This window comes from Pongo abelii, chromosome 14 (assembly GCF_028885655.2).
Source record: "Pongo abelii isolate AG06213 chromosome 14, NHGRI_mPonAbe1-v2.0_pri, whole genome shotgun sequence".
Classification (NCBI taxonomy): Eukaryota; Metazoa; Chordata; class Mammalia; order Primates; family Hominidae; genus Pongo; species Pongo abelii.
The window spans coordinates 27,876,640-28,109,875 of record NC_071999.2 but is presented as its reverse complement, the minus strand read 5'-3'; the positions used below and the strand labels follow the sequence as shown (position 1 = coordinate 28,109,875).

Sequence of the window (233,236 nt, the reverse complement as noted above, 5' to 3'; positions counted from 1 at the left end):
ACACCATGGAATACTATGCAGCCATAAAAAAATGATGAGTTCACGTCCTTTGTAGGGACATGGATGAAACTGGAAACCATCATTCTCAGCAAACTATCACAAGGTGAAAAAACCAAACACCGCATGTTCTCACTCATAGATGGGAATTGAACAATGAGAACACATGGACACAGGAAGGGGAACATCACACTCTGGGGACTGTTGTGGGGTGGGGGGAGGGGCGAGGGATAGCATTAGGAGATATACCTAATGCTAAATGACGAGTTAATGGGTGCAGCACACCAACATGGCTCATGTATACATATGTAACTAGCCTGTACATTGTGCACATGTACCCTAAAACTTAAAGTATAATAATAATAAAATTTAAAAAAAAATAGAGACACTTCTCTTTCTAATGAAATGAATGGCACTGTGTATATGCCTGGCAATTAATTCATGCCCTAATGATGCCAAACAACCATTAAAATGATGTTGCAGGATATTTGATTACCTGGAAAGATGATCAGAATATATTGTAAGATGGGAAAAAAAAATACTGGTCTGTAATTTTCTTTCTTTTTTTGTAGTACCCTTATCTAACTTAGGAATGAGATAATGCTTGTCTCATAAAATGAGTTTGGAAGTGCTCCTTCCTCTTTAAATGTTTGGGATAGTTCGCGAGGGGTTGTTGTTGATTCTTCCTTAAATTCTTGGTAGCCATGTTTCTGTTTTAAAGAGTATTGGCACTTAGGATTGGCTTTTTCGTGTGTTAAAGTCCTTGTAATCCTGATATGCTAAGCCACATTACTTAGAAGACTTATAATATATTCTCTATAAACTACCAAGGTTGAAGAATGGAATTGTCAAAATGTGTGGCTAATGGAAGCTATATGACTTAATAATATGAATCATCTCCTGATAAGACAACTAAATGCTTTTATTATTAAATCTGTATTAGTATTTAGTCAGCACATTAATATCTGGCAACACTTAAAGAAGTACTGTCACTTACTGGGTTGCTCTTTGACCTTTGTCAATTCATTTAACTTTTTTGGGCCTAATTTTCTTCATCTATAAAATGGAAACAAAATCATTTCTAGTTCATAAAGGTTATATTAAGGAATATGTAAAACAGTAAATGTCAAAATATCCTATACATATATGGGATTATTTTTTGTTATCTTGCTATGGTTAAAGTTTTAGAGTCACAGTTAATAGAATTTCAGATTAATAGAATCATAACAACAGGATTTATTTTAATTGAGATTTTAGGTTAGTGAGGAAAAGGTGGGATCATAAGCTAATAGTTTTCTATACTTGAAGTACCGTTTCCAAAAATATAAGGTTTGCAAATAATTGATTTGGCTTTGAAAATCCACATTGCTCAACCCATAATTACAAGTTTTCCCCAACTCTAAATGAGAGGGTTGGATGAGATGATACCTGGGGCATGTTCAGGCCTAAAAATTGATTATATCATCATATTAATTCAGCTTTGATCTTATGCCAAGTTCTAATCCGTAGTAAGAAGATATAGCTGAAGATCTAAAAAAACATACTTCAAGTAGGCTGGGCACGGTGGCTCATGCCTGTAATCCCAAAACTTTGGGAGGCCGAGGAGGATGGATCAGGAGTTCAAGACCAGCCTGGCTAACATGGTGAAACCCTGTCTCTACTAAAAATACAAAAAAATTAGCCGGGCATGGTGGCGCGCACCTCTAGTCCCAGCTACTCAGGAGACTGAGGCATGAGAATCACTTGAACCCGGGAGGCAGAGGTTGCAGTGAGTTGAGATCATTCCACTGTATTCCTGCCTGGGCTACAGAGTAAGACTCTGTCTCAAAAAATAAATAAAAATAAAAACATACATCTAATAACGCTTACAATAGCCTCTTTGCCACCAGAGCAGACCAAGTCAGCAGAACCTGGAGTTTTAATCAAGAGTTGGAACAGATCTTTGATTCTCTCTAGGAGTTAGCAGGGGTCAGAGAGAAGTTCAGATAAGGATGGGAGGAAGAGATAGAAGAAAAATTCCCATCTAATCTGTTTCTCAGCTGGACACGGTGGCTCATGCCTGTAATCCCAGCACTTTGGGAGGCCGAGGTGGGCAGATCACCTGAGGTTAAGAGTTTGAGACCAGCCAGGCTAACATGGTGAAACCCCATCTCTACTAAAAATACCAAAATCAACTGGGTGCGGTGGCAGGGGCCTGTAATCCCAGCTACTCGGGAGGCTGAGGCAAGATAATCACTTGAACCCAGGAGGCAGAGTTTGCAGTGGGCAGAGATCACGCCACTGCACTTCAGCCTGGGCAACAGAGCATGACTCCATCTGAAAACAAAAACAAAATCTGTTTCTCATCTTACAAACCTTTTCTCATCTTCACAACACCTATCTTACAGGTAAGGAAGCTGAGGTTAAGAGAAGTCAAGTTATTAGCTCAAAGTGATGAAACCCTCCTCCATCTAGAGCCAAGTGATTTTCTTTTTCTTTCTTTCTTTCTTTCTTTTTTTTTTTTTTTTTTTTGAGATGGAGTCTTGCTGTGTTGCCCAGGCTGGAGTGCAGTGGTGCAATCTCTGCCCACTGCAATCTCCACCTCCCAGGTTCAAGCAATTCTCCTGCCTCAGCCTCCCGAGTAGCTGGGACTACAGGTGCACGCTGCCACACCCGGCTAATTTTTTTTTTGTATTTTGTAGAGATGGGGTTTCACCATGCTGCCCTGGCTAGTCTTGAACTCCCGAGTTCAGGCAATCCCTCTGCCTCAGCCTCTCAAAATGCTAGGATTACAGGTGTGAGACACCACTCCTGGCTGTGATTTTCAGCAAAGGTAGCAGGATGATTCAATGGGGAAGAGTCTCTTCAACCAAGAGGGCTGAGATAACTGGATAACAACATGCAAAACAATAAAGTTCAACCCCCTACCTCACTCCGTAGACAAAAATTAACTCAAAACGGATCAATGACCTAAATATTAGAGTTAAATATGATAAACCTATTAGAAGAAAACTTAAGGGTAAATATTTATAACTTTGGATTTGGCAGCGGATTCTAAGGACACCAAAAACATGAGCAACAAAAGACAACAGATTAATTGAACTTCATCAAACTTAAACACTTTTGTGCAAAGACATTATCAAGGAAGAGAAAAGACAACTTACATAATGGGAGAAAGTATTTGCAAATCACATATCTGGTAAGAGTCAGTATCCACAATATATAAAGAACTCTTAACTGGGCATGGTGATTCATGCCTGTAATCCCAGCACTTTCAGAGGCAGAGAGGCAGAAGGATTGCTTGAAGCCAAGATTTTGAGACCAGCCTGGGCAACATAGGGAGACCTTATCTCTACAAAAAGTTTAGAAATGGCCAGGCATGGTGGCTCACACCTGTAATCCCAGCACTTTGGGAGGCCAAGGCAGATGGATCATGAGGTCAGCAGTTCGAGACCAGCCTGGCAAACATGGTGAAACCCCATCTCTACTAAAAAATATATAAAAATTAGCCGGGCGTGGTGGCACATGCCTGAGACAGGAGAATCGCTTGAATTCAGGAGGCGGAGGCTGAAGTGAGCTGAGATCACGCCATTGCACTCCAGACTGGACAAAAAGAGTGAGACTCCATCTCAAAAAAAAAAAAAAAAAAAAAAAAGGCTAAAAATTAGCTGGGCACTTGGCCAGGCACAGTGGCTCATGCCTGTAATGCCAGCACTTTGGGAGGCCATGGTGGGTGGATTGCTTGAGGTCAGGAATTTGAGACCAGCCTGACCAACCGGTTGAAACCCAGTCTCTACTAAAAATACAAAAATTAGCTGGGCGTGGTAGCGGGCACCTGTAATCCCAGCTACTCAGGAGGCTGAGGCAGGAGATTCGCTAAAACCTGGGAGGCAGAGGTTGTAGTGAGCCGTGATCGTGCCACTGCACTCCAGCCTGGGTGACAAAGTGAGACTTTGTCTCAAAAAAATTACCCCAGCATCGTGCCACACACCTATAGTCCCAGCTACTCAGGAGGGTGAGCCAAGAGGATAGTTTGAGCCCAGGAGTTTGAGGCTGCAGTGAGCCATGATCATGCCACTGTACTCCAGCCTGGGTGACAGAGCGAGACCCTGTCTCAACAAGAGAAGTAAATCAGGATTACCGTATGACCCAGCAATTCCACTCCTAGGTATATACTCCAAAATATTGAAACCAGGTACTCAAATAAGTATTTGTTCATGAATGTTCACAGCAGCACTATTCACATAAGCCAAAAGGTGGAAACAACCCAAATGCCCATCATTGAATGAATGGATAAACGAAATGTGATCTATCCATGCAGCAGATGTTATTCAGCCATAAAAGGAATGACGTACTGACACATGCTATTAATACAACATGAACAGGATGGGTGTGGTGGCTCACGCCTGTAATTGCAGCACTTTGGGAGGCTGAGGCAGGCAGATCACTTGAGGTCAGGAGTTCAAGACCAGCCTGGCCAACATGGTAAAACTCCATCTCTGCTAAAAATACCAAAATTACCCAGGCATGATGGTGCACATCTGTAATCCCAGCTACTCAGGAGGCTGAGGCAGGAGAATCGCTTGAACCCGGGAGGCGGAGGTTGCAGTAAGCCGAGATGGCACGACTGCACTCCAGCCTGGGTGACAGAGTGAGATTTCATGTCAAAAATAAAGAACGAAAGAAAATGAGCAAACCTCAAAAACATTATACTAAGTGAAGAAGCCAGAAGCACAGTGTATGATTCTATTTATATGAAATATCTAGACAGGGTAAATCCAGAGATAGAAAACTGGTAACCTGGTAAGTTTACCAGGTGTTGGTGGTAGGCAGGAATGGGAACAGATTGCTTAAGGGGAAAGGGATTTTTCGAGGCGGAGTGATGAAAATGTTTAGGTGGTGGTTGGATGACATTGTGAATATACTAAGTATCACTGAATTATACACTTTAACATAGTTAATTTTATGTTATGTCTATTTTCTTTTTTGTTGTTGTTGTTGTTTTTGAGACAGAGTCCCAATCTGTCGCCCAGGCTGGAGTGCATTGGTGCAGTCTCGGCTCACTGCAACCTCCACCTCCTGGATTCAAGCAATTCTCCTGCCTCAGCCTTCTGAGTAGCTGGGATTAAAAGCACCCACCTGTATTTTAGTAGAGACATGGTTTCACCATGTTGGCCAGGCTGGTCTGGAACTCCTGACCTCGTGATCCACCCACCTCAGCCTCCCAAAGTGTTGGATTACTGGTGTGAGCCACCACGCCCAGCCTCTTTTTTTCTTTACTCTTTTTTTTTTTTTTTTTTGAGACAGGATCTCACTCTGTTGCCCAGGCTGAAGTGCAGTGGTGCAATCTTGGCTCACTACAGCCTCAGCCTCCCTGGGCTCAGGTGATCCTCCTACCTCAGCCTTCCAAGTAGCTGAGACTGCAGGTGCAAACCACCACACCATACTAGTTTTCGTATTATTTGTAGAGATAGGGTTTCACCATGTTGCCCAGGCTGGTCTTGAATTCCTAGGCTCAAGCCATCTGTCCGTCTTGAGATTACAGGAGTGAGCCACAGCACCGAGCCTGTTATGTCTATTTTCAAGTAACAGAAAATAGAAAAAAAGGGATGGAACTAGTGGTCTGGATCACGACTAGCTCTTCAGATAACTTTTGAGTCTCGCTGCCGAAACTCAAGCCTTATCTACATTCTCCCTGTACCATTACTCGCTTCCTAGTTGTTTTCATTGTTTTAGCTTTCTTATTTATTTGAAGGGAAACTATAAATGGAAAATGCCATACATCAGAATGGAATCTATTTCTTTTTGTTATTGTTTGAGATAGAGTCTCACTCTGTTGCCCAGGCTGGAGTACAGTGGTGCGATCTCGGCTCACTGCAACCTGTGCCTCTTGGATTCAAGTGATTCTCCTGCATCAGACTCTCGAGTAGCTGGGATTACAAGCATGCACCAACATACCAGGGTAATTTTGTATTTTTAGTAGAGGTGGGGTTTCACCATTGAGGCTGCTCTCAAACTCCTGGCCTCAAGTGATCCATCTGCCTTGGCCTCCCAAAGTGCTGGAACTGTAGATGTGAGCCACAGCACCCGGCCCAAAATGGAATCTTAAAAATAAATACCACGGCCAGATGCAGTGGCTCACGCCTGTAATTCCAGCACTTTGAGAGGCTGAGGCAGGTGGATTGCTTGAGGTCAGGAGTACAAGACCAGCCTGGCCAACATGGCGAAACCTCATCTCTACTAAAAATACAAAAATATTAGCCAGGTGTAGTGGCGGGCACCTGTAATCTCAGCTACTCAGGAGGCTGAGACAGGAGAATCACTTGAACCCGAGGCGGAGGTTGCAGTAAGCCAAGAACACGCCATTGCACTCCAGCCTGGGCAATAGGAGTAAAACTCTGTCTCAAAAAAAAACAAACAAAAATATCAAAAAACAAACAAAAAAACCCACACTCCAAAAACAAACAAACAATAAATAAATAATATGAACATAAAACACTACAGTCCTTATGTTATTGCTTTGTTTCAAAATCTGGTAAGATTGCCCTGAGGGACCTGAGGTTTTTAATTGCAGGGTTTTTTTTTAATATCTTTAGAAGTGGTTGGTTAGGTAAAATTTTTTTTTTTTTTTTTTTTTTTGAGACTGGTTTTGCCCTGTTACACAGGCTGGAGTGCTGTGGCTCGATCACAGCTCACTGCAGCCTCAACCTCCTGGGCTTCAAGCGATCCTCCCATCTCAGCCTCCCAAGTAGCTGAGATCACAGATGTGTGCCACCACGCCTGGCCAAAGTTAAAAAATCCTTTAACTTCTTTGTAGAGATGCACTCCTGGCCTCAAGCGATCCTCCTTCTGGTCCCCACCCCCAGCCCCTTTCTGATAAACATTTACATTGTTTATTATCTGATGCCATTTCTGTCTTCTTCCTTGTCATCCAGACATCAAAGAATTAGGTTTCTTTAGGGTTTTCTTTTTCAGGTGCTCAGTGTTAAAGATCACTCACAATAGGGCCGGACACCATGCCTCATGCCTGTAATCCCAGCACTTTGGGAGGCCGAGGTGGGCAGAGCACTTGAGGTGGGGAGTTTGAGATCAGCCTGGCCAACTTGGTGAAACCCCACATCTACTGAAAAAAACACAAAAATTATCTGGGCGTGGTGGTGCATGCCTGTAGTCCCAGCCACTTGGGAGGCTGAGGCATGAGAATCGCTTGAACCCAGGAGGCAGAGGTTGTAGTGAGCCAAGATCACACCACCACACTCTAACCTGGGTGACAGAGCGAGACTCTGACTCAAAAAATAAATAAAATAAATGTCACTTACATTAGATATACCCAAGGGGTGGTCTATAGAGAGTTGGAAGCAGTGGTTATTGCAACGGGGGCACAGAAATCATCTGGCTATGCCAGGATGCCCAGGGGATACTCGGGGTGTGTGGCATGGTGGTGCTGGGGACTCACCACACAGGACGCTCTGATTGACGCACTGCCAGGAGTAGCTCTCTGTCTTGGGGCTGCAGCCGGCCTCCTCAGCTCGAGTGTAACAACAGTCGTGGCGATGGCAGCACCTGCGGATGTCACATGGGCAGGACAGCAGGTGGGTGAAGCTCTCTCCTGGCCCTCCTCTCTTGCCAGGACCATGGGTGACTGAAGACCCCCGGGGAGGCACAGCACCCTCTTATCTAAGCTTTTTTTCTTTTTTTTTTATTTAAGGGACAGGGTCTTTCTTTGCCACCCAGGTTGGAGTACAGTGGCACATTCATAGCTCACGGCAGCCTTGAAATCCTGGGCTCAAGCGATCCTCCCACCTCAGTGTCCCAAGTAGCTGAGACTACAGGCACACTCCAGCAAGCCCAGCTGGATTTTTAATTTATATTTCCTTTGAGACAGCATATCTCTCTGCCACTCAGGCTGGAGTGCAATGGCTCAATCATCTCACTTTAGCCTTGAACTCCCGGGCTCAAATGATACTGCCACCTCAACCTCCCAAGTATGCTACTACAGGAACACAAACTCCTTTTTTAAAGTTTTTGTAGATATGGGGTCTCACTATGTTGCCTAGGCTGGTCTTGAACTCCCAGGCTCAAGCAGTCCTCCTACCTCAGCCTCCCCAAATGCTGGGATTACAGGTGGGAGCTACTGTACGCCTGGCCTTATCTAAGCTGTTTCCCTGAAAATCCCCGTCTTGGGTAATGATTCCATTGGCCCCACCATGCCCTGTCCTGCCTCCCTGGCTGTGCCCAAACTTGGTCCCTGCCTGCCTGCCTCACTGTCTGGGTCTCGAGCTCCTATGACACGACTCCTCTCTCTTCCTGGAGTGATCCAAGCCCTGCCACTTCCTGACTTTGCCCACACTGTGCCCTCTGCCTGGGGCAACTTCATGTCTGCCCTTTGTCCCTTAGGTCTCAGCCCAGGCACAAGCCCCTACCTCCAGAGGTCATCCAGGCCTCACCAGGCTATACCCTCTCGTAAAATCAGATTCCCTCCCTTCAGGGTAGGTTTATAATGAAACCCTCCTTAAAGGCCAGGTGCGGTGACACCCATCTGTAATCCCAGCACTTTGGGAGGCTGAGGTGGATGATCACTTGAGGCCAGGGGGTCGAGACCAGCCTGGGCAACATAAGGAGACTCTTGTCTCTCTTGTCTCTATAACAAATTTAAAAATTAGCTCACCAGGCCAGGCTCAGTGGCTCATGCCTGTAATCCCAACACTTTGAGAGGCCGAGGCAGGTGGATCACAAGGTCAGGAGTTCGAGAACAGCCTGGCCAACACAGCAAAACCCTGTCTCTACTAAAAATACAAAATTAGCCAGGCATGGTGGTGCATGCCTGTAATCCCAGCTACTTGGGAGGCTGAGGCAGGAGAATCACTTGAACCCAGGAGATGGAGGTTGCAGTGAGCCAAGTTTGTGCCATTGCACTCCAGCCTGAGCAACAGAGCAAGACTCTGTCTCGAGAAAATAAAAACACACAAAAAATTAGCTCACCATGATGGCACATGCCTATAGTCCTAGCTACTTGGGAGGCTGAGGTGGGAGGATTCCCTTCAGCCCAAGAATTTGAGGCTGCAGTGAGCCACTATGATTATGCCACTGCACTCTAACCTGGGCAAAAGTGAGACCCCAGGCTAGAGTGCAGTGGCGTGATTTCAGGTTACTGCAACCTCCGCCTCCCAGGTTCAAGCGATTCTCCTGCCTCAGCTTCCTGAGTAGCTGGGACTACAGGTGCCTGCCACCACACCCAGCTAATTTTTGTATTTTTGGTAGAGACAGGGTTTCACCATGTTGGCCAGGATGGTCTCGAACTCCTGACCTCATGATCTGCCTGCCTCAGCCTCCCAAAGTACTGGGATTACAGGCGTGAGCCCCCACACCTGGACACATTACTTAATATTTCTGTGCCTTGGTTTCTTCATCTGCGAAATGGGATTCTTGTGAGAATGCAAAGGGATTCCCAGGGCAGTTCCTAGTGCATAGTTTGGCTGCCTTTGTGTGTGTGTTTGTGTGTGTGTTTAATATAGAGACAGGGTCTCACTATGTTGCCTAGGCTGGTTTCAAACTCCTGGTCTCCAGTGATCCTCCTGCTTCGGCCCAAAGTGGTGGCATTACAGGTGTGAGTCACCACACCTGGTCACTTTATATTATTATTATTTTTTTCTTTTGAGACAGGGTCTCGCACTGTCGCCCAGGTTGGAATGCAGTGGTGCAATCTCAACTCACTGCAAACTCCGCCTCCTGGGTTCAAGCAATTCTCCTGCCTCAGTCTCCCGAGTAGCTGGGATTACAGATGCCTGCCACCACACACAGCTAATTTTTGCATTTTTAGTAGAGATGGGGTTTCACCATATTGGCCAGGCTGGTCTTGAACTCCTGACCTCAAGTGATCTGCCCGCCTCGGCCTCCTGAAGTGCTGGGATTAGAGGAGTAAGCCACCGCTCCTGGCCAATTTTTTAAGGCAATGTAATCAGCCCAAGTCCAGGGCAAGGGGCAGCTGGTACCAAGATCTGGCCTCATTGGCCATGTTATCCAAGAGGCCTCTGCCTGCCTGCAAAGTAGTACTGCACACTGGGATCTCCCTGGACCAAATCCCAGCTTCAGTTTTGGGTACTTCCTCATAAGCGTTGACTACCCCAGAGTGTGAGGGATTTTGTGGCCTGGTCCCAGGCATGCACTCACCAGTCAATGGCATCACGGGGCTGGCCATGGCCTCCCAAGCCACAAAAGCAACCATATTTCATATAGGCGATGGGGGTTCGGGGACCAACACAACCCACAGTTCCTGCCAGTTCCAGGATCCCACGCCGGTACACATGTAATGTCCTGGAGGCTGGGGGGTAAACAAAGGTGACAGGCTGCAGGTCAGGGCTTCCCAGACCCCTGGGAAGGGCATTAGCCTGAGAAGAGCCTAGGTGTTACAGCCTGGCTGTCTGGGTTTGAATCCTACTTCCTAGCTGTGTGACCTTGGACAAATTCCTAACCTCTCTGGGCCTTGGTTTCCTCACCTGTGAAATGGCAGATAAGCTGACTTCAACTCTTATGAACGAAATGAGATAATGAGTATAAAGCCCCTGGTGCATGAAAAGGCTATTATAATCCAGCTGGGCTCAGTGGCTCACACCTGTAATCCCAACATTTTGGGAGGCCCAGGTGGGCAGATCACCTGAGGTCAGGAGTTCAAGATCAGCCTGGCCAACATGGTGAAACCCCACCTGTAGTAAAAATACAAAAATTAGCCGAGCATAGTGGTGCACTCCTGTAATCCCAGCTACTAGGGAGGCTGAGGAAGAAGAGTCACTTGAACCTGAGAGGGGAAGGTTGCAGTGAGCCAAGATTTTGCCACTGCATTCCAACCTGGGCGACAGAGCAAGACTTTCAAAAAAAGAAAAAAAAAAAAGGCTAACTATTATAATCAACGTCCTCAAGGTAGCCAAGAAGGGAAAAAAGAGTCATGCATGAAACGTTTGTCCAGTTCCCTGTGTTGGGCACTGGGCATCACGGATGACCCTACAGGTGTCTGTCACCAAGGTGGGCTCCTCTGTGGCAGCTCCCGGGCCCTGGCACTGCCCTGTGCTCATGACTTCCCCTCCAGACTCAGGCTCAGGGCCCTTGGTATCTCCTCTTATTTTCGCTGCCAGACAAGAAGGCCCCTTGGCCTGAGCCCAGCCATTTTTCTAGATCTTGGCACAGCTCGGACATGTAATGGTGCCTAATGCATGTGACTGGAACCCCTGCACTGGACATGTAGGAAAGGAGGCCAGCCGGGAAATGTAACCCCACATTCCCACAGCCAGCAGGATCTCAAGCAGAGGCTTCAACCCAGGCTTCTGACTTGCAAACCAGTGCTTCTTCCTCCTTACACAGTAACATTAGGGGAAGGTGGCCTTCGGGGTTGCCAGAGCCGAGTGGTACCAGCAACAGAGTGGAAACACTCACACACAGGCTTGCCTGCTTCCTGGGTTAGGGTTAGGGTTTATACGGCTCCGGGAAGTTGATGCATTGTGTTTGATCTTTTTTTTTTTTTTTTTTTTTTTTTAGGCAGAGTCTCATTCTTGTTGCCCAGGCTGGAGCATAGTGGTGTAATCTTGCTCGCAGCAACTTCTGCCTCCCAGGTTCAAGCAATTCTCCTGCCTTAGCCTCCCAAGTAGCTGGGATCACAGGCGTGCACTACCACGCCCAGCTAATTTTTGTATTTTTAGTAGAAACGGGGTTTCACCATCTTGACCAGGCTGGTCTCAAACTCCTGACCTCATATGATCCACCTGCTTTGGCCTCCCAAAGTGCTAGGATTATAGGCATGAGCCTCTACGCTCATCCTGATCATCTTGTCTCTCTTTTTTTTTAGAGACAGGGTCTTACTTTGTCACCAACACTGGAGGGCCGTGGCACAATCATAGTTCACTGCAGCCTCCAAATCCTGGGCTCAAGCGATCCTCCTGCCTCAGCCTCCAGACATACGGGCATGCACCACCATGCCCAGCTAATTTTTAAATTTTTAGTAGATACGGGGTCTCACTATGTTGCCCAGGCTGTTCACAAACTCCTGGCCTCAAGTGATTCTCCTGCCTTGGCCTCCCAAGGTGCTGGGATTCTAGGCATGAACCACCATGCCCAGTCTCATTTCTGTTTTATCTTGAACAGTTTTCATCACACTGACTTTTTTGAGAAGTCCAGGCCAGATTTAAATTCCATTTTGTTTTTTAATCAGTGGAAAAAGTGGCATATTTATGTTGGAGGACAAAGATGAATCAAAGAGGAAGAAAATGTAAAACACATTTGGGGCCAGGCGCGGTGGCTCATGCCTCTAATCCCAGCACTTTGGGAGGCCGAGGCAGGCAGATCACCTGAAGTGAGCAGTTCCAGACCAACCTGACCAACATGGAGAAACCTTTTTCTACTAAAAATACAAAATTAGCTGGGCACGGTGGTGCATGCCTGTAATCCCAGCTACTTGGGAGGCTGAGGCAGGAGACTCGCTTGAACCCGGGAGGCAGAGGTTGCAGTGAGCCGAGATCGTGCCGTTGCACTCCAGCCTGGGCAACAAGAGTGAAACTCCGTCTCAAAAAACAAAAACAAAAACAAAAAAAACACATGAAAATAAAATGGCATTTGCAGTTGAAAGCTTTGCCTTCCTCTCTGGATCGTCACTCTCCCAGCAGCCCACGCCTCTGCCTCAAACCTCCATGGCTCCCACGAGTCTGGATAAAGCTAAGGAGTCTCAATGCACCCCAAGTCCTGGGGGTAGTCAGCCCCTCTCACCCCTCCCTCATCCTCTCACACAAGAGTCATTTACTCTTCCTCCAGTTATGCCCCCTCACGCAGACACTCTGCTGCTCAAATGCCCTCACCCCATCCTCAGCCTGCTCCCAGGCCACCTCCCTTCAGAATCCACCTTGCCTGCCAGGTGGCCATAGGGACCCTCGCCATACTGTCTGCTTGTGGCAGTGCCCTCCGGCATGGGGTGTCTTCCAGAGCAGATCTCTGGCCAAGCGCAGTGGCTCATGCCTGTAATCTCAGCACAATCGGAGGCCAAGGCAGGTGGATCACCTGAGGTCAGGAGTTCGAGACCAGCCTTGCTAACATGGTGAAACCCTGTCTCTACTAAAAATACAAAAATTAGCCAGGTGTGGTGGCGCATGCCTGTAGTCCCAGCTACTCAGGAGGCTGAGGCAGGAGAATCTCTTGAACCTGGGAGGTGGAGGTTGCAGTGAGCCGAAATCGTGCCACTGCACTCCAGCCTGGGCAAGAGTGAGACTCTGTCTCAAAAAAAAAAAAAAAAAAAAAATGCTGAGCTCTGATATAAGCTGCCCTGGCACACAGTGAGCTTCCAGAAATGGTCCCTTGACCTCTAAATCCATCAAGACCCAGGGAACACACCCTCTCTGAGCACCCTGACAATGTCCCAGTCCCAACACCATACCCTGAAGCTGTCCCCAAAGGTTCCCCTGCCACCCTCCCTGACCACTCTCTGGTATCTCAGAGCCCTAGCAACAGCCCTATAGAGGGAGGGTTCTAGGCACGGGGCGGGCATCCAGCACTGTGCTTATAACCAAGCCAAACACTCCCTTTGTGCCAACATAGGTGGGGCAGGTCACGCTAGGGTCTGTTTGCCCTGTCTGCCCGCTGCAGCCTCCTCGGGGAGGGCCAGGGTTGTCTGTGCATCCTGTGAGCCCCTGGGTCTATGTGCACATATGTGTGTCTGTGCGGCTCTGTGTGTGTGTGTGTGTGTGTGTACACGGCTCATCTGAATTGTCCTGAGTGCGGTCCCGGGTATCCTTGAGCTGTGTGTGCTTGTGTCCCCCTAGCGGTATCTCAGTATTTTTGCCTGTGGGAGCCGCACACGGCGAGCTGCACACCTGAGGGCCAGGTGAGTCTGGGGCTGGTGCTGTGCCTCCGCATCTGTGTGCTGGCAGTGTCTGCATAGTACTCTGCAGGTACATGTATCTGTGCACCCCAGAAATAGGCAGTCACCCAGGGGACCTCTCTACAGTGACCCCAAAGGATGGATAGTGAGATAGGGGCAGTATGTTCTATTTTTTTTTTTTTTTTTTTTTGTCACAGGGGTTTCTTGTACAGGGGCACGATATATTCTTCTCCCACCACCAAGCCGGGCCTTTCTGCCCCTGCTCCTCCCACCCTCTGGTGTCTCACATCTCAGGGACAGGTGAAATGAAGGATAAGTTCGCGGACCCCAGATCAGGACAACCGGGAGGGTCCCGGGCTGCCGGAAAGGGTCACAGCCGGTTAGGGGAGGGAGCCAGGAGAGGACTCTGCACCCCTGGGGAAGGACTGGGCTAGTTCTGGGTCCCTGGGAGGAGTGAGTGGGGCGCCCTGCAGAAGGCTGGGGCGCACAGTGTGGGTGAGCATTAGAAGAGCGAGCTGGGGGCTCTAGGGCAACTAGGAACTTGGAGAGGGATGGGAGGCAGGGCTGCTGGGTCCCTAGGAAGGGCTGGAGGAATCCCGGAACGCCTGAGTTCCGGGAAAGCCCCTTCCTCACTCACCCTCGCCGGACCGGGGGCCAGGTCGAAGCAGCAGCAGCAGCAGCGACGGCAGCAGCAGGAGCAGCATGATTGGCAGGCACACAGGTAGTGGACCCATCGGAGCGTGGCAGAGGTGGGACGGTGCTGCCGGGCCACCGGAGGCACCAAGCCCAGGGTACACACACCCCGGCTGCCACGCCCCGGCCCGGCCCCCGACCTCACCTTCCGTCGGGGCCCAGGCGGAGGCAGCTAGGGGCGGGCACCTGGGGCGGCGCAAAGGCGTCCTGATCTCTGCATCTTGGCCACTGAAGGGGCTGGAGAGGCCGCGCGGCGCTGAGGACAGGACCGGGAGTCAGGCCCAGGGAAGTCTCCTCGGAATAAGGGAGGAAAAGGCGCTCTTTTGATGTTATTATTCCCCCAGCCCCTCCCCCGCTCACGTGGGCGCCCAAAGGGGACAGAAGACTTGGAGGAGGGGTAGTCCTGAATTTACTTTAACATTTTATTTTATTTGGCCGGGCGCGGTGACTCACGCCTGTAATCCCAGCACTTTGGAAGGCGCAGGCTGGCGGATCACCTGAGGTCAGGAGTTCAAAACCAGCCTGGCCAATATGGCAAAGCCCTCTCTACTAAAAATACAAAAATTAGCCGGGCATGGTGGTGCGGACCTACAATCCCAGCTACTTGGGAGGCTGAGACACAGGAATCGCTTGAACACGGAAGGCGGAGGTTGCAGTGAGCCAAGATCACACCACTGCATTCCAGCCTGGGTGAGAGCCAGACTCTGTCTCTTTCTCGCTCTCTCTCTCTCTCCCTCTCTCTCTCTGTCAGTCTGGAGAGGGTTGATTGTCCCCGGTCAGTCTCTCTAGTCGAGAGAGAGAGAGAGAGAGACAGAGGCTGGGCACAGGTCTCACGCCTGTAATCCCAGCACTTTGGGACACCGAGGCGGGTGGATCACCTGAGGTCAGGAGTTCGAGACCAGCCTGGCCAACATGATGAAACTCCGTCTCTACTAAAAATACAAAAAATTCCCCGGGTATGGTGTTGGGTGCCTATAATCCCAAGTACTCAGGAGCCCGAGGCAGGAGAATCGCTTGAACCCAGGAGGCAGATGTTGCAGTGAGCGAAGATTGCACCACTGCACTCCAGCCTGGGCAACAAGAGCGAAACTCCATCACACACAAACACATACACACACACACACACACACAAAATTAACCAGGCACGGTGGCACGTGCCTGTAGTCTCAGCGGCTCAGGAGGCTGAGGTACAAGAATCGCTTGAATCTGGGAGGCGAAGGTTGCAGTGAGCCAAGATTGCACCACTGCACTCCAGCCTGGGTGACAGAGTAAGACACTATCACAAGGCCGGGCACGGTGACGCATGCCTGTAATCCTAGCGATTTGGGAGGCCGAGGTAGGTGGATCACCTGAGGTCAGGAGTTCGAAACCAGCCTGGCCAACATGGTGAAACACTGTCTCCACTAAAAATACAAAAAAATTAGCCGGGCATGGTGGTGGGCACCTGTAATCCCAGCTACTCAGGAGGCTGAGTCAGCAGAATTATTTGAACCCAGGAGGTGGAGGTTGCATTGAGCCAAGATCGCGCTATTCCACTCCAACCTGAGCAACAAGACCGAGACTCTGTCTCAAAAAAAAAGACTCTGTCTCAAAAAAAAAAAAAAACGAGAAGTCTTGATCTGTGATCTTGGGAAAAGCTGCTCACATCAAGGATGCCATCTTCTTCCGGTGAAAAACTTCCCTTTTGTGAGATTATGAACCCAAAGTTCAAGGTCCTAAAGTTTTGCTGTAGTGTGGATGGCAAGGACATTCTTTCTCTGATGTTCTCAGAAGATCCAATCTTCAGGTTCTAGATTGTGAAGGAATTGATTGTCCCCAGTCAGTGAGCCATAAAAAGCTTTCAGTACCTGGTGAAAATACTCTGTACCATAATGATCTACTGTTGTAATATCAGCCCTCCTGCATGGGAAAGCAACCAGAAAACATGCATCGAAAATGACAATTGACAACTGAAATGTTCAAACGGCCCATGAGGTAGCCAAATGCACCTGAAGCTTTGATTGTCTTCCCAGGAACATGGATTTGACAAACGAAACATTGGTTGTGAACTATTTTAGCAATTTATAAGTCAGCACACCAATACATACTTAATTTAGATCATTTTATCTTTTCCATGATGAGTCATGGAAGGCAGAGCCCTTTGTTTTTTGTTTTTAGACAGAGTTTCATTCTTGTTGCCCAGGTTGGAGTGCAATGATGCTATCTCGGCTCACCACAACCTCCGCCTCCTGGGTTCAAGCGACTCTCCTGCTTCAGGCTCCCGAGTAGCTGGGATTACAGGCATGAGCCACCACACCCGGCTAATTTTTTGTATTTTTAGTAGAGATGGGGTTTCTCCATGTTGGTGAGGCTGATATCGAACTCCCGACCTCAGGTGATTCACCCGCCTCGGCTTCCCAAAGTGCTGGGATTACAGGTGTGAGCCATCACGCCCAACTGCAGAACCTTTAATAACAAACACTTTAAGGAGTCAGGAAGGACAAGGTGACCATCTTGATTCTCCATGAGTCCATGGTTAACATCGGACTTACGTGCTCTTGAATATCAGTTGTTTCTCCAGTTTATGTACATAGCACTGATACCTAATGGGTAATCATAGGTAATTTGACTTAGACCTTGGAGTTCATTCAAATTGTATATCTAGGCTGGGCGAGCCCACAAAAAATTAGCTGGGCATGGTGGCACAAGCCTGCGATCCCAGTTACTTGGGAGGAGATGGGAGAATCCCTTGAACCCAGGAGGAGGAGGTTGCAGTGAGGGGAGATTGCTCCACTGCACTCCAGCCTGGGCGACAGAGTGAGACCCTGTTTCAAAAACAACAAAAAAGGCGTGGTGGCTCATGCCTGTAATCCCAGCACTTTGGGAGGCCGAGGCTGGCAGATCAACTGAGGTGGGGATTTCCAGAGCAGCCTGACCAACATGGAGAAACCCTGTCTCTACTAAAAAATACAAAATTAGCAGGGAATGGTGGCTCATGCCTGTAATCCCAGCACTTTGGGAGGCTGAGGCAGGTGGATCACCTGAGGTTGGGAGTTCAAGAACAGCCTTACCAACATGGTGAAACCCCGTCTCTACTAAAAATTCAAAAAAATTAGCCAGGCATAGTGGTGGGTGCCTGTAATCCCAGCTACTTAGAAGGCTGAGGTACGAGAATCACTTGAACCCGGGAGGCAGAGGTTGCAGTGAGCCAAAATCACGCCATTGCACTCCAGCCTGGGTGACAGATTGAGACTCCGTCTCAAAAAAGCAATAAGCAAATAACAAAAACAAACAACAACAACAAAAACCAAACTGTTTATCTAAACAATTTCGGTATCAGCTGTTTTAACATAAAAATTTAGCAAAGTATTTTTTTGGTATTCAATTAATTTTTTGTCCCGCTTGGGTTAGCACTGATACTTTTCTTTCTTTCTCTCTTTCTCCCCTTCCTTCCTTCCTTTCTTCTTTCTTTCTTTCTTTATTTCTTTCTGTCACCCAGGCTGAAGTGCAATGGCACGATCCTGGCTCACTGCAATCTCCGCCTCCCAAATTCAACTGGTTCTCCTGCCTCAGGCTCCCAAGTAGCTGGGATTAGAGGTGCCCGCCACCATGCTCAGCTAATTTTGTATTTTTTTAGTAGAGACAGGATTTCACCATGTTGGTCAATTACAATTCACCTGTCTTCATGAATCGGCTCTGTCTAGGCAGTGGGCAATGTCAACCCCTTGAGCAGTTACAGTAGTGCTAACATGTCAAGTTTCTGGGCTTTCTCTCCCTGATCGGCCCTGGGGACCCTGTTCAACTGTATGCCAACAAACACATTGTCATGAATTAAGAATATTTACAAATAGTTTACAAATTTTGGAGAAATTAGGCAGAGACAGAAATATGACTCAAATTCTATTTATGAAAGTATACTTGCTGGATGGGGTGGCTCATGCCTGTACTCCCAGCACTTTGGGAGGCCAAGGCAGATGGATCACCTGAGGTCAGGAGTTTGAGACCAGCTTGGCCAACATGATGAAACCCCATCTCCACTAAAAATACAAAAAGTTAGCCAGGTGTGGTAGTGGGCACCTGTAGTCCCAGCTGTTCCAGAGGCTGAGGCAAGAGAATCACTTGAACCTCTGAGGCAGAGGCTGCAGTGAGCTGAGATCGCACCATTGCACTCCAGCCTGGGTGGCAGAGTGAGACTCTGTCTCAAAAAATAAATATAAAAAATAAAAAGCTGCTATGCTCCATTAATTCCTGCAGGCCCAACAAAGGCAGCCTAGGAATTCTAGATCAATGGAATGAATACAACTTGCTAGAAATACATAGGAAATAAAATGACTATTCACAGAACCAAATAAAAGCCTTCCACTAGAAACTAAAAATAATAATAATCATAATGATTTTATATATATGCATACACAAGCAAAGCCAGAAGAGAATAAATAGCAAACGAATGAAAATTAGAAGCAAAAACAAGTAACTAGGAAACCATCTCTACATTTTTTTTACTCAATCTACCCTGAATGCTACAGCATTATCCAGGACCCCAGAAAACACAATAATACTTTATTCCTGATAAACAATTCAATGTCCTTAAGTCCACCAATATCACCATACATTCTGTGCAATCAAGAAATTTACTCAGCTGGGTGCAGTGGCTCACACCTGTAATTGCAGCACTTTGGGAGGCCAAGGCGGGTGGATCACCTGAGGTCAGGAGTTCAAAAACAGCCTGGCCAACATGGCAAAACCCCATCTGTACTAAAAATACAAAAATTAGCCCAGTGTGGAGGCACACGCCCATAATCCCAGCTACTCGGGTGGCTGAGGCAAGAGAATTGCTTGAGCCTGAGAGGCAGAGTTTGCAGTGAGCCCAGATTGCGCAACTACACTCCAGCCTGGGTGACAGAGGGAGACTCCATCTGAAAGAAAAAAAAAGTTTGTAGACCTAACATTAACATTGTCATGTCCTTGATTATAGGAGGCCAGCACATAATTTACTTATGAATGATCTATGGGGTGCAGCCCTTCCCAGATGCCTGAGGCCTTTTCTTGCTGAGTAGACATCTATCTGGCTGTTACATGATCTTAGGAACAGCTATTCATTTGGAAAAGAGTGTTGCAATGACTTTCTCTTTTGCATAAGAAGATGGAGGGCTGGGATCCTGAGATTTTAAAATTTCCTTTACAGCATACCCATATGTGCTCAATATTGAAAAGAGATGACAATTGGCCAGGCATGATGGCTCACACCTGTAATCCCAGCACTTTGGGAGGATGAAGTGGGCAGATCAGAAGGTCAAGAGATCAAGACAATCCTAACTGAAATGGTGAAACCCTGTGTCTACTAAAAATAAAAAAATTAGCTGGACATGGTGGCATGTGCTTGTAGTGTCAGCTATTTGGGAGGCTAAGGCAGGAGAATCGCTTGAACCCGGGAGGCAGAGGTTGCAGTGAGCCGAGATCACACCACTGTATTCCAGCCTGGCAACAGAAGGAGACTCCATCTCAAAAAAAAAAAAAGAAAAGAAATGAGATGACAATTGCAGTGCAAAATATCTGTTCCCTTTTGTTCCCCAGTGCCACTGCTACCCCATTCATCACCAATTTTTGTTGATGTCTCTTCCTGACTACTTTTTTTTTTTTTTGGAGATAAGAGTCTCACTCTGATGCCCAGGCTGGAGTGCAGTGGTGTGATCTCAGCTCATTGCAACCTCTGCCTCCAGGTTCAAGCAATTCTCCTGCCTCAGCCTCCCAAGTAGCTGGGACTACAGGCATGTGCCACCACGTCCAGCCAGTTTTTGTATTTTTAGTAGAGATAGGATTTTACCATGTTGGCCAAGCTCGTCTTGAACTCCTGACCTCAGGTGATCCACCCGCCTTGGCTTCCCAAAGTGCTGGGATTACAGGTGTGAGCCACCGTGCCTGGCCTTTTTTTTTTTTTTGAGATGGGGTCTCCCTATGTTGCCCAGGCTAAGCTTGAATTTATTTTTATTTTTATTTTTATTTTATTTTTTCATTTATTTAATTTATTTTTTTTATTTTTTGAGATGGAGTTTTGCTCTTGTCGCCCAGGCTGCAGTGCAGTGGCATGATCTTGGCTCACTGCAACCTCTGCCTCCCAGGTTGGGAGTAGCTGGGACTACAGCTGCCCGCCACTATGCGCAGCTACTTTTAGTATGTTTAGTAGAGCCGGAATTTCACCACGTTGGCCAGGCTGGTCTCAAACTCCTGACCTTAGGTGATCTACCCACCTCGGCCTCCCAAAGTGCTAGGATTACAGTCGTGTGCCACTGCGCCCGGTCTGGGCTGGAATTTCTGACCTCAAGCAATCCTCCCTCCTCAGGCTCCTGAGTTGCTGATATTACAGGTGCATATCACCTTGCCCAGCACTAGAAACATGATTTTGTCACAACCCCAGACCCCTCTCATTCCCTTTCATAGGAAGACACTGGGCACCAAAGAAGCTTGAGCCAAGAACCAGGGGAACCAAGATTTAAACTCATTTCTGTTGGGTGCCAAACCTCTCTCTGCCTCCTTCTATTGGAGACGGCTAGGCACGGTGGCTCACACCTGTGATCCCAGCACTTTAGGAGGCCTAGGTGGGTGGATCACCTGAGGTCAGGAGTTTGAGACCAGCCTGGGCAATATGGTGAAACCCTGTCTCTACTCAAAATACAAAAAATTAGCTGAGTGTGGTGGCGGGTGCCTGTAATCCCAGCTACATGGGAGGCTGAGGCAGGAGAATCACTTGAATCCAGGAGGCAGAGGTTGCAGTGAGCTGAGATCATGCCATTGCACTCCAGCCTGGGAAACAAGAGTGAAACTCCACCTCAAAAAAATTAGAAAAACAAAAGAAAAGAAAATCAGAGGCTTTGGTCCCTTTGTCTGTGACACTCTGGAGTAATTCTGTCCCTGGCTGAATGTGATCTCCTCAAGGCAAAGTCTGGGTCTCCTTCCTCTTGCGTGCTCAGCCCTGGCCTATCTGTCCCACCCTAGGTGCTCAGTGAAGGCTTGCTCTTGTGGAGTATGGGTTTCAGGCATACCAAGACTTGGAGTTGCAGAGGCTGTGAGTGACAAGCCTTGGAGTGCTATGCCCACCAGGAAATGGGTCTATCTCTGAGTTGGGCCAATAAGCTGGGCTCCCTCCGACGCCAGTGCTCACATCTCCCCTACCCTGGGTGGACCCCTGCAGATAGTCAAGTATGTTGGCTCCATATTTGCCTTGAGTAGCTGGGTGCAGTAGCAGGGCATGGTGGCTCAGGCCTGTAATCTCAGCACTTTGGGAGGCTGAGGCAGGTGCATCCCTTGAGGTCAGGAGTTTGAGACCAGCCTGGCCAATATGGCAAAACCCCATCGCTACTAAAAATACAAAAATTAGCTGGGCGTGATGGTGCACGCCTGTAATCTCAGCTACTCTGGAACCTGAGGCAGGAGAATCACTTGAACCCAGGAGTCAAAGGTTGCGGTGAACCCAAGATTGCGCCACTGCACACCAGTGTGGGGCACAGAGGGAGACTGTGTCTCAGAAATAAATAAATAAATAAAATAGATGGAGAGGCTGGGTGTGTGTGGTGGCTCATACCTGTAATCTCTGCACTTTGGGAGGCTTAGGTGGGAGGATCAGTGGAGCCCAGGAGTTTGAGACCAGCCTGGGCAACATCTCTACCATCTCTACCAAACACACACACACAAATTAAAAAACTAGTTGGGTGTGGTGACGCATACCTACTTGGGAGGCTGAGACGGGAGGATTTCTTGAGCCCAGGAATTTGAGGCTGCACTCAACAGTGACCACGCCACTGCACTCCAGCCTGGGTGGCAAAGTCAGACACTTTCTCAAACAATAAAAATAAATAAGTAAATAAATAAATAAAGCGGGAGGATAACAGTGAGACATGGAGAGAAGGCGTGCTAGGCAGAGAGACCTCCGTAGGCAAAGTCCAAGAGACATGAAAGAGCCAGTGTGCAAGAGTAAATTCCTAGAACTCTGGGAGATGGGAGCAGAGGGAGCTGGTACAGGTCTCCACCTGGTGTAAAATCTTGGCATAAATCTCCTACCATGAAAATAAATGACATTTTCTTCTTCCGGCTTGTGTAAGTTGGAAGAAAGCATTTTTTCTGAGATGGAGTCTCATTCTGCCTCCCAGGCTGAAGTGCAGTAGCGCAGTCTCAGCTCACCGCAACCTCCGTCCCCCTGGTTCAAGCGATTCTCTTGCCTCAGCCTCTCGAGTAGCTGGGACTACAGGCACATGCCAACACGCCCGGCTAATTTTTGTTTTTGTTTTTTCGGAGACGGGAGTCTTGCTCTGTCACCTAGGCTGGAGTGCAGTGGCGCGATCTCAGCTCACTGCAAGCTCTACCTCCCAGGTTCATGCCATTCTCCTGCCTCAGCCTCCTGAGTAGCTGGGACTACAGGCATCTGCCACCGCGCCTGGCTAATTTTTTGTATTTTTCGTAGAGATGGGGTTTCACTGTGTTAGCCAGGATGATCTCGATCTCCTGACCTCGTGATCTCTCCACCTCGGCCTCCCAAAGTGCTGGGATTACAGGCGTGAGCCACCACGACCAGCCTGAACCCGTGTCATTATTTAGCAGAAACTTTCAGAGTCAGTAAGTGGCCGGGCATGTCTCTTTTCTTTGTGCCACAGGACTCTGGATGTTTCCAGTGCAGACTAATCCAAGGCTGTTGTGGATGCGTTGTGTTGATTTCTCTATGGAGAACGGGGGGTGCACCAGGCAGAATGACTCATGCCTGTAATTCCAGCACTTTGGGAGCCCAAGGCTGGTGGATCACTTCAGGCCAGGAGTTCAAGACCAGCCTGGCTAACATAGTGAAACCCCGTCTCTACTAAAAATACAAAAATTAGCCAGGTGTGGTGGGGCATGCCTGTAATCCCAGCTACTCAGGAGGCTGAGGCAGGAAAATTGCTTGAACCAAGAGGCAGAGGTTGTAGTGAGCCAAGGTCACACCACTGCCCTCCTGCCTGGGCAACAGAGCAAGATTCTTATCTCCAAAAAACAAAACAAAACAAAGAGAGGGAGAATGGAGGTTGCTTGTTATTGCATCATAATCTTGTTTATCCTGACTGATGCATTAGAGGTACTAATGGCATGAGAGGAACAATTTCCTGAGACACAGTTTACTGACCATGAATTTCCTCAAAACCCCTGAGAGCAGGCTTCTCAGGAGGAGACTCAGTGTGGAATCCCTTGCCAAGGTAGACCCTGGTTCTGTAGCAGGACGAGCCACAGACAAATCTCCTCAGACACCGGATTAAAGAAGCAAAAGGCTTATTTGTCCAGGAGCACTGGCAGATTTGTGTCTTAAGAGCCAAGCTCCCTGAAAAAGAAATTCTTGGCCTTTTTAAAGGCTGACAACTTTAAAGGATCCACGTGAAAGGGTCGTGATAAATTGAGCAAGCATGGGGAACATGACTGGGGGCTACATGCATCAGCTAACAGAACAGAAAGTTTTGCAATGCTTTTTCATACAATGTCTGGAATTTACAGATAACACAAGTAGTTTAGGTCAGGGGTTGATGTCATTATTATTATTTTTAACTCCTCTGGCAGGTGGTGTTGCCAAGGTTGTCTGGCTGTTTATCTCACTTTTGTTTCTAAATTTTTGCTTTCTCTCTTTCCTCCTGTCTTGTGAACTAGGCAAGATGGTGGAAGGAGGGCAGCAGTAGTAGTGGTCTCCTTCCTTAGTTCAGGTTCCAGCTACAAACATTCACCACCTGTGAGACCTTGGGCAGTTCACATCCCCTCTCTGTGGCTCAGTCTGCTCAACTGTAAAATAGGTTAAATCCTGAAAGATCAAAATCCCTCACATCTAAAATCTCAAAAATCACAATCCCAAAGTGATCGCTCTTGTTGCCCAGGCTGAAGTGCAATGGTGCGATCTCAGCTCACTGCAACCTCCGCCTCCCAGGTTCAAGCACTTCTCCTGCCTCAGCCTCACGAGTAGCTGGGATTACAGGTGTGCACCACCACGCCTGATTTATTTTTTGTCTTTTTAGTAGAGACGGGGTTTCACCCTGTTGCTCAGGCTGGTCTCCAACTCCTGACCTCAGATGATCCACCTACTACAGCTTCCCAAATTGCTGGGATTATAGGCATGAGTCATGGTGCCCGGCCCCTTATTTTATTTATTTATTTTTTTGAATTTTGCTCTGTCACCCAGACTGGATTGTAGTGGCACGATCTCAGCTCACTGAAACCTTTGCCTTCTGGGTTCAAGTAATTCTCTGTCTCAGCCTCCTGAGTAGCTGCAATTACAGGCGTCCGCCACTACGCTGGCTAATTTTGCATTTTTAGTAGAGATGGGGTTTCACCATCTTAGCCAGGCTGGTCTTGAACTCCTGACCTCATAATCCACCCGCCTAGGCCTCTCAAAGTGCTGTGATTACAGGCATGAGCCATTGTGTCCAACTGCCAGAGGCCTGAGTGAGTTTGGGCACACTCTGTGTGATTGGGCAGAAGAAGGCCTTTGGGAAGTTTAGCTGAGGACAGGGCCTGCAAAGGTGATGGATAGTGGGGGTCTGTCCTGGTCACCAGGCCCTGGGTCCTGCCCACCTGCTTGGTGCTACCCACCCATCACTCATGATGCTGCGAAGCCCTCTGGGTATTGTGGCCAAATACTCTAGGAGAGAAGCTGATGAACTTTGTTTCTTGAAATGCAGATTTCTTGGACATCCCTGAAAGGTCAATCATGAAAGTCAACTTGGTTTTCTCCCCCTCATTTGGGTTCAGAATTTAAAGTCCATGCACACAGGCAGTAAGATGATATAGATAAGTGACATCATCACTCTGTTTCAGATGTTAACATGTCTAGGTGGGTTAGGGGTGATGTGAGATCATACAACCTTGTGCCACAAAGTGGAATTCCCAGGCCAGAGGGAGACATTTTCTTGCCATGTTATGATCTTATCATTGAGTTTAAAGGCAATCTTGTTTCATTTTGGATTCTTTCTTATATTTATATCTTATAAGGGCACTTTGAATTTCCAAGCAAATAATAAATTTGAGTTAGCTTTTAATCATTGACTTCTAGCACAGTTATATGATCAGAAACATGCTGTGTGATTTAATCGCTCTAAAATATATTGAGATTTGCTGGAACAAAATAAGTCAGGTTAATTTTTGTAAATGTACCATGCATGCTTAAAATGAGTGTATCTACAACATTTGTCCCTGAGATACAGGTTGATGGCCTGATGGCTACATGGATGTGATGGAGATGGTTTACTATTGGGACCTTCCACATCCTGCTGATGTTTTGTTGCTTAGGATATGAATGGCTGAGTGGGGGCTGTAAAACCTAGCACTCTGCTTGGGTATGAGGTTCTTCCTGCCATCCTGCCATCATTTGTTTTTTATGTTTTGTCGCCAAGAGTGACCTTGAGGAATCCTGGGAGCTCAGGAAGGAAGGAGTGCCCAGAAGCAGGGACAGGGAGCTGGTTGGGGAGGACCAGAAATCAGGTTTGTGAAGGTTCCAGAGAGGACCTGTCCTTGGGAGGAGCGTGGGGGGCTGAGATGGGGGAGGGGGCATTGGCATGTTGGGGCACTCATGGGATGTCCATTGTGAGGCCGCACCACCGGCGTCAGGCATTGGTGGAGAGGGAGTACAAAATCCCGGGGTTGCTAAGAGAGGGCCCAGACCGAAGAAGGTTTGGTGGAAAGCAGAACCTTGGTCTCCATCTAACTGCTCCTAAGCCTCACACTCCTTTGCCCTGCGTGTCCTGTTGCTTCCCTGATTGACTTTCTCCGTGACCTGTAGCTAAACCTTCCACCAGCGCTTGAGAACTTAATTTGAACCGGATCCTTTCCCAGACCCCTTTCTCCTCCTCCTCCTCCTCCTCTTCCACCTCCAGGTGCCCAACAGCCCCCTTCTCCTCCTTTCCCTTCCCTTCCCTTCCCTTACCTCCCCTCCCGCTTCCCTCCACCTCCCCGTCCCCATCCACTTCCCTCCCCCCGCCCTAAGCCACCCCCGCCTCTGTCCTGGCCGCCTCAGGGCGCCCTGAGAGGACCAGGACATGCCGGTGTGGTGGCTGCTCTTTTGGCTCCTCCTGCTGGGATTTATCAGCCATCACCCCACCTATGTGAGTAGACGCTGGACCCGCGGGGTTTCTTCCTTGTTACCGGGCTGTGTCACGCGGCATGAAATTACACAGCTCAGGCCTGTAATCCCAGCACTTTAGGGGGCCGAGGTGGGCAGATCACTTGAGTCCAGGAGTTGAAGACTAGCCAGGGCATCATAGCGAAACCCCATCTCTACAAAAAATTCCAAAAAAGATTAGTCGGGCCTGGTGGTGCGTACCTGTTATCCCAGTTACTGGAGAGGCTGAGGTGGGAGGATCGCTTGGGCCTAAGAGCTGGCAGTTGCAGTTAGCTGAGATGGCCCCGCTGCACTCTTGTCTCAAAAAAACAAAATGGACCAAAACAAAGTGAAATATCATTTGATTTGTGTCATCTGGTTTGACGACTTTTTTTTTTTTTTTTTTTTAAGACAGTCTCACTCTGTCACCCAGGCTGGAGTGCAGTGGCAAGATCTCGGCTCACTGCAACCTCTGCTTCCGGGGTTCAAGCAATTGTCCTGCCTCAGCCTCCTGAGTAGCTGGGATTACAAGCGCAGACCACCACGCCTGGCTAATTTTTGTATTTTTAGTATAGACGGGGTTTCACCATGTTCGCCAGGATAGTCTCCATCTCTTGACCTCGTGATCCGCCTGCCTCAGTCTCCCAAAGTCCTGGGATTACAGGCATGAGCCACTGCTCCCGGCCAAAATATATAACCTTAAGTGTAAGTTTACTAACTTTGGAAAGTACATACCCCAGCATAACCCAACCCCCGTTCAAGATCTACATTATTTTATTTTTATTTTATTATTATTATTATTTTTGAGACAGAGTTTCTCCCTTGTTGCCCAGGCTGGAGTGCAATGGCAAAATATCCCTTGTTGCCCATTGGAGTGCAGTGGCACAATATCAGGTCACCGCAACCTCTGCTTCACAGGTTCAAGCAATTCTCCTGCCTCAGCCTCCTGAGTGGCTGGGATTACAGCCATGTGCCACCACGCCCAGTTAATTTTGTATTTTTAGTAGAGATAGGGTTTCTCCATGTTTGACCTTGAGGAACCCTGTGAGCTCAGGAAGGAAGCAGTGCCCAGAAGCAGGGACTGGGAGCTGGTTGGGGAGGACCAGAAATCAGGTTTGTGAAGGTTCCAGAGAGGACCTGTCCTTGGGAGGAGTGTTGGGGGCTGAGATGGGGGAGGGGGCATTGGCATGGTGGGGCACTCATGGAATGTCCATTGTGAGGCCGCACCACCGGCATCAGGGATTGGTGGAGAGGGAGTATAAAATCCCAGGGTTGCTAAGAGAGGGCCCAGACCAAAGAAGGTTTGGTGGAAAGCAGAACCTTGGTCTCCAACTAACTGCTCCTAAGCCTCACGCTCCCTTGCCCTGCGCGTTCTGTTGCTTCCCTGATTGACTTTCTCCGTGACCTGTAGCTAAACCTTCCACCAGCGCTTGAGAACTTAATTTGAACCGGATCCTTTCCCAGACCCCTTTCTCCTCCTCCTCCTCCTCCTCTTCCACCTCCAGGTGCCCAACAGCCCCCTTCTCCTCCTTTCCCTTCCCTTCCCTCCCCTCCCCCTTCCCTCCACCTCCCCGTCCCCATCCCCTTCCCTCCCCCCGCCCTAAGCCACCCCCGCCTCTGTCCTGGCCGCCTCAGGGCGCCCTGAGAGGACCAGGACATGCCGGTGTGGTGGCTGCTCTTTTGGCTCCTCCTGCTGGGATTTATCAGCCATCACCCCACCTACGAGAGTAGACGCTGGACCCGCGGGGTTTCTTCCTTGTTACCGGGCTGTGTCACGTGGCATGAAATTACACAGCTCAGGCCTGTAATCCCAGCACTTTAGGGGGCCGAGGTGGGCAGATCACTTGAGTCCAGGAGTTGAAGACTAGCCAGGGCATCATAGCGAAACCCCATCTCTACAAAAAATTCCAAAAAAGATTAGTCGGGCCTGGTGGTGCGTACCTGTTATCCCAGTTACCGGAGAGGCTGAGGTGGGAGGATCGCTTGGGCCTAAGAGCTGGCAGTTGCAGTTAGCTGAGATGGCCCCGCTGCACTCTTGTCTCAAAAAAACAAAATGGACCAAAACAAAGTGAAATATCATTTGATTTGTGTCATCTGGTTTGACTTTTTTTTTTTTTTTTTTTTTTTTTTTTAAGACAGAGTCTCACTCTGTCACCCAGGCTGGAGTGCAGTGGCAGGATCTCGGCTCACTGCAACCTCTGCTTCCGGGGTTCAAGCAATTGTCCTGCCTCAGCCTCCTGAGTAGCTGGGATTACAAGCGCAGACCACCACGCCTGGCTAATTTTTGTAGTTTTAGTATAGACGGGGTTTCACCATGTTCGCCAGGATAGTCTCCATCTCTCGACCTCGTGATCCGCCTGCCTCAGTCTCCCAAAGTGGTGGGATTACAGGCGTGAGCCACCATGCCCGGCCAAAATATATAACCTTAAGTGTAAGTTTACTAACTTTGGAAATACATACCCCAGCATAAACCAACCCCCATTCAAGATCTACATTATTTTACTTTTATTATTTTTATTTTTATTTTTATTTTATTATTATTTTTGAGACAGAGTTTCTCCCTTGTTGCCCAGGCTGGAGTGCAATGGCACAATATCCCTTGTTGCCCATTGGAGTGCAGTGGCACAATATCAGGTCACCGCAACCTCTGCTTCCCAGGTTCGAGTAATTCTCCTGCCTCAGCCTCCCGAGTGGCTGGGATTACAGCCATGTGCCACCACGCCCAGCTAATTTTGTATTTTTAGTAGAGATAGGGTTTCTCCATGTTGGTCAGGCTGGTTTTGAACTCCTGACCTCAGGTGATCTGCCCGCCTCCGCCTCCCAAAGCGTTGGGATTACAGGCGTAAACCACCGTGCCCAGCCAAGATCTAACTATTATGTCACCCCAGAAAGTGAACTCTCACTCTTCCCGGCCAGTCTCTTTCTTATCATGGGTTAGCTTGTTTATTCTGGAATTTCGCGTATACAGATGCATGCCATGCCATAGGTACTCTTTTGTGTCTGCCTTATTCTGCTCAACACCATGTTTCTGAATCATTACCATTGTTGTATGGTTCTCTAACTCCATCATTTGCATTTCACACTCAGCATATGCTGAGTTCAACCTGTTGAAGGGCTATCTCTGTTTAATTCACCATCTTGAAAGAAACATTTAAAATTGAGATGTTTTCAAAAATATATAGTTAAATCCTGAGGAATCGATGTAGAAACGCTATCACAAACTGTCTGAACTTATTCAGGGGAAGTCTTCGTCTTCACTCACATAAGAGTCTAATGGAATTAATATCAACAATCTTAGAGAAATCCCACACTATTCGTGCCATTTTCATGATCTCCATGGTAATTTTTTTTTTTTTTTTTTGAGATGGAGTCTCACTCTGTCACCCAGGCTGAAGTGCAGTGGTGTGATCTCGGCTCACTGCAACCTCTGCCTCCCTGGTTCAAGTGATTCTTCTGCCTCAGCCTCCTGAATAGCTAGAACTATAGGCACGTGCCACCAGGCCCTGCTAATTTTTTGTATTTTTAGTAGAGATGGGGTTTCACCGTGTTAGCCAGGATGGTCTCAATCTCCTGATCTCATGATCTACCCACCTCGGCTTCCCAAATTGCTGGGATTACAAGCATGAGCCACTGCGCCTGGCCCACCTTGTTAATTTTTAAGCACTAAAATTTGATACTTATTTGTGAATGAAGTAATCCCTTCATTTTTTTTTCTTTTTTTTTTTTTAGTTATGCTGAGCTTTAAATGACAAAGATTCACATAATCCAAGAGGGAAGTATTATTTAGAGGGATTCTTTTATCATGTGATATATAATAAATGCATCCAATGTTACACATCAATTTAAAAAACAAGTAAATAACTTTAAAGAAAAGATAACTACTGGCCAGGCCCAGTGGCTCACACCTGTATTCCCAGCACTTTGGGAGGCCCAGGCAGGTAGATCATGAGGTCAGGAGTTGGAGACCAGCCTGGCCAAGATGGTGAAACCCTGTCTCTACTAAAAATATAAAAATTAGCCAAGCACGGTGGCAGGAATCTGTAATCCCAGTTACTCAGTAGGCTGAGGCAGGAGAATCGCTTGAACCCGGGAGGCAGAGGTTGCAGTGACCTGAGATCATGCCACTGCAATCTAGCCTGGGTAACAGAGCAAGACTTTGTCTCAAAACAGAAAAGAAAAGATAAGATAATTACTTTATACTTAGCTTGTCTTACCCATGAGTGATGGGCTGCATGTGGCCCAGGACAGTTTTGAATGCAGTTCAACACAAATTTGTAAACTTTCTTAAAACATTATGAGATTTTGGCCAGGCGCAGTGGCTCTTGCCTGTAATCCCAGCACTTTGGGAGGCTGAGGCGGGCAGATTACCTGAGGTCAGGAGTTTGAGACCACCCTGGCCAACATGGCAAAACCCCATCTCCACAAAAAATACAAAAATTTGCTGAGTGCACTGTCAGACACCTGTACTCCCAGCTACTCAGGAGGCTGAGGCAGGAGAATCACTTGAACCTGAGAGGCAGAGGTTGCAATGAGCCGAGAGCACACCACTGCACTCCAGCCTGGGTGACAGAGTGAGACCCCATCTCAAAAACAAACAACAAACAAAAACAAAAGCAAAAAAATGGCTGGGCACGGTGGCTCACACCTGTATTCCCTCCAGCAGTTTGGGAGGCTGAGGCAGGCAGATCACCTGTCAGGAGTTTGAGACCAGCCTGGCCAACAGGGTGAAACCTCATCTCTTCTAAAAATACAAAAATTAGTCGGGCATGGTGGCAGAGACCTGTAATCTCAGCTACTCGGGAGGCTGAGGGAGGAGAATGGCTTGAGCCCAGGAGCTGGAGGTTGCAGTGAGCCGAGATTGCACCACTGCACTCCAGCCTGGACGACTGAGCGGAGCGGAACACTGTCTCCAAAAAAAAAAAAAAAAAAAAGGGAGATTTTTTTAGATCATCAGCTATTGTTAGTGTTAGTGTATGTTAGTATGTTATGTGTGGCTCAAGACAACTTTGCTTCTTTTAATATAGCCAGGGAAGCCAAAAGATTGGATATCCCTGCTTTATACCAAGAAAGATGACACCCCACATTTGCAATGCCTAAAAACACTACCAGCCATCTGAAAAACACGAGACTTCTAACTTCTGTTCTTTTTTGTAGCAATGGAATCCCACGGTGATATCTGAGGGATGTGGTTACCTTTTGGAGGAGGTTGACGGTTTCTAAGGATGATTCTTTCTGAGTGAAATATTGTCAGTGTCATTGACCTTTTCATTATTTCAACTATTATTATTCCAGGTTATCAATTCTCCACCTGATCATTTTCATCCTGGGACTGACTTTTGTGGAATTCCTTGGATAGTTATCATTATTGTGTTTCTGGGAATTTCTACACTTGCTATTTTCCTCTGGAAAACTAGCCTTTGTGTGAGTATACTAACTTTCTGTAGAGGTATACTTGTAATCACAAATAAGAAGAAATTATTTAAAACAATTCACGTTTCTGGACTTCATTATGAATATGTGGTTTTACCCAAAAAATCAGGGAAATGATTTATTAGCATAAGAATTATGAAAATATCTGCCATTTACATTATGAAAATTAAATAGGTTGGTGTTTGTTTAATAAAATGTCAACAGAGCTTTTGGTCAAAAATAACTTTTTTTAACCTTAGTGTTATTTATCAGAAATGGAGTATGAGGTTTCATCACTTAAATAGGAAATTCTTTCTAAACTCTTCCACTCTATAGTTCTACCATAAGGGTGGAAGGAAAGCTTCCAGTCTCCTCTCTGAAGATTCACTGCAGAAATGAGCTGACAACAGACAGCTTAACAGGAGAAGAAAAACATAGAACAGGCATAAACATGGGAACCAGCTGAAAAATGAGACTGCTAGAAGGGCTGGATGGTTGATGCTTAAAGAGCACCCTCTTCTGAGGGAAGAGGGAGATAGATGGAGATGTAGGCCATTTAGAGGGGCAGCAAATGATTTTTAGGGGAAATGGAAGAGCTCAAGGAACAAACAATTGGCCTGAGACAAGGTTCCTCTGAGGTCATAGGGATGAGGTGACAAACTGCCAGAAGGTGAAGGGCAGAACTGCACTGCATCTCATGATGCAGAGAAAGCCCCAGAGAATCTCTTAGAACTGCCCTCCAGAGAATCAATGAAAAGTGTGTCTGGGCAGGGTAACTTTGAATGACATCATTCAAGGTGCATGTTCCCAGTTGCAACTGGAGAGAGATCAGTATGTCAAAAGTCTGTACTTGGTAAGAATTTGGCTGCTAAGTTGTGCCATAATTTGTCTTTTGAGCCTTTTTTCCGTTGGGTAAGTTGAGCTCTACATTTTCTCTTGCCATTCATGGCAGTAAAAATGTGGTTGTCTGGGGGCTGAACCTCCTTCTGAACAATGATCCAAGATAAAAGTACTAATACCACAATGCTTTTTTATATTCAAGGGAAGAGGAAGTATGTTTCAGTTTTACCACCTAGATAATTACACGTCATTTGGCACTGCCTTTCAAGATATGTAGAAAACAGAAAATATATGAGTTATGAAGATATCGAGGAACGTTTAACATTCTCTATGCCACTTAGTCCTGAAGAGGGAATTTTTGGTATAAATTGGAGGAAGATTTTTTTTTTTTTCCCAGCCCCAAGACGAGTCTCCCTGTGTTGCCCAGGCTGGAGTATAATGGTGTGATCTTGGCTCACTGCAACCTCCACCTCCTGGCTTCAAGTGATTCCCCTGCCTCAGCCTCTCAAGTAGCTGGGATTACAGGTGCCCACCACCATGCCCAGCTAATTTTTGTATTTTTAGTAGAGTCGGGGTTTTACCATGTTGGCCAGGCTAGTCTCAAAACCCGACCTCAAATGATCCGCCCGCCTCAGCCTCCCAAAGTGCTGGGATTACAAGCGTGAGCCACCACGTGAGCCGGGGGAAGTTTTTAAATTTACCACTTTTAAAAAATTCCATTTAGGAAAGTTCAGTTGAGCTGTTGGACTTGGACAACTTCACACCTTCTCATCTTTGTCCTTATCATCTAGTCATCTATACCACTACCTCCTAAGCAGGGACATCATGGGTGCCATGAAGCATTCATGCATGATGGCATTTCCTTGCTTCTCATTTCTTCATGTGTTTGACATTCCTCCTAGCTCCAAACTGGGCCAGCTACCTTTCCTATGAAATCTAGCAGTAACTGTGGGATAGATGTGGTTGCTCTTTCATCTTTTTAGATTACCCATGCTTCTCTCGAAATCCTAGTACATGTTTTGTTTTTTATCCTATGTGCAGAAATCAGAAAAGAACAAATTCTGCAAAGAATTTGAAAGATATTATTTCAGGCCAGGTGTGGTGGCTCATGCCTGTAATCCCAGCACTTTGGGAGGCTGAGGCAGGTGGATCACTTGAGGTCAGGAGTTCAAGACCAGAGGGGCCAACATGGTGAAACCCCATCTCTACTAAAAAGACAAAAATTAGCCAGGCATGGTAGCGGGCACCCGTAATCCCAGCTACTTGGGAGGCTGAGGCACAAGAACCGCTTGAATCTGGGAGGTGGAGGTTGCCGTGAGCCAAGGTAGTGCCACTGCACTTCAGCATGGGTGAGAGTGACACTCCGTCTCAAAAAAAAAAAAAAAAAAGTTATTTCAACGACTACCTCAGGAGATTCATAGGTATCTGACCCACATCTGAGATGAGATTTTCATTGCATTTTAGCTATGATGAGAACAAATATTTAATATCTTAGAAGATTAAAAGCATACTGTGATAATATGGAAATCTTGGTGGGAATTCAGTCGTTATTGAGAATGTTTTGCGTTAGGTTCAAACCAGCCTCAATGAAGCTGATGTGAGGGAAGGGAAAGTGGACTCTGAGTAGAGCAGGGATAGAAGGAAGATGCTCCAGTGCAGATCAGGAAGGAGCAGGGGGTGAAATGTTACAAATTCTAGAACTCGGAGAGCTGAAGGTAATTACTTCCTTTTCAAGTTGTGAAACATGTTAACCTGTGGTAAAATACTTATAACATGATAATTACCATCTAACCGTGTTGAAGTGTACAGTTCAGTTGTGTGAAGTATATTCATGTCTTTTTTTTTTTTTTTTTTTTGAGACGGAGTCTCACTCTGTCACCAGGCTGGAGTGCAGTGGTGTGATCTTGGCTCACTGCAACCTCTGCTTCCCAGGTTCAAGCAGTTCTCCTGCCTCAGCCTCCCGAGTAGCTGGGACTACAGGCATGCACCACCATGCTCAGCTAATTTTTGCATTTTTAGTAGAGACGGAGTTTCACCATGTTGGCCAGGATGGTCACCATCTCTTGACCTTGTGATTCACCTGCCTCAGCCTCCCAAAGTGCTGGGATTACAGGCGTGAGCTACCGCACCTGGCTTTTTTTTTTTTTTTTTTTTTTGAGACAGAGTTTCAATCTTGTTGCCCAGTTTGGAGGGCAATGGCACAATCTCAGCTCACTACAACATTTTCCTCCTGGGTTCAAGTGATTCTCCTGCCTTAGCCTCCCGACTAGTTGGGATTACAGGCATGCACCACCTCTTGGTGATCTCGGCTCACTGCAACCTCCGCCTCCCAGCTTTAAATGGTTCTCTGTCTCAGCCTCCTGAGTAGCTCGGATTACAGGCGCCAGCTGCCATGCCCGGCTAATTTTGGTATTTTTAGTAGAGACGGGGTTTCACCATCTTGGCCAGGCTGGTCTTGAACTCCTGACCCCGTGGTCCACCCGCCTCGGCCTCCCAACGTGCTGGGATTATAGGCATGAGCCAGCGTGCCCAGCCATGATTCTTAAATTATTATTTCCTAGGTGTCTTTCCTCAAGACTGTCTTAAAGTCACAAAATGTACATGACGGATCCACGGATGTACAGCGGAAAGCCTGGAGGTCCAATAGCCATAGCCAGGAAGGTATGGCTCTGTTGGAATCCCCATAGTGTGGAAATGAGTTTGCCCTGGAAAGGGAAAGAACAGCTTCTTGCCCTCAGGTTTCTCACCTTCTCCTCTCCTCACTCTCACCAAGGGCCGAGGTCCATTTGTATGCACACAAAGAAAAGGGTTTCTTCCTTTCCAGGAATTAAAATTGGCCTGGAAGATCTCTTTACTTCACAGAGACATATGGAAGCCAAAGTTCGAGCTGAAGTCCATAAGGTGACAAGGAATGTCAACAGTCATTACAAAATCAATGGACATAGGAAGACTGCCAAAAAAAAGTAAGATGTGCATTGACACAAATACTGTTGTATGAACCATGTGCCAATCAAAGTAGACAACTGTAAAGTCCTTGAGAATATTTTCTACAATATTTGTGGCAAATTCAGTGGGTTCAAAATTGAGTTTGTCCTTTCTGCTTGATTAGTTTAATCTGTATAATTCCTTTCCCTTCCTACATTCTTGTTTGTAATTTTTTCGGGGGAAGAGGAGGTGCTAGTACTGGCATTGGTTTTCCTTTCTCTCTTTTTTTTTTTTTCCTGAGACGGAGCTTTGCTCTTGTTGCCCAGGCTGTAGTGCAATGGCACAATCTCAGCTCACTGCCTTTCGGGTTCAAGCAATTCTCCTGCCTCAGCCTCCCAAGTAGCTGGGATTACAGGAGCCCACCACCACATCCAGCTAATTTTTGTATTTTTACTAGAGATGGGGTTTTGCCATGTTGTTCAGGCTGGTCTCGAACTTCTGACCTCAGGTGATCCACTTGCCTCAGCCTCCCAAAGTGCTGGGATTAGAGGTGTGAGCCACCACACCCAGCCTTTTTTTTTTTTTTTTAATTTTGAGATAGAGTCCCGCTCTGTTGCCCAGGCTGGAGTGCTATGGTGCAATCTTGGCTCACTGCAACCTCTGCCTCTCAGGTTGAAGCAATTCTGCCTCAGCCTCCCAAGTAGCTTGGATTACAGGTGTGTGCCACCACACTCAGCCAATTTTTTTTTTTTTTTTGAGACAGAGTCTCACTCTGTCACCCAGGCTAGAGTGCAGTGGGGTGATCTTGGCTCACTGCAACCTCCGCCTCCCAGGTTCAAGCGATTCTTATCCCTTAGCCTCTTGAGTAGCTGGGACTACAGGCATATGCCACCATGCCTGGATAATTTTTGTATTTTTAGTAGAGGCGGGGTTTCACCATATTGGCCAGGCTGGTCTAGAACTCCTGACGTCATGATCCACACACCTTGGGCTCCCAATGTGCTGGGATTACAGGCGTGAGCCACTGTGCCCAGCCCAATTTTTGTATTTTTAGTAGAGACAGGGGTTCACCATGTTGGCCAGGCTAGTCTTGAACTCCTGACCTCAGGTGATCCGCCTGCCTCAGCCTCCCAGCGTGAGCCACCGCACCCAGCCTGGATTGTTGAATTCAATGCTTGGGTCACCTCCAGATTCATTTTCACAGTCTTTCACGTTTTGGTCATATTACATTGTATTTTGCTGCCATATGACTGATCTTTTTTTTGTTAAATGTGAGATACTTGTTAAAAAATATTTAGCAATGAATTGAGGCCTAGTAGCATGTTATCTTGCTGCAGAAGAGATGGGAGTCTACTTCTGGGGGATGGTCAGGGGTCCTCCATACAGGCTGCAATTGAGGTCGTCAGTGCAGGCTCAGTCCCTACAAAGGCCAGGTATTTCCTATCCACCTCTGTTCTGATGTGTGACTCTTCTGGGTCTCAACCAGAGCCAGTGGACTTCAGTACGGGTCGCTTTCATTGGCAGACCCTCAATCCACTTGGTTTTCATCTAATCGCATGCATGTGTGCAAAAGCTGCTCTGCTTCTTTGCATCTCAGTAGTCCCTTCTGGAATTCAGCAATGAAACTCAGGGAAATGGGTTCCAAATGTGAGGATGTCTTTCGTCCTGGGTTTCCTTCTCCATCTTGACCTCATGTCTGTTTACTGCCATGTTAGCAATTTCATGTATTTAATCATGGGTTTTATATTCTGTTTGGTGTTCCCCATTGTTCTCATTGGAGATCGGAAGCTTCAGATGCACTTATGCCAACTCAAGATTAGAATGCTTCCTTAGCTTCCCTCCAGAGTCAGGTTTTGTGTTTGTAGTTCCCAAGTGCACAGCAGGAGTAGTGAGGTCCTCACTGGCTTCTCATTTGCATTAATCTGTGAGCTCATTTAGCGTGGGGACAGGACCCTGCTCCCATTGCATTCTCAGCACCTCACCACACACTCCTTGTTTGAGGCCACTCCAGAGAGCATGTGCTGAAGGATGCCCTGTGGTCAGAAACAAGTTTATTAACTTTCTCTTTGAAGTGTTTTTGTCCCTGTCTCCTAGCGTTCTGGGAATTTTTCACATCCTTCCTATAAAACCAAGTATCAGGTGAGGTCCTTAGGATCAGGACCATGAATCAAGTGGTGTGAGGGCAACACAGCAAGCTTGCCTTTTTAGGTCATTTCCTTTTTCTGCCCTCACTCTCTGTGAACTGAACCTTGTTACAGTCAGTCAACACCAGGGTGGATGGTTTGCAGTTGTCATCTATTTTCAGGACATAACACCCTGACTTAGGAGCCATTCCGATCATTTCTAATTCAATAGATGTGCCCAGCATTCAGGTTGCCTTTTCTCTCAACCAGGATCTTTAAAGACGACGACAAGAGTTCCAGTCCTGAATCATGGCAAAGTGCAGTAGTGAACTGCAGGGTTAATGACACCATATTCTGGAAGGATCTCTCTATGGCTGATGGTCTCAGTTCTGGCATCAGCCTCTGACTGAGAATCAGGCCTCCCACAGGAGGAGTCAGATGAGGAGCAATCCTCTGCTTCCGATGGAGTTAGCTGTGATGAGTTGGTGAGGTCTGGTTTTTCACACTGAAGTAAAATGAGCTTTCGCTGTGTCAAGAACAAGACTGACCCCAGAGACACACATAGTGCACCTCATAGAAGCTTTTAATAGTCTTTATTTACTAAAGAATAGGACTAACTATAGAACTATGAAGATGAGCTGGAAATGACAGGTGACTTGCCAGCAGGCCAGAGTGTGATTTTTCTTTGTCCCTCAACGGGAGGTGTCAATTCTTCCTTTGGTTGTGAGAATCAGTTGGTTCATTTATGGGAAGGTTGCAGGGGGGATCTTTGAATCACAGCCTTCGGATGCCAGAAGGGCAGAGGGAATCCCACATGGGCTGGTGGATCTTGTGTGTGCATTTCCCTCCCTTCTAATCTCAGGAAACAAAACATGAAAGAATGTGAGCAAGCAGAAAATGAGAGGCAGCTATCAGAGGCAGAGGAGAATGGGAAATTGGAGATGAAAGAAATACATACCTACCTTGAGTTCAGAAACTGAACCCCACCCTCTTGGGAAACCCCCCCTCTTGGGAACCCCCCCCTTGGGAAACCCCCATTGGAATGTTGTTTTTAACCTTTGTACAATGTTTAGACCCAGTAAATGCAGAAATAGAAACAAATGGTCAGAAGACATATCCAGAGAGAGAGAGAGAGAGTTGACAAAACAGAAAACAAAGTACCTTAAGATTTACCAGTGACCAAAAGATGTGAAGTAGCAAAACGTCTCCTGACCCCATTGCCAGCTAGACTGTGTGGAAACTCGGTTACCAGCCATTCTAGGGGTGCAGTGAGTTGTTGTCATCCTTAGGAAAGTGTGTTGTTGTAGGATCAACCACATCCTTCAAAAGGACTATGCCTGTTTATAAGCCCAGCTGTTTCTTCCCTGTGAAACACGGCAAGGATATTAATACAAAGAGAATAGAGCTTTATGATAAAAGATGCTCAATGAAGGATGAATTAGGGATATACTGAGAATGGGGAAGGAAATTGTCAACTCAGAAGTCAGCAGGCAGTAAGCAAAAGAGGAGGAATCAATACAGCAACAGTTTGGATCAGACTGTACTGTTTTTCTTTTTGTTTTTGTTATTTTTTCTGAGGTGGAGTCTCGCTCTGTCACCCAGCCTGGAGTGCAATGATGTGATCTTGGCTCACTGTAACCTCCGCCTCCCAGGTTCAAGTGATTCCCCTGCCTCAGCCTCCCGAGTAGCTGGGATGACAGGTGCCTGCCACCATGCCCGGCTAATTTTTTTATTTTTAGTAGAGATGGGGTTTCACCGTATTAGCCACGATGTTCTCAATCTCCTGACCTCGTGATCCACCGGCCTCGGCCTCCCATAGTGCTGGGATTACAGGCGTCAGCCACCGCGACCGGCTCAGACTGTACTCTTATAGCCATCTGAAATACGTTTTCTAGGTATAGATAGATTGTGTAAGGGTACAGTTGTGAGGATAACAGAAACATGGCAGATTATTTAAAATCATCCTGAAAGTGGTGCTTTATCTGATGAAAGTGATTGTAATCCATAGGAAACTGTTTCAACGCATGCAAGAGTTGCGGCGGCGGGCACAGGACTACTACAGATGCAAAGTAAGGAGCTTCCTCCCCGCAGTTGCACGATAGTTCAGTGCTGATGCAGATGATGCCATGGCCCTTAGACTCTCTCAACATTCAATTTCTCATGTGTTGGCTTTTTCAGATCACCCCTTCTGCAAGAAAGCCTCTTGCCAACTCAGTAAGTTTGTTTGTTTTCCTTGCTTTTGGACATAGTCTGCCAGGTCAGGACATGGATGTATTTTTCTCCCCACAGCTCTGTGCTCAAGCCTTGCAAAGGGGGAAGGCAGAGAGGAAGGCTGCCTACAAGCAGCACAGGTAGGTCATTGTGATGGACATTTTAAAGGATGTTTTTGTTTTGAGATAAAGCTTTGAGCATCTAGTAAAGAACTTGGTGTTTTAATTCTTCAAGTCAATTCTTTCTCTGTCTTCTAGGTGTCAAATGAGGCAAAAGAAGAGAGTCCCAGAGAGACACATGAGTCAGGAGCCAGTCCAGGGACGACTGGGCCTAGAGAACCCTTTCTCGATGGGTAGGAGCTTGCTGTGAAGGCAGCTGCTTAATTTCTGCTGCACAATCCACACACCTTGCTTCTCCTTTTGGGGATGAGGGCTCGGGTGGAGTGATTGTTATGTTTCCTGGAAACAATTCCAAGCACTTATAAAGAGAACAGTTGTCTCGCTGGGTGGCAGGACCCTATTTTTCTCAGGTGCCCGAGCTGAATGGCTCTTGGCTAGTCCCCTGTGAATGGTGGAGCTCAGGCCGCTCCACTGACTGTGGACGTTGCCCCACCCTGATGTCTTGGTTACTTTTAACTGAGGAGATGAACCTAGAAGGCAGATGGGCCAGCTCCCGTTTCCACCTTGACTCAGTGTGAAGGATTTATTTTTCTTTCACTTGAGAAAACAACAATAGCACTTTAGAATGGGAGCCACATGTGCTGATGAGAGCAGAGATTTTCTGGCCGTGTCTTCACGGATCAATATTGTAGCTTGAGATCTGCTTTAAGAAAAGAAGCGTTTATTTACACTTTTTGGAACTTCCTTCATTCTTTTTGTTTAAGTTGTTTATTGCCAACTATATAACTCCATTAGTAAGTTAAATTTCTATGTAATCCTACTCCTCTAACATTTCAAGTGTAACCCTAAAACTTTCCAGTTAATTTCTGTAGCTCTTACCTTTTCTCATGACTGTTCATCTCTTTATGTCCATTTCTGTTCATAAGTATTGATAATACCTGGCCAGGTATGAAAGTTAGATTAACTATGAATCCACAGAATTTTAAATGTCCCTATGGCTTGAAGAAGAGGAGGAGTGCTGTTCCTGTCCAGGGTTTATTGATATTCTTCCAACCATGGCTGTTCCTATTTTAATTTTGAGTCTGTGCTCACATGATGAGTGATTTCCTCTGATATGTACTGATTTAGAGCTCATTTCCAGCTGGTTAGAGCCCGACCTGTTCACAGCCTGTTGAGAGTTAAGAATACCCCTGGACCAGGGCTCTGTGGTATCTTCCTCAAGGATGAGGCTCCAGAGGGCTCCAGAGTCCTCTGAGGCATGTGGTCAATAAACCCTGTGCCTCTGGTAAGGGACCTGTGTGGCAGAGAGTGAGATGGCAGCGGAGGGTGTGGAGGGTTTCTTATTCTGCACAGAACATGCAAGCCAGATTTAGCCCCATTCCCTTCTCTGGCCCTTAGCAGATTCAGGACCTCATTCGGTTCCCATGAGGAACAGCAACGGCGTCCCAGCTGAAAACACAGAGAAGACAAAGGTAAATGCTGGGGACGTTTTCACTCTTCTTATATCAGGACACTTTGGTCTTTTCCAACAACGCCCTCTCCTGGCCTGGCCTCTGCTCTATGGGTTCTGTGGTGTCTTTTCTGTCTCGACTTCTTGAGAAGCAAAATCTTCTCCATGAGCTTTCAGGCTTCTCCATTCCCAGCTGATCATCGTTGGTGGCACCTCCAGAATCCATAAAAGCTCAGGGACTGAGGGCTGAAGGGCTTTTACTCTTCTGTTTCCAGAAATAACACGAGGAGGCACCACTGACCTCCAGTACTCTAGGTCTTATGGCACGGTGAACTCTGACTGATCCACCTTACCCAAGATGTTGTGGGGTCTCATTTCTGAAATATGTGGGATTTTCTTTTGCTGTGATTTTGTTTGCATTCTGCTATAATGTAGGTGATTAACGTTTGAAATATCTGTTATATTCCCAGAAGTGAAAATAGTGAAAACGCATTAATCTAACATTAATTTGTGCTTTGTGCAATTTTGAATGCTCTTTGACAAGGCCAATTCCATAGTTCATCACAGTCCCATCCCTGTTGGTAACCGTGTTGTGCAAAAACACCTTCATACCCACCCAATGGGGCCCCTGATCTAATATTCTAAGTGTCAGAGGTTCCATATTTGTAATAGCAAATAGGCCCTGACTGTAAATTAGTGAAGAGCGAATGTAACTTATTACCTACAGGGACAATTCCAAATGAAGGCCTTAAATGATGCTCAGCTAAGCTGGTTCTTCTGTGGCCTCTGTACCTTGAAAAGCTGCCGAGTCCTATGATTACACATGATGGGACTTGTACACTTGAAGTGAAACACAGTTTTCAAACTTGCTTTGTTTAGAATTCTCACTCATTTTTCCACGGAAAAAAGTATTCTTTATGTCCTAGAGCACTCACAATTTGGTATTACCTGGGAGTGAAAAGAAATATTACAGCCATGTCTAACTGACTTCTTGAGGTAAGATTGTTCTGTCAGAAATCCCTCTCCCAGCTCCCCTGAAGCTCTTCAGGAATCCACATCTCTCCAGAGCTCTTTGTTCTCATGGGTGGCACCTCCAGAGTGAAGAAGATCCTTTGTCAAGAAGGGAAACAGAGGGGAAATGAGAGGGTCCCGCAGGCAGAGCTGGAATCTACTTCCACTGTGCCTCTTGCAAGCTGTGTGACCCTGGGCACAATTTCTCCTTCCTCTGGAAACCTCTGTTTTCTTAGATTTGGAGCAGGGTGGTCACACTGACCTTGCAGAGTTCTGAGAATCAGAGACAGAACATAAAAGGCCTGGAAAACATTCTCCAAAAAGAAGCTGCAACATGTGTGGACAATGGGCTTTTCATGCCTCTCTTACTCTCTGTTGACCTGGTGCAAGAAACATGCTCTGGTGCTGGCTGTGAGGGAGGAATGAGGATAGACATAGACACTCCTGTGTCTCAAACATGCTTCTTTGTTAATCTGTTATGAATCTGTCATGACTCTGTCTTCCCTGGGGCAGGTCCCCAGCCTGCCTACATTTGCAAACAGACACAGTGGCATGTGGAGACAACAGTGTGTCCCAATGACTTTTCTTTACTCCCCAGCTGTGGGCAGTACTCAGTGGAAGGGTGACATTATGACACTGATACTGCTATTTTGAAACCTGGAGGGTGGAAAGGTGCAAAAATCTATCACCAGCAACAGAAGATGCAGCCTGTGTTGGTGGCGGTAATTTTGTCCATCAAATGAATATGTGTGAATATTTCCTCCTTTGGCCCTACAGGTCAGGATGGTGGCAGTGGAGCACCATCATTCCTCAGGATTGCGCTACCGGCCCTACCTCCCGGCTGAAACTTTAAGAAAAAGGATAGGCTGCAAGCCACCTCCTCCTATTCAGTGTGATCTAAGAGGTCAACCACGTCCATCAGTTAAAGGATGTCTGAGACCGCTGACTCTTTCTCGACTACAGTGTCCACTAGGACCTCAACCACATTCTACAACTGATGATTTTCTGAGAAGAGAGACACCTCAAGACGAGTGTGCCCTGGGACCTGATCCACTTCCTCGAGCTGATGATTTTCCGAGACTCAAGACACCTCCCGAGGGTCTTTTCATACCAATTTCCCCTTCTCCAGTTGATGATTCTCTGAGCCTCAAGACACCTCCCGAGTGTCTTCTGGTACCCCTTCCACCTTCTCCAGTTGATGATTTTCTCACACCACAGGCACCTCCCATCAAGCGTCATCGCCTGGGACCTGTAGCATTTCCTCGAGCTGATGATTTTAGGAGACCCAAGGAACCTCCTGACTGTTTTTTTGCACGCCTTCCACCTTCTCCAGTTGATGATTCTCTGAGCCTCAAGACACCTCCCGAATGTCTTCTGGTACCCCTCCCACCTTCTCCAGTTGATGATTTTCTCACACCACAGGCACCTCCCATCAAGCGTCGTCGCCTGGGACCTGTAGCATTTCCTCGAGCTGATGATTTTAGGAGACCCAAGGAACCTCCTGACTGTTTTTTTGCACGCCTTCCACCTTCTCCAGTTGATGATTCTCTGAGCCTGAAGACACCTCCCGAGTGTCTTCTGGTACCCCTTCCACCTCCAGTTGATGATTTTCTCACACCACAGGCACCTCCCATCAAGCGTCGTCGCCTGGGACCTGTAGCATTTCCTCGAGCTGATGATCTTAGGAGACCCAAGGAACCTCCCGACTGTTTTTTCGTACCACTTCCACCTTCTCCAGTTGATGATTCTCTGAGCCCCAAGACACCTCCCGAGTGTCTTCTGGTACCCCTTCCACCTCCAGTTGATGATTTTCTCACACCACAGGCACCTCCCATCAAGCGTCGTCGCCTGGGACCTGTAGCATTTCTTCGAGCTGATGATTTTAGGAGACCCAAGGAACCTCCTGACTGTTTTTTTGCACGCCTTCCACCTTCTCCAGTTGATGATTCTCTGAGCCTGAAGACACCTCCCGAGTGTCTTCTGGTACCGCTTCCACCTCCAGTTGATGATTTTCTCACACCACAGGCACCTCCCATCAAGCGTCGTCGCCTGGGACCTGTAGCATTTCCTTGAGCTGATGATTTTAGGAGACCCAAGGAACCTCCCGAGTGTCTTTCCGCACCCCTTCCACCTTCTCCAGTTGATGATTCTCTGAGCCTGAAGACACCTCCCGAGTGTCTTCTGGTACCCCTTCCACCTTCTCCAGTTGATGATTTTCTCACACCACAGGCACCTCCCATTGAGCGTCGCCTGGGACCTGTAGCATTTCCTCAAGCTGATGATTTTAGGAGACCCAAGGAACCTCCTGAGTGTTTTTTCGCACCCCTTCCACCTTCTCCAGTTGATGATTCTCTGAGCCTCAAGACACCTCCCGAGTGTCTTCTGGTACCTGTTCCACCTTCTCCAGTTGATGATTTTCTGAGACGACAAACACCTCCCGTCCAGTGTCACCTGAGACCTGTACCATTTCATCGAGCTGATGATATCAGGAGACTCAAGAAACCTCCTGACTGTTTTGACTGTTTTTTGTTTTGTTTTGTTGTTGTTTTTTTTTTTTTTTTTTTATTCTGTGGCAGGAAGGGGCCTGGTGTGTTGTTGATTCAATTTATTGATCATTTTTACAACACATAAATTCATTTAAGTATTGATTGTGCACCTATCATATGATACGCATTTTTTCATCACTCCCCCACTCCCAGAACCCTAAGTTTTTCTCACTGTTAGAACTGCTAGTTTATTTGTATTTCAGTCACTTTGACTATAAACTCCTTTAGTGTAGGTGCTTAGATTTTTTTCACTGCTTAGCCCCCAATGCCTGTATAGAGTAAGCTTTTTTTTTTTTTTTTTTGTACCAAATGCCCAATGGCCAATTTATTCTGTTTCAATAACAACTAGGCATCATTTTCAAAGGGCCATATACTGACAACAGACTGCCCAGAAATTATCTCCCTATGTAGGAAAACTACAGAAGACAAGTTCTTAGACTTTTAATGCCCAATACAGTAGCCATTAATGACAGGTGACTACCGAGCCTTGAAATGCGATAGTCCAAATTGAGATGTGCTATAAGCTTAAATTACACACCACGTTTCAAAGCCATAAGGCCAAAAACTGTGAAATAGTCTAGTAATTTTATATTTATTATATATTGAAATGATATTTGGTATTTTGGATATATTGAGTTAAATAAAAGTTAAATTCACCTGTTTGGTTTTTTACTTTTAAAATGTGAATTCCAGAAAAATTTTTTTTTTATGAAGTATTTATTGATGATTCTTGGGTGTTTTTCGGAGAGGGGGATATGGGAGGGTCATAGGATGATAGTGGAGAGAAGGTCAGGAGATAAACACATGAACAAAGGTCTCTGGTTTTCCTAGGCAGAGGTCCCTGCGGCCTTCTGCAGTGTTTGTGTCCCTGGGTACTTGAGATTAGGGAGTGGTGATGACTCTTAAAGAGCATGCTGCCTTCAAGCATCTGTTTAACAAAGCACATCTTGCACCGCCCTTAATCCATTTAACCCTGAGTTGACACAGCTGTTTCAGAGAGCAGGGGGCTGGGGGAAAGGCCATAGATCATAGAGCAGGGGGCTGGGGGAAAGGCCATAGATCAACAGCATCCCAAGGCAGAAGAATTTCTCCTAGTCAGAACAAAATGGAGTCTCCTATGCCCACCTCTTTCTACACAGACACAGCAACAATCTGATCTCTCCTTCCTTTCCCCACACTTCCCTCCCTTCTCTTCAACAAAACCGCCATCGTCCTCATGGCCCGCTCCTGATGGTCGCTGTCTCTTCGGAGCTGTTGGGTACACCTCCCAGACAGGGTGGCTGGGCAGAGGCGCTCCTCACCTCCCAGACAGGGCGGCCGGGCAGAGGGGCTCCTCACTTCCCAGATGGGGAGGCTGGGCAGAGGCGCTCCTCACATCCCAGATGATGGGTGGCCGGGTAGAGGCACTCCTCACATCCCAGATGGGGCAGCCGGGCAGAGGCGCTCCTCACATCCCAGACGGGGCGGCCGGGCAGAGGCGCTCCTCACTTCCCAGATGGGGCGGCCGGGCAGAGGCGCTCCTCACTTCCCAGACAGGGCGGCCGGGCAGAGGCACTCCTCACTTCCTCCCAGACGGGGTGGCAGCCAGGCAGAGGCGCTCCTCACTTCCCAGACGGGGCTGCCGGGCAGAGGCGCTCCTCACTTCCTCCCAGATGGGGTGGCAGCCAGGCAGAGGCGCTCCTCACCTCCCAGATGGGGCTGCAGGGCAGAGGCAGTCCTCACTTCCCAGACGGGGTGGCTGGGCAGAGGCGCTCCTCACCTCCCAGACGATGGGCGGCCGGGCAGAGGCGCTCCTCACTTCCCAGATGGGGCAGCTGGGCAGAGGCTCTCCTCACTTCCTCCCATATGGGGTGGCAGCCAGGCGGAGGCGCTCCTCACCTCCCAGATGGGGCTGCCGGGCAGAGGCGCTCCTCACTTCCCAGACGGGGTGGCTGGGCAGAGGTGCTCCTCACCTCCCAGATGATAGGCGGCCGGGCAGAGGCGCTCCTCACTTCCCAGACGGGGCGGCCGGGCAGAGGCGCTCCTCACTTCCCAGAAGGGGCAGCCGGACAGAGGCGCTCCTCACTTCCTCCCAGACAGGGTGGCAGCCAGGCAGAGGCGCTCCTCACTTCCCAGATGGGGCTGCCGGGCAGAGGCGCTCCTCAATTCCCAAATGGGGTGGCCGGGCAGAGGTGCTCCTCACCTCCCAGACGATGGGCGGCCAGGCAGAGGCGCTCCTCACTTCCCAGACGGGACAGCCGGAGAGAGGCGCTCCTCACTTCCTCCCAGACGGGGTGGCAGCCAGGCAGAGGCGCTCCTCACTTCCCAGATGGGGTGGCCGGGCAGAGACGCCCCTCACCTCCCAGATGGGGTGGCCGGGCAGAGGCGCTCCTCACTTCCTCCCAGACGGGGTGGCAGCCAGGCAGAGGCGCTCCTCACCTCCCAGATGGGGCGGCCGGGCAGAGGTGCTCCTCACTTCCTCCCAGATGAGGTGGTGGCCAGGCAGAAGCGCTCCTCACCTCCCAGATGGGGCGGCCAGACAGAGGTGCTCCTCATCTCCCAGACAGGGCGGCCGGGCAGAGGCGCTCCTCACTTCCCAGACGTTGGGCGGCCAGGCAGAGGCGCTCCTTTTCTCCCCGACAGGGCGGCCAGGCAGAGGTGCTCCTCACTTCCCAGAGGAGGCAGCCGGGCAGAAGCGCTCCTCACTTTCCAAACGGGGCGGCCAGGTAGAGGTGCTCCTCACTTCCCCGACGGGGCGGCGGGGCAGAGGCGCTCCTCACATCCCAGACGATGGGCAGCCAGGCAGAGACCCTCCTCACTTCCTATACAGGATGGCGGCCGGGCAGAGGCGCTCCTCACTTCCCAGACGGGGCAGCCAGGCAGAGGGGCTCCTCACATCCCAGACGATGGGCGGCCAGGCAGAGACGCTCCTCACTTCCTAGACTCGGTGGCGGCAGGGCAGAGGCTGTAATCTTAGCACTTTAGGAGGCCAAGGCAGGCGGCTGGGAGGTGGAGGTTGTAGCGAGCTGAGATCATGCCACTGCACTCCAGCCTGAGCAACATTGAGCATTGAGTGAGCGAGACTCCGTCTGCAATCCCAGCACCTCGGGAGGCCGAGGTGGGCAGATCACTCCAGACCTGTTTCCATCACAGGACTCTTTCTCTAAGTGTTTCCTATCCAGTAATCACTGTTTATTTGATTGTCCACCAAGCTCCAGACTTGCTAGGTTCTTTCGCGTGCAATTCTTTGTGGGGATCCAGCTGCCTCATCTGTGATCCCCAGGCAACCTGACATTACAGCCTTCAGTTCTGTTTTCATCCTAAGGCCACACCTGCCTGTTTCTCTATGCCTTTCTCTATATTCACATCATTGCCATAGGCAATCAGCTCTTTCGGACCATTTTCCAGGAATTAATACCTATGAAAGGGAACTTTTCCTGATAGTCTTTCTTAACAGTTTTAGGTTAGTCTTCACAATGTCGCTCCTTTAGACTTAAACAGACAACTGGCCCTCCATGTTCCAGCTCCACGGTGATGGATGTGTTTCTCCGCTTCTCTAGGAACTGCATCTCTGATATCATTCTACTCCCAAGGCCTGTCACACAGCCTGGTCTGTAGGAAGGGGGTAGCTAGAGCCAGCTCCTCCCACCCAAGTCCCCCAGCCCCAGTCCGGCTACTTCCTAACTTAACCCTGGGCAAGTTTCTTAGCCTCGCTGTGCCTCAGTCTCCTCAGCTCTGATGAGGGGTTGGTGTGAGGATTAACAGAAAGCCTAAAGACAGCACTTGGCAGGTAGCTAGAGCTACCCTTAGTGGTTAGTATTCATGTGGCAGGACTGCAGTACATGCTTATCAGAGGATAGAGCTCAGAAAACTAGTTTGTCTTTGGCAGTAATCTTCTCTTGAACGACATAAGAATCATCTTTTATTTTGAAGACAGCAAGATCCCCGTAGCTTCACTTTGGCAGTGCCATGTTTTTCAGAGCCTGCTCGATTTGTACACTGAGTGTGGCTACTTCTGCAGATGTGCTGTAATGCAGCAGGTTCACTGCACTGATTCCTTAAGTGTTAGATGAAGCACATTGCAACCTGCCATATCTGGGAACGCCAATGGTATCCTGCTAAGAGTCTGGATGCTGAGATTGGACAGAGATAAGTGGCAAAATATTTTATGAAAATAAATGCTGAATATATAACCTTTTGGTAAATCATTTCCAAGTAGATGCTTTATTTTTCTCTATTTTATGGATAAATATGTGTCAACTAGCTTTTTGTTCATAGATGCAGAGCACATTAAAAACCTGAATATTCCATACATATAAATGAGCTGCTATATCCTAGTGATTAGAAGCATAAACTCGGATGCCGAGCAGAGAGAATTTCCATCCCCAGCTCCATTCTGCAGAGCTATGTGACTGCACAGTCACTTAACTTCAAGTTACAGTTTCTCCATCTATAAATTGGGAAACCAATATAGTACTTAACTCCTAAGGTGGTTTTTGAAGATTATATATGAAAATGTATGTAAGGCCCTCAGTTCAGTACCTGGCATACTCTAAGTGCTCAGTAATGTTAGACAATATATTTAAAGTTGATGGTGCTACTGGACTGGATCTCAGTGCAGGCAAATGTGAGAGTGAAGAATGATTCATAGATGACCAGTGGCATTTTATAGAGTGAGATAAACACATTGCATGAGGCTGGAGCAGGGCTTCCCCATGCTCCATATGTATCCAAGTTCTCTGTGGAGCTTTCAGAGGAGACTGATGCCCAGTACTATTCCTGGAGATGTAGATTCACTTGAAAAGAGTCTCAGGCACCCACCCAGCCCAGTTGAGAGCCCTCTGGCTCCAGCACAGTGCTCTGCAGTTACTGAGGTCGTAGCTACCAGCTGTTCCTTGGTGTCGTCTAGCACAGAGGTGTTCGTTGTTTGAGAAGAGACAGGCTGGGGATCTGAACATTCATTCAGATCCATCCCCATCTCTGAGAAAAAGATTCCCAACATAGCATCTGCTGATATGGATTTGAGTAGGAAATAAGCCTCACGCATTATTCACATTCATCTTTTACCCCTCAATCCCATATGTGCAGTCCTCATCCCAGTAGACTTTATATTAGTGAGTGGAAGTACAGCTTTGTACATTGTACTGAAGCTGGCCAGCACTTTAACTTTTTGAGGGAAGAGACATTTTGCTCCATTTTTGCATTTGGCCTATCATGTCTTATGTTATAAACATTTCTAGGCCTTTCTCTTTCTCTAAATTTCAAACTCCTCTTGAAGAATACCTACGTCTTACTTATTTTAAATTTCCTAACGGCTCATTGCTATGCACATTGCAAGCTTAGAGTGAAATTCCTGGGAAATGGATTAACCATGAGAAATTACTAAGCAGTCATGGAGATGAGCTGTGAAAATGTATTCTGGTGATATGGTGTAAATTATCCATAGCAATCACATATAAAAACATGTAGATTTAAGAAAATAAGGCCGGGCACGGTAGCTTATGCCTGTAATCCCAGCACTTTGGGAGGCCAAGGCAGGCTGATCATGAGATCAGGAGATCAAGACCATCCTGGCTAACACGGTGAAACCCAGTCTCTACTAAAAATACAAAAAAATTAGCCGGGTGTGGTAGCAGGCGCCTGTAGTCCCAGCTACCCAGGAGGCTGAGGCAGGAGAATGACATGAACCTGGGAGGCATAGCTTGGAGTGAGCCGAGATCGTGCCATTGCACTCCAGCCTGGGCGATAGAGTGAGACTTCATCTCAAAAAAAAAAAAAAAAAAAAGTACATTACACTTTCACAATAAACCCAGACTTCTGTTTATTGGACCTTTGGGAATGGATGAGGGAATCTTTTGGTGTTAATGCCATTGAGTCTTGGATAAGAAAACCCTACCTTTTCATCTTTTATGACAAAGTTATCAATTAATTTCCTGGAACTTAGAGAAAAGAATACCATACTTAAATGAAGTTTAGGTATCTGAAAGTCACACTAAGGCCAAGTAACAGCAGGAACAAGGGAAAACACTAGAACCAAGTGGTCCTAGATGAGGTGGTCAGTTTTCTGTATTTGAGAGTTGATTGAATATGAGAAGAAATGTTATGTCCCCTTCACAACTTACATCAGCCTCTCTGAGCACAATTGTGACACTCTGTTGGATTCTGTGGGGAAGATCACAGAAACACAAGACGTGACTTCTGCTCTCACGAGGTTTGCCTCTGGCCTGAACACCTCCTCGAGATATAGGCAATCCAGGTGCCTGCTGGCATGTCCACTTGGATGACCTGTTGGGTTTCACATTTGACATACTAAACCTCATTCATCTATACAATGGCATGTGGAGCTTGAAGGAAACTCAGCTTTACCTCCCAGGGTTTGCTGATGGAATATTGTTGCCAGACCCATTTCTTCTTGCCCTGAGGATCCTTTCCCTTTCCACTCCTGCCATTATACAATCATCAATTCGCATAGCCCCTCACTCTGTGATCCTCCCAACAGATCATGATTGCGCTTTGGATTCCTATAGTACTATGTTTGTACTTCATTTCTTAACTTAGTGTAACTGATGTTTAAATTAAATATTTAAATGTATTTAACCCATACTTACTTCCCCATCACTTTGTAAATGTCTTGTGGAAAAAGACTATCTTACTAATCTTGTGTGCCTTTCATGTTTCTTTGCACATAGCGTACTATAAATATTTGTTGAATGAATGAGTGAAGAGAAAAGGAAGACTGTCTAAGATGGGTCAATTGATGCCAAAGTGTTTGCAGACAATACATTTTGTAGATGCTCATATTTTTATATTGCTGCTCTAGCCTTTTAAAATATGCCATATTTGGCCAGGCATGGTGGCTCACACCTGTAATCCCAGCACTTTAGGAGGCCAAGGTGGGAAGACTGCTTGAACTCAGGAGTTTGAGACCAGCCTGGGCAACATGGAAAAACTCTAAAAAAAAATCTCTAAAAAAAAAGTACAAAAATTAGCCAGGCATAGTGGTGTATGCTTGTAGTCCCAGCTACCTGGGAGGCTGAGGTCAGGGAATCACTTGAGCCCAGGGGGTTGAGCCCAGGAGGTTGAGGCTGTAGTGAGCCGTGATCCACTACCACTGTACTCCAGCTTGTGTGACAGAGGGAGAGGTTGTCTCCAAAAAAATAGAAAAAACAAAAAACAAAAAAAACCCACCAAAACAACAACAAGAAAAACAACACTGCCATATTTACTTTGATTGGTTCAAATCTTTAGAGACACAGCCTCTATTATCACTTGTAATATTTTAAATCCCTTGAAAACAGTGGTGTGATCTTACAGTGGAAAATTCACCAACCTGCCAACCCTGAAATAGATTGAGCCTCTACCCCAGACTCTTTCTTTGTTTATTGGATTTATCTAGTGCCTTTGCTTTAGAGCTGAGAGGACATATGCTAGTCACCTGGAGAGATCCTGTATTTCAAAACAACCGATAGCCAATAAGAATGGGGAAGACGGCAGACACTGTCTCTGATGTTGACATATCCTGCTTTGTCTCCCCTCGCTTTCCCTTAGCAAGGAAATGTTTCATATTCACAGCACAGTCAGTACTCCTTGCCTGCCACCAGGCCCGGAGCGAGAAAAGCCCAGAAAGGAGGACCTAGCAGGTACCCAGGCCTCTCGAAGTCACAGCTGGTGGCGTGAGGGACCAACCATCCATTACACCAGACCACACAGCGCCTGGTTGCAGCCTGCTCCTGGCCCAGCCTCTTAAGGCGATCGGCTCTTCTCCTCTCTCTGCTTCATCCCACAAATCTTCCCTCTGGCCCTCACCCTCCTCCCATCTCTGCTTTCTGTCTTATCTCCTTGTCACAGTACTAGAAAGGGTGAGCCGACCAAAGCCGTCCTGAGCACTGCCATGGTTCTGTTTCATTAGCAGCACACAGAACAAGTGAGGAGGGGTGGACAGAACAGACAGGATCCTGCCAACAATGAGTGAGTAATAAGCATATCCATGCAAGGTTTTCCAGCTCACGCGAAGCCACGTCTCTTGGAAGGTTACCCCCATGGCTCCTCCAGAAAGGAACTGCACCTCCCGCCCCTCAGCCTCTGTTGCCACCTTTCCAAACACAGAGGCACTCCACCGTAGCCAGCAAACAGTTATCTTGACAGTGCAGGGAAAAAGTGATACCTCTAAGAGAAGGTGTAGCAGAGAAAGCTAGAGAAAATGTTGCAGAGAAACCCCTCCAACTGAAATGATGAGCCAGTAGTCATCTTTTGATGCCTATCCTCTTCCACCTCCCTCTCCACAAAAATAAATAAATTAAAGAAATTCAGCACCTGTGGAAAACTCTGCCAAGAGGAAGTTACCTCCTGTGTGGTTTGTCAGATTCAGGTTCTTCACACTTTCCATGGGAACAAATAATGTCTACATATTTCCTATCAAGTGAGGACAATGGTGAGGCTCTGCAAACCATTTTGAATCCTTGGGTTATTTGGGTAGGAAGTTATTAAAAAAAATAGTCTGTAGGAAAATGTTTGATTCCATTTTATTCAGTCTCAGGATGAATTTCTTATGGCATTTCAGGGCAATGGAGAAGCCGTGGGGACAAGAGAACAGCGGGAGAGTCCTGTGCCAATCAGAGTGCAGGGCTGTGTTATCTGGCTATTGCCAGGTAACAAACTGTCTCAAAACTTTGTGACATAAAGCACTGATTTTATTATGCTCATGTGTCCCTGTCTCCATTCTGTGATGCTGGGGCCTTGTCTGGGAAGACTCAAAGACTGGGAGTGACTGCTTGGCTGGGCTGGGATGAGGCGTCTTTACTTACACATCTGTCACTGGACACTGGCTGTCTGCTGGGACCTGCTGGGGTGATGGCTGGAGAACATTTGACCTCTCCAAGTGGCCTGGCCTTCCTCATTGCAGTGACCTCTGAATTGTTAGCTGCCTTATATTACAGCAAGTGTGCGAGTCGGCAGGTGGAAGCTCTGCTGTCTTTGTCACCTAGCCTCAGAAGTCACATAGCCTCACTTCCACTGCCCTCTACTGGTGGGAACAGTCATAAAAGCCCACCCATTTTCAAGGCAAGAGGACATAGCCTGCGCCTCTCAAAGGGAGGATTGTCAAAGCCGCACTGGAAGATCATGTAAGTTGGAAGACAGCATTGCTGCTATATTTGAGAGATTGTGCTGTGCTCTATGTAGTGCTTTCTGTAGGAAATAAACAAGCTAAGTTCTCTGGTGAAAACACATCTGAAAACGTGTTAACAGGAATATAGCTAATCCTTAGCATTTCTTGTAGTAGCTAAGGTCAGTGTACCTAAGCAGTAGTCTTGATGCTAAGTTAACAACAGGTAGCCAAAAGGAGTGTTTTCTAGCTATTTGGAAATTGAAATTCAACCAAAAAAGCTACTGTCGCTCTGCATCAGTTACATCATGATACCTTAGATCTAGGCTACCTTTTTTCCTGAATAATAGAAGGTTACATTGATTAGAAATTATGCGGAAAGTAGATTCCGTCATATAAAAATTGATTAAAGTTTGACTGTATTCTCTGTTAAAGTAAGAAGCTTTTTAAATAATTGGGTTCTTTGAAGGAATTTTTATATTTTTTACCTGTTTAGCCACGATAAATAGAATCAGATAAGAGAACAAGTGTGAATATTCAGCACAACCTTTAACCAGGTGTATGTATGTATTTCTCTCTATGTTCTAAAGGACTCAGCAATGTGTAGTGCTTATGAGTTCTCATTTGACAGAGGAGGACTCCTATGTGGAATGACACGTAATGGCCAGGCGCGGTGGCTCATGCCTATAATCCCAGCCCTTTGGTGGCCTAGGCAGGAGGATCGCTTCAGGCCAGGAGTTTGTGACCAGCCTGGTAACATAGTGAGACCCCTCCCCACACACACACACCTCTACAAAAAAAAAAATTAGCCAGACTTGGTGGCACATGTCTGTAGTCCTGGTCACTGGGGAGGTTGAGGTGTGAGGATTGTTTGAGCCCTGGAAGAGTTCGAGTCCGCAGTGAGCTATGATCACACCATTGCATTACAGCTTGGGTGATAGAGCAAGACCCCATCTCTAAAAGAAAAAAACAGATATATATATATAAGTGCCATGTAATATTTTACACTTTTATTTCTTGTCTCAATTCTGGTTTTTTTTCTTGAGCAATTTCTTTTTTTCATTCTCATGAAAGTTAAGGTGATGATATTTTATAGATATAGGAAATATCTATAAAGATACAAGGGAAATCATTAACAATTATTATCTACTGAGGACTGGAATTGGGGGTATTGTCTACTTTGCAGTTCATACACATACAATTACCCACAAACTGTGTATTCACATAGCCTTCACTGCCATTTGTCCTCAGCCTTTTCAAGAAGCTCAAATCCTAGAATGATTGAAACATCTCTTAGATCCCAAAGTGACTTAAGAACCATGTTAAGAATTAATCCTGCTTTGTAGGAAGTTACACAACAGCAGCATTTGTGGCAGTGCCACAGCAAGCCAGGGACTGGCCCATGGGCGGTACGCTCTCATTCCCAGTGCTCTCTCTGCCTTCCAGAGAAACAGGAATTTGCCACACGTCTGTGACTCATTTGCTGGAGCTGTTAAGTGATGATGGTTTAAAATCTCAGGGAAGTAAAGCCACCACTTACTGAACACTTCCTGTGTGCTGTGCACTCACTTGTACACTTGTAACCACATGATTTTATTTCATCTTGACGATAATCCTTTAAAGGAGCTTTTATTATCCCACTTTTACACATGAGGAAATGGAAGTTCTGGGAGGATGAGTAACTTGTAGAAGGTCACACCGTATGTGAGTAACGGACCCAGCCTCTCCAACTACTCTCAGCTGATTATAGAGATTAAATTAGAAGCAGTTCTTCCTTTCTTGGAAAAGTAAACCTAATGGGAAACTCAGAAGCCATAAAGGAAAAGAGGGATTAATTTAGCCACATAAAAATCGAAGGCTTCTGCTCAACAAACTGCACCAAAACTTGGATCAGGGATGTATAACAAACTAGTGGGGTGGGGAAGGAGACTGCCAAGCTGTGATAAAAGGCCAATTTTTAAAACATAACAAAGAACTTTTTAACAGTCAGTGAGCACGAGACATACAGACTGCTGTGAACATGGGACAGGAGGCTCAGCTTCGCTCGTGATTAGAGAAATACAAATTATTTGCTGCAAATTATATTTTCAGCTGTAGCTTTGACAAGGATTTTAGAAGTGGATAATGTTCAGTGCCGTCAAGTGTGCAGGACAACAGGTACCCTCCATCTCCATTATCTGTGGACATGCAAATCGGTACAACTCTATATTAAAACGGAAAATACACATACTCTTTGACTCAGCATTTATTTATTCCACAAATATTTTAATATAGGTATTCAAAGATAAGGGCACTGCTCTATTCATTGCCATGCCAGAAACTTCATCAATAGAAGACTGATTAAATAAATTGTAGAATGTTTATACTACCGAACACTAGTAGCCATTATTATTATTATTTTTTACTTGAATCTTGTTTTTCATTTTAGCACTTTATGCAGCTTGTCTCATTGAGTATCACCCAGCTAAGATGTTTTTTATAGGGCATGGCACATATATTTTGTTTTGTTTCATTTTATTTTTGCTCTGGATCTCATGTGTAGCAAGTAGAGATATGAAATTAAATATTCCACAGTAGGTATGCCCCCTAAGTAGCCATTATAAACTGTTCTATACACCTTTAAGTAAAGAAGACAAAGATATGTTGAAAGAACTAAGGTATACAATATTCTATAAATTATTCCATTTTTTGTTTGTATAAACATGTAGACTTTTGTGCATAGGAAATATCTATAAAGATACAAGGGAAATTGTTAACAATTATTATCTACTGAGGACTGGAATTGGGGGTATTGTCTACTTTGCAGTTCATATGCATACAATTTAAATTTTTTACCATGAGCATGTATCATCTTTTATAATAAAATGCTAATTTCTAAAAATACAGTGTAGAAGACATTCATTTATTAGGGCCCTATTTGCAGGAAGCAGCATAAGTAAATCATCCCATGTTGACATATAGAACTTATCCAACCATAGAGAACAGATATCAATGACTTAATAAGCAGTAAAGATAATAAAAATTTTAGCAAAACCAAATAGAACCTCTTGGGAGTGAGTTTCTCTAGCTAGATGAGTTCTTCAGCCTAGCAGAAATAGGAGAAAATAGTTTTTTTGGAAAGATAGTTTCTGAAATCTTATCCAATTCCCTGTATATGTTAATACCTTTTTTTTCTATTTACCAAAGTGACACATTCATTGTCAAAATTTGGAAAATACCAGTAAGCTCACATGGGCTTTATTTTTAACAGGCTACAAATTTAAATACAGATAGCAATTGCAAGATTATGTCTAAGCAAAGAGAGGAAATTGATGGCTGAACTGACGATTGATTAGAATGACTTTTGTCTTTTTAAAATTGAGTTATATAAGAGGTAAAGGAAACAGACTGATGGCTGGAGAATTTGACCATGTATAAGAGAATCTGAGAATTCTTTTGAAAAATATTCAAATTTCCAGCCAACATAGAGTCTCATCCACCATTGAAGGGAATCTTAAACCATCATTGCATAAAACTTTGGAGATGAAAGACTTCTTACTCCTTCATTTTACAAAGAAAAATTGGGGTCTAATTTTTTCATTAATTCAATTTTAAAATAACAAGTATCCAATGCAATACTCTTTCCACTTCCTGATCCTGTCTGATACAAGAAGAATATTTTTCTAGGACATTGCTCATTATTCACTTGAGGAATAAGTATGGCTTTCAACAAACAAAGGCAAAATCATGAGGTATAACTAAAATTGATGATTCACTTTGGAAGAAGTTTCAGGTCATTATTTTAATACCTTGTTCACACAGAACCTGTTTTACATTCATTTGCAGACTTCAAATAACTCATTTCAGGGTGAAGTTTAGCTGAGTGACAGTAGAGCCCTCTGAACTCTCTTTGGTTTGGCATGAAGTGAGAGGTCTAAAAAGAATATCAAGCTAAATGCTCAACTTAAAAGCAACACTTGTTTTTTTAATTTAAAAAATCCAATATTATTTCAATTTTCTTAATGACAGATTGTGTCATGCTCTTTAGTTAGAACTCAATATAGAAAATGGAGCATGGGTTGAAGTAGACAGCAGAAGTGAAAGCTAAATAAAGATATCCGATTCCAACTCGCTGTGATATGGGAGGACAAGGGAAGAAAAGGTAAAGCACCACAGCCAACAGCACTGATTGAGGAAATATCTTACTCACAAAGTTTATTAGGCTGTTCTTGCATTGCTATAAAGAAATACCTGAGACTAAATAATTTATAAAGAAAGAGGTTTAATTGGCTCTTAGTTCTGCAGGCTGTACAGGAAGCATGATGCTGGCATCTGCTCGGCTTCTAGGGAGGCCTCAGGAAGCTTACAATCGTGGTGGAAGGCAGAGGGGCTGCAGGCAAGTCACGTGGCGAAAGCAGGAGCAAGTGAGAGAGAGTAGGGGGAGGGAGGAGCCACACACACCAGAACTCATGAGAACTCACTGTCCCGAAAACAGCACCGCTCCATGACGGATCCACCCCCATGATCCAAACAGTTCCCACCAGGCCCCACCTCCAGCATTGGGGATTATAATTCAGCATGAGATTTGGGCAGGGACCAGTATCCAAACTGTATCACAAGGAAAGCTTCAGGAGCTGAGGCAACCCTTCTAACATGTGGGGTCTTGCCAAGTTTCGCCAGTGGTCCTGGAGATTAGGTTACTAGGATCAAGATCCTCAAGCAATATCCCCCATATAAATGGAATCTGGGCAGTTCTCCAGCAGGTTTGCCAGGCCTCAGATCACCTCTGCCAGGTTCCTGGAACAGGCCCACAGGGTGTGGGTCCAGCTGATTAGTGTATCAGTCAAGGTCAGCCAGGCTTGTGTTGCAGTAACAAATCACCTGAGAATCTCTGTGAATTCACCCAACTGAAGTGTGTTTCTCACTCTGGCCATGTGTGGGTGGGGTGCCCTCTGCATCATTCTCACACACAGAGCTGGTCTGTGGGGGATCTACTCTCTCAGTTGTTCCTGGGGCTGCTGGGCTGCAGGGAACGAAGCCACACCACCTGCGTGCCCTGCCAACTGCTAAGGGGCGGGCACAGGCAATTCCCCCATGTGCCTGGAAGCAGAGGGAAGGCACTGTGTTGTGCAGGTAACTCAGACTGCCGGGAAAGACTGTATATCAAAGTAGACTACAGTTCACAGGGTCTTTGGGATCCTGGTAGGGCTTTTTACAAGCCCACCCCATAGCAACAGCCCCCTGTAGAGTGGCGTTGAATGTGATAGGGTTACTTCTCCGCAGGGAGCCTGCTACCAGGAATCATTCAGACTTCTCCAAGCCCATTTCTTGTTCTCTCTCATTAACTTCTTTAATGGTCTCCTACCTCATTCCTTCCCCTTTAAGTCTACTTCTGCTAAGGGATGCTTGATTCTTTGCAGAGTTCAGCTTGGGTTACATCACTCCCTCACACAGAAATGTTTGGAGGTTTCCCATTCTCTACAGTTTTGCAACTCAAACTTGTCCGTAGACCAACAGTATCAACATCAGCTGGGGTCTTGCTAAAATGCAGCCTCTCGGGCCCCACCCGAGAACTGAAGAATCAGAGTCTGCATCTTAACAGGATCACAGGAGATTTCTTTTCTTCCCTTTTCTTTTCTTTTTTGTTGGAGTCTCACTCTGTCACCCAGGCTGGAGTGCAGTGGCACGATCTCAGCTCACTGTAACCCCTGCCTGCCAGGTTCAAGCAATTCTGCCTCAGCCTTCTGAGTAGCTGAGACTTCAGGTGCACGTTACCATACCAGGCTAATTTTTTGTATTTTTAGTCGAGACAAGGTTTCACATGCTGGCCAGGCTGGTCGAGATTTCAAATATTAAAGTTTGAAAAGCACTTATGCCTAGTATTGGGTCTCGAATTTGGCAGCAGAGTTGAATTATCTGGAAAGCTTTAAAAACTGCTAATTCCCACTTTCCAGGTCTGGAATGGCGCCTTGCACCGAGATCTTTTAAAGCTCTCAGGTGACTATTGTGGGTGAGAATTTGAGAACTCTGGAGTTTGGGAACTCAGGTGACACTCCCAACCACCCATAGTGTGGCTCCCAAACCTTCCCTGTGCCATCTTTCACTCTAACTATATCAGGCTGACCTCCAGTCCCCGAACACCCTATGCTTTTATATAATGTGTTTTAGCCTATTACCAGAAGTCACCAGACATTGTACACGCCTTCTTCTCATGACTGGAGAGGGTCTAGGGTGACTGCATCTAAATTTATCATTGAAAATGCCATGACTACAAGGCACGGAGACATAAATACACGCATTTACTCAATTGTACATTTAGTTTTCCTGATTAATAAAACGTAAGACCTGATTCCTCCAGATGACAGCTTACTATGGTACTAGGTATCTTAACTGTTTTAGTCTTATTGAACATCAATATTATGATGGGTAATTGGAAGAATATGCTTGTTTCATTGAGTTAACTTTGGGGGTTATAAACTGAGGAGCTTTTAAAGATATATATATTGCAGTAGCAGTGGCAACTGTTTTTCTTTTTTTCTTTTTTTTTTTTTTGAGAGAAGTCTTGCTCTGTTGCCCAGGCTGAAGTGCAATGGCACAATCTCAGCTCACTGCAACCTCCACCTCCCAGGTTCTCCTGCCTCAGCCTCTCGAGTAGCTGGGATTACAGGCACACGCCACCATGCCCAGGATAATTTTTGTGTTTTTAGTAGAGACGGCGTTTCACCAGTTGGCCAGGCTGATCTTGAACTCCTGACCTCGTGGTCTGCCCACCTCTGCCTCCCAAAGTGCTGGGATTATAGGCATGAGCCACTGTGCCTGTCTGCAACTGCTTTTCGTTACTCTCCCTGCTTCTCCTCCACTTGTGATCAGTGACATATGTTTGAGAGACACCTGGCTTTGGAGACAGAAGTCAGGATCCTTGACCTCTTTATTACCTTTCCTAATGGAATGAGGTTGCACCCATGGGCCACGCTGCGCTGCACATGTGGGCCGCGCTTTGCTGCTCACTGGCAGTTCACAGAGTCCCGTCATTTTGGGGAGCACTCCTCTGTCACTACAGTGCCTATGTTTGTAAAACCTTACCCATGGGAGTGTTTTTTCCAAACCACCTCAGATAAATACTTACTTGATGTTTTTATTCACGCAAGATGTTAATTTCTAACAAGACTTTTATGAGCACAGCAAACAGCAGTTGCTTTTTCATGCGAACATTAAATAAGACTCAAGGTATGAAAAGCCTGCTGCAAAGTATCCAGAAGGATCTGTGGGATTTGGTGGGCTGCAGCAGACAAATGGCCTGCCAGTCTGTGACAAGTGTGCAGTCACCGTGGGCACCATCCTTGGGAGGCACAGGATCCACTAAGTCGTCGGGATTACTGGGCTCTGCCCCTAGCAGCTCCCAGAGAGTTAGGGCCCTGTGTGCACATCTCTGCAAAGGCTGTTGTTCAAAGACATGAAAAGCCAGTATTAGTGGTGTCTGCCTGAGCCACCGTAAATCACCTCTCCCTCTGGGCTGCCACTGCATTGCCTATGCACAGCCTGGAGGCATGGGACGTGTGTCACTGGGGGAAACATGCAACTCAGGAGTCCTGTTATGTCCATATGAATGTGAATATGAAAGCATGCCCTGGCGCCTCTGTGCTGGGCTATTATTGGGACGGAGGACTCACACACAACAGTGATGTCATCGAGGTGCAGAATAGAAGATTGTGCTGAAACGTCAGATGCCAGATACCAGGTTTTCTCTCACAAACCGTTGTTTTAAGTGCCGATATCAAGGCTTGACAATGCTAGTGCTGGCAGGACTTTTGTTTAGAGATGCAGAGAAATAGTCATTAGAATGAACTAAATTAAAAGCAGAAAGCAGTTAACTTTATGTCGACTCTAAGATAATGTTAGTAAATAAAAAGGCTAATTGGAATTCTCTGTATTCTAATGAGAACTTTTTATTAGTAAGTTATTTGTGCTTTAATGGGCCGCTTGTGGCATGTGGCAGAGTCTTGATGCTTTCCATTACTCATTTTTATTAACACATACAGTAACTATTAAAATAGACCTTGGGAGCGATAACATAGGTAGAAAATGATGGGTGGCTTTTCAGATACAAAATACAGCAGCATACTTACAGATGTGTTCTCATGCCATTTTCAAATTTATATTGGCTATTTTTAAACTTTGTCAAGCCTTTCTCTGACTTCTGTTTTACTGTACTGCTGTTCTTGACATTCCCACCACCCCCGCCCCCGACACCAAATTGAAATTTTGGTGTGGCTTATAAAAGTGCAAAATCCCAAAAGCTAGGACTTTGACAGCCAATGATATGTATCTTTTTAAGATGTTTCATTCAGGGTAAGCAAATGAGCAACAGCAAGGGAAAAACACATTTTAGTATTTTTCTCCCTGTTAGAGATTGTTTTGTGCTTTTTAACTAGGATACCAGAAAGCAAAGTATTTCAAAGTGTTCCTTTAGCAAACTACATATACTCAACCAGATTTCTAGTAGCACTTTTCTTGAATGTTTAAAAAAGGCGACCTTTTTAAACTTTTACTTTCTATTCTTCTTATCCTTCCATAAGTGATTTATGTACTTTTTGCCCTGTTTAGAATAGATAAAATATAGCTTTAATTTTTCTTGGATAATTAAAATGTTTTTCTAATGGGCTGTAATCCATAATGTTTCTAGAATTTGGTGGAAAGTCAATTCACTAATTTAATGGATTAGTGTAGGTCAGTTCTAACTGTAAACTTGAAAAGGTATAAGAACTCCAGGCTAGATTGGAACTTGTCCGTAAGTCATATTTAGGGAGTTTTTGTTTTATTTTGTAAAAACATTCATCTCACATTTCCTAAAAATGAAATAAGGCAGCAAAATAAAACTCATCCAAGGATTCTGGTTACTTGGGTTTTATAGCTAACTAAGACTTTATTTTGGTTTTCCTTTCCCTTTCATGTGGGAAATGTTTAGGACTAAGAGATGTCCCCAAATGTTTAGGACTAAGAGAATGAGGTGGGAGGCCCAGGCTGGAGGGCTCCTGGACAGGGTCTTGAGGGGCACTTGTCTTTCCTGTACTACCTGGTGTGTCACTGTGTTCACCTTTGGGGATACCAGGAAATTTCATATGAAGGGAACTCCCACAGGCATTGCTTTGATTTTATGGATATCGGCTTTTCAGTGTTATGGGATCCTTCTGCTTCAAAGTGAAACTAGGTCTGAAATTTTCAAGCTCAAAAACTTCCATAGGCAAAACTTTTCATGGAAACAAAATATTTTTTTATCCTCATTAAGTAAAATTCAGACATTTGTCAAAAGCAAATATAGCTTCCAAGCCTTGTGGATTATATGTTTTGGTTCCAAAGAATGATGAACCTCTGGTAGCCCCAGGAATGGGAGATTTTCACACTGTTGTGATTCTGAAGACACCAACTTAACAACTAGAACCAAACAAAATCAGTGCTGTTCAGTGCCTTCTGACTGCTTACTATCCGCTGGGTGCTGAAAAGCCCTAGCCTGTGTGTTGCTTAAGATCCAGCATATTATTGTAGAAAATAAGGTTTGTGGGTCCCTAGTGGTCTCTGTGGGCTAACTAGTGGATCTGCTGGCAGCTTGGTAATTTTAGAGGAAATGTGAAGTATAAGATCAATTGTGATTTTTGTAGCTATCCCATTGTATTCTTAGCAACAGATTTATAGCAAGTATACATTTTATCCCATAACTCTGGGTGTGAGAAGTGTTGCCACCTTCTATTTGTCTAAATTTGATTTCATCTACTTCACACTACCTCTTCCTCCCTCCACCCACACACAGACCAGATTTGGGGAAGGCCTTGGGAACATTTGGGAAAATGCCCTCTCAACCTACCATCTTGGCCTGAGAGTCTCTTCAAGGCAGACAGCTCCTCTGCTTCTGTGAAAAGGTGGACACGGGGGCTTTTCACTAGGGCCCCAGAAGCTCCAGCTCTTGATGTTCAGTCAGCCCTGTATCCCAGAGCTCTCCCACAGAGGCCCTGCCACCCCTGGAAAATGCTGTACAGGCCTGGGTTCCTGGCTTCTCCTTCTCTTAGGATCCTCCAACCTCTGTTGCCTTCCCGGCTTGTGCCTCCTAAACTGCCCCTGATCCAGCTGTTTCTCCTCCCTCTCTGAGCTCCTTCCTCCCTCTTCCTGCTTCTTGTGTCACCTCCTCCCTTTAGTGAGCTTTAGAAACATAATGCTGGGTTCTCCTTCCTACGGTGGTGGAGATGGGGTGAGATACCAACGCTGGTCAGCTTAGTTTTCATGATGATCATCTTAGTCCATGCTGGCTGCTGTAACAAAGCACCATAGGCTGGAACAACAGAAACATATTCCTCACAGTTCTGGAGCCTGGGAAAGCCAAGGTCAAGGCACCAGCAGATTTGGTGTCTGTGAGGGCCCACCTCTTTGCTTGTAGATGGTTTTCTTCTTGCTGCATCTTCACATGTCACAGGGGCAACAGCTCTCTAGGGCCTGTTTATAAGGACACCAATCCCTTCATAAGGGCTCTGCCCTCCTGACCTAATCACCTCCCTAAGGACCCACCTCCTCAGACCATCACCTTGGGGGTTAGGTTTTTTTTGTGTGTGTGTGTGTGCTTTTGTTTTCAGATGGAGTCTTACTCTGGTTGCCCAGGTTGGAGTGCAGTGGCATGATCTCGGCTCACCACAACCTCCGCCTCCCGGGTTCCAGTGATTCTCCTGACTCAGCCTCCCGAGTAGCTGGGATTACAGGCATGCACCACCACACCCAGCTAATTTTGTATTTTTAGTAGAGACAGTATTTCTTCATGTTGGTCAGGCTGGTCTCAAACTCCCGACCTCAGGGGATCCACCCATCTAGGGCTCCCAAAGTGCTAGGATTGCAGACGTGAGCCACTGCGCCTAGCCAGGGGTTAGGATTTTAACATGAATTTGGAGATAACATAAACACTCACTTCAGAGTAATGATAAAGTATATTGCCCATATGCTACAAGGACTGTCTTGGTCACTTTTCAGCTAACATTTAATTAAAAGAGTGTAATTCTCTGCAACTGTGTTTTGTCTCATTCACGTGTTAATAAATACATGTGCTAGGTTTCCCTTTGCAACAATGATTGGATCAGTTCAAAGTGGTTCATTGATGTCCGAAAAAAAGTGAAAATAATGCATAAATCCTAGAACTCAAGATATACGCAAGTGGTAATAATTAAGCTTCTACTGTGCCTGTGGATTGTGAATCTACAAGTGTGATGATTTTATAAAAGCAGCCCAAAAAGGAAAATACAAATCGGAAGTATAACAAGGAACATCTGAAAATTTGAACTTATTTGCACTCGGAGGCACTGAACTCTGGCCTTTGGTAGTTGTCTGTTATGGAATTCCATTAAATAGTCTCCTCATCTGTAAATGGAGGTGATAATAGAACTTACTTCGGAGTGATTGTGAGGCATAAATGAGGTAACACATGTGGCATGCTTGTGTACATGTCTATGTGCTGTCTGAGCTGTCATTATTATAGTTATCGAAATTATTATTATTAACATAAAACACAGCCATCTCTCTAAACCTATTAGGTTTTTCCAGAGTGAATTACAATAACGGTGCTTTGTTACAGAAATGCTATGTTTTGTCATCAAAGGTGGAGAAATAACCAAAACTGTGGCAGTACCATGAATAGTTGTAAAAGTTGGTCCAAGTTACAATCTGACCAAATAAGCCGTAAAGTAAATGGAAAATACAGTTCAAACCATGAAATTGCCATCTTTTAATAGTCCCAGGTAGTGAAATACTAGAAAACCCCCATGTTTCTTCTTGACTCCATACTCAGAGGAAAATCAGAGTGAGCTGCTGGCAAAATTCCTCTGCTAAGCGACAGCGTGGAGGCTGTGCGACCTGAGTTGCATGCGCCGTGAAGAGCGGTTCCGGTGCGTGAGTTGGCAGATGGCCTGCTCTGCATTCTGCTGAAGCCACAGACCATGGTTCTTCACACAGGTGGGTTGAGGGCCTGAAGAGGCGCTCAGTAAGTGCCAGTAACTGGTTTCCTGTGCCTGCCTCCTTACCTAGATTCACCCTGAACTTGCTGTGCAGCCAGCCCCTTCAATGACAGCCTTGACACCTGGCCGCTAAAGAGGGCACAGTGCTTCCCCAGTCTCCCCACTGAAACCCAGGGGCCTCGCCTGTGGCTCACTGCCCTTTTAGTCCCATCTATTCCCAGTGTTATTTCCTCTTGTTTGCCTAGTTGCATAGTCTTTGCTCGAGCCATCTGGCATGTTCCCATTTCTTGAACACCTCCATGCACCCATCCCTCAGCTCACCCCCCCGTGTCTCCCCATCTCCACTTTTTGAGCTCATGCCCGTCTTTCCTTGCCCATCTCCAGTGCAACCGCACACACAAAGCCACCCCTTCTTTCCCAGTTGCCTGTGCTCCCTACCTCCTCTGAACCTCAATCTCAATCTCACTTTGCCATTTTCTCCTCGTTGGTGATCATTATCTCAGTCCTCTGTGTTCAGCAGTGGCATATTTGTTTTACTCCATCTGTTACAGCAGCAGCCCCCAACCTTTTTGGCACCAGGGACCAGTTTCATGGAAGACCATTTTTCCATGGTTGGGGTGGGTAGGGATGGTTTCAGGATGAAACTGTTCCACCTCAGATCATCAGGCATCGGATTCTCATAAGGAGCACACAACCTAGATCCCTTGCCCGCACAGTTCACAATAGGGTTCTCGCTCCTATGAGAATCGAATGCCTCCACTGGTCCGATAGGAGGCAGAGCTCAGGTGGTTATGCTCACTCACCCAGCACTCACTTTCTGCCATGCAGCCTGGCATGTTCCTAACAGGACACAGACTGGTCCTGGTCCACTGCCTGGGGGTTGGGGACTTTTGTGTTAGATGACAGCTCTCTGAGGGCAGGGGCTATGTCTTGATCACCATCATGTCTCTCCCACATAGTAGGCTGGTGGGCAGTAGTTCTAAAGTTGAAGTTGGCTGGTGCTATCCCCATTACTCCAGGGCCCCTCCCCGTTCCATGGCAGCATTGCTGACTTCTTATGGACCGGAGGCTCACTGAGCTTGGCTGGCAGGTGCTACTTACCCTGCCTGGGAGTCCTGACAGTAGCCCAGGGAGGTTCTTTTAAACTCATGACTACATCGACTGTTGGGTTCTCTACAAGGAAGACTATATTAGCTTTTGAAGGAGGCCTTTGGCTGCCACCCCGAGCAAGCCAGCTGCGAATCACTGGCCTCATTTTAACTTTCTGTGTTGTTGCTCCTTGTGTTTGGACTGAGAAATGCATTCAGCAACTCCTCCTTTTTTTAATCCTATTGCTACATCTCCAGCCTTGAGATTTGCCAAATGTTGCTCAATGAAACACTCAGAACAGCATTTAGACAAGGCTTTGTAAGACTTTGATGTGGTCTGAGAAATTACGATCTTTCCATCCGTAGATGGGGCTCCTGTCGTTTCCATGTCACAGTCAGCAGAGCTGTGATAGAGTCTGAGCAGCAGCAGCTCAGCTTTCTCCAGTGTGCCTTGATGAACCAAAATGTTTTGTTTTTGTTTTAGCAAAGGCATGATCAGCACAGAACCTGTAAGCACTTGCTTGTTCTCACTCAATTCTATTCTTCTGTATGTGCTTTTCCTGCATTCCTTTATTAGAAACCTATTGGATATCATCATCTTGTTGCCATATTTGCTGAAAGGAATGAATGTGTCCATGCAGTTTCCCGTTGATCCCTGTCTGGAGTTAGCAGCATGGACCTACCCCAAGCTGTGCTGGCGATGCAGGTTTCACCATAAAAACAACTTCTCATTACCAGTTGAGGACCAGCCATTATTCCAATATTACATGGATTTGAAAAACAAATTCAGCACCTGAGAATGAAGTAGCCCCAGGACCTTTCACAAGCTGCTAAGCATCTGAAAACCTTGATGCTAGTTCAGGCGTCACCACTTAGGAACACATGGCCTAAGGGGAGGTGTAGACGATTGCAACTGGATCAGAGATAACGTAGGTAATTCCTTACAGCCCAGGCCCACAGACTTGCTCACAGTCACTCAGAATACCCTGGAGGAAAGCCAAAGCTACAGCCCAAGTCTGTGGGTCTAGTTTAGGTCTCCGGGCAGCATCAGGCTCCCTCTTGTTCCACATTTTCCAACACTCGTGTCCTTGTGAGTGGAGCATGAATAATACTTTTTCTGCCTCCCCAGGAGAGGAAGGGCAAATCAGAGTGCACATGCCAGTCTACTTTGAAAATCCTGAAGCCCTACACTGCCACTGTGGAGCAGCCACGTCCTTCCATCCGTGTGTCCATCCCCTGGTGCACATCTCGCAGAGCCCTTGGGTAGCCTCGGGGCCCCAGACAGGATGAATCTCAGACCCTGCCATCAGGGGGCCTCACAGTCCAAAACAGAAGGCAGGAGTTGGACAAGCAGTGGGGTGCAGCTGTGAGAGCCCAGAGAAGAAAGGCTTGGCTACTAATTCCTTATGGCTGTGGCAAATATCATGGGATCTTAGGGACTGCCTCACATGGAAGGTGCCATTGGAATTGAACCTTGGAGAATAAGCAAGAATTCCCCCAGGTGGAGCAGGTCAGGGGGGCTGTTGTGGGTGGAATGAAAACATTTGGGCCTCAAAGTCGTGGTGTGATTGTAGAACAGTGAATTGTCTGGGTGGTAGAAGGGCCGGGTAGCAGACCTTTGTACCAACATTGTCCTGGAGGTAATGACCAGTTATTGTAGAAAATAGCAGCTTAATTTTGTGAGAAATTTTCATTCCTTAGATTTGCCGGGGAGATGAGATTTCCTTATGGGTTGATCCTAAATTTTGCATTAGATGGATTTTTCTTTTTTCTTTGTTTTGGCTTCATTCTACTCTCTTATCAGGATGTGAGATCCAAGGGGACCTGTCACGGGCCAGCTCACACCATTACTCAGGAAGTCCTAGGTGGTCAGTGAGCTCTAGTTTGTCCTGTGGTTCCCTAGGCGGTAGGAGTCCACAGCTATGGCTCCAGGCAGATGTCCTGAAGGGAATCAGGTGAAAAGGGGGTTCGCTCATGGAAACTACTTCAGTTTCATCCAGGACAGATCTGTGAGTGCCAACCGAGTGTAAAGCCTCTGGTCACACCACTCAAAGCAGGCTTCATACTGAAGCTGAGCTCATGCCAATCCCCTCAAATCCTTCTACACCCCCACACACCCTTCCCCCACTTTATGGTTTTTAGAGAGAGAGTTTTGCTCTGTTGCCCAGACTGGAGTACAGTGGCACTATCATAGCTCACTGTAGCTGTGACCTCCTGGGCTCAAGCCATTCTCCCACCTCAGCCTCCTGAGTAGCTGGGACTACAGGCATGTACCACCACACCCAGCTAATTTTTAAATTATTTTTTGTAGAGACAGGGACTCACTATGTTGCCCAGGCTGGTCTTGAAATCCTAACCTCACATGATCATCCTGCCTCATCTTCCCAAATCACTGAGACCCTTTCCCTTTTTAAAGATGAATATATTAATTAACTCTAAAGCCAGGGTTGCTGGCCCTCATCTGTCTTAATGGAACACTTCCTCACTTGTTGTGAATGACAAGAAGCAGGTCTTGAAGAAGCTCCATGTCTGAAACAAGGAGTTCCATGGTCATTTATGGTTGCTTCACTAATTAGGAGTCTTTTTAATGAGAAGAAACATTTTCATTTCTCTAAGGGCTTTCTTGCTTTGTGGTTGGTGGGAGGTGTGGAATGAGACCAAAGGTGGGGGTGAGGCCATAGATGCTGAGAGTGGACCTCACCCTCAGGATAGTTGAGGCCTGGCAGGTGGGCCCGAGCAGAGGAGGGCAGTGCCACTCCTTGGCAGCTTCTCCAACCCAGCTGCACCTGCCCTCACAGCTGGTTGAAAGACAGAGAATGTGGTCTCATTAACTCACTTGGTGATAGCTTTGTGGTTCTTGTTGCAAACTACAGGTAAATCTCCCAGTTGGAGGAACTCTGATGTATACAGTGAGCTGCCTGAAGAAAATTTCCTTTGCACTCACCCGTGGAAAGCATTCTTTCATTTAGTATAAGATTCCTGGATTAAAAAAAAAAAGTGTTGTTTGCAAATCTTTAAAGCCTGCCTCATTGTTTTAGAAGGAAAGTTTCTAAGATCTGAAGACAATGAAATTGAGACCAAGAAGAAAATTATGGTCCCCTGTTGATGTTCCAAGAGGATATGTGTGTGTGTGTGTGTGGGTGGGTATGTGAGTGTGCATGTGGGGGGGTTGTGAGGTGTGTGTGTATGTGTGTGAGTGTGCATGTGGGGGGGTTGTGGGGGATGTGTGTATGTGTGTGAGTATGCATGTGGGGGGGTTGTGGGGTATGTGTGTGTGTGTGATTCTGATGTAGTGGAGCTGAAGGAAAGATGCTGAGCAGAGGTCCAGGGGGTCATTTGCAGCCCTTTTCTCCACCTTCCACCCTTGTTAGCCAAGTGGGTTTTCAAGCTCTTGGTGAGTGCTCATATTAAGCAGCACTTCTTAGCTTGCCCAGGATGAGGGGAACTCCTGTGAAACCAATCAATCTCCTGGGCTCTTGAGGCCACTTGTGCCACCATGCATACCACTTCTATGGGCCATTTTCATTAAAATGGTGGTGATGGCTGCTGACCAGTGCAGGCCCTTGTCTCCTGAGAAGAGTGGTTGGACCTGCCCAGCAGTCCTCCCTGCAGCCACCTTCTGATGGTCCTGTAGAGCAAGTAGGAAGGCCTTTGGCTTTCAGAGCCTCTCAGTCTAATCCATTCCCATTTTGCACCACCAGCAACCTCATATGTGACAGAGACAGATGAGCGCAGCTGCACTGTCCAAGCTGCGTCCCTCCCTTGGTCAGGTGATTCACTGTGGGTCACTGACTATGACGAGACTACTTAGCATCCCAGGAAAGTCAATCTCCTTGCTAAATGGGACCCTTTGTTTGGTAAATGTTGGGGTCAATTAGAAGTTCTACTCAGGCCAAGATAGAGTCATAAGGACTAGATTTACCTTCCTATCTTAAACAACAAAAAACTAGGCAAAATAAATGCAACAAGGGTTTTCAGACATTGGACATAGAGTCGTGCAGGACGGTGGTCCCTGAGAGGGAGAGCAGTGGAGGTGAGCCCTGCAGCTTCCCCCGCTCACGGCCTTGGGGGCTTCCTAGGCCACAGCATGGGGAGGGGACCCCACACAAAGCCCAGGAGTCTCTAAATTCATGAGACAGAGATAGGAATCTGGGACACCAAAGCAGCTGTAACTCTCAACGCAGAGTGCCAGACGGGCAAGAGCTGCCCAGAGAGAGAGCTCTGGAATTCCGGAGAGGATGCCCCAGTCCTCAGCTGGGCACTGATGGACACATGTGTGTGAGCATAGGGGCTCCCATGGCAGCTGCGGAAAGAACTCCAGAAAGGACAGGCAGAAAAGTCTCTGAGCTCATGTGCATTAGGGAATAGTTTGTGCTCCCAGCAGCCACAGGAGGATAAACTTTGGGTACGATACTCAGAAGGGTATTACTTCAATGGTGGAGAACAAACAGCCCTGGACTGAAAGCTGCTAACAGCTTAAAAAGCAAGTCTACAAGTCTTCTTGGAGACTTGATTGATTCTAGAACTGGGCCAGGAAATACATGAGCCAATAATTAATGTAATAATAATATAATGCCAAATTAGCCGGGTGTGGTGGCGGGCACCTGTAGTCCCAGCTACTTGTGAGGCTGAGGCAGGAGAATGGCATGAACCCCAGGGGGCGGAGCCTGCAGTGAGCCGAGGTCGCACCACTGCATTCTAGCCTGGGCGACAGTGAGACTCGGCCTCAAAAAAAAAAAAAAAAAAAAAAAAAAATATATATATATATATATAATGCCAGAAAATAAGAAAGGGCTCAAAAAAGGCCACAATGTTGGGGGGTGGGGGGATGTCAAAGGGGAACAGGACCCAACTGAAAGAGTTTCAACAGCCAGAGCTGGAACATGTAAGAAGCAAAATAAACAATGGGGTGTTGGATTACAACACAAGGTACAAAATAAAAATCCATTTGTTTATACCGATATAAATGAATCCCAAATGAATGAATGAATGGAGAAATCTTCCATGCAGAGGAATTCCAAGTAATTCATGCTCTTCCCTCAGCGAGGTGGAACATAACTCTCCACCCTTTGGTGTGGGCTGTACGTAGCAGCTTCCTTCCAGAGGATGGGTTGGAAAGGGAGGAAGGAGAATAACTTCACGGTGGAGGAAGCTAATGATCACCACTTCTGCCACGTGACCAAAGCCAACGTCGAGAGTGAAGCCATGCTGACAGCATGTCCCCTTGATATAGTGTGATGAGAATGGTACTCAATCTCTGTGATCTTCCACAGAAAAGAATCCCGTAACCCCTTTCTAATCATGAGGGGAAAAGTCAGACACATCAATGGAGGGCCATTATGCAACATTCCTGACAAATGCTCCTCAAAGTAGTCAATGCCACCCTAAACAAGAGAAGTCTGAGAAAGTGTCAGAGCCAAGGGATTCCGAGGAGGCATGGCAACTAATTGCAGTGTGGGATCCTGGACAGGAAGAGGACAGCAGGGGAAAAGTAAGGAAATCTGAATAAAGTGTGGATGCTGGTGAAAATAATGTAGTGACATTGGTTCACTCCTTGTGACTAACATACTCGTGTACCAGGCTAATGTGTGATGTTAATATCAGGGGAACCTGGGTGGGGGGAATATGAGGACTCTGAAGTATTGTAAATTTTGTACAATTTTTCTGTAAATCTAAAGCTTCTAAAATAAAAAGTTTATTAAAAAGTAATTATATAAACTTAATTACATAATATTTAAAACAAAGGCAATACATATTTTTAAAGCGTTCACTTTACCAGATTATTTTAAATATTAAAAAGGGACCAAAACAAAATATCCAGAACAGCTGAAGTAGCTACTTCCCCCTTCTTCTTTCCCTCCTTCTCCTTCCCATCCTCACTATGACAGCCATTCCTGACATCACAAGTGATGTTAGTGGCTCCATAGAGTAACATAATGTAGTGTATAATTTAGATTTAAAAACCTGAGTTACTTCATTACAAAAATAAATCAGGCCACTCAATGCCTTCAGGTTGAGCTATCCCTTGAGATAAGCCATCAGCCCGTCTAGGACCCTTCTGTTTTCCAGACCTCCCAGTCTCTTGTGAGTGGCAGGTGTCCATGATGGAGTGGGTAGGGCTGGATACGTGGCATGGACCTCCACGGCTTCTGCACCCACCTTTTACAACCACCGTTACCCCTACTGTGCACCTGCTGTTCACTTTCCATCTCCTCGGCAACTCGGAAATGTAGACGGTTCCTGTTTCTCATGTGAGACACGTAGGACTAGGAGAAGTGAATTCACTCCCCTACTCACAAAGCTGGAAAGCGGCAGAGCCAAGCTTCCAACTAAGGCACGTCTGATCATAAAGCCCGCAGTCTTTCTGCTGCAGCACCTGTCTTCCAGCTCCCTGCCCACCTGTCCCAGTCCTTGCCGTCCTTGCTTTGTAATCCTGAATGGCTTGGCCTAGGGAGCTCCTGCACTCACACTGCCAAATCACTGCTCTGCAGCTGCTGCGGTCACACAGACACACAGTCAGGCATGCACAGAGGAACCTGTAACTAATGCTTAGTCCTGAAGCTCACACAGTAGATGCACCTACCTGTATGTAAAATGGAGTGTACAAAAAGCTTACCTGTAGAACTTTCACTGTCACCATTGTGATCCTTCCATCTGATAAGGTTTCTGGAAGTAAGAGAAAGAGCTATGTTGCAATGTACAGTGTGTGCCCTAGCTTATCCTGACCTTTGCCTTCAGGGTGCAATCACAAACCTTTAATGGTCCTGGCAATTTGGCATTATGGTGGAGCCGCTGATTAGTGATTTTGTCTTTAAATTTTACTCTCTTCAACTTGGCCTGGAAATGGATACATCTGACAGGGAAGAAGGCAAGTTATACACAGTGTCTGTCAGGTTACACTATGTACCTAGAGGTGGTAGCATTTTGGTTGTAAAACATCAGTGTCAATGTTGTATCTGGGCAAAGTAATACAGTACACAGTTCTATTTCAGTTTCCAAACCAGAGGAATACAAAGAGCCTATGCAAGTCAATTGTAAAAACACTATTTATTTTAGCAAATGCTTAAAAATGTGTGAATTCTGGATATTATAACAGTAAAATGAAGTTCATTTCTGGCTCATTCTTTTGTAAGACATACTTGCTCACCTTACAAAAGGAATAGAGGTCTGGAGACGTTGACACTTAGGAATATAAATTTAATTAACACCACCTTTATTTTTCACTGTAAATGACAATCTCTTCCCCTTGTAGCACAGCAAATGCAGGCACCCACAGAAATTCAGGGCTATGGATTGCTTTGCTAATCCTGGTATGTCCATGGGCAGGTCTTGCATGTGAGTGAGCATTGCTCAAGGTGCAAAGAACACCACTAAGCAGCACCGCAGAGCTTTCAAAGAGGGCTTTGCATATTTGCACAGGCTGTTGCAGACATGAGGGTGGTGCTTTGAGCGGGAGCCCCGGGATGATTTGGCCCAGGTGTAACATGGCCCCTCCCCAGCCAAGTGGCAGCCCCAGAGAGCAGAGTGGAAGAGCATATTGCTGTCTTGCTCTACCATGTTTTCCAAAGACATGAAATTTAGTCCATATGTTTAAATCTCTCTTTGGCTGATTGCCTTGTGCAGTTGATACATACAGTACAACAAAATAAAAATTAGAAAATAAATCTGTTTGGGAGCAAACTTGAAGGGGAGAAAATGATGTAGCCCTGTGCAGAAAGCACATGTGAGCATCTAAACACGCCATTGTGTGTGTGTGTGTGAGCATGTGTGTGTTGAGCTGTGCTTCCACTGATGAGGTTCAAAAAGATCCTTTGTTATTGACAAGGAGCCAAAGCACTTTCCTAATTTAGGAGGCCCTCCTTGGGTTGCAAGAGTGAGGACCCAGGCAGATGGCGATGTTGGGATCCAGGGGAGAGTGGGCAGGTCTGGTAATGTCAGGAACAGCATGCAGCTGCCTCCAGGTTGAGCCAGTCTTCAATGGCATCACCAATGGGAGGGGTCTGGAAGGACAATCCGTGGGATTTATTATCCTTTGCTGTCCCCATATGTGTGGCCCTGGGATGGAGGAGTCAGGCCCTCTGGCACAGAGTCCATGAATGTGGCTCAGTTGGTCTCCTTCTTCCATCTCTTGCTGCTGCTCCTACATTTTCATCTATAGCCTAAAATCAAAGAGAAAACAAACTTACTAAGTCACAAAAAACAGAACCTTTTGAAGATAATGCCTTGGTAAGGAGCATCATAAACACTAAAAAGGTCAGAGCCAACAAAGGAAGACTTTTGTGAGCCCTTACTAGGTGTCCCTCACGACTGTGGTTCTGAGGGAGATGCTGAAGAAATGGGCACTCCTGAAGGAGCCGAGCCAAAGCAAGCAGATGAGAGTAACAAAACTTCACATCTGGCCGATGTGGTGGCTCATGCCTGTAATCCCAACACTTTGGGAGGCCGAAGTGGGTGGATCACCTGAGGTCAGGAGCTCAAGACCACTCTGGCTAACATGGTAAAACCCTTTGTCTACTAAAAATACAAAAATTAGCTGGGTGTGGTGGTGGGCACCTGTAATCCCAGCTGCTGGGGAGGCTGAGATGGGAGAGTCGCTTGAACCCAAGAGGTAGAGTTTGCAGTGAGCCGAGATCACGCCACTGCACTCTAGCCTGGGCGACAGAGTGAGATTTTGTCTCAAAAATAGAAAAATAAAAACAACTTGATGTCCAGTGGACATTTTACATGTGCAGGGCACTGTTCTATGTGCATTAAATATATCAACTTCATTTAACTTGTGCACGCCTATATCACTATCCTCATGTTACATTTGAGGGAACTAAGGTTCAAACTCGTTAAATATCTTGCCCAAGGTCACACGGCTCATAAGTTTGAGAGTGAGGATTTGATCCGGGGGGTCTGATGATAAAGCCTACACATTTAAAAACTTTCAACACATGGCATGTTATATTTCACCTGTACCCCTGCCCACACCCTCCCCAGCGTGCTTTTTTCAAAGCATACAATTCACTGGCTTTTCGTATAGTCACAGAGTTGTGCATTCATCACCACGGCTGATTTTAAAATGTTTTCATTACCCCCAAAAGAAACCCAAGACCCCTTAGCAATCACCGTCCTTTCCCTGCCACTGCCCCCAGTCTCCTTTTTCCTGACACCGCAGCCCTAGGAAACCCTGATCTACTTTCTGTTTCTACAACTTACCTGTTCTGGACATTCATATATAAGGAATCATATAATATGTGGTGTCTTGTGACTGGTTTCTTTTACTCAGCATAATGATGTCAAGGTTCATTTATATTACAGCGTGTATCAATATGTCATTTCTTTATATTGTGGTGTAGTAGTTTATTGTACGAATAAGCCATACTTATCCATTCATTATTTGATGGACATTTGGACTGCTTTCACATTTTGGCCATTTATAATTCTGCTATGAACATTTATATGTGTTTTTCTGTAGACTCATTTTAATTTCTCTTGGGTGTACACCTAGGAGTGCAATTGCTGAGTTACACATGATAACTGTGTTTAACCATTTAAGGAATTACCAAACTGTTTTCCAAAGTGGCCACAGCGTTGTACATTTGTACTAGAGTGTATGAGGGTTCAAATTTCTCCACATCCTCACCAACACTTGTTATTATCTCTTTTTTTTATAGCCATCCTTGTTGGTACAAAGTGCTACCTCATTCTAATTTTGATTTGCATTTCCCTGATGGCCAGTAATATTGAGCATTTTTCATGTGCTTATTTTTCCAGCTATTCTTTTGAAACTAATTTGGGATGTCATTTCATCAATAAATACTCATATAATATACCTATAGCAGAATAAAGACACTTTTAAAGAACATAACCACAATATTGCTATCACTACCTAAAAAATGTCTTTAATTATTACATATAGAGTCCTCAGATTTTCTTGTTTTCCATGTTTGTCTCATGCTTAAAAAAATTAATTGGTTTAATCTAGATCCAAAGAAGGCCCACACTTACATTTGGTTAATATTTCTCTTGGGGGTCTTGTTTGTTTTTTTCCAGCTCAGGGAAATGGATGATGGGGGGACCCATTCCCCTGAGCTGGAAAAAAAGAAAACAAATCCCGAAATGTTGTTCCTCTGCTCTCATTCCACAACAATCAACACAGAAGACTTCTGTGGCTAGATGTGCAGGGATTTCTCCTCACCAACAAGCAAGGAATCAGTTCTGCAGCAGACACCAGCAGGTGTCCTCCAATTCAGTTCTGACACTGTCTACCTGGAGAGCCCACAGGTTGAGGGCTCCATCTCACCAGACTGCTTCCACTTAAGATGCTTTCACAAGCCTCAGCCAGCTATAATTCAGGGAACCCACAACTCCCTCCTTGGGTTTGATTAATTTGCTAGAGCAGCTCACAGAACTCAGAAACATGTGCCGACATCTACCGATTTATTATGAAGGATATAACAAAGGATACAGATGAAGAAGTGCAGAGGGAAAAATATGGGGGAGGGGGAATGGGGCTTCCATGCCCTTCCTGGGTGCACTACCCTCCAGGAGCCTCCACATGCTCAGCTCTCTGGAGGCTCTCTATACACTGTTCTCCTAAAGCTTGTATGGAGACTTCATTGGATAGGCATTTTGAAGCATGGACAACCATGTAGATATGTGTTTGGACAAAAAGGGTATGATCTAATACTAATAGACTGAGTGGGGAACCCAGCAAGTCCTGTCTCTTCAGATTCTTCTTGGTCTCTCTGTACAGCATTCCTTCCTCCTGGGATGAGGCAGGGCCCCTTCAGAAATGGGGAACTTAGGACCTACCGTCAGACAAGGTAGATCAGAGAAACGTGGGGAAGATTAGAGTCCTGCATTGGGGACAAAAAGGAGCAGGGGAAAAGAAGGTAGGAGAAGGTCAGAAAGAGATTCTGTTTTCTGAGGCCTGCTTCTGAGACCTAAAGTGCCCCCAAAGTTGTAACAAAAGAGTGTAACAAAGGTCATGGGAATTATGAGCCAGGAACTGTGGATAGAAACATACATATGTACATATGTGTATGTGTGTGTGTCTATGTATATCTCTCTCACAACCCCCTCTCTGGTCATTCTGTTGTTTTTGAAGAAACTGGGTTGTTGGCCCTGTGCAATTTCCCATGTTTGGAATTTTGCCAGTTGTATCCCCATGGTGTCATTTAACATGTTCTTCTGTCCTCTGTATTTCCTGAAAACTAGTAGCTGAATCTAGAGGATTGATCAGATTTAAGTTCATTTGGTTTGGGTTTTGGCAAGACTACTTCATGAGTGGTGCCTCTACTTACTTCCACATGTCTCTCCTTTCATGCTATTGAGATTGATCAATAGATTCAGGTGTTGTTAACTGAATATATATAATTATAAAATTCCCCCATCAGCTTTTTACCTAATACATTCCATAGCCATTGATGAGCACTGCCTAAGTCCATTATCCATCAAGGAGCTGGCTTTCCTCATAACTCTAGTAAATGCCTCTTAAGAGTGCAACAGTGCTTCTTCTATCACGCCCTACTTCCCTCATGTTGCAAAGTCATGAAAATGAGAAGGTATCGGCTATTTTTTTTTTTTGAGACGGAGTCTCACTCTGTCACCCAGGCTGGAGTGCAGTGATGCGATTTCTGCTCACTGCAACCTCCATCTCCCAGGTTCAAGTGATTCTCACACCTCAGCCTCCCCAGTAATGGGATTACAAGCGTGTACCACCACGCCTGGCTAATTTTTGTATTTTTAGTAAAGATGAGGTTTCACCATGTTGGCGAGGTTGGTCTTGAACTCCTGACCTCAAGAGATCCTCCTGCCTCAGCCTCCCAAAGTGCTGGGATTACAGGTGTGAGCCACCCTGCCTGGCCAGTATCAGCTATTAAAGGGCCATTTTATTTTTGTATTAATTATGTAATAAGGTACTTAATCCTTCCATGCTAGACTGAAAACTTCCCAAGGGCAGGCACTAAGTCTATTTTGCTAGTTCTCAGTGCCCCCCCACCCCCAACTGGGTCCATGGTAGGATCTTGGTAAGCAGTTGTTCAGTAAGTGAATGACTATCAGGAACTTGTTACAGTATACACTCTTTGAAGATTTCCTGTGATACAAGTGTTGGTGGCATTTTTGCTTATAGCTTTTCAACAACTTCCCTATTTTCAGACGATGCCACTGTTCAACAGTAAACTAGGTGAAACAGGCCGTAACTTAGATATACACACAAGAGACATTTGAAATATCAAATTCAAGCCTGGCAATTCAGAATGCAAGCTCATTTTTTTTTTTTTTTAAACAAAGCCTCTTTTCCCTAATTGAACCAGAAAATATGTGGCCCTTTTCCCTCCCAATGTGTAGCTCCAGTTCTCCTTGACTAACTGAGTAGCTAATGGAAGATGGGGCCTGTTCCTGCTCAGCTTGTGAAATCTGACTCTCAGCCCAAGGCTGTGTGGCTTCATATTTTGGATCTGAAAAGAAAATGCTTTTATTTAATCCTGATTTATTAAATTCAGGTTAGATGTGTTGCAAAACAGGGAAATGTTATCTAGCATCTTCCTGCTAATACTGAATCTTTGGTTCTTCTGAGCCACTGTGTCTCACCAGTCTTCCTATGGAAGATGGCGGGAATGTTTCTAATCCCATTTTGAGCCTGAGTGCTTGCAGCTTATGCAGAAAAAATCACAATTCATATCATAGTCACCATCTGAGATTCACCTCTCATCTCACTCCCTCTCCTACTGATTTAGTTATGCTCATCTGAAGTAAAGCCTGCCTGACTGGGTGCAGTGGCTCATGCCTATAATCCCAGCACTTTGGGAGGCTGAGGCAAGAGGACGGCTTGAGCCCAGGAGTTCAAGACCAGCCCCGGCAACAAGATGAGATCCCCTCTCTACAAAAAACTTAAAAATTAGCTGGGCCTGGAGGCACACACCTATGGTCCCAGCTACTTGGGAGGCTGAGGTGGGGGGATCTCTTGAGCTGAATTGTCAAGGCTGCAGTGAGCTGTCATCACACCACTGCACTACAGCCTGGGTGACAGAGTGAGGCAAGATCATGTCTCAGAAAAAGAAAAAAGAAGAAAGAAGAAAGAAAAAGAAAGGAAAGAAAGAGAGAAAGGAAGCAAAAGAGAAAGAAAGAAGAGAAAGAAAGAGAAGAAAGAAAGAAAGGAAGAAAGAAAGAAAGAAAGAAAGAAAAGAAAAGAAAGGAAGAAGGAAAGAAAAGAAAGGAAGAAGGAAAGAAAAGAAAAGAGCTGCCCGCTGTAGCTGAAAGATAGCACTTAGATGCTAACGTGGAATTTTGAAAGCAGGAGACCTTTTTTCAGAAAACTCAGGCAAGGCAGTTGCGAGGGCACAACTCAATGCCCTCGTGAGGCCTCAAATCTCTGGGGCCTCACACAAAGATGAGCTTTATGTGGACTTTACCAGAAGTTCTGGGGATGTGGCCAGCTAAGAGCTGTGGCTGTCACCAATTTGTCATTGATGTGACACTAACAGAGAGAATGTACATCTTACCAAGACAAGGTAGTTCCAAGTTCAGGTTCTGTAGCATCATTCAGCTCATCTGAAAGCTTGTAGTTGATTTTACATATTGCAGCCCATTCAAAAATAATCTTGTAAAGCATAGTGTTTGCTTAAACATGAGACAGCTTCCAATGTGGCTTCCGTTTAGTGTGACACAAACCCGTTGTGGACTCTCTATTTTACCACAGAAATTGTTATAACCACGTCTATTGTCTTCCAGAAGGACACTTAAGAGTCACTTTTAAAACTTGGCCTGTGCTTTCCTATTAAAAACCACTGTTTAAATGGTGGTTTAGGCTCCTGTTTGGTATGCAGTGCAGCTAGATCACCCTGCATTCACAATGCTTAACAGTAAAAAAAAAAAAAAAAAAAAAACAACACTGCTGCAATACCAACAGTTAAAATAAAAGCAATTGCATGAAACACACTGCAAACTAGTTTTAAATTTTTATCTTGATGTAGGCACTTAAGAAAAAGGAAAGGATAAAAAATAGTTGGAGACACAGTGATTCTGAGGGTAACGTCTGAGTTCTGGGGCTTGCACTCTAGTCATTAGGTCTTCATCTAAGCAGCGCTACTCGAACATGTATGAACCACAGTTAAAGCACTATGGCTCCCAAGAAAATAAAACAAACAGATCAGTTTTCCAGATGTTAATTGGAGATGTTTTGAAAGACAGAAGCTTCAGAAGGCAGACAAATGTTAAAGAGAATGTGTCTTTACAACATTCACTCAGCATTTAGTGAGTACCTAGCATGCACTAGGCACTACAGCAGCATTCTCAGACCACTAGTTTTCTAGATCCCCTTTCCATTCATAATAGTCTCAAGATTATTAAATTTAAATAGCCTCAAGATCCCCTTTACATTCTTAAAAATTATTGAGGACCCCAGAGAGTTTTTGTTTATTTGGGGTTATATCTACTGATATTGACCATATTAAAAATTAAAACTGTATATAAATGTTTAAATGTTTTGGCTGGGCATAGTAGCTCATGCCTATAATCCCAGAACTTTGGGAGGTGGAGGCAGAAGAACTGCTTGAGGCTAGGAGTTCAAGACCAGCCTGGGCGACATAGCAAGACCCCCATATCAATAAAAAAAAATTTTTTTAATTAGCTGAACATGGTAGCACACGCCTGTAGTACCAGTCACTCAGGAGGCTGAGGTGAAAGGATTGGTTGAGCCTAGGAGGTCAAGGCTGCAGTGAGCTGTGATTATACCACTACACTCCAGCCTGGGTGACATAGTGAAACCTGTCTCTTTAAAAAAAAATAAAGTTAAATGTTTTAAGTAAAACATTTTAAAAGATTTTATTAATTTATTTAAACACTTCAATAATAAAACCATTGTATGTTAACCTAATATAATTTTATGAAAAATAGCTATAAAAACTTTTATGAAAGGAACGGCATTGATTTACGTTTTTGCAAATCTTTTGTCGGGTCTGGTCTAAGAAGACAGCTAGCTTCTTATATCAGCTTCTGTATTCAATCTGATGCTCTAAGTTGTTTCGGTTACCCCAGATATTTTGTTAGAAAAGGAAAAAGTGTGTTAATAGCCTTTGGAGAAAATCGTGCCTATTCATTCTTTGACATTCTACCAAAACTGGACCAGTAGTAGTTTTTTAAAAGTTAGTTGCATTGTGAAATCTGAAATTATATCAATGACTGATATAATTTTTCACTTGTTACATTGAAATCCATTAGTCTTACTCTTGCATGATTGTGTGAAATCATGCATCATTCAATTAGAACTATTGGTTCACTGAGTTATGTAACTCTTTTGAGCGTTGACACATTTCATTATCTAAGATAAAAAAACCACATTCATTAGTGTCATCACCAATCCTATCAGGAATGCCTTAAGTACTGGGAAATATGTAGACACATTTTCCAACGCTGAGAATTTTCCAAATTTGCTTGAATTTTATCATTGGCCAAAAATACTGTCAGTTCTTGAACCGTCAGGCTCACTGCATTTATTATCTCTGCCATCTTTGGTCTGTCAGCACTTCTTTCATGTAAAGATAACGTTCCATGAAAAAGAGTTGCTGGTTCAGCTCACAGTTGAATCTCAGATGCACATTTCATTGGGAAAACCTTGTGCTTCAGTGTGTACCATGGGTTCTCTGTGTGTGTTTCCCACTGAGTCACACAGAATATAAAAAAGACATACTCAAGGGTTGAAACTTAGTAACGGTAATAATTTTTAGTGCTTTTTAATGACTTTTTAAATATTATCTTTTTTTCCAGCTTTAATGGATGAAACAAATTATTGCTTTTTTCCCTGCAAGTGTGAGATGGTAAAGAAAACGCAGTGACTACCAGTATAAGCTGATGCCACTACCTTGATCCCGGCTAAGGCACCCGCAGTTTTACCCACTGTTGCTTTTGCACCAAAGGTATAAGTGTCAATACAACAAAGAGGGGCAAATAAAGTCTTAATAGTATGAAAATGATTTGACCTTACAAATCCCTGAAGGAGTTTGGGAGACCCCCACAGGTCTGTAGAACAGTCTTTTAAAACTCCCCACTAGATATACAGTTTGACATAGACCAGACTTTTTTCTTGCAAAGGTGGAAGACAGATAATAAATAAAATACACCGGGGGTGCTGTAACCAAAATAAAGCAGTGCACTGTGACAGAGGGGCTATTTCAGGTTGGATGGCCATGAAAGGCTGTGGAGGCAGTGACGTTGAAGCTGAAACTTAAGAGCAGGTCGACTGGGATAGCCAGCCCAGGCTTGACGGCAAGAGCTCACAGGGAATGTTCTGGGGATGGCAGGAGAAGCCCCTTGCTGGGCATAGTGAGGAGGGGGAGTGCAGGGAAAGAAAAGGTCAGTGAGGCCGTCAAGGTGGGAGCTGGATTTTATTCAAAGTGCAACGAGGATGCCTCTGTAGGGGTGTGAACCAAGGTGAAAGGTGATGTCCATCTTGTAGCCTTAGGACATCTCCCCTCACCCCACTTCCACCTCCATTCTTCTCTAGGGGACCACAACTGGGTTTGAAATTCTAAACCCTAGTTGTAAATATAAGTGAAAAAGAAAATCCCAAAAGATTATATACAGCATGAACCTGGGGGGCGGAGCTTGTAGTGAGCTGAGATAGCGCCACTGCACTCCAGCCTGGGCGACAGAGCGAGACTGTCTCAAAAAGAAAAGAAAAGAAAAGAAACAAGAAAAGAAAAGAAATGCTAATTTTAAATTTTGGGTGAAAAACAGTGGCAACTAGGATAGAGAAGCCCAGTGATTTGAGGGGAAGCATAGAATTAATATACAGAAAATTGGCTGGGCACAGTGGCTCATGCCTGTAATCCCAGCATTTTGGGAGGCCGAGGTGGGCAGATCACTTGAAGTCAGGAGTTCGAGACCAGCCTGGCCAACATGGTGAAACCCTGTCTTTACTCAAAATACAGAAATTAGCCAGCCATGGTGGTGCATGTCTGTAATCCCAGCTACTCAGAGAGGCTGACATGAGAATCGCTTGAACCCAAGAGATGGAGGTTGCAGTGAGCTGAGATCACATCACTTCACTCCAGCCTGGGTGACAGCACAAGACTTCATCTCAAAAAAGAAATATATATATACACACACATATACACACGCATATATATATACATACACACACACGATTTATATTTATATATATATGATTTGATTTCAAGATAATCATTTCACAACCTAGACTAACTCACGATTCTGACCTTGCTGACGGGATTGCTGTGAAGATCAAATAAAAATGCACATCAAAGTGCCTGGTCTACAAATACTGGCTGCTGAAGTCCACCGCTTAAGAGCCATGGCAGTCCTTCAAAAATCTTATCTCCACCCTTACAATCAAATCCAAGTTGACTATCACAATGAATTTTCATATGCGAGTGACCACTATAGTAAACACACCAAAGAGGCCTTTTCTTCAGCCCTAATTAGATGTTAAAAGCGTGAATAGCAGGTGCAGCCAGATGACAGGCACCGGCTCAGCATTCCACCCCATTCTCTGACCAATCCTCACAACAACCCCTTGAATAGGTACCACTGCCCTTCCATTCCCCAAAAACACCCTCACTGGTGATCCCTGGCCAGTTCTTTGTATGGCCAGTTTAAGCCCCTGGACCTAACGGTAAATGAATATAGTTCTTTTTTTTTTTTCTTTTATTATTATTATTTTTTTATTTTTTATTATTATTTTTTATTATTATACTTTAGGTTTTATGGTACATGTGCACAATGTGCAGGCAAGTTACATATGTATACATGTGCCATGCTGGTGCGCTGCACCCACTAACTCGTCATCTAGCATTAGGTATATCTCCCAATGCTATCCCTCCCCCCTCCCCCCACCCCACAACAGTCCCCGAAGTGTGATGTTCCCCTTCCTGTGTCCATGTGTTCTCATTGTTCAATTCCCACCTATGAGTGAGAATATGAGGTGTTTGGTTTTTGGTTCTTGCGATAGTTTACTGAGAATGATGCTTTCCAATTTCATCCATGTCCCTACAAAGGACATGAACTCATCATTTTTGATGGCTGCATAGTATTCCATGGTGTATATGTGCCACATTTTCTTAATCCAGTCTATCATTGTTGGACATTTGGGTTGGTTCCAAGTCTTTGCTATTGTGAATAATGCCGCAATAAACATACGTGTGCATGTGTCTTTATAGCAGCATGATTTATAGTCCTTTGGGTATATACCCAGCAATGGGATGGCTGGGTTGAATGGAATTTCTAGTTCCAGATCCCTGAGGAATCGCCACACTGACTTCCACAAGGGTTGAACTAGTTTACAGTCCCACCAACAGTGTAAAAGTGTTCCTATTTCTCCACATTCTCTCCAGCACCTGTTGTTTCCTGACTTTTTAATGATTGCCATTCTAACTGGTGTGAGATGGTATCTCATTGTGGTTTTGATTTGCATTTCTCTGATGGCCAGTGATGGTGAGCATTTTTTCATGTGTTTTTTGGCTGCATAAATGTCTTCTTTTGAGAAGTGTCTGTTCATGTCCTTCGCCCACTTTTTGATGGGGTTGTTTGTTTTTTTTCTTGTAAATTTGTTGGAGTTCATTGTAGATTCTGGATATTAGCCCTTTTTCAGATGAGTAGGTTGCGAAAATTTTCTCCCATTTTGTAGGTTGCCTGTTCACTCTGATGGTAGTTTCCTTTGCTGTGCAGAAGCTCTTTAGTTTAATTAGATCCCATTTGTCAATTTTGGCTTTTGTTGCCATTGCTTTTGGTGTTTTAGACATGAAGTCCTTGCCCATGCCTATGTCCTGAATGGTAATGCCTAGGTTTTCTTCTAGGGTTTTTATGGTTTTAGGTCTAACATTTAAGTCTTTAATCCATCTTGAATTGATTTTTGTATGAGGTGTAAGGAAGGGATCCAGTTTCAGCTTTCTCCATATGGCTAGCCAGTTTTCCCAGCACCATTTATTAAATAGGGAATCCTTTCCCTATTTCTTGTTTTTCTCAGGTTTGTCAAAGATCAGATAGTTGTAGATATGTGACATTATTTCTGACGGCTCTGTTCTGTTCCATTGATCTATATCTCTGTTTTGGTACCAGTATCATGCTGTTTTGGTTACTGTAGCCTTGTAGTATAGTTTGAAGTCAGGTAGTGTGATGCCTCCAGCTTTGTTCTTTTGGCTTAGGATTGACTTGGCGATGCGGGCTCTTTTTTGGTTCCATATGAACTTTAAAGTAGTTTTTTCCAATTCTGTGAAGAAAGTCATTGGTAGCTTGATGGGGATGGCATTGAATCTGTAAATTACCTTGGGAAGGATGGCCATTTTCACGATATTGATTCTTCCTACCCATGAGCATGGAATGTTCTTCCATTTCTTTGTATCCTCTTTTATTTCCTTGAGCAGTGGTTTGTAGTTCTCCTTGAAGAGGTCCTTCACATCCCTTGTAAGTTGGATTCCTAGGTATTTTATTCTCTTTGAAGCAATTGTGAATGGGAGTTCACTCATGATTTGGCTCTCTGTTTGTCTGTTATTGATGTATAAGAATGCTTGTGATTTTTGTACATTGATTTTGTATCCTGAGACTTTGCTGAAGTTGCTTATCAGCTTAAGGAGATTTTGGGCTGAGACAATGGGGTTTTCTAGATATACAATCATGTCGTCTGCAAACAGGGACAATTTGACTTCCTTTTTTCCTAATTGAATACCCTTGATTTCCTTCTCCTGCCTGATTGCCCTGGCCAGAACTTCCAACACTATGTTGAATAGGAGTGGTGAGAGAGGGCATCCCTGTCTTGTGCCAGTTTTCAAAGGGAATGCTTCCAGTTTTTGCCCATTCAGTATGATATTGGCTGTGGGTTTGTCATAGATAGCTCTTATTATTTTGAGATACGTCCCATCAGTACCTAATTTATTGAGAGTTTTTAGCATGAAGGGTTGTTGAATTTTGTCAAAGGCCTTTTCTGCATCTATTGAGATAATCATGTGGTTTTTGTCTTTGGTTCTGTTTATATGCTGGATTACATTGATTGATTTGCGTATATTGAACCAGCCTTGCATCCCAGGGATGAAGCCCACTTGATCATGGTGGATAAGCTTTTTCATGTGCTGCTGGATTCTGTTTGCCAGTATTTTATTGAGGATTTTTGCATCAATGTTCATCAAGGATATTGGTCTAAAATTCTCTTTTTTTGTTGTGTCTCTGCCCGGCTTTGGTATCAGGATGATGCTGGCCTCATAAAATGAGTTAGGGAGGATTCCCTCTTTTTCTATTGATTGGAATAGCTTCAGAAGGAATGGTACCAGCTCCTCCTTGCACCTCTGGTAGAATTCGGCTGTGAACCCATCTGGTCCTGGACTTTTTTTGGTTGGTAAGCTATTGATTATTGCCACAATTTCAGCTCCTGTTATTGGTCTATTCAGAGATTCAACTTCTTCCTGGTTTAGTCTTGGGAGGGTGTATGTGTTGAGGAATTTATCCATTTCTTCTAGATTTTCTAGTTTATTTGCATAGAGGTGTTTGTAATATTCTCTGATGGTAGTTTGTATTTCTGTGGGATCGGTGGTGATATCCCCTTTATCATTTTTTATTGCGTCTATTTGATTCTTCTCTCTTTTTTTCTTTATTAATCTTGCTAGCAGTCTATCAATTTTGTTGATCCTTTCAAAAAGCCAGCTCCTGGATTCATTAATTTTTTGAAGGGTTTTTTGTGTCTCTATTTCCTTCAGTTCTGCTCTGATTTTAGTTATTTCTTGCCTTCTGCTAGCTTTTGAATGTGTTTGCTCTTGCTTTTCTAGTTCTTTTAATTGTGATGTTAGGGTGTCAATTTTGGATCTTTCCTGCTTTCTCTTGTGGGCATTTAGTGCTATAAATTTCCCTCTACACACTGCTTTGAATGCATCCCAGAGATTCTGGTATGTTGTGTCTTGGTTCTCGTTGGTTTCAAAGAACATCTTTATTTCTGCCTTCATTTCGTTATGTACCCAGTAGTCATTCAGGAGCAGGTTGTTCAGTTTCCATGTAGTTGAGTGGTTTTGAGTGAGATTCTTAATCCTGAGTTCTAGCTTGATTGCACTGTGATCTGAGAGATAGTTTGTTATAATTTCTGTTCTTTTACATTTACTGAGGAGAGCTTTACTTCCAAGTATGTGGTCAATTTTGGAATAGGTGTGGTGTGGTGCTGAAAAAAATGTATATTCTGTTGATTTGGGGTGGAGAGTTCTGTAGATGTCTATTAGGTCTGCTTGGTGCAGAGCTGAGTTCAATTCCTGGGTATCCTTGTTGACTTTCTGTCTCGTTGATCTGTCTAATGTTGACAGTGGGGTGTTAAAGTCTCCCATTATTAATGTGTGGGAGTCTAAGTCTCTTTGTAGGTCACTCAGGACTTGCTTTATGAATCTGGGTGCTCCTGTATTGGGTGCATATATATTTAGGATAGTTAGCTCTTCTTGTTGAATTAATCCCTTTACCATTATGTAATGGCCTTCTTTGTCTCTTTTGGTCTTTGTTGGTTTAAAGTCTGTTTTATCAGAGACTAGGATTGCACCCCCTGCCTTTTTTTGTTTTCCATTTTCTTGGTAGATCTTCCTCCATCCTTTTATTTTGAGCCTATGTGTGTCTCTGCACGTGAGATGGGTTTCCTGAATACAGCACACTGATGGGTCTTGAGTCTTTATCCAATTTGCCAGTCTGTGTCTTTTAATTGGAGCATTTAGTCCATTTACATTTAAACTTAATATTGTTATGTGTGAATTTGATCCTGTCATTATGATGTTAGCTGGTTATTTTGCTCATTAGTTGATGCAGTCTCTTCCTAGTCTCGATGGTCTTTACATTTTGGCATGATTTTGCAGTGGCTGGTACTGGTTGTGCCTTTCCATGTTTACAGCTTCCTTCAGGAGCTCTTTTAGGGCAGATCTGGTGGTGACAAAATCTCTCAGCATTTGCTTGTCTGTAAAGGATTTTATTTCTCCTTCACTTATGAAGCTTAGTTTGGCTGGATATGAAATTCTGGATTGAAAATTCTTTTCTTTAAGAATGTTGAATATTGGCCCCCACTCTCTTCTGGCTTGTAGGGTTTCTGCCGAGAGATCCGCTGTTAGTCTGATGGGCTTCCCTTTGATGGTAACCCAACCTTTCTCTCTGGCTGCCCTTAACATTTTTTCCTTCATTTCAACTTTGGTGAATCTGACAATTATGTGTCTTGGAGTTGCTCTTCTCGAGGAGTATCTTTGTGGCGTTCTCTGTATTTCCTGAATCTGAATGTTGGCCTGCCTTGCTAGATTGGGGAAGTTCTCCTGGATAATATCCTGCAGAGTGTTTTCCAACTTGTTTTCATTCTCCCCTTCACTTTCAGGTACACCAATCAGACGTAGATTTGGTCTTTTCACACAGTCCCACATTTCTTGGAGGCTTTGCTCGTTTCTTTCTATTCTTTTCTCTCTAAACTTCCCTTCTTGCTTCATTTCATTCATTTCATCTTCCAGGGCTGACACCCTTTCTTCCATTTGATCGCATGGGCTCCTGAGGCTTCTGCATTCTTCACGTAGTTCTCGAGCCTTGGTTTTCAGCTCCATCAGCTCCTTTAAGCACTTCTCTGTATTGGTTATTCTAGTTATACAATCTTCTAAATTTTTTTTCAAGGTTTTCAACTTCTTTGCCTTTGGTTTGAATATCCTCCCGTAGCTCGGAGTAATTTGATCGTCTGAAGCCTTCTTCTCTCAGCTCGTCAAAGTCATTCTTCGTCCAGCTTTGTTCCGTTGCTGGTGAGGAACTGCGTTCCTTTGGAGGAGGAGAGGTACTCTGCTTTTTAGAGTTTCCAGTTTTTCTGCTCTGTTTTTTCCCCATCTTTGTGGTTTTATCTACTTTTGGTCTTTGATGATGCTGATGTACAGATGGGTTTTTGGTGTGGATGTCCTTTCTGTTAGTTTTCCTTCTAACAGACAGGATCTTCAGCTGCAGGTCTGTTGGAGTACCTGGCCGGCCGTGTGAGGTGTCAGTCTGCCCCTGCTGGGGGGTGCCTCCCAGTTAGGCTGCTTGGGGGTCAGGGGTCAGGGACCCACTTGAAGAGGCAGTCTGCCCGTTCTCAGATCTCCAGCTGTGTGCTGGGAGAACCACTGCTCTCCTCAAAGCTGTCAGACAGGGACATTTAAGTCTGCAGAGGTTACTGCTGTCTTTTTGTTTGTCTGTGCCCTGCCCCCAGAGGTGGAGCCTACAGAGGCAGGCAGGCCTCCTTGAGCTGTGGTGGGCTCCACCCAGTTCAAGCTTCCCGGCTGCTTTGTTTACCTAAGCGAGCCTGGGCAATGGCGGGCGCCCCTCCCCCAGCCTCGCTGCCGACTTGCTGTTTGATCTCAGACTGCTGTGCTAGCAAACAGGGAGACCCCGTGGGCGCAGGACCGTCTGAGCCAGATGCGGGCTATAATCTCCTGGGGCACCGTTTCCTAAGCCCGTCGGAAAAGCACAGTATTTGGGTGGGAGTGGCCCGATTTTCCAGGTGCCGTCTGTCACCCCTGGAAAGGGAACTCCCTGACCCCTTGCGCTTCCCGAGTGAGGCAATGCCTCGCCCCTGCTTTGGCTGGCGCACGGTGCACTCACCCACTGACCTGCGCCCACTGTCTGCTACTCCCTAGTGAGATGAACACGGTACCTCAGATGGAAATGCAGAAATCACCCGTCTTCTGCGTCGCTCACGCGGGGAGCTGTAGACCGGAGCTGTTCCTATTCGGCCATCTTGGCTCCTCCCCCCGAATATAGTTCTTTTTTGAGCACTCAATTAAATGCCAAAGGCTCTGAAATAGCATTGGAAAATAGTGATTCAACTCACTTTAATACTCACCCAGTTTATGAAAAGGGCTTGGGTATACTTCACAACCTCAAGAGTCACCAGCAGACTGATGGGAATAAGATTGTTGTATAAGATGATGAACGTCAGCAGGTTGTATCCAAAATTATCTGAGGTGGTGTCTGTGGAAGGAAACCAGAGTATCTGAAAGGTGTTCACAACCAAAGTCTATTGGCTCATTTAGAGATTCATGTTAAAATAGTTATTGAGCACCTCCTGTATGTCAGGAACTGTGAGTTCAAAGGCTGCTTTCTGTAGGAGGCACACAGGCCCCACAATGCAACTGCACAGCAGGATGCGTCTACTAAAGAGAGGCTCACAAGACGTAGCGGGAACCAACACAGAAGGCTTTCTAATGGGAAAGTATGGTCATTGAAGGCAATCCAGAAGAAGAAATGCTGGTTTCAAGTTTTGAAGAACAGAGAAAAGAAGCAAACTTTAAAGAATGTAGAAAAGAAGACAGGCCTTTGAAATGGTTGTAAGGAACACTTACAAGCTCACTAAGGTAACATGTATATTGGGGATACTCCAAAGAGCTGGAAAGATGGACAAAAGTGTGAACAAGAGAAGCAGACCAAGAGAGAGAAGGCTTGAGCCCAACTAAAGATAAGAGAAGGGTTATCTGGAGGGAACAAGATCCCTAAGGATGGAACAGGACCCTAGGGGATGAAATCCACAGCAGAGGAAGCATCAGCTCCAGGAGGAACAGAGAATGGGGGAGGGAGAGGGGGACAAGGTCTGGGGGTATCAAAGGGAAAGTTCTTTCCTTGACAGCCATGATCTTCTGCTTGAAGGGTAAAGTAGTGAGATCTTCTTAACTCAGCAAGAGGCTTAAGGAGAAGGCTGCAACAGGGTTTAACTGATATTAAAGCTGTCTGTGAAGGGAACCAGAATGAGAATAAAGATAGCAGAAGGCTAGGATTGGAGGGAGATTGAGAATTTGTAATGGCTCCAAACCAGTTATTAGGTTTTTTCCCAGGAAATTACATCAAATGGTGGTAGTCTGATTCCGATTTAGAGTTCTGAAGCGTGGCTGTGATGGAAAGACAAGAAGCAGGGAACGTACAGGGGGAGCAGGCATATGCTGGCCAGTAATTTTACCTTTCCACAATCCCTTCACTTCCTACTCACTACCAACCCTTCCACTTTTCCTGTTGGTTGCTTTTCTTCCTGACATATTACTTTGCTCTCCTGTTCTCCTGTAGAATTAAGGAGTTTCTACATAGGATCTCTAAGTTCCAATAGTTACAAATATCTCTAAGGTACAAACAAATATCTACCTGACAATTACAAATACAAGAAATACTAAAGAAGTTCTCCAGGATGAAAGAGATACCAGACAGTAATTAAAATCCACATAAACAAAGGACACTAGTAATAATTCTGTAGGATTTATAAAAGATAGTATAATTATATATTCTCAATTTTAAAAAAGCAATTGCTAAAAGCATCATAAAATTGCATTGTTGAACTTATATACTTGTAACATATACGACAGTGCAAAGGAGTGAGGAGAGAATGAAGATACATGAAGCAAAGAAATGACACTGCTGTTAAATCCAAAGGAAGAAATGAAGAGCAAGACCTGGAAATGGTAAGTAAATATGTTAATATAAAACAACCCTGGCCAGGCGTGGTGACTCACGCCTGTAATCCTAGCACTTCGGGAGGCCAAGGCGGGTGGATTGCCTGAGGTCAGGAGTTCGAGGCTAGCCTGTCCAGCATGGTGAAACCCCGTCTCTACTAAATATACAAAAATTAGCCAGGCATGTTAGCACATACCTGTAGTCCCAGCTACTCAGGAGGCTGAGGCAGGAGAATTGCTTGAACCCAGAAGGTGGAGGGTGCAGTGAGCCGAGATCACGCCACTGCACTCCAGCCTGGGCGACAGAGCAAGACTCCATCTCAAAACAACAACGACAACAACAAAAAACACTATCAATATACTTTTTTTCTTTTTTCCTTTAGCTTCTTTAAGAGACACAGATTATTATAACACTGTATTTTGGAGCTGACAACACAGATAAATGGAATGTAACAATGACAGCACCAAGCAGGAGACGAAATGGAGGTACACTGGAGTGACATTTCTGCGTTTGACTAGAATTGTTAGTATTAATCAAAAGTAGATTTGGATAAATTGGGAAATACATTGTAATTCCTAGGGCAACCACTAAGAAAATACTTTAACAAAGAGTTTAAAAATAACTATTTGAGTATAAAACAATTCCCAAATGTTCCCATCTTCGCTTGATCACATGATCCTAATCTCAATTCTCCTTGAGAAGCTGGCATTATGTACAGTAACCAAAGGGAACAGAAGGACGGCAGGGACACCACACATCAACCATGCCTGCAAGAACGTATCAAGAATGGTTTTCTTCCACTGGAACAAGCAACTCACCCCGACACTTACCCATCTTCTTGATGTACCAGTTCTTTTCGCCGTGAGACCTGTTCCAGTACAGGGCCCCCGCCGAGCTCACCAAGGCCATGACCAAGAGGATGACAAACAACACCAGGATCTGCACGTTAGTCACCTTCTCAACGTTTGATCTCTTGAGAGGCGCTTTGGTTGAATTCTACACAACAGCATTGAAAGTCAGTAAGGGTCACAGAACAGATTTGGGGCAAGGGGTTGGGGGGAAGGAGGTAAAACAACCATATTTAACAACCAACAAGTAAAAGACTATTTTTTTTGCCAAATAATCAATGCAATTCAAAAGTGTACCATGCTCCTGAATCAATAGCTAGTTTTAAGTAATGAAGAAAGATGACACACTCTACCAGTTTAAAGAACACATTCCAACATTACATGATTCATTCTGTCCTTCTTATGATTATATCTTAGCATAAAATTGTCACTCTCCTTATCTTAGAACACAACAGGTTCTAAATATAGTCCAGTTTCAAAGAAATCAGAACACTCGTAATCCAAGAGAAACTTAGACATTCCATACCATAAAAATCTAGAGAAGACCTTCACGGTAATAGCACAGCTCTACAATAAATATACAGAGATATTTCTAAAGCACATATTTTTCCTCCTGGAGCTCAGAATTTGAGGAATAAAAAAGACATACACAAACACATACATATCAATAATGCAAAACAGAACATTAATGGGTTTCAAAATAAGTGGATGGACAAAAAGTTCATTTGGAGAACTGTGAACAAGAAGCAGGACCAGGAAGAGTCAGGAAGGGCCTGGGCAGGAGAAAGCTGAGTGGCATCCTGAATGATGGAGACAGCAAAGGAGAAATGGAAGGAGAACGGCAACCTTATCACAGGCTTAGCACCTGCCTTCTCACTGCTGGGGGGAAACCAGCCCAGCTGGAGCCGAGGCCAGTGTTAGCAGGAGAGTATAGAAAGATTCATTAAAGCTGGATTCAAGAATCACTCCAGTTCAGGTGGAACATTTGGGACTAGATCCTCTCAGCCATGGGAAAGTCAACAGAACTGTCTGAGCAAGGCAGTTATGCACCTGAAGTCATTTTATTAAAAAATATCTGAAGGTACTTATGGTGGGCAAACTAATGACTACCCCTCCGCCCAACCAGTAATGCCCACATCCTACTTGTGGGGCACTGCAAGTATGTTATTTTATTTTTTGAGATGGAGTCTCACTCTCTCGCCCAGGCTGGAGTCCAGTGGCGTGATCTCAGCTCACTGCAACCTCCGCCCGGGTTCAAGCAATTCTCGTGCCTCGCCTCCCAAGTAGCTGGGACTACAGGCGCCCAACATCACGCCCGGCTAATTTTTTGTATTTTTAGTAGAGATGGGGTTTCACCATGTTGGCCAGGCTGGTCTCAAACTCCTGACCTCAGGTGATCCACCCTCCTCGGCCTCCCAAAGTGCTGGGATTACAGGCGTGAGCCACCATGCCTGGCCTGAGTGTGCTATTTTATACAGCAAAAGGGACTTTGCGGATGGGATTAAATTAAATTAACAACTGTGAGACAGGGAGAGATTATTCTGGATTACCCAAATGGACCCAATCTAACCACAAGGGTCATCAAAAGGGAGAACCTTTCCGAATTGTGCTCAGAGGGAGAGGTGGAGACAGAGAAATGATCAGAGTCCCCTCTGAAGCCTGCAGAAAAGAGCAGCCAACATCTCGAGTTTTAGTGTAGGGAGTCTACCACTCATAGTAGACTTCTCACCTATAGAACTGCAGCATAATAACTCATGTTTTTTTAAGTCACTAAAACTGTGGAAATCTGTCCCAGCAGCCAGAGGAAACCAGTACAGTAATAACAGCAGGTGGGGGAAGGAGACACTGAAGAGGGGAAAGCCACAGGGGAATTATTTGTAATCCATTCCTGGAGGTGAAATAATTCCTGACTTAAATCAGAAGTCAGGAATTGGACAGGGAGAGGCTCACACAGGAGTGTCAGCCTGCAGGTCTCCTTCCATGAGTCATGGGCCCAGGCTTTTTTTTTTCAGACAGAGTCTCACTGTGTTGCCCAGGCTGGAGTGCAGTGGCATGATCTCAGCTCACTGCAACCTCTGCCTCCTGGATTCAAGTGATTCTCCTGCCTCAGCCTCCCGAGTAGCTGGGATTACAAGTGTGTGCCACCATGCCTGACTAATTTTTTTGTATTTTTAGTAGAGATGGGGTTTCACCATGTTAGCCAGGATGGTCTCAATCTCCTGACCTCGTGATCTGCCCGTCTTGGCCTCCCAAAGTGGGAGGATTACAGGCGTGAGCCACCATGCCCGGCTGGGCCCGGACTTTTAAGAGACAACACCGATTTGCCAAGTTTGGATAATCTGAGAGTTTGTAAGGCACTAACCATAAAAATGGTACCTTGTGCCAAACTTAAGTCAGCATTCTCCTTCACTAGTCTCCATTGATCTGATCATTAAAAGAGCTAGGATGAAAATGTCTCCAAAGATAAGAATACAAATAAAGTCACAATGTGAAAATAAAACTGAGATGAAAACATAAGGCAATTCACTCCTAAGCTCCAAGAAAAATTTATACCACATCACTGAAATTGTTATTTGAATTCTATTGGCAAACCAAAAATACTATTTCCCCACAGTTTTCTTTGGGGGCAGAGGAGTTGGGGGATTGTACTGGTGATTTTGAAAAGCTAAGTCCTTTAAATATCTAAACAACACAGCAGCTTTTTCCTTTATTTCCATTTTTTTCCCTTTTACTTTATTTCTCTAAATTATTCATCCTTTATGGACTTAAAAATCCTCAGGAGTCTAAATGGAAATCCATTAGTAAAGGCCAGCTTATCATCAATCAAATACTGTATCAAGGACAACTGAGACGACACATCCAGGTCTGGCCTCATCGTAAGGGCCAGCAGGCCAGGTCCAGGACTGGTCATCCTAACTCTTAAAAACTAAGCATGATCTCATCATTCTTAATAAATATTCACTAAATGTACAGGCAGGAAAAAAATTATCATAAACCTCATTTCTATACCCCATTTGTTATTGACTTCTGATCTTTTTCAGTGGCTGAATTCTGGCCAATTAGGAGGATTAGAAAACTTTATCTTTCATCTAACAGAGGAGGAACAATCCCAAAACTTCAAACTTCAACATGTGCACTTTGTGGAAAGCCAACCTTGGCCTACCGACTCCCACCCCCTGAACATTTTTACTTGCAATGATCAATGATGAGTTTTCTTTTGTTTTGTTTGTTTGTTTGTTTGTTTTTTGGAGACAGAGTCTCACTCTGTCACCTGGGCTGGAGTGCAGTGGCATGATCTTGGTTTACTGCAACCTCCGACTCCCAGGTTCAAGTGATTCTTGTGCCTCAGCCTCCATAGTAGCTGGAACCACAGGTGCACACCACCACGCCCAGCTAATTTTTTGTATTTTTAGTAGAGACAGGGGTCTCACCATGTTGCCCAGGGTGGTCCTGAACTCCTGAGGTCAGGCAATCTGCCCACCTCGGCCTCCCAATGTGCTAGGATTACAAGTGTGAGCCACCACACCAGGCCCAATGATGAGCTTTTAATGTTAAATTCCTACAGGCATTATAAATTCTTCCATTAAATTCTTAAAGAACCCAGCTACTTCAGTGTAATGGACTTATAAATAGAAACAGGTCAAAATGTCAGATTTTGAAAAAGCTGAAATCAGACCTGTATCTTAGATATTTTATTCCCTCCTGAGAAAACAGGCCATGGAATTCTAGTTAGAGCAGCTGTGCCTAACCTTTTTGGCACCAGGTAATGGTTTCGTGGAAGACAATTTTTCCACAGACTTGGGTGGGGATGGTTTTGGGGTGACTCAAGTGCATTACATTTATTGTGTACTTTAATTCTATTACTCTTACATTGTAGTGTGTAATGAAATAATTATACAACTCACCATAACGTAGAATCAGTGGGAGCCCTGACCTTGTTTTCCTGCAACTAGACAGTCCCATCTGCGGGTGATGGGAGACAGTGGCAGATCACTGGGCATTAGATTCTCATAAGGAATGAGCAACCTACATCCGTTGTATGCGCAGTTCACAACTGAGTTCACGCTCCTATGAGAATCTAATGCCACCGCTGATTGACAGGAGGCGGAGCTCAGGCAGTAATGTGAGGGATGAGGAGCTGTTGTAAATACAGATGAAGCTTCACTAGCTTGCTTGGCTCTCTCCTCCTGCTGTAGGGCCTGGTTCTTCACAGCCACTGACTGGTACCAGTCTGTGGCTTGGGGCTTGGGGACCCCTGGGTTACATTGACTCTGGAGTTTGACTGCCTGTGTTTTGTTTATTTGTTCTTTTTTTTTATTTTTAATTAATTAATTTATTTATTTTGAGACGGAGTCTGGCTCTGTCACCCAGGCTGGAGGGCAGCAGCACAATCTTGGCTCACTGCAACTTCTGCCTCCTGGGTTCAGGCAATTCTCCTGCCTCAGCCTCCTGAGTAGCTGGGATTACAGGCGTGCATCACCATGCTCAGCTAATTTTTGTAGTTTTAGTAGAGATGGGGTTTCACCATGTTGGCCAGGCTGGTCTCAAACTCCTGACCTCAAGTGATCCACCCGCCTCGGCCTCCCAGAGTGCTGGGATTACAGGCGTGAGCCACTGCCCCTGGCCGGACTGGCTGTGTTTTGAATCCTACTGGTTTTGTAAGCTTGGGTTACTAGGACACTCTATGCCGCAAGCCTCCTCATCCGTAAAATGAGCACACACTACCCAGCCATTGTGAGGAATCATGAGTTGATACATGTGCATCACTCAGAATAGTGCATGATTTGTTGTAATTATGTTTGCTGTAATTAGTGTGATAATCTCTCTTTTTCCCATTAAATCAACCAATAGAAATAATAGACATAAATATTTCTACAAGCAAGTAAACTAAACATGAACTGAAGGAACCTTGAAGGGCAAAAAGCATTGAGGTGAGAGACTTTAAAAAAAAAAAAAAAAGGTAGAAGAACCCGACAGCAATTGAGTCTCCTCTCTGTGGTCAAGCAGCACAAGCACAGACAAACAATGTTATTTCACAAACAGGATGGCTTCCAGCTATGTGTGTTATATTCCTTTTGAAAGCTCATTATTTTTACCTGTTGTTTCAGCCCTAAAGGCACAGCAGGTCTAGCACAGATGTTTCTGGGGTTTTCCATCATTTTACACGTGAGCAATCAACAAGCAAGAAGCCTTGCAAAGAGGTTTCTCACACCTAGGGGCAAGGAAAAGTGCCTCTCACACTCACATAATGCAAACTCAGTGCATGCCTTACTCACTGAAGAGAAGACTGGAGCGTTTTAAAGGATAGTTTAATTAACTCATGTAATATTGGTTTTCTAGAGCAAAAGCTATATTACCAATGTATGCTCTAGAAAAACAATATTACAATCTGTAAAAAAAAAAAAAAAAAAAAAACCCAGTGTATAAGAAACATTGGAAAGTGCTTAAATTTATAATATGCACAATCTTAAAACTAGTTTTGGGGCCTTGACCAAATGTGAGCTAGCTACCCATGATCTGTCTGCCACTTCATCATAAAAAACAGAAGTAGGCTGGGAACTGTGGCTCATGCCTGTAATCCCAACACTTTGGGAAGCCGAGGTGGGTGGATCGCTTGAGTTCAGAAGTTCAAGACCAGCCTGGGCAACATGGTGAAACCCCGTCTCTACAAAAAATACAAAAATTAGCCGGGCATGGTGGCATGTGACTACAGTCCCAGCTACTCAGGAGGCTTAGGTGGGAGGATGGCTTGAGCCTGGGAGGCTGAGGTTGCAGTGAGCCAAGAGTTCACCACCACACTCCAGCCTGGGCAACAAAGCCAGACCCTGTCTCAAAAAAAAAAAAAAAAAAAAAGCCAGAAGTAGTGATTTGTGGTTAGTGGAGCTCCCAAAGCGTTCAACAAGGGTTACTGACACTGCACTATGGGAGTTAAAGGATACTTTCTAGGTGGCAGGGTACTAAACTATTTTTTTTTTTTGAAATGGGGTCTCACTATGTCACCCAGGCTGGTCTCAAACTCCTGGTCCCAAGTGATCCACCCATCTCAGCCTCCTGAGTTCTTGCATGGCTAGAGCACTAAACTATTCATCAAGATAAAGTCTTCATATGCAGGCTGCTCAGAAACAATAAACTTACAGCATTCCAGTCAGCCCTTGTGAATGGATAAGGACCTAGCAGGGGGGATGGATAAGGCACACCTCAGATACACTAAATAATCCTGATCCACCCAAGACCTGCCTCTCAGCATTCACCAACTCTTCATTTTTCTAGCTGCCATGGAGCCCTCCCACCTTGCTTCAACACACAAGCTCTGCAACAGGCCACTGCACCTGGGCCCCTACCTTTCCAGCTCCTGACCTTCCCTCTGTACTCCCACTCCCTCAAGAGCTCTCTCCTCCTTGCCTCACAGAGTCAAGGACACAACTCCCTTGAGTACCCCCAAGCAGAGGGTGCGCCAGTAGACATCTGCATCCTTTGGCCTCTGAAGGTAGCATTACTGGATGTATATTCAAGACCTGGTAATACTTCTGGACCTTTATTCCTTGGATGCCATGTTAAAAAAAAAAAAAACTCACTCATAAAATTCACGCCTTTTGGCTACACTACCTTCTGTCCCTCCCCTGTAGCCAGGCCACCGACCTCTCGGTTGCTCCCTGTCACTCACTGAAGACTTGACAACTGGCTCATGGCATTCCTCTCTGGCCCAGCCTCACCATTATGGTATCTTCAAAATCACAGCGCTGGCCCATCAAATGCCTTAATCTCTCAGTTCCTTACTTGTCAACGTCGAATGGCCTTCAACAGCTCTGCCTTTGTCTTCCTACTCGCACGGGTCACTCCCAGGTCTCCCATGCTAGAAACTCTCTACCCCAGAAATACAAAGACGAGACTCCACCCACTGATCAGCCTGTCACTCAGCAACTCCAACAATCCTCTTCAACTTCAGGGAGTCTCTCAACCCTTCTAATCCCATCTCTCCTCTCTGTCTCCAATGTGTTTACTAGCTGGGATGGCCACCAAGGTCTACTGCTTCAACTCCTCTAATACTTACCTCTTTCATCTGACTATCATTTGACCTCAAAGAGGAGACCAACACAACAGTCTCCTTTCCCTAGCTCAATATCTAAAATGTGCTTCTGCCAGGGGAATCATTCTTAGCATGTAGTCGACTGGCTTCCAGCCTAGGTTGAATGACCCTCCTATAGACACTGACAGCACTTAGTAATGACACACATTCCAGTATCTCTCTCTCTCTATTTTGTCATTCTATATTACTCCTTAGCCTGACTGGCTCCCTGAGGATAAGCCTGGGCCTTTCACTATTGCAACCATGTGGTCTAGCACTAGACTTGGTACGTGGTCACTAAATATTTTTAAATCAAGAAATACAGCCAAATGTGCATTTTAGAAGTTATACAAAAGAACAGACAAGCTGGAAATCCAATTCTCATTAATAGCCACCATTAGCAAAAATAAGATGCCAAGTGATACCAAACAAATGTAAGAAATGACATACAGGCACACTGATTTCTGTAGAATTTCAAAAGCTGTCTGGCAAAATATGTCATAATAGCAATGTGACTTATAAATTCACAAACAATTATTTAAAAAACATTAACAGGAAAAAGAGCAAAATCATTTTAACTTCACTTTTTTCTTCGGTCTATGAAAACTAAACAGTTCAAAAATAACTGATTTTAAAGTGTCTAAAGTTCAGTTAAATAAGATAATTTGTTATAAAATCCTAATTAATGGGATAAAGAGGAGAAGTAGAAAGAGAAATTTAAAAGTTAGAACTAATTCCCGCTTAAGTCCAGAAGATAGAATAAGTTAGAATTGATTGTTCCCCTAATCCAGAAAACAAAGGCCATTTGTAGTTCAGGCATACGGTAACAAATATCAGATAACAGAAGAGAAATCTAGAAAAAACTACCTAAGGAACTAAAATAAAGGCAGTTCTTTCCAAATTTAGGTTGATAGACAAACTTGAACTTCCTAAATGCAACATCTGCATTTTCCACCTTCTAGTCAATAAAAGCAGAAAGAAAAAAAAGACTGAAATCAGCATAGAAATGTTTTACCTGCATGAGTTTGGTGTCATGTCCAGTATAAACAACTATGCCAAAGACCCACTGAGTATTTCTAAGCTGTGTACCTCTTTTTTTTTTTTTTTTTTTTTTTTTTTGTCTATTTAATTAGTTTTATTTTTCTGGGAATTTGTACATTGTTCATTTGCTTTACTATTTCGAAAATTTCTGCTGTATCTGTAGTTCCGCCCCATTATCAATCCTCCTCTTTTTAAATGCTTGATTATGCTTGCAAGAAATTTGGCTATTTTATTTGTTCTTTCTTTTTTTTTTTTTTTTAATTTATTATTATTATTATTATTATTATTATTATTATACTTTAGGCTCTATGGTACATGTGTGCAATGTGCAGGTAAGTTACATATGTATACATGTGCCATGCTGGTGCGCTGCACCCACCAACTCGTACCTCTTAATAAGATCTGGTCAGGCCCAAGGGCAAAAAGGCTAAAAATAAAAAACAACAATGATATTTAATGATAGTCTGGAAAATAAGCATGAGTTTTTCCCTTAAACACGAACCCACAATAAATCAAATGTTCCCTTTCCTCCAATTTGAACTACTTCACTGAGAAACACAGACAACAAAGGTTACCATTGGCTTAATCTACCCCAAAAGAACCCACAGAAAGCTTTATTTTACACTCATCACTACAGAAAAAAATGCTTTTTCTATAAAATGTTACAGGGGATTATATCTCTCATGATCCTGTTATGAAAATACCCAGAAAGGAAGTTGCTAAAATAACAACCGAAGCTTACTCATTTGTAGTAAGTATTATTATTGGAAGTATTATTATTATTGTTATTTGTAAAATAAATCTAGTGTATTTTACAGACTATTAGAAAGGAGTAAAATTTTAAAAAGCAGCAACCTATTATATGAATTTTTTTAAGGATGACTTAATGAGTAAATAAAGACCTGAGTGACAATTTAGAAATTCAAAATGGGGAGCCTGTAGTATAGCTATGTATGCTAAATGAAACCAAGAAGCAGTCACACTTAGTTGTCATATTTATAATAATTTGGGTTGATTCCTATGATCAGGTCCTTCCAAGCCTTGGGTCGTCAAAATATAAAGGACATTGCAAGAGGCTGGGTTACAGGGTTGGAGGGGGCATTGGCAAGAGGCTCAAGACAAACATGGCCAGAAGGTAGAAACTGCTCTCCAACATCAGAACAAAAGACAACTCCAGAACAACATAATAAATGCCAGAAGAACAAAGATAACAGAATATAGACAGGAGGGCACTGAATATTCTAAAGGAAGAATAAGTGTTCATTTCATTCAACTTTCTAAAAACAAACAAATGCTTCTTAGAAGTAGGTTAGCAAAAAAAAAAACAAACATACACACGCACACATTTCTGTAACAAGTGTATTAGCTTGTATACACCTCAGATAACTCTCCTCTGCTTTTCTGGACAATTTTATGCAGCTAAAACCATTTCTCCTGCCTGGCAGAGAGTAGGCACAGAAAGAATATGCCACATGCTTTGAGCCTCATCTGAGGCCCTTGGGCTCAGGGTTTTTTTCTTAAATCTAAGGAAGGCTTTAAATTAATTGAAAGGGTATGAAATTTCACTGTTTTAAAATATTACAAAACTAGGAAACAAACATATTTTCCAAAGCTCCAGTAATTCTTAGTCACATAGTTTAAAAGACAGTGAAGAAAAGGCATATAATACCTTTTCCCATCTAAGTTCAAGTTTCCAGTGAAGTCATAGAGGTGGCAGTTGGGCCCTTCACACTCTATAGTTCCAGATAACTTCATCAGAACTTCACGTGTTTGCATGTCAGCAGTGTGACTCAAACCCTGAAAGATTAAACCAAAAGAGGAAGTCAAACACAATCTTCTGTGCTTAGGGACACCATTCAGCATCCCTATGGTTAATCAAAAGGAAAAATAAGGCATCTCTAGTACAATAATTTGGGGGGCTAACAAGTCAAACTGTCAGCCCCTCAAGGCAGACTTTTCCAGTAGCTTTTGCCACAACGATCTAATGCGAAAGTGGCAAAAGAATGTAATGAAGCTAAAAGTTAAGATTCCACCACTGTACTGGAAACATCCGTGCATAAGTAATAATTAACATACCCCAGCACCTTACAGCAAGCATAATCCACTAGCTGTACTCTAACACTGGTCATAAAGATAGAATAGAGTAGCCCTTCAATATTTTACATTATCTAGCGCTCTTCACTTTTTCTTTAAGAGACAGGGTCTTACTCCGTCCTCCAGGCTGGAGTGCAGTGGTGCAATCATGGTTCACTGAAGCCTCAAAATCCTGAGCTCAAGTGATCCTCCCACCTCAGCCTCCTAAGTAGCTGGGACTACAGGTATGTGCCATCATGCCCAGCTATTTTTTAAGTTTTTTGTAGAGATAGGGTCTTGCTATGTTGCCCAGGCTGTAACTGTTCTTTTAATGGAAAAAAAGTCTAAAGCAAATATCTACAGTAGAAAAGAAAAGAATACGGACAGAATTGCTGAATTCAACTTTAAGCAGCAAAAATTTTTTTAAGTGTCAAAATGCTTAAAATGTTTATATGTTAAAGACCATTCTTCATTCTTGGCCGGGTGCAGTGACTCATGCCTGTAATCCCAGCACTTTGGGAGGCCAAAGCAAGCAGATAACTTGAGTTCAGGAGTTCGAGACCAGCCTGGCCAACATGGTGAAACCCCATCTCTACTTTAAAAATATAAAAATTAAGCCAGGTGTAGTAGCATGCACCTGTAGTCCCAGCTACTCGGGAGGCTAAGGTGGGAGAATCGCCTGAACCCGGGAGGCAGAGGTTGTAGTGAGCCGAGATCGCATCACTGCACTCCAGCCTGGGCAACAGAGCAAGGCTCCATCTCAAAAAAAAAAACAAAAAAACAAAAAAACAAAAAAGACTATTCTTCATCCTAGAATTAAATATATGGTAAGAATAGTTTTCTTTAAGGCATGGAAGTTTTGTGTCTAATTATATCACCCTCTAGGATTAGAATCTTTATTACAACAATGATGTAAACTGGGGTACCTGGAGCTTTTCTGCTCCATTTGTCCGCTAAGCTGTGTCCTTCCCAGCCACTCAGCTTCATCAAGATGTCCCCTCTCTCCAGCATCACAGCAGAGAGCACAATAAGATGCTATATGAAGGCCTGGCACCCTGCATGACCTAGAGTTTGCTGCAGCCTGCTTTTTCCAGATACATTCTCCCTCATCATAAATGGCATATTCTTCCCACAGATTCCCTTAGGGCTAAGGCATAACCCTTTGTGGCTGAATATTTTATTTCTCTAGAAAAAGATATGTGGGGACCACATTTGCAGTTGTGTCTACCGTAACAACACAAGTCATCAGAGGTGACTTTACCTGACGTATTTTAAGGTTCGTCTCCCCATCCAGATTAGCTGTTTCAACATAACACATTGCCTGAGGTTCACTAAGGAGAGAGAAAAAAAGAGCCAAGTTTCATAAGGTCCTTTCCACAAGTTCACAGCTTAGAAAATCTCTATTATGGAATCTGTGTCTGCTGATTGGCCCTTCAAAATAAATTGTTATAAATAACCACGATAGTAGAGTAGTGGATGAAAAAGGAAACACACACTCATCTTTGGGACTCAGCACCAGTAGAGAGTGATTTGCCCAGATGATCTGCCTTTGTAAGCCCCACATAATGACTGCTGAACCTCAAGAAGACAGGAATGAACTGAAGATGAAAGAGAAGGGGAAACATGTGATGTCCCCACTCAGACCCAACTACTGGGTTCAGGCAGTCCTTCAAGTCTGGGGCTGGGCCTGACCAAAAAGGCTGCCCAAGGCATGGCCAGTAGAAACACACATTTTTTGAAGAAAACAACAGCCAGAGGAGTTGAAGGATCGAGGCACAGGCTTGGCAAGGCTTTAATTCTCTGCCATTTTTACAATCTCAAGGCCAACTTTCTAATCAAAACACCTAGCATTAAGGACAGAAAACTCGAAGAATAAAAATAAGCATAACAGATATTATAATCCTATTTCTAATCTTTGAGTTTAGCTAAGTTCACACAGTTAGTGATTAACCGCCCCCTGACTCTTCCAACTAAAAAACCACTAGTTTAGGTAAAAATCCCCTAGCACTACCTTTATGGGCTATATGGCCTTGGCAAATTGTTTAGTCTCTCTGTATCTCAATCTTGTCATGTACAAAGGAAGGCTATCCAGGGTTATTGGGAAGATTAAGTGGGACAACCTCCTCAACACGTTGTTCGGCACACAGCACACACTCAGACACTAATAATGAGCACGCTGGAAACATGACGTCAGCTAAAGCAATCCGGTATTAAGACCAAGTTAAAAAAAAAAACTGGCTGGGCACTGTGGCTCACGCTTGTAACCCCAGCACTTTGAGACGCCGAGGCGGGAGGATTGCTTGAGGCCAGGAGTTCCAGAACCAGCTTGGGCAACATCTACAAAAAAATTTTAAAAATTAGCCTCTACAAAACAATTTTAAAAATTAGCCAGGCATGGTGGCATGCACCTGTAGTCCCAGCTACTCAGGAGGCTGAGATGGGAGGATCACTTGAGCCCAGGAGTTTGAACTTACAGTGAGCTATGATTGAGCCACTGCACTCCAGCCTGGGTGACAGAGTAAGACCTTGTCTCCAAAACAACACACAAACACACACACACACACACACACACACACACACACTCAATTTTCTAGGGTCACAGCCAAGACTTAAAGCCTGAACTATCAAGTGATCAATATTTTAATATTTCTAAGAGTTTCTTTGTTGTCAATCAATATGGACAAACATAAATCTTGCCCTGTGTTATTGGTTCTTTTTCCCCCTCCATAGGCCTGGAGTCCTATTTTTAAATCTATTATCTCAAGCAGAAAATTAATGCTTAGGCTTAAAATCCAATGAGTGATTAACTTCAATACAAGAAACGCTGTCTGCAATCAAAGAAAATGCAAACAGCATGCATATCTATGATTCCCAACAGTGTATAAATATAGGAAGTTATAGTCCTAACGTCATACAATTTAATCTTGAATTCAAGAATAGATGTCAATTCTTGCCCTAATTTTGGTTTTCTTTCCTAGCTATGTACTTTCGTGTACCAAGCCCAAAAAAAGTCAAGAACTGCACTGAGTGATGATTCCTTCCTAGAATAAAACTACCTAGAGAATGTGAAAATGATACTTGGACAGAAAAGGGGCAAAACATGGGTGGATGAAGAGCAAACACCATCTGCTGGTCACGATTACGCTGAGAAAACACCTGTGGTTCTTGAACAGCTATCAACGTGTAGCACTGGGTTCTGCAGGACAGACTGCTGGCAGGGCCCATCAGGATACAGATTCTGAAATCTCAGATATTCTGCAACCTGACATTAATGAATGGACCACTCCACTGCTCTTGACTCGGTATCCCTATAAAGAAGAAAAAACCCCCAAATAGCCAGGAGAGTAAGTGGAGTCAATACACATAAAAGAGTTCAGAAAAAGCACAAAGGAATGAATGTGAGAAAGAAACCAAGGGTCACGGCAGGAGAAGGCAAATGACAAGAAATGGAAGAATGGGACAGAGAGAAGACGGTAGAAGGGAAGAGGCTGCTCAAGATTGCCCCAGGCGCTGCTTAATATTTTATTGTTCTTAACATTGATTGCAAAAAAGGTGCCCACTAGCACAGCTAACCTGGAGGACAGCAGGACCACATCTGCTGGAAGATACTGCCCATTGACGACCTTCACAATGTCTCCCACTGCCACCTAGAGAGACAGGGACGAGGACAGAGGGGCACGAAAGAAAAGAAACAAAACACACATGGTGAAAAAGGTGCTTAAATATTTGGAGAAAAAATTATTATATAACTAAGCCATGAAGTTTAAGATGGAGAAGCCCAAATTATTTTCCTTGACAAGAACAAAAGGAAAGTGCTTCCATGCAGACACTGGTAATGTTGCCTTTTTTTGCAATGATGTTTAATAAAAAAGGAAAGGGAGAGGGAGAAAAGGGCTAAGTCAGAACAGCTACAAAGATCTCGTTTTCTTACAGTTATCCATCCATTTACAAATACTTGAGCATTTCCATAGCTGCACACAGTAGGGTAGAAGGGTCATGCACACACCACCAGAGCCAGCCTAATGCCTGGGCTCAATCCCCACTGCACCCCTGACGAGCTGTGTAACGATGAACGTTATGTAAACTCTGTGTGCCTCAGTTTCCTCATCTATATAATGAGGATAAAGGCACATATTTCATAGAGTGACTACAAGGATATCAACTGAGTTAACACACATAAATTTTTCTCTGTTTCACAAATTGAGGTGCAGAAAACAAAATAACTTGATCACAGTAATACAGCCACTGAGTGTTAGAACCAGGATTCAAAACTGGGCAAGCTGCACAGAAGGCCAATCCTCTGATTAAAAGGCAACAGTAAATTCACACATGAAAAGTGCACCTAAAAGTCCCCCTGGAAATATACCACATAAAATGGAGAAGATTTGTACAGCCTCAAGAAATTCCCAGAAAAAGGATCATGGCCAAAGTCAGAGAGCACCTTGGGGAACAGACTCCACTAGACAGAAGATCTCAAGCCAAGGAAAAGGGCTGTAGTCTCCAAAATGGCACCATGGCCAAGTGTCCACAGATCCTTTCAGTAACATCGCAGAAAGCACTAGGGTGGAAAGAACGGGGGCTTTCAAATCAGGCAAGCCTAACTCCAATCCTAGCTTTATAGCCGTGTACTAGCTTTGTGATCTCGGCAAGTTGCTTCGCCTCTCAGCGCCCCAGCGTCTCACGTCTGAAACAGGAAAACAGTGCCACCGGCCTTGTAAGGTGAACGCAGTGACTAAGGAAGTATACATGGCACCTGGCATAAAACAGGGCCATATAAATGTCAGTCTCCATCAGTGGGAGTATAATTGAAAGGACATCATGAGTGTGAAGGTCAAGGACATTAGAATTCTCTGATGATACCAGAAGACCATTCCTAGTACAGTAATAATTGCAAAGTTCAAAGTGGGCATTTATGCTTTCTATTTCCTATTCTAACCATGTTACTGTTCTCTTAGAAACCAGGAATTTCAAGTGATACGATACTTGTGAAAAACTGCCGGATCTTATAAGCTAGCAGGTGCCCATGTTTAATTTTCTGTTGGGAAAAAGGTAAATCTACTGAAAAGTATCCTATTGGTGCTTTACGTTGTTTATTAAAGTGTCTGGGGAAAATGCCACAAAGCTGTTTTAACAACCACCAGTACAAAAGCAATGGATGTTATGTGAATTGAAAGTGTTTTTTAAAAGTAAAAAATATTTTGGCCAGGTGCAGTGGCTCATGCCTATAATCCCAACACTTTGGGAGGCCAAAGCAGGCAGATCACTTGAGGTCAGGAGTTCAAGACCAGCCTGGCCAACATGGTGAAATTCCCAACTCACTAAAAAAAAAAAAAAAAAATTAACGGGGCGTGGTGGTGGGTACCTGTAGTCCCAGCTACTTGGGAGGCTGAGGCAGGAGAATCACTTGAACCCAGGAGGCAGAGGTTGCAGTGAGCCAAGATGGCACCACTGCACTCCAGCCTGGGCAACAGAGCGAGACTCCATCTAAAAAGAATAAAATTAAATTAAAACTATTTCATATGAATAGTTTAATTACATATAAAAATCAGAAGAAGTAATTAGTAAAGAAAAAACACTAGACAAGAAAATTTGTCATGTTTTCAAATTAAAAAAGGCAGTGGATTTTTTTAAATTCAAAGTGGGAGGAGAAGAGAAATTATGGCTTTCTCTCATCTTTACTCTCTAAATAAAGAAACATTCCTATCCCAGTAACCAAGTACTGAGAAGTTTTGTGTACATAAGAAACGACTTACTTGGATTTTGCTTGAAAAAAAAAATTTTTTTTTTGGTTGTTTGTTTTCTGTTTTTGAGACAGGGTCTCGCTCTGTCACCCAGGCTGGAGTGCAGTGGCGCGATCAAGGCTCACTGCAACCTCCACCTCCCACCCTCAAGTGATCCTCCCACCTCATCCTCCTGAGTAGCTGGGATTACAGACATGCACCACCACGCCCGGCTGATTTTTGTATTTTTTTGTAGAGATGGGGTTTGGCCATGTTGCCCAGGCTGATCTTGAGCTACTTGAGCTAAAGTGATCCAGCCGCCTCAGCCTCCCAAAGTGCTAGGATTGCAGGCATGAGCGTGCCCGGCCTGGAAATGGTTTTAATGTTCTTACATGATTGTTCCTTGTGTGTGCAATACTCCCTCAAAGAATTAGTACAGTGGGAACAGAAATTCTCCAGATCCCTGAATCCACTCTAGCCTCAGAGAGTTCCTCAAGTCTCTTAATTTTGAAGAAGTAGCTGAAAGATCTTCTCGAAGTCAATCAAAGCCACCGAGATCCACCTGAGAGCTGCCTCTTGGCGCTCACCAGTGACTCAGCTACAGCCCAGGGGACAGCAGATCTGAGCTTCAGCACTTCAGATTAGATTATTATCATTTTGGGGACCTTAAGGACAGCCAGCTTCCCCTTGCCTGACATCTCTGCCCTCTCCTGTATTCTCATCCTCACACTGAACTACTCACAGTTCCGCAGCTAGTTACCCCCGATTCACCCTTCAAGAGAGCAATAGAGCATCTCTGGAGGGCAGACTTTCCTGATCTGAACCACTGGGTCTAGGTAGGTGGCCCCTCCCAGTTCTTCCCAAAGTGGAAGCTTTCTCCTACACAAAGCTCAGCAACTGCACTGTATTAGGTTAGTTGCCTCTCTCTCCCAGGACAACTGTGGTTCTTGAGAGTGCTCCCTACACCATCGGCATCAGCCTCAACTAATAATTTGCTTAAACGTGCAAATTCTAGGGCCCCCACCTGAGACCCAGTGAATCAGATAGCCTGGGAGTGGACCCAGCCATCTGGGTTCTAGCAGCCCTGTGGACGGTGACTGGGATGCCCACTGAAGTTTGAAACTCCTTCAGGGAAGCGCTGCGCTTCATTCTTCCCATGCCTAGTACAATCCCTGGCACATGCCAGGAGCTCCACTGAAATAAACCAAGTAAATACATTTTAAATGGAAATAAAAATGCGTGTGGTACAGTATATAACCGGTGTTTCTTTGTTATTGTTGTTTTTCTCCCAAATGAACAATGGAAACAGTCATGAGTTTTAGGAGTCTGCAAAGCCGTCAGCTCCTGGACCACAGAAGACCATCAATCACAGACCATCACTCCATTTTCTGCTGTTTCAAGTAACGTCAGGCCCTCTGAATCCAAATCATTCTTCACTCTAGCTGATACTGATACCTTTCTGGGGAGTGAGTAACAAGAGGCACCCTAGAGAAATAGAGGGGCAATTTCCCACTGGGAGAACCCCTGAATTCCTTCAGCATTGGGACCATTTCTCCCACTGTGAGTCAAGAATTCCCAACCTCCTGACCAAGAACCATGACCTTTCCAAATGTGCAGTTGATGAACGTTTGCAGCATAGGACTTTAAGATTGCGGCAAAGGTTAAGGCGTTACTGTAAAACACTGTAAAGGAGAAATTTCTTTAAAGGGTGGCGGATTCTCCTAAAACAAAGTAAAGTAAAACGAAAACTAAAGCAAATGCTGCAGTTACCATATCACGGACATTTTTCAGATGTAAAAGACTGCAAGAGGCATTTAAAAACATTGTTTACTAAATGTTTAGCAAGAAAAGCTATTTCAAGTTACCCTTCTAAAAAGCCGTTTTCTTTTAAAATCATATTAATCAGCTTTGAATGCTGGACTAATGAGAGTCATCCCCCAACACATCTTGTGTCCATTAAGAAGGTCCAGCTAAAACACTCATTTAAAAAGCTAATTTTATCAGATATAAAATACCTAGATGGTATGGCAGATCTCTTCTAAATTTTCTACTCATCACCATAAACAACCAAAAAACCACACCATTCTTCAAACTTCTAAACCTCATACTTCCAGGGACGTGGAAGCAAAGCTTTCCTTGCTACTATTAAGAGCAGCTAACTGCTGTGCTAGAACAGAAAGAAACGGGGTGGTTTCTTACCCCCTTTCCACCACTCTGTAGTTAATGACCTTTCCACCCAAAAATGTTAAAAGTGAGAATCACAAATGCTAAAAACAAAAATAAACTTTAACTTAGGTTAAGACAACAGAGGACCAGGGAAAATGTTTCTCAAATTGGATTTAGAAACTAGAAAATACTTTGAGATTTCAGAAATGTCAATCAGGAGCAATGAAGTTCATAGCTTGAAGTGACACATTGGGCCCTTACTAGAAGGGGCAAGGGACAGAATAAACATGCATCAGGTCTCAGCAGACCTCATAGAAAACTCTACTATGACTAACACAAACTTTATACTGCAATCAAGACCAGCAATTCATTACACGTCTTCAAACCAATAGTACTGGTACATCTTTAAAATTAGTTTTTACCTCTTTCCACATAATGGTATGCCACATACCATTTCTTAACACTGAAAAAGAGAAAAATAAAATATTCGTTAATACTGGTAATAAATTGAATCAGCTTCCTAAAATCCAAAAGCTTTCTTTTAGAATTCCATTTATTAATTCTAACATACCCTATCTTTAGCCACGATGGCATAACATCAGCACCCCTACCTCAAAATGGAACACCAATGTATGGTATGTACCTCTGTAACATATATACATTAATGCATACACATAAATGTTTATGTATGTATGTAAGTGAAATCTACTTATTTTCAGTCCAGAAGAAAAAAAAAGCCTGCTGTTCCACAATTTAAAAAAAACTAAACAGCTGGGCGCAGTGGCTCATACCTGTAATCCTAACACTTTGGGAAGCCAAGGCAGGCAGATTGCTTGAGCCCAGAAGTTTGAGACTAGCCTGGGCAACAAGGTGAAACCTATCTTTACCAAAAATACAAAAATTAGTCGGGGGTGGTGGTGCATGTCTATAGCCCCAGCTACTCAAGAGCCTGAGGTGGGAGGATCACCTGAGCCTGGGAGGTCAAAGCTACAGTGAGCCATGATCATGCCACTGCACTCCAGCCTGGGCAACAGGAGTGAGACCCTGTCTCAAAAAATTAAACAAACAAACAAAAAATTGATGTTGTAGAAATAAAACAATGAAAACTAAAAGAGGGAAGTAAGGAGAGATTATAAATGAAGGACGTGAATGCTTAGACTTTTTATGGACATAAAAACTGTCTAGTTCCTGAAAATTACAACCTTTTCTAACATTCTAAAATGCACAAATGCTGTTCAAACTTAATTATCAGGACTAAAATTACGTTCAATTTGTTTGTTATTTTACTATTTCTTTAAAGTATTTTATAGATCATCTTGCCAATTTATCTCAATACCATTCACTACTTATTTAAAATTCCTTAAATGCAGGCCTTATTCTTAAGTTTTCCACTGGAAAAAGTGATTCAACCTGGGAGCTTACCTATTGTTTTCTTTTTGTTAACTGCATTGTCTGCCTTGTGTCGCTTCTGTTACAGAAAGAAAAAAAAGTTCTAACATTCAAAAGTTCCACATGAATAATTGAAATAGCAAACAAAACAATCAGGAAATTACAGGGGACAAGGAAACTAACTGCCAATAATGCTCATGCTGTAAAATTCAGTTAGATAATTTTGTGATCTATCAGCACTCCCTAAGTTTAGAAGTGGTCTCCTCCAGTTTCAATTATTTTATTTTGGTTCTAGCACTTGGAAGTACAAAACTTTTTACTCCTTGCTTTAGATCAGACTGAAATGATTATTCAGTGTGATAAACCCAGCAAAAAACAGCCAACTTCATTTTACTGATAAAGTAAATTCGCTTTGACGTGTACAGGTTGAAGATCCCTTATCTGACATGCTCAGGACCAGAAGTGTTTCATATTTCAGATTGTTTCAGATCTTGGAGTATTTGCATATACCCAATGAGGTATCTCCAGGATGGGACCGAAGTCTAAACATGAAATTTATTTATGTTTCATATTCACTTTATGCACATAACCTGAAGGTAACTTCATACAGTGTTTATAATAATTTTGTGCAGCCATCACATGAGGTCAGGTGTGGAGTTTTCCACTTGTGGCATCACGTCGGCATGTAAAAAGTTTTGGATTTTGAAGCATTTCAGATTTGGGGTTTTTGGATTTAGGGATGCTTAACTTGTATTATATTTATTTACATACCTATTCCCAGAAAGATGCATATATGTTTGTGAAATCAAGGTGTGTGTGTATGTAAGGGAGGAGAGGAAGATCCAGAGACAGAGAGACAGCACACGCAAACATATATATATATACACACACACACATACACACAAATATATATGGGGAGACAGAGCAAGAAAGAGAGGGAAAAGGAATATAGTTGTTGAAGCCAGTGAACATGGAGATACACTAGGATGATTGTGAGGGGAGAAGATTCTTGTAAATTTGCCTCAGGCAGAGCGAGACAATGCTGCCATCCTAGACAACATAGCAATCCTTCATTTGCTGCCCAAATTGGCAAGCTCTAAAGCAGGCTATAAGGAACATCAGTGATAAAAATCAATGGGCCTCCAGAGACCTAATATTTGAAAGCAAAGTTTGAACTGTTTAGTGTCACTGTACAGGTATTTAGGACACTCTGAGTATACATTCCCTCCCCGCAAAAATACCATCAGGCGTCTAAAGAGGCTGGTTAAACTATAGCCCAATTTCCTGCCTTGAGTATATCACCCGAGGCAACACATAAGTTATTATCTACTGCATACAATGATTTCATTATCCAAAAGCAAAAACTTACAAAATCTTCTACAATCTCTTTGATGCCTGCAATTGTTAAAATAATGATCAATGGCACCAGGGTGGTATATCTTCCTGTTGGAGATACATCTGGAATTTGCTGGAAGATAAGAGACCACAAGTAGGAAGTTGGCACATTAAAAATCCTCTCCATGAACAGAAAATTATGACAGTCACGCACGGTTCACACTTTTGCAGTTCTGTTCCATTTCTGTTACTCAAAAATAATTACCTTACTTTAAAAACTAGCTATATATTTTACATATTTTTAAAAATTTTATCCAACATTGGTTATGTGTTTGGAACAGAAAAAGGCTTAAAAGTATGGCCCTAAGGCCACTTTTCAATGCCTCTTTCAGTCACTGCAATCATCCTTAAGGCCATACCAAAAGAAATCTCCCTGTATACAAAGTCAGGCTTGTTCACTCTATCAAACAATGACTGGAGGAGGGAAACAAACTATATTCCAAGATTATAACACTTTAGCAGTTAAGGAACTTTTAGCAAAATCTCATTTTACATGTAATTAAAGTGAATTCCAAGGAACTGTTAAAAAACCATTACCTGTAATAAGGCAATGAAGAGAAAGAAGGCATTAGCAGCTCTTCTAATCTGCTCATACAAGAATCGAGGTAGAAATGTCAACACGCTGTACTTGGCCGTACTGTAAGTGCAAAGAAAAATAATACTATCAGTTATAGATTTAAACTCTAAAACAAAAACAAGACAAGAAGTTTAGAAAGTTTTACAAATGGTTTAAAAAAAAAATGTTTCAAAACTCGAGACAAGGAAATTGCTGTGTCTCTTCTCCTAAAGAGCTTTAGTTTGTAAAGTGGCGCCCCGATGAGAAAATCTTCCAATGTGGTCTTTGTTTTCCACATTGGAAGATATACATGTGCTTCTTTAATTTTCACACAACATAAGCAGAGACATCTACCCACCTTCTAGGAGCTATATGCTATGAACAGCAGGCATGTGAATAACAATTCAATGTTCCCTCTGGGTACCCACCACAGACGTTTCATGCTTCAACCACACCCAAATAAATTCCATTCCTTCCACACACCCTTTATTTGATCATGTTTGCTCACACTTTTGCTTCCACCTAGGACATCCTCTCCCTTACACCCTACCTGTCTCTCCATGACTAAAGTGTCCTTCTTTCCACCCAATCTTACATCTTTCAGTAAGTCTGGTCAAATTTATAATGACATTCCTCATGCAAGCCTACAGTACAGTGTTTACACCTATATCATATAGGTGTAATGCTTTGCTTAGTATTTTATCTATCCCCAGAACAGATTATGGGAACGACAAGAATGTTTACTTCAATTCCATATGTTCCTAGCACATAGCAGATAGTGAGTGAACAGTGAAATAACCCAAAGGCAAAATGAACCAAACCAGCTGTGGCTGCTCACACGTTTCATTCAAGTTTGCACCATAAAAGTACCTATATGATTCCTAGCTCATCCTCTGAAGACATCACTCTGAGCCTATTCTTAATTATAATATATTGTAGCAAGATTATCCAGCAGGTTTTCATCATTCTGAGCAAACTATAGCAAGGACAGAAAACCAAACACCGCATGTTCTCACTCATAGGTGGGAATTGAACAATGAGAACACATGGACACAGGAAGGGGAACATCACACACTGGGGCCTATTGTGGGGTGGGGGAAGGGGGGAGGGATAGCATTAGGAGATACACCTAATATAAATGATGAGTTAATGGGTGCAGCACACTACATGCAGCACACTACATATGTATACATATGTATACACCTTCTACCTAAGGTGCTAAAAATGTATGTGATATTATACAAAGACCACTTTTTAAAGAGTCAAAACTTAAACAATATATAACTTGAAAGACTATCCCTGAATTAGCTAGAAATTTGCTGACATGGATCTCCTCCTTGTTTACATGGACCTGTGGCGTAACAGGATGTCACTGTGAAATTTGGCCAGAATCAACAGCTGACATTAAGCTCATTAAAAAGTAGGGAAAATACACAAAACTCATGTATGTGATAGCTCACAATACAAAGTCTTCTTAACTATGGCTTAGAGGACAAAATCAAATGGAATATCATGCATACCTCTACAGCAATCCTGACCACTGAAATAAAGCAATCAACATTTGTCAGCAAAAAACAAAAAGAAAGTTCACATACTGTAAAATAAGAGTGTAGAAACTATCTTGCAAGATAGCTTGATTATAAAATTTGAACCTGAGATTCCATCTGTATAAACCAGATACACATGCACACAGTTGGCACATTACCCCAGCTATATATGAACATTTTCCACTTGAGCAAAATGCTGACTGTGCTCTACTAAAAATACAAAAATTAGCTGGGTGTGGTGGTGCATGCCTGTAATCCCAGTTACTTGGGAGGTAGGACAATCACTTGAACCCAGGAGGCAGAGGTTGCAGTGAGCTGAGACCATGCCACTGCACTCCAGCCTGAGTGACAGAGTGGGACTGTCTCACAGGAAAAAAAAAATGTTGATAAATGAGTGAACATTTCTGTCAAATGATGATATTACAAAACAGGGGAAAGGCAAGCCCCAAATTAGAAGACAAACAAACAACTGATTAAGGATGACTAGAATACATTGTTCCTACAAATCAGTAAGAAAATTGCAAATAATTCAATAGAAAAATGGACAAACGATATGAACAAGCAATAAACAAGTGACAGAATGGTCACTAGCTAGTAAACCAGTGAATGCATATTCAATGAGACATGCACTGATGAGATACCTTTTCTTACTAATATCACAGTCTGGCAACAGTCTGGTGACACCAAGTGCTGGCAAAGAACTCAGACAATCGGTGGTGGGATAAATTGGTAGAATTACTGTTTAGAAAGCAAAAAAGTAGTTGTGAAGTAATTGTAAAAGTCAAAAAGTAACCCCATGGCCCAGCAAATTCCATCACTATGTATATGTACTAGAAAACCGCTCATGTATAGAAGGCTCCTAAAGAGGAACATTTATGAGAAAAAAACTGGTAATGGAGTATCAGGATAAATTATGTACACGGATATAGCAGTAAAAGTGAATAGAGTTATACACACCAACATCGATTAAAGAGCAAATAAAATAGAAAATAAAAATTGTGTGACAGCAGATACATTAAAAAATACCATGTCATTTATGGATGCATTCATATGTAGTAAAACTATAAAGATGTTTATATGAATGATAAACACCAAATCATAACAACAGTAGTGTTTACCTCTTAATATGCTTTGGCTGTGTTCCCACCCAAAATCTCAAATTGCAATCCCCATGTGTTGGAGGAGGGACCTCGTGGGAGGTGATCAGATCACGGGGGTGGTTTCCCCAGGCTGTTCTCATGATTGATAGTGAGTTCTCACAAGATCTGATGGTTTTATAAGGGGCGTTCCCCCCCTTTGCATTTCTCCCTCCTGCCACCTTGTGAAGAAGGTGACTTGCTTCCCCTTTGCCTTCTGCCATGTTTGTAAGTTTCCTGAGGCCGCCCCAGCCATGTGGAACTGTGAGTCAATTAAACCTCTTTCCTTTCTAAATTACCCAGTCGCAGGCAGTTCTTTATAGCAGTGTAAGAAGAGACTAATATACTTCTACAGAAGGCAGGGGGAATGTGCTTGGGAGAAGCCTTTTTGTACTAATGTCTTACTTAAGCTGAATCATTAGGTATAAAATGAACTAAATTTTTTTCATGTGTCTTAGCTATTTCATTTTGAAATTATGGTAAAATGAAACAAGCAAATGTTTGGAAGCGAACATTTATTAACTTTTTTTTTTCCACACAATTCCTAACAGTTCAATTAAAAATGAGAGGTAAAGCACTAGTGCTGAACAAGTTAGGAAAATTAAGCCTGAAATAGTCTAAAGATAAGACATAGTCTAAACATAACAGAATTCTTCTAGGCTTCTATAGATGCTCTGCAGTGTATACCTGGAAAACAAAATGTGTTATTTTAAACCTTAATGTAAATGTTCAAGTCTAGCTGAATCATTTCTTATGGACAAGATAAAAAGTTAGCTGCTACCCATGTAAGTACATGGTATGAGGATGGTGACTGCTCAGTAGTTCTATATGCTTAGCAGATATTTATGTGCTTAAAATTATTTACAGTGGCCACTCTCTCCTGCTCTCCCTATGTACCTGGTACTGTGAGAGTCATGACAGCCCATCCAAGCATCCTTACAGATGGGGGACCTCTTTGATACTAGTGAATAGGTGAGAAGGGCCTATGAAGAAATCTGGTGGAGCGTTGCTGTCATTCCTTTGAGAAATCAAGGAAAATCCACTGGTGCTTTTCTGATCAATCTAGCATTAATCTCCACTAGTCCCATGCCTTATGCTATGAAGAGAACGAGAACTTACACTTAGGCACTTATTCATCTTTATCTGCAAGCCCCATTTCTACTAATGGCATATGAACTGGATGCTGTTCATCATCATATAATGTCACTATCTGTTCTGGTGCTGGAGCCTAAAATTAAAAGATACAGTTGTCAAGAAAACAGTAATGTCTTTGCTGCCTTTTCCCTCTCGTATCTGGCCATTCACACAGGTGGGAAAAGGCGTTCTCAGGGGCTTATTGATAATTTATACTGTATGCTTCCAAAAGGCATCTGTAGTGGTTTCCTGCAAAATCCCATTCTTTCCATTCTTCTGCTCTATTTAAATTCCTTCTCACAAGGTTTTCCTAAATGAAGCCAGTGGGCTTTGCCACCACCATCCCTTGTTACAGTTCATTTGCATTCCACACAAAGCATTATACCTTTATGCATAAACTGACTGTGATGGTTAATATTAGTTGTTAACTTGGCTGGATTGAGGGATGCCTCAATGGCTGGTGAAGCATTTCTAGAAATGGTGTGTCTGTGAGGGTGTTTTCAGAGGAGACTGATGCTAAATCAGTGGACAGGAAGACCCACTCTCTATGTGGGCAGGGGACATCCAGCTGGCTGGGAGACAGGCAGAAAGGGGGTTCTCTGCTCTCCTTTCCTTCCTGAGTGGGGGATACCTTTTCTCCTCTTGCCCTCAGACATCAGCCTCCAGATTCTTTGGCTTTTGGACTATAGAACTTGCACCAGTGACCTCCCAGGGGCTCTTTGGCCTCGGACTAGCGGCTGCATTGTCAGCTTCCCTAGTTCTGAGGCCTCCAGACTGAGCCACGCTACCAGCTTCTCTGGTTCTCCAGCTTGCAGACAGCTATCATAGGACTTCACCTTTGATTGTGTGAGCCAATTCCCTTAATAAATCCTCTCATATATCCTATGGTTCTGCTTATCCTTACATACTGACAAAATGTTGAATATTAGAGAAGTGAAAAAATGTCTATAAGAAATACTTGCCCTATTTTCACTGGGTTGAGAGAAATCCCGTATGAGCTATTCATACCACTGTGCACATGCAATAGCATATATACAGGGGTTTTCAAAAAGCACTTTCCAGGAACCATGTTGACTGATTATGAGCTCATTTTTGTCATAGCCAGTGTGTCAGGAATCCCCAAAAATCATGGCACCAGGCAGAAATCACAAAGGAGGGAAGCAGGTTGAGCTGCACACCAGCAGTGAGGACTAGGTGAACTGAACGTCACATGTTCCCATCTAAGGGGCTGTGACTACACTTTCAGCTGACTGCCATTTCGGGGGATGGGGAGACCCAGGATTCCTAGTTTTTAGAATATCTAATCAGGGCCAGAAATACAGACTTTTTGGGTAAAATTTCCAACTTTTAAAACACTGTGTGCTAAATAAAACAAGGTACAGGCCAGATTCTGCCTGTGGGCTACTGTGACATGCTGAGCCTAAGAGGAAAACATTTACATTAAATGCAGTCTGGAGTTTTTTAGTTAACCTTTTGACACACGTTCTACTACATCAAATAATTCAAAAGTAGTACAATTATGAGATTAGTATAATTAGTATAATTCAAGCCTTTCTATAATGAGCAGAACAACCATTCTTTCCCCCTCTTTTAGGATGCAGGTGAAATGCCACGTTCCTGTTTTACTTATTCAATTAAATACTTGAGTGGCTTCTAAGTAGCAGCTCAAACACCTTTTCCTGTCCTCTCCAGATGCAAATAATCATTTCTTCTTACACTTCCCCCACCCACAAAGTTAGCTATAGCTCTGTTATAGTACTTATTTCGTTCAATCTCACACTTAATTGTTTGCATATTTGTTTCCCCATTATAATTATGGGATACTCATCTTGAGCATTTTATTAATTACATAAATGATATTTTATATCACCATAGGGGTAAGCAGTTTGTTAAATATAAACTAAGACATTTTAACAAGCCTCAAAATTAAGCTTTATATGTATATATAAAGCTATACATATAAACTATATCCTTTATAGCTTTATATGCTTTAGTATACTCTCATGTGTAGACACTGCATAGAAACAAACACTTTACAAAGTATGGACACAGAAATAGCTTTACAATAATTTTGGCTACTTGAGACACTTACCATGGACACAGCATAAAGCTGTTTTCCTTGAAGACAGTCTATCATAGCCCACAGTGCCTCCATGCTCCATTTGGGACAATATGGTATTCTTGTCTCCCCTAGATCCCTTAAGGGAGGTTTAAACCCTGCCAAGAGAACCTTTATGGCTCGAGCTGGATACCGCATAAGATGAGAAGGAATTTGGCACAGTCTGTCACAAAAGAAATTCTTAAATTAAAATTATCTTCCAGCTGAAACTATACAATTCTTAGAAGAAAACATAGGGGAAATGCTTCATAACATTGGATTTTGCAGTGATTTTTTTGGATACGACACCAAAAGCACAGGAAATGAGAAAAATCAGATAAAATGGACTTCCTAAAAAAATTAACTTCTGCGTATCAAAGGACACAACAGAACAAAAAGGCAACCTACAGAATGGGAGAAAATATACATAAACATGGACATTACTCTAAAGATCTACAAATGACCAACAAGCACATGACAGGATGTTCCACATCACTAATCATTAGGGAAATGCAAATCAAATCCAAAGTGAGATTCCACCTCACACCAACTAGAATGGCTATTATAAAACAACAAAATTACAAGTGCTGGTGAGGATGTGCAGGAATTGGAACCTTTGCACACTCTTAGTGAGAATGTAAAATGGTGCAGCCACTGTGGGAAACAGCATGGAGGTTCCTCAAAAATTAAGTATAGACCATATGATCCAGCAGTTCCATTTCTGGGTATATACCCAAAATAATTAAAAGAAGGTACTCAAAGAGATAAATGTATACCCATGTTTGTAGAAGCATTATTCACAAGAGCCAAAAGCAGGGAGCAACCCAAGTTCTACCTTCCAGGGAAGGGATAAATAAGATGTAGTATATACTGTATGAGGGGGCTTCAAAAAGTTCATGGAAAAAGATGAAAATAAAAAATGTAAACTTTATTTCTCAACATAAATTCCATCACGATCATGACACATTTGTAAGCTATGATAACAGCCCTTTAGTCCATCCCTTAAGAACTGAGGGTCCTGGGAATATAACCATGTCAATGTGATCTTTCTTACATTATTAACTGGAGAAAAATGGGTGCCCTTTAAATACTTTCTAAGATTAGGAAACAAAAAACAAGTTAGAAAGGGCCAAATCAGAACTGTAAATTGGATGCCTAATGATTTAGGTAAAACTCTTGCAAAATCGCCCTTGTTTGATGAGAGGAATGAGCAGGAGCACTGTGGTGGTGAAGGACTCTCTGGTGAAGCTTTCGCTAACTTTCTCAAACACTCAAAAGAAGATCTTGTCATTCTTTGGCTTTCCAGAAAGCTGGCAAGCAAAATGCCTTGAGCATCGTAAAAAAATTGTTGCCATGACCTTTGCTCTTGACTGGTCCACTTTTGACTGGACCACTTCCACCTCTTGCTTTCACTGTGCTCTGCCTTTAGGATCATACTGGTAAAATCATGTTTCCTCTGCAATTACAGTTCTTTGAAGAAATGCTTCAGGGTCTTGATCTTGCTTGTCTACAATTTCCATTGAAAGCTCTGCTCCTATCTGCACCTGATCTGGGTCCAACAGGTTTGGCACCCATTGAGTGGAGAGTTTGCTCAACTCTTTCAGTCAGCATTGTATAAGCTGAACCAATTGAAATGTCTTTGGTGTTGGCTATTATTTCTGCTGTTGTTGGTCCTCTTCAATTAGGGCATGAACAAGATTAATTTTTTTTCCTCACAAATTGATGGGGAAGGACTACTGCTATGGGCTTCATCTTCAACATCATCTTATCCCTTCATAAAACAAGCTATCCATTTGTAAACTGCTTCCTTTGGGGCACTGTTTCCATAAACTTTTTATAAAGCAAAAATGATATCACCATTCCTCCACCAAAGCTTCACCATAAATTTGATGTTTGTTGTTGTTTCAATTTGAGCAGAATTCACGTTGCACTTATCCTTTTTAGTGCCTCAAACTAGATCCTGTTCGGACATGTTAGAACAAGTTAGTACAAATTTATTTTCGTGAAAAAATTCTGAAATCCATGCAGTTTTTTTCATAGTATGCATTTTCCATGAACTTTTTGAAGACCCCTCATATATATAAGGAATATTATTCAGTCTTAAGAAGCAAATTCTGACACATGCTACAACATGGATGAATCTTTAAAAATTATGTTATTGAAATAAGCCAGACACAAAAGGACAAATACTGTATGAATTTACTTATATGAGGTACCCAGAACAGGCAAGTTCAGAGACAGTAGACCATGGGTTACTAGGGACTGGGTGAGAATGGACTGTGATCCTATTCCTTAACAGATGCAGGGTTTCTGTTTGGAATAACAAAATTGTTCCGGAAATGGAAAGTGGTGATAGTTGTATAACCTTGTGAATGTATTTAATGCCAATTAGTTACTATACCTAAAAATAACTAAAATGGGCCAGGTGTGGTGGCTGATGCCTGTAATCTCAGCACTTTGGGAGGCTGAGGCGGGGGGATCACCTGAGGTCAGGAGTTTGAGACCAGCCTGGCCAACATGGCGAAACCCCATCTCCACTAAAAATACAAAAAAAATTAGCCGGGATGGTGGTGGGCACCTGTGATTCCAGCTACTAGGGAGGCTGAGGCAGGAGAATCGCTTGAACCTGGGAGGCGGAGGTTGCAGTGAGCCAAGATTGCACGACTGCACTCCAGCCTGGGCAACAGAACAAGACTCACCGAAAAAAAAAAAAAAAAAGCTACAATGGTAAATTTTATGTATACTTTAACACGATAAAAATTCCTAATTTATAAACAGCCTTAGAATAACCCTTTTCTTTTACAAGAGGCAAAAATATTCTCAATAAGAAAACTATTTTAAAAAAAAGAAATCTAATTCAACACCCCGACATTTATTTTTAACCTGTTTAATGTCAGCTTTGCAGTTGATCCATAATCAACAAATTGCACTAAGATAGATAAAGGATTAAATTCTTTAATGGCAACAATCTTCGCTCTATACCATAAGCCATCATCATATTCTGCAAGGCAAGGCATTTCTGGAAAGACAGAAAAAGGGAAAAAATCATATTGTCTTTTATTAAATTTTTTTAATCCAAAGGAAATCAGCATATCAAAGGGCTACTTGCACCCCATGTTTGTTGCAGCACTATTCACAATAACCAAGATATGGAATCAACCCAGGTGTCCATCAACAGATGAATGGATAAAGAAAATGTGGTGATTATATACACAATGGAATACTATTCGGCCATAAAAAAGAATGGAATCCTATTATCTGCAGCAACATGGATGGATCATTATATTAACTAAGATAAGACAAGCACAGAAAGACAAATATCGCATGTTCTCACTCATATGAGAGCTAAAAAAGTGGATCTCATGAAGATAACAAGTAGATTAATGGTTACCTAAGGCCATGAAAGGCAAATATACATGTGTTTGGGGTGGGAGGATGAAGAGAGGTTGGTTGATAGGTACAAACATAGTTGGAAGGAATAAGTTCTAATATTTGATAGCAGAGTAGGGTGCCTAGTTAACAACAATGGATTGTATATTTCAGATTAACTAGAAGTCTTGAAATGTTCCCAACACATAGAAATAACTGCTCGAGGTGATGAATACCCTAAATACTGTCTTGATAATTACACATTCTATGCATGTAATATCACATGTACCCCATAAACATACACAATTATGTATCAAAAAATGTTTAATACAGAAAAGTACAAAGAAGAAAATGTAACAAATATAGGCTTACCATCCAGAATTAAACATTGAACAGTTGGTCTTATGTTGCCTTCTCTTTTTCTGTTCATATTTTATAAGCCTTTGTTCACTAATTCCTAAGGATTAAGCTTCAAAGAAAGGCATTTCTCCCATTCTCAAGAGTTGCTAGTTCTTGTATTCCTAAGACTTATTAATTAGCTCATATTGCCACTGCCCCAACTTCTGATACTCCCCTAGTCTCTTTTAGCATGGGCCATCATCTTTGGCAAAGGATGATAAATATTTGCTGTTCCTGCCTTCCATTCTGTCCTTTCATTTGCTATGGGACCACCAGAATTAAATTTTTAAAAATCCAATTACATTGCTCTTATTTAAAATTCTTTAATGGTACAGCTTAACTGCCTGTAATATCAAGTCCTTATTACAATGTACAGGCTTCTTCAGTTGTTTGTTCTCCCAAACAACTTCTACCACATTTCCTCAATGAGTTACCTAAACAGGATTACTTAAAACTTTGATCCCTCTACTCAGTTTATGGCTGTCCCCCCCTCATCTAGAGTAAAGTTTTCCTGAGCCCTTCTTTTTATGATGTTTATCATAAACATCAGGAAAACATTCTGACAGTTTTTAGGGTATTCACCACCTTGAGCAGTTATCATTCTTCTTTCAAAGCCCAGCTCCAACATGACCAACAAAGCCCTAATAACTGATCACTGCTTTCCCTGTGATCCTATGGCATTACGCACACTCCTTTACGAGGAGCTATTCTTTTCATACTCTACTTGGTTTACACGTCTCTTCTCTGCTTAGAGCACCTGTTCTTGAGTGCAGAACTGATGTCTGTATTCCTAACATGGTACCTGATACAAGCAAATACCCAATAAAAAAAAAAGTGTACCAATGAGCGCTAGGCTTGAGTTAAACGGTGAAAAAATTAGTACGGTATATACTTCCCTTCGTACATCCTTAGATTTCAGAGTGATGGCATGTGCCTCAGTTTCCCATCTTGTTCTACTTCCTTATGTCATATGCTTTCTGTGTAATTTCACAGAGAATTCTACTTGTGGGCAAGTGGCACTGAAATACTTGACTAATGAATAAAGATTTTTATTTTAAGCGATTTTAATTAAAGAGTTATAGACAATTTCTTGCATATATAAACTCATCAGGGCTGGGCACGGAGGCCCATGCCTATAATCCCAGCACTTTGGGAGGCCTGAGGTCAGGAGTTCGAGACCAGCCTGACCAACATGGAGAAATCCCGTCTCTACTAAAAATACAAAATTAGGCAAGGCGGTGCATGCCTGTAATTCCAGCTACTTGGGAGGCTGAGGCAGAAGAATCGTTTGAACCCGGGAGGCAAAGGTTGCGGTGAGCCAACATCGCGCCATTGCACTCCAGCCTGGGCAACAAGAGCAAAACTCTGTCTTCAAAAAAAAAAAAAAAAAGAAAAAGTCATCAGTAAAACAATAAAGAATCTCATCTGGGCCGGGTGTGGTGGCTCACACCTGTAATCCCAGCACTTCGGGAGGCCTAGGCAGGCGGATCACAAGGTCAGGAATTCGAGACCAGACTGGCCAAGATAGTGAAACCCCGTCTCTACTAAAAATACAAAAATTAGCTGGGCGTGGTGGTGCGTGCCTGTAATCCCAGCTATTCGGGCGGCTGAGGCAAGAGAACTGCTTGAATCCAGGAGGCGGAGGTTGCAGTGAGACGAGATCGCACCACTGCACTCCAGCCTGGGCAACAGAGCAAGACTCATCTTTTAAAAAAAAAAAAAAAAAAAAAAAAAAAGGGCTGGGCAAGTTGGCTCATGCCTATAAGCCCAGCATTTTGGGAGGCCAAGGTGGGCGGTTCACTTGAGGTCAGGAGCTTGACACCAGCCTGGCTAACATGGGGAAACCCCATCTCTACTAAAAATACAAAAATTGGCTGGGCGTGGTGGCACGCACCTGTAATCCCAAGTACTTGGGAGGCTGAGGCAGGAGAATTGCTTAAACCCAGGAGCAGGAGGTTGCAGTGAGCCGAGATCATGTCACTGCACTCCAGCTTGGGCAACAAAACGAGACTCTGTCTCAAAAAACAAACAAACAAAACACTCACTGAATACAGGTAAGACATTAAGCTGATGTGTGTTTTTCCTTTGCTAAAATATCGAGAATAAATACATCTCTATGCATCACATACTACAATAACTAGATACATTTTCCTCAGAGGAGAATCACACATATTTAATAAAGATGGGAAGAATGGACTGAAAAGATAAAAGAGTAGAAATCTGACCTATCCCGACAGAACAGGTCATACTTTGAGCCTCCACCTCAAGATTACCATTGTAGGTGGCTTGTAATTAACATGATGACCATTAAGGTCTGAATGACAACTCCTGCAATTTCAGCTACTGATAACCTCAAACTCAGAAAATAATCTTTATGCAATTTTCCAACACTGTCTTATTTGTGGAACATGAAAGTGTCCCCCCCAAGGGAGTTTACTTAACGTCTCTTAGTTCACCTTCCTTATCTAGAAAATGAGAAAGAAGTCATCTTCTGGGTATCTTGAGGATTCCAGGAAATCATGCATATAAAGTGAATATGAGGAAAATATCAACATTAGAGATAGCCCAAGGTCATCAGCCCATTAAAACAAAATCCAAGTTTTATTAAGTATCACCTGTTTCATTCAAATATAATAAGTATACCTGTTCTAAAATCCGTCAGAGGAGGAAGCGCCTCTACCTTCTTATTAACCCTCTGCAGTGCTTCATCAAGGCTCTCGGATTGTGATTCCCCACTGACTCCACTATCATCTGTGTCACTATGCTGGTTAGACTGGTTACAAGTTTCTATAGAATCAAGGCAAATATACACCTAAGTGGGGAGAATGAAAGGAAAACTTTCAGATTCTGGAATTTCAAGAATTCACATATGTGGACAAAATTACTGTGGCAGACAGCCTCCAGCGATGCTCCCAGAGACCCCTATACCTCCTGATATTCACCTCCTATTCCTTCCCACATCCTACCACACTTATCTTGTGATCAAGAGAACATGATTAGGCCGGGCATGGAGGCTCATGCCTATAATCCCAGCACTTTGGAAGGCTGAGGTGGGAGGATCACTTGAGTTCATGAGTTCAAGACCAGCCTGAGCAACACAGTGAGACCTCATCTCTACTAAAAATCAAAAAAATTAGGCCGGGTGCGGTGGCTCACACCTGTAATCCCAGCACTTTGGGAGGCCGAGGCAGGGTGAATCACGAGGTCAGGAGATCGAGACCATCCTGGCTAACACGGTGAAACCTCGTCTCTACTAAAAATACAAAAACAAAAATTAGCCGCGCGTGGTGGCAGCTGCCTGTAGTCCCAGCTACTCTAGAGGCTGAGGTGGGAGAATGGTGTGAACCCGGGAGGTGGAGCTTGCAGTGAGCTGAGATCGCACCACTGCACTCCAGCCTGGGCGACAGAGCGAGACTCCGTCTCAAAAAAAAAAAAAAAAAAAAAAATTAGCTGGGCATGGTAGTACATGCCTGTAGGCCCAGCTGCTCGGGAGCCTGAGGCAGGAGGAATGCTTGAGCCTGGGAAATTAAGGCTTCAGTGAGCTACGTTTATGTCACTGCACTCTCCAGCCTGGATGACACAACGTGACCCCTATCTCGAAAAACAAACAACAAAAACCACAACTGCAGTGACAGTGTATGACTCCTGAGACTGGCTTATAAGGACATGTAGCTTCTGGCTTGGTAGAACTGCCAGGGAGTTCATGCGCCAGGAAGCCATAGCCATGCTTCAAGCAGACAACTGGAGAGGCCAAGGGCAGGAAACACAGCCTTCCAGGTGATGCCATGTGAGTGAGTCTTTTTGAAAGTGGTTTCTGCAGCCCCTGCCAACATCATGATTGCAACCTCCTGAGAGCCTGAGCTAGAGTGCTTAACTCAGCAGCTCCCAGATTCCTGACCCTCATGTATGTTTGTATTAAGCTAAGTTTAGGGGTAAACTGTGATGCAGCAATAAATAAGCAAAATTACCAAAACCAGCAATAGTTGTTTAGCAACTATATAGAGCATAACATGCTACTTACTCTGCTCTCTGATGAAATTAGAAAGCAAATCCTTCCCCTGCCTGTGAAAGAATGGCTTACTGTGTAAAAGGCTGAAGGAGCTGCTGAAGCTACTTATTTCTTCCTCTCTTTGTTAGCCAAGGACATGTAATTGAACTTTCAGTGCCTTTATTCACGCATTCAATCAATATTCACCAGGTGCTTAGTATTTATCAGGCACTATTCTAGGTTCTGGGGATACCTCAATGAACAACATGGAGCTATACCCTAAGGGGAGGCAGACAAACATAGTAAGTGGAACACGGTGTCAGCCAGGTGATTAAGTGGAAGAGTTCAGTGCAGGAAGAGGAAGGGAAGCGAGATGTTTAAGATTTCATAGGTAGAAACGGTTCCACCTTAAAAATCTAAATATCGGATATAAGCATAACATGGAATAAAGCAGCACAACACCAGGAACCCAGTAGGTCCTTAAAAAACACTTGCCTTAAATATTAACAAATATCTGAAGAGGATACTATAGGGTGGGGCAAACTAGAGGTCACGAATTTGCAACATTTGAAATCAGGAAGATAAGTGAAGAGTCACTTCGAGTTTTTAAGACCAAGATAGCCTGTTATGTTTTTATTCACCAACTAATCATTTAGATCACATACTTCATTAGGTGAGACAACGTGCTTAACTTGAACAGCATAGAGTTCTCCTGGAGAAGGCAGAGATGAAGACAAATAAGGTGGTAAAAGAGGAGTGTCTGTTTCAGCCGAAAGCAATTCCTAAAACACCACAGAAAAATTCAAATTTCAGAATAAGGACAAAAATCTATTACATTATAAAAATTCATGATGGTGCCAATTTACTTTTCAATTAGCAGAAAGCAAGCTCTCTTAAATACTGAATACCATAAAGTGATTTTATTACAGTAGGACCAAAATGTGATGATAATCAAAGATCTTTAGTATTCTTTTGTCCTCTAATTTTAAAAGTGTTTTGTGCAAAAAAATGCATGAATGTTTATTGATGTGCATATTATCTACACATACAATTCTACATACAATTCTAGAAGAATAATAGTAACTGCCACTAATGAGGGCTGGGGTGTTTGAGGTGCAGAATGAGGAACAGATCCTTTTTCCTTTTATACATTTTTGCAGTATTTAAGAATAAGTACTTTCTAATAAAAACTAAAATAATACATGAAATGCTAAAAAAAAATTTAAGTTAAAATCATCAAAAAGGTGTGCTTTCTCTTAAGCCCTATGAAAGCAAAGGAATACTACAGTTACGTGATTCCCAGGAAGATCACAGCACCTAGCAATTGTTAAAAGCAAATGTGTATAAAAATGTGGTGCATGTTTTTCTGCAAATACAAGCAATATCTTTATAAAAAGTTCTTATTCTTCAAGAATATGGTAATTATCTTAAGTAAAACCATCATATTCAAATTTGTAGGTTAATTTATTACTATTTAACATTTCAAACTGGTAGACAAAACAAAAAAAAAGTTTGAACCTAGGAAAATTCAGCAAAAAGTGATCAGCCACTGTTGAAATTTGTTGAACTTAATTAAGTAATAGGCAATTTACAATAAGGTTATGTTATTTTCATAAATTACAAACGTTTACGTACTAAAACTCTTCCTGCACCAAAAAGTCCAAGTGACAAAAGAAAAAAACAGATAAATTGGACTTCATCAAAATTAAAAACTTCGGTACTTAAAAGGACACTATCAAAAAAGTGAAAAGAAAGCTGGGTGTGGTGGTCCATGCCTTTAGTTCCAGCTACTCTGCAAAAAGGCAAGAGGGCTGCTTGAGCCCCGGAGTTCAAGACCAGCCTGGACAATATAGCGAGACACTCTCAAATCCATTAATGTGAAAAGACAACCCACAGAATAAAAGAAAATATTTGCAATCATATATTTGATAACGTACTTGCATGCATAAAGAACTGTTATAGCTCAACAATAAAAAGATAAATAACTCAAATAAAAATGGGGAGTAGATTTGAAGGGATTTCTCAAAAAATATATATATATATCCAATAGGCACATGAAAAGATGCTCAACAATACTAATCACCAGGACAAGCATATCAAGTCTACAGTGATATGCCACTTCATGCCTATCCTAAAATGGCTAGAAAAACAGATTACAAGTAGTAATCTGGTGAGGAGGTGGAAAAAATGGGGTCCTTGCACACACACTACTGGCATACATGTAAAATTATGCTGCCACTTTGGGAAACAGTCTTGGAGATCTTTAGAATGTTAAACATAGTTACTACAGACTCAGTAATTCCACTAATAGGTGTATACCCTAAAGAAGGGAAAACATATGTCTACATAAAAACTTGTACCTGATCAGACAGCAGCATTATTCGCAATCACCATAAGGTGGAAACAACCCATGTGTCTATCAACAGATGAATGGGTAAACAAAATATATCCATACAATGGAATTTTATTCAGCAACAAAAAGAAGTGAAGCACTGATATATACAACATGTATGAACCTTGAGAATGTTATGCTAAGTGAAAAGCCAGCGACAAACGACCACATAGTGTATGATTCCATTTATATGACATGCACAGGATAAGCAAATCCATAGGGACAGAAGTGGCTGTCATGAAGCTAGGGAAGGAAGAATGCAGAATGACTGCTGCTGGTACAGGGCTTCTTTTGGGGGTGATGAAATATTCTGGAAATAGATAGTGGTGATGGTTACAAAACAGTGAACAATATTAAACAACACTGAACTGTATATTCAATAGGTAAATTCTATGATATATAAATAACTCAATAAAATTGTTTTTTATAAAAGAGAGCTGTCCTGTATCAGATCCTGCGTATTAATGAAGTGTCCAAAGTTTCCAAAATACTTGGATTGTTACTTACCTCAAACCTTATTTCCCATTGTTCCTCTTCATACTTTTTATCATGATCTGATCTTGGTTTCTGAAATAATATGGTATTGAGTAAAATCACCTTTAGATATATTGTTTTAAGGTACTTTCCATATTTCATCCCCACAAAAACTGGGTGCATTTCCTTGTTGGTATTATTTATTTCAGATCAATTACAGGAAAATCTAACGTTCTGAATAATCTCACCATAAGTTTTCAACAATAAGAAACCTCAAATGTATGTTAACACATGTCAAAGCTAATTCATTTATTATAAGAGTGGGAGCTCTTACCTTTCTCTTTAAAATGTTCACAGTGAATAGTACAACTAGAACAGAAAGACTAAGTAATCTTTATAAAACCTATTTAATAACAGACGTAACTTCTTTTACACACTCACACACTCACCCACAACAACCACACCTCTGCTTTAAAGAAAAAGCTGGCAGTGAGGATTACAGGTACAAAGTTATAGCACAATTTCTATTTGAGAGAAGAAAGTAGTTTTCTTTATCCATAGAACAATGTTTGGTTGTGTACTATCACCAAAATGAATATTAAAAAGTCTAACAAGTAGACTGCAACTCTAGAAATAAAAATATCGTGATATAAAATATAATGATGCATAATCTATTCCTATAAAAGATTTATAGCAGCTTGAAATGTGAAACCATATCTTGTAACAGGCTATATTTTTTAAAGTACTAAACCACAGAAGCACCAGGCAAGGAATGAACCACTTATGGAAGCTAAGCTCAAAATGTGACTCTGGGTTTCCTGTGAGAAGGCAAATGAGAGAAATTTTGTAATACATGGCTTTTGTGTCAAGTAAAAGGAAAAAATATTTTATCTGGAGCAAGAGCCCTCTGCTGGTACTGAATTCTATAAAGATTTTAGAATGTGCATCCCTACATTCAAACAACACTGAATAGCATGGGCATCGCACTAGGTTTGAAGGTACAGAAACATTAATTGAATCTTAATGTAATTAAAGTCTTTTACAGGACATTTATAATGCATGACACAACCTATTTATCTTTCTCAGCAAAAATGTGTAAGTCCTTTAGACTCTCTTAATAGATCAGATATGCAGAATCATATTTAAGACATAGTGTAAGACAAAATGTGACATTTTAACTAGACTTTTCTACACTTTAGATTTTTATAGAAAAATAATTCACTTACTTCTTTCAACATCTCCTCAGTATGTTCAGAAGTACAGTATTTATAGTATGCCATAAAATAAGAAAGTGACATTCCATCAAAATAGAGGTGAATAGACAATTTCTCCCATGGATTTTTAGGTAACTCCTATTTAAAGTTCAATAAAGATAATTATAAAAATAAACTCCACTTGATGACATTTTTATAGTCAGCAAATATCAAATTTAGCTTCTGACAATCATAGTATTAACTAGACAGTTTGGCTAGTGACTCATTTCATAGAATTTTCTTCCTGGTATTTTGATGCGCTATAAGCGAGTAATTCTACTACTTTGGTTTATGTAATATACACTTTCAAGTTCATAGAGTTTTCTAGGTATTTACCACAAAATAACTAGTTATATATAATTCCAATTCCCAAATACATCACCTTTAGATGATACTAATAAATTACACTACGTAGAAAGAGAAAGAAAAGGTTACGTTCAGAGGTGAAGAAATAAAGTTTCATTTAAAAATCCAAAATTGGTGGGACTCGAAACAGTCTAAAAGCAGGAATCATGGTAACTTTAAAACTCTGAATAAAGTTCACTTACAGTTATTGGGTACTGAATGTGTCCGTAACTGATAAGCTGACCTACAGCAATTCTCTTCATTTCCACTGATTCCACCTTTGTCCAAACTCACTGCTCCTCACTGTTTTACTGCTCCTCACTGAATTACTGTTGCTGCCTCCCAGCAGATCTTGTCCTATCTCTTCTTACCATTCACTCTTCTGCCAATGCAGTCCCCTCCCTCCTAGCCCTGCTCCTGCCTCAGCACTCTTCTCCCTGCACCCGCATGGTCTGTCCTCTAACCATTTTAAGGTGTTGACTCAAACGTTACCTTTGCAGCGACGTCTTCCCAGATGCATGTTTAAAGTGGAACCTCCTCCCTGGCCATGCCATTCCTGTCAGCCTCTCTCTTATCTAATCTCATATTCCTCATAGTTTATTTTCTCTTTCCCACCACTGAAATGCAAGCTCTAGAAAGGCAGGGATTTCTTACCGCTCAGCCCCCAGCTGTGTGTCCAGGCCTAGAGCAGAGGCTAGCACCTAAGAGGCCCTCGGTCAGCATCTCCCTTTGTGTACAAAGGGAGAGGAGTGAGTCTGGGCAAGGCCTGCTGTTGGTTGGGTTGTGTGGCATGCACATTCGTGGTCTCTGAGACACCTGGCAGCCTTTGCTATATCACAAGCTGTTCTTCTGTGTCAATTAAGCGAAGAAGCAATGAAAGATGTCTAGACCAACTAAAAATTTCAATCTCTACCATATTTCAGTGACTTGCCATGGAGACTAAGTAACTAGGGAGGGACTCTTAGTACTAACAAAAGCCACTTTCTTATGTAAGTGAGTGTGTGCCTCCTTTAGGTTTTTATCACTCTATCATCATCCTTTAATACAGAAATACTTTGCTGACCATATATCTTCCCACTCAGGCCCTGCAAACATAGCAGCTCCAGGTTGATCTTATTACCTCACTGCTCAGAAACCTCCACTGAGGCTCTCCATACCAACCCCACCAACTGGCCCCTACCTCTCCTGAATGCTATTCACTACCACTACTACTCACAAAACCTCCACTATTCAAGTCAAACAGTTACACCATTTCCCTAAAATGTCTCTCTGTACCTTTGTGCATTTCATTTCCCCAGTCAGGAGAACATTACAAGGGCTACCTCGATTCTCACCATCTCTAAATTCCTATTACATTTACTCTTTTTACCAGTCACTTAGCTCTTGGCATGTTACTTTGTAGTGCAAATGTTTTAGGTTTTTGCCTTGTTTCACTAGCCAGATAAGGGCTTTGAGGACACGGATCATGATAGACTCCCTGAATTACCTGGACCTGAGACAGTGCTGAGTGTTCAGCACCATCTTGGAAACTGCTACATATAATTATAAACATGTCCAACAATTTAATACTGCTTCCTGTAACAAAACAAGCTGTTAATAAAGAATCTTTCAAATTAGTGACTTTAATGGTTATGAAAGTTCTCAGGAACTTGTTCAAAATCAGGCTTATTTAAAGCAAGCCTAGGAACCAAACTAGTAGTTTCTTTTATGCTAACAAGCAATTCACATAAGAAGGTATATACCATTGCTTATCATAAAAAATATCCCTCAAATTATGTTAATTATAATATTTTACGGCAAATAATTTATACCAACTATATATACTTTAAATTACCATAATGTGAATGTCCACCTCTCTCTTTGAAAGCAGTTGTTGAAGAACTTCTATTGCATCTGGTTGCCACACATTCCCAACCTATTTGAGATTAATAAACTCAGATTCTTTTATGCTTTCATAAAATCAGAGCAGGAAGCAAATTAAGATACATAAAAGTAGCCATAAACAAATAATATCAGACAGTAGTACAAAATACACAAGCAGTTCTCAGAGAATATCATAGGTACATGATAAAAATAATCTTTAAAAATGAACAATTTGAGTACTCATTTTATGCTTTAAAAATATAAACCTGTTCAGCCAGAGGTGAGAAAACACACACACACACACCCTACATTTAAAAACAAAACATTACATTTAAGACTTTTTAAAAAAGACCAATATGCCAATGCAGTGCTTGTATAAGGCCTGCAATATGTACTCATTAAGGAATAGTAATTGTTACGTTTTTATGCGTTGAGAGGTTCACATGGTGAGGAAGTGAGGCTTCCTGCCAAAGTGACGTGAGTCAACCATCTGAAGTGGACCCTCTGTCTCCAGTTGATCCTTCAGGTGACTACACTTATGGTGGACAGCTTGATGGCAGTATCACAAGGGACCATGATATGGTTTGGCTGTGTCCCCACCCAAATCTTATCTTGAATTGTAATCCCCATGTGTCGAGAGAGGAACCTGGTGGGAGGTGACTGGATCATGGGGCAGTTTCCCCCATGCTGATAGTGAGTTCTCACAAGAACTGATGGTTTTGAAAGTGTTTGGCAGTTTCTCCTTCAATCTCGTTTTCTCCTGCAACCTTGTGAAGAAGGTATGTGCTTCTCCTTCGCCTTCCACCACAACTGTAAGTTTCTTAATGCCTCTTCAACCATGGAGAACTGTGAGTCAATTAACCCTCTTTTCTTCATAAATTACCCAGTCTTAGGTAGTATCTTTATAGCAGTGTGAAAATGGACTAATACAGACCCCTTGTCAAAACAACCCAGCTAAGCCACTCCTAATCCCTGAACCACAGAAACTGTATGAGATAATGAAAGTTTATTGTTGTTTTAGACCACTAAGTCTCAGCTTGATTTGTTATGCAGCAAGACAGAATAAGACACTCTTTTATCTGATCTCCAGCTTCAAGTTTGTTGTAATTTCATTTCATAAAGAAATAAATTTTTGCAATCTTATACCTTCCCACTTATGAACACGTCTCTTCATTTATTCAGATGTTTTACAGCCTTGAGCATAATTTTGTAATTGTCTTCATAAAGGCTGTTTAGCTGTCTTAGTAACTTATTTGTTGGTGTTTCATTACTTTTTTGTTGAAACTGAAATTTCATTTTACATTCTAAATATTTCTAAAAAATTATTAATAAAAACTAATATTTAAAATTAATCATTCCACAAATTATTATCTACTCACAGGTGTGGTATTATGGAGCTGACAAGGAATACAAAACTGGGGTATATCAGGATACAGCAAAATAGGGTAAAGATGGCACTGCGGAATCTTTTCAGTGAATCCATGATCTAAATATTGTACCTGAAACAGGACAAATACAATTTACAGTTAAAATTTATTATCAAAAGCTAGGGGACAAAAGGTATTTCCTGTTATTAGAAAAAAGACAGGCCGGGCTTGGTGGCTCATGCCTATAATCCCAGCACTTTGGGAGGCAGAGGTGGGTGGATTGTTTGAGCCCAGGAGTTTGAGACCAGCCTTGGGAACACAGCAAGACCCCATCTCTAACAAAAATACAAAAATTAGCTGGCTGTGGTGGTATGTGCCTGTAGTCCCGGTTACTCAGGATGCTGAGGTGGGAGGACTGCCTAAGCCTGGGAGGTCAAGGCTGCAATGAGCTGTGATTGTGCCACTGCCTCCAAGCCTGGTGACAGAGGAAGAACTTGTTTCAAAAAAAAAACAAAAAAACCTGAAAGGTTTAAAATCTGGATTTCAAAAATTTCCAGGAAAAAAAGCAATACTGTATTTATTCTCTCATCCAATAGTGTATCAAACCTCATTGTAAAAAGGTTTTCTTACACTTAACCCATCAGACTTTTTTAAAAAAAAAAACTGGGTTTTATTGGATTTACAAATTCCTCAAGAGCAATCCCTTTTTGAAATGCTTTAATTTTGATAATTCAATTTCTAAATTGTCCGAAGAATACGGAATGCCAATAAATTATTTCTTCTGTCCCAACTTAATGAAATGAACATATCACTGTTTAACTGGATTTGCTTGGCAATTACCATTAAAAAATAAAATAGAATTAAACAAAAAATGTCTGAATACCTCACAGATAATTAGGATATGGTTTCACGAGACGTTTATTTCTTAATGTGAATCACAGGATAAACTTTGAAAGATACCAGGTTAAGAAATGAAAAATCCATTGTGTATACTAAAAATGTAAAGTGACCACATGAAAAAAATAAAAGGTGATGATTAAACTATCAAATTTCTTTTAAGTAAGTTAAAATAAACAGATATTTGGACAGCATGAGAATTTTTATAAAAGTTCACCATCTTATTTATTTTGATTCTACAAATGTAAAGTTCATGAAGTATGATAACTTGATGAACACTGAATTTCATTTTACCTTTGTAGAGAAAAAAAGGTCAGGGGTTATCTGAGCAACTCAAATGTATATTGTATAGGTGAATGTATGTCACTCTGCACATACATTCAAGTTGCTCAGATAACCCCTATAACTATCCAGATGTTTAAGTACTTACCCCAAATTTGAAACTATTTTACTTCTATGAAAACCATTAAAAATTTGTAGTTCAATAGAAAAAGTGTAAGACTTAGAATCAGAAGTTTAGGAATCAGATGCTTGGATATTAACTCTAGCATTACTACCCAGTGACCCTGGCAGGTCACTGAACCTAAATTTCAATTTTCTTATTAGTAAAATGGGAATAATAATCTGTCTAGAATAATTGTAAACAAATTATAAAATATAAATGCATATATGTGAAGGAAGCTAAAAAACCTGAAGTGCTATGTAATCATTAGTTATCATCATCAAACAGAAAATAAACTCCTGTCTAGGTGGAAACAAAAGACTTTTTCACTTAAGTTTTTCTCCCCTCACCCCTAATTAAAACTAAAGTTTTCAAGTGCTGAATATATGATGAAGTACTTCATCAATTTCATTGCTTACTTATACAATGTATTAGAGGTATTTAAAATACAATGTATTAGAGGTATTTTCATATATATATTTATATATATTATATTTATATATATTATGTATTTACATATTATATATTTATATATAATATATATTTTTATATATTTATATATTATATATTTATATATATATATATATATTTCAAAGGATGTAGCTATTTTTGAAGATTTTGAATGAAACCTGAGTGTTAGTTACCTCATTATTCTGGAAAGGTAAATTAGTCGTTATCCTGAAAAACTAACAGGGCCATAAACAAATTTGCTAGCGAGATATTTAACATACTGGAAAACATATTGTTTTACTTAACACTATGTGTGGAAACAGGGCTACCAATTACAACTAAGAGGTCTATCCATTAACCAATGATCAAATCCCTCCCTATTTTTTGCTTATTCAGGTTACTAAATATATTTGTAAATAAAACGAAAAATTATCACAAATAAAACTATAATATAACCTATATTCCTACACAATTTTCATCAAAAGATGTTTTAATCCAACTTTCTTGTGTTCAAATGCACAAGACTATTTAATGCTATAGCATTTAGCTTTAGAACAGTCACAAAGGAATATCAGACTCACTCTGACGGCACCACCTACAACCTCCATCACCTTGCCACGATACCACAGAGTATCGGATCCTCTAACTGCACATGCTTCTCCTTTTTTCCAGAAATAAGGCTCCAAAAGACCAAGGCATTTTAAATTACTTTGAATTTCATTTGTCATTTTTATTAGCTCAAATTCTGAAAAAAAGTATTAAAGATAGAAAGCATTAAGGAAAATTCCCTATCATTTGTCAATTTAATAACTTCATCTCTTCAGTAATATAATTAAAAACCAGTTCCCAAAACAGAACTTTTGTAAAAATCTGTGTTTTAAAACATACTAGTAATAGCATATAAACCATATTATGATCTTTGATTATATTTTGAGAGTACAAACATCATAAGGAGCTCTAAACACATACCAGCTAGCCTAATATGAAAGTACTACCAATTCAAAATAGGGTCAGTTTGACAGCCCTAAGTAAAACAGAACATAGGTTATATACTACTTGTTGCTTAGATACAGTATGATGATGGGAATATAAATTAAATTTTCAATTTTGCTTTTATTGCTAATTGGCCCATTAGTTCCACAGTAAATATATATATATATATATCCATAACTGATACCATAGAAGGCAAGCTCTGGAGTCAGTTACCATTCCCATCTTACTGCTTTAGTTGTGTGATCTTGGGTAGTTCCCTTACCTCCAATAAGCCTCAGTTTATCCTTCCATAATACCACCACCTATTCTGGGTGTAACAGCATCTTCTGGGAATAACAGTACCTGTCAGTATCATCAAGTGCTGCAGGAGGATTAAATGTAAAGCATCCAGCACACTGCCTGGCAGATAACAGGCTACTAGTTTGAACAATGACTATTTATACATGTCAAGCAAAGTTTCTGGGTTACGTATTATTACTACAGGTCTCAAACGTTATTTTTTCCAGAACAGCCAATTGTACTGATTTTATTCTGTCTTTCAAATTAAAAAATATATTTAGGAGATCAACAAATGAGAAAAAAATTTCAGTAAATTCATAGCTACCATACCCTTACCCATAGGTACTAATTAGGAGCTAATGACACTAAGCCCTACAGGTGCTAGAGTTACCAACTATTCTGATGGGCCCAGGTTATAGTCAGGAAGCATTTGCAGCATTTGCACATAAGCCTAAAGATCTCATGAGGGACCTGAATATTCTCAAAGGTTCCTAAAGCTCCAGTTATTTGTTGTGATTTCTTTTCTCATTCTCAAGAAATATAAACTTCTGTATTTATTTTTAGAAAATGAGACAGGGTCTTACTCTGTTGCCCAGGCTGGAGTTCAGTGGCATGAACACAGCTCACTACAGCCTTGACCTCCTGGGCTCAAGCAATCCTCCTGCCTCAGTTCCCTGAGTAGCTGAGATCCAGGCATGCACCACCATGCCCAACTAATTTTTGCATGTTTTGTAGCGATGGGGTCTCACCATGTTGCCCAGCCTGGTCGCAAACTCCTGGGCTTAAGCAATCTTCCTGCCTTGACCTAAAGTGCTGAGATTACAGGCGTGAGCCACTGCACCCAGCCTGTATTCTTTTTTCATAGGGAGCCTCCAAACTTGTGTAAGTGACAGGTCTTACAAACTTGGAAACCCTCCACCCACACCCCCAGCATCTTAGTCCCAAGGTGAGGAAAATAAGGGAGACACAATGGTGGAAAGCAGGTCTAAGAGTCATTTTAGCAGCCTATAGAAGCTGGTTTCATGTTGCTTCTCTTCCATGCTGGGAGGGTACTGAGGATGTCTACATAATCACTGGTGGCCTCTCTAAGTTCTAAATTCTGCCAACCACATGTGTCATTGCCACTCTCAGGTGTACAAAAAAATGGGGCTCCAGGATTTTTATATTCTCAAGGATCCCAAGGTTTACAGATGCATAAAAATATTGAAATCATGGAGGAAAGAGTAAAATCCTGAGTGGCAGCCCTCATATATCATGATGCTGAAAACCCAACTACTTCATCATATACCTAACTCCCTTATTCTTACCAAACTTCATTACTTCTATTCTTCCAGCCAGGCTGAACCCCTTTGTCTTATCTATGCCTACCTCCCTAAAGTTCCTAACTCTAAAAAGGTCTACCAGTATTTTTTCCCTGTCCATATCTATCTATATTTCCAAAGCCATGGGGTTTGGAGCATTTCTCAAAAGTTATCTTTTCTCATCTCTAGCCTAACTTTGCCTTTGCTTTGTGACCTTGCAACACTTTGAACACAGTGTCTCCCACAGAAACAATAGGGTAAAGTGAATAAAACACACGATTGAAGAAGCCAAGATGCACCTAAAGAAAAACAAGAAATCCAATGGATTTCAAGCATTATACGATACACAACAAAGTAACTTGTATACACACTAAAAGTAGTATAGGCTATATTCAGGAAAAAAACTGGTATTGGTGTAGGGATAAATAGCACTAACACAGAACAGAAAGTTCAGAAACTACTCATGCATATATGGAACCTTAATCTTTGACAAAGTTAGCATTGCAGATCAGTGGGGAATGTGTGGAGTATAAGCCGATGAGCTAGGACTACTAACTAAACCTATAAAAAAATTGGATCTCTTCTTATCTACTGAAAAATCAATTCCAGGATAGCTTAAAGACTTTCTGTAAAAAACAAAACTATAAACTTTTTTTTACAAGATCATATAATGAAATAGCTTTCTGACATCAGAGTAAGAAAGGATTTTTTTTTTTTTTTTTTTTTTTTGAGACACATTCTTGCTCTGTCACCCAGGCTGGAATGCAGTGGTGCAATCTCGGCTCACGGCAACCTCTGCCTCCCGGGTTCAAGCGATTCTTCTGCCTCAGCCTCCTGAGTAGCTGGGACTTCAGGTGCCCGCCACGATGCCCAGCTAATTTTTGTATTTTTAGTAGTGATGGGGTTTCACCACATTGGCCAGGCTGGTCTGAAACTCCTGACCTTGTGATCCACCCACGTAGGCCTCTCAAAAGTGCTGGGATTACAGGCATGAGCCACTTCGCCTGGCCCAAGAAAGGATTTAAAATGAGATACAAAACCAAAAAACAAAGAAGATTGATAAAATTACATTAAGACCTTCTGTTCATCCAGAAACTCCCAAAAGACACTGAAAAGACAAGTAAGAAACTGAGAGAAGGTATCTGGAACACATAAAACCAAGAAGGGATAAGTGTTCAGGATATATTAAGAACTATGAATCAGAAAGCAATGACTTAATGGAAAGTGAGCGAAGATATGGACAGGCATTCCAAAAACACAGAAATACAAACGACTCAAATAGAAGAAATGATATTTACGCCATAAGAAGTCAAGGAAATGCTAATTAAAGCCATAGTGAGAGACAATTTCACATCCACTAGGATAGGTAGAACTTAATCTGACCTTATTAAGTGTTAGCAAGGATGTGGGGTAATGAGACTCTTCATGCACTGGTAGTGATGAGTGTAAACTGTTATAAACAACTTTGAAAAACAATTTGACATTACCTAGAAATGATCCACCAATTTTTTTTTTTTTTTTTTAATGGAGTCTCACTCACTCTATTGTCCAGGCTGGAAAGCAGTGGCACGATCTGGGCTCACTGCAACCTCTGCCTCCCAGGTTCAAATGATTCTCCTGCCTCAGACTCCGGAGTAGCTGGGATTACAGGCTCGTGCCACCATGTCCAGCTAATTTTTGTATTTTTAGTAGAGATGGGGTTTCACCATGTTGGCCAGGCTGGTCTCAAACTCCTGACCTCATGATCCACCCACCTCAGCCTCCCAAAGTGCTGGGATGACAGGCATGAGCCACCGTGCCTGGCCAATGATTACCAATTCTGTTCACTAGCTTATGTGCCCTAGAAAAATTCTGCTTGTGTGTAACAAGAGACAGGTACAAGAATGTTCATAGTCAGATTTTTTGTAATCACAGAAAATCTAGAAACACATGTATCTATCAATAGAACACATACTGAGATATAATCATTCATGAACATGCTATTAATTCATTTAAAAAATGAATGAAATATAGTGAAATGCACCAAGGTGGACAAATCTCAAACAGTTTGATGAAAAGTCACAAAAGAGTATGTACATTTTGGTTCTGGTTACATAAAGTTTGAAAGATGGAAAACCTAAAAAATTTGTTTAGTGACGCACACAGGAAATGATAATTAGCAAATTCAGAAAAGTGGCTATATCTTGGGTGGCAAAACAGGAGACGTGATCAAGTGGGGCAACACAAGTCTGCTTAGGTTCTGGCGATGCTGCTTCTTATCATGGGCAATGTGTATGTGGCTACTCATCTTAACGTTGTTATTTAAATAATACATTTTATACTTTTTCACATTAATAACATTTTATAGTAACTTTAAAAAATTCATTTGAACTCTACTTTTAGTGATTTTTAATGTGATCAGCACACTGACCCATTGTGGGAGTCATCTTTTGGGATCCCATCTTCACGTGAGGAATTCCTATTAGATTTCCCACTTTGAATAAAGGGGCCTGGACCTTTATTTCCTTTTTCTTTAACTTCGTGTAGTTATCAAAGTTGCTCAAGGTTTTGTAGTTATGAAGCAACTCTAGAGTGATTGCCTTCTTTGGCACATGCTTACCTCCCAGTGTGTGATTTCAGTTTGTTTTGGAGCTTGGTATGTTCTTTACTTTTATGCCAACTCAGTAAATGTTCATTAAAAAAAAAATTGGCATCTGATCTGACTTATTTGGGAGAGTTGTTCATCTGCCATAATAGTGGAAATGGAAATTCCAAATTCCTTTCTTTTTATACTGAGAATAGCACTCACATAATTATAATTATATAACACTGCTATGTTAGAATAATGAAAAACTGCATTAAATGATTTTTATGTTAGGCATTATTAAATGCACTTTGCACGCATTGTGTGAAATCATTTAATCCTCCTAACAACCTTGTGAAAATAACGTTCAAAGAGGTTGCCCAAAGTATTTCAATCCCTGTCGTTCTTACTAGAGAACTAGAGCCTACATAACATAGAAGGTCTCACCTGATAGTTTAGGTACTACAAATATAGTTCCATCATCACCAACACAGCTGACTGTTGCCTCAAATACTTTCAAGTTAGGAATAGCTGGTGGTTTATACCCTCTAGTGGTTCTTGGTTCTAGAATTTTCTCCTGAAATTCAGACACTTTCTGTTCACTGATTATGTCAGCAGTTTTCTTGTCAGGGTCAAAGTTAGTTTTAATACAGTTAGCAACTACTGAATCTTCCTGTTCCAGGGGGACTTCCAGAGACTTCTCAGATAATGAATGACTGTTATCTAATTTATTAATTCTGTAACATCCAAAAAAGAACACATCTGAACATGAGGAAATATAAAATTCTGGGTAAAACAACATAAAAAGAATCCTTCAGATATACGTGAAATTGAAAGAAAATATTTGCTCTAATTTGTTACATAAAAATTACCATAACTTAAGTTAAAATTAAAACTACTTTAAATTATGAGACTGATGAGAAAAAGCAATAAAAATTTAAGTAAATGTTTTAAATTTCTATATTTACAGACTATGCTCTCTTAAAATTTCATACGTATATCTCAAGCATTGTACAATGAATTCAATGTTACTAGAAGATACAACACCTTTAAGATGATTTCAATTTAGTCCACACATAGACATCTGGCAAGCTATTAACATCCATAAATACAAAGAAAATATGAGTCTCCTAAAAAACAATAAGGTACTATCCATATATTACCTAAGTGGTAATATGCTATATTTACTCAGTTTTTCTACTTTGTACCATTCCCTTCCAATAAAAAAAAATAGGTATCCCTATTGTATAAAAAAATAAAATCTTACAAGGAAATATTAATATTGATTGTGTTTTAGCGGAATTATAGCAAGTTTCTATTTCTTCTCATCTCCTGTACTTTTAAAAGGAAATAAGAGCCAAGCATGGTGGCTCACGCCTATAATCCCAGCACTTTGGGAGACTGAGGAGGGAAGATCACCTGAGGTCAGGAGTTCGAGACCAGCCTGGCCAACATGGTGAAACCCTGTCTCTACTACAAATAGAAAAATTAGCCAGGCATGGTGGCACATGCCTGTAATCCCAGCTACTTGGGAGGCTGAGGTGCGAGAATCGCTTAAACCCAGGAGCCAGAGATTGTAGTGAGCTGAGATCACAGCACTGCACTCAAGCCTGGGCAACAGAATGAGACTCTGTCTCAATCAATCAATCAATCAATCAATCAATGGAAATAAAGCATTTATGAAAAAGCCACATAATTCCTCAAATACCCTGCTAGTCCCCCAACCCACCGCCGCCTTAAGATAGCTAGTGGTTTCAGTCTGTAAAAGCAGTAAAGAACATTACAACTGGTAGCAGACAATGTCAGTAGTATTAACTTGCCTAGCATTTTCCATTCTAACATTTCTTCTATCAAGGAATTGCTTTAGCCTAAAGGGAAAGCAATTAGCTGTATGCCAAAGCCCGGGCAATCCAGGCCGCATCTCCCATATCTAGCCTCATGTCCCACTTTCTTTCTGACTTCTAATTCTCTTTCCATTCCATCAGGACTGGGATCCCTGTTCTGAAGAAGCTAAGATATAAGTTAAGGCAAACACATCTATGGAGATCTGGCCATGTATGGTACAAAGTGGCTACTTGGGACTTGTGTCTCCAATTCCAACATACCTCTATATCTCTAGAAAGAGAGAGAAAAGAGGCCGAGCGTGGTGGCTCACGCCTGTAATCCCAGCACTTTGGGAGGCCGAGGCGGGCAGATCACGAGGTCAGGAGATCGAGGCCATCCTGGCTAACACGGTGAAACCCCGTCTCTACTAAAAATACAAAAAATTAGCCAGGCGAGGTGGCGGCCGCCTATAGTCGCAGCTACTCAGGAGGCTGAGGCAGGAGAATGGCGTGAATCCGGGAGGTGGAGCTTGCAGTGAGCCGAGACTGCGCCACTGCACTCCAGCCTGGGTGACAGAGCCAGACTCCGTCTCAGGGAAAAAAAAAAAAGAGAGAGAGAGAAAAGATTAAGCTAGGGCCACAACCATATCCTGATCCTGTCCCTGGACCAAAGGTGCTTAAACTCCAAACATAGAACCCGAAAGGATCTTTAAATGTAAATACTGTTCAATTACTTATTTGCTACTCATCCTGTTTCATATAAATATATTTACATTTCATATAAATACATCTAGTAGGTATATACCTACCAGAATTTCTAAAATAAAGCCTAAACATTCATGTCTAAGCAAAGGATTCCAAAGGGCTCAGATCTGGTATCCACTACATTGTTCTCTTTTTCTTTGGTTTACAGTGTAAATGTCAAAGGAGAGGGGAAATTACAAAAGCAAGTATGTCAGTAAACGGGCTTAAGTATGCAAGAACTGACATGCCTGAAAAATGAAATGAGCAATTCTTAAGGAATCTATTTCTGAGCTGGCTCCTCAGGTCAGCTTATAAATCTTTAAGAGCAAACAAGATGCAATTCAGACTTGAAAGCACACATAAGATTTGAACACGCAACTAAGAGGCATCCATCACAAACTGATGTCAAAAATTTTTTAAAAAGTCTATACCTCCTTTCTCTCAAAGCCAAACCCTTTTTAATCAAATATTTAGAAACATCAACACGCTCTCCTTTTTCATCTCTGCAGAAAATTTTCACAGGTAATGGCCATGTTGTGTTGTTTTCCTGCAGTGATTTAAGAGCAGAGTAAACATGAAACACCAAAATGAAATCTTCATATAAACAATGTACATTTCACAGGCAGTTCTTCTACATTTCTCTAAGCAAGAAATATTCCCAACTGAGTCAAGTTAATTTGATATCTAAACACATCAAAAAATAGCACTGGGCTGAGTGCAGTGGCTCACGCCTGTAATCCCAGCACTTTGAGAGGCGGAAGTGGGTGGATCACTTGAGGTCAGGAGTTTGAGACCAGCCTGACCAACATGGTGAAACCCTGTCTCTACTACAAATAGAAAAATTAGCCAGGCATGGTGGCACATGCCTGTAGTCCCAGCTACTTGGGAGGCTGAGGCAGGAGAAGCTCTTGAACCTGGGAGTCGGAGATTGTGGTGAGCCGAGATCGTGCCATTGCACTCCAGCCTGGGCCACAAGAGCAAAACTCCATCTCAAAAAAAGCAAACAGCATGGAAGAGACTGGAACAGAGAGTTATTTTGTGAAATGCATCAGGAAAACCTCAATGTCAAGGTGAAATTAAAGAAAAAAAATCAAACTAGAAACTTTTTTTTCCAGTCACAGAATGGGGAGTTGGGAAGTGAGGAATACAACATCAGTTAACAAGTTTCTTTATTCTTTTGCATTCTCTGTAAATCAGAGAATCTAAATATATTTTCCAAGGTGTGCCTGTTTTCTCCTACAAAAAGCAAAAGAACTACAAAACATATATTCTGCTTCATATGGAAAAAGGTATAAAACTGGAGAAGGCACATAAATAGTAATAAAGTGAATTATAAAATTCTACTCAATGTAACAAAACATTTAAATTAGAAAAAAGAAAGCAAAGAATATTTTTGAAGTGGTCTGAAAAGATATATGCCTCTTATACTTTGAAATAAAACCAACAAAATTTGTAACAAAATCCAAATAGTTGGCTGCTATTTTCTCTACAAGAAAGAAAATAAATGGAATTGATGGAAACATTAATGAGATCATCAGCACATATCTCTTGTAACTTGTTACCTCACTATCCACCTGTAAGATTATAGTTGCTACAGCTCCAGTCAGGTACAATGAAAGACAGTCACAAGCTGTTGCTGTCCACTTGTCACTCCCACCAGCTGGTCTACAACAGAAAACAATGGCAACTTGTTTTATAAAAATAGCATACAATATTCAAATATACAAAAAACACTATATTTAAACACATATACACTCACAGTTTGAACCAACTATCTGTAGTAAAAAAACAATTTAAACATGGATTCATATTATTTTTACATTTTTTTCTCTCATTTTCCTATCCGTTTTTCATCCCTCTATTTTACTGAGGGCCCATATTACATATTAACTTATTTATATGTATCTCTTCTGCAGCTACATTGACGACCTGGAAAAAACAGGTATATTTTAAATACTTTTTAAGTCATTATATACACTTCATATATGTCAACTAGACTGTAAACTCCAAGAGAACAGGAATGATGATGTATTATGTGCATCATCATATTCCCTAATGACTAGTATAGTGCCTGTCACATAGAAGCCATTCCAGCAATATTTAATAGAAAGAAAAAAAGTCTCTTTGTAATGATGATTCCACTGCCCATCTTTGGAAGTTCTTTGGATTTAAAATCTAACTGGAATTGCTACCCATAAATAATAGAAATACCAGAAATTTAAATTACTGATTCAACAAAATTTTTTACATTATCTGATAGATGTGGTAATACAGTTTTAAATGACTAAAATTTAGCAGTACCATTGCCTAAGCTTTCAGCAAATACTGTCAGACAGTAATGCATAGTTTAAAAAAATGCTCAATAAATATCTGACAGATAAATGAAATGCAGAGTATCCAATTTCATCATCCATTTTAGTTTACAGAGTTGAAACTGAGTGACTGCAGAGGTGTCCAATCTTTTGGCTTCCCTGGGCCACACTGGAAGAACTGTTTTGGGCCACGCATAAAATACACTAATGTAGCTGATGAGCTAAAAACAAAACAAAACAAAACAAAAAACTCAAAAAAATTTCACAATGTTTAAGAAAGTTTACAAATTTGTGTTGGGCTGCATTCAAAGCCATCCTGGGCTGCATGTGGCCTGTGGGCTGTGGGTTGGACAAGCTTGCCTTAGATGTGTCTAACCAGCAAATCTATCCCCAAGAATAAAGAATTAGTAACACAGAAGAGATTACAGATAACATAATGGAGGATCTATAGGCTCTCTAAATATGATTTCTAGTTCCAGAGTTTCATTGAGCTTGCCCATTAACTGAGTAAACAATTAATTCTGGTCAATTTTTTTAAGAGACAGGGCCTCATTATGTTGCCCAGGCTGGCCTTGAACTCATGGGCTCAACGGATCCTCCCATCTTGGTCTCCTGAGTAGCTGGGGCTAAAGGTGTATGCCACCACACTCAGCTTCGCCTGGTCAATCTTTTCACAGTAACATGGCTTATATGGGTGAACTAACCAAATCAACTGGGCACATAACTTGGCCAAACAGGATTTCGTAAATGTGCTATACTACTTATTGTAAAGCCCAGAGAGAGTTCTTATGTGCTAAGAAGCTTAAATTGTTAGGAACTCTTGGAACCAGTAATGGTTTATTTATTACGATGGTATATAAATAAATATAAGTCAATGTAACATCAAGGTTATCCATTGATTTATTATGGATATAAATATTAATTTAACATTTAAAAAATGTATGAATATAGAATTTCAGTTAGGGAAGATGAAAAAGTTCCTGAGATGAAATGGTGGTAAATGCTATATAACAATGTGATTTTTTTGTTTTATTTTATTTTTTTGAGACAGAGTCTCACTGTGTCGCCCAGGCTGGAGTGCAGTGGCGCAATCTTGGCTCACTGCAACTTCTGCCTCCTAGGTTCAAGCAATTCTCCCTACCTCAGCCTCCCAAGTAGCTGGGATGATAGGTGCCTGCCACCACACCTGGCTAATTTTTGTATTTTTAGTAGAGACTAAGTTTCACCATGTTGGCCAGGCTGGTCTTGAACTCCTGACCTCAAGCGATCTGCCTGCCTCAGCCTCCCAAAGTGCTGGATTTACAGGCGTGGGCCACCGCGTCCGGCCATGAATGTTCTTAATGTCATAGAACTGTGCACTTAAGAATGGTAAAAGGGTAAACTGAGTTTAATATCTATTTTATCAACCTAAGAACAATCTATTAAAAGGGATTTCTTAAAATGACAGTAAAACAGAGTGGTTAGAGTCCCGGTTCTGGGTTCAGACTGTGTTTATAATCCTAACTCAACAGTCAGCAGATATTTTATCCAGATAATAAAATACTTAACCTCTTAAATATTCAATTTCCTTACCTATAATTAGTATTTATATCTTTAAGGTTTGTTGTTAGGATTAAGTGAAATAGTGTCTTTAAGACAATTAATGCAGGTTCCAGAAGTTCTTAAAGGTTAGCTATTATTAGGCTTTTAAAATGATAATGGTATTCCATTCCAGTCCATAAGATACCATTTAAAGTATGTACACAAACACATTCTCTGTACTGTTAGGTACAATTAAGGGACTGATATAATTCTGTTCAATTATTCTGAATAAATATTTAATGTCAAAGTGAAAACTAAGATAGGATTTATATAGTATGTGAGCTGAGATTTCCATTCCAGGGCACTGAAAAGATTTACAGTGTCCCATTGTCACCATCAGTGATCACAGACAATAGGAAGAGGTGCCTGTAAGGTTAGAGAAATGGCTCATTAAGAGGAAGGTATCCTATCAGAACAAGGATCTTTAGGGAATAAAACAAATAAAAAAAAAGAAGCTATCCTATCATAATATCAATTTTTAGGCCGGGCGTGGTGACTCACACCATAATCCCAGCACCTTGGGAGGCCGAGGCAGGCAGATCACTTGAGGTCAGGAATTTGAGACCAGCCTGGCCAACATGGTGAAACCTTATGTCTACTAAAAATACAAAAATTAGCCGGGCATGGTAGCGCACACCTGTAATTCCAGCTACTCGGGAGACTGAGGTGGGAGAATCGCTTGCATCTGGGAGGCAGAGGTTGTGGTGAGCCAAGATGACACCACTGCACTCCAGCCTGGGCAACAGAGGGAGACTCTGTCTCAAATAAATAAATAAATAAATAAATAAATAAATAAATAGATCAGGTTTCAAAACAGATAAATCAAACCAATGTTAGATTTATATAGATAACTTTGGGTAAGGTACTTAATTTCTCATCATGAAGTTTCTTCAATTGTAATATGAAGATAATAATAGTTCCATGTCGGTATTATTGTGAGAACTAAACTAACACACGTAAAGCACATCATACAATGCCTGTCCTAGTGGACAATAAATGTTAAGGTATATTGTATAGTGTATCTGGAGTTCTCTCATGAGATCCTTGCAGATGAGATACAAATAAGCTAGATAAACCAGTATGGTTTATTTCTTAAAAAAAAAAAATCACACACAGGTTCATTAAAGTTTTTATAATAATGCTGAAAGGGTCTTTCGGATCTTTTAGCTTTATTGGTAAACATATTTTTAATATTCCTATTTATAATCCATGTCTGAAAAGCCTACACATATATGTATACCTAAGTGTGTGTATGTGTATATGTCTTTTAGCCAAATAACATGCAATTGGCTTCAAGTCAGTGATCAAATTTGAGACAATCTAAAACAAGCTTATCCAACCTGCACGCGGCCCAGGACAGCTTTGAATGTAGCCCAACACAAATTCATAAACTTTCTTAAAACATTATGAGATTTTTTTGCAATTTTTTTTTAGCTCATCAGCTATTATTACTGTCAGTGTATTTTATGTGTGGCCCAAGACAATAATTCTTCTTCCAATGTGGCCCAGAGAAACCAAAAGATTGGACACCCTGGTCTAGAACTACAAGCTACCCCAAGTGATTTGGATAACTGTGGTAGCATATCAAAGCAATAGCAAACGATCTGCCAGTAGACTTAATGATAGGGCTGTTTCCTATATGTACAATTTTATCTAGTATTCTATGGTGAATAGCAGCTAGGATTTATTTAACAAAAGTTAACAACTCTTCTGAACCTCTGGGGGAAGGCCAGTTATTTTTGGCTTAGAGGCTAGATATCCAATTTTTGCCAATAAAAGAAACTCAAATTTTTATGTGAAATTTACTAGTTTTTTAAAGAGTTAATATGCCATGGTTCAAAAAACATTCTGCAGGCCAAGTGCATATTAGTTGGATTTAGCTCATAAACTGTAGACTACAACTCTGACAGAGGTATGCTTTCAAATCTACAGATAATACAACATTAGATGGGGCAGCCTAGACATGGAATAGCAAAATCAAATATCTGAGTTTCAAAACCAATTAGAAGAAAGTTGGCAGGAAAAACTGTAAAATTCTATATTTAGGTTAAAAAATCACTGTGTCAGGCTGGAGTGTAGTAGCACAATCATAGCTCACTGAAGGCTTGAACTCCTGGCCTCAAGTGATGTTCCTGCCTTAGTGTCCCAAAGTGCTGGGATTACAGGTGTGAGCCACCTCACCTGGCCCTTTCCCCTCCTTTCATCTGGATCTTTTCTTTCCTTTGCTCCACTTCCTGTCTTGCTCAAATTGAAGTCTATTCCCAGCAATTTCTTCTCAGTGTGGGGTTATGGGAAGGAATTTCAGTTTACTTTCAAGAGGTTATACGGCTAAAAACGCTCCAGTATTGCGGGAGTTTGGCACATTTACAGATCTCTTTCTTGCATTCAGATAAGAACCGCATCCTGCCTTATCCCTTAGTTTTGGCTGCTATTCTCAGATTGGCCTGCAGGCACCAGTGAAATACCGTTGCCAATTCCTATTCTCAAAGCTGTTGGAATCCTAGTCTGCCTTCCCTCCAAATCCTCCCACACAAGTGTTGATACTGTAAAGGTCCTGGTTCATGGTGTACCCCACCTGCTAATATTTGAGGGCTCACAGAAGTAACCTGTCATCTGATTTTGTTGTAGATATTGACTGTGTAGTCTTTAGTTTTACTATCCAAGTTACTGTTTTTATAGTGGGATTCCAGTAGACTAAAACTGTTCTGTCATTTTCCCAGAATCCTCTACAAATTCACTCTTTTTGGTAATTTACATATTTTTAGCTTTCTATGCAATTCTAAACTTACACAATTTATTTCTGTGTTTGTTGTTCCTCAAAGTAAAATTTTTAATATTCAACAGTTTGAATTCTATCTAGGCACTTTCATACTCACCTATCTCTATTTCTCAATGCCACTAAATTTACGTGCTCCAAACTTTTCTCCTTCCCTCTTAAAGTCCAAAATTAACTAGATTTTAGGAAAATTTCAGAATATCTTAGCAAAATTAAAACTGACGAGAACCCATTTAAAAATAATATTTAAAATAATGAGAAAATTACTCAGCTAAAAACTACCTTATGTCAACCAGAGAACATTCCAAAGAGAGTCTTCCCATTGTCTTTAGATTTTCTTGAAGTTTTCTTAAACAGTCAACATTCACTACTAGTTCAACACCCACATCATACAGCAAGACCTAAGAAAATAATAACTTTAAGTCTACAGACAAACAACACTTTGAAATATTTTTTTGGCAAACTGAAAAACTCAATGAAAACTGTTTTAACTCCAGGGAAAAAAAATACAAAATGCATTCACCTTCACAATTATACTTTTAATTCTGTAATTTACCTCTACCAATGTGTCTGTAACCATTCTGATGATCTGGCCTCTTCGCCACTGATTTTTATCTTGGATCTTAACAGCACAGTGCATATCATTTTCCCATTTAACAGGTTCCCATTTTGAGTTTTGATAAGCAGCTATCATCTTTTCTTCTAAACTATAGAGATAAAAAATATTTAACTTTCCAAACCTTTTCTTATATAATTCTCTGGCTACATGTTTTCTACAATCCCTGCTTGCTCATTCCGCTCCAGCCAAGCTGGACACCTTGTTCTTCCTTAAATGTACAAGTGTATTTCTTCCTCAGGTTTTTGAACTAGCTCTTCCTTCTGCTTGAGATAAACTTCCCTCAGACCCTCATGTGGCTTACCTCCCTCCTTCCTTCTTTGGGGCCTGTTTCAAAAGTCACTGTCTCTGAGGTCTTCTTTGACCATCCTAAAAGTGCCTTCCTCCCCAAATGCTTTATTTTTTTCTATTTCCCTTATCACCATCTGCCACACTAAAAATTTTATATGTTCACTCTCTCTCCCTCTACTAGAGTTTAAGCCACATGATAACAAAGATTTGTCTATGTTTTATACCAGGGTATCCCTAACACTTATAATACTGGTTATCATATAGTAGGTGCTCAATAGGTATTTGTAGAATGAATAAATTCTAATACAGCGAAAACAGCCAACAGATATCCTATTTTCATACTTCTAACTAGCTGAGACTACTTAGTTAAAATAATTTCGCTTGTAAAATCTACATTTATGACTTCTAGATCTTTGAAACAGAATAAAGGATAAAATCATATGCAATATTTTCCTTATATATTATATTATATATATATATATATATTATACCTATTAAGTAAGTTTTCAGTTAACAACCACTGAACATAAATCTTCTCAGGAGATATTACATTACAGATATGCACAGGCAATTCTTTATTATAAAGTGACTGAAAATTCTCATTAGGTAGAGATTTTGCAGACACAGGATTTAAGTTGTGTACTTCATTTGAAATAATTTCTTCTGGAGAAGGATCCCAAACTTCAATATGCATTTGAGAATTATCTTTGAGGATGTATCTGAAAAACAACAAAAGTTAATGAAAAGAACTGTATGCAAAATATTTGTTTGCATTTGCTCAGGTCTGTATCTCGACTGTGATGATGCTTGTATGACTATTTTTGTCAAAATTCATTTAACTGTGGACCTAAAACAGGTGACTTTTTACTGTATATAAGTTATACTTCAATAACCCTCACTTTAAAAAGAAGGGAGAAGATTCAATCCCAAATTTTTTTTTTTTTTGAAATGGAGTCTAGCTCTGTCACCCAGGCTGAAGTGCAGTGACGTGATCTTGGCTCACTGCAGCTTCCGCCTCCCAGGTTCAAGCAATTCTCCTGCCTCAGCCTCCCAAGTTGCTGGGATTATAGGCACCCGCCACCATGTCCCGCTAATTTTTTGTATTTTTAGTAGAGACGGGGTTTCACCTTATTGGCCAGGATGGTCTCAAACTCCTGACCTCATGATCCGCCTGCCTCAGCCTCCCAAAGTGCTGGGATTACAGGCGTGAGCCACTGTGCCTGGCCCAGTTCAACATTAATTTGAATGTTTATTCTCATTTCTTTTCCGCTCTCATTTGAGACCTATAGTGGAAAAGCTCCTGATTCTAGCTCCTCCAGCATGAGAGTGAGCAGGAAAGCATGTCCACAGATCATTAATACTAGTATGAGTCACTGCAGGCCTCTATGGGGTGTCACTACTTCTTTGGCTTATGCTGACAGGCATCACATGTGGGTGCTATCTGAATACTGGCTTTCTTTTTTCTTTTTCTTTTTTTTTTTTTTTTTAAGACAGAGTCTTGCTCTGTCAGACAGGCTGGAGTGCAGTGGCACAATCTCAGCTCACTGCAACCTCCGCCTCCTGGGTTCAAGTGATTCTTCTGCCTCAGCCTCCCGAGTAGCTGGGACTATAGGCGCGCACGCCACCACACCCAGCTAATTTTTTTATTTTTAGTAGAGATGGGGTTACAACATATTGGACAGGCTGGTCTCAAACTCCTCTCAAGTGATCTGCCCATCTCAGCCTCCTCCAGGGCCACTCCCACTGCACAAGTCCCTATTGTGGAAGAATTCTTTGTCTTGACCTCAAAACCCTGCCACCTGTCCTTGCCACCACTCTACTCTTCTGCTTCTGGGGTCACCCTAACCACTAGCCTGTCCTGGGTGAGTATTAGCACAATGGCTCAAGCCTGGTTATCATTCAAAGTATCTACTTGAATCCAGGAAAATTAACATTTCTACAAATGGAAATGTAAGCTACTCTACCACTACGCTTATTCTCCATCCTGCCATTTCTCTTCCCAATTCCTTTCTCAATTAGGCACAAGGGGCTTCCTAAGCAGAAATAAGACGGCAGTCTCCTTTCCTTAGAAGCACTCTCAAGGAGCCTTTCTCTTGGTTTCTGGGTTCCTTAGTAATGGAGGGAAAAGTCACTCTAGTCCTCATTAATGACTCCAGTTATTTTCTATTTTTTCTGATCCAGGACAGGGAAAATTCCCAGGTCTACAGTCTAAGCTCATCTCCAATGGAGAATGATATGCCACTTTCCCTTCTTGCGATTACAATGTTACATAAGAACATGAACTAACAATGAAAGCTTACATATCTACTTACCCTATTTCATAAGATGCTAGGCCCTCTTTAACTAGCTGGTCATTAATACTAGTAGTAGTCATTTCAGGAGCACCAAGAGAATCGAAAAGCTCAACTAAGAGCACATTATCTTCCAGAATTTCTGTAAAACCATTAAGAAAGTTTGGGGAAAGAAATATGTCACAAAATATACTAAATGAGGCAATTTTTTTTTTTTTTTTTGGAGACAGAGTCTCACTCTGTCGCCCAGGCTGGAGTGCAGTGGCGCGATCTCAGCTCACTGCAACCTCTGCCTCCTGGGTTCAAGTGATTCTCCTGCCTGAGCCCCCCGAGTAGCTGGGACTACAGACACTGTCGCGCCACCAGGTCCAGCTAATTTTTTTTGTATTTTTAGTAGAGACGGGGTTTCACCATGTTGGCCAGGCTGGTCTTGAACTCCTGACCTCAAATGATCTGCCCACCTTGGCCTTCCAAAGTGCCGGGATTACAGGCCTGAGCCACCGCACCCAGCCTAAATGAGGCAATTTTTTTAAAAATTGGAAACTTAATTTCTTTCATTTGCACACATGACATTTCTTGTAGAATAATGTCATAGTCGCTAGGAGTTAGAGTAGCATTTTGCAGATATAAATGGTCAGTGTTATCTGTAACATATACAAATTAGTGAACATTTTATTTTAGGTTACTGTGTGCCATTATATAAAGAAATCAGTTCAAAGCTTTTAGATTCAGGAAGTATATTCATTGAAGAAGTGTTCTGTTGTATTCTTAATTGTTTTATGGAACTCAACCAAGTTCCAGGAGGACCAAGGTGAATGAAAGTTAACTCAGGCCAGTGATCATCTGCAAAGGTTTAAGCTTTTATAAAAATGGCACAAAGTTTAAAACAACAAAAACTCAATCTAGAACCCTCAATTAACTAGAACTTTTTTCTGTCTCCATGTTTTTTAGGACAAACCATCTAACTTTTAATTCTGTTTATCAGATCTATTTCTTAAACTAGACTGGGAGTTAACTGAGTGTAAGGCTTGTGTCTCATCTGTCTATTTACTTATTTATGGTACACTGCACAGGGAAATTGGTCAATAAGTATCTGAAATATGGTAGACAAATTTCTTTAGAAAACATCTCTAAAAAATGCACTGAGATCTGTATATGCCTACACCTTTCCAGCTGGTAGCTGCTAGTCAGAATGATTCTAAATAAAAAGATAACCATTACCAACAGCAACATTCTATATTAACCAAGTTATAAGAGTTATAACAGTATACATTTAAAAGCTTTTTAAAAATTTTTTTCCATTAAGTTATAGGGGTACAGGTGGTATTTGGTTAAACGAGTAAGTTCTTTAGCGGTGACTTGTGAGATTTTAGTGCACCCATCACCCAAACAGTATACACTGTACCGTATTTGTAGTCTTTTATCCTTCGCCCCCCTCCTACTTTACCCCCAAGTTCCCAAAGTCCATTCCTTTGCGTCCTCATGGCTTAGCTCCCACATATCAGTGAGAACATACGATGATTGGTTTTCCATTCCTGAGTTATTTCACTCAGAATAATAGTCTCCATTCTCATCCAAGTCACTGCAAATGCTGTTAATTCATTCCTTTTATGGCTGTATAGTAGTCCATCATTCATATTCACACACACACATATATATGTATAAATCACAGTTTCTTTATCCACTCATTGATTGATGGGCATTTGGGTTGGTTCCACGATTTTGCAATTGTGAATTGTGCTGCTATAAACATGCGTGTGCAAGTGTCTTCTTCGAATAATGACTTCTTTTCCTCTGGGTAGATATCTAGCAGTGGGAAGGCTGGATCAAATGGTAGTTCTACTTTTAGTTCTTTAAGGAATCTCCACACTGTTTTCCATAGTAACTGTACTAGTTTACAATCCTGCCAGCAGTGTAGAAGTGTTCCCTGTTCACCCTACGCATGCATCTACTGTTTTTTGATTTTTTGATTATGGCCATTTTTGCAGGAGTGAGGAGGTGGCATCGCATTGTAGTTTTGATTTGCATTTCCCTGGTCATTAGTGATGTTGAGCATTTTTTCATACCTTTGTTGGCCGTTTGTGTATCTTTTTTTGAGAATTGTCTATCCATGTCCTTAGCCCACTTTTTGATATTTTTTTTCTTACTGATTTGTTTGAGGTCATTGTAGATTCTGGATATTAGTCCTTTGTCAGTTGTACAGATTGTGAAGATTTTCTCCCACTCTGTGGGTTGTCTGTTTACTCTGCTGACTGTTCCTTTTGCCGTGCAAAAGCTCTTTAGTTCAATTAGGTCCCAGCTATTTATGTTTGTTTTTACTGCATTTGCTTTTGGGTTCTTGGTCATGAAATCCTTGCCTAAGCCAATGTCTAGAAAGGTTTTTCCAATGGTATCTTCTAGAATTTTTATAGTTTACTCTCTTAGATTTCAGTCTTTAATCAGTCTTGAGTTGATTTTTGTATAAGGTAAGAGATGAGGATCCAGTTTCATTCTCTTACATGTGGCTAGCCAATTATCCCAGCACCATTTGTTGAAAAGGGTGTCCTTTCCCCACTTTATGTTTTTGTTTGCCTTGTCAAAGATCGGTGGCTGTAAGTATTTGGGTTTATTTCTGGGTTCTCTATTCTGTTTCATTGGTCTATGTGCCTATTTTTGTACCAGTACCACACTGTTTTGGTGACTATGGCCTTATAGTATAGTTTGAAATCAGGTATTGTAATGCCTCCAAATTTGTTCTTTTTGCTTAGTCTTGCTTTGGCTATGTGGGTTCTTTTTTGGTTCTATATGAATTTTAGAATTTTTTTTCTAATTCTCTGAAGAATGATGGTGTTATTTTGATGGGGATTGCACTGAATTTGTAGATTGCTTTTGGCAGTATGGTCATTTTCACAATATTCATTCTATCCATCAATATGGGTACCACTGCAATATGGTAGAATCAGATGGATTCTACCCATCCAATATTGATTCTACACATCCATGGGATGTGTTTCCATTTGTTCATGTCCTCTATGATTTCTTTCAGCAGTGTTTTGTAGTTTTCCTTCTAGAGGTATTTTGACTTCTTGGTTAGTTATATTCCTAAGTATTTTATTTTTTTGCAGCTATTGTAAAATGGGTTGAGTTCTTGATTTGATTCTCCGCTTGGTCGCCGTTGGTGTACAGAAGAGCTACTGATTTGTGTACATTAATCTTGTATCCGGAAACTTCGCTGAATTATTTTATCAGTTCTAGGAGCTTTCTGGAGGAGTCCTTAGGGTTTTCAAGTTAAACAATCATTATCATCAGCAAACAGTGACAGTTTAACTTTTTCTTTACTGATTTGGATGCCCTTTCTTTCTTTCTCTTGTCTGATTGCTCTGGCTAGGACTTCCACTACTATGTTGAAGAGGAGTGGTAAGAGTGGGCATCCTTGACTTGTTCCACTTCTCAGAGGGAATGCTTTCAACTTTTCCCCATTCAGAATTATGTTGGCTGTGGGTTTGTCATAGATGGCTTTTATTACATTAAGGTATGTCCCTTGTATGCCAAATTCCTGGGAGTTTTAAGCATAAGGGGATGCTGGATTTTGTTGAATGCTTTTCTGCATCTATTGAGATCATGTGATTTTTAATTCTGTTTATGTGGTGTATCACATTTATTGACTTGCATATATTACATCCCTGCATCCCTGGTATGAAACTCACTTGATCATGGATTACTTTTTTGATATGTTGTTGGATTCGGTGAGCTAGTATTTTGTTAAGGATTTTAACATCTATGTTCATGAAGGATATCAGTCTATAGTTTTCTTTTTTGGTTGTGTCCTTCCCTGGCTTTGGTATTAGGGTGATGCTGGCTTCATAGAATGAATTAGGGAGGGTTCCTTCTTTCTCTATCTTGTGGAATAGTGTCAAAAGGATTAGTACCAATTCTTCCATTGTCTGGCAGAATTCTGCTGTGAATCTGTCTGGTCTTTTTTGTTGTTGGTAATTTTTAAATTACCATTTCAATTTTGCTGCTTGTTATTGGTCTGTTCAGGATATCTAATTCTTCCTGATTTAAGCTAGGAGGGTTGTATTTTTCCAGAATTTAACCATCTCTTCTAGGTTTTCTAGTTTATGTGTGTAAAAGTGTTCATAGTAGCCTTGAATGATCTTTTGTATTTCAGTGGTGTCAGCTGTAATATCTCCTGTTTCATTTCTTAGTGAGATTATTTGGATTTTCTCTCATTTTCTTGGTTAATCGTGCTAATGGCCTATCAATTTTATTTACCTTTTCAAAGAACCAGCTTCTTATCTTTTGTATTTTTTGTTTGTTTCAATTTCATTTAGTTCTGCTCTGATATTGGTTATTTCCCCAGGTTTGGGTTTGGCTTGTTCTTGTTTCTCTAGTCTTTGAGATGTGACCTTAGAGTGTCAGTTTATGCTCTTTCAGTCTTTTTGATGTAGGCATGTAGGGCTAGGAACTTTTCTTAGAACCCACCTTTGCTGTATGCCAGAGGTTTTGATAGGTTGTGTCATTATGTCGTTCAGTTTGAAGAAATTTTTAATTTCCATCTTGATTTTTTGACCCAATGCTCATTCAGGAGCAGGTTAATTTCCATGTATTTGCATGGTTTTGAAGGTTCCTTTTGAAATTGATTTCCAGTTTTATTTCATTGTGGTCTGAGAGAGTGCTTGATATAATTTCAATTTTCTTAAATTTATTGAGGTCATATGGTCTTAGAAATTTCCATACGCTGTTGAATAGAATAGGTATTCTACAGTTGTTGGATGAAATGTTCTGTAAATATCTGTTAAGTCCATTTGTTCCAAGGTATAGTTTAAATCCAGTTTCTTTGTTGACTGTCTTGATGACCTGTCTAGTAATGTCAGTGGAATATTGAAGTCCCCTACTATTATTGTGTTGCTGTCTATCTTATTTCTTAGGTCTATTAGTAATTGTTTTATAAATTTGGGAGCTCTAGTGTTAGGTGCCCATATGTTTAAGACTGTGATATTTTCCTGTTGGACAAGGCTGTTTACCATTATATAATGTTCCTCTCTATCTCTTTTAACTGCTGTTGCTTTAAGTTTTGTCTGATATAAGAATAACTACCCTTGCTCGTTTTTGGTGTCCATCTGCATGAAATGCCTTTTTCCACCCCTTTAGTTCAAGTTTATGTGAGTCCTTATGTGTTATGTGAGTCTCCTGAAGGCAGGAGATGGTTGGTTGGTGAGTTCTTACCCATTCTGTGGTTCCGTATCTTTTAAGTGAGCATTTAGGCAACTTACATTCAATGTTAATATTGAAATGTGAGGTACCATTGCATTCATGGTGCTCTTTGTTGCCTGTGTACTTTGGTTTTCTTGTTCTTTGTTTTTGCTTTTTAACTTGTATTTTTGTTTTACAGGTCTGGTGTGATTTATGCTCTGAAGAGATTATGTTTTGATGTGTTTCCAGGATTTGTTTCAAGATTTAGAACTCCAAAATTTTAGTAGTTCTTGTAGTGGTGGCTTGGTAATGGCGAATTCTCTCAGCCTTTGTTTGTCTGAAAAAGACTGTATCTTTCCTTCATATATGATGCTTAGTTTCACTGGATAGAAAATTATTCGTTGATAAGTTGTTTTGTTTGAGGAGGCTGAAGATAGGGCCCCAATCCCTTCCAGCTTGTAGGGTTTCTGCTGATAAATCTGCTGGTAATCTGATAGGTTTTCCTTTATAGGTTACCTGGTGCTTCTGTCTCACAGCTCTTAAGATCCTTTCCTTTGTCTTAACTTTGATAACCTGATGACAATGTGTCTGGGCAAAGATCTTTTTGCGATGAATTTCCCAGGTCTTCTTTGTGCTTCCTGTATTTGGATATCTAGGTCTCTAGCAAGGCCTGGGGAGTTTTCCTTGATTATTCCCCCAAATACATTTTCCAAGCTTTGTGCTTCTTGTATTTGGATGTCTAGGTCTCTAGCAAGGCTGGGGAAGTTTCCCTCAATTATTTCCCCAAATATGTTTTCCTGAGGAAGAAGAGAAGTCTATGGTTTGGTCATTTAACATAATCCCAGACTTCTTGGAGGCTTTGTTCATATTTTCTTTTTTCCTTGTCTTTGTTGGATTAGGTTAATGTGAAGACCTTGTTTTCGAGTTCTGAATTTCTTTCTTCTACTTGTTCAATTCCATTGCTGAGACTTTCCAGAACACTTCGCATTTCTAAAAGTGTATCCAAAGTTTCCTGAATTTTTGATTGTTTTAAGCTATTTCCTTGAATGTTTCTCCCTTCACTTCTTATATTGTTTTTTGGATTTCCTTGCATTGGGCTTCGCCTTTCTCTCCTGATTAGCTTAATAAATAATCTTCTCAATTATTTTTCAGGTAAATCAGAGACTACTTTTTGGTTTGGATCCACTGCTGGTGAACTAGTGTGATTTTGGGGGGGTGTTGAAGAGCCTTGTTCTGTCATATTACCAGGGTTGGTTTTCTGGTTCTCATTTGGATAAGGTCTGTCAGAGGGAAGGTCTAGGGCTGAAGACTGTCGTTCAGATTTTTTTGTCTCATGGGGTGTTCCCCTGATGTAGTACTCTTCCCCTTTTCCTATGGATGTGGCTTCCTGTGAGCTGAACTACAGTGATTGTTGTCTCTTTCTGGGTCTAGCCACCCAGAGAGTCTACCTGGTTCCGCGCTGGTACTGGCGGTTGTCTGCAGAGAGTCCTGTGATGTGAACCACCTATGGGGTCTCTCAGCGGTGGACAGCAGTGCCTGTTCTCGTTGAGGTGGTGATGGGGTGAAATGGGCTCTGTGAAGGTTCTTAGCTTTGGTGGTTTAATGCTCTATTTTTGTGCCAGTTGGCCTCCTGCCAGAGGTGGCAATTTCCAGAGAGCATCAGCTGCGGTAGTACAAGGAGGAACCGGTGACGGGCGGGGCCGTAGAACTCACAAGATAATATGCCCTTTCTCTTCAGCTACCAGGGTGGGTAGGGAAGGACCATCAGGTGGGGGCAGGGTTAGGTGTGTTTAAGCTCAAGACTCTCCTTGGGTGGGTCTTGCTGAGGCTGCTGTGGGGGATGGGGGTGAGATTCCCAGATCACTGGAATTGTGTGCCTAGGAGAATTACGGCTGCCTCTGCTGAGTCATGCAGGTTGTCAGGGAAGTGGGGGAACGATGGCAGTCACAGGCCTCACCCAGCGCCCACGCAAACCAAAGGGCCAGTCTCATTCCCACTGTGTTCCCCCCATCAGCCCCAAGTCTGTGTCCAGGTGGAAAGCAATATGGGTTTGAAAACCTGCCCCAGGCTATCTGCCTCCAAGCTGGGAAAGAAAAGGGCTTGGTTCTTCCCCTCCCTGTGGAGTCTGCACACCAGATCTGTACCCTCCCCCGAGTTCTGGCCAGGAGGCTTCTCACCCTGTTCAAATTGTTACCAAGTTCAGCTAGAGATTTCCTTCTCCCTGTGGAGTTTTACCCCCTGCTCCTCTCCCATTGAATCCCTGTGGCACCAGGCAGGAATGGGCTGGTTGGGGACCCAGTGAGCTCCCAGGGCCTTTCTGCTGCTTCCTCTACCCCTATATTTCACTCAGCTCTCTAAATTGACTCAGCTCCAGGTAAAGTTGGAAACTTCTCCAACAAACAGACCTTCAGCTTCTCCAGTGGAAGTGTGTTTTCAGGAGAGGAGGGTCTCCCTTTCCCACTTCTGCAGTTGGGGTACTCAGTTTTGGGGGCTCTCCCGGGTCCTCCAGGAGCAGTCCGCTTCCTGCAGAGGGTTTGTTGCTTTTTTGTTGTTGTTGTTAATTTGAGACGAAGTCTCGCTCTCTCACCCAGGCTGGAGTGCAGTGGCACAATCTCGGCTCACTGCAACTTCTGCCTCCGAGGTTCAAGTGATTCTCCTGCCTCAGCCTCCAAGTAGCTGGGAGTAACAGGTGCGTGCCACCATACCTGGCTAATATATATATATATTTTTATTTTTAGTAGAGATGGGGTTTCACCATGTTGACCAGGCTGGTCTCAAACTCCTGACCTCAGGTGATCCACCCACCTCTGACCTCCCAAAATACTGGGATTACAGGCATAAGCCACCACACCTGGCCTAAAAAGCTTTTTTACCAGGAGTTGAAAAAAAAAAAAATTCCTGGCTACTTTTCAATGTTCCAGATAAATTATCTAGACACAAAAGGCTAAGCAACACTGAGCCTCAATAAACTTTGATCTCCCCTGCTTTTCCATCTCCTGTTAACTTTAGTTCTTTGGTTTTATACTTCTTATGCAAAAAGTTTTTATTCCAATAGGGTCAACTTTCTCTGTGTTCTGTACCTTTATCATCTTCCCTGCTCTCCTCTTAATCATATATAAATGTTCCTTGCTTTCTAAGGTAACACAGCATGTATTAATGGCAGGTTCCTGTTCTCAGCTGTGGTAGTTCACTTTATTATAAAGGTCTTGAACTCACAATTTTACTGCTGTGCAGGTGAATGGGAAAAGACAGTTTTGGTTTGGCAAGGCCTTCTGGCACTCTTTAAATAAAATAATCTAGGTTAATAACTATGCCACAGCTAGTGTTTGGATGTCACTGGTATTAAATAATTATGTGAAAAAGAAAGAAGAGGAATCAAGAAAGAAACCCAAGAAATCTTGATTGACTGTCCATGGGAAATTATTCTAGGAGGGGGCAAAAACCCCACGAAACATGATTCCTAAAGGAAGGCTGGAAAACAGTTATACAGGTTAAAGTTGGCTCAAAATCAGTGGAGACTGTTCAAGGACCAAGAGGTCTTTAATTCATTTGTTCATTTCAGAGAAGCTAAATAGAAAACTTCTATAGCCTAAGGATACAGTCTGTATAATCACATTCCTCTTAAATGACACTATTTCTTTAGAACAATTTCTTGTTCTGAAGTAAATAAATTATCAGAGATATACTATCATTTCTAGGTTATGACTTTGAGCAATTCATTTCTAGGCTCCAGTTTCCTCACATTGAATAGTCCAATAGTCTTACGATAAAGGAAAGACATGGATACAGTAAAAACTACCCCTGAAAGTCCCATACATCTATGCTAAGAAAACATGGTCTCATGTATCCTGCACTACTATTCATTAAGCCCAGCCCAGCCCAGCCAGTGTGTGTTACAACTTTGGAACTTATCAAAATATCAGATGAAAAACAGATTCCTGGTCAGGCACAGTGGCTCACACTTGTAATCCCAGCACTTTGGGAGGCCAAGGAGGGAGGATAGCTTGAGCCCAAGAGTTCGAGACTGGCCTGAGCAACAAAGTAAGATCCCATCTCTACAAAAAAAATTTAAAAATTAGCTGGCCATGGTGGCATATGCCTGTGGTCCCAGCTACACGGGAGGCTAAGGCAGGAAGATCACTTGAGCCCTGGAGGTTGAGGCTGCAGTGAGCCATTGTTCACACCACTGTACTCCAGCTCGGGTGACAGAATGAAACCCTGTCTCAAAAAACAAAAAAACCAAACCAGATTCCCAATCCCCGTATCTAAAACCCTTAGGGCCAGGCATGTTTCAGAATTCAAAATTCTTCTAATTGAGAAAAGCTACTCGGCACCTATCCTGCATATGTATCTAATACCCCCAGCAGAGTCTGGGGCAGCAGCCCACAAACATTATCTTGAAGTAAAATATGAATATTCACTATAAACGAGATAAAGACTATATACAGCCTCATGCCAATTCAGAACCAATTTTGCTGCTGAACTTTTGATTTTCAGAACTTGTTATGTTACAAAATTGTGGGCTAGTGGTCAAGACTCTATTTTGGGCCCAATTGCTCCAAAAAAGGAGTAACTTTTTTCAAATTATGCTGAGAACCCACAGTTGAATTCACTTAAGCCAGTGAGACAAAAAAACAGCAAGGAAAAGCTGTTTACCAATCATGTCCCACCTCCCCTCACTTTCCTGGAAATTAAACATTAGCATCCACTATGTTAAGGACAAGGACAGAGCCCTAGCAAAAATGCAAACAAATAAAAGAAGCTAATTCCTGGCTTTGGGGCTTTCAAGGGGCCATGTCAAGGGTGACTTGATCTTTTATGGTGATTTCTGTCCTGATGACTTTAGAGTCCATAAAAGATATAATTCCATTGTACCTAATTCTCAACAAATCTTATCTCTCACCACTACTACTGATGGCACACTGAATTTAGTCTAAAATTTGACAAATGTTATTCATATTATTATTTAAAATTATATGTGATTACATAACAAGTAAAAATGGAACTTACTGATAACTGAACATGTCATAAATTTATCTTGAGCCTTTTCTTCAAATTTTTCTTTAGCTTCTTTGGACCACTGCATTGTCCTTTTATATGGTTCAATATAGGCCAACTTACATTTAATTGCCTGTGTCAGACAAAATTCCACCATTAAGAAAAAAATTTAATTTCTACCTACTTTAGAATTCAAGTTTTATGTAAGTGTGTACAAAACTAATCTTCATGTTTGAATTTAATACATATTAGAAATAATCAAATAATGTGTGAAGGTGTCTGTAAAAGTACTTTATAAACACAAATCATTGAAATCAGCAGAGTATTTGGCTGAATGAACCATTGTACATTCACATACCGGAATAACAAGCATTCATTACAGACACTTATGATACATTAATTACTTGTAAAAAGCAGGTTACAGGACGATTTATAGTCTGATTCTATAACTGCTGAAAGCACAGAAGATGTATCTGGAAGTACAGATATCAAAAATATTGAACAATGATTCTGAGTGATTCTCCCTTTTGCTCATTTGTTTTTTTTTTTTTTTTTTGAGACCGAGTCTTGCCCTGTCACCCAGGCTAGAGTGCAATGGCATGATCTCGGTTCACCGCAACCTCCACCTCCCAGGTTCACGCAATTCTCCTGCCTCAGCCTCCTGAGTAACTGGGATTACAGGCACACACCACCACGCCCAGCTTATTTTTTGTATCTTTTTAGTAGAGATGGAGTTTCATCATGTTAACCAGGCTGGTCTCAAACTCCTGACCTCATGATCCCCCCGCCTCGGCCTCCCAAAGTTCTGGGATTACATGCATGAGCCACTGCGCCCAGCCTGCTCATTTGTATTTTAAAATTTTTTTCTATAATACTACACATTTCCTAAAATGAAAAACACGGCTTAAAAACAACTCAAACAGTATATAAATTAGAAAACAAGGCTCCTTCTTACCCTTCTTTCAGAATACTACTCCTCCCCAGAGATAAACAAGGTTCAGTTTTTTACATATTCTCCCAGGCTTCTCTATTGTACACACATATATACTTAAGTATAAATATGATCACAGTAGAAGTACTTTTGAGATAAGCATTTTTAACTTGATATATCATGAACGTGACTCTTACCACAATATATGATCTCAAAATGATATATTAAAAGCTGCCAACAAGTACTTAAGACATAAATATACCTGATTAATGTTTAATATGCTTATTTGCCATGATATACATATTATTTCTTCAATAGTAACCACAGCAGCATTTATCTATAGTCCCTGTATCAGAAACTAGACAAAAAGGGAGGCTAATATTTCTATGGTGACAATAGCTTCTAAAAATACTTCCATATTTGTGCTGATATTCTAGCCCTAGAATTCATAATAAATAGATTACCTTCTCTGGGGCATTCAGAAACTCATCCTTTATTTTACGCACGTCTTTGATTGTTATTTTTGCAGTATTACCAAAGTCCACATATCTAACTTCAACTTCCTGATGTCCAGGCAATCCTTGAAAAATTATGAAATTAGAAATTACAAACTTGGAAACAGAATTATCTAGAAAAATTTAGACTGGCTTATAGCCAAATAGATTAGAATACTTTTAGCTTCAATATACAAACTCTTTTATATTTATATTTTATATACATACTTTTTATATTTTATATATATACTTTTTAAAATGTAAAAAATATTTCAAATATGTGAACCCCGAAATCATCCATAGTGCAGACTTATAAGAATAAAAAACTAGTATGCTTTAAATATTCAAAGGATAGCCAAAATCAGGATAACAAAATTATATGGCAGGTGGTATGACTTAAAAGTTAAGAATTAGGCTTTGAGTCAGACTGACCAGTTTAGAACACTAGCTCCATCACTAAAATTCTATGTGACCTAAAGCAAGCTAATTAATATCTCTAAGATATTACCCTGAGCAAGTTACTTTTTCTCTCTAAGCCTCATTACTTCATCTGTAAAACGGATACAACAATATAATCTAACTTCATGAGATGTTTTTGGAGGATTCGCCTATTTAAAAAGCACAAGGTAGAAAGTAAGCACTTAATACATGTTTATTGTGAGTCAACATAGATGATCAAACAAGGCAAAAGATTCAACAAACTAAAGATTCATTCATATAACAGTATCTGTGAAATTTTGAAAAAATATTGTACTTGGGGTATGTTGCAAAAAAACAAGTAGAGAGAGACCTCTGTGTCAGTCTATTCTCTATACTTTAAAGAAATCTCTGGAAGTTTCAAACACAGAGAAGTTTTTAAAAAAGACGTATCACACACTAACCTTTTTGAAAACACTCAAAATACATAGTTTTCAAACTTAAAGACTAATACAATATCTATCATTTCAATATGCAAGAAAGTCCAGTATTCTCTGCTCCTTGGCAGAAGTAGAAGCAAGTGGCACGGCACTAGCACTCACTCAAGATGACACTCCAAACATAGGCCCTACGGTAGGAGATACCCATGATAATTGAGAAGATATGTGTTATTATAAAGCCAAAAGACGGGGGAAGCTCTCCCAACTTCCACTGGAAACCCCTTGCTAGAAGGATGTTCTCAATTCTGCCAATGCCATTAGATTCTTACTCTTCCTAAAGTCTCTGAATGAAAATGTAGTTTTAAACAAATAGACGGATATGGAAAGTAACTTAAAGAATGTTATTGTTTTATCTTAATTATCACATGAGAACAGAGTCAGACATGGAAGGTCTCAAATTTCCCCATTTATGTTCTCTGGAGAAACTATGGGAAGATGGCTCCACGCGAAAAAGGGAATTAAACTCAAGAGGTAAACATGGCATCCATAAAACAAGGGATCCAATACTGGAGGACAATGAAGTGTATAGCCAACTGAAATACATTTCCAGAATAAAAAATGTGTAGTAAGCCTAGAGGGTAAGCAGCCCAATTGGAGACGATAAAGGATGTTTTTGGCCACATGTGATGGCTCACACCTGTAATCTCAGTGCTTTGGGAGGCAGAGGCAAGAGGATCACTTGAGCCCAGGAGTTTGACCCCAGCTCTACAAAAAAAAATATATAAATTAGCCAGGCGTGGTGGCAAGTGCCTATAGCCCCAGCTAAACTTGGGGCTGAGGTGGGAGGATTGCTTGAGCCCAGGAAGCAGAGGTTGCAGTGAGCCATGATCATGTTCCACTGCACTCCAGCCTGGATAACAGAGTAAGACCGTCTCAAAAAGGATGTTTTCATGCTTTAAAAAAAAAAAAAAACTAACATTTATCATATGGAAAATGGTTTTGAACTATTAAAAATACACTCACAAATTAAAAGAAAACAAAGTGAAAAGTGAACATAATTATGAACTCACAATAGAATTAAACAAAGTATACTTTATGGCTTTATTTACACAGAGTATGAATTTAATGAAAAATTGTGATACAACTATAGAAAAGAGAAAAAGGAGGACAAAAGGGCTATGGAGATCCAAAACTTGTCTGACAGAATAACAGGTAATATCTAAAACTGAAGTGTCAACTGAAGTATTACATATTAGAAGAAGGAACACAAGTAAACAACAAAATAGCTGAAAGAATGAAAAGTAATTGCCTTCAAGGAGGGAAGTGGAGTGTGTCTTTTAGCATTAACTTTTAAATTAGGCAGATAAAAAACAAAAGAGCTACTATTCACCAAACCAAGTATCATCTTCAAGATGGAGTTCAACAGGACCACAGAAGATACAGGAAAATGGGCCAAACAAATCACACATACATTTCTATTAGCACCCCAAAAGTGGTGCTAATAGAAATGAAGAAGTAGAATGAGCACTATGGACACTCCATCTTCCCCAAATGTTACTACTCAAAGATTTCAGAGGCCTTATTGTTCACCAAATAGATAACATTTTCAAGCCAATAATCCTAATTTGAAAAGCAGTTGCAAAGTCCTTAGTGTCACGAAAATGCTTTTGTTTGCTCCAAAGATACTTACGAAACTATACAGTGGTATCTTCATTGCAATCGTTGGAATGTTTTTGTCTCAAAATTCATGTTGAAACTGAATCCCTAATGCAGCAGTACTTGGGAGGTGACTGAGTCATGAGGTCTCTGCCCTCATAAATGGGATTAGGTGCCCTTATAAAAGGGCTTGGTGAAGGGAGTTTGCCTTCCTTTTTCATACTTCTGGCATCAGAGGTATAATGAGAGACAGTGTCTCTCCCCTCTGGAGGATGCAGCAACAAGGCACCATCTTGGAAACAGAGACTAAGCCCTCAGTAAAACAGTGCCTTGATCTTGGACTTTTTAGACTCTAGAACTGAGAAGTAAATTTCTATTGTTTATAAACTACCCAGTCTATAGTATTTTATTACAGCAGCACAAAACAGACTAAGACATTCGTAAGAACCACATTTGAAAATCTGTAGTTAGTTCAAGTCACTAACCATTAACAAAATTAAAATCAATGGTGACAAATGAAGGATAGAAAACTCAGGTTGGAAGAATAGTTTTGACACAAACAGAACTGATTATATATTAGGAGTAATTTGTAAAGATCTTAGATTACCTTAATAATGGAGAAAACATTTTAAACAGTATCAAACTAAAGTAAAAAAAATTGCCCAGCACAGTGGCTCATGCCTGTAATCCCAACACCTTTGGAAGGCTGAGGCAGGCAGATCACTTGAGGTCAGGAGTTCGAGACCAGCCTGACCAACATGGTGAAATCCCATCTCTACTAAAAATACAAAAAAATTAGCCGGGCATGGTGACTTCTCTTTTTTTTTTTCTTGAAACAGAGTTTTGCTCTTGTTGCCCAGGCTGGAGTACAACGGTACAATCTCAGCTCACCGCAACCCCCGCCTCCCAGGTTCAAGTGATTCTCCTGCCTCAGCCTCCTGAGTAACTGGGACTACAGGCATGCACCACCACGCCCAGCTAATTTTGTATTTTTAGTAGAGACGGGGTTTCTCCATGTTGGTCAGGCTGGTCTCGAACTCCCGACCTCAGGTGATCTGCCCACCTTGGCCTCCCAAAGTGCTGGGATTACAGGCATGAGCCACCGCACCCGGCCTTTTTTTTCAGACAGTCTTGCTCTGTCGCCCAGGCTGGAGTGCAGTGGCACAATCCCAGCTCACTGCAACCTCCGCCTCCCAGGACCAAGTGATTCTCATGCCTCAGCCTCCTGAGTAGCTGGGCTTACAGGCACACACCACCATGCCTTGCTAACTTTTTATTTTTAGTAGAGACGGGGTTTTGTGATGTTGGCCAGGCTGGTCTCGAACTCTTGGCCTCAAGCAATCCGTCCGCCTCAGCCTCCCAAAGTACTGGGATTTACAGGCATGAGCCACTGCACCGGCCTTTCACTCTTTCAATAAAAAAAGGACATATCTACAAACTAGAAAGCATGTAAAAGAAACAACACAATGGGTTAAACTGCCTATGGTATATCTAATTTCATAACCCACAAAAGCTTAGTCTGTAATGTTCTGTCTTAGTCAATGCTGGGGAATAATAAACTTTACTATTTTTGTTGCTAATACCTCCATTTTCATAACTCTTCTGTCTTCAATCCCGCTTTTTATTCTTCCCATTATTTCATAAGTTGAATCAATTACTTAAGGAGGATGTAGAAAAAGTAGAAAAAATATATCGAGAAAACTAGCAGTTCAGTCAATAATTCCCAGGAAAGAAAAATATATTAAAATTGAAGGGAAGCAGAGAGGACACAAAGGACTTACCTTTAATTTGTACCTTGACAATCAAAATAGCATGGGACAGACAAACAGTCAACATCAAGCTAGAGTTCACCGGTTTTTGAATAATTAATTTCTGTTGCTTTGTTCTATCTATACTACTTTTCCAGCAAGATTTCCAATGATCAAGTTCTAGTCAAGTCAAACAAAATATCAGGAGATAGATTCACCTTTCAACATTATCACTAGCTTTTCTAAAGAGAGACGACAGAGCAAATGATAAGATCAAATAACATTACTTCCAAGACTGAATTGGTACCAACTCAAATGATATTAGTTTTGAAGTATAACATCTCCCTGTAGAAACAGCATGCATTCTCCTACCGATAACTTTTGCTCGGTACCAAACTCCATCTTCAAATTTAGCTACACAGACTTCATCTTGAACTGGACAGAGGATTTCCAGATTTTCTCCATCTTCACTTTTATAGAATTCCTCAATTGTCTTTAATAGAAATAGAAAATCCAGGCCCTCTATCTGGCAAATAAAGGGATAAAGCACTGTCATTTCACAGAAACTTAAAATGTAAGTGTTGAATGAATTACAAGCACTGTCACTGAAATTATGAAACATTAAAACTTGAATGTAAATCTATCAATTGTGTTATGTAATTTATTTTACAAAATTTTATTGCAGAACCAGTATAGAAAATTAGTATAGACATAAAAATAAAGTCACATTCTGCCAGATAACTTAGTGTATATATTCTTCAAGATATTTTTCTATACATACACACACACACTCACTGTATATTTTTTACCAAAACTAGACTTTACCACACATACAATCACTTACATTTTTCTATCATTTCTCACTTGTTCTATTTCAGTAACTGTTCCTACTAGCATTTCTAGGTCACATTTAGTTTTCCTTAACTGATCCAAACCCATTACAAACCAAGATTATATACTGCTTCTGACTGTTATCTCCATAACACTTCTATAATCTAGTACAGTCCTCTGCTTTTAATGAACGTGTCTTGTTGAAGACAGCCACCTTATTTTTCTGCAGAATTCCCCATACCTTATGGATTTATGTGGTTATATCCTCATGCTGCTATTTAGCTTATTCTTCCATGGAGTAAGGTCTATCTGCTGAATTTTCCAAAGGCTGAAAGTTATTCCTAAGGGTTTGACGGATCCAAGGCAAATCTTTTTGGCTAGACTGTGTCATAGGTGGCTTTTTCCCACTCAAGTTGCAACACATCAAGGCCTAATACTTAATGACTATTAATATGCTAAGATTCATTTATCAATTGCAGTGATGATCTTGACCCCTCTCAATGTGTATAGTTCTGTTTATGCCCTTGTAATAACCAAGTCTTAAGAATTTATGTGGTGCTACTTTGGCATTATATGAATATCCAGTATCTTATCAACCATCCATCTTAATGTGAACTGATAATTCTTCCTTAAATCAGTAATAATTCAGTAGGGTTTGTGGAATGATTGCATTCTTTAGTAATACAGACTTTTCTCTTATTAAATGGTGCTATCTAGTATAATCAAAAAATAGTTTCTAAAGTTTCCTATACTATCAAAAAAATCAAGGATTATAAGTTTATTTCTCCAAATACCAATTCTTAATGCTAAAAAATATTTTGAAATCTATTTCAATGGAAAAAATGAATTTTATTCTTGTGAGTATAATGATGCAAGTGAAAATTTTCTGAATCCCTATCTTTTCTTGTTATTTCATTTAAATTACTTTAAAACTACTTTTAAATTTCATTTCTAAGTAGATATTATGCAAATTCTTCCATTAACAAGTAAGCCAGAGTGAACATTTAAAAATTCAGCAGAGGAATGACGCCAACCAAATAGAAGATTAGGAAGCTTTAAGTTCTTGTTCCAATACAGAAACATTGAAAAAATGAGAAAGTGTCTCAACCAACTTTATTAGATCAGATCTCTGCAAAGCAATTCAAAGTTTACAGTAACTAAGAAGCCTAATGAAGTAAAAGCAATTTTCTAAATGGTAGGAAAGTTTTGTGGTATTTTTACTTGCCTCACCCTACCCTCTTCCCAGAATGACAATGGTCCTGGTCTTAAGCAGTGGCAGTCCAGTTCTCAGTTCCCTCCCCTGAACCAGAGGGAACAGACCAGAACTTACATGCAAATTACTGTGTATATGTATTCTAAGTCCGGGAGATACCGGCAAGACTGATGCAAAGAGCTAGTTTTTGTTTCATATAACTTGGAACACAGGCAGGAAGAACTGCAGGGCATTTGTAAACGTGGCAAAGGGGAGTACAAGCACAGCTGCTTGGAAGGAAGAGTTTATGAGTAGAAACATACAATAGACCATCTAAGGCCAGGAGAATCTGGGGTGAGAATCTTTACGAAATTAGGACATTCAAAAGCTGTCATATATATGGTAGAGTTTACAAAGCCACATGTCTGCCCTGAGAAGATGCATGCCCAGAAAAGAAATAAAAAGACTTTAACTATGACCTCAGGCTGATTCCTAGGCTCAGCCTATCTAAATGGTGAAGAAGTGCCCACCAAAGAGCTAGTCCGCAAAGTCTAGGAAAGATGGCGCCTTCCTCTTTCTCTGTCTCTTGTTTGTTTCAGCTCCTGACATTCAAGGAACTCTGTCAATCATTAGCCGAGTACAAACCAAAGAAACAACAGACTTCAGTGATCATACATGACAAGGAATGGTCTTTGAAACAGTTTGGAAAAGTACCAAAACAAATGAACTACTACAGCTTTTAAAACAACTCTCTTGGCCGGGCGTGGTGGCTCACACCTGTAATCCCAGCACTTTGGGAAGCCGAGGCAGGCAAATCATGAGGTCAGGAGTTCAAGACCAGCCTGGCCAACATGGTGAGACCTTGTCTTTACTAAAAATACAAAAATTACTCAGGCGTGGTGACAGGCGCCTGTAATCCCAGCTACTCGGGAGGCTGAGGCAGGAGAATTGCTTGAACCTGGGAGGTGGAAGTTGCAGTGAGCTGAGATCATGCCATTGCACTCCAGTGTGGGCGACACAGCCAGACTCCGTTTTTTTTTTTTTAAAAAAAGAACACAACTCTCTTAATCCCAAAAAAGAGCTATAGGAGTTCATCACCACTATACCTGCCTTACAAGAAATTCTATGAGTTCTTAAAGTTGAAATGAAAGGACATTAACATGAAAACATACGAAAGTATGAAACTAACTGTAAAGATATGACACAAAGTGTCAAGAATTCCTGACCTCACTGAAAACCAGAAATAAGCAGTAATCCTGAAAGGGGACTGAATAGGGCTTGCAGGTACTGACTGATATCAGAAGTTTCTGTGTCAATGCATCAGGGACCTCTGTCATTTCATTTTATATTCATGACCCTTTAGGTTTCGTTTCATATTGACACAGGAGTTAAAAAGAAATTACTGAGGCCGGGTGCAGTGGCTGATGCCTAAAATCCCAGCACTTTGGGAGGCCAAGCGGGTGGATCACCTGAGGTCAGAAGTTCGAGACCAGCCTGGCCAACATGGCGAAACCCCATCTCTACTAAAAATACAACATTAGTCAGGTGTGGTGGTGCACGCATGTAATCTCAGCTACTCAGGAGGCTGAGCCAGAAGAATTGCTTGAATTTGGGAGGTGGAGGTTGCAGTCAGCCAAGATCGTGCCACTGCACTCTAGCCAGGGGGACACAGTGAGACTCCATCTCAAAAAAAAAAAAACAAAAACAAAAAAAAGAAATTACTTAGGCAGAGAGTGAGAATACAGGAAGGAGTCCTCGGCAAGGTCTTCCTTTTCAGTGAAAAGCAGCCCCCAAATCATTTTCTAACAAAGAGCAGCCTATAAAATTGAGCTGCAGACACAGATACCGGCAGTTGCGCCAATCCTGTTCAAAATGGCAGCTCCATCCTCCCTTCTCTCCTTGCCAGCCACATGTACAGTAAGAAGCACACAGGATGGTGTCAGTCAAGTGGAAAGCCCATTTGCATAATAAGATTAGGGTGGGGTGGCCAGCCTTTCTGGCGTGCTATGTAAACATCAAACCTGACTGAACCAATCTGTGGGCCCTATGTAATCAGACACCACCTCCTTAAACCTGCCTACAAAATCCGGCACATCCACCGCCAGCCAGTCTTTCCCTTTCAGAAGCCCCTTTCTCTCACTAGAGACAGAGCTGCTCTCCTTTCTCTTTCTTCTGCATATGAAACCTCCACTCAGGACATAGGCATGGGCAAGGACTTCATGTCTAAAACACCAAAAGCAATGGCAACAAAAGCCAAAATTGACAAATGGGATCTAATTAAACTAAAGAGCTTCTGCACAGCAAAGGAAACTACCATCAGAGTGAACAGGCAACCTACAAAATGGGAGAAAATTTTCGCAACCTACTCATCTGACAAAGGGCTAATATCCAGAATCTACAATGAACTCCAACAAATTTACAAGAAAAAAACAAACAACCCCATCAAAAAGTGGGCAAAGGACATGAACAGACACTTCTCAAAAGAAGACATTTATGCAGCCAAAAGACACATGAAAAAATGCTCACCATCACTGGCCATCAGAGAAATGCAAATCAAAACCACAATGAGATACCATCTCACACCAGTTAGAATGGCAATCATTAAAAAGTCAGGAAACAACAGGTGCTGGAGAGGATGTGGAGAAATAGGAACACTTTTACACTGTTGGTGGGACTGTAAACTAGTTCAACCCTTGTGGAAGTCAGTGTGGCGATTCCTCAGGGATCTAGAACTAGAAATTCCATTCGACCCAGCCATCCCATTACTGGGTATATACCCAAAGGACTATAAATCATGCTGCTATAAAGACACATGCACACGTATGTTTATTGCGGCATTATTCACAATAGCAAAGACTTGGAACCAACCCAAATGTCCAACAATGATAGACTGGATTAAGAAAATGTGGCACATCTACACCATGGAATACTATGCAGCCATAAGAAATGATGAGTTCATGTCCTTTGTAGGGACATGGATGAAATTGGAAATCATCATTCTCAGTAAACTATCGCAAGAACAAAAAACCAAACACCGCATATTCTCACTCATAGGTGGGAATTGAACAATGAGAACACATGGACACAGGAAGGGGAACATCACACTTCAGGGACTGTTGTGGGTTGGGGGGAGGGGGGAGGGATAACATTGGGAGATATACCTAATGCTAGATGACGAGTTGGTGGGTGCAGTGCACCAGCATGGCACATGTATACATATGTAACTAACTGCACATTGGGCACATGTACCATAAAACCTAAAGTATAATAATAATAATAATAATAATTACAATAAAAGAAAAAAAAAATACTAAAAAAAAAAAAAAAAAAAAAAAAAGAAACCTCCACTCCTAAACTCCTCATGTGTGTCCGTGTCCTTAACTTTCTTCGTGCGAGATGACAAAGAAGCTGCTTCAATATTTTCTGAAATTCTTTTAATAATTATGCAGACATGTGCAACCAGAAAAAAAATGCAAATCAAAAATACTCAACTGTCTTAAATATGTTAAAAGGGCTAAGGGAAAACAAAGAACTAAAGAAAAGTGGGAAAATGATATATGAATAAAATGGGAATAGCAGCAAGTGATACAAATTATAAAAAGGAAATTCTGGAGCTCAACAGTATAATAACTAAGGAGAAAAAATTCAATGCAGGGGTTCAAAAGCAGCATTGAGTGGAAAGAAGAAAAATAATCAGTGAACTTCAAGATAGGAAAATTTAAATATCAAGTCTGAGAAGCAGAAAGAAAAAAGAATGGAGACAAATAAACAGAGCCTAAGGGGCTCAAGTGAACCAATAGAGACATTATGGAAGTCACAGAAGGAAGAGAGAGACAAAGAGGCAAAAAATTATTTTTAAAAATGGCAGAAGTCCCCAATTTAAAGAAAGACATGAACCTACAAATCCAAGAAGTCTAATGTTAGGAGTTGATTTGTATCTTCCCCCAAAGATATGTTGGAGAGCTATAATCTCCAGTATCTCAAATATGACCTAATTTCGATACAGGTTCTTTATAATCATGTTAAAATGAGGTCATTAGGATGGGCCCTAATTCAATATGATTAATGTCTTTATAAAAACAGCAAAATTTGGGTACAGACAAATATACAAGGAGAACTCCATGTGAAGATGAAGGGAGAGATCAGGGTGATGCAGCAAAGGCAAAGGTGCACAAAAGATTGCCAGCAAGCCACCAAAATCTAAAGCAGAGAGGTGAAATGGATTTTCCCTCAAACCCCTCAAGAAGAAATCAACTCTTCTGACAAACTGATCTCATACTTCTAGACTCCAAAACTGTTGACAATAAATTCTGTTGTTTAAGCTACCCAATTAATAGTAATTTGTTACACCAGCTCCAGGGAACTAAGGCACTATTAGACTCCAAATAGGATAAACCCAAAGAATCATATACCAAGACACATAATCAAATTCTAAAAAAGGCAAAGCCAAAGAGAAAATCTGGGAAGCAGCAAAAAAGATGCAACATGTCATATACAAAGAGACTCAAGAAGATTGTAAGTCAGTTTCTCATATTAGAAATCTTGGAGGCCAGGCCGGGTGTGGTGGCTCATGACTGTAATCCCAGCACTTTGGGAGGCCAAGGGCGGTGATCACTTGAGGTCAGGAGCTTGAGATAAGCCTGGCCAACACAGCCGAAAGCTATCTCTACTAAAAATACAAAAATTAGCCGGGCGTGGTGGTGGGCACCTGTAGTCCCAGCTACTCAAGAGGCTGACGCAGAAGAATTGCTTGAACCCGGGAGGAAGAGGTTGCCGTGAGCCAAGATCGCACCACTGTACTCCAACCTGGGTGACAGAGCAAAACTCCATCTCAAAAACAAAAACAAAACAAAACAAAACAAAAAAGGCCAGGTGCAGTGGCTCATGCCTGTAATCCCGCACTTTGGGAGGCCAAGGCAGGCAGATCATCTGAGGTCAGGAGTTCTAGACCAGCCTGGCCAACATGGTGAAACCCCATCTCTACTAAAAATATAAAAATTAGCCAGGCATGGTGGCACACACCTGTAATCCCAGCTACTAGGGAGGCTGGGGCAGGAGAATTGCTTGAACCCAGGAGGCAGAGATTGCAGTGAGCAGAGATCGTGCCAGTGCCTCCAGCCTGGGCAAGAGAGCAAGACTCTTGTCTCAAAAAAAAAAAAAGAAAAAAGAAAAAAGAAAAAAGAAAGAAATCTTGGAAACCAGAAAGAAATGGGAAGACAGAGATATATATGATGTACTAAAGAAAAACACAACCTGTCAACTGAAAATTATACATTTGGCAAAACTAACCTTCAAAAACGTGAGAAAAATTAAGACAGTCCCAGATAAACAAGGGCTGAGGGACTCTACTACCACTAGACCTGCCCTGTAAGAAATGCTAATGGAAGTCCTTCAGGTTGCAATGAGAGGACACTAGACAGTACCTCAAAGTCACATGAGGATATTAAGATCTCTGGTTAAGGTAAATACCTGGGTAAATGGGAAAGTCAGTATTATTGCAATTTTGGTTTATAATTCTACTTTTTAATTTTCTACAGGATTTAAAAGACAAATGCATAAATAATTACAAATCTATGTTATTAAGCACACAGTATAGAGATTAATTTGTGACATCAAAAATACTGGAAAAAGAGAGCTGCACAGAAGTAGTTTTTTGTGAAGTTAAAATTATGTTGGTATTAACTCATATTGGATTGTTATAACTTTAGGATGTTATATGTAATCTCCACGGTAATGATAAAAAATAATCTACAAGATAAACACAAAAAGGAAACAAGAAGGGAAGCAAAACCTGATACTATAATATTTGCATATCCATGTTCATTACAGCAGACAATCCAAATGTCCACTGACAAATGAAGGGATTTTTAAAATGCAGTATATACATACAAAGAAGTATTATTCAGCCTTAAAATAGGAAATCCTATCAATGCTTACAACATGGATGAATCTTTAGGACATTATTATAAGTAAAATAAGCCAGTCACAGAAAGACAAATTCTGTCTGAGTCCATTTATACAAGGTATCTAACACAGTAAAATTCATAAAAATGCAGAAGTAATATTGTGGTGGCCAGAGGTTGGAAGCAGGGAGAAATGTGCTGTTGTTCAACGAGTATAGTTTCAGTTTGCAAGATGAAAATGTTCTAGAAATCTATTGCATGATAATATGAATATGGTTAACACTACTGAAGTTACACTAAAAAACTGTTAAGATAATAAATTCTGTGTGTTTTTTAACACAATTACAAAACAGATTTTAAAAAATACATCATACTAAACAGAAAAAAGCAACTAAACACAAAAGAGGGCTCTAAAGGAGGAAAGAAGGAATAAGAGTGCTAAGGTACAGAAAACAGCAAATGGCAGAAGTCTTTCCTTATCAGTAATTACTTTAAATGTAAATGTATTAAACTCTCCAATTAAAAGACAAAGATTGGCAGAATGAATTAAAAAAAAAACATGATCCAACTATATGCTGTCCACAAGAGATACACTTTATTATACCTTATGCCATACACAGGTTGAAAGTCAAAGGATGGAAGAAAATACTCCATGCAAATAGTAATCAAGAGAGATCTGAGATGGCTTTACTGGTGGTATCAGGCAAAACAGACTTTAAATAAAAAATTCTTACAACAGAGAAAGGACATTATAAATTGATAAAAAGGCCAATTCACCAGTAAGATATAACAATTATAAGCAATTATGCAGTACACATCAAAGACCCAAATATATGAAGCAAACATTGACAGAATTGAAGGAAAAAATAGTTCAATAATAAAAATAGAAGGCTTTAATATTCCACTTTCAATAGTGCATAAAACATCCAGACAGAGTATCAATAAGGAAACAGAAGACTTGAATAACACTGTAAACCAACAGGTCCTAAGAGACATACACAAAACATTCTAGCCAATAGTAAAATATACCTTTTCTTTTTTTTTCCTACAAGGCCACTTAGGACATTCTCAGAACAGACCATATGTTAGGCTGCAAAATGTCTTAATAAATTTCAAAAAACTGAAATCATAAAATGTATTTGTCCCTATGACAATGAAAGGAAACTGGAAATCAAAAACAAGAAAAACTGCAAAATTCAAATATGTGGAAACTAAACACCACAAACTACCAACAGGTCAAAGAAGAAATCCTAAGAGAAATTAGAAAATGCTTCAAGACAAAGGAAAATGAAAACACAACATACCAAACTCATGAGATGCAATAAAACAGTGCTAAGAGGGAAATTTATAGCTATATACACAATTTTAAGATATTGCAAATTAAGAACCTAACTATATACCATAAGACAATGGAAAAAGAGAAAATTACCCAAAGGTAGCAGAAGAAATAATAAAGATTAGAGCAAAAATAAATAAGACAAGATAAAGAAACAGAACATCAATAAAGCCAAAAGTTGATTATTTGAAAAGATCAGCAAAACTGACAAATCTTTAGCTAGAATAACTAGAAAAGAGAAGTCTGAAGTTAATAAAATCAGAAATAAAAGTGGAGACAATACTACCAATTTTAAGAAAAAAAAAATTTTTTTTTTTTTTTGAGAGGAAGTCTTGCTGTCACCCAGGCTGGAGTGCAGTGGCACAATCTCAGCTCACTGCAACCTCTGCCTCCTAGGTTCAAGCAATTCTCCTGCCTCAGCCTCCCGAGTAGCTGGGACTACAGGTGCCCACCACCACAGCTGGCTAATTTTTGTATTTTTAGTAGAGATGGGGTTTTGACATATTGGCCAGGCTGGTCTCAGACTCCTGACCTCAAGTGATCCACCTGGCTCGGCCTTCCAAAGTACTGAGATTACAGGTGTGAGCCACCATGCCCGGCCAAGAAGTAAAAAATTGTAGGAGATTATTGAAGACAATTGTATGCCAACAAACTGGATAACCTACATGAAATGGACAAATTCCTAGAAACACACAACCTTCCAAGACTGACTCATGAATTAGAAAATCTGAGTAGACTTATAACTAGTAAAGAGGTTCAAACAGGATTCAAAAACCTCCTACACATGAAAGCCCTGGACCAGATAGTTTCACTGCTGAATTCTACCAAACATTTAAAGAAGAATTAACACCATTCCATCTCAAATTCTTCCAAAAAACGAAAAGATGGAGGAATAGTAACTCTAAGAGGCTGCACTGCCCTGATAACAAAGCTATATGAAGACACTATAAGAAAATTACAGATCAATATCCCCTGCAATACTGATGCAAATATCCTCAACGAAATACTAATAAACCAAATTCAGCATATTAAAAGATTTGTTTTCTTCTAACTTGGTCTTCGGGTCTCTCTCTGGAGAGTGGCCATGAACTCTAGCCCTGCCCCGACAAGGCTCTAGAGGAGGTGGTCACTGATGTTTACAGTAAATCAAAAGAGGATACTTCTTTATCTTGGTGAATGGAACAATGCCTTCTTGCCTGACCTGTGACCAAGTGAATGTCTCATAGGAAACTTGTTTACACTAGCAGATGCCCTCGTGGTTCTTGTCCGACCTGTGTCCAGTTTATTCCTACCAAGACAGCCACTCTCCAGGAGTGCTGACTGGGAGGAAAGTTAGGTATGTGTATGTCAGTCAGGTGAGACACAGAGGCAGCAAAACAAAACACATGAAATAAAAGAAGCATTTTGTTAATCACAGATAAGAGTGAATCTGTGGAACTCTGCCTTTATTAAGGTCCACAGGCATTATCTCTTAAGGCTTTCCAGCAGGGGTTGTGAACTGGCTAATTTAAAGAAAATATGTGTAAAGGGGAGAAATTATTTGCATGACTCTGGTGTTGACTCTGGTTTTATTGTGGTAAGCAGCTGTGGGATATATTGAGTCAGTGAGATGTAGAACAAGTGACCCACACTGCAAACAGTCACATGGGGAGGGAAAGTTTTAACTAGGCCAAAGATGAGGTGGTATGACTCAGTTTCAAACAACTTATGTTAGGCCTCAAAATGGATGCCAAGGCAACAATGATGTTAAACAAATTTACGATAAAAAGTTTATACACCTTTATCTAGTGGGATTTATTTTTAAAATGCAAGGATAATGACATATGAAAATCAATGCAGCAGGCGCAGTGGCCCACGGCTGTACTCCCAGCACTTGGGGAGGGTAAGGTGAAAGGATCACTTCAGCTCAGGAGTTTGAGACCAGCCTGTGTAACACAGTGAGACCTCATTTCTACAAAATAAAAAAATTTTAAAAATTAGCCTGGTGTGGTGGTGTGCACCTTTGGTCCCAGCAACTCAGAGGGCTGAGGCGGGAGGACTGCTTGAGTCTGGGAGGCAAAGGTTGCCGTGAGCTGAGATCATGCCACTGCATTCCAGCCTGGGCAACTGAGGGAGACCCTGTCTCCAAACAAACCAACAAGAAAACAAAACAAAATCCAAAATCAACGTAATACACCACATTGACAGGATGAAGGAGAAAAGACCAAAACATGATCATCTCAATTGCTGCAAAAAAGAATTTGAAAAATTGAACACCCTTTCTTGACAAAAACACTCAATAAACAAGAGACAGAAGGAAACTTACTCAACATGGTAAAGGTCATTTGGGAAAAACTCACAGATAATATGATACTCAATGGTCAAAGACAAACGCTTTTCCCTTAAGACAGGAATAAGACAAGGAAGCCTGCTTCTTCATCTTGTATTCAACATGATATTGGAAATCCGAGCCAGAGGCATTAGGTAAAAAGACAAAAGGCATCCAAATCAGAAAGGAAAAAGTATAAATATCTCTGTTCATGGATGACATGATCCTCTATGTAAGAAAATCCCCCCAAATTACACACACACACACACACACACACACACACCCTGTGAGGGCTACCAAATTAATTCAGCAAAGTTGTTAGACACAAAATTCACATGTAAAAATCAGTTGTGTTTTAATACATTAGCAAATGAGCAAATTGAAGAGGAAATTTAAAAAGCAATTCCGTTTACAACAGCATCTAAAAGAATTAGGAATAAACTTGACCAAAGGGGCCAAAAATTGATATGCTGAAAACCACACAAAACTGTTGAAAGATATTAAATAAGATCTAAATAAATGAAAAAAATCCAGTGTTCATGGATATGATGACTTAAAATTGTTAAGATGTCAGTGCTATCCAAAGTGATTTACAATTCAATGTAATCCCTATTAAAATCCCAATGACATTTCTCTGTTCACAGATGACATGATCTTATACGTGAGAAAATGCCCCCAAATTACATACACACAACTTCTCTCTCTCTCACTTGTTAAAACAATTAATTCAGCAAAGCTGCTAGACACAAAATTCACATGTAAAAATCAGTTGTGTTTCAATACATTAGCAAATGATAATATCATACTCAGTATCATACTGTATTTCTTGGGGAAATAGAAAAACCCATCCTAAAAGTCACATGGAATCTTAAAAGACACTGAATAACCAAAATAATCTTGAAAAAGAACAAAGTTGGAAGACTCACACGTTTTGATTTCAAAAGTTACAACACAACTACAGTAATCAAAACAGTGTGGTACTGACATAAGGACAGATACACAGACAAATGGAACAAAATAGAAAGTCCAGAAATAAACTTTCAGTTTTAACAAGGGTGCCAAGACCATTCAGTGGGGGAAAAGACAGTGTTTTCAACAAATAGTGCTGGGAAAACTGAATCCAATTCAAAATAATGAAGCTGGGCCCTTACCTTATACTTTGTACAAAATTAACTCAAAATGAATCAAAGATCTAAACCTATAAAACTCTTAGAAGAAAGCATAGGGAAGAAGCATCATGATGTCAGATTTGGTAATGATATCTTGGATATGACACCAAAAGCACAAGCAACAAAAGAAACAATAATTAAATTGGCCTTCATAAAATTAAAAACTTTTGTGGAACAAAGGACACTATCAAGAAGGTGAAAAGACAACCCACAAAACAGGAGAAAACACAGCCAGCCTTGGAACACAGGTTTGAACTATGCAGTTCCAATTATGTGCGAACTTTTTTCCACCTCTGCCAGACCTGAGACAGCAAGATCAACTCCTGCTCTTCCTCAGCCTATTCAACATGAAGATGATGGGCATGAAGACTTGTAGAATGATCCACATTCAGTTAATGAATAGTAAATATATTTTCTCTTTATGATTTTTAATAATTTTCTTTTCTCTAGCTTACTTTAAGAATGCAGTATTGAATATATATACAAAATATATGTTAGCTGTTTATATATTATTAAGGCTTCTAATCAACAGCAGGCTATTAGTAGTTAAGTTTTGTGGAAATCAAAAGTTAAACGCAGACTGAGTGTCAAGGCTCATGCCTGTAATCTCAGCACTTTGGGAGGCTGAGGCAGGAGGACTGTTTGAGACCAGGAGTTCAAAACCAACGCGGGCAACATAGCAAGACCCTGTCTCTAAAAAAAAAAAAAAAAAAAAATTAGCGAGCTGTGGTGCATGCCTGCAGTTCTAGCTACTTGGGAGGCTGAGACAGGAGACCACTTCAGTCCAGGAGTTTCAGGCTGCAGTAAGCTATGATCTTGCCACTGCACTCCAGCCTAAGCAACAGTGCTGGACCTTGTCCCAAGAAAAGAAAAAAAAAAGTAGTTACACGCAGATATTTGACTACACAGGGGTTGGTATCCACCACTACCACTTGTTCAATGATCAACTGCATTTGTAAGTCATATATCTCATAAGAATTTAGTATCTAGAACACATGAAAACTCCTACAATCCAACAACAAAATAAACAACCCAATTAAAAAAGTGGACAAAGGTTTGGGCATGGTGAATCATGCTTGTAATACCAGCACTTTGGGAGGCCAAGGTGGGAGGATCACTCTAGCCCAGGAGTTCAAGGCCAGCCTGGGTTACCTAACAAGACCCTGTGTCTACAAAATAATAATTAGCCAGGTGTGGTGGTATGTGCCTGTAGTACTAGCAATATGGGAGGCTGAGGCTAGAGGATCCCTTGAGCCTAGGAGATTGAGGCTGCAGTGAGCTTACAATCATGCCACTGCATTCTAGCCTGGGCAACAGAGTGAAGCCCTGTGTTTAAAAAACAAAAAACAACAAATAAAAAGTTTTAAAAATTTAAAAAAATAAACGGATAAATGACTGGAATGGCTATTTCTTCAAAGATACACAAATGGCCAATAAATAAGGACATGTAAAGATGTTCAGATCACTGGCCATTAGGGAAATGCAGATCAAAATCACAAAGTGATACCACTTTACACTTATTAGGAATGCTATTGGCCGGGCACGGTGGCTCATGCCTGTAATCCCAGCACTTTCGGAGGCCGAGGCGGATGGGTCACGAAGTTAGGAGATCAAGACCATCCTGGCTAACATGGAGAAACCCCGTCTCTGCTAAAAAATACAAAAAATTAGCTGGGTGTGGTGGCGGGCGCCTGTAGTCCCAGCTACTTGGGAGGCTGAGACAGGAGAATGGCGTGAACCCAGGAGGCGGAGCTTGCAGTGAGCCAAGATCGTGCCACTGCACTCCAGCCTGGGCGACAGAGCGAGACTGCGTCTCTAAAAAAAAAAAAAAAAAAAAAGAACACTATTATTCAAAAGAAGACATTGATGCGACCAACAAACATATGAAAAACATGCTCATCATCACTGGTCATCAGAGAAGTGCAAATCAAAACCACAATGAGATACCGTCTCACACCAGTCAGAATGGCAATCAGATGCTAGAGAGGATGTGGAGAAATAGGAATGCTTTCACACTGTTGGTGGGAGTGTAAATTAGTTCAACCAGTGTGGCAATTCCTCAAGGATCTAGAACCAGAAATCCATTTGACCCAGCAATCCCATTACTGGGTATATACCCAAAGGATTAGAAATCATTCTACTATAAAGACACTTACACAGGTATGTTTACTGCAGCACTATTCACAATAGCAAAGACTTGGAACCAACCCAAATGCCCATCAATGATAGACTGGATAAAGAAAATATGGCACATATACACCATCGAATACTATGCAGACATAAAAAAGGATGAGTCACATCCTTTGCAGGGACATTCTCAGCAAACTAACACAGGAACAGAAAACCAAACACTGCATGTTCTCAGTCATAAGTGGGAGTTAAACAATGAGAACACAAGGACACAGGGAGGGGAACATCACACACTGGGGCCTGTTGTGGGGTGGGGACAAGGGGAGGGACAGCATTAGGAGAAATACCTAATGTAGGTGATGGGGATGGGTGCAGCAAACCACCATGGCACATGTATACCTATGTAACAAACCTGCATGTTCTGCACATGTATCCCAGAACTTAAAGTATAATAATAAAAAAAAGAATGTTATTTAAAAAAGAAAAAAAAAACAAGTGTTCATGAGGGTGTGGAGAAATTGGAACCTTGTGGATTGCTGGTAAGAATGTAAAACTGCAGCTGCTGTAGAAAACAGTTCGGCAGTTCCCCCAAAAAGTTAAACATAAAATTACCATGTAATCCAGCAATCATTCCTAGGTATTATACATACCAGAGGAACGGAAAGCAGAGACCCAAATGGATACTTTCATGCCAGTGTCCATAGCAGCATTATTCACATAGGTCAAAAGGTGGAAACAATCCAAATGGCCATCAACAGATGAACGGATAAACAAAATGTAGTATACCCATACATGGAATATTATTCAGCCATATAAAGGAATGAAATTCTGATACATCCTACATAATAGGAACCTTGAAAACATTAAGTTGAAGTGAAAGAAGCCAGATACAAAAGGAAACATTGTATATGATTTCACTTAAGAGGTACCTAGAATAGGCAATTTCACAGAGACAGAAAGTAGAACAGCAGTTTATCAGGGACTAGGGGAGAAGAAATGGTTATGTGATTGTTTAACAGGTACAGGGCTTTTGTTTGAGACAAATAAAAAGCTCTGGAAATGGATGCACAAACTTAATGGCCTTAATGGCACTGAATGGTATACTGAACAATTATTAAAAACTATAAAATTATATTATGTATATTTTACCATAAAAGACACTGTAAAAAACCAACAAAAGAAATAAACGCAAATCCTAACTTAGATAAACAGCTTCCACAACTCATTTGAGGAGCCACTACAGTGTGGTGCAGTGCTTGAGATGACAAGTTCTGAAGCTTGGTCAATCCTGGTTCTACCCTTTCAGAGCTGTGTGATCTTGGGCAAGATGCTTCATCTCTGTGGTTAGGGTCTCCACATTCAAATGGAGACAACAGTGTCTTTCTCACAGGATTGTTGCAAAGATTAATGAGTTAATTCACTTAAAGTCTTAAGGGCCTTATGGGTTAAATCATATAAAGCACCCAGAAATCAATAAGGATGAACTATTATTGTTATTATCTAAACACATCAGTCACACATCCAAAGTTCAATACGAAATGCCTTTTATCTGTGTCTACTTTGGTGTTCAAATTCAGAAAACACCTAATAATAATCGGTAAATTTTCAGAGGTACAGGTTAGAAAAAAATTTATTTTATCATTATATTTCTATTGTTAACTCTATATGCTTTCCTAGTCTCCAGATTTCAGAAGGTAGCAAGAAACATTTATACATTAATTATCCTTCATTGTTCTTTTAATTTATGATAAATCATGTAAACTTGTTTGAAGTTGCAACTACTAAGAAATTTAAATGTATAGAAGGTTAACAGTGGTATGTTTGCTCTAACTAAAATTGACGGTAGATACTCATTCTTGTTATACATGTCTAATTAAAATTTTTTTAAAAACTTCATTTCAAAAACACATTATATACTTACCAACTGAAGATAGAAATCTCCAGGACTATTTATATGACAAACCGTTACTGAAACATCTGTCATTTCTTTAGGCAAAATAGGTGGATGATAGTGAAAAGTAGTATTTTTTTCAAAGTGACTTCTTAGTGATTGTGACTTAAACCTAATTAAAAGCATAATGAAAAGCGTAAGCAGGGTCTCACCCTGTCACCCAGGCTGGAGTGCAGTGGTGCTATCATGGCTCACTGCAGCCTCTACCCTCCTGGGCTCAAGCAATCCTCCCACCTCAGCCTCCCAAGTAGCTGGGATCACAGGGGCATACCACCACACCTGGCTAATTTTTGTAGAGACAGGGTCTCCCTACATTGCCCAGGTTGACCCTGAACTCCTGGGCTCAGGCGATCCTACTGCCTTGGCCTCCCAAAGTGCTGGGATACAAGTGTAAGTCACCCTACCTGGCCAAGCCATTTTCTTAGTCTCTTTTCTCTCAGTGACTTGATCTAAAGGAAGGACTTGTACATGTACTGACTTATTTACCAAAAGCACTCATCTTCCAATTTCTTTCTTCTAACATTTCTTGGTGTTGTCTTCAATTATCAAACCAGGTTAAATAAGATATCAAGTCTCAAAACTTTAGAGCTAGGCTTTCATGTCGTACTTAGATTCAAAGCTGCTTCTATTTTTTGTGTTACATTGATATCTGTGGTCTGTGTCAGCTGAAGGGTCTCTGTGGCTCCTTCCAGATCCAAGACTACTTGTATTTTTCTAGAATGGAACCTGCTTGGGTTCCATTCCCAATCACCCAGTGTAAAAATTAGAATCTTTGACTACCTCTATGGTTACTTAAGTCATCAGAAATGATGGACAGCCTAGGCACTGTGGCTCACGCCTGTAATCCCAGCACTTTGGAAGGCCAAGGTGGGCAGGAGTTCAAGACCAGCCTGGCCAACACGGTGAAACCCTGTCTCTGCTAAAAATACAAAAATTAGCCGGGAGTGGTGGTGTGTGCCTGCAATTTCAGCTACTCGGAAGGCTGAGACATGAGAATCTCCTGAACCTGGGAGGCAGAGGTTTCAGTGAGCTGAGGCTGTGCTACTGCACTCCAGCCTGGGTAATGGGATGAAGACTCTGTCTCAAACAAACAAAAAAGAAATGATGGACAAAGAAACTTTAAACATCTATTCTAGATTCATACATTGAATATAGGGTAGTGATCATGAACTCATTCCAAAGGCTACAAAATTGAGGAAAATTTAGGAACAGTTAAACTACAATTATTGAAACCAGCATACAGCTGCTTATAAAGTTATCAAGAGTCCAAAAGATGTTAGGTATTTACACATACTTTATATTTTGAGCTACCTTAATTTCTCTAATTTTTCTAATTTTCGTTTTTCTTTACAGACAGGGTCTCACTCTGTCACCCAACCTGGAAGTACAGTGGCAAGAGCATAGATCGAACTCCTGGGCTCAAGCAAACCTCCCACCTCAGCTCCTGACCTGAGAAGCTGGAACTACAGATGCATGCCACCACGCCTGGTTAATTTCTTTTTGTATTTCGTTGTAGAGATGAGGTCTAGCTATGTTGCCCAGGCTGGTCTCAAACTCATGACCCCAAGGAATCCTCCCTCCTTGGCCACCCACAGTGCTAGAATTACAGTTGCGAGCTGCCCTGCCCAGCCTATTTTCTTAAATCCAATTATCTGAATTCAGTTTTCACAGACAACAACTGTACTTAGAAAAGTCTAACAGCAATATTTTTCACTTCTTCAGGTATGTTAAGGTTTACTTTAGAGACATGGTTTTTAAAGACAAAATCTGCTACTCTTATTTATAGCTATAATTTCAAAGAATATTTAAGTTTTAATAAGTTACTTACTTTGCTAGTTCCATAAAAACTAGCGCATCTCTAAGAGACACAGGCATATCACTGCTTATTTTATTCGGTGGTGGTTTTTGCAGATCTACAATAAGCACACCATCTTCTTCTCTAAAAACTTTCATTGAAACAGCCTTGTTATTTACCATTTTCAAAAATTCCACTTTAGCTTCCTCTTCCCAGCCTTCATTCTGTGCAAAAAAGTAAAATTCCATAGCAATTAGTAATTATAAGTATTACTAATGTTACAATGTTCTGGATTTAGGTTTGTACCAACCACAGACGCAACTGTGAACAAACTGAACCAACCACAGACATTAGGAAAGAGCCAGGGCAGGCCGGGCGTGGTGACTCACAAGGTCAGGAGTTCAAGACCAGCCTGGCCAAGATGGTGAAACCCTGTCTCTACAAAAAATACAAAAATTAGCGGGGCGTGGTGGCAGGTGCCTTTAATCTCAGCTACTTGGGAGGCTGAGGCAGGGGATTGCTTGAACCCAGGAGGCAGAGGTTGCAGTGAGCCGAGATCATGCCACTGCACTCCAGCCTGGGCGACAGAACAAGACTCCATCTCAAAAAAAAAAGAAAGAAAAGAAAGAAAAATAGAAACAGCCAGGGCCACAAACTTAGGGGCAGTCTTTATGAATGTACAATGTGTGTATACCTTTACTTTATAAATATATTCTCAAGGTTTTACTTTAGAATTTAGTTTCACTTTTGAATATTAATATGAAGGTTATAAAGAAAGATCTCAAAATTAAAGAAGTATTCAATTTTCCACTTAGATGAAAATTCAAAGGGTAATTTTGAAAGTATAGGTATGCCTAAAATAAAATCTAAAAATTTACAATGATCAGTTAATCTAGCTTCCATTACTAGCTGCATAAGATTTATGCTACTTAAGTGATTTAAAAAAAAAAATCCACCCACTGGGCAAAGAATTTTTTCTTTTGAGACAGGGTCTTACTCTGTCACGCAGACTGGTGTGCAGTGGCATAATCTCAGCTCATGCAATCTCTGCCTCCCAAGCTCAAGAGATCCTTCCACCTCAGCCTTCATGGTGCACTACCACGCCAGGCTAATTTTTGTGTTTTTGGTAGACAGGGTCTAACCATGTTGCCCAGGCTGGTCTCAAACTCCTGAGCCCAAGCGATCCTCCCATCTCGGCCTCCCAAAGTGCTGGAATTACAGCCTTGGGCCACCAAACCCAGCCAAAAAACTTTTTATGTTGATCTTTGAACATTTAAGTACCATATCAAAAGTAAATTTCAGGGTCAAAACCAGAAATTCCTTAAAAACAAAAAAAGTGAATAGCTTTCTGAAGTTTTTATGATTATAAATGTAAAATCTACTCAGTGTAAAAAATGTGAAAAGTTAAAAAAGAGAAAATTATAAACAAACACTCACCATTTTAAAGAAAACCCAGTGCTATTATTTTTGTGTTTCCTTTTTTTATTATTAACTTATTTGTTATTTCAAGTATGTGTTGAATGCCTTCTATGTGGCATGTGATCTGCTAAATGCTGGGAATACAATGATGAGCAAAGACAGACTCCTCTGCTCTCATAGACCTTGTAAGAATACAACTGCTTAACATGTATTGTTACAATTTCTGTCTCTTAAGCGTTTACAATCTTGCTGGAGAATAAATTTTCATAAATAATACAAAACGCAGAATGCAATATGGCCATTAAATAGGTAATAAAGGGCAATGGAAATATGATAGAGAAACACACACATCATAAACTTATTTCTCTGTATAGTTGACTCCAAAATTACTGGTTTACTTGGATACTTAACCAATCATTATGTTAATATATGCTTATTCAACTCGATTTCCCATTAAAAATGTTTTCAATTGTGGAAGCCGAAGTTCATTTCCTTTTCTATTAGAACTAATAGTTTAATATGCACTATGTATTTATCAAGATTACTGGTTCCCTGAGCCTATACTTAGCAATCTAATTAGCAATACATAGCTAAAATTGTAATAGCCTCTGAAGGAAAAAATAATTAAAGTCTCACTTACTGAATTCTGTGGAACAATGTCTTTCAATGAGCATGGTTGTGCTAACGGCTGGATGTCTTTTAGCAGCCCTTCAATATATGGTTCAGATTTCCTTAGAACCAGACATAAATCATTTAGTGCAATATGCTGCTTAGCAGAGTGTTCTGGTCTCACATGGGTATCAACAACTCTAGGAGAAATTCAAGTAATATTTATTGAAAATAATGCTTCAAACTTAAATTTGTTTTCCCCCACAGAAGGTATGCATTTCTAAGTATAATTTTTCTTAAGTTACACCTTTTAGAAAGTTATATTCCAAATTAATACTTTCTTACTATATAGACTTAGTTTAGCTTCTATAAGCAGAGACACTGTTTTCCTCCACAGAAAGAAATCTCAGCTACATTTGCACTTTCATATACTCATGCAGTTTGAGCTTAAAGGAGATAATGACACTTCCCCCCATATAAATCTATTTATTCATAAAGCTATAACCATTAAGTGATCATGCTATGGTTAATACTGGTCCTTACTACAGAAACATATCAGTTTGTATTATTTTCCTAGAATACAGAGAAAACCATTTAAAATAGCTACAGTGAGTTAGACAGTATGACACTTTAAAAAACATTAATGAAATTAAAGAAGTCTGATTAAAAATTTAACTCAATCATCTGTTGCTGTTACATTTAAAAGAATTAGTTTCTGTATTATTCCCTGCTTTAAAGTGACATAAGAAGAGTACTTAAGTTTGGAGTTCCTTTTCTAAGCTCTCCATCTATTAGTACTGGTAAATGATAAAATTTTACTTATCAAGACAACTGTAGAGCAAAATAATAAAACGTATGTCTTGGAAGTTAAGAATGACAAATTACTCCTCTCTACCTCTAATTTCCTTTACTCTTTAACTCCACCTCCCTCCAAAATGTTTCTAAGCAGGCCAAGGATACATATTATAAAATATCATACCCTGTGACAATCAGGACTTCAGAATTTCCAAAATCTACCATGAATATTTGCATTAGTGCAACTTCATGGACAAATAATCTGGTTGGACTACAAGGTTTTCTGGTATTTTTACCCTCTATTGGAATTAATTCTGTGATAGTTCCTCGACACCACATTCCATTTTTAATACTGTTGACAAATATTCTTGCACCTAAATAATGAGGGAAACAAATCATTATCAACATTTATCAATAAAAGCCACTTCATAAGTTTACAGACACGTTAGTTCTACCAGGAAAAAGTCTTAATTCATTTATTTACTAATGATATAGTACTGTGTTCAAGTGCTATGAGAAAGATATAATACAGCATATTATGAAAGTTTGTTATACAGAAACAAGCTAAATAGGGAGATAAACACCCAAAGAATACTAAGTTAGCAGTCACTTAATGAGGACCTGCTTATGAGCAATAAGAACAAAGATGAATGAGACTGTCTTGCCATCAAGAAGCTCAAGAAAGGAAGAGAAACAGGCAAATTAATTACCATAATTACACTGTACTTACAAGCAAGACCATCTGTGTTTGTGATGTACACATGTACACTTACTGACATACACATACTAAAGTTTGTAATGAGAGAAGAAACAATTATCTTCTCTTTGTAAAGGGGAGTGAGAGTAAAACAATGAAAGGTAGCCTGTGAAATGCCAAAATTATTGGCACCCAGTGGTGTTCAGAGAAGAGGGAAGATGAACTAAGGACTTAGCAGTAGAGGAAGACCTTTGTAGGGACCAGTTGGATTACAAATTAACAGCCAGGAAAAAAGAAGATCAAACAAACAAACAAAAAGGCCCACAGGTGAATGCTTACTATGAGCTCAGAAATGTTCTGTGTTTTGTTTGAATTCACTTACTCCCCACAACAACCCTATGAAGGTAGTGTTTCTATCATAGGTGAGGAAAACTAGGCAGAAAACCTAATCTAGCCCAACTCACATGGCTACTTAGAAGAAGTAGCAGGAGAACTCAGGTAGTCTTAGAGCCCATTTAAACTACATATTTTGGAAATGAATCTGGTAAATTCTGATCACTGATTATATACAGAGAGATGCTGTGTAATCTCTGTATATGCTAATAACAACAGGATAGTTGAAAAGCACATTATAGGCAGCCTTTTAAGTCCTACCAAAACGTTTGATCTTCAGTTTGTCAGTGACCCTTCTCTTATTTTGCTACACTACTATACCAACATTCTTAGTTTTAAAATATAGTAAATCCCCACTTAATGTCATTGATACATTCTTAGAAACTGTGACTTTAAGCAAAACGGCAAAACAAAACCAATCTTACCACATAGGCTAATTGAGATAAACAAGAGTTAAGTTTCTACATGTATTTCTGGTCACAAAAACATCATCAAACTTATAAAGACCCCAAACACTTCTAATATTAAATACTGAAACAAGTGTGAGCTAAACGTACATTTAAGAAAGATGAACAAGTAAGATATTTACTCAATTTTTGGTGAATCAGTGAGTGATGGCAGTCATAGTGGTAGTGGGTTAACTCAAAGAATTACAGCTTGCAAAGTGAGAATTGTAGGGAGTACCTCCTGGCACCACAGTTCAAAAACAATCATAAATAAGGTGGATTCACAGAGTGCTTTTGTACTGCATCATTTATTGTCATGTATTTGTATAGTTACCAAATACTTTATGAATTTTATGATAATATATATTTATTTATTCATTCTCCAACTCGCTTATTCTAGAGTCGAGGGTGGCTGAAGCCTATCCAGGCAGCTCAGGGCACAAGGCAGGAAACAATCCTGGTCAGAACACCATTCCATTGCAGGGTACACACACACACACCCTGGTCAGAACACCATTCCATCGCAGGGTACGCACGTGCACACACACACACACCCCCTGGTCAGAACACCATTCCATCGCAGGGTACGCACGCACGCACGCACGCACACACACACACACACACACACACACACCCCCTGGTCAGAACACCATTCCATCGCAGGCTACGCACGCGCGCGCGCACACACACACACACCCCCCCCCACACACCCACACACACACCCTGGTCAGAACACCATTCCATCGCAGGGTACGCACGCGCGCGCACACACACACACCCCCACCCGGTCAGAACACCATTCCATCGCAGGGTACGCACGCACGCACGCACGCACACACACACACACACACACACACACACACTCTCTCTCTTTCTCTCTCTCTCTCTCCCCCCTCCCTCCCTGCCACTCAGACTGGGACAATGTAGACACACCAATTAACCTAACGTGCGCATCTTTAGGATGTGCGAGGAAACCAGAGTACCTGAAAAAATCCACACAGACACGGGGAGAATGTGCAAACTCAACACAGACATTTGCCCAAACCAGGAATTGATTTTTTCTCATCAAAATTATAATGAGATAATGTTATTTGAAGACCTGCTGTATATATTCTATAAAATTATTCTTTCTTTCAATGGATAAAAGTCTGCTGAAGTCATTTACTGTTCTTCATAATGAAGTACAGAGTCAGGAAAAGGGAACAAGAGGATACGCTCCTCTCTGCTAAATCAACAATTCACATGTCTTCCCTTATCACTAATTTCTCAAAATATGAATGAGTGTTTTAATCAGTTGTATTTACCTTGCCAACATAATTATCATTAACAACTTAAAGCACAACTTTTTGGCTTTCTTAGAACATTTTCTGAAAATAAGCTATTTTTGGCATGTATTACATTTTAGACACATTATTTGCAACCACAAAAATCGAATTCAGTACTACATTCCCCTCCTCTTAGATACTGACAACCTAATGTTCCCAGCTCACATGGCATAAATGTTATTTTTTAAGTTTTAGAATTACTATTCATTTTTGTCAAAGTATATGATGATCCTACTCTTCTGATATTCTGAAAAGCTACATAGATGAGCTGAGAGTTAATCATACTTTTAAATGACTATCAATCAAGACTAGACAGATAAAACACTTTCTGTATTAGTTATATATAGGTATTGATTGCTACTAACATAATGAGAAAAATACTCTATTAATACAAATGAATCATAGCTTCATCATATTACAAGGTACAATCAAATTCAGTCAACGTTATAAGAAAAATACTCGTAACAAAAGCCCGAAGCATGGCAAATTCACATATTCTCACAATTAAAAGACTGACTGAATTTACAATTATCCTCTGTAGGGCGCTGGGAATGGGTGCCACAGGACTCCTGAATCTCAGGTGCTCAATGCTAGCCCCAACACTCACACACAGCGAGCAAGAGACTGGAGTTACACATGAAGAATCATCTTAGAGGCACAGTTCTTCATGGAGACAAGGGGATAGGCTATATAACCTGTCATGGGTTTTGTAGTTTTAAAAGCAATTCGCCCTACTACATAATGGAGTTTCTGTACATATCTCACTCTAAAAATGTACCAACATTCCATCTTAATCCTTAGCTAACTTGCCTAAATAATTTATGTTAAATAATCCTAAAACTTTTATGCTTACTACAAATGAACTTAGAGCAAAAATCTATATTATAAGTCTTATGTGGGTTGGCCAAGTTATTATAATATTTAAATAAATTTGATACTTTAACTTGGATTAATATTTCATTACCTAGTTCCAAAATGTCTGAAGGATCAAGGTGTGAACTCCTATTGCAAAATTCATTCACCTTCTTCTCCAGTACTTTGGCGTCTTTTATTTGTGAATACTTCCGAATGTAGAAATGGCAAGGATCTATTACATGGCTTACAAAAACTAGCTCTGCAGAACCTGGATAAAAATATTTAAGCCACATTAATAAACCATGAGTTAGAAAATAATTCATGAAAGCTGAACAACCATAATAGCCTCTAAAAGAATGCCTTATGGCATTGTGAACTCTGGGAATACTGCACGTAGGCCCCAGGAAGTAGTCCAAGCCCTAAATGATTGATAAAACAAATGGATCACTTTCAACAATGAATTCTTTAGTAACCTGAACTGCAAATACTTCATAATACTTGTAAAATATGCTAAATAAGTGAAATCACAGTCCATGTGATAGTTAAGATTCTAAAGTCAACATATATGCTGTAACTCTACTGTATTACAAAAGTTGTTTCTTTATGAACATATTTGGCACTCAGAACCCCTACTGATAATGATTAGGTTTCTAGGATAACCTACAAAAGCCAGCTCCATCTATACTCTACCTATAGAACCAATACAGCTCATAGCCACTCTGACTCCCAAGTCTTATAAATCAGATGTGAAAAAATGTCTAGGCAAAGCCAAAGTACTGAGCAGCATTTAGGGGAATGTGTGTGCTTTTTGGTGGGGTGAGTAGAGGTAAAGACAGAAAATTTTCTTAAGCCAAGTGTCTTCACTAATATGAAAAGATCTCCAAAGTACAATGTTAAGGAAGGAATGCAAAAAACAAAACAGTGGTATGCTACGTTTTGTGTAAAAAAAAAAAAAGACCCCCCCCCCGCAACACACACATAGAGAGAGGGAGGGAGAAAGGTTTGGAAAAATAATTTGTGTTTATTTATAAATGCATAAAGAAAATGTGGAAGAGATGGAGACACTGAATAGAATGGGAATAGGATGGGGGGAAGTTTCACATAATATTTTAATATATATTTAATTTCTGAATGAGGTAAATGTTTACATGGTAAAATTGTTTAAAAAACAAAGACTAGGAGGAGTGGAAATGAATATAGTCAAGTATAGGTAGATGACAGAAACTGAACAAATGGATCATTTTAACTATCCAACAGAAAATATAAAGAATAATGCCCATATTTAGGGTGTGGTAAAAAGATAAACACATACAACTGGGGTGACATCTGAGAGAAGTATAAATTTTGGAAATATTCCTGGCTGCGCACGATGGTTCACGCCTATAATCCCAGCACTTTGGGAGGCCAAGGAGGGAGGATCGCTTGAGGACAGGAGTTTTGAGACCAGCCTAGCCGACATGGTGAAACCTCATCTCTACTAAAAATACGAAAATTAGCTGAGGATTGTGGTGCGTGCCTATAATTCCAGCTACTCTGGAGGCTGAGGCACGAGAATCATTTGAGCCTGAGGAGGTTGCAGTGAGCCAGGATCGTGCCACTGCATTCCAGCCTGGGCAACAGAATAAGACTCTGTCTCAAAAAATATTTTTTTTATTGGGGGGAATATTTCTGCCAGGGTCAAAACATTCATTCATTCATTCATTTGAGATGAGAGGTCTCACTGTTACCCAGGGTGGAGTGCAGTGGTGGGATCTCAGCTCATTGCTACCTCTGCCTCCCAGGCTCAAGTGATCCTCCAACCTCAGCCTCCTGAATAGCTGAGACCACAGTTGCGCACCACCACACCCACTTATGTTTTTGTACTTTTTGTAGAGACAGGGTTTCACCATGTTGCCCAGGCTGGTTTTGAACTCTTGAGCTCAAATCATCCACCCGCCTCGGCCTCCCAAAGTGCTGGGATTACAGGTGTGAGCCATGGTGTCTGGCCCCAGAATTAAAACTTTTAACATTAGAAAGTAATATATTTTAGTTATCAGTGAAATTCACTTTACTTACTACCTCACACTAGGTAAGAGTTACTTACTACACATACAGTAAACTCCACTACATCAAGCTCAGACAGTTGTTACAGTACCTGCTTTTGATCCAAAAGGAACAGATGAGTTTTTCTGAAGAGGCTTTTTTGGATATCTAGGTGTCTCCCCAAGATCATCTGTGCCGCATGCTTCATCAAAATAAGAAATAAAGACAACTTGTACTAACTATGTTAACAATGACATGCTAGTTTTTAAAAAGCTGTACTGAAATTGGCAAAACACTGGAATGGCAACACCCCTTGTATCAATGAATAAAGTTATTACAGGTATCTTAAGTAATTGAAACATCAATGATAATACAGTGGAAAGAAGTGTGTCCTTTTCTAAATTGTAATTCTGGAGAGTCAACCAATAAAATAGACAACGGGTGGGGGAAAATAAAAGCTGATCTTGAAAAATGGTCTTAAAGGAGACTATTAGTATAAAACTACATAGTGTAGTATCTCACTCCATGTTAATGGAAAGAATACTGACATTAGAAATCTAATCAAATACAACTGTGATATATTTAAATGTTATAAAATAGATAACATTATAATCATGATAGTTTATATAAACCTCACAACAAAGATTGAAGAGAAAATGTTCTTAATTCAAAGAAAGTAATAAAACTATGTCCACAAATCACATCTCTCTCAGTTATTTATATCTTTTATATAAGGCTTATATGTGAGAACACTAAAAAACTCACAATACCCTAATTAAACCAGATATTAATTTATACCTCAGAGGTTAGCTATATTACTGCATTAACAATAAAAATTATCCTAACTCTGGAAAATGTGAGAGTAGGGGCAGGGAATGAACAGGTTTTAACTCATAATGAGGAGTAAGATTATAACAGCAATTATATTTCTGTTAAATGCATGGACGAAAAAGGTACCAACTGTGTCTAATTACAGATACAAGATCTTTCCCCTCTGCTTCTACATTTTTACTTACTTTCCATGTTGTCTTCAATAATTTCTTCAATTATCACATCAGGGCTAGATCCCATCTGAGGTAACACAGCAATGGTTTTAGGGGATGCTGTTGCAACGTCTTTCTGTGGCTGGAAGTTTTTTGCTTCTAAATGTATATCATTTGTCTCAGGTTGCAAAGGAGGTGGTGGTGCTTCATTGGTTAGGACAGACATGTCAACCTTTTTCTTTTCTAGTCGTGGGTATGTATCGTAACAAGAAAGTCCCTTTTTGTTATTATATTTCTTTTGAACATTCTGTCTAATTTCATTTTCTTGGGGATAACATCTGTTTAAAAATACACAGATATAAGCTATGAATACAGAGGTATATGGTACAACCATGAATAAGTCACTAGAAACTCCCACCATGGCCATTAATCTGAATCTTTTGGGCATGATTATTCAATAGCCACTAACCCACTGCCAGTTACTTATCCATTCTACTCCATATTTTTCTATTTTCTCCACATATCCAGACAGTTTTTAGGCTATCAAATCTACAAGTATAGAAATTTTACAATGAGATAAGATTGGGTTTCATGAACTTTATATTTTAGTTATTCCATGACGGATTTAGCTTCTTCACAGATCACTGTTTAAGAAGCCACTGTGGAAATAACGACCAACAAAGCCAACTGGACTTAGCAATGATGCATCTTTATCTGCCTCTTCCACCAGAGGACATACATTTAACTAAGTAAAATTGATATATGTTGAAGTCCAAACACCTGACAGTCATACATATGTACACGACCTTGCAATCTAAATATCTCTTTTCATAACAATTCTTATTAGATCTGAGACATGCAACATTATTAATCAGCTCCAGTGTCATAAACCTCTGCTTTGACTTATACAACACCACTTCTGTTCTCCTTCAACTTCCGTCTGCTCCTTCTCAAGTTTTTTTTACAAATTACCCTTTCCCTGCTTTAAATTTTAGTATCCTTCCAGGGTACTGTCCTTGACCTGTTTGAATACCTGCTTTTACTGTGCAAACCCATGGTTTAACTACCATTTGTAATCAGTACATGCAGGTTATACTAGGAAAAAATTTAAAAGGCAGCTCTCAGAGTTAAATTTAAAGTAGAAGATCAGTACAGATGCTTAAAGAGGCAGAATAGTTTTTAGTGTCTTAGAAATGCTGATAGTAACCATATTCAAGTTGTGAAAATGTCAAAAACAACATTGATTGCAAAGGTTGTTGATTATCCATGTAAGCATAAAGTCAAGTCACAGCAGCAAATATGGGGCAGGGCTCTCCCAAGCATGGAGAAAGATGACTGAGCCAAAGGACTGGTATTCCACTTCCTCTGGCAAGGTCTTCCCTCTGATGGAGAGGAATATAATCAGCTATCTTAGCCTAATTCTGTTAACCTATTTGATTAATTTTATTCCCTTTATTCAAAAAAGATTACCAAAAAAGTAACTTCTGACAAGTTAGCTCCTCAGTTCTAGTCCCTGTTTACAATTATATTTATCCATTAAGTTAACAAATTGGCATTTTGACTACACATCAGTTTTGTGACCTTGGCTTATATGAATTTACCTGGCTTAGAGTATATACATCATCCTATGTGCTTCTGAAATGGTAATACTGTGAGCCAGACTAATTTGTTCCCTAAGGTAACAAATGTGTTGCTTTTCTCGGGAGACCATTTCCATTGGAGACAATCCACCTACAATGAAAGAACTTATTTCTCTTTTGGTGGTTTCTACATCTATATTCTGATTACTCCTAAACCCAGAATCAAGACCAAGATCTCTTAAGTTTCAGCATTCATATCCAATTAAGCTGTACACATTTCTCTCCAGAAAGCTGATAAACAGTAAGTACTCAACATACTATCTTCCCCCTCCCAACTTACTTTGCTTCCTGTATTCCTAATCTTGATGAATAATACCACAATCCATCAACTTAGTCACCAAAGTGTAACAAACCATTGATGATGCTTCCCTTTTCCTCATGCCTCACGTTCAAGCATTACTCAGTTGTATTAATTTTCCCTATTTTGCATTTGTCATATCTATTCTCAGTCCCTATCCAGTGCTATTAGTTAAGTTTTAGTTCTCATGAGTTGCTGAGTTTACTGATATGATGGCCTAAGTGATCCTTCAGCCTTCACTGTCATCCTCTTAACGCCAAATAATCCCCCAAATGGCCACCAAAATTATCCCTAAAAAATGTAATCTAATCATTTTTACTTTCATGCTTAAAACCTTTTAGTGGCTTTCTACTCCTTAGAACTATACTGTACAACAGAACTTCTGGTGATAATAGAAATATGCCGCATTGTCTAATATAGCAGTGCTTTGGTCTAAATGTTTCAAAATTCATGTTGAAACTTAATTCCCATTGTGGTGACATTAAGAGGTGGGGCCTTTGGGGAAATTAATGATCAAGTAATGAGGGCTCTGCCCTCATGAATGGATTTGTGCCTTACAACAAGTCTGGAGGGAACTAGCTTACGCCCTTTTTTGCTCTTCTGTTCTTCCACCGTGTGAAGATAGTTATTTGTCCCTTTTATGCTCTTCCATGCTTTATGCCATGTGAGGACACAGCATTCGAAGTGCTATCTTAAAGCAGAGATCAGGGCCCTCACCAGAAACCAAATCTGCCAGCATTATGATCTTGGGCTTCTCAGCTGCCAGAACTGCAAGCAAATAAACACCTGTTCTTTATGAATTACAGAAGAATAAACAACATCTGTTCTTTTTAAACTTTGTTATAGCAGCACAAATAGAATAAGACAGGTAGTCACTAACGACATGTGGCTACTGAGCACTTGAAATGTGGGCTAATGGAACTGAGGAACTGGATTTTAATTCTATTAAATATAATTTTAATTATATAATTAAATAATTATATAATATAAATAATTATATAATTAAATATAAATTTAATTAATTTATGTTTAAATTTAAATAGCTACATGTGATTAGTGGCTACCATACTGGACAGCATGGATCATAAGGTTCAAACATCATCAGACAGCATACAAAGTCTTTAGGACTTAGCATCTATGTATCCTTGGGGACACAGAGAATGGAATTATATACACCATTCCCTGAACCTAGCATGCTAATTCACTGCCCATATATTCACTGCCTATAAGATGCATACTTCCTTTTTCTCCTTACTACTTGCTACTTAATTTTAATAGATAAGGGGAAAAAAAAATCTTTCCAAGTCCTGTTACCCCAGGAAGAACTGATCATTCCCTTGCTTTGCACCTCAGGTAAATTCTGCATACGTTACCCTAGCAATTATGCATTTTATTGTTTGCATGTCCTTCTTCCTCTACTTATTGTAATTTCTCGGACATTTATCTCAATATCTAGGGTGTTAGTGCCTAGCAGTGTTCAATGCTTGCTGACTGAATCAATCTCAAAGATATCTTCGACATGTATATTGCTGAATACTGATCTCTTCTAGGCCTTTTAAAAAACATTATATGTAGAATTTAACCATAGAAACTATTTTGCCCTTTATTTTTCAGCTTTTGAATTACACTAAACATCAATTCTTCTGTCTCTCAGATAATGTAGGTACTTTCAGACACTAATGGCATGTTACCATGCTTATAAATACTTACTTTGTTGAGTCCCCAAATTCAATCTTTCCCATATTGTTGAACATACAGATGATCTCACTGCAATTCACACTCAACCTATAATAAAACATTAACATATACATAAATGTTCTGATACAAATGTATCATGTTCTCCAAACAAAAATCAGTTGCTGACATTAATGAATTGAAAAGGAAACATTTAAATAACTTTCTAAGTTAGCACAAATTACACTTATCTTAATTTGGTTGCTAACTTAGTAAACATTTGTGACCCAAAATTTCAATTTATTATTACTTGCTATTTTAATACATTTAAGTTCCAGCACATCTTTATACTTGTTATGGTCTCCTGAACTATGACTTACTCACCTGGGAGGGTTCCTTAGTTGTGGAGAACTAACTTGTGCTAATTCACTATCTGAAGTTAACTGCAAAGTCCGGATAATCTAGAATTTAAAAAAAAAATCATTCATGTGTGAATCTTGTCACAAATATTGCTGAACAGTAAGATTTTAGAAAGAAAATTGTATCTTTTAGGTATTTCATTAATTAATGCATTCAGGCTCAATTTGGGGCACTCAAAGGGATACAAATAAGTGTTTATGACTTTTGGACATATGTATAAAAGGTAACAATAGACACTAAGAAATAGGATAGAGCTACATGATCAGAGAAAACTCGATCAGATTCATTTTGCAACTGTGTTGCTATCTTCAAGAGTTTTCTCCCTTTTTGCCCTATTTTCTTAGCTAGATTAACTAGGATAAAGACCAAATTTTATCATTTTTTCATCACCTAGTGTCGCACGTGTAATACATAGGAAACAACTATTATTGTTTTAGAACTAAAGCCTGGGACACCTAGCCAAGTAGGGTCATGGCAAATTCTCCCTTCATTTAACGTTAGAGACTTTGGAGGCAGGTAAACTAATGGCTTCTCTTCTATACATCTGATTATCCACAGGAAGTGAGATCCTGAAGATTCAAAGATGACTAAAGCAAGATCTATACCCTTAGGGAGTGAGGCAGAAGTCAGCAAAGATCTGTGATTAATCTCTTCCTGTCAAAGTATAAGAAACTTTTTTTTTTTTGCCCAATTCTGCCCCTTAGGCACATGATTAGATGACAGGAGATGGCCGAAGCTGTCTCTTGACTTGCACAATTTGGAAGGGAACTGGAAGAGAAAAATTTGACTAGGATTTTGAATTAAATTTTAACATTAAGAGTTGACAGCCATACCTAAATTGTTTATGTGAACAAAATAGAGTCCTATTCAGTTTGCTACCCTTATTTGTCCTCATTTTTTTAATCAGGTGTCCTAGAAAACCTAAACTTTCACCTCAATGTCACCTTACTTGCTCTCAGATCAAGTGTTACAAAGACTTAATTGCACCATTTCCCTAACTGGTCAAAAATAACAAAAGGTCATATAAATTTTACAATGTCTTAGATTTCAAACATTATCTTATTATAACTTAGATTATCCTAACCTATATTGTCATCAATTTAGAATTCTAAATAACAATATAGGTTAGGATAATCTGAAAAACAAATTCTTGTCTTAAATATATTCCAAAGCATGTAAAATAAGCTACCACAGAAATAACTCACATTGTGAACTATTAAATTACCTGATTCAGGTCACAGTATGTTCTTAGAGAAGGTGATAATTGTAATGCTCTTGCTATGTTCATAGCTGCATTCAAATTATTTTTTTTCTCTTCAATGTAGCTTTTAGCCTCTATTAAATTTGATAGATAATCATCAGTAGTTCTTGCAAATTCTTCACACAGGTTCTTTTTCCTTCATTTAAGATTTCAAAGTTATTTTGCAGTATTTCATAAATACTTACAGAAAAAGTATATGTATAGTATCTTGAAGAGTAAGTTCAGTAGTTGACGAATTTTACATAATATGGTTAAGTGAGGCAAACAATAACTGAACTGTATCTGAAAGGGTACTTTCACTTGTTGATAAAATTAACATATAACATGGTAAATGAGGCATTAAATTGAACTGAAATGTATTATAGTTAAAAGCTATGTATACATAATTAGAGAAAAGCAAATTTTGTGGAAGGCAGGAGATTATAAGTAGAGACATACAATAGACCATCTAAGGCCTGGAGGAGAATCTGAGCTCAGACTCTTTAGGACATTAAGGCATATAAAAGCAGTTATATATACAGGGGAATTGAAAAAGCCACACTGAGGCCCAGGCAAGATGCACGCTCAGAAAACATCTGAGAAGATCTTAAGCCTGACCTCAGGCTGATCTCAAAGCTCAGGGCACACACAACCACTCAGTGAAGGACTGTTACATCAAGAGCCAGTCTGCAAAGACAGGGGAAGGTAGCTATTTTCTCAAATGCCCAATTTCAACAAAAATACCACAAGGCACACAAAGGAACAGAAAAACATGACCCATTCAAAGGAAGAAAACAGAATAGTAAAAACAGTTCTCAAAGAAGCACAGGCGTTGGACTCAATAGGCTTAAAACAACTGTCTTAAATATGCTTAAAGAGCTAAAGGAAAATATGGACAAAGAAATAGAGAATAATCAGAAAAATGATCTAGGGGACAAAATGATAATATCAACATAGAGAAATTATATAAAATAGCCAAACAGAAATTCTATAGATTGTATTGAAAAATACAGTAATTGTAATTTTAAAAATCCACCAAAGGTTCTACTGTAGATTTGGAAAGGCAGAAGGAAAGAACAAGCCAACTTGAATATAGGACAATTAAAATAATGAAGCCTGAAAAAAATAAAAACAACAATGAAGAGAAGTGAACAGAGTCTAAGGTACTTGTGAGTCACTATCAAGCAGACTAATGCATGCATTATAGGAATCACAGGAGAAGAGAGGGACAAAGAGACAGAAATTATTTGAAGAAATAATGGCAAAAAAACTTCCAAAATTTGATGAGACATCAATCTATAAATCTAAGAGCTCAAGGAACTCCAACTGCTGAAGGACAAAGAGAATCCTGAAAGCTGCAAGAAAAATGCAATTTGTCAAGTACGAGGGATCCTCAATAATATTATCCGCAAATTTCTCAGCAGAAACCTTGGAGGCCCAAAGGCAATGTATATTTACAGCACCAAAAGAAAAAAAGCTGTCAAAGTATTCTTCAAAAGTGAAGGAGAAATTAAAATATCCCCAGATAAACAAAAGCTGAGGGAGTTCATTACCAGTAGACTTTCCCTATAAGAAATGCCAATGAAAGTCCTTCACGTTAATGTGAAAGAAGGCTATGCAGTAACTCAAAGCCATACAATGATAAAAATATCTCTGGTAAAGGTAAATACATGGGTAAACATAAAAACCAATATTAGTGTAATTTTCATTTATAATTCTACTTTTTATTTTCTACAGAATTTAAAGGACAAATACGTAAAATATCAATCTATCTTAACGGGTATACAATATAGAGGAATGTAATTTGTGACATCGAAAAAATAAAGGGGGGCATATTCGTAAAGCAGTAGAGGTTTTACATGCAACTAAAGTTAAGCTGTCTACTCAAAACAGATTGTTATAACTTCAGAATGTTATATGTAATCCTTATGGGTAACTATAAAAACTATTTATAGACTATGCACAAAAAGAAATGAGAAAGGAATCAAAATTTGTGACTACAAAAGAAAAAAATCAAGTAAACACAAAGAAAGGCAGTAATGAAGGAAATAAGCAACAACAAATAAGCCATAAAACACATAGAAAACAAACCAAATGGCAAAAATCCTTCCTTATCAGTATTTTAAGTGTAAATAAATTAAACTTTCTAATCCAAAGGCACAAATCTGAAAAATGGATTAAAAATATGACCCAACTATATGCTGCCACAAAAATTTCACTTTAGGTCTAAAGACATATAGAGGTTGAAAATGAAAGGATGGAAAAAGATAATACACGCCAATAATTTAAAAAGCTGGGGTGGTTCCACTAATTTTAGGCAAAATAGACTTTAATGTAACAATTATAAGCATATATGTACCAACATTAGAACCCAAAACATATAAAGCAAACATTTGCAGAATTAAAGGGAAAAACAGACATGTCTACAATAATAATTAGAGACTTCAATATCTCCCTTTCAATAATGGATAAAACAACCAGTGCAGAATCAATAAAGCAATAAATTACTTGGACAACACTACAGACTGATTGCACCCAACAGACATATTTAGGACACTATACCCAACAACATGAAGATAAACATTTTTCTTAAGTGTGCGTGTAACATTTTGAGACAGAACATATGTTAAGACCATGCTGACTAATGTTTAATGTTCATTAACATTTATTAGTAAGTCTTAATAAACTTAAAGATTGAAATCCTGCAAGGTATCTTTTCTGACTACAATGGAATGACCTAGAAATAACAGGAAAAAAACCCCAGAAGATTCATAAACATGTAAAAATTAAACAATATACTCCTAAATCCCAATGGGTCAAAGAATAAATCACAAGGGAAATTAGGAAATTATCTGGGGCAAATGAAGCAAGAACACAAAATTTATGGGATGCAATGAAAGCAATGCTGAGGGAAATTTATAGCTGTAAATACTCACATTTAAAAAGGAGCTTGCAAATGAACAACCTAACTATATACCATAAGTAACTAGAAAAAGACCAAACTAAACTCAAAGCAGAAGGAAGGAAATAAAGGAGAAGAGAAGAGATAAATATACAACCAAGAAAAATGAAAGCAAAAGTTTGACTTCAAGATTAGAATTAAACCTATAGTCACACTAAGAAAAGAGAATCAGGCCAGGCGTCATGGCTCACGCCTGTAATCCCAGCACTTTGGGAGGCCGAGGCAGATGAATCACAAGGTCAGGAGATCGAGACCATCCTGGCTAACACAGTGAAACCCCATCTCTACTAAAAAATACAAAAAAAAATTAGCTGGGCAGGTGGCAGGTGCCTGTAGTCCCAGCTACTCAGGAGGCTGAGGCAGGAGAATCACTTGAACCCGGGAGACAGAGGTTCTGGTGAGCTGAGGTCGCGCCACAGCACTCCAGCCTGACAGAGCGAGACTCCATCTCAAAAAAAAAAAAAAAAAAGAATCAAATTACTATAATCAGAAATAAACCGGGTACATTACTATCAATTTTACACAAATAAAAAGGATTAAAAGGCTATCATGAACAACTGTACACAAATTATATAACTAGGTGAAACAGACAAATTTCCAGGAACACATAACCTATCACAACTGACTCATAAAAGTATTAAAAAATCTGTACAGACTATGACTAAGGAGATAGAATGAGTCATCAAAAAACCTCCCAACAAAGTTTAGCCTTGGACCAGACAGCTTTACTGGTAAATTGAACCAAACATGTAATAATCAACACCAATCCTCCTCAAACTCTTCCAAAATACTTGAAAGGCAGAAATGTTCCCTAACTCACTCTATGAGGCCAAAACTACCAATACCAAAACCACACAAAGACACCAAAGAAAACTGTTGACCAGTATCATTTATAACTATTGATAGAAAGTCCTCAGACGAACTAGCAAACCAAATTCAACAGCTTAGTAAGAGAATTATACACCATGACCAAGTGGGATTTATTCCTGGAAAGCAAGAATAGTTCAACATACAAACATTAACATGTGATTAATGTAACACACCACATTAACAGAAAAAAGAAAAAAGCCCAAGTGGTTGTCTCAATTGATGCAGAAAAAGGACCTGACATAATTCAACACAATTTCATGATAAAACCACTCAAACTAGAAGATGACTACCTCACTATAACAAAGACCCTATATGGAAAAACCCATAGTGAACATGATACTCAATGGTGAAGACTGAAAGCTTTTCTTATAACATGAGGCACAAGACATACCTGCTTTTGCTACTTCTGTGCAACACAGTAATGAAAGTTCTAGCCAAAGCGATTAGACAAGAAAAAGAAATAAGGTATTCAAATTGGAAAGGAAGAAGTAAAATCATCTTTCTGTAGGAAGTAAAATATTTTATTTGCAGATGACATGATCATACATGTAGAAAACCCTAAAGATGCCATAAAATACTGAAGCTAATAAATGCACTCAGCAAAAAAGTAGGACACAAAAATCAACATATAAAAATAAGGTGTGTTTCTACACAGTAACAATGAATAATCCCAAAAGAAAATTAAGGAAATAATCCCTTTTACAATAGCATCAAAAGAAATAAGAATAAACAAAGGAGGTGAAAGACTTGTATATGAAATTGCTGAAAGAAATTAAGACACAAAAAATGAGAAGACATCCCATGTGCATAGATTGAAACACTTAATATTGTTAATATGTCAATACTGCACAAAGTGATCTACAATTCAATGCAATCCCTAACAAAATCTCAATGACTTTTTTTTGTGAAAATTGAAAAGTCCATCTTAAAAGTCCTATGAAATCTTAAGAGACCCTGAGAAACAATCTTGAAAAGGAACAAAGTTGTATGACTCACACATTCTGATTTTAAAACTTACTACAAAACAATAGTAATCAAAACAGCATGGTACTAGCATAAGGAAAGACATACAGAACAACAGAATAAAACAGAAATCCCAGAAATAATCCTTCACATATATGGTGAGCTCATTTTTGACAAGGGTGCCAAGAACATTCAGTGGGGGAAAGGACAATCTTTTCAACAAATAGTGCTGGGAAAACTGGATATCCATTTCAAAAGGATGAAGTTGGATCCTCACCTTATACCATATACAAAAATTAACTAAAGATGGATCAAAGATCTAAATGTAAGAACTATAAAACTCTTAAAAGAAAACACAGGGAAAAGGCATCATGATGTTAGATTTGGCAGTGATATCTTGAATATGACACCAAAAGCACAAGCAACAAAAGAAAAAATAAACTGGACTTCATAAAATTAAAAACTTTTGTGGATCAAAGGACACTATCGAGAGAGTGAAAAGACAACTTACAAATGGGAGAAAATATTTGTAAGTCATATAGACAAAAATTTAATATTCAAAATATACAAAGAATTGCTATAACCCAATAGCAACAAAGTAAATGATCCAATTCAAAAATGAGCAAAGAGCTTGAATGAATACCTCATCAAAGACATACAAATGGCTGATAAGCACATGAAACGATGCACATTACCAGTCATTAGGAAAATACAAACCAGGCCATAATGATATTCCATTTCACACTCATTAGAATGGCTACCATCAAAAAAGAAAACAACAAAAAATAAGTGTTGGTAAGGGTGTACAGAAATTACAACCCTTGTGTATTGCTGGTGGGAAAGTAAAATGGTATATACAACCACTGTGGAAATCAGTTTGGCAGTTCCTTAAAAAGTTAAACATAGGCCAGGCACAGTGGTTGACGCCTATAATCCCAGTGATTTGGAAGACCGAGGTGGGAGGATGGCTTGAGCCCAAGAGTTTGAGACCAGTCCTGGCAACACAGCAAGACCTCATCTCTACAAAAAATCAAAAATTAGACAGGTGTGGTGGTATGTGCCTTTAGTCCCAGGTACTCTGGAGTCTAAGGTGGGAGGATCTCTTGAGCCTGGGAGTCTAAGGTTGCGCCACTGTACTCCAGCCTGGGTGACAGAGCTAGAATCAGTATTTTAAAAAAAAAAAGGCCGGGTGCAGTGGCTCACGTCTGTAATCCCAGCACTTTGGGAGGCCAAGGCAGGTGGATCATGAGGTCAGGAGATCCAGACTATCCTGCCTAACATGGTAAAACCCCATCTCTACTGAAAATACAAAAAAATTAGCCAGCGTGGTGGCACATGCCTGTAGTCCCAGCTGCTAGGGAGGCTGAGGCAGGAGAATCCCCTGAACCTGGGAGGCAGAGGTTGCAGTGAGCCAAGATCACGTCACTGCACTCTAGCCTGGGTGACAGAGTGAGATTCCGTCTCAAAAAAAAAAAAAAAAAAAAAAAAGTTAAACAGAATTATCACATACCACTAAACTGTATGCTTAAGAACACTTAAATGGAAAAAAATACAATTACCTTTCCAAGAAAAAAAAAAAAGACATGGTTAAAAGGTAATTTGTGTACTGTATATTTGACTGGTATAACAAAATAAACTCATGCACATGACCTATTACTTGAATGTTATAATTAAAGACCAAATGTGAGATAGGACCAACATGGAGAATAGAGCATAAACAAATTCATTCATAGATTCAGCCTATGTTCCAGGCATCCTTTGGAATTTTTGTTTGTTTGTTTTTGAGACGGAGTTTCGTTCTTGTCGCCCAGGCTGGAGTGCAGTGGTGCAATCTTGGCTCACTGCAACCTCTGCCTCCCGAGTTCAAGCAATTCTCCTGCCTCAGCCTCCCGAGTAGCTGGGATTACAGGTGCCCGCCACCACGCCTGGCTAATTTTTTGTATTTTTAGTAGAGACAGGGTTTTGCCATGTTGAGCAGGGGCTGGTCTCGAACTCCTGACCTCAGGTGATCTGCCTGCCTCGACCTCCCAAAGTGCTGGGATTACAGGTGTGAGCCACTGCACCCGGCCAGGAAATTTTTTTAAAAGCACTGATTTAAGAGTCAAATGGACAAGTGGCATTACTAAATATATTACCTTGACCATGTTACAATTTTTAAGAGCTTGTTTCTTGAAATGCATAATGGAGGGAATATCTATTGTACCTCCGTCATGTGAGCAAAGATAATATATGTCAAATGGCTTTCTAAATAGGTGACGAATATATAATAGTTAAAGGTATTTAGCAATGCCTATTAGGCTTCTGCTCTGTTGCAAAAAAGCACATGACTAAATGGCAAAACTATGTATAAAAAATTATGTATTTTCCCAAGTATATGGAATTCCACAACATAATTTAGGTTAGGAAAATCTTTTTCTGTGCTAACTGCTTTAAGTAAGAAGCTTATTTACTTTTTTGAGATGGGGGTCTTGCTTTGTCATTCAGGCTGGAGTGTATCGGCAGGATCCCCACTCACTGCAGCCTTGATCCCTTGGGCTCAAGCAATCCTCCCACCTCAGCTTCCCACATAGCTGGGACTACAGAAATGCACACAATGCCTGGTTGATTTTTTTTTTTTTTTTTTTTTGTACAGATGGAGTCTCGCTGTGTTGCCCAGACTGGTCTCAAACTCCTGAGCTCAAAAGATCCTCCCATCTCAGCCTCCCAAAGTGAGCTTAGACAGGATGATCACCATGTAATCCTACAGGTGTAAGCCACCACACCTGGCTCAAGCTTGTTTACTTTAACAGTTAACAGCTTCAGCTGGGCACGGTTATGTATACCTGTAATCCCAGCACTTTAGGAGGCTGAGGCAGGATGATCTCTTGAGGCCAGGAGTTTGGGAACAGCATGGACAATGTAGTGAGGGAGACCCTTATCTCGGAAAACAAAAAACAACAACAACAACAAAAAAAACACAAAATTAGCTGGATGTAGTGGTGTGGGCCTGTAGTTCCAGCTACTTTGAAGGCTGAGGTGGGAGGATCACTTCAGCCCAGGAGTTTGAGGCTGCAGTGAGCTATTATGACAGCATTGCACCCCAGCCTGGGCAACAGAGCAAGACCCTGTCTCAAACAAACCACCCTTAGCTTCAACACCAGAAGGTAAATAGCCAAAATTTTTAAAAGCTTACACATTATTTTTCATTTTGAAGTTCTAAAGATCAGTCTGTAGGGACTACAAACTTCCAAACTTGTTTAAAAGTTACCCATTACTTCATTCTAAACAAAGGAATACAATGACAAATTAGTGTTAGAAACTTCAGTTTCACTGAGTCCATATTTTTAAGTTGCTAACCTGGAATCAAAAAAAGCCAAAAGTTGGTCAAACTGTTTCTCCACAACTTCTATAACTCTTTCTCTCTCCTCTATCGTTTGCTTCTGCATGTGTTCAAGTGCCTGGAAAAAAACAAGACAAAAACTTAATTTGGGAATTTTTATTTTGTAGAAGTTGTAGAATTTTGAAAGTAAAAGGTACTTTCTAGACTCTTCAAAATAACACAAGAGGTAATGAGATGATAATAATATAAACAGAATAAGTCACAAGGTTCAACTTTAAGTTTTACTATCTGTGAGCAAGACCATATCTTTTTGTTTTACTGAGACAGGGTCTCACTTGGTTACCCAGGCTGAAGTGCAGTAGGCTGAGCATAGCTCACTGTAACCTTGAACTCCTGGGCTCAAGGGATCCTCCTGCCTTGGCCTCCTGAGTAGCAATGACTACAGGCACGTAGCCCCATGTCCAGCTAATTTTTTTTTTGGCAGTGGGGAGGAACAAGGTCTCATTATGTTGCCCCGGCTGGTCTCAAACTCCTGGCCTCAAGTGATCCTCCTGCCTTGGCCTCCCAAAGCACTGGGATTACAGGCATGAGCCACCACACCTGGCCTTACTGGCATTTTCTACTGATAATATGGCAACAAGACCTAAAAAAAATCCACTGATGAGTGTACTAAGTTTTTTTCTTGTCATCATTACAGGAAACAAGTCATTTTAAGTAGCTGAATTTCTCTTTGATAGGACCCCATGGATTAAAAAATAAACCTTAGAAACCTTAGAAACTTAGAATTAAAATGTTAAGTATTACACAATCTTAGTATTTTTGAAGTTTTAAGTACTGTTGCTTAGATCCATGACCCCTTCTTTCCTTCTGATTCTTCCAATTTAGAATGGGAATGTGGAATGTCTATCTTATATTCCTGTTTCACCGATGTATTTTAGAAGCAAGTAAGTTCTTGTCTCGTTTCACAGGCTCATAGTGGAAATGAATTTTGCCCTAGGATGAATCGTATATCGAGTCTTCACCCACACCTAACTTAGAAGGTGAGATTTTAATTTTTATTAATTAAAAAAATTTTTTTTTTGGAGACGGAGTTTTACTCCATCAACCAGCCTGAAGTACAGTGGCACGACCTTGGCTCACTGCAACCTCCGTCTCCCGGGTTCAAGCAATTCTCATGCCTCAGCCTCCCCAGCAGCTGGAACTACAGGTGGGTGCCACCATGCCCAGCTAACTTTTGAATTTTTAATAGAGATGGGGTTTAGCCATGTTGACAAGGCTGGTTTTGAACTCCTGACCTCAAGTGATCCACCTGCCTTGGCGTCCCAAAGTGCTGGGATCATAGGCACGACCAAGTGAGCCTGCCCAGAAGGTGAGATTTTAATATTTACAATTGATGCTGGAATGGGTTAAACTTTTGGGGATGTCAGGATGGGGTGAATGTATCTTGCATTGAGAAGGACACGAATACTGAGGGCTAGAGAACACTCTGTTTTTAGTTGGATTGTGTCCCCACTATCCCAAATTCAGATACTGAAGTCCTAACCTCCAGTTAATTTACCACTGATTTGCTCTTCTCCACTATATCTGGTACTAATTATTGCTGATCACAGGTGACATTATTTTTTCCCCTTTTCTCTCAATGTTGTTTTTTTCCTCTCATAACTCTTCTATCTTATTACTTTTATCGTATTTCTCATTCCTCTTGAGAAATGACTTTTGATAGTGACCCTTAGCCAATCAAAAATGTCCTGTCCTTCTATGCAAAAAAGCAGCCACAACATAATCAGCTATAACCTTTTGAACTCCTTAATTGTAAATTTTATTGCTAGGTGCTGAAGAACTTGTTTTGTGTCACCAAATGAGAGAGTCTCTTTCGGAAAGTGGAGCAGGAAGAAAGAGACTCCCTAAGGGGGATACAGCCAAACAATGAGCAAGTGTTGAAAAGATAATCTGCAATGCTTCTGAGACAAAATTCAGCTCACAGCAAGTAGAAGTCATGGTTCCTTATTAAAGCTGGAATTTTATTAAGTTCCTAGCACAACAATGTTACAAGACCAATCTTGGCAGCCCATGGGAAAAGTTTTCCATTCTTTTTTAGATTATCATGCTTAATAACTCAGTGCTAAGCTCTAACCTCAGTGGTAACATCTCCAAATGTACACAATTAAAGAGGACATGCTTCACTTCATGATAGAATTTAATCCTGCAAATTGCTTACTTTTCCAGCAATGCTTAATTGTTCAAAATTATGGTGTGCTGTATTCAATGCTTCATCAATTTCTTCTGCAGTATCAGTGTCCTAAGAAGGGAGGGAAATCACATACAAATATAAAACTAAAAAACAGATGCCTAGATATATATATATATTATAGTTGCAAAAAATTCAGGCTACCGTTTTGGTTACAAAAGCAACATAGACTCACTACAGAAAAGTGAAAACAAGCAACAAAAATAACATTCAATCCTGCTAACCTGGAGATAAAAACCATTCATATTTTAGAGCTTTAGTTAGACCATTCCAGATTTTTTTCATAAAGATATTTTTTAAAAATGGGATAATGCCCTATAATTATCTTTTCAACTTAAAACTACCTTGAACAATTTATCATGGCAATACATGTATACATATAAAAATTATAAATAGTTCTTAAGGAAAAAAAGATTATAATTTGGCTCCATTAAGATTTACACTTGAAGTAAAAGTCAGCAAGATTAAGTGCTTTCTCCCCTTCCCCAGCCCATTAATGATTTTTTTTTTTTTTTTTTTGAGACAGAGTCTCACTGTTGCACAGGCTGGAGTGCGGTGATGCTATCTCTGCTCACTGCAACTTCTGCCTCCCAGGTTTAAGTGATTCTCATGCCTCAGCCTTGCAAGTAACTGGAATTACAGGTGTGCACCACCACAGCACCACATCCAGCTAATTTTTGTACTTTTAGTAGAGATGGGGTTTTGCCATGTCGGCCAGGCTGGTCTTGAATTCCTGGCCTCAAGTGATCTACCCGTCTTGGTCTCCCAAAGTGCTGGGATTACAGGCATGAGCCACTGCGCCTGGCCTCCATTACTGATCTTAACACAAAAACTTAATACTTCACTCAATATCATTTTGGAGTTTGTTCTATTTCTAATCTTAATACATTATTTAAAGTTATCAGGAGTAGATAAAAGGTAAAACTCTATCTTCAGCAATAACATTAACAACAGCAAACGTAATTAGGCCTCTTGGTTGCCATTAAAATAAGTGAAAAATCACATTTAAAATTTAAAAACTCATGCTTTACATGTTTCACAGAACCTGGATTCAATAACTAGTTTCAAAGGGAAGAAGCTACACACAGGTAAATATCAAGAACTTTGAAACAGAGTCAGTCAAAGGTAGAACAGGCTGCCTTGGAAGAGAACTGTCTAAGCATAGAACAAAAGAGATTCAAGTAGGAGGGTGGGTTTACTTCTGTTACGTATAAGCTTCCAAAAGAATCTATAATTATAGGAGAAGAAAGTTGAGCTACTAGAGACCAAGTCAAACATTTGCCTTCATCGTACTTCATGATCAACATGTTTCATACCAACATTACAGCTGATGAGTTCAAAACAGTCCTGTGTGTGGAGGCTGAATGTTCTAAACCAGTAGTTAGCTGATCAGCAGTCTTCTTAAAGTCCTGAGAACAATTCTTTATCCTGAAAAGTATCAAGTATATTATTTTATTTTTTGAGACAGGATCTTTCTCTGTCACCCAGGCCGGAGTGCAGTGGCACCATCATGGCTCACGGCAGCCTCGACTTCCCAGGCTCCAGCGATCCTGGACTCGCTTCCCAGCCTCGACTTCCCAGCCTCCTAAGTAGCTGGGACCATAGGCATATGCCACCACACTCGGCTGATTTTTGTATTTTTTGTAGAGATGAGATTTCAAAATGCTGTCCAGGCTGGTCTCAAAATCCTAAGCTCCAGTGATCTACCCGCCTTGGCCCCCCAAAGTGCTGGGATTACAGGTGTGAGCCACTGTGCCTGGCCCACGTACATTATTTTAAATACCAACATTACCTCATCAATCAATGTAATGGTTTTAATCTTCCATTCAGATTTTACCATAAAAAATAATTCATATAATGACTTATAAGAACATGTACAGTGAATTATCAATTAACCATAAGTGGGAAGAGAGAAACCATGAGGAAATATGTTTTCATACTAATTTTAATAAAAAAAAAATTCCAAAAATAATGGCTTAAAGTATATATTGTATTTTAATTTCTTAATTACTGGTCCTTACGTGGTATTTTTTGGTACAGATGCTGATAATCAATGAAATGTGATAAGCTCATCAATTAAGTAAGTGTTTATATATACAAATGCCAGCTATTAAAAAGAAGGTACTTCACAAGTCTGGAGAATTAAAAAAAGGTAATGAATTTAACTAAGCAAGTTAATTGCAAAGAAAAAGTTAGTTGCATTCTCTAGTCTATAGAAGCCAGAGTTTTATTTATTAATTTATCTGTTTTAGAGATGGGGGGGTCTCACTATGTTGCCCAGGCTGGTCTCGAACTCCTGGACTCAAGTGATCCTCCCACCTCAGCCACCCAAAGTGCTGGAATTAAAGGCATGAGCCATCATGCCCAGCTATTTTTATCTTTATATCACCATATTGGCTAGCACACAGTAACGAGTGTTTGCTGCGTTAATCATCAGCTTACAGCTTATGGAGGAAAATATGATGTTTAAATGTTACAGAGAAAAAATACTACACCAAATAATTTTTAAACATTCTATTCTTTGAAAAGTGAATATTCATGTTCTTAATAACATGAGTGCATTAGCCCTGAGGATTCCATTATTGAATTCCTGTTTCAAAATATTAAAGACAAATCAGTAAATGAGTCAAGGATTACTATAATTTAAAAATATACAACCATTTTAAAACCAAACAGCACCTTAGAGAATAGCAGTTTCTAAAATAGATCTAATTGACATAAATTTAATTTTTAAAATGGTTATTTGGAACAAATTCGGGTACTTTCTGGTTAAGATGGATTCATATACCCCTGAAAGTAAAATTTCACTTTGCAACTCTAACAGACATTATACATATATAGACGAGAGTACAACCTGGTTTGACTGGCATCATGTGTCAGAAAATTTCACACACAAGTACAGATCTCGAGTTTGTCTTGAGAAAAAAAAGATGTGGCAACATTGGGTTGGTCTTAACACATAATAATAACTGGCTACAGCTGAGTAGGAACTGCCTCCTTCGGAAGGGGTGAGCTCTCGTCATCTACCGCAATCCTCACCACTCATTGTTTAAACTCAGTCGACCTCACCCAGTAAGTTAACTGCTTAATTCGTGTAGGTGTTCAAATTTGGGAGCCCTAAATTTGATAAAAATGGCTACTCCATGGGGACTCACGATGAGCCAGAATGATTCTAAAAGATTTATTCTAATAACTCTACACAGATCTCATGGAGGAAGTGATCAGTGGTATAGGAGTTGGGAGCAGTACTGGTATTCAATAAACCTAGGTTTACATTCTGGTTCTGTGAATAACCAGCTGTCAGACTTTAGCTAAGCGGTTTTACTACCCAAGAAAATGGCTACAACCATTCTTTTGTTTTTTTCTAAGTACTCATTTAGGTCTGGAAAGAGAAGCTACGGTGGTAATGTGAAGTGCCAGGAATTCTAGACTGAATAATTTTGAGTTTTAATTGAATACTTAATGAACAACTATAGCATTAAGGAAGAGTCAGACAAGGAGCTACACAAAAGAACATGAGAATTAAATAAGGCAGTAGAAATGAAGATAGGTTATGCACATAGGAGATACTACAGAAGTCAGAATCTGCAGGAGGTAAAATGAATGCAATAGAAGGAACTAGAGTGATTTATAAATACTTGGTGCCATTAACAAAATTGGAAAGTTCCACATGAGATTTTTCCTTGAAAGAATCCTATTTTTTATTTCTTGCATAGTCTACTTACCATATTAAATATGCTTTAAAAAGTTTAGTTATATACAAATTACCATCTGAGTACAGTTCCAGGAAATTGATCGGAAGATCCTTTAACACTTAAAAAGCTGCAAAAATCAAACATGTACTGTAATAAACATTACATGTTTACTCTGTGTCCCAAACCAGAGATATAAAGGGGAATAAAATGTGGTCCATTCCCTTAAAGGGGCTTACAGACTAGCAGGAAAAGACATACAGAAGCATTAGTAATTAAGTGAAATAATCAGTAACATAGGTACTCATCTCTGGCTGGGTGTATTTAAAAAATACTACTAATTCAAAAAGAGAATCTATTAATGCATACATGTATAAAGTCTTATACAAGAATGGAAAAATGAATAAAAGAACCCCAAAGGTATTATTTTTCCTTTTATAAATCACCTCTCAAACCAACTCTTCACAAAGTCTTCCATTGTACTATACTTGCGCTACTTTTAAGAATCAAGAGAAGCTGGGTGCAGTGGCTCACGGCTGTAATTCCAGCACTTTGAGAGGCTGAGGCAGAAGGATCACTTAAAGCCAGGAGTTTGAGACCAGCTTGCGCAACACAATGAGACTCCATGTCTACAAAAAAATTTAAAAATTAGCTGTGCATGGTGGTGCATGCCTGTAGTCCTAGATACTCCAGAGGCTGAGGTGAGAGGCTAGCTTGAGACCAGGAGTCTGAGGCGGCAGTGAGCCATGATCAAAACCACTGCACTCAAGCCTGGGTGACAGAGTGAGACCCTGTCTTTAAAAAAACTTAGAATTTTAAAAATTTTTAAAAAGAATCCAGAGAGAACTAAGTTACTTTTTTTTCTCTATAACTTCCTTCCATCCAGCACGAGTAACTTTAACCAGTGTACTCTCAGCCTTTCTTGATGTGGTAATCCTTAACATTCTTTCTTTAAATAAGGACAAACAAATGCTGCTTCTTTAAAGAGCTGAAGTCTCCATTCCACTGACAGCTAAGATGAAGTATGAACTTAAAGAGCATTCCATAAACAGCAGGTTAGAAATGCAGACTTAAGAATGACATTTTATCAATAATTCTAAAACTATTTCAGTAACACATTGACTTTAAATACTCAAATAAGTACACATGGAACATACGTCTTAGGCTGCAGTTTTTCCATTACGGAGTCTTCTTTAACATATCCAGCCATTGGGTAGTAGCGTTGTCTAGTATTTACAGCTGTAGCAACCTTAGGACAAAAAAGGGTTTAAAAAAACAAAGAAAGTCATCCAATAAATTATGTCTATCCAGAACCTAAACAACTATTTAAGTGTGCCATTCATAAAGTTAATGATAACCTTAAAGATCCTGAAATCCCCTGTAAATCAAGGAGAAAACCGTGCTTATATGAATTTTTGACCCATTTTAATTTTTGGAAGCAATCAGGAATTTGGCAACTATTAATTAATTTTTAGGTAATTAACCAAAATACTTCACTCTACCATAACTGTAAAGGAAATACTAGCAATACTTTCAATTTTACTTTTAAAATGTTAGGCCAGGAATGAGGGCTCACGCCCGTAATCCTAGCACTTTGGGAGGCTGAGGTGGGTGGATCACCTGAGGTCAGGAGTTCAACACCAGCCTGGCCAACATGGCAAAACCCCATCTCCACTAAAAATACAAAAACTAGCCAGGCATGGTGGCAGACGCCTGTAATCCCAGCTACTAGGGAGGCTGAGGCAGGAGAATCGCTTGAACCTGGCGGGGCAGGGTGTGGAGGTTGCAGTGAGCCAAGATTGCACCACTGCACTCTAGCCTGGGTGAAAGAGCCAGACTCTATCTCAAAAAAAGTAAAAAAAAAAAAATAGTAATATACGTTCAAAACTCTAAAATATTTAATTTAAAACTTTTTAAAATCATGTGGTTCAATAGAATTCCTAAAGTCCACCGTGGCCCACAGACACTAGATGAAGAAAAATCCCTGCTTGAGACAGTGTTCAAGTAAAATGCAGTTAGAAATAGAAGAAAGTTGGATAGTTGATGGTTGACTTTTTTCTGAGAAGTTTTCTTATGTTCATTTATTTGAGGTCCTGTGGTCTCTGATTTTTTTCCACATATTTTAAAAGCCACTCAGATCATGAACTGATACCTGAAAGAAAAATGAAGAAGGCAGAAGGAAATGCAACATCATTCTCTGGGTGCCTAGGTCCTACAAACTTGGCAAACTATCTCATTGAAACCTCACAATACAATACAAAAAAGAAAGAAAAGGAAATTGAAGTAAAGCTGAAGTATGTCCTCTAACTTCACTCAATCAATTAAAGGATAAGCCAGGATGTGAAACTGAAATTATCTTTTTCTTTAAAATTTTAGATTCAAGGGGTACGTGTACAGGTTTGTGGCAAGGGTGTAGGGCATGATGCTGAGGTCTGGGCTTCTGTTGATCCCATGACCCAAACAGCGAGCATGGGACCCAACGGGAAGTTTTTCTGCCCTTGCCTCCCTTCCTCTTTCTAGCAGTCCCCAGTGTCTAATGTTTCTATGTTTATGTCCATGTGTGGCCAATGTTTAGCTCCCACTTGAAGTGAAAATGTGGTACTTGGTTTTCTGTTTCTGCATTAATTTGCTTAGGATAATGGCCTTCAGCTGCATCCATGTTGCTGCAAACGACATTATTTCATTCTTTTTAATGGCTGCATAGTATTCTGTGGTGTATATGTACAACATTTTCTTTATTCAACCCACCAATGATGGGACGCATAGGTTGATTCCATGTATTTGCTATTGTGAATGATACTGTGATGACCATATGAGTACAGGTATCTTTTTGGCAGAATAATTTATTTTCCTTGGGGTATGTACCCAGTGATGGAAGTGCTGAGTCAAATGGTTGTTCTATTATTAGTTCTTTGAGAAATCGCCAAACTGCTTTCCACAGGGCCTGATTTGCATTTCCACCAACAGTCTATAAACATTCTCTTTTCTCCACAACCTTGACAACATCTGTTAGTTTTTGACTTTTTAATAATAGACATTCTGGTGTGAGATGGTATCTCATTGTGGGTTTTGATTTGCATTTCTCTGATAAGTGATGTGAGCATTTTTTCATGTTTGTTGGCTGGTTGTATGTCTTTTAGGAAGTGTCTGTTCATGACCGGGGGTGGTGGCTCATGCCTGTAATCCCAGCACTTCTGGGAGGCTGAGGCGGGCAGATCATGAGGTCAGGAGATCGAGACCATCCTGCCTAACAAGGTGAAACCCCATCTCTATTAAAAATACAAAAAATTATCCGGGCGTGGTGGCGGGCACCTGTAGTCCCAGCCACTCGAGAGGCTGAGGCAGGAGAATGGCATGAACCTGGGAGGCAGAGCTTGCAGTGAGCTGAGATGGTGCTACTGCACTCTAGCCTGGGTGACACAGCGAAACTCTGTCTCAAAAGAAAAAAAAAAAAAAGTGTCTGTTCACGTCTTTTGCCCACTTTTTAATGGGGCTGTTTCTTTTCCTGCTGATTGAAGTTATTTAGGAAAATTTAACAAGAAAACTATAAGCTCTAAGTAAAGAAAACTTTTTAAAAAATCGCACCTGGCTAGAGGTCATAAAACAAGAACAACAACAACAAAAAAATGGAGACTCAAACCAGGTTCCTGGAGACAAAGACTGAATGTCCTAACATCATCTAATATGAAATTAATATAATTCTAAAATACGTATGGAAAAATATATTGTACAAGAACTGCAAAAACTTTAACATAGAATTCAGCATAAATTTATTCCACCAATTAATAAGACTATAGCGCTACCGTAATAATTAAAACACTATGTGCTAGCATAATAAATCAGTAGAACAAAGCCTTGAAACAGACCCAACTCTCTATGAGAACTTAATATAGAATACAAGTGGGATCTCAATTAAATGGAAGGATTACTCAATAAAAGGTATGACAAAATCAGCCAATCATTCTGAAGAATAAAGGTATACCTGCACCTTACATCACATAACATATAAAATAATTAAACATATACTGCCCCCACTTTTTTTTCTTCAGATGGAGTTTCGCTCTTGTTGCCCAGGCTGGAGTGCAATAGTGCGATCTCGGCTCACTGCAGCCTCCGCCTCCTGGGTTCAAGTGATTTTCCTGCCTCAGCCTCCCGAGTATCTGGGATTACAGGCATGCGCCACCACGCCTGGCTAATTTGGTATTTTTAGTAGAGATAGGGTTTCTCCATTTTGGTCAGGCTGGTCTCGACTCCCGACCTCATGTGATCCACCCACCTCAGCCTCCCAAAGTGCTGGGATTACAGGCGTGAGCTCAGCCAACATATACTTTTTTAAAAAAAGTTAAGTATTGAAGATATATATACATATAACTTTGAGTTAGGAAGGTCTGCCTAGTCAGAAAAAAAAAAAAAAAAACCCTACCTAGAATTCATGAAGCAGGGGTAAAAATGACTAGTTAAGAAACACTTCTGAATGGCTAAATGCAATAAAATCAAAAGTGAGAGACTGGGAGAAAACAGTTACACAGGATGAAATGTTAATACGGCTATCACATACAGTACTCTTACAACTTAGGAAAAAGACAAGCTGGATACAGTGGCTAACACCTGTAATCTCAGCACTTTGGAAGGCTAAGGTGGGACCAGCCTAGGCAACATAGCAAGGACCTAGCCTAGCCACATAGCAAGGATCCACCTATTCCAAAAAAAAAAAAAAAAAAAAAAAAAATTATCTGTGTGCAGTGGTACTCCCCTTTAGTCCCAGCTGCTACTGGACTGGATGAGTTAGGAGGACTGCTTCAGCTGGAGAGGTTGAGGTTGCAGTGAGCTGTGATCACATCACTGCACTCCAGTCTGGGGCAACAGAGCAAGACCCTGTCTCCAGAAAAAGCAAACAACAACAAACAACAAGTTAGGAAAAAGACAATTCAAAACGAAAAGATCCAAACGGTCTGAAAAGAGCTGTTAAAGATCCACACAGAAGAGGCACTGATAAGTCAAACATATGAAAAGTTGCTCAACTTCACTGGTCATGAGGGAATTACAATTTACAACAAGGAAACAGCCATTTTTTACATCAAAATGCCAAAACACTAAAACAAAAATAACAAGCCCAAAATAAGAATTTCTTTTGGAGTTAGAAATTGCAGAATCTACTGATGGAGGTGAGGTTGAGGAATTGTACACAATTATAGTGAAAAAATTTTAAAACTAAATGTTTATCAATAAAGAGATTAGTTAAGAAAATTATAGTGCTTATTTTCATGAGAACAGATGAAGGTTGCTAAAAGAAACAAAGCAGATTACTAATTGTTATAGTGTCCCATTTTTGTGAAATGTACATCTTTGGTGGGGAAGAGAATGTTCTTTCAAGGTTTCAAGTATTATGTACTTAAAACCATGTACTTGTAGCCATGTATTATTAGTTTAATTAGGTTACTTTTAACAAATCTCACTGAGCTGAATGGTATTTTAAGTCCCTTTTCCCCAAAATTGGGGTTTAAAAACTTAATTTCTATATACCTCCTAGTTCATCACACTTTGGCTTAGCATTTCATAAGAGTATTTAATACTATTATCAGCAGATTTGATGCAGGACATTTCTTCCAGATAGTTTAAGAAAGTATTAAATACAACTAATTTAAAAGATTTTAAGTAAAAACTGCAGAAAGACTCTTAACTTGTAACATATATAATAAAGGTTTTCTTTTATCCCCTATAGCTTGTCATTTAAATTTTATTTACGATGGTGTTTTGCCTGCTTTTGTTGCTTGTAAATGAAAAACTGTGGTCAAATTTAACAAGCATTTATTCTGTAGTTTCTGATTCCTATTTGATATGCTTATCAATGCTTTCCTATCCAAGATTATACAATTATCTGTATTTCTGTCTAGTTTACATTTCTAATTTTTATATATTAATATTTCCAATCATGAGATTTTAGTATATATGAATTATCTATTGATTGGATGATTTATCCTTTCTTCATGGCCCAATGTATTTTAGAATCAGGTCCAAAAGTTAATAAAATGCCAGTATTTCTAAAATAGCACCTAGGTATAATTCTATCCTTGAATAAAATCTGTCATTTTGCTGTGCAAAATTATAGAAAGATTAACCATTAACATCAATCAATAGCATTGATTGATGTTTAGATGTTATCAAAAACCATTCAACTATCAAAAATAAAGACTGTCAAATAAATGCACATTCACCCAAACTCAGAAATAAGAACAAAAGGATACCTATTAATCTTGAATGGATTTTAAGCTTACATTTGAAGTAAACAGCATTACCTAGGCCTCTGAAGTTAAAGATAAATTATAAGTCTAACGTGAATACAGGAATCTAAATCTTAACTTTTTAGAGCAGATACCTTGTTCAAATGTAATAAACTACATTCCTCAAATATTCCATAAATTCAGACTTCACTAAATTTAAACTAGATTCTTCCATTCTCTGTATACCTTATTCCAAATAAATATTAGGTAATAATACAAATCTAAAGTTTAAAAAGAGTGGTAACAATTTCAGGAAGGTTTCTTGAATGACTTCTTTTAATAGGGCCCAGCTCACCAGTGTGTCTGAAGAATGTGAATATAGTCACTTGTCAATTACCTGGGCTAACAGTAGGTGGGTGTGGGGATGGGAGAATAGGAACGGAGGATGGGACAGGTCACTTATCGCTAAAAGTAAAAGTTAGAGCAAAACCAGTCAATGATACAAAATAGATTTATCACAACCTTAAAATCAAAATTAGTATTTGTAAACACATTATAAACACTCCTACACATTATCCAAAATCCCAAAAATAGTACAAGTATAATGATTTAAGAACATTAAATGTGAAATCATTTGCCAAGTCTTTTTTTTTTTTAATATTAGAACAGGACAGATATGGACACAGACAGTTCCAGCTGCCTGCTCCTTTCCTTTCCCTTCACTTAATCTTCACCCACAAGACTGAATCTATCAGGGATCTACCACCACAACCACAGGAGGAGGGCTCACTTCATCTTACCCACATAGCCAGCCACGTCTAAGGAGCCCCATATCAAAAAAAAAAAAAAAAAAAGAGAAGAGGTTAGGAATTTCCCACAAAATAGGCAGCTACTAATACGTAATTTTTTGTTATAATTTAAACTTTCATTAATTACAATATATGGTTTGGGTTTTTTTTAACCATATTTAACTTGCAAGGCAGTTCATTCAAACCTAAATAATGAAGGGTTATTTTAGTAGTCTAGAAGCTTATGGAGAACTGTTACATAATTCAGATTTGATTCTTAGCAATCCTAGGAGATAAGACAAAGCAGGTATTATATCCATCTCACAAATGAGGAAACCCAGGCTAGACTGACAGAATGAGAATTGCATTCTAGGTCTCATGCCTCCATAGGGTCTGCCACACTTCCACAGAGAACAAATGATACAAAGCCTTATCACCTGATTTATCCAGTAAAACATTAAGAATTTACAGCTTGGCCAGGTGCAGTGGCTCATGCCTGTAATCCCAGCACTTTGGGAGGCCAAGGTGGGCAGATCACGAGGTCAGGAGATCGAGACCATCCTGGCTAATACGGTGAAACCCCCCTCTCTACTAAAAATACAAAAAATTAGTCGGGCGTGGTGGCACACGCCTATAGTCCCAGCTACTTGGGAGGCTGAGGCAGGAGAATCACTTGGACCTGGGAGGTGGAGGTTGCAGTGAGCTGAGATTGAGTCACTGCACTCCAGCCTGGGTGACAGAGTGAGACTCCATCTCAAAAAAAAAAAAAAAAAGGAATTTACAGCTTGAGTCAACTTCCCAGGAACAATATTATATAAGCTGAACTACACTTACATTTGTATTAAATGAATAGGATATCAAGTAAATTTTATTTTACATCCTTAATTTGTTCTCATTCTTATGGGTAGATTTTAGTCTTAATGGCTTCTGAAGTAAAAATTTTAGGCAGTAGTTTTGCTTCTCTATCTTGTTGTAGAATGGCATCTCCCAAATGTACATTTGATGACACACAAAGGTTGAGGGGCAGGCGGGAGTTCAAAATGTGGTTGCATGGACTGGTGGGTAAAACAGGGGCTAGGGTTTTTAAAGGAATACACACCATTAAAATAAACAAAACACATAATTTTCCACAGAAGTCGCCAAAGAATCAAAATATGTAGGCCGATAAGTGTATGACTTTAGCCTTTTATTTTTCCTGATCATTTTGCACAATTATAAAATGGATAGAAAAAGTTTTATCTTTTGTTAGGTTTCTTTGCTTAAAGATTCAGCAGCAAAAATGCAAGATTTTAGGGTTTTTTTTTTTTTTTTTTTTTTTGAGACGGAGTCTTGCTCTGTTGCCAGACTGGAGTGCAGTGGTGCAGTCTTGGCTCACTGCAGCCTCCACTGCCCGGTTCAAGTGATTCTCCTGCTTCAGGCTACCGAGCAGCTGGGACTACAGGTGTGAACCACTAGGCCCAGCAAATTTTTGTATTTTCAGTAGAGACGGGGTTTCCCCATGTTGGCCAGGGTGGTCTTGATCTCTTGATCTGGTGATCTGCCTGCCTCAGCCTCCAAAAGTGCTGGGATTATAGGCGTCAGCCACCACGCCCGGCCAAGTTTTTAGTTTCTAACTAGAAGTACGTTTTACTACTGTAGTATTTTTACCATTAACATTAGGTTGTGATATGTTTCATCTGAAAAATTATAACACTTACCTCACAATCAGGGCATATAATTGTGGTGCATTCTTCAGTCATTAACAAGCATAGTTCACAAAAAGCATGTCCACATTGAAGTTCACAATGGTGCCCTATTGATGAAATTCTTAATTATTATTTTGATGATGATGATTATTACTGAGACAAGGTCTTGCTCTGTCGCCCAAGCTGGAGTGTAGTGGCACCAGCTCACTGCAGCCTCCACTTCTTGGGCTCAAGTGATCCTCCCACCTCAGCCTCCCAAGTAGCTGGGACTACAGGTGTGTCCCAACACACCCGGCTAATTTTACTGAAGAAATTCTATTGTGATTAAACTGCCCACAGTGTGTTAATGTTGAATGGGCAACACTGATCAAAGGGAAATCCAAAGAGGATCCTACTGTACAGGAAAAGATAGCTACTACAGTTTGAAATGGTTGACTTATTGAATATAAATCAGGAGTAACCAACTATTCAGGTCAGGAGGGAGAAAAATCAAGAAGAAAAACCAAGAAGAGCTATGTAATAGCATTTGCATTAATTCAGATAGCTATTTTGTACCTAGAATACTTTGAATCTGCCATATCTTATACAAAGTGCTCTGACACATTTTATTTGTTATTTGTAAATATCACAGTTAAGTGGGCTGGAGATGAAATAGCATTTTGGAGATTTGGTTAACTAAATGGTATAATCCAGACTCCTATCTAGTTCTGTTTCCAAGTCTAACATTCTTTCTGATTGATCATACTGCCCTCTACTACTTTATATTTCCCATCCTGTGAAGAGGTCAGGAAGGGCCAAAATGAGACACTGGCAAGACCGTGCTGTTAGAATCATTTAAGACATTGGCAAGGCCAGAAGCCAGATGCTACTATTATCACATACCTACAACTCACATTTTCACAAACTTAGCATTTATGAAAGGAAATATCGTAACTTGATTGAAAACCTAACATCATGATTAAATGCTCTAAGAATATGAAGTTTATAATAAATAACATTTGTTTTAGCTATATAATTTCGAAAGGTTGTCATTTTTAAAGTTTTGCAAGAAAACTGAAAAGGGAAAAAAACTAAATAAAAATCAGTCATCTTTTACTAGCAAAATAATTATAGAGTTCTTGCTGAATTATAATTGCATTAATTTTATTCATTTATTTGTTCATCCATTCATTCATTCATTCTGAGACGGACCACAATCTCGGTTCACTGCCAACTCTGCCTCCTGAGTTCATGCTATTCTCCTGCCTCGGCCTCCGGAGTAGCTGAGATTACAGATGTGCGTCAGCATGCCTAGCTTATTTTTTTGTATTTTTAGTAGAGATGGGATTTCACCATGTTGCCTAGGCTGGTCTTGATCTCCCGACCTCAAGTGATCCGCCCACCTCGGCCTCCCAAAATGCTGGGACTACAGGCGTGAGCCACTGTGCCCGGCCTTGCATTAATTTTATTTTTTAAAAACTTTACAAGTCTCCTATCCTACTGAAATACTTGAAACTTGCTTACAACCATGCTAAATTTTAAAACCCTATTTAACTTCCAGAGATAATATTGCCAAAGAAATAAAAACACTTAACTGTTGTTATAAAATTTCTGATACTGAATAACTCAAAATAACTTGTGGTAAATTACAGCTTAAAAAGCACTTTCAGGATTCTATATAGATAACCACTACTTTTCCAATTTAGTTTTTCTAAGTATTATAATACTAACGTATGGAAGAAGTACTCATTTTAAAAGGTTGTGTTCTTGAACTTTATTCCGTAATTTTAATTTCATTCAAAAATGGAAATTTTCTACGTAACGGTAGCAGTGATCTAAACCCCAAGTAGGAGAAACTTGGTTCTCCACTGAAATCACAACTAACTTTTTCTGCAGAGGCTCACATCTCACAGAGTCCATCTTGACAAGACTGAGAAAACTGATCGAATGACCTTAACTTTTGAAAGTATAAACGTTACACCAGGTAATACGAATTTTCAGTATCTCCAGGAATTGAGATTCAACAACTCATCTGTATTAAGAGCACACTAAGGTATTTTAAGTTACATTAAAATAACTTGAACCGGCCGGGCACGGTGGCTCACACCTGTAATCCCAGCACTTTGGGAGGCCAAGACGGGCGGATCACGAGGTCAGGAGATCGAGACCATCCTGGCTAACACGGTGAAACCCCGTCTCTACTAAATATACAAAAAATTAGCCTGGCGTGGTGGCGGGCGCCTGTAGTCCCAGCTACTCCAGAGGCTGAGGCAGGAGAATGGCGTGAACCTGGGAGGCGGAGCTTGCAGTGAGCCGAGATCGCGCCACTGCACTCCAGCCTGGGCTACAGAGCGAGACTCCGTCTCAAAGAAAAAAATAATAATAAATAACTTGAACCTGTGATCACTTGAGTAGATTGTAGGTGAACAGACCAATAATACTGCAGTGTATTTTTCCCTTCACGTATAAAGACCAACACACACCCACACACACACCCCCTACAAGGTGCACAAAAGAAACTATCATTTTCCAAACAGTGTTTTAGGCCAGTGTGAGCCATAATGTAAAAAACAAACAAACAAACAAAAACCCCACAGAAACAAAAAAATGCTAACAACAACAACAACAAAATCCAAAACCATTTCACAATGGTCTACTTGTTACTCCTACAACAAAAACTATACGAGAAAATCAAGTTTCGTTCCTTCTTGATGACAAAACAATGGGCTACATTTTATGTCTACTTTTGCATGAACCCGCTAACCTGCCTTGTGAGGGGTAGATTAAAGCCACCCGGGCCCCCATCCTCCCGGCTGGAGGGTCGGTGAGGCCTGGATGGGTAAGTGGAGAAAGCCGTCAAAGGGGCAGGTGCTGCCCTAACCAACTCAAGCACGGCCCTCTTAGGGGTTAGCTGCAGCTCGCGGGAAGCCTGTGACGCAGTTTCCAGTGACACCATGATTGGATACAGCTGACCAAGCCTCACGCGCCCACCAGCTCACCTGGCCCCCAGCGCGCCCTCCAGGCTGCCTCCCTGCTAGGTGGGCCCTTGGGCTCCTCACCGGATGCTCTGGATACCCTCCTTCCACACCTGGTGCACTGGATTTCAGCGGCACCCCAGGGCTGACTCTTCCTCCCCATCCGCTGGTAGGAAGACCGGGAAGGCCCAGTCTTCGAAGCCTCTGCCGCCATCGCTGTCTCTTTCTTCTCGAACAACCGCCGAGTGCGGGTCCCGGCGGCCCTCGCGGCAGCAACCAATCATTGGAGGCCAGCACCTGCAGATAGCCAAACAATGGGCCGGGAGATTAAAGCCCGCCCCCAAGCTCGCTCCTGATGGGGCTGGGGCAGTTTTCCGTTATCCTGGGAGGTACCACTCCTAGAAGGGGCGCCTTGTGGCCGTTAAGGACCGTTGGTTATTACGTTCTACCCAAGGAGTCACCACTTTAGCGCTTTTAGTCATCACAAATTAAAATTTCGCATATTATTACTTACATTGTGAGTGACTTTATAAATAATCATTTGTATTGAAGCAATCCCCTTTCCCTATTACGTGTCAGGGCCAGAAGCCCTAAACCTGTGTGCTTCGGGCATCCAGGGCTTAGCTAATAGCAGCTGGAGTGGAGAAGCTAATCAGCAGCTATCGTTGGGGTAGATTCAGTGAACGCTTTCGAATTAAGGAGTGTTCATCATTACTAACTGCTGTTGAGCCTAATAATATACAAGGTAGCGTGCCAAGAGTGGTTGGGGATGCTAAGAATTTGTGAACTAACAGGTTTCTGCTTGAGAGGTATATAACTCCTTAAAAAAACCCAGTAACTTCCGCCAAAATAACTAAGTGTTATGTGCCGGACGTGTGTTAGAGACAATAAGAATTACTGCCTTCTGGGCCCGGCGCGGTGGCTCACGCCTGTAATCCGAGCACTATGGGAGGCCGAGGTGGGCAGATCACGAGGTCAGGAGATTGAGACCATCCTGGCTAACATGGTGAAACCCCGTCTCTACTAAAAATACAAAAGAAAAAAAAAAATTAGCCAGACATGGTGGCGAGCGCCTGTAGTTCCAGCTACTCGTGGCGAGCGCCTGTAGTTCCAGCTACTCGGGAGGCTGAGGCAGGAGAATGGCGTGAACCCGGGAGGCGGAGCTTGCAGTGAGCCGAGATCGTACCACTGCACCCCAGTCTGGGCGACAGAGCGAGACTCCGTCTCAAAAAAAAAAAAAAAAGAGTTGAAGCAACTTGCCCAAGCATAGTTCACAAAAAGCAATGAAGAAATGAAGTCAATGTGGTCTACGGTGGTATGAAGTCTTCGTAGAGGATATAGGGTTTGTCCTAGACCTTACAACCTAGGTAGTACTTACAGGAGTAAACAAGAGCTAAGGGATTCCAAGAATAAAGAACACATAAGCGAGGGAAGGTAGATGCGAGGAAAGGTAGATGGAAGACACAGTGACTTCTTGAGAATTTAAAGACCATTTAGCCAGAGTATGAGTTTCCTTAAAGTAAGCTTCTTTGGAGAGGTATGTCAGGGAAGAATTTCGGAGAATCTCCAGTGTCAGGCTGAGGAGTTTGGACTTTACTCTTTAAGCAGTAGAGTGCATGAGACGTTTTGTGAGCAAGGAATGAAGTGATCTAGTAGAAAGGTGGCAGGTGTATTTCAAACAAAACGTCTGGAGGTGGCACGGTTGCCTTTTGCTGCTAAGAATAAAGCCTGTCCATATTCCTCATTTTCTTTTCTCTCTACACTGTGTGTGGGTAAATAGAAACTGTGAAGTAAGTATTCTGTTGAAAGGCTCACTTCTGCTAAAAAATCTTTGTAATTTGTTGTCTTCGAGAGAAAAGTACTGCTTCCCTAAATTACCCCCATTCTACTACTCACCCAATAGTTTCCACTACTAATCCATGATGGAACTGAGTACTAATCAAGCCAATATTCTCATGTAACATGTTGACTCTTCTACAGTTTTGTGAGTATTATTCCCTATTCCCCTCATCTGGAATACCTACTGTTCACTCTTCATCAATTCATATTCTCTCTTTTTTTTTCTTTTTTTTAGAAATGGAGTCTTGCTCTGTCGCCCAGGCTGGAGTGCAATGGCGAGATTTCGGCTCACTGCGACCTTGGCCTCCGGGTTCAAGCAATTCTCCTGTCTCAGCCTCCCCAGTAACTGGGACTACAGGCACACGCCACCACGCCCAGCTGATTTTTTGTATTTTAGTATTGACTGGGTTTCACTGTGTTGCACAGGCTGCTCTCGAAATCAAACTCCTGAGCTCAGGCAGTCTGCCCGCCTTAGGCCTCCCAAAGTGCTAAGATTACAGGCGTGAGCCACCGCGTCCGGCCCGTATTCTCCTTATCCTTCCTGGGTCAGCTTTAGAAGCACTTTCTCCTTTAAACCTTCACGTTTCTCTCCATGCTTAATGCTACTCTAGCATGTAGCAAGCCTCTTTTTCCTCTAGGATAGCTGTACTGTAATTTGAATAATGACAATC

General features: G+C 41.2%; 2 protein-coding genes and 2 long non-coding RNA genes across 22 annotated transcripts; 3 read left to right on the top strand and 1 right to left on the bottom strand.

Annotated features, from left to right (window-relative positions):
- The first annotated feature begins 25,562 nt into the window (after positions 1 to 25,562).
- LOC134759881 (nuclear pore complex-interacting protein family member B3-like) lies at positions 25,563 to 45,888 on the top strand. 5 transcript variants are annotated; one of them, XM_063714863.1, is made up of 10 exons: positions 25,563 to 25,981; positions 31,890 to 32,018; positions 35,408 to 35,507; positions 35,671 to 35,809; positions 39,903 to 39,963; positions 40,073 to 40,108; positions 40,184 to 40,245; positions 40,363 to 40,457; positions 41,623 to 41,696; positions 43,463 to 45,888. In XM_063714863.1, exons 4-10 carry the CDS (start codon positions 35,715 to 35,717, stop codon positions 44,756 to 44,758), a joined length of 1,719 nt encoding a protein of 572 aa, XP_063570933.1. In that variant the 5' UTR covers positions 25,563 to 25,981; positions 31,890 to 32,018; positions 35,408 to 35,507; positions 35,671 to 35,714; the 3' UTR covers positions 44,759 to 45,888. The 5 variants fall into 5 exon arrangements, with proteins under 5 accessions (XP_063570933.1, XP_063570932.1, XP_063570931.1 ...); XM_063714862.1 differs by lacking the exon at positions 25,563 to 25,981 and adding an exon at positions 26,158 to 26,601 and having other exon boundaries at positions 41,626 to 41,696; XM_063714861.1 differs by lacking the exon at positions 25,563 to 25,981 and adding an exon at positions 26,158 to 26,601.
- A 67,204-nt stretch (positions 45,889 to 113,092) lies between these two features.
- LOC129049645 (RING finger protein 17) lies at positions 113,093 to 232,836 on the bottom strand. Of its 15 annotated transcripts, none has more exons than XR_008512876.2 (39): positions 230,751 to 232,836; positions 227,785 to 227,879; positions 220,236 to 220,327; positions 216,703 to 216,814; positions 215,357 to 215,437; positions 213,156 to 213,256; positions 205,010 to 205,181; positions 203,749 to 203,825; positions 203,401 to 203,475; positions 199,786 to 200,090; positions 198,882 to 198,971; positions 196,857 to 197,015; positions 193,216 to 193,405; positions 192,268 to 192,436; positions 190,242 to 190,432; positions 188,384 to 188,525; positions 171,966 to 172,119; positions 171,627 to 171,773; positions 167,303 to 167,418; positions 165,920 to 166,040; positions 155,756 to 155,876; positions 153,935 to 154,162; positions 153,093 to 153,243; positions 152,819 to 152,937; positions 147,430 to 147,532; positions 146,299 to 146,414; positions 143,748 to 144,037; positions 138,746 to 138,909; positions 136,388 to 136,507; positions 134,980 to 135,060; positions 132,774 to 132,899; positions 131,581 to 131,640; positions 129,347 to 129,463; positions 127,337 to 127,505; positions 123,809 to 123,944; positions 120,920 to 121,109; positions 114,992 to 115,091; positions 114,429 to 114,527; positions 113,093 to 113,138 (listed from the first exon to the last, which is right to left on the bottom strand). XR_008512876.2 is itself a non-coding variant. In XM_054529460.2 (38 exons), exons 2-37 carry the CDS (start codon positions 227,824 to 227,826, stop codon positions 118,823 to 118,825), a joined length of 4,926 nt encoding a protein of 1,641 aa, XP_054385435.1. In that variant the 5' UTR covers positions 227,827 to 227,879; positions 230,516 to 232,836; the 3' UTR covers positions 118,192 to 118,380; positions 118,813 to 118,822. The 15 variants fall into 15 exon arrangements, 10 of the variants coding, with proteins under 10 accessions (XP_054385435.1, XP_054385430.1, XP_054385431.1 ...); XR_008512875.2 differs by lacking the exon at positions 113,093 to 113,138 and adding an exon at positions 118,813 to 118,921; XR_008512878.2 differs by lacking the exons at positions 113,093 to 113,138; positions 171,627 to 171,773 and adding an exon at positions 118,813 to 118,921 and having other exon boundaries at positions 230,811 to 232,835.
- Positions 214,022 to 215,326, top strand: LOC129049656 (uncharacterized). Its single transcript, XR_008512893.1, has 3 exons — positions 214,022 to 214,082; positions 214,224 to 214,345; positions 214,968 to 215,326. It is a non-coding gene; the product is annotated as an uncharacterized LOC129049656 (long non-coding RNA).
- LOC129049657 (uncharacterized) lies at positions 218,246 to 221,333 on the top strand. The gene is made up of 3 exons (XR_008512894.2): positions 218,246 to 218,980; positions 220,039 to 220,133; positions 221,208 to 221,333. It is a non-coding gene; the product is annotated as an uncharacterized LOC129049657 (long non-coding RNA).
- Positions 232,837 to 233,236: the final 400 nt, after the last annotated feature.

Coding starts and splice junctions, on each gene's coding strand:
- LOC134759881 (XM_063714859.1), top strand. CDS start 26,536: ATGCCGGTGTGGTGGCTGCTCTTTTGGCTCCTCCTGCTGGGATTTATC. Junction 32,019..35,407: donor TCTGGAAAACTAGCCTTTGT/GTGAGTATACTA, acceptor ATTATTTCCTAG/GTGTCTTTCCTCAAGACTGT. Junction 39,964..40,072: donor AGGACTACTACAGATGCAAA/GTAAGGAGCTTC, acceptor TGGCTTTTTCAG/ATCACCCCTTCTGCAAGAAA.
- LOC129049645 (XM_054529455.2), bottom strand. CDS start 230,940: ATGGCGGCAGAGGCTTCGAAGACTGGGCCTTCCCGGTCTTCCTACCAG. Junction 138,910..143,747: donor TGTAGTACCTAAACTATCAG/GTGAGACCTTCT, acceptor ACTTTTTTTCAG/AATTTGAGCTAATAAAAATG. Junction 131,641..132,773: donor CTGAGGAGATGTTGAAAGAA/GTAAGTGAATTA, acceptor ATATTATTTCAG/AAACCAAGATCAGATCATGA.